Genomic DNA, 286,458 nt, shown 5'->3' on the forward strand with positions numbered 1-286,458 from the left:
TGGAAAGACGTCATTTTTTAAATCTTCTTCTTCTTGTGTTTGAGGCAGCAGAAGTTATGAAGCTGCTTCTGCTTCTGCTGTCTCTGTTTGTTGTCGTTCGCCTGACTGAGGTCAGTTGACCGGGCTCACCACGGGGAGGTCGACAATGTGAGCCCCATTTTTTAAATGATAGGATTTTGAAAAATGTGGATGTTCAGAGGGTGCTGTAAGTTAACATGCAGATGCAGCAAATGGTATGCTGCAAATGGGCTTGATTGTAAGAGGACTTGGCAACCTCTCAAATGGAAGTTATCCAGCTCCAACTGTACAGAAACTTGGCGATATCAAATCTGAAATACTGTTTGTGATTGAAGCAGTGCAACAATGTTTCATCAGATTGATTTGTGGGGCCCCAGGCTTGATGTCTGAGGAGATATTAAACACACCCTGCCTATACGGTTTTGAATTTAAGAGAAAGAGAGGTAGTTTAATTGTAACTTGCAAATTTCATACTGGGCTTGAAGGATAGAATCAGAGATAGTTTCTACTGGTTGGAATGATGACAGCTACTGGGATCAGCCATTCTGGACTGAGATAAGAAGTCCTTCTTGAAGTTTAACTGCTAGGAAATGAGGCAGGAGGTTAGTGAATCTTTGGAATTCTCTACCAAAGATGGTTCTTGAGGCTCAGTCACTCAGTGCATTGAAAACAGTGATATTGAGGGGGTTTTAAACAATAATTAAGGGAATCAAAGGATGTTGGGATAGGAAAGTAGCATTGGGGTGAACGATGAGCCATGAACTTATTGAATATCAGTGTCAGCAACTGGGATTGAATGAACTACTGTCATCAGAGAGTATGTTCTCACATCTCTCCACCATCATCACTGTACACTTTCGCTCTTCCCATCATCCTGCTGATGATCTACCTATCTACCTTACTCCTTCATCACAGTCCACCAGACAGATCGCATCACCCATCATACTTCTTCCTTTAGCAACTTTCCCTCAATATATTGGCATTGGGTATGAGACCCACTATCCCACACTATGTTTCTTACATAACAATCAGCGGGCTTTCTCGTTTATGTGCACTCCTTAAAGATGCAACACTGCCGGAGGCTTTGAAAATTTAGCAGGCAAATGGTAACCCCTCCTCCCCCCTGAAACCAGTAAAGAAGTAAGCATTAGAGCTGTGGTTACGAGGAACTGCAGATGTTGGTTTACAAAAAAAGATGCAAAGTGGAGTAACTCATGGGTCAGGTAGCATGTCTGAAGAACATGGATAGGTAAAGTTTTGGGTTAGGGCCCTTCTTCAGAGGCATTAGAGCTTGTGGGAAGGCTTGGGGGAAGGCGATAATAACCTTGATGCAAATGTAGCAAGTCATTCTTAAAGCTTAACCGTTGGGAAATGAGGCCACAAGTTATAAGGGGAACACAGCATTTAATGTTGAACACAACTCACACTGCAGCCATGGTAGTGTGAAGGAAATGGAACACAAAATGGAGTTTAAAAGTGTCAGTCAGATTGACAAAGGTATGGAAATTCTGCACTTCTGGAGATTACTAATGAAACTACATTTCTCATATTAGAGAACCATGGGTAAAGCAAGAATGAGGAACTGAAGTAAGTAAGTATTGGTCAAAAATAGCACTAGAGAAGTTGGTGAGACTGAAAGATGATACGTTCTCTGATGCACTATCTGAACACAGAATTGAAGAGACGATGGCGACCGAGAAGTGTTCCCTGCATGAGGAAGAGTCTGAAAACCCAGGAGTCACAATTCAGAACAAAGGATAAATATTTAGGATTACATAAGGAGAAATTTCTCCACCCAGAGGAAGGTGATTCTTTAGAATTCTTTACCTCATAGCTATGGAAGGCTCAGTCATGGACCATTCAAAACAGAGAATGAAAAAATTCTGGATATTGAAGGAATCAAGGGATATAGATGAGGGGCAGAAAAATGGCACTGAGCAGGTTCCCATCTTTTCACCGTGGATGACAACCCAGAACGAGAACCAGACACTCTTTTATCACGCCTGGATATTAACCCAGATGTTGTGAGAACCATGCTGGTTCTAGTACCCATCACACACACAGACATTTGTAGGGTTGGTCAACAAGCTCAATAGAGTGCCTCAGCCCAAGCCCCATTGTTCAAGACCATAGCAAACTCAACCAACCAATATGAAGCATAATGGGCAACAGCAGGAATCAGTATCCACACTATCACCACTCCTCCCCCTCCCCCCCCCCTCTCCCCCGTTGAATATGGGTTGAGGGCAATATTGCGTGTGGTTTGTGAATCCTACCTACCCACCCCTCACAGAAGAAACTGAATTTCATGCAGCCATTATATTATTGCCTCAGGAACAGAATAAGCAGTCAAGCAAGCACAGGATACACCACATTAAGTAACAACAGAAGGGTGTGTTCGCAAGCTGAGGCCCGGCTATACGCTCTTGGCAGGAAAGGGAAGAAGTGCCTGAGGGGGCAGAATTATCATTGCGGTGGCAGTGATATCAGGCTGCAGAGTGCAGACTGTTCACCATAAAAGTCTGTCTCTGGGATGACACCAAGCCTTCCATATTGACAGCCTTTGGGACAACCATCATGATCACCTCCAATGACTATTGAGGTGTGGCAGCTTCATTCTGCATATTAAGTAATGCGGATTTCACACCTGTAGCATATATTTTTTACAGTCCCCGGTCCATTATCATAGTCATTTGTCAGTTGTCTCAACTCCATATGCCCACAGCTTTTGCAAACTGCTACACTCTTTTCAGGCTTGGGTACTGGCACTGATTTCTCCAAGGGGATGGGATCCTTGTGGTGAAGCCGGTGCTGTTCCTGAGGGGAGATCATACTGTATTCCAATTATTTTTTTCTCCAGCTGTTTCTGGTCAGGGTTACTAAATATATCTCTACTGCGTCAGCGCATCATTACTTAATAACCCCATTCCCCAAAATCTTCACCCACTCAGGGGGTCTCTAGTACTTTCAAAGTGTGGTTGCTGTTGTAGTTTCAGAATGCACCAGCCAGTTTGCCTTGAGCTGCAACATGAAAGAGAACAGATAATCCGTCTTTAACTACAAGCAATCATATAGGGTAGGGGATATTCTAGGAGGAGAGGAGGAATTCATCTAATTGATGAATTCCAGTTCCAGCCATACCTCTCCAGTGGACCAGGGAGGAAGAGAAGGAGAGTGAGGTTCACTTCGTTCATGCTGCCATACATGCAAGAACTGAATTCTCCAGCAACACTTGACTTTACCCTATGGATAATACTCCAGCCTGAATCATCACCGGTGAAGATCCATTGCACAAAGCAATTATTATAAAAGGGGAAGCAAACTGATCAAATAAGTTACGTAAACATTGCTGCATGTGCAACAGGTTAGAGCTTGAAGTCAAATGGCAGGGTAATTGGGGAGGAAAAGGTGAACTGAAACTGGGTCAAACACATCTATGGTCTTCCTGTCTCCACCTATATCCTTCCTTTGTCCCGCCCCCCTGACATCAGTCTGAAGAAGGGTCTCGATCCGAAACATCACCCATTCCTTCTTTCCTGAGATGCTGCCTGACCTGCTGAGTTACTCCAGCATTTTGTGAAATAAATACCTTCGATTTGTGCCGCATCTGCAGTTATTTTCTTACATCTGTGGCTGAGGTTTCCTTTAGCACTTCAGCTCAACCTTTAATTTCTTGACAGAGTCTCCATCCTAAAACATTAACTTTCTCTTTCTACAATTGCTGCCCGACCTGGTGACTTTTTTTTGCATTTTCTGTTTTTATTTCAGATTTCCAATATCTGTGGAATATTTTGGATTGACTTGTTAGATGACCTTTAGCACTCCATTGCACGAACACAGGAGAAATGCAGAAAATGAGACTTCCCCACCCACGGCCCAGAAAAGGTCAACAGAGGGAAGTGGTGTGCAGAAGGCAGTGCATACCTAGGTTTACGAAATTGATCCCTGGGATGGCGGGACTGTCATATGGGGAACGATTGAAAAGACTAGGCTTGTATTCACTGCAGTTTAGAAGGATGAGAGGGGATCTTATAGAAACATATAAAATTATAAAAGGACTGGACAAGCTAGATGCAGGAAAAATGTTCCCAATGTTGGGCGAGTCCAGAACCAGGGGCCACAGTCTTAGAATAAAGGGGAAGCCATTTAAAACTGAGGTGAGAAGGAACTTTTTCACCCAGAGAGTTGTGAATTTGTGGAATTCTCTGCCACAGAGGGCAGTGGAAGCCAAATCACTGGATGGATTTAAGAGAGAGTTAGATAGCGCTCTAGGGGCTAGTGGAATCAAGGGATATGGGGAGAAGGCAGGCACGGGTTATTGATTGTGGACGATCAACCATGATCACAATGAATGGCCGTGCTGGCTCAAAGGGCCGAATGGCCTCCTCCTGCACCTATTTTCTATGTTTCTATGTTGCGTGTGTTGTCTATATTGAACACATTTTTCAATTGATTCATTTCAAATGCATGGGTATTTCTGGCAAGGTAGCATTTATTTGTCCTTCTCGAACTACCCTCATGGACCATTTCAGGGACACCAGAAATTACTTTGATCCAAAGTCACAAACAGGTCAGATTAAATAAGGATCACAGCATTCCTTTAATTGCCGGAGGGCCTTAGTAAACCAAGTGGGATTTTAAAACAATCCTGACTTTTTGTGGTCCTGATGCAACCAAATGAAATTAATGTTGATGGGTTAAAAGGTTGGCATGGATGTTGTGGGCCAAAGGTTCCATTTCACTGCTGTACATTCAAGGCTCTACATTATTTGCTGATACCAGCTCTTTATTCCATTTTTGATTACATGAAATTTGAATTTCTTACGCTGCCTTGGTAAATTTAAGCCACCTCTCCAGATCACTGGATATTAATCTAGTAACTTAGCAATTAAAAGCAAAAGAGAAAATCCACAGGACTGGAGGTAGACTGAGAACAGATCTGCAAATGGTTGGTTGTGAGGAGAAGCTCAGACGAATGAAGTTCTCACTGACTGGAGAAACATAACAAGTACTATTTGGCAACAGTTTCAGTTGGGTCCTTAGCTCTTCATCGTACCTATTAATAATTTGGATATGGAAGTAGGGAAGTCTTCATACCAGTTAACAGGTAACATTCAGTTACCAGACCTGGTTAGTAGTTTAGATTTGAGACAAATTTACAAAGGACAATAAACTAAGGGACAGGCAGAGAGAGTAAAATATAGATAGAGCAGAGCACAAACCATAGCCCATCTCCAACATTCACTTAGATCCTGTACCCAACTCCACCTTTGCAACATCGCTCTATATCCTTTGCTTCCTGACAGGCTACTCTATTGGATTCATACTGATAGTTCAATTGTCCTGGTATCCAATTGTTTTAGGATGTTGTTGTATTTGATTCTCAACGTTAGAATTTTTTTCCTCGAGATATTGGTGTATTCATACACCATGTTGAACAGGATACTGGGAAGAGTCACAAGCCATGCAGGATAGAAACAGCCCCTTCAGCCCACTGAGTCCATGTTGATTATAACCACCCATTTACACCAATCCTGCATTATTCCCTTTATATTCTCCCCACACTTTCACTCAGGGAGATTCTACCCCTCACCTAAACACCAGAGGCATATTGCATGGCAAATTAACCTACCAGCTTGCATGCTTTTGAGAAGGAAACCAGAGCACCCAGTGGATGATCACACAACACACAAACTCCACACAGACAGCATCAGAGGTTAGGATGGATCAGTGAGACAGCAATTCAAGTAACTGCACAACTGTACCGTCTCCTCAAGAAGCAAACTTCTCCTGAGTAAAGTGTGTTGTTGGTCCCCTCCCTCCATCTGAGGGGGCAGTTGGCACTAGAGTTTTCCACACAGTGGTGATGGTTTCTGATCTTGCCCACGGAATACCCCTCTCAATGCCATCAACTCTAGGCAGGGCCTTGTAAGTGGGCACCAGCAAGTGAGAGCAACTGTTACCAGTGTATCCTGAACAGTTGGGCCACTGGACCGAGGAATGGAGTTAATTCAGATAATTGCGATGAGTTGCATTTTAGAAAAATAAAACCAGGGTAGGGCAGGGTAGGACCCTGGAGAGTGTTGTAAAACAGGGACCTAGGGGTGTAAGTACATTGTTCCACGAATGTGGTGAAGAAGGCATTTGGCATGTCAGTGTATTGAGCACAGGAGTTGGGACATCATGTTAAAGCTGTATGTGGCATTGTTAGACCACATTTTGAATACTGTGTACAGATCTGGTCACCCTGCTGCAGGAATAATGTCTCTAACTGGAAAGAGTGCAAAAAAGTGATCCACAGAGATGTTACTGAATCTGGAGGATTTGTGTTGTATGGACAGGATGGGTCTTCTTTCCCAAGAGCATGGGAGGCTTAAGAGATCTATAATATCATCAGGAACATAGACGAGGTGAACAACCACAGTTGGAGTTGATCATTGCCTGTCGTCATTGTGGCACGTGTTACAAGACATTTATCTTCTTCAGCAGATGGGTTGGAGAATTTTATTTGTGTGGGAATAGTTGCCAAGGAAACAGTGGTTTACAATCTGGAAATGAAATGGGCCACAGATCCTCAGTCTTATAAACATCGTAAGGTTCTTGCCATAAACAATGAATGCCTTCACATTGCTGTAATATCTTTGTTAAAGTCTATCCAGACTTGTTAAAGAACATAATGTAGTTTAAACGTTTAGGTAGCTGCAGAGGGAGGAGGCCTCAGCCTCCTCTGACATTCACAGAAATTGTCTCTGTGGCTCAATTTCACTCTCTTGCCCTCACTACACATTGCGTGATACCCTCACACATTCATCTCGGCCTGAAACTTTCAGTTCATGCCCAGCATTGCAGTTTTTATGGGGGAGAAACTCCCAAATATCTATTATCCTCTGATTGAAGGGGTGCTTCGCAATGTCATTCTGAAATTGTTTAAAAGGAGTACAGGAGTTTAAACAAGCATTCGGTTTAGATGGAGAAATCCAATGTGTTTAATTGTAGGTAGGTAAGTAGGAGGTAATTTAATAAAAAGTGTTTTTTTTTTACAGTTTATACTTTGTTAGTTACATTAATGCAACAAGTGGAAGCAATGTAACGCATCTCAGCCTGTGGAATGTGCATCATGTGCCAAGTTGGGACTCCAATGTCAATCTCATGAACAAACAGAGGAGCAGGAATTGTTGTGAATTGAGGGTGAATACTTTGGACATCTAGGACCCTTTGACTGAGTAAGGCAGCAGAAAGTCCTGGTAAAACTGAACGCACGGGGCAATGAGGGGAAACACTCCAGTGGTTGGAGTCATAGGTCACACAAAGGAAGATGGTGGAAACAAGGAACTGCATTTACAAGTTTACACAAAATAACACAAAGTGCTGGAATAACTCCTGGAGTGCTAGGTTAGGCAGCATCTCTGGAGAGCATGTATAGGTGATGCTTTGGGTCAGGACTGTTCTTCAGACCCCATTAGGAAGATGGTTATGGTTGTTGGAGGACAATCTCGTCAGCCTCAGGATATCAAAGTAGGGGTTCCTCAGGGCATTATCAGGAGTCAAGATAGTTTACCTTGTCACTGGCAATGAAACAATGAAATTCTTATTTGTTTCAGCTTTACAGGCCTCATTAATGCAATATCGCACAAATAAATATATAATAATCAATAATACAATAAATTAATCATTAGGGCCCAACCAGCTTCAGCTGCATCATCAATTAACATTCATTCCACCATAAGGTCAGAAGGAGGATGTTCACTGATGATTGAGCTCCGTGAATAGCTCAATGAATCGAAAACTTTATGAATCTAGGGAGACGGATCACTATGGGAATTTGGGTTTCACTTTATTCGCTGTGGCTGTGAGAGGGCACAGCATGGTGATGTTTATTGCTCATCCCTAACTGCTGTTGGGCAGGTTGAGAAGCCATTTTTCTGACTCATTGCAGGGCTTGTGCTGAAGGAACTTGGACAGTGTTATTATGGGCTCAGCTTCAACAAGTAAGTAAGCTTGCAGGAGATATGTTTCATAATAAGGATGCTGTGTGGTTTGAGTTTAATTTGCATTAGATAAAGTAACTAAGCAACGGCTGGCCTGGTGGTGCATGTCAAAGCTTCTGCTTGTGATGAACAGGAAACATTGGTGAATTATTACGATTCCGATGGTAGTGCATAATGAGGGCATTGTGCCAATGCTCGATTACAGTTGCTGGTCATGGGGTGGCAATGCCAAGGGGCTGCTTTGTGCAGCCAGACCCTAATCTGCTCCCTTCACACTGATGTTGTGATTGAGGAAGCACATCAGCATATTTCATCTTAGTTAATTCAGCAGGTCCTCAAAGATTCTGTTGAACTTCTGCAGATGTGCTTTGGAAAGTATTCTGACAGGGTGCATCTTAGCCTGGTATGGCAACTGCTCTGTTCTTAATCACTTGAAATTGCAGAGTGGTGAACATTGCCCAGAGCCACTGTCCATCTTCACAGTGCATTGCATCAGGAAGGCTGGATGAACTGCCAAGGTTGCCTGCCATCCTGGCTATTCCTTTTTCTCTCTTCAATCATCTGATAGAAAATGCAGGAGCTCGAAAGCCCAGACATCCAGTCTTAAGGACGACTTCCTCCCCATGGCTATCAGACTCCTGAACCAATCACTTCTTTCTTACCCACTTCATGGAAATGCTGTCACACACTCTTACTCTTAACTCGACCTCATTCGGTTATTCTGTTAATGTACCAATATTTTCTTGCACTACAATCTTTGCACAATTCTGCTGTTTTGCACTTGTTATTATATTTATTGTTGTATTTATCATTACTCTAAATTTACTGTTGACTTTAGGATCACCAAGGAATTTCACAGCACTGGTGTATATGACAATAAGGTAATCTGAATCTGAAAAGGTAAAGGTTTCCTGATGTGTGATACTGCAATCAAATGGACACCAAGGGCTACTTTGAGTCACCACCTATTGCAGCTTTCCTGGTCTTCCTTCCCTTCTTCCTGCTGTTGCTGATAGCAGTTACGCAGCCTCCAACAGACTATTCCAGTGCCTGAGGGCCTCTCTGGAATGTGAGCAGTCCAGGCAATAGGATCACAACTTGAGCAGTGCAGAGTCACCACTAAATGCTTAGTGGTCCCGCAGTAGATCTAATCTCCAGCACAACCAAATAGGCTGTGCTGGAATAAGTTACCTCAGAGAGACGAGGTAACGTTCTCTACGATCTGGTAGTGCTGGCTGCAGTTCAACAGGGACATCGGACTTGGGATAAACACATCACGTGAGCTTCCCACCAATGTGGCACTGACAGACCAAATGGATTCTTAATGGCTCCACATTATCTGCAAATTCAAAGTGCACTAGGTTGACATGTGAAACCCTGAGTTCTTTAAAGATGCAGATGATCACTCCCTATGGAAAGCCCACAGCTTGAGCAATCTCTGCAAGTTGCCCTGTTTACGCACTCCTCAAGGCAGAGCTCACAGCAAATTGTGGCACTCGGTGAATTTTATCCACCACTGCCAGGAATGATGTGGAGTCCAAGAGAACCAGGGGAGTAGTGACTTCCACCTTCACAGACAGTTCAGTGCAGATTGGTTGCATAAGAACATATAGACCAGGAACACGAGTAAGCCATTCACCCTTTCTAGCTGCAAATGTTGTTCATTTAGACCACGGCTGATCTAGCTCAGTACACCTTTCCTCTATTATTCCCATATCTCTTGATTTCCTCAATGTCCAGGAATCTAATGATCCCTACAGATAGTTCTGACATAACACAATATTTGTTTTTCTAAAAAACTTTGTGTGATAGAAAATCTAGTTATAAATACAATTGTGTCAACGGGGAAAGGGGGGTTCGGGACTGGAGAGTTTCACACTCCCAATGCCATTTTTTTTCTCTTGCAGGATTTTAAAAAATAAATATATTTTTATTTAGCTCCAAATTATTTTTGTTACTGCAAAAATACTAAAGGCTGTATGTTAGTGTAAGAAAATAACTGCAGATGCTGGTACAAATCAAAGGTATTTATTTCACAAAATGCTGGAGTAACTCAGCAGGTCAGTCTGAAGAAGGGTCTCGACCCGAAACATCACCCATTCCTTCTCTCCTGAGATGCTGCCTGACCTGCTGAGTTACTCCAGCGTTTTGTGAAATAAAGGCTGTATGTTACATTGTTTGACAGAGTATCATTGCGCAAGTGTCAATGGAAGCAATTCTTATCAATTTCAATGACCACCGGCAGTGAATTGTGTTCTTAAAAGACAATAGTGTCTGATAACATTTGGGAGGTTGCATGTAAACAGTTTCCTTTCCTTCGATTTTTTTTTTTCCAAAACTGCTTTTTTTCTGCTTGTCAATTTCCAAAGTTACGTTTAAGTAGTTCTCTAGTTCCTGATAGAGGTTGTGTAATAATTAATTTGGCTTGCGTAATACATATAGTTTTCCTCACTTCATCTATCACATTGTATCCAATTTACATTATGCAAAGGCCCATTATAGCAGATCTACCTGTGTTTTGATTGAGCTTCCCCAGTCACCAAGGTTAGTTTCAAAGATTCATCATCTACTGCAAGAAAAATTCTGCACATCTTGCTCCTAAGTGGCCCAACTGATATTTTGAAGCATTGGCTCTTGGTGCTTGCTTCTTCAGCCTGGAGAAACATTCTCCCCTGCCCAAGTTGCCTCTTGGCCTTCCACTCTTCAACCGTGGGAAACAGCCTTTGAGGGTGAAGCTCTGGCTGCAAAGGGAATAAATCTTGGTCATACTTTGAAAACCTTGACTTCCAGGTGAAAAGCCCTTCAGACAGTTGAGCTAGAAACCTGTTCAAAGTCCATCTTTTTGTCCTTTATCATTGTCTGTAAGGGTGGGCCTGCCCTTGGCTTCTCTCCGGCTGCAAGTACAATGGGATTAGAACTACAACACCCACAATAAAACAAGAAGGAATGGTGCATACGTGGGTCCTGTAGATTCACATGGTCAGCTGCATCTCCAAAGGTCATTGTGCCCGACTCCAACAGACTGCCATTGACTCCCCAACATACCTACTGGCTCAGTGGTGCAGTTGGAAGTATCCCTGCCTCACAGCTCCAGCTGCCAAGGTTCAATACTGACCTCTGGGACTGTCTGTGTGGAGCTTGCATACCTCCATGTGATAGTATGGCACTCCCTTGGGTGCTCCAGCTTCTTGCCACATCACAAAGATATGCAGTTTGGGAAGGTACTGAGCCACTGTGAATTCTATCTTGTGTGGGAGGGGAGTGGTAGAATCTGGGGAGAGTTGATGGGAACATGGGGAGAATAAAATGGGATGATTGTAAATGGATGCTTGATAGTCAGCATGAACTCAATGGGCAGAAAGGCCTGTTTGGCGTTGTAAGACTGTAACTCTAATTGTTGATCCCTTTAAATCATGCAGCGACTGGGCTGACTCTTATTCATAACTTACATAAGCCTCACTATGATAAGCACTTGCACGTGAATCCACTTCACAGGTGAGGAATCATTTGTGCATTGATCAACACCACACTTACTTGAGTGATGAAGCATGAGGCTTGCCAAATGCAACTAAACATGTTTCACAAGCTATTTTCTATTGTGCTTCAACCGTAAAGAACAAAAACATGATTGAACTTGATTGAACAATATTTTCTTTGTGTCAATTTGTTGCTTCCTAAAATATATCACACTCATGGGATCATCAGTGGCTTGGCATATGCCAAATACACTTTCTTTTGCTTTCTATTCATATTACCTCGTTATTTGATATTATACGTGGGACTTTTGAACCTCAGAGCTACATATTAGTCTTTTATTGAACAGTTTTTTAAACACATCTGTGCAGATTTAATTTTTCACAGTTTTACTTTCATATGTTAAGCTTTCTTTTATTCCAAATCGGTCTCACTTGAATTCAAAGCCACTGTTTCAAAGTGAGTTATACTGTTATAGTGTCATACAGCACAGAAACCGGTGTTTGGCCCACCAGGTCTATGTGGACATCTATAGTACAATCCCAACAAGATGATCATCTATTTCTCAGCTCCACCCATATAGCTTTGCTGAACAATCCCTCAGTAATGTCACCTTGGTTATCTGCCAATCTTACCAATTGATCAGTATTATATTGCGATGAAGATTACCTGCCCCACTACCAAGAACACCACCAATCTTCATAACATCAGCAGCATTCCAATCATATGTTACATTCACATCCAGATTGTTAATGAATATCATAAACAGGAACAAGTCCAGCACTGGTCCCTGTGGTACGTCCCACTGTTCACAGGCTTCCAGTCACAAAAACAAACCTTGACCATCACCCTCTGCATTCCGTTACCAAAGCAATTCAGGTGCAGTTTGCCAAAATTCTTAATTCCCATGGGCTCTAACCATGTCAAAGGTCCACATGGATAACATCATCGACTTACATTCAATTAAATTAGTCATACACGATCTCCCATTAACAAAGCCATGCTGATTATTCTTGATTAATCTTTGCCTCTCCAAGCGCAAATTAATCCTATCCTTGAAAATGTTTTACAATAATTTCCATACAACACATGTTAGATTCAAGTCTATAATTACCAGCCTTATCCCTGCTGTTCTTCTTGAATACAGTTGCCACATTTCCTGTCATCCAGTCATCTGGCATTTCATCTGTAGCCAAAGAGGACTTAAATATCCCTTCATGACTTCATTGATCTCCTCCCTCCCCACCACCCCCCCTCTCACACCCACCTCCAGACCAGCTTGGGAGCCATCATATCAAATCCTGGGGATTTATCCACCTTAAGATATCTACTAGAATTCTCCTATTCCCCTCCCAGAATGCTTTAATTAGAAAATACTCCTCCTTGATAAATATGGATGAGAAGTATTCATCCAAGGTCTCATTTATACCCTCAGGTTCCATGAATGGATTGCCCTTTTGGTCCCCAAAGGGCCCTACTCTTTCCCAGGTTACCCTCTTGCTCTTAAATGCTTGATAATTTTCTTTAATCTTGCCCACCATTGCTATTTTATACATCCTCTTTGCCTTCCTAATTATATTTGTGAGAATCCTGTGTACTTTCCATACTCTGTTTTCAGTTCCCCACACCAGCCATAAGCTAGATTTTTCCTTTTAGCCAAGTCTCATTATCTGCAAGGTTCCAGATGTCCAATTTACCTTTTGCTCTCATGGAAACACATTGGCTCGTTTCTCAATCTCACAATTTCATTTTTAAATAAATCCCATTGGTCAGTTGTAGATTTAATTGCAAATACCTGCTGCCAGGCCGGTTTTATATCAGCTTCTCCAATTCAGGACCTTAGTAATCTTTTTCCTTTAGAAAATGTATACGAATCTTGATTATTTTATGCTTATTGCAAGATGTTCCCTTACAGTCAGATTATTAATAAATTCTGGCTCATTACTCATTACTAAATCTAGTATGGTCTGCTCCCTTGACAGTTTCATTTCAGAAAATTGTCCTCGATACACTAGAAATTTATTGTCCTTCTGACTTGAGCCAAGGTACCTCGTCGTTCACTCCTGATTTACTTCATACCCTCTGCAATTCCTTTGCTTTCTTTTCTTTCAGATTTCTCCCCTGTCCTATTGGTGTTGACTGTGAACCAAGATCAAATTCAAACCATCCTGGCCTTTTCCAACCAGGTATTCTTCGCATCTAAGCCTAAACCATGACCATGGTTGACCATGGTGATCAATGAGAGCCTGTAAAATGGCCGGAGACATACCTAACACAAAGTAATATTGTTGAGGTTGCTGGCATCTTATCTTCTCAGCCTTGGGCATCAGTACAGGAATTCCTACGGGCAATCCTCCAGAAACTGATGAAGGATTTTCAACCTGAGACCTTAATTGATTTCTCTTTCCACAGAGCCTACTTGACTGGCTGAGGTCTTCCAGCAACCCCCCAGTTCCTGTGATGCGATTTTGATCCTGACCTCAGGTTGCTGTTGGTGTAGCATTTGCATGTTCTTCTTGTGACCATGTGGGTTTCCCTCAGGTGTGGTTTCCTCCCACATCCCAAAGACATGAGGTTTGGTAGGTTACTTAGTTGCTGTTGGTTGTATGTCGATGAATGGTGGAATCTATGGTGGGGGTGGTGGCAGTAGTTGATGGGAATGTGGGGAAAATTACTGTAAGTGGGTGTTTGATGCTCAGCATGCACTTTGTGCACTCAGCAGGTAATGGGCCTGTTTCCATGCTGTACAACTCCATGTACAGAGAGTTTAACCACCCTCCTTTGACATCCAACAGCATTACTATTGTCGACACTATCAGGATTATTTAGTTTAGTTTAAAGATGCAGTGTGGAAACTGTCCCTTCGGAACAACGATCGCCCATACACTCATTCTATGTTACCCTACAGAAACCCTGGGGGCAATTTACAGAATCCAATTAAGCTACAAAACTGCATGTCTTTAGAATGTGGAAGGAGACCAGAGCACCCAGAGAAAACCCACATGGTCACAGGGAAAATGTACAAACTCCATGCAGACAGCTCCCATAGACAGGTTTGAACTGGGGTCTCTGGTGGACCAGATTGAACCCAGGTTTCAATCAGATCAGACTCAAGGAAATGGAGAAGGAACTCTTTGTGAGTGTACGAAATGTCAGAGGAAGGGTCTCAACATGAAACGGTGAGCATCCATTTCCCTGTACAGGCCTGTTGAGTTCCCCGAGCAGTTTGTTATTTGCTACAAGGTGGCAGGCTGGCAAAGCAAAGGCGGCTGCCTCACTGCTCCAGTGACGCAGGTTCGATCCTGACCTTAGGTGTTTGCACGTTCTCCCTGTGAATGCGTGAGTTTCCAGCAGATGCTCCACTTTCACATCCTAAAGACATGTTTGTTAGCACCAGTTACAGGTGGGTGGAAGAACCTGGAGGAATTTGATGGTGTGTGCGGGAGAATGGGTTGCAGGGAAACAAATGGGTGAATGGGACTAATGGGGTCACTGAGCCTTGGACTCCAGGGCCAAATGGTCACATTCTGTGCCAAGAAAATATAAGGTTACATTTTATCCCGTTGGAGGGTCCCTGGACAATCCTGGAGAAATTGGTAATCCTGGCCCTAATCACCAAGTAAACTCACTTGTAGAAGGGGCCATCAAAGTCAGTGGGGATGAGCAGTGTTTTAAAAAGGTAGGGTACCTCTAAAGGATCACATCCGGAGCCCGAGTCTACGAAAGGGAACTGTATCTTTCTCAGGGGCGATGAAGAGTTGACAGCAGGCAGCGTCTGAAAGGAATTGGATGGTTTGAGCCAATCAACAGCCACATCCTGCTGACAGGCGCTTGTTTGTGCCGGGGGCTGACACACGGGCAAGGCAGAGAAGGGAGGGAGGCTGCAACTCAGCGACTGACCAGGGACTCTGCTACAAGCTCAAGCAACCGGAGGACACACACTCATGGTGAGTGCATGCCCCCAGCCCACAGCCCACAGGAGCGCCCGGTGCAGATGGAGGGAAGAAGGGTCCGGGCACACATTGCATTTGCATTCCCCAAGTGCAATGAATCGGAGCAGGCTGCCGGGGCTGGAGAAGGAGAAGGAGAGAGAGAGGAGAGAGGGGGAGAGAGGAGAGAAGGGGGGTGAGAGGGAGGAGAGGGAGGGAGGAGAGGGAGGGGGAGAGAGGGAATGGGAGAGAGGGAGAGAGGGGGGGAGGGAGAGGGGGGGGGAGGGAGAGGGTGGGGGGAGAGAGTGAGGGGGAGAAGGAGAGGGACGGGGGAGAGAGGAGGGAGAGGGAGGGGGAGAGAGGAGGGAGAGAGGAGGGAGAGGGAGAGAGGAGGGAGAGGGAGAGGAGAGAGAGGAGAGAGAGGGAGGGGGAGAGAGAGGGAGGGGGAGAGAGAGGGAGGGGGAGAGAGAGGGAGGGGGAGAAGGAGAGGGAGGGGGAGAAGGAGAGGGAGAGGGGGAGGGAGGGAGAGAAGGGGAGAGGGGAGGAGAGGGAGGGAGAGAGAGAGGGGGAGGGAGAGAGAGAGGGAGAGGGAGGGAGAGGGGGAGAGAGTAGAGGGAGGGAGAGGAGGGAGGGAGAGGGAGAGGGGCCGCCTGGGTACATGCACACAGCACACAGCACACAATGAGGCTCTGGTCCATTGTTCAGCCTCGGCTCTCCCCTCATTCACACTCCGACATGTCTACGGCGCGCATTGCCCGGCCTGAGCTCTGCCGCCGGCCGGCTGGAGGAGACGGACGGTCCCTCAACTCAGCCTTGCAACTGATGCTGGGAGCCGGCACTGTGCCAGCGGGCAGCTGCACACTCGCTCTCCCTCTCTACCAGCGCAGTGACCGGCTGCACCGCCTCCACCTCCCATCAGCGGCGGCAGCCCACGCTTCCCTCGGGCGGCACCGCTGACCCGGCCGTGGCTGATGTTGCTGGACCCCGGTGTGTGAGTCAGTGACCATCCCGGTAACTGGGTGCCATCGTGGGCAGATGTCCCTCCAGCATCACCCGCACCGAGCCGAGACTGAGAAGGGGCTGGGGGCTGTACTGGTTGGTGTGTGAGTGTGAGTGTGAGTGTGAGTGTGAGTGAGTGAGGATGGCTCTCCCTGGTCACTCAGTGGATCGTGTGAGTGTGTGTGAGTGTGAGTGAGGATGGCTCTCCCTGGTCACTCAGTGGATCTTTGTGTGTGTGTGTGTGTGAGTGTGAGTGAGTGAGGATGGCTCTCCCTGGTCACTCAGTGGATCTTTGTGTGTGTGTGCACAGTATTTACTGCCTGTTCTTCACTGAGACCAGGCGCCCTGAGACCAGGCGCTTCTCCTCTCGGGCTGCTGCGGATGTCAATAGTCAATTTTATTTGTCACATACACACAAATGTGCAGTGAAATGAAAGTCCAACAATAAGAGCGATAAAAACAAGCACTAACACACACACACAATCATAAACCAACACCAAACAAAAAGAAACATCCATCACAGTGAGTCTCCAACAGTCACCTCCTCACTGTGAGCCGGCTATTTGGGGCAGAAGTCAGACGTTAATCTCCTCACATGCTGTGATGTTCTCCACCATCGCTCCATTGCCACTGTGCTGTGTGCTGCCTGGCGGCCCACTGTTGCTCTGTAATGTGACTACTCCCTCATCCATTGCCCCCACAGCTATGCTGTATTAGGGGCACAGATGGCTCCCAACCCTCAACCCCCGCCGCAAAGTTTGAAACATGCAAGTTGTCTGATGTATGGCGTTGTGATGTGATCTCCCTCCACGACGAGCTTGGGCAGGAAGGAATGTGTTTGCATGTGGGTGTATGTCTGTAGCAGGGTGGCGTGCATGTGCATGTATTCATGTGGTTGTGCACCGTGCACAAGTGGGTAGAGTGTACAGGTGGATATGCAAAGTTTGTTGATAACATACGCATGTGCGCGATCACTGTTTAAACATTGTGCTTATACATGCCTGTGCTTGTACTTGGCGCGTATTTGCAATGTATATATAATAATCACAATAATCCCAAAGTGATTTATAGCCAAATTGTTGCATAAATGAGGCGGTTAATTTGCATATCACAAGTCCATACAAAAAGGATGTGAACATGACCAGTCTTTTACTTCATTTGAGGGAAATGGGCATTACTGGCGAGACCAGTATGTATGTATTACCAATTAATGATTACCCTGAGAAGGTGCTGGTGAGCTGCCTTGACCTGAGGTAGTCCTTATGAAATTACATAATAATGTGTTTGAATAGTGAGTCCCAGGAATTAGATGCAATGATGATGAAACACTGATATATTTGCAAGTCAGGATAGTGATTCTGGAGGGGAACTGTGGATGAGGGTTGTCCTTATGACAGCACAGTGTGCAGTTTTAGATGGTGCTGTTAAATAAATTTTGATGAGTAAATGCAGTGCAAGTTGTAGATAGTACACATTGTTCGCTACAGTATACCGGGGCGAAGGGGATGAAAGTGTACAGGAGTGAATAGAATGACAAGCAAGCAGGATGACTTGTCTTTGATGGTCTTAGTTTCTTGAGAGTCATCCAGACATGTAGAAAGTATTCCATCATACTCCTTGTGCTTTATAGATGATGGAATATGTGACTGGAGTGGTTGAGTCTTTGGTCAATGAAGACCTCCAGGATGTTGAGAGTGGGATATTCACAATAATGATAACGGCATTCATTGTTGGGGTGAGATTCACCCTTGCTGGAGATGGTCAATGTCCGGAACTGTGGCACAAAGGTTCCTTGCCACCTATCGGCCCATTCCTGAATATGTCTAAGCCTTGTAACATGCTGGTGTGAACTGCTTCATTTGCTGAGGAGTTGTGAATGAAGCTGACGTTCTTCAAACTTTTTCTGACTTTGTGATGAAATGAACATCAATGATGCTCTTGTTCATGCTCTTGTTCATAAGAGTGCCCGAGATGTTTTATATCTTTTTAGAATAACAGACAAGGCTTTGGGATGCATGTAGATTTTTGTGTTCAATAATCTGAAGTAAGCAACAACTTTTGACTCCAGGCTTAGATGCTATGACTTGCACAGCATCTGAGCTATGAATAGCAGAGCATCTTCTATATACTAAAACTCTCATTTGTTTGTTTGTTTGTTCCTAAACTGCAGCCAAAATGGTACACGGTAGCATGACAATTTTAGGCTCACCTTACTCACTGTCGTCCCTTTGGTGCTAATGGAAGGTTTCATTGAAATCGGTGTTCTATTTTTAAAGTTATTCACATTTTAAAGTTTAAATCTATTTCCTAGGGAGGGAGGGAGCAGTGGGAGGGAGGGAGGATAAGGGAGGTTGAGGGGGATGGAGTGGGGGGGAGGAGGGGGGACGGGGGCAGAGGGGAGGGGGGCAGAGGGGAGGGGGGCAGAGCGGAGGGGGGCAGAGCGGAGGGGGGAGGAGAGGGTGCTGCACCAATGCAGAGGTTTGGGCCTAACGGGTCCACTTGATCTAGTGTATAAATAAACTGGAGACACAAGGGAATGTAGATGCTGGAATCAGGAGCCAAAAACAAATTGCTGGAGGAATTCAAGTGGGTTGAGCAGCATCTGTGGAGGATGGGGGTGGAAGAATTGTCGACTCTGCATCATGACAGAGTGTGTGAAGGTAAAGATGGCCGGTATAAAGAGATGCGTGGAGGCGTAAGACGGGCCTGTCGGCGAGAGATGGACTGAAGGGGGGGAAGTGAGGGATGATGGACAGAAGGAGCTAAATGGTGGAGAGGGAAATACTTGACAGGTCAGGCAGCATCCGTGTAAAGAGAAACTGAATTAATGTTTCAGATTGATGACCTTTCATAAGCACAAGGCCTTTCATTAAAACTGTGTCTCAATACTCAAATTGATCTCTTTCAAAATGGTCTGCCTTTTGAAGTGTGCAGAACTCATCGTAAATGCCACTGCACAATGCAGAAATCATATGAAACATGTACATTTTGAACTTTATGTACATTTTGTCCATTGGTGAGGCAATCTTCCTTAGTATTAATATTAGAGAGTATAAAACAGAAATGAGTTGCAAGTGGTGGATTATACTGCAGAGTTGAGTGTGGTAGTTTGGAGATTCTGTAGCCATGAAGAAGATGATATAATGACTGTACTACAGAGGGGAATGTGGTTTGTATGGTGGGGCGATGTGGCATGGTGTAGAATCACGTAGTAGGGTGAGCAGAATAATTTTAATGTGTCACCATGCTCCATGCCACCAGTCTATGTGCTCTCAATTCACTGATTATATATTAGCAAGGCAGCACTCTGTTACTATTTGCTTTTTTATTAGGTGTTGCTAGTGTAGGTAGGTGGGGGATGAACTAGGGGTTGAGACGTTGATGGATATCTAAGAGAGAATAAGGTGCTTGGGAATATAAATGCAGGAATGTAACGCGTGGTGTGCTCTGAGAACCAGCATAGACTTGATGGGTTGAATGGTCTCCTTCTGTATTGTGTGAAAATGTGAGAATGAGAATTGATACTGTTCTGACTAATCCAGTAACTGAAGGTGATGTAGGAGAGGGATGTTCTCTCTGCCCTGGGTTTCAGTTTGGGGTTTTGAATGTATTGCACATAATACTGTTGAACAACCGTTGAAGTAACCCCCAATCCCATTGCATCTTCTTTATTGTGACCATTTTAGGGCAGTGTAGGTCTAGATCCTTGCACAGCTGCCAGTCATTGGTTGTATGTCCCAGAGCAGACACCCCCCCAGGGGTGCAGGGTTTAAGATCATATGCGGTTCTCTTCTGAGACACTTGTTGTCAAAAAACCTGCTCTCTCATGCTGTCCAACTCACCGTGTATGTGGAAAAAACATGCACCACATACTCAACACTCACGGCAGATGGTGGCTCTTGCTAATATATAATCAGTGAAAGGATGTGTAACCAACCACCTATACGCCTGGATCTCAGAGCAATGCGCCGCCAGCTTGGGATAAAAAAGCAGTGCCTGAAGGAAATGATGCAAGCCGCTAGTGTGCGTTACGATGGCAGTGAAGAATCTTCATGTAGCTCTGTATTTCTGGTATAAGTATCACAAACCCACAGGTGATCCAAACATGTCACTGAGATACCTCAAGTGGTATCGCTGAGTGTGTCCTCGCTGGCAGACACAGACATTTCCTGTGAAAGTCCATTCCCTCTAGTTTTGTACAGCTGGGAACAGAGCCTGGCTCTGCAGCCAAACCCAACTGAACATGACTGTGGCCTGTCTGAGGCCTGTGGTCTTGCCGAGATCCCTCCTAGGCTTAACCCATCGTACCTGGGCTTTAGTGTCCAGAGCCCATGCGCTGCAAAGAATCTTCTCAGCCTCCTTGGAATCATTATGGCTGTCTGCACAGCATTGCTAGAAGTGGTGGTGTGGGGTCTTCTGCTGGGCTGTGGCTGAGTCCGCTCTGGTCGATGGGGATGTATCACCCACTGTCACCCTTCTCCATGCGGCTGAATGTAATTGTGAGCGGGACCTTGCGGAAGAAGGCTCCGTGACTGGGCACACTCCCAGCAAGGATCAGGGATTGAAGTGGAATTTGGTGTCAATGCCTGAGACACAAACTGCTGGTAAAAACAGACCCACAACATTCCTTCAAGCCACCCATCACTGGATTAGGAGATGGATAAACAATAGACAATAGGTGCAGGAGTAGGCCATTCGGCCTTTCGAGCCAGCACCACCATTCAATGTGATCATGGCTGATCATTCTGGATGTGGCATTCGGATGTGACAAGTTAATGGCTGCTAAAGAGGAAAAAGAGAGACGCATTTTTATGGTCACATTGGATCTTTCCAAATCGCATTACAGCAAATAGAGGATTCTTTGTTGTGTGGTCACTGTCTTAAGAGAAGCAAGGATGGTCAGATAATGTGCTTCTCATTGCGGTCACTGCGTGACACCATGCACCTCAGAAGGAACATGAAAAAATCTTTTAGGTTCACCTAAGAGACAGTGAGTCCAACTGTTCAGCAGTCCCTCAATGCTTCATGAAGTATCAACCTGGGTATTAGTGCTCAGGTCTCTGGACTAAGGCATGAACCTTTTGCATAAGAGATAGGAGTGTGTGTAACTATGCCAAGGTTGATTAAAAAAAGACAAAAGTCAGTAGTGCTGACTTGGTAAAATGATCCCTTCTTTGTGTCGTGCGAGTAGGAGCATTTTGTGCTAAATTTGCTTATTTGCTGAACAGCGCGTGCTGCTGCGTGCGGTGTCAGGTTGTGGTCGGCCTTCTATGCGAAGCTTGGAGCGGTCTGACCGACATAGATGCTCCGTCCCCTCACTACCCTATGCTCTCTGTAAACCGAAGTGTTCTGGGAATTACAGCATAAACAGAGGCAATGAGTCAGCTCAATTTAAGCAAAAGCAGAAGGGATTACAGCAGCAGTGTTCCATCTCAATTGTTTTGGTGTTATCCTGGAACTTTTGGGGTTGGGTATAAATTTTAATCTTGTGTTTCCCCCTTATGTGCAGTTGCTACTGCCCTGACACCTGGTAGGATCGGGGTGAGTTTGTTAATCTGTTCCTGTTGGGAAGGTTGTTTTAAAGTCCAAACTTTGGCTTCTGATTCTGACTTAACATTCTGCCTGCAATCAAAACTCCAAACTCCAATCAGGCCACGACATACAAAATTGGTTTGCGGGCTCCCAAAATACAAACGAGAACAAATATTGGTCTAAATAGAACCAAATTTCTTCCAGTGCGGGTTGGATTAAATGCACAAGAGGGTAAAGAGGACAAGGAAGAAGTAGAGCGCAGAGTTCAAGGGGCTCCACGCCCAGGTTGAGTGTGAGCCGCTGTGGATGAAGTGGGATCATTGAGATTTGATGTTTCCAAGATAGAACATCAGGTGGAGCTAGGACTGAAGAGGTGATTGTGTGGATGGAAGTCTAACTCAGAATCCTGGATGAACTGAAGGTTGTAAAGAGTAAAGTCTACTGAGAAGAATACTTGAGAAACAGATCCTCATTTGGACAGATATATGAAAAGGAAGTGTTTAGTGAGCTATGACCCAAATGCAGGCAAATGGGACTAGACAAATATGCCAACTTGGTTGGCGTGGACAAAGTGGGCCGAGGGGCCTGTTTCTCTGCTGTATAACTCTATGACCCAACGGCTTAAGGCAATGAGAGCAGCAGTTCAAGGGATGTGGAGAGGTGGAATGTTGATAATGGGTGTCTGGATTATGGGGAGAAGGCAGGAGAATTGGGTTAGGAGGGAGAGATAGATCAGCCGTGATTGGCTTGATGGGCCAAATTCTGCTCCTATCACATATGAGATTATGGGAATGTGAGATGCTTGTTGGGGAGACCAAATTAAGTTAAATGGAACCCAGGACAAAATCCTTTGCTCAGCAGTACTGAGTAGTACTGCCACATTTAAATATCAGCTGCTCACTGGGTAATGCTCTTATCTCTTCGGCCACATGCTGTGAGTTTAAGTTCCATGAGAGAAAAATTATAGAGAAAGGAATGGAAAGATTTGCAGCAGGGTATCTGAAGATGCGAAGAGGAATCAAGTGTTAACCAGTTGGCACTGTTTGTTGTGAAGCCTATGCAACATTTAAAAATAGGAAGAGGTCCCGCAATGGAATGCAAGGGGTTAATTCTGCAGGAAGCAGCCGTCTTCTGAGTCTCAGCTTGAGAAAGATGTTTTGGCCCATTTCCACAATTTTCACGGACCATGAGTTGACATTCAGATAACACTGACCATTAATGTCAGTGGACTGTGGAAGTCTGTGCACTAAAGATCTGTCATTATGAGTCTGTTTATAGAGGCAGATGTTGCATTTAGACTCTAGTTACTTTAACCCCTTATTGTACTGCAGCTTGGTTTACCCATTGGGGTCTTGCCACCAATTTTAACTCATCTGACCAAACTCAAGAGAGCGAAGTCCAGAGCAGGTGAGTCTTTCGCTTTGGAAGAACAAATGGGGCAAATACTTATGAACATGAAGAGGTTGTTGCAAAGTAGCATTTCATAAAGCAAAGATATACTGTGAGCTCTTTCATCAAATCAATGGAGACAAGTATGAAACATCTTGTGTCATCAAGAATGAGACTCGGGTCATAAACATCAGGCAATACAGCCTCGACATGGCGCCACGCTCTGGAATTCCCACCTGAACCTCTCTTCTCACCAAACCTAATATTGTCTTATGTGGCTTGGTGAGAAATTTGGAACACCAATGATTCTGTGAGGCACTGGGTTCATGTCCTGTGTTAAGCCACTGTTGAATAAACACTGAGAACATACACACGCTTTCTCTCTCTATCCCAAAGGTGCAGAGGGTACTACAGCTGCTATCTGCAGCCAAAATCAGTGAATTGGCACTGACAGGAATGAAAAACAAGTCCTCCACTGTGCAGTCATCCACTAACAGGTTACACCTCCCCCTGTCATGTTCACTGGATTTATGGTATTTCTATCGTAGATTGAAAATAGATAAATGATTAGCAAAACCTCAGGAACTGAGTAGATGCAAGCCTTTGTTCAAAAGCACCAGCATTGCAAAGGAACCTACTGATGTATGTTCAATGTTCCAACTATCTCATTCAAATTTACTTGACAAATGTTTAATGTTGATGAATAACACACATGTATATGCAGACCCACATGCATGTAGACACACACATGCACAGAAAACCCATGTACACATAGACACAAACAAATATACACTCATTTATACACATACACACCCACAACATCACAGTAAACAGCAACAGGGCATTGGAAAATAAATCCACAGCTTTTTGGGACCAGTGACCGCAGATCGATTAGTTTGAATGTAAGTTCTAAAATGGGGCATGGCTAACTTGCATGGGATTCCAAAAGATGATTAGAGTTGGTTGTTAAGGGGGGAAAGGGACTTACAGAAAATGGGATGCCTTTAAATGTAAGATAAAGAGAGTTCAAGGTATGTGTGTACTTGGGAGAATGAAGGGCAAGGCAGGTAGGAATAGGGACCCTGGATGATGAGAGAAATGTGGTCCTGTTCAGGAAATAAAAAGAGAAATGGGTCGGATATAAGCACCTGGGATCAAGTGTTTCTCTGGAGGAGTAAAGGGTTTGAGGAGCATACTTACGAAGAAAATCAGGAGGGCAAATGAGGGGCATGAGATATCTGTAATAGAAATGATTAAAGAGAATCCAAAGGGATTTTATGTATATTAAGGGGAAGTTGCTACCTGTGTATTTTGTGTTATACCGAAGTTGAGTGATAAAGGAGCCGGAATTGCAGGGTGCATTCAATAGAAAGAGATTGGATCGGAAACTGGCTGGACTGGTGCATTGTTGTCTTTTCACAAGCAGCCAATGATGCTGGCTTTGTTACTTGGAATGGGGGAGGCAAGAGTTTGTTATTTTGAGCGGATATGGTTTGTGCTCATGACTTGAAGTGTGTGATCCTTCAATACTCTCTCTGACGTCTCACATGTGTGTTGGCTGCATACCTGGGTGTGCAAATCTTTCTGCTTTCGTTTAGTTTAGAGAAACAGCATGAAAACAGGCCCTTCGGCCCACCAGGTCTGTGCCGACCAGCGATCCCCTCACATTAACACTATCCTACACCCACTAGGGGCAATGTTTACATTTACCAAGTCAATTAACCTACAAACCTGTACGTCTTTGGAGTGTGGGAGGAAACCAAAGATCTCGGAGAAAACCCACGCAGGTCACAGGGAGAACGTACAAACTCTGTACAGACGGCGCCCGTAGTCAGGATCGAACCCTGGTCTCCAGCGCTGCATTCGCTGTAAGGCAGCAACTCTACCGCTGCTCCGCCGTGACCGCCGTGCTGCTGGGTGTTACATCTGTGGGCAGGCACGACTGCCGCTCATGTTCTGACTAGAATGTGTGATGCTGAGGACTTGGTGCTGCTTTGCTCGCATGTTGCCAGCTGACTGTTTTGCAATAATTAGAGTCACACAATCATACAGCATGGAAACATGTCTTTCAGCCCAACTCATTGATTCCAACCAAGATGCCCAACCCTGCAATCCCAGCTTTATCACTCTACTTCAGTAAACACAAAATGCACAAGTAGCAACTTCCCACCACTTTGGCTAAAGTCCAAACCAGTGGGCTCCTCTCCAGCAACTTGTAATACCCTACTCCTGTCCATTGACTGCAAGCAGTTACTCTCCAAGTTCAGTTGACATGATAAGCTGCCCTAGTCCCTTATCTGTTCCATCACTTCACAGGATATCAGTGCTCGAGCATTTCTTTGATTAAAGAACTGTTTGCCAGCTTGAGCAGAAGGCTGAAGTTGTGAAGCAGAAGGCTGTGACACTTGTGACACAGCAGAGTGCAAAGGCCACTGGGTTTGCACAGGGGCATCAAGCTCTTTGCTTACAATCTGTGCAAAGTTCTACTGTCTCCAAAACCCATGAAGATGCTGGAGAGTTGAAGCCTCGAGTAACAAGTAGCGTGCCCCGGGAGCCTCAACCGTTTACAACATGTACAAAGAACTTTGCCCACAAGCCTAACCTATCCACATCCCTTTGTAGTAATGTGACCGGGCAGTCATCTGGAAAATGGAATATAGTGTAGAGAAATGCAAAGTTTTCCTTTTTGGCAGGAGAAATTTAAAAAAAGATGCCTATCATCTCTGAGGTGCATAAAGGTCTGGGTACATGATTCATAAAAAGTAATTTGGGAAGCTAACAGAATGTTACTGTTTGTTGTGATGGGATTGAATATAAATTTAAAGAGATTAGGAGGCTTTAGTTACATGGAGCTGGGGGGTTAATTTGCTCTGGGATGCAGTTGAGGGGTAGAATTTGGAGGCAGGTAATGGGAGAGAACAACTATAGGATTTGTGGATGGCTGATAGTGGGCAGAAGCATTAAGCCCAATGCCATCCCCTAACCACCCATTGATCTTTACTTGTGCAGACGTGTCCCTAACTCTTGCACTGAGATCTGAGGTCTGCCATGGCGAGGTTTTGTAGAAAGGGCCTGCTCAACTGTGCATGAGTTCCTGAGCCTTGTCCATTGTAGAATACCTGAGCTCCCGCTTAAGTGCGCTTCCCCTCAATAAGGTAAGCCGTGAGACAGTGGCACAGTGGCGTAGCTGGTAGAGCTGCTGCTTCACAGTACTAGAGCCCCGGGTTCGATCCTGACCTCGAATGTTGGCTGCGTAGAGTTTGCATGTTCTCCATGTGACTGTGAGGGTTTACTTTGGGTGCTCTGGTTTCCTTCCACATCCCGACAACGTGTGGGTTTGCAGATTAATTGGTCTCTGTAACATGTCCCTCGTGTGTAGGAAGTGGATGAAAAGGTGGGATAACATAGAACTAATATGAATGAGTGATCGATGGTCAATATAGACAGTGGCTAAAGGGCCTGTTTCCATGCTGTATCTCTAAACAAACCTAAAATGAGTTGTTGGCTGAGTGGTCTCGGTGTCCCTGTTGTCAGGCTGATCCGTTGACATTAACTTTGAGCATCGTTTGACAGGTTCTGAGATGCACATGTCTGTGTCATCTCACTCGAGAGGTTGCACAAGTCAAGGCAAAACAGATTACGTTGCAAATACTCCACAGTTCATGCAGCATCAGTGGAGAGAGAAATTGAGTCAAGGTTTCAGGTCAAGGACCCTTCATCAGAACATGGCACAAATCAAATGCTGTCCAGAGCAACGGGAAATTAGATGTTGTCTAATTGGAAAATGTACTTGGTGGAATCGTTTGATTGTTGGAAAACGAAGTCAGAAATCTTTGCGCATATTTTCCATGACTTAATGTAAGTTGAAAGAAGCCAACAAGTTCTTGTTGGAAAGGTTCAATTCCAGCAGTTTGTTAATGAGATTGGGGCCTCCCTCCTTTCCCTCCCAGGCAAAACTGTGCACCTTCAGGACTGGTCGATGATAAAAATGGTTTTCATAAGCACACTGTAAGAACAAGGCAGGGGCTCCTGATAACTGCCTTTAGTATATTGTTGGTAACATGAGCGATTCAGATACCACCACACAACAAGGCACGGTGCTTTGAAAACATGCCACAACGTTGTCTGATGGTAAACAGGAAAATGGTTTGACTTTGATAAATTACAAGATGACACAAACTGAAAAGGGCTGTTGATCAGAAAAGGAAATACGTAAGTGGTTTGATGGAAATGTGTTGCAAGTGTCTTTCATTACCTATTTAGGAAATGTTAGCAGTTCTCAATTGTGCTGCTGCTCTCAATTGATTTAGTATTTAATCTCAATGATATTCTTTTCCTTTAAAAGTACATATTATGACAAACTGACAAGTCAGAAAACTACTTGACTATAAATAAACATGCAGAATTCTGTGGGAGTTTAGACTTCCCAGCAAAATTCCACGTCTCTCAATGTTTCTGTTGGCGCACGCGGATATATTTCACAAATGTCCACTCGCAGCTCGAGGAATATGCATATAGAATTCCAAAGTGGGGGGTCGTTAAATCTTGGAGGACTTTTCCCCCCAATCTTCAGTGTCACCTTGTCCACCAGGGAGAAAAGATAGCCAGGATTCCAGTCTGCCCTTTGGCCCGACACACTGTTGTCAGAGAACCAGTCTGTGACTGTCAGCTAAAGGCAGGATCAGTAATAACTCAATATCTTCCATTCCCCTTCCTCTGCTCCTGGCTCTATAGATTTAACATGGACATGTTCTTACCAAGGAACAGAAGGAAAGAACTTCCACTGATGATACACAGTGTATTTTAATTGCAATTTGCATTCCTGTATACCACGAAGTTCCAGAATGGAGCTATGACCAGTATACTAGTTCAGTGATGCTGGTCATGGGATAAATGTTAGTGCAGTAAACAGGGAGGGAACTCCTCTGCTCTTTGCCAAAACTTCCAAGAGCCTTTAGGTCTATCTTGAAAGGTCAGTTCGGCATTGAATTAGTCTCCTCCAAGTGACACCTCTAAATAGTTTTTAACCATTTTTTTTTCTGCTTCTTCAGGAATAAATGCCAGTATGATTCTCTTAAATATCTTATTCTGTTTGTAACTTTACGCCTGTATTAATTATAGTGAATCTCTCCATGCTGTTATAAATGAGTAATCAGAATGATTGCAAATTTACTAAAGTGTCTCCATATATTATCAATAATCAGTTTAAAGTAATACTTTTTAAAGTTGTTGTAGTTTAGACAGTGATAAAGCATTTCACCTACTAAATTTATTTTGCTTCCATAGGTAGGTTTAATGAGGAATCGTATGCAGTTGTACGCAATTGATTGGAAGAGCAAGTCTGACCTGATCTCTGGAGATACTTAATGTACTTTGGGCTTCACTTATGGCGGCTAACATCAGATTGGTACATTGGTCAACAGCATTGGCCAGCCTTTTAGATTTACCATTTTTTTAGAGGAAGCTGTAGAAGTGGTACAATTGCAATGTTGAAAAGGCATTTAGGCAGGAGGTGGGAAAGGTAGAAAAGAGGGAAGTAGGACAACCTCGGGCAAATGGGTAATCAGGTAGACAACTTGTTCATTGTGGACGAGTTGGGTCAAAGGGCAAAGGGCATTATCCAAGAATTGGTGCACTGTGTTTCATAGGCATCCCAGGGCACATAGAGAATATACACAGTTTGATTATTGCACATGGAAGACCAATGCTGAACATTGAGCAGTTGCCATGGTAATTGGTTAAACGCCTCTGAGATCAGTGTGGCTAATATCGCAGCATTTGTTTTCTTTCTTTCAAGTGCTCGAGGCAGTATTTAATGCTCATGTTTGGTTTGGGTAGCATGTGGCTAATGTCATGGACAAGCCAGCAAGGGAGAATCAAAACAATCTCAGAACGTATTATATTTTTAGAAATTCCCATCTTTTATTTTGATGTCCATCCAAATTTCTTTTTCTATTCCATTTCAGAATCTAAGGTTGTGGATTAAACATGGAAAACTGCTGAAAATACTCAGCATGTTAGACAATACCCAGGATGATAGAAACAGTGTTAAAGTCCCATTGGCACTGCAGACAAATCACATTAGAAATCTTAAAAGGTTGGCAGGCAGATGCAGCAAGTAGTTAAGGAGGTAACTAGTGTGCTGGCGAGAGGGGTTAGATTTAAAAAGTGGTAAGTTTTGTTTCAATTTTACAGGAAACTGGTGAAGCTACACTTGGAAACAGCACACAGGTTTGGTCTCTTCCCAGGAATTACCTGAGAATAGGATTGGAGTCAGTCACTGGGCCAATTCCTTGGGAGAGAGGATTGTCTTAACAAGAGAGAATAAACAAGTTGGGTTTGCCATCTTTAACATTCATGAAAAAGAGGAGTGACCTCACTGAGATATACAAGATCTTCAGGAGTTATGACAGGGTAAATATTGAGATGTTTTTGTTGGTGGGAGAGTCTTGAAGAGCAGATAAATTTGCACGGTAAAGGGCTAGTCATTTAAAATAGAGATACAGTAACCCGTTGCTTGTACAGACCTCTTTTCAAGGGATTTCTGTTTTAGCGGATGGACCTACCAAACCTCACCGCCAGCTGGACTGCCGATGCCACCCCCCCGGCTGCCACCGCCTCCCCAGCCACTTCCTGCTGTCACCACTGCCTGTATTACTGTATTGAGACCTTGGAGCTTTGTAGCTTCGAGCAGGCAAGGCTTTCATCTTGTATTTCAGATGAAAGGAGGCATTTCTGTCAGTGCAGTTCTAGCTCAGTTACTGTTATTGTTGGGTTCCTACACATGAACTGCCTTATGTGACACTCAGTTATAGTCAACAATTGGCAATAACAGACGCCATCTTCCCCTCCTCCCCCCCCCCCCCCCCCCCACTGTGGTTTGTTATAACAAGGGTTTACTGTACATGGACATTTCTTCTCGCAGAGAGTGGTAAATCACATCAACAGGAGTGTTAATGGCTGGAAGGTTGAATGCCATGTGGTTCCACAGAGTTCGGTGATAGGTTCCTGAGGTTTGAGGGCGTTAGCTAATCTGTACATCTTTTTAACCGCATCATCTATGTCCCACTATCTTTAAGAATGTATTGGTAGTCTGCACCTGTTCCTCTGCACCATTTTAATTCAAGTACAAGGAGATGCACTGGGGAGAAGCAACAAAGTAAAGGACTATACAGTGTAAAATCCTGTTGCTACTCTTCTGCCCAGTTGACCGGATCATCGACATCTCCATGCAATCTGAACCAGTCCAACCACATACCCAATTTTTGTGTCATATGCAAACTTTTTTGACCCGACCCCTAAATTTAGGTCTAGATCATTTGCATAGCACAAACAGGGCCGAGTACTCACTCTGTTGAACCCCACTGTATCAGCCTTCTAGCCACAATAACACTTGTTGACCATTCTCCTTTGCCTCCAATCCAGTATTGAATTTAATTTGCCTCTCGATCTTGAATCCCAAAGGCCTTGTGAAAGGCTAAACTCCATGTATACTACTTCAAATGCTCAGCCCTCATCAACCCTCCTCAAAGAATTCAGTCAAGTTAGTTAGTTCTTTGCTGACTATCCCAGATTAATCTGTGCCTCTATCAATGAAGGTTGACTTACTTTACTCCTGGGCTACCCTAGGGTCAAGGATAAGTTTGCTGAGGACACAGGGGAGTCAGACTGCCAGGCGAAGTCTGGAGAGGGGTTGGGGCTGGGCAGAGGAGTCCAAAAGGAGGACTGTAAGGGTGGGAATGAAGGGCCAAATAAACAGTGAATGCAAAGAGCACAATGGAAGGAACGACCACCTTTGCTGCTATGAGATCAGGATAGAGGGTACAAGATAGGAACACCCCCAGGATATCCTTTTGCAATTTAGTTAGGGTCTTGTGACACATTTTCAGCACAGCTGATTGTTATTTTGATGGATGCTCTCCATGATGGAGATTTTCTTGGTGACCAGTTTTATTGCCCAGCAGGGTGGTGAAAATCAATTAGCAAAAATTCACCTCCGTCTCCCAGTACAGATGGAGGTGTTTGGATGAAGCAGCAGATCCTCTCAGGATACTGATCCTCCTGATTGTAACTAAGATTCATCAACAACTACGAGGAACCTGGAATGGTCAGAAGCATAGGGACTCTGGCCCTGAATCAAAAGGTGCCATCGCTGCAGAACATTAAAGTGTATACCTGATTCCAATCTGGTTTAATCGCAAGGAATGTTTTCTGTGAAACCTCTCCCATCTGCTTCCTGACCCAATCATTGAACCTTCCAGTTTATTATGGGGTGCAGCTGTGTTTATTTAAAGATTGGACCCCAGGGCGCTGGCCGCTGGGCTGCATGTTGATTTACTGTATCAGAAGTGGGCTTTAAAGGGTGGTTCGTAGTGGGGAGTGGGAATAGTAATCAGGAGCCCAACACTGTGGGAAAGGGTGCAAAGCTTCCTCTCTGCTTCATGCATCCTGTCAAACGAGCAGCACTTCAGCAACAGGCAGCCTGGCTTCCACTGGAGCTGAACCGCAGAATCAAAGCATCTCCAAATTCACAACAGGCATCAGATATTCATTAAAGAGGAGAGTTTGGATGTTTATAGCCCCAAGCCATTTCTCTCAGGATAGAGAGATATAAACCGGCTGTTTATGAATAGCGACTGTGTCTCTGGGGTTTACTGAGGCCAAGACTGCCTTGTGATTGCATCGTGTGGTTGCATTTTGTTTGTTCAATGTTCAGCTTCTAGGCATCACTGCTTCGGCCAACCCCAACCCTACTGTAGAGCTCTAATTGTATTTGTGAGGTGGTGAGTGGCCTCCATGAACTACTATGGTCCTTATGGTGAAGGTGGTTGCACTGTGCCACAGGGAAGGAGGTCTTTGATGAATAAAGAATGATATATTTCCTAGTCTGAGTGGTATGTGCCTCGGATCAGAACCTGCAGATGGCGGCAATGTCCTATACCTGCTGCCCTTGTTCTTGGGTGGTAGAGGTCAAAGGCTTGGGATATGCTATGGGGATAGCCTGGGTAAGTAACCGTGGTGCTTCTTGTAGATGGCACAGACTGCAGGCACTGTGTGCCAGTCTTAGAGGGGGTGAAAGTTTAGGCAGATTGATATAGGATGTTGTTACGTTTCTTGTGTTGTCAGAGCTGCAGTCATCCAGATGAGTGGAACATACTTAACCATGCTCCTGACTTGTGCCCTATACATGGTGGGAAGGCTTGAGAAATTAGGCGAGATACTTGCCACAAGATACCTGATATCTGACCTGCTCATGTATAGCCACACTATGAATGTGACTGGTCAAATTGAATGTCTGATCAATGGTGACCTCTAGGAAGTCGGAGACGTGGCAGTGGCATTACCGTTCAACATCAAGAACAGAATAATTGAGATTGGCACGTAAACAAATCTATTGGCCCACCGAGTCCAAGCTGACTCTCAAACATGCATTTTTACACTAATCCTACCCTAACCCATTTTTTTCTCTCCACATTCCCATTAATATCTCCCAATTTCCACCACTCATCTACATACTAAGTGCATTTTACAGTGGCCAATTAGCATAGATACCTGCATATCTTTAGGATATGGAAGGAAACAAAAGTACTTTGATGCCATCCAACATCCCATCAATTGCCCAGAGAAAATCTACGCGGTCACAGCAAAAAAAAACCCCGCACAGACGGCATTAGAGATTGGCCCAGGTCGCTGGAGCTGTGAGGCCACTGCAATCTCTTATTGCAGATTGTCATTGTCTATCACTTTTATGGCGTGAATGTTATTCGCCACGGAGAAGCCCGTGTCCAAATACAGGCCAGACCTTGTTGCATGCAAGCATAGGCTACTTCATATGCTGAGGATTGCAAATGGAATTGTCAGCAAACATCTTCTCTTTTGCCGTTATGGCAGAAAGATGATAAATGAAGTAGCTAAAGATGGTTGGGGTGAGGACACTGCCCAGAGAAACTCTTGCAGTGAGGTTGTAGGGTTGGGATCTCCGACAATCATCTTCCTTTGTATGACTCCAGCTATCAATTTTTTTTTCCCCCTGAAAGCCCATGACCTCAGCTTCTGGATGTCATGTCAAATGCGGACTTGATGCCAAGCGCAGTCACTCCCATCTCAGCTTTGAAATTCAACTATTTGGTTCGTGTTTGAACAAGAATATGCCGAGACCTGAAGCCCTTTGGCCCTGGCAAAACCCTGTTGTAACTGCAGTAACCCGAGACAAAATGTGCATCCCTAACTATGTCAATAAAGCAAAAGTATGTTCTTTTATTTAGAACCATTGATAATCCTTGTCTATACCCTCAATGCAAGCCTGCCTTGTGTCTTTTTCCTGTCCGATTGCTTCTGCAACATGGTTGCTAAGCTCTGACCTTCAGTGAACACGACTGCTGTGGTGCTGAAGAATGGCCTTGAATAGTCTGCTCTCAGAAAGCGTGTTTAAGTTTGCACCATCTCATTGTCAGCATCAGGAGTCTGGAATGGTAACAGGATGGTCGCTGACACCACTATGGGAGACCACATCACAACCCCCGAGGAGGATAACAGGTTCATCCTCCAGAGGGCTGCATCTGTAACATTGTGGTTGCACCTCAGCAATCCTAACAACATCTGCTTCATAGCCAGGGAAATCTGCACCATCAGTTGTACACACCCTGCCAGAAAAGTGTGCCAATGAGTAGAAATAAGGAACTGCAGATGCTGGTTCACAAAAAATGGACACAAAGTGCTGCAGTGACTCAGCAGGTGAGGTAGCATCTCCGCAGAATATGGACAGGTGACTTTTCAGGGTTGGGAACTTTCTTTAGAAGAAATATTCTTCAACTGTCCGGAAACGTCGCCTCTCCATGTTTTCCAGAGCTGCAGCCTGATCTGCCAAAGTACTCTATCACTTTGTGTTTTTAATGTGCCAATGAGTGTTGCACAATGACATGGTAGATTAGCCGGCTGATGTGACTTGCAGGAGTGTTTAGCGTGTGAGGTGAGGTATATCTATATATGTTATCCTTGAATTTTGATTAATAAAGAGCTTTCTAGGTAAGGGATTGGTTTGATGCATGGGGCAGTATCTGCTGGTGATGCTAATGGTGAGATATCGCATTCACTGATCTAGAGCACACACAGGTCAAGTTCCTGCAACATTTGCACCTCTGCAGCATTGGTATTGGTCTATTATTGTTACATGCACCAAGATGCAGTGAAAGGTTTGTGTGCTATTCAGTTAAATCACATGACATGAGTACAAACAAGCCATATACAAGTACAACAGCTCATGCAAAGCGAACAATACCAGAATGCACAATATAATGTTACAGCATTATAGTGTTACAGTTCATGGGAGTAATCAGATCATTTTGCCTTTGGAAGGTTTATCAAGTGAGACTCATGGATCCTTGCAGATAGATCACGTTTTTCCTACTCCCTACCTTATTCTGAAAATCCATCAGTGCAATATCCCACAATGTTGGAACCCATTCTCTCCCAGGTTGTATCTTTATAGAACAGGGCAGCACAGGACAAGCCCTTTGGTCCACAATTACTGTGCTGAACATGCCATGTTAAACTAATTCCTTCTGCCTGCATGTAATCCATATCCCTCTGTTCCCTGCATATCCATGCTCCATTTAGAACGGAGATGAGGAAAAACATTTTCAGTCAGAGAGTTGTAAATCTGTGGAATTCCCTGCCTCAGAAGGCAGTGGAGGCCAATTCTCTGAATGCATTCAAGAGAGAGCTAGATAGAGCTCTTAAGGATAGCGGAGTCAGGGGGTATGGGGAGAAGGCAGGAACGGGGTACTGATTGAGAATGATCAGCAATGGTCACATTGAATGGTGATGCTGGCTCGAAGGGCTGAATGGCCTACTCCTGCACCTATTGTCTATCGAAAAGCCATTAAATGTCTTATCGTATCTGCTTTCACTGCCACTTGCTAATTTAAAAAAACTTGCCCTGCACATCTGCTTTAAACTTGCCTCCCTGTACATGAAACCTGTGCCCTCTCATATTTGACATTTCCACCCTGGGAAAAAGATTCTGACTGTCTACCCTTTATTTTCCATTTCAGTATAAATTCAACAACGACTTCCTCTTTAAAGCGTACAAACTGACCTTTATTAGTTTAGGCTAATTGTCGGGCGATTATAACAATTGTCCCCTGCTGAAGAGTGAAAATCATAATGTACACATTACCAGTTAAAGTGCAAATTAACTGGCAACTGGCTCAAAGTTTACAGACTGCATCAATTGCCCAGCTATAACAATATATAAGCATCATAAATAGGAGTAGGAATGGGCCGTGCAAGCCTGCGCCGTCATTCAAATCGTGAAGGTGGAGTCAATGGTGGGACGACTTGTCTGTATGATAGACTGGGCTACATCCACAACTCTCTGTAATTTTTTGCAGATTTGGGCGGAGCTGTTCCCAAACCAAGCTGTGATGCAACCCATCAGTATGTTTTGTAGAATGTATCTGTAAGAGTCATTAGTTTGTAAGAGTCATTGGAACCATGCTGAATTTTATCCGTCACCTCAAGAAGTAGAGACATTGGTTGTTCTTGGCTATTGGTGCCATGTGGTTTGTCCACGACAGATTGTCGGTAATATTCACGCCAAGGAACTTAGCTCTCAACCATTTCCACTTTGGCACCATTCATGCTGATTGACCCATGCTTTCTGAAGTTGATAAATAGCACCATCTTGCCGACATTGAGGGGGAGGTTGTGGAAATGTAGCGCACTCTGAGCCAATTGTTATATCTCTTTAATATTAAATATATAGTTACTATTACACTACTTGCAGCCATTGAGTGCAGTTACAAACATCAGCGGTAGTGAGCTAACTCTTCAACCGGAAGAAAGCTGCCGTGTTACAGTCTGCCACCCTTAACAGGCAAATTGGCTTTGCACCGACAATGCTGCTGTAATTGGACCTTGTTTCCTGTTTGTGTCCCTTGGTTCCTTCTGCTACCCGCACATTGATAACTTAGACAGATAGATATACAGGCTGATAACTTGCCCACAGCTGTTACTGGTACTGTTTTCGAAGTGGGCTGTTGCAAACTGGAGACAAGGAACCCAGGGGAGTTCCAGGCTTTACTCAACCCCTTAACACAACACTATGGCTTGGATGGGGAATGCCACATGTACAATGCAGATCTCATCCTCACTGCACAATGCATTGAAGGTCCTTGTACATGGTGTTGAATGCCAGTTATGAGCTTCTACTTGTGATCACTAGCACAAAGCAGGAGAATGTTCAAAAATAAACAGAATGAATTCAGCAACATTTTGATTTTATGTGCCGAGGATAATTGAGACCATTAAGATGGGTGCCAAGACACCCTGTTAAAATTATTACCAAAAAAAGGGATATTTAAATAAGATATTTAAGTAGGGATGGAGTTCCTGCAGATTTCTCGACCGCAAATGGTTACTGAATCAGAGTGCACATATTCTGTTACGAGAATAGTTACACGACATCGTGGAATTAAGATGTGTGTCATCAAATGAAGTAGTCGTGGAGAAAAATAGCAGCCCCGCGCTGATCTACAAGTTTCTGCGTGACTAAATGTGCGTTCGTCACAGTGTTCTCTTGCTTAGCTGCAGCAATCTTGGTGAAAGATCGGCAGGAACCATGGATAAACTGGCAAAATTCTTATAGCTGAACAGAAAGGTTCCCCTGAAAATCGTAGCAGTAAATTATTCTGTGGTGTCTTTTACACAAGAGGATCGGCATTGATGCAAAGCACTGTCAGTTTTTATTACTAACTCTAATTAAACAAATAACCAGCGGCAAAATCCAAGCTGACTCCAGCAAAGGGTGCTCGGTCTTACTATCTGCACATTTTAATTTTGCATTGGTGTCCTGCAGGTCCTGATTCCACGTTTAGACGACATTGGCAATGAAGTTGGGGAGCATGAAGTTGAACAATTTAAAATCCTAGATTGATACAGCACCGGTGCATTCAGCCCCTCTGGCCTATACCTATTGTTCAGTAGTTAACCACTAAAACACTCTATCCTCTCCCTATAACTGTATATATTTTCTCCTTTAAATATTTAACCAGTTTTGCGTCTGCTTCCAGCAATCTTTTAGTGTGTTCCAGATTATATTCACTGCATTTCTTGTTTTAAAATAAGTTGTCCCTGCTTCTTCTGCCCAATATAAGTTTGTTTTCTCTGGTTAATGAAGCGTCTGACAATCTTATTGTTAAGATTGTTAACACTGTTCTGTTAACACTGTTCATAACTTAGAGCACTTTAATCCAGTCTCCTCGTACCTTCGCTGCCCTTAAACAGAAATTCCTAGCTTTTCCAAGTTGTTCACATCATATCCACTCAGTTAAGTCCTCACACTGACGCTGCAGTGGTACAATTAAATGAAGTGAAGGGTGTGATTGTAGGCAGGAGGAAATGATGGAAGGCTGCCCTCTTCTGGTGGACAAGCTATTTACTGGTTTTACTATCCGAGCAGCTCCGTCACAGAGGACTCTGATCTACGGACTGTTCCCAGGGACGCATTCAGAGACTGGCATCGAGTGCTGCTGGAAGGTCATCAACTCAGTGAAAGACGCTCTTTGGTCTGCCCGAGCTTTGTTGACCTCCCAGCGGAACGAGTTGTCCGTCGGGGAATGTTGCCGACTGGCCCGCTGCAGACTGCAGGAGTACGTGCTGAGGGACGCACTGAAGCTCGGTGCAGCCAACACCAAGGTTCTGTGGGGGAGGACCACAGTCTAGGGTCCTTCCGCTGCTGGACATGGGGGCCAGGGTGTGGTGGAGACGCCCCTCCAAATAAGGGAAGGGATTCTGTGTAAATCTGGCAATGAATATCTGTATTGAGTGTATAACCTCCGGGAATGTCGGATGGAGTTTTTGAAAAGAAAATGTTTTGTAAATATTTATTACTGGAATAAAGTGTTTTTTTATATTAAAAGATATATATTTTTTATTATTTTTGAGTTTATTATTTTTGTTACGTGTACCAAAATACAATGATAAACCTTGTTTTGTGTATAATTCAGGCAGATCATATCATACGTGAATGCTTCAGGGAGTGCAAATGTGAAAGTAAACTGAGCGCAGAATGCAGTCTTATAGCCACAGAGAAAGTGCAGATAAAAAATGTGCTGGGATCACAAGGTGGTAGATTGGATGATCGGCGGAATAACCAAGATGCGAATGGTCCTTGATTTTGTTGTCTGCTTTCCCAAGGCGGTGGAGTAGTTGTAGGGGGAGGGCTTGTGTTATGGACTAGACTACATTCACAACACTGCTATTTATTTGCGGTCTTCGGAAGAGCAGTTGCCAAACCTGTGCTTTAAATTGCTTCTTTCTGAATTTGCTAGAAATGCCTTGATAATTCTGGAAGATCATTGCCTTGAAAGCCTAAGTCTCCAGAGATGCTGTCTGATCTGCTGAACATTTCCAGCATTATTTGTTTTTATATCAGATCTCCATTTTCTCCTGTCTTTTGCTTTGAGATAATTCCTAGGTTCAGTGAGAGTGCGTATGCATGTCACTTCCAGAATCCACGGAGTGGATGTTCCTACTGTCAGGAGCATTCCCACATCCACACCAGTTGGAAGTTGTTCGTTAGAAACTGCATGCCAAGCAATAGAAGTGATGAGTGTAGACTCGTGCTGAGGGTCAGTTAAAGCCTGGTGCCATTCCTACCTGCTATTGATAAGGGTGAACGAAAGAGAATACGAGGTAACATACTACCAGTCAACAACAACTGATTTGTTGAACAGATTCAATTTCCTGCTGTTAGGATGTACATTGAAGAACATCTCACAGAAGGCAATGGAGGCCAATTCACTGAATGTTTTCATATCATATCATATCATATCATATATATACAGCCGGAAACAGGCCTTTTCGGCCCTCCAAGTCCGTGCAGCCCAGTAATCCCCGTACATTAACACTATCCTACACCCACTAGGGACAATTTTTTACATTTACCCAGCCAATTAACCTACATACCTGTACGTCTTTTCAAGAGAGAGTTAGATATAGCTCTTAGGGCTAACGGAATCAAGGGATATGGGGAGAAAGTAGGAACAGGGTACTGATTTTGGATGATCATCCATGATCATATTGATGGTGCATGCTGGCTCGAAGGGCCGAATAGCCTACTCCTGCACCTATTTTTCTGTTTCTAAAACAGGAGAATTCTGTTTAGCTGGACACATGGTGTCAGTGTAATTCTCAGAAAGGTAATGAATGGAGAAGTGATGAGTGCATAACCCTGGTCTTCAATCTGTTTGTACAATTGATGGCCATGGACTGCTGTCTCTTCCAGTCCATATTATCGCTGTGGAAGCAGAGAGGCACCCTTCATTCGAGCACTCTGACCAAGGTCTCAGTTCAGCCAAGAGAACTAGGGATTGTGCAATTGATCACCGCTATTTTTCCACGGGAACCTGTAGCCGTGCAGGTCTCTGCTACTGCCCTTTGTTTTCGCAAGGCTCAGGCTAATGAGATGCATGTATTTTACTTTTCATTCCAGGCATTTATGAGGACCACGCCGCAGGAACTCTGCACTTCCTGCAATAAAACGGTGTATCCCATGGAAAAGCTGGTTGCTGATAAGTTCGTTTTCCACACCACCTGTTTCTGCTGTAAGCATTGCAAAGCTAAACTGAGGTGAGATATGAAAATAAACTCTTGTAATATTCTGCATTCAGCACCACAATCTATGACAACAGCCACCACACCAATAGCTCAGTTTACCAGTAGGTAGAAGTGCAATTCACACCAGAAACCTTTCAGGTTAGCTCCTGGTCTGTGCTGAGATATTAACTTGAACTGGCCTCATGCTCCATGAGGTGCAGAGGTGGGTACAGCCAGCTGTAGGTGGCTATGGGTCAAGGTGCACATGGATTAGCAGTACTGAGGATTTGATGCCCAACGCCAACACCTAGCTCACATATCCGCAATAACTAATTTTGTGCATGGATGTTGGCCGCTGTAGTGCGGAACCTGCATTCACACCACCAAGATGGGACAGGAGCCAAAACAAAAGCAAACAAAATCTGTTGTTGAAATGAATCATAGCCTCCAGGTCTCCAGGCTTTAAATGTTTAACTGCAGCTCTCATCAATGACTTGCACCAACAGGTCACGGGATTCTTGCTGCTTGCATATTGATTTGTGAATTTTCCGCAGCGGGCATAGGTAATGATATGTGAATCACTAGATATTGTTAATAGAGCAGCTCCAGTAGTTTGGCGTTGTTGTTCTTCAGCATCTTTGCTGCTTGAGTAATTTTCTTTAGTTTACTCTTTCACCACCTGCATGTTGCACAATTCCCTCCAGAAAGCATGGTTGCATGGAAACCAAAGATTGTTACCAGACCCAAGGTCAGAGCCGCCCAGTAACTAAACATGGTAGACTGTATTTGTCGCTCATCCAGCAGCTTTCCCTCCACTCATTGTTCATTGTGGAATTATGGTAGCTTCAAACAGCATTCTGCACTTGCCTGTGGCCTCCCAGGCTTCTCCTGGGAAATAATTTCTTCCACCAGAAGCTCTCATTTGGGATTATTATTACGTTAATGCTAATTAATAGTAAAATAACACGAATGGGATAATCTGAGACTCCGTGATAGGTGAACCTTCAGGGTCAGAATGTGCACTCCATTTCATCCAATTAGAAGCCCAGTTGGGTAGATTCTGCATCGGCATGGTTTCAAGATTCTTTAATCATTTCATTGATGTGTCAAACAAGTGTGAAGACAACATTCTCTCCCATCTTTGGAAGGGTGAAGGCCATGGAATGATCCCTATTTACCAACCACAAAAGGATAAAGAGAGCGGTCAAGATAGTGGGAAGAACCTGAAGTTACATTTATGATCGAGACAGATTGAAAACTTATTAAGAATGATCAGACTAGAAGCCACTGCAAGTGATTTATTTAAAGTTCATTTTTTTCACAAACTGGATTTTGTTAGCAAGGCCTACATTTATTTCCTGACGATAAGCCATCTTCTGAAACCGTTGAAGATGGTCTGGGGGTGGCAGTTTTAAGATTTAGACCCTGCAGCGATAATGATAGATTTTGAAATCAGTATGGTGATCTGAAGGTGGTGGTTGCTGCCATTGTCTGTCTTGGTGGTAGAGCAGATTGATTTAGGAGGTGCTGTCAGGATAGTCTGGGCAAATCCCTCCAGTACATTTTAAAAATATTGAACTGTAGCTACTACAGTGGTATTGAAGGGAGTGAATAAGATGGTGAATGAATTGAAGTCATGGGTCTTTGTCTTGGATGGTGTCAAACATTTTGAAAGTTGTTCGAGCCCAATTCAACCAGGGAAGTGAGAAATATTACATAGCAGTTCATCCTATCCATGAACCTGTCCAAATGTATTTTAAACATTGTAATTGCACCTGCCTCGACAGCTTCCTCTGGCAGCTCCTTCATAGACCCACCACTCTCTGTGCGAAAAACCTCCCCCTCGGGTTCCCTTTAAATCTTGCCATTCTTGGCTTAAACCTATGCCCTTTTGTTTTAACTTGTTTACCTTGGGAATAGGATTGTGACCACCCACATTATCTTGAACACTCAACCTTGTTTCATTAGGCACAACTGTATCAAATATCTGCCAAACTTTTTCAAAACGCCTATCTGGATTTTGCTATTTGAAACTGTAATGTTTGATTCAACTGCAATGAATGAAATTCAACTGTTAAATAAATGGTTGTAAACTATTTTATGTAAATATTGTGAATCACTTGACCTGGAAATGTAATGCCACTGAATGTCAAGTGTAAGTGATCAGACTCTCCCTTGTTAAAAATGCTATTGCTTGACACTTTAAGCCACAACTGTAAATTGAGACTGATCAATTCATGTTGTCCAAGTCTTGCCGATATTGACCACTTTGTTTTCAGAAGTTGAGTGAATTGTATAATCATTAGCCCACTTCTGACCCCATAATGGAAGTTAAGCTCATCGAGGAAGCCGTGTGGAAGGTTGAGCCTGTGGCATTGATCTAAGAAACTCCTGAAATTATGTTGTGGGCCTGGATTTATCAGCTTCCAGTAGCGTTCTTTGTGCAAAGTATGACTCCAACCATTGGCGTCCTTACCCCTTGATGCCCACTGACTTGAGATATACAAGGACTCATTGATGCTACACTTGGTAAAATGTTCCCTTGATGTCACTTACGATACGATATGATAAAACTTTATTCATCCCCTCTGCCGACAGTCACAACACATAAGGTACACAAAAACTTGAAACTTGACATCCCAACTTGGCATCAGGTAAACAGGTTATTGGAGAGGAAGTGCTGTGCTTTAATGCAACAACACTTTCCTTCAACTTGCTGGTGGACTGATTGGGCGGTAATTAGTTGCTTCGATTTGTTCAATTTTCCACATCATTAGCTGGCTGCTGGAGAATTCCACGTTACAAATGCTGGATGTGTTAAATCAAAATTTCCTCTGCTTCATGCCCTGCAAAACATCGGGTAGGAAAAAGTAGCCAGTCTTTATAACCCTTTGCTTGTGCTCCTGCAGTGAGATGAGCTCACTGCCACCTGTGCACATGCGCCAGTGCTGACAACTTTCAACGAGACATGAAGGGAGGTAATGATAATGGACATCCCCTTGTTAGCTTGGTTTACCAATTTGATTTTGACTGTAACAATGCCATGGTCGTGAAATGTATGACGTGTTCCCATTTTGTCCCCTCAGTCTGGGAAGCTATGCAGCACTGCAGGGTGAGTTTTACTGCAAGCCTCACTTTCAACAACTGTTCAAAAGCAAGGGGAATTACGACGAGGGCTTTGGCCGGAAACAGCACAAGGAAATGTGGCAGCAGAAGACGGCTGACAGTGGCTCTAAGTAACCGCGGCAGCATTGCTGGGGGAAGGAGCAGGTGGCTAGCAGCTAACCAAGTGTGAAGCACTGGCACCTCACCTCTCTTTAACTAGGGGCACAGCAGCTGCGATTCGTTAATTTGCTTTAAATAGCGTGTAATTTAGGGGCCATTGCTAACAAGAGGGAAGAATTGCTGTTGTTATTGTGTGTAGCGACATCATAAAAAAGGTCATGGGGAGGTAGTTACACAAACAACCAGCGGATGTCTGGGTTTATAGCACCCTTCCAGGAGTATCTAAACCTGTCCATGGACAACGGCAGGCCACAGGCCGAGGCATGCTCTGTTCATTGAAATCCCTGGTATTAACAATTATTCCATCTATTTAATAAAGGAGGAAAATTGAAATGAAAGTAAAACTGGAACAGGGTCGCCAGAATTCCCCGGGCCTGATAACTTGTACTATGGGCTACATGTGGCTTGTACATAACTGCAGTGCTTCCACACTTTAACCAGAGCAATTCTTCCCTCATTACACATTGCTATGTCTTTGGAATGATAGCCCACCCCAGTGGGAACAGTTTGCCACTGCACAGAATACTCTCTACGATATATCTCTTTAAACAGGTTGGCATGATGTAGCAGTCTGGTTATGCCAGAAATAACTGTGCTTTATAGAAAAGACACAGTGCCAGTTACACGTCAGTTGCGACTGAATTATCTGCTAAAGGATTCAACAGTACCTTAAAAATCATTGTGCATCACCTGTACGCCTTGCTATATTGTACACTTCCCTCATTATCCAGAAGGTTACAACCCAACATAACTGTCCAGATCACTTCTTTGGAGCAGTTCCTTCTAGAGATATAGCAGATCTGCAAGTGATTTCAACTTGGTGCCTTGAGCATTTTGTAGTCAGATATTTGAATCAGCAAATTGGACTGTAGTTCCACTGCAGACCCTCGCCTCATGCACCTCTCTCTTCTCACACACGTACCCCCAACCTGTAGCTGTATGAGAGAACATGCACCCCAGCTGTGACGAAAGCCCTGTTACAGTGACCAGTCACCCTCCCCCACGAGTTATTGTCTACCTTGTCTCCCATCCTGGTAGATGTCCATGCTCTGCTAACCACTAGTTGCCATGATGCAGGTCAGTGCTGCCACAAGTAAGAATTTAATTGTTCCGTTACTGTACATATGACAATAAAACACTCTTGACTCTTGCGGCTCCATCTACCCACTGCATACTATGGCTCAGCTCTGGAATAGACAATAGACAATAGGTGCAGGAGGAGGCCATTCGGCCCTTCGAGCCAGCACCGCCATTCAATGTGATCATGGCTGATCATTCTCAATCAGTACCCCGTTCTTGCCTTCTCCCCATACCCCCTGACTCCGCTATCCTTAAGAGCTCTATCCAGCTCTCTCTTGAATGCATTCAGAGAATTGGCCTCCACTGCCTTCTGAGGCAGAGAATTCCACAGATTCACAATGAAACATTTATCTCTATACAGAAAGCAGACTTTCCCCATCACCTCTCTATCTCTACCACCCTTTTCCATTTAATTGCTGGTTGAATAACCAAGGATTTTAATCAGTCTGAAGGGTCTCGACCCAAAATGTCACCCATTCCTTATCTCCAGAGGAGATGCCTGTCCCGCTGAGTTACTCCAGCATTTTGTGTCAACTAAGGATTTTAATTGTCAGTTTTAGTGATGGCTGTGGCATTTTCCCTAGCTTTGACTGTTTTTATAAAGCGAGCATGTGAATGAAGTGCGTGGGATTTCAGTTGTGTTGATTATCACAATGTGATATCACTGAATTTCAGGGGCATCCTGAACCACAGGCTCAGCAGTTGGAATGCATTTTTTTAACTTAAACTGTGCTTCAGTAATGAGTTACATATGAAGAATAATATTTTGGTACTTAAATGTTTATGAACCATTGCATTTGACATTACAGTTAATGAGTCACAGATCATTTCTGGGTTTCATTTTAAAAAAAATCACTGGTCATTTATAAACAGTTGGTATGTGGCCAAGATTAGCAAACCATCTTAAAAATGCTCACGTCACTCTCCCCCATACTAAAGATTGAAATGACTACTACGGAAGCCAAAGGGCAGTGTGCTAGACTGGACCAATGTCACTGTGATTAACAGATGTCCTACGCTTCATGCATTCAGCAAAATGGTGACAGTGTGGCACTCATTAGCACTGCCTCACAGTTCCAAGGACCACAGGTGCTGTCTGCAAAGTTTGCAAGTTTCCTCTAGTTCTTATGCATATCCACAGATGTGATGGTACATTAATTAGTTATGCTATATTCCCACTTTGTGTACGTTTAAGACAAAACAAGAATCAAAGGCAAGAGTATACGTTGCACAGACAAATGAGAGGGGGAAGGGGGCCAATGGGATTGCTTTCCATAGCAGTTGGCTTGGACCAAATGACCTCCTCCTAATCAAATCAAGATCTCAATCATTCTCCAGTTCAGAAGCAGGCAAGACAATCAACTTATGCTCTTCATAGACGTGGCCTTGGAACTGGTCCAGGTGACTTACACACTTCCATTTTCGTGGAAGTCTAGTGGCCCTTGACCTCATCCACCTACCCTCCCCCTTCCAACAACTTCAAATTGCCGTCTATGTTGTGATATGTTGCGATTCGAATGCCTGGGTATGTGAAGTGTAGATGACATTAATGTATTGCTGGAAGCAATAGGGTGGCAGCTGGAATGAGTCAAGGTCCAAAACAATGGCAAGATCACCATGTAGACATTATCATCCACCATTGTCTTCCACTGCTTGCAGATGAAGTCGGCTTTGTATCTGAAACTTCACTTTTTGCCTGTGAACCAAGGACAATGAGAATTTCCACACTGGCCTTGCATTATGCCCATTTCCAAATCTTTAAGTATACTTTAGGATGAAGTGCACTTCATCGACAGCAACAAACAAACTAAGGCTATAGTGAGATTTCAACCACATTTAAAGGGGAGTGCGGGGCATTCCATATTCAAATTTTTCCGCTTCCCTTATTCATGATTTCATGAGGATCGTACCAACGGGAGATACTTGATTTCGGAGCTCAGGTTGCAAAACAATCAAATCCCCACAGTCATCTCATACTTCTACCCATTTTCATCTCAGACAATGGAGTGGATTAATTGCCTCTTGTTGAGGCTGGTGTGTTCTGTATTCCCATCACCAGGCCTAAGTTCTTAAAACTTGCAGTTCTACTTTCATTGGACCAAAGTGCTCCTGTTGCACCTCGCAACGCCATCATTGATGTGCAGCCAGATCTACTATCATCCATAAGGAAGTGACTATATAACCAGAGCCTTAAAAGTTTTTCCATATCACAACTTCTCCATGAAATAAATAGAAAATGCTAGAAACACTCATAATCAGACAGCATCTGTGGAAAGAGAACACAGAATTAATATTTCACATCAAAGACAATTGCTGTGCAGAATGGCAATCGAACACTCAATATCTACGACTCCTCGCCTCCAAGCCATCGTTGATTATGTGTATTCTGTGCATCTGCGAGCTAAACACTCTCAGGTAAAACAATAGGGAGATAACAGGTGGTCATTCAGCCCCAGACCGTTCTGCCATTCAGTAACGTTATGGCTAGTTTGTATAATAACTCAATTTTGCCTGTCTTCTTCATATTCCCTGAATGCTCTGAAAGTAATTGAAATCCTTTGATCTCAGGCTTGAAAATGTCAACGCCCCTTCATTTATGTCCCTTTTGTGGTGCTGAACTCCATCACTCCCTCTGCAAACATTTTTGCCTGATTTTACTCTTAACTGGCCCGTTACTAATTTTAAAGTTTACACGCTTGTTCTAGTTTCCCCACCAGATTTTCTGCCCACCCAATAAAATACTCACCCTAAACACAAACTACTCTCACCAACTTGATGAGAAATGAAGTGTTTTCGCAGATTAAGATCAATGCAACCTGGAAACTGAGGTTTTTTAAAGTGTGATGTTATTTTGAAGAAAATCTATACTGCATGCGTAAATCTGTGATCAGCATTTCGGGACTTGGTGGTATATGATGTTTCCCCAAAGTGAAAAATTTTGAGTGCTGTTTTGTAATGGTTGCATGAATTTATTATATTGGTGGTTCTTGTTGTTTAGACACTTTGTTCTCAACAATGGGATAAGTGGGTCAGGATCCCCCACTAACTACCCAGTTATATTGGATCTAATCAATATTGAAATTGGAAATGATTAAATACAATAACCACAGCTACACAGCTCAGTTACAGATACGCTGGCCTTTGCCTGGTACAAATGAATTGCAAAGATAAACAGAGTAATGATCTCCAACTCCTCATGGATGGGGCCTCAGAGTTGCCAAGATGGTACAGAAAACTTGCACAATGATCAATACTGTATGTTGATGTTGGCTTGATGGCCAAACAACCTGCAAGATGATTCTATTACTTACTTAAGAATAGCTACAATGAACTGAGGCTCTTGATTCCTGTGCAGTTGCAGTTAACCACTTCAGGAGGAGGGAAAAACTGAGAAAATACAATCATTTTCAGGTATTTGCTGATCGCACAACATTCGCTCGTGGTCAGAAAGAAACAGGCAATTTGCTCCGGGGCTTAGGTTTCAGACTGCAGTGATCTGGGATTACTTACCAAACAACTTATGAAACAATCCTACATTATATACTTTGAATGTGAATGGCCTATTGCATTTGGCCTGCACCAAGTATTAATGGGCCACCATACACTGCATTTTGAACTAATTCCACGTGACATACGGGTCTAAGTTTGTTAGTGTACATTGCACACATTACTGTGAATGATCATATATTAGAGATACAAAATGTGATTAGAGACTATGTAGTTTACGATCAGAGAGTCTGAACATATCTTGCTCTGTACATTAGTTAAAAATTGGTTGTCACAATCGCCTCTTCTACTTGCAAATGTTTTGTTCTAACTTAATACATTTGCATGTAAAACAATTCACTACCTTTTTGGTCACTCTGTATTCCACGAACTCTCCTGAAGGAAGCTGTCTCTGGCAGGTTACTGCATTTACTATATTTTTTACACAGTAGATATGCCCCCAATATACATGCCTTATAAATATTGTATGTTTGTATCTTTTTTACTGTTTGTATATCTCTGATCACGACTGTTAAAAGTGCTGCTTTGAATCTGTGAATGCACCTCTGCTTTACAAATGTTAGAGTTTTAACATTAAAATATCCAATTGTGTAACACTGTGTGCAAGATGCTACAAAATAAAGGGGGGGGGGGCAGTGGGGAAAAGGTAAGACTCTCCACACCTTCCTTGATTTCTTATATATCTGACATATCTGCTTAGTAAGCATTGGCTCCGTCAGTAGAGAGACACACAGAGTAGGAACATTTAGAACAGAGTGAGTCCATTCAACCCCTGATCTGCCATTCCTTTGAATTATGAATGATTGGCAACCTCATTTAGCTAAATTAGTCCATAACCATTACCAATAAAAACGCTAAATCTTTGTGAAGAATACCCTCGTAGTCCTCATCACCATAGGAAATAGATTTAATTTACTAACTATATTAGTTTATTATTTTTAACATTTTGTTTATATTCCTCCATTACTTTCTATACTCAAAGCATTTAACACCAAAACCATTTAAGCCTGGTCATAAATATTTATTCTGAATATTTAGTGTGTCTTATACAAAGGGGTGGAGCCAACATAGGTATATCCAACAGCTTGGAAGCTGCTGCAACACTACAATATAATGACCTTTGAAAATCAGTGTAGTAATCAATGGAAAAAGGACACCGTGCTAGAGTGACTCAACAGGTGAGACAGCATCTCTGGAGAACATGGATAGGCGACCCTTCAGGTCAGGACCCTCTGCACACATAGTAATTCTAACTATGAATGGACCTGCTTCATCATCCAAAGACTGCACTCAAAAAAACTATTAATCCTGACATTGCCTGCTTCAGATGAAAGTGGTTGGTTCACACAACGTTCAAAGGAAATAGAGATACAAGAGACTGCAAAAGCTGAAATTGGGTGCAAAAAAAACAAACTGTTGAAGGAACTCAGTGGGTCAAGCAAAAACTGGAGGGAGAGGAACTGTTGACATTTCAGCTTGCGACTCTTCACCTACGGAGAGGGAAGGTGGCTGGCGTAAAGAAGAGAAGAGGTAGGTGAGACAGAGCCCTTGGGTGATATGTGGACCAAGGAGGAATGAGGAATGGAGGCAGGAAGGGTGGAGTTAGGAGACAGAAGCAGCTGGGTGATGGGTGGAACAGATGAGAGCGTCTGAAGAAGGGTCTCGACCCGAATCGTCACCCATTCCTTCTCTCCAGAGATACTGCCTGTCCCGCTGAGTTACTCCAGCATTTTGTGTCTACCTTTGAGAGAAAAAAAAAGTCAGATTGAGCCAGGTGGGAAGAGTGAAGGTGAAATGAGGATGGAGGATGTCAAGTAGGAGCACAATGGCTGCCAGCGCTAGAATCATAAAGAGAAGTGATGTTGGATACAATTTAAGAGAGAGAGAGAGAGATGGACAGGTAAAAGTAGGGGGGGGGGGGGGGGAGGGCAGAGATCCAATTGGTGATTTGAGTGGGTAGGTGGATGGAACCAGGTGTGGAAAGGGTTAAAACTGAATGAAGGGGAGGCTGAATGGGAGGTCAAAGAATTGGGAGGAATCAGGAGAGAAGCGAAAGTAGGGGTTAAGGATTATCTTAAATTTGAAAGTCTAATTACAATATTGAGTCATAAACCTCTCATACATAAAATGAGATGTTGTTCTTTTAGTTCAATTTGGCCTCACCCTGGAATGTAGAAGCCCAAGGACAGACAGGTTGGTGCGTGAATGGGAAGGGGGAGCTTAAATGGTATGCAACCGGGAGCATGGTATGGCCATTGAAGAGCATAGGTGTTCTACAAACAGCCTGGTTTGTGTTTGGTCTCACCCAGCCCAACATCCTCGGCTCTTATTTTCAGCCAACTCTGACAGGTCAAATTGTTCGCAAGTCTGACATCACACTCCTGAACCACTGCTCTGAGTCTCGCAGCTAGGGATTCCAGAAAGAAAAAAAAAACATCAAAATGCTCTCATAGTCGCACAGGGAATCCATCAAAGATAGACACAAAATGCTGGACTAACTCAGCGAGTCAGGCAGCATCTCTGGAGAAAAGGAATAGGTGGCGTTTCGGTGTCGAGACCCTTCTTCAGACTGAAATAATATAGATAAGGTAGGAAAGGATTGTGCATGTATTACACTATGTGAATAGTGAAATTACCTAAACTGATGCAATTCTTTGGATCTGATTAAAGAAGTGGTTAGAAGAATGTTCATGGATTGAAAATCTAAAAACTTAGCTTGCTGGATTTCTAAAATAAAAACAGAAAATGCTGTAAACACTCCACACATCAGGCAGCGTCAGTTGAAAGAGAATTGTGTTATAATTCCCTTAACTATTCTCTTAACACTTCGTGTAACACAGCCTGATTCGGTATCTCCAACATCCTGGATTGAAGGAGGCTGAAGAAAGTGATATATATTGCACTGGCATACAGCACGGAAACAAGCCTTTCGGCCCAACTTGCCCTTGCTGCCCAAGATGCCCCATCTACACGAGTCCCACCTGCCTGCGTTTAGTCCTCTAAACCTTTCCTATCCATGTACATGTCCAAATGTATTTTAAATGTTATAGTACCCGGGTCAACGGCCTCATCTGGCAGCTCGTTCCATATACCCACCACCCTCTGAAAAGGTTGTCCCTTACCTTCCTATTATTTTACCCCTCTCACCTTATCTGTCCCCTCATCATCAAAGGGATCTTCAGGAGCCATTGGATCAAAAAGGTGCCGTTTCTAGTCGGGACCCTTCTTCAGACTGAAACGTCTGACCCGAAACCTCACAATCCATGTTCTCCATAGATGCTGCCCGACAAGCTAAATTACTCCAGCACTTTAACGTTGGTTCTTCATGTTCTCGAAAAACCCCCATCTTATAACAATATAACCATATAACAATTACAGCACGGAAACAGGCCCGTTCGGCCCTACCAGTCCACGCCGACCACTTTCTCTGACCTAGTCTCATCTACCTGCTCTCAGACCATAACCCTCCAATCCCCTCCTATCCATATACCTATCCAATTTACTCTTAAATAATAAAATCGAGCCTGCCTCCACCATTTCCACCGGAAGCTCATTCCACACAGCCACCACCCTCTGAGTAAAGAAGTTACCCCTCATGTTACCCCTAAACTTTTGTCCCTTAATTCTGAAGTTATGTCCCCTTGTTGGAATCTTCCCCACTCTCAAAGGGAAAAGCCTACCCACGTCAACTCTGTCCGTCCGTCTTAAAATTTTAAAAACCTCTATCAAGTCCCCCCTCAACCTTCTACGCTCCAAAGAATAAAGACCCAACCTGTTCAACCTCTCTCTGTAGCTTAAGTGCCAAAACCCAGGCAACATTCTAGTAAATCTCCTCTGTACCCTCTCCATTTTGTCGACATCCTTCCTATAATTTGGCGACCAGAACTGCACACCATACTCCAGATTCGGCCTCACCAATGCCCTGTACAATTTCAACATTACATCCCAACTTCTATATTCGATGCTCTGATTTATAAAGGCAAGCATACCAAACGCCTTCTTCACCACCCTATCCACATGAGATTCCACCTTCAGGGAATAATGCACAGTTATTCCCAGATCCCTCTGTTCCACTGCATTCCTCAATTCCCTACCATTTACTCTGTACGTCCTATTTTGATTTGTCCTACCAAAATGCAGCACCTCACACTTATCAGCATTAAACTCCATCTGCCATCTTTCAGCCCACCCTTCCAAAAGGCCCAAGTCTCTCTGTAGACTTTGAAAATCTACTTCATTATTAACTACACCACCTATCTTAGTATCATCTTGTATACCTTATGAACTCTTGGACGTTCAACAGCGTTGAATTCACTTCTTGTAGAACGAAGGATGTTCTCCAGAGTTGCTGCCTGATCTGCTGAGTTAGTCCAGCTTTTATGAAGGTGAATGGACGCAAAAAGCTGGAGTAACTCAGCGGGACAGGCAAGGTCAGTCTGAAGAAGAGTGTTGACCCGAAACTTCTCTCCAGAGATGGTGCCTGTCCCGCTGAGTTACTCCAGCATTGTGTGTCTATCTTCGGTGCAGATCCTTCCTGCACACTTATGAATTCACTTATTGATTTTCAAAGCAGAAGCCCTCATCGCCCCCAGAAGAGCGACTGGTCCTCCAACAGATTCCACCATGGGCCGTTATGACACCGCTGCGATCTTCTGCACTTCTCCGCTTCCCTCTGCAGATTTGGCTGAGGCAGCATATGGCGTTAAAAGGGGGGAGAAATGAAGCAGTGAGCAAAGTGGGACCGGACACCCGTCGTCACCTGTTTCTTTTCTCCAGAGATGCTGCCTGACCCGCGGAGTTGCTCCAGCATTTCTTGTCCATCTTCGGTTTAAACCAGAGCCTGCAGTTCCTTCGTCAAACCGCCCGCGTCAAGGAGAGAGGGACGTCCGTGCACGTCAGAGTGAATGCCAGAGTCAAGGAGCAGCGGGGCCGCGCACGTCAGAGTGGATGCCAGTCAAGGAGCAGCGGGGCCGCGCACGTCAGAGTGAATGCCAGAGTCAAGGAGCAGCGGGGCCGCGCACGTCAGAGTGGATGCCAGAGTCAAGGAGCAGCGGGGCCGCGCACGTCAGAGTGAATGCCAGAGTCAAGGAGGAGCGGCGGCGCGCACGCAGTGGCTGCTGAGAGCGCACAATTCGACGGTGGGGCGGCGCGCACGTCAGAGTGAATGCCAGAGTCAAGGAGCAGCGGGGCCGCGCACGTCAGAGTGAATGCCAGAGTCAAGGAGCAGCGGGGCCGCGCACGCCAGAGTGAATGCCAGAGTCGAGGAGCAGCGGGGCCGCGCACGCCAGAGTGAATGCCAGAGTCGAGGAGCAGCGGGGCCGCGCACGTCAGAGTGAATGCCAGAGTCAAGAAGCAGCGGGGGCGCGCACGCAGTGGCTACTGAGAGCGCACAATTCGACAGGATGCCGGGCTCCCGACTCGCTCGCTGCGCATGCGCATCGGGAAATGCCGAACAGCCCCGGCCGCACGTTGGGGCGCACGCGCAGAGCGTCGCTGGGCAGGTTGGCGGCGCGGATTGGTGGGGGGGAAGTCTGCTGAGATTCGCCGTTGGACGGATGATTGCTCGCCGTGCGGCCGTCTGCAGTCTGCCCGCACGGTTCTGGGGGCTGGGGCCCCTCTAACTCGAAGCCGCCATGGAGACGGTGGGAGGTGCGAAGCGCCGGGGCTGAATCTGCAGGAAGTGTGGGGCGCGGGGCCCAGTGCCCCGGGATCTACCCGAGTCTGGAGCGAACAGAGCGCGGCCCTCGGCGGGACTCAACCGCAAAGCCGAAGAGGGCCGCGAAGTACCGAAACCTCGAGCATATAGAGCAGCACACACTAATGCAGGTATGTGGAGATCAGACGCCGTGTAGCGGAATGTGCGTGCGTTGGCATGTTGAGCTATTATTCACCAAAGTAAGCTGTCGATTCCACTGTGGGATTGTCAAATGTTCGTCTGCGAGTTTTGGGTGTCACTATGATGCATTGCCCATTCCCAGTTACCTTGAGAAAAGTTGGTGGCGAACATCGTTCTGGCCGCCTGCGGTCAGTGTTGAAGGTTGGGGAGTGAGTTCCGTGATTTTCACTCAGTATGGCCCTTGTATTTTATGGCGTGTGTCTTGGGGAAATGTCCAAGTGGAAGCTAAATCAGCCACCCTTGCCCTTCCGGGTTGTGGATTTGGGAGGGAATGGTACCCAGTGGTTGGAAGTTTATCAACTGTAACTGTTGTTTAAGAAAGGTGAGAAAGGTAAAATGGGGAACTATAACCTCGGTCTGTTGTCAATAACAGGAGAAACTAGAAGTGATTATTAAACAAGTAGTAACAGGACACTTATTAAATAAGAGCAGGATTGAGTAGAATCAACACAGATTTATTACTGAAAAATCACACTTAATTTATTACTTTTTGTGGTTGTTTAAACAATAAACCATTGTAAAGAAGGAACTGGTGTATATGGTGTATTTGGACTTCCCATGTATCTTGAATAAGATGCTGTGTGAGATTATTAAACAACATTGGAATATGTGATTGGAGGTAATAAGGATAAATTAATAGATAGAGAACAGTAGGAAAAAATGGGTCAGTTTTTAGACTGGGAGGCAATGACCTTGTGGGGTGCTGCAAGGATCAGATCTTGTATACCAGTTATTCACAATCAATGTCAATGGTTTGGATGAGGATGTCAAGTGTATTATTTTAAACTATGTTTATGATCCCATGGTCAGTAACATTGTGGTCTGTGAGGAGGATTCATAGAGAAAAAAACAGATTAAAGACACCAATGGATTAAGGAGATCAAGGTCATGGCAAATGGAATATAATGTGGGAAAGTGATATCCACTTTGGTCAAAATTATAGAAAGATGGAGATTTTTAAATGATGGATGTTGATGTTCGGTGGAATCTGTGTGGTTCTTGCACATATAAATCTCTAAAAGTCAAAATGCAGATGCAGTGTATAATGAAGACAGTATATTGACCTTTGTTGCAAGTGTGTTTGAGTACACGGGTAATAACTCTAGTTGGTGTAGGATGTTATGTTGAGACTGTATCTGGAAGATTATGTGTAACATCTAGAATTATATACTTTAGAGTGAGTTTAATAAAGATTCACCAGGTTGATTAATGGGATAGTGGGTTTGTTGTATCAGGATATATTATATAGACTTGGCCAATACTCTTGAGTTAAGAACGTGGTATGGTAATTGAAACATACAAAGGTTCTTGAGGGATTTGATAGGGAAGACATGGTTTTGATGTTTCCCTGGCTAGGAAGAAAATCCCTGTAGTCAATGGGGATGTTGCATTTTTTTCAAGGAGGCTTTGAGAACATTCTTAAATCTTTTCTATAATTCAGCTGTTAATCTTCTCCCATGACAGGGCTTAGGCTCAACTGTTGGTTTTGGGAGTTTGGTGACAGACATGCACATAGCATCATCTGCTGAGTGGAGCCGACTGAGTGTCATTTGGGCCTCAGTGCTTTGGGATAATTTTGGTTAATGTATCTAAAGAGTACTGATTTTGGTTAATTTATTTTTAATCGCACCATTCACTCAGTTGGTAAAAGGCTGTGCTTGCACTAAGATGACAACTTGTATTATCCCGGGTCTTGCTATGAATCATTATTGTCATACAGTGGGGAAATGTTGATATAGTATGCTTCATTTAATGAGTTGACTAATTTAGAATTTGGCATCAATATGCACAAACACAAATGTCATCCGTGCAGCTGTGCGGTTGATGTGACCTTGGTTTTGGAGTATAAGATGAATCGTTTCTCATGATGAGATGCAACAATGCGGTGAGAAAAAAATATAAAGAGAGACACACAAAATGCTGGAGTTACTCAGTGGGACAAGCAACATCCCTGGATAGTAGCAATGGGTAATGTTTTGAGTCTAGAGCATACACAATGTGTTGGGACAATTGCACAACATAGCTTGACAAAGATCTGTTGCAGACCCGATGGTTAAGGCCTCAACATGCATGCTTTGATGAAGTAAACTAATTCATGTGGGCAGCTGAATTTGGGGAGGGTGCTCCACAATTCCACCTAATTGACAGTGAAAAGGCCATTTTTGCTAATCCTGCCATTTTGCTTGGAGTTGCTATGTGATGAGAATCATAACCACTTTGTCTAGATGGATAGAAACCACAATGAAATTCCAGGAGGAGCTCTTTGGCCACTGGGTGAAAGCATCTGCGGAACACCCTGGCAATGACATTGCTGGCAGTTAGCAGAGAGTTTCCTCTCTTATTGCCACATTGCATTTCTTTCCTTTCCTGAAGATGGGCATGATTATGGCATCTGCAGTACATCCTCCTCTTCCTGAGGGGCAGCTGAGATTACAATTACTCTTTGCTGAGCCTTAAAACTTCAGCTGGGATACTGTGTAGTTCAGAAGCCTTGCTTTTTAATTAACTTGTCAGGAATGGAGGCAAGGTTGGTCTGAATACGTTGCTATGGAATGGTATTAAGGGTACTTGCATGAAGGATAGATTAGTTTGCACTTTGGAAGGTCTTCAAAATATTCCTTCCTTTGAACATTGATTGTCTTTCTTTCATGAAAAATTTCACCTCTGCTCTTGATTCTCTGTGGGGAGGTGTCATGGGTGTTTGGGCTGCAGATGACCTTAACAAAACTGAAGAAACTGCACTCTTTTCACTTGCTATCTGGTGGCTTTAGTTCACTGGTTTTCTGCCGGACATCATGTATTTGTTGAGCTGTTACTTTTTCTTTGAGGCATGGTGAAACGTCTAAACAAGAAGTGTCTTGTATTTTGAGTTAATTGGTTGCTGGATCTTGTACCAATTCTTGTCCAACCAGTCTGGATAGTGAACCCAATCACTTCATAGACGTTAATTATTGGGACTTAAATGTGGTCCATGTGCAGTGGGAACTCTGGGTTCTATTGGCTGGGAGTTGATAAGGAGTCTTTGAAACTCTCTCAGAGCTATCTTTGTAGAGCCCAAAAGAGCTAAGAAATTGATTTTCTTTTGCAACTTTTCTGTTGCTGTTTTGGGACCCGGTTGCCGAGGGTAACATAGCAGACTTAGTGGTGATCATTGCAACAATTATTAGCACATGTTGTATGTGGGTGAAACAACAATAGCTGTAGCTGCTAGGATTGCAACATGTGTGCTGATGGTGGTTGGTTCTGATGTTAGAATGAACTGAAGGGTCATGAGCCATTCACAAATTCCACATGTTTTGTAGCTGAGACCTCTGATTAGCTTATTCTTTATGGTGAAGCCCACTCCATGAAAATATCATTTCTTTTTCTTGAAGTTTGCCTTCACAGAAGAAGGTATGTATGCTTGCTCCTTTTTTGGGTTGACCATCTCTTGTTTATCAAAGGTATTTATTCACAAAATGCTGGAGTAACTCAACAGGTCAGGCAGCATCTCCGGAGAGAAGGAATGGGTGACGTTTCGGGTCGAGACCCTTCTTCAGACTTCAGTCTCAGCTACAAAACATGTGGAATTTGTGAATGGCTCATGACCCTTCAGTTCATTCTAACATCAGAACCAACCACCATCAGCACACATGTTGCAATCCTGGCAGCTACAGCTATTGTTCTGTTTCACCCACATACTTCAGTCTGAAGAAGGATCTCGACCCGAAACGTCACCCATTCCTTCTCTCCTGAGATGCTGCCTGACCTGCTGAGTTACTCCAGCATTTTGTGAATAAATACCTTCGATTTGTACCAGCATCTGCAGTTATTTTCTTACATCTCTTGTCTATCATATCGTACTACGGGCAGCGATGTCATTGTCACGAGTTTCTTATCAATGAGTTTAGAGCAACGTTCAGGTTTGTATATTAGGGTTCATAAGGTTTCTGACATTCCAGGTCCAAAACATCATATTGATGTGTGGATGTGGTCTGTGTGTGATTTCTTTTTACCTGGTACAGCCATTACACATACCTACCACATGGATTTGACAGAGGGAGGCCTTGATCTTGAGGAATCTTAGAGGACAGAAAACCAGACACTGATGTTAATGCGCACACATTGGTTGACCTTCTCCTTGAGTATACCGCACTCCAGTCTGCCTTTATTTCAGAAACCGAGAGGCCTAGATTAACCAAATGTTCAAATCTCATCAAAACAGCTGTGACATTTAAATTCTATTAATTAAATAATCTGGATTTTTAAAAAAATCTACTTCGTAGTGACCCTGAAACTACTGGATTGTTCTAAAATACCATCTTGTTCCTTATGCCCTTCAAGAGAAATGACCTGCCAAGTGTGTTGTGTCTGGCCTCCAAGTGATCTGGACTAAGCATTGTGATTGAATTAGATTATCCTGTGAAAATGTCTGGCATCCTGCTGCATCATCAAAAATGCTGGTTTGCCTCTAGTATATACCACTACCTCTTCAAGGGCAGTTTGGGATGACAAGAAAAGGCAGGTTTTATCACTGATGCCCCAAACCTGGGGAAATTAGTAAGATTAATCACTAAGATTATCTCAAACTTGGTAGTTTAAGCACAAACTCATATCGACAACTGGCAGCATCCGAAGCACTGAATTTGGACTTACAAAAATATTGTGCGCTCAGTCAAGTTCACCATGTAAATCACCTCAAGACAAGCTGGAATAGTGGTACTTGACTTGAAAGGCATTTAGACAGGCATGTGAACAGGCAGGGGATGGAGGCAATGTGGACCACTTGCAGGCAGATGGGATTAATTTAATTTGGCATTTTGGTCGGCACCTATTATGGGTTGTTGGGCCTGATGTTGTCCTGTGCAATAATCTATGAATAGTGTACAGTACATTGGAATAAATGCAAGTGAATCATTGCTTCACTTGGAAAGACTGGTTTCCTGGATAGTGGGAAGGAAAAGTATTAAAATACATGTTTTACATCACTTGCTGTTGCAGGAGGAAGTGCCGTAATAAGGTTGGCGGGAAGGGAAGGGTGGACCATAGAGTCGCAAAGCGAATGGTCCCAAAGAAATGTTGAATGGGGTGGAGATGGGGAAGGTGGAATTTCTTTGAAGGTGGCTGAAATTGTTGAATAGAGGATGGCCAGCTAGAATATGATGACTGGGGTACTTGATCCTTGTTCTGTCCTAGTGGGTAAGAACAGAGACATTTGAAAGGACTGGACTAGAGGAGAAAGGATAGTGTCAAGGAAGAAATAAGTGGGGTAAGAGTGGCTGAAATGCTGGGATTGCCAAGGCGATAGAAGCAGGCTGTGTGAGGCTGCAACACTAAGGCAGGAAGCTGTGGCAGGAGGTTTCCTGAAGAAATGAGGTCCATAACTGGGTGACCATACCTGATGATAGCTATTGTCATGATCCAAAGGAGCTATGAAGAGATGTCTGTGAGCTGATATTTGGTCTCTACTAAATATAGGTAATTCACCAGATAATAATAGCACCACCCTAGTTGGCATGTTTGATGACAATATCAGGGTTAGTTTGCGAGTGGAATGTTGCAAGTTCAGAAGGGGGTGGGTTAGAGTGTGACTATCAGTGCGTTTCTGTCATTTCTGTTTGTAGGAGAAGTCCATACTCTCAGCATGATTTTGTTCTCCACTTTTGCTGGGAGCGCAAACATGCCTATCCTAACATGTCGGGCATGTCTTCCTGCTCGGCATTTCTTTTGTCTGTAATCATTCATGAACTCTTCCCAGTCACTCATTGACCAGATAACACCTTGTTTACAATTTATCCCCATGCTTACCCTGGCTTTTCCACATCAAAGACATCCCCCTCCCCCATTTCCCTGCAGATTGGCAAGATTGTCTCCTTCCCAGTTCTGGTGCAGGGTGGCACGGTGGCATAAAGTTGCTGCCTTACAGCGCCAGTGACCCGAGGTTGATCCTGACTACAGGTGCTGTCTGAACGGAGTTTGTACGTTCTCCCCATGACCGTTTGGGTTTTCCTGGGTGCTACGGTTTCCTCCCACACTCCAAAGGTATACAGGTTTGTAGATTAATTGGCCTCGGTAAAAATTGTAAATTGTCCCTAGTGTGTACGATAGTGCTAATGTACAGGGATTGTTATTCAGTGCGGGCTCGGTGGGCCGAAGAGCATGTTTTCATGCTGTATCTCTGGACTAAACTAAACCAGAAAGGTTGACTGTATTTCTCTTCACAAATGCGCCCTGACATGCTGAGTATTTCTGTCACCTTTGTCAAAATAATCTCATCGTTTTGGTCATTGTGACTCGTATTAGTCTGCTTTTATTTCCAATTCATTAAATTAGCAATTTCCCATACTGGTATGGTGGTATTTAAACTTTTATTTTCAGACCGTTATTTAATACCATTACTACCTTTAATACCATTCCTGGAACAATCCTCCTTCTGAACTTTTGACTGGAGAGAATGTCATTAATGGCATGGATTGGGGCTGGTATGCTGTCCTTGAGTAGCTCCAACAAGCATAGTGGATTCCTTTGTGCTAATTGTGGCACTAGCCAGTGAAGAGTCAACACCATTAACTTCAATTTTATCAGGCTCTTTGCCAAAATTAATCAAATGCAGTATTGGCTCACGTCTAATTTCATTCTTTTACCAGCTTCAGCCACTCGTTTGTTACATGGTCTGAATTCATGTGGTGCTGAGCATGATTTCGGTCAGTGCATTCTGCTCAATAGCATTGTGAATCAGCCACCTTTATTTTTGAGTGCCTGTTTATGAGATGCTTTGGCTGCTTTGGATTTTTCCATTTTATGGGCAGAGGATAACTGAGAAATTCTCTGCTTGGGGAAGATGCTAGACTTGTAGCCGTACAGGGACAGCCTAGACGAGATGCAACACATTTTTACCACAGCCTTTATGTTGTCCGAGTCTTTAATCTTTTCTAGAAATCCACTGTACCCCAGTAGGATTTGTGTAATAATTTAATAATAGAATTGTGTAATTAATTTCCAAAACTAGATTTCTGACCACATGTGCATTTAAATATTTAAATGACGAGAAAATGAAATTCCACATTGACAGAGTTAATGACGAAAGTAATGTAATATGCTAATAATGTAGGGTTCAACAAGCGAGTGGCTGTACAAAATCTCAAAAGCTATTCATGTATGCTGACCTGGTGTAGAATATTTTGTTATTCAAATACAAGTAAACTCAACTCTTGTAAAAGCACTGTTGTGTAGGACTGGTTTTAAATCCTCCTAATGATTTGCAGACTAATAATTTGCATGTAATATACCACAATATTAATTAGTGTGTACAGGACCTGCAAAATTACACCACTGCGCAGTATTAATGTGGATATATTAATGGATTTATAAGCAGCTAGAGACTGTACTGATGTTCTGACAAATACAGGTATAGTGCTGGTACTCATTTCACAGAACTAATGCAAGATACATAGGGATATATTAATACAATTATTGAAATGACATGTTAATTAAAGGTATTATTGTAGGCATATTGAGCTACCACAGTTTATACCCTGGAAGATTCATGCAATAATTGCTCAAAGGCTTATGTATGTAATGATACAGTAAAATGAATTGAGCATATTTCAGTTCTTTCTTGACCTGGTGTAGAAATGGCATTGTACATGGATTTTTGCAGAGTCTACTAATATAGATGAGTAAAGCCAGTGTAAACATTGGCAGGAAATACTATATTAGTGTTGATGATGAGATATAATAATGGAGGGAGTGCGTAAAGTAACAAGATAAAACAGCTCTTGTAGATTTCCACAGTGCCCTGGGAACAGTATTGGTTCAGCCTTGTGATATACTGTTGTCTGCATGTACAGCCATTGCAGAATATACGGTAAAATCAGGTGGCAACAGCAAGACTTTCAGAAGCAAAGTCTGAGGAAGGGTCCCAATCCGAAATGTCACTCGCCTTTCTGAATGATGCTGTCTGATCCGCTAAGTTACTCCAGCACTTTGTGTCTATTTTCAGATGGAAAGGTTTGATGGCTTTTTGTGTTAATTAAAGATTGGGGTGTACTCGGGTCAAATGCCCTGTTTTCATCCATTGGTTTTAGCAATAGGTGGGTAAAGTAGTCGGAAAGTAGGGGATTGAGGAAAGGATCTGTGGTATGAAAGTACTGAAGATAAATTGAGAAGGCGTGTGCCCACTGGAGTGGGAATGAGAGATTATGCACCATTGGAGAATGAGGCTTGAATCTGCAGCCTTTGAAGAGGTAAGATTTGATTTGTCTGCCTTTTACAATATTTGAGGAAGAGGAGCATTGCGATTAGGAAGTTGTGCACTGTATTGAGTCTGCAAGATTGGAGGGGAAGAGTAAAAAATAATTGGAGAGGAGTAGATTCTGTTTGAGAGGACGTGTTTGCCCAAAAGCAACATGCAAAGAAAAGAATTCAGCAGATCAGGTAATATTTGTGGAGTGAAATTGACAGCAACATTTTGCATTGGGATCCTTTTTCAGAGAGCATCGTCAGTTATTTCCCCCCACAGGTACTGCCTTGCCTGCTGAGTTCCTCTAGCAAATTTTTTTCACTGAAGTTTCTAGTAACTGCAGTCTCTTGTTTCAGCAAAATACTGTTGATGGTATAAATCTGAAATTAAAATAAAACAGTGCTGGAAATACTGAGCAGGTCAGGTAGCATATGCGGTTTTAAAACAAAAAGCATTTCTAAAAGATCAAGGGATCTTAAAGATCACCTGTTTTTGCCAATTTTAACGTTTGTTGTGATTTGGAGTTATGAATCGTAATTGGAGGACAGATATACTTCTGAAGAGGGAAATCCACTGATAACTGGAAGCTGCCAGCTTTTTAAAATAGTGATGTGCACTTTAGTGACAGACAATGTAGCTTGTCTGAGAGGAGACCCAAAGCTTCCACTGTGCTCAATAAGCTGCTAATTAAAATGACAGAATTAGCAATATTTTAAATGTGATCCAATTATGAGTTAATTATGTATAACTGCGAAACCAGTTTTATTTTGAAGTATTTTTGGTCTCGATGACGAATCATGTTCGTCTTCAATCGCCTTGTGAACCACGATGATTATGTTGTGTCAGCCACTGAATGGAATAATTGACGTAATAATGTTCTTGGGTCTGAAATGGATTAATATCGCTAGCCTGAATACAAACACCCACGGTCAGCTACAGCTATTGGGGAAAGTTTGGCATGAACGCCAGCATCCTCACAAACTTCTACAGATGCACCATCGAGAGCCTGCTGACGGGCTGCATTACAGTCTGGTACGGGAGCTGTTCTGCCCACAGCCACAAATCACTACAGAGAATGGTGAAGACGGCACAGCACATCACTGGCAACTGTCTCCCGGCCATTCAAGACATTTTCTACCGGCGGTGCCTGCGGAAGGCACGCAGCATCATCAAGGACCACAGCCACCCGGCATGCAGGCTGTTCTCCTTGTTACCGTCAGGCAGACGATACAGGAATATGGCTGTGTGTACCACCAGACTTAAGAACAGTTTCTACCATCAGGCCATCAGGCTTCTGAACTCATAAACACATTTCAAATCATATATGTTGATTATTTTTAACATTGTCTTTTTACCTATTTTTAATATTGTCTTTTTACCTTACTGATGTCATTTTTTAAATCTTATTTATCCTTGGAATATTACTGCTGAGGTGACCCGTTGCATTGTCAAATACATTTCATTGTACCGTTGGCCCTGTGCCAACCTACATATGACAAATAAAAATTATTATTATTATAAACCTACCTGATGTCCCGGTTGCTAAACACTTTAACTCCCCCTCCCATTCATACACTGACCTTTCTGTCCTGGGCCTCCTCCATTGTCAGAGTGACCCTGTGCAAATTGGAGGAACAGCACCTCGTATTTCATTTGGGCAGCTTATAGCCCAGCGGTATGAACATTGACTTCACTAACTTCAAGTAGCCTTTGCTTTCCCTCTCTCTTCATCCCCTCCCCCTTCCTAGTTCTCTGACCAGTCTTACTGTCTCCGACGCCATTTTATCTGTTTGCTTTGTTGTTACCTTCTCCCAACCAACAATGATCTATTCTACATTTTCCTTGATCTCCATTCCCTTTGTACTGTTTTCACATCTTACACTTCCTTATCTATGTACCTCCCACTCCCCTGACATCAGTCTGAACAAGGGTCTCGACCCAAAACGTCACCCGTTCCTTCTCCCCAGAAATGCTGCTTGTACCGCTGAGTTACTCCAGCATGTTGTGTCTATGATACAATACGATAAACCTTATTCATCCCCGGAGGGAAATTGGTCTGCCAACAGTCACAACACTCAAGGTGCACAAAAACTTGAAATTAAAAGTGGAAAAAAAAGAAAAAGTCAAGCAACTGTTGGCTGGCTGCACAGTGCCTAAACCGGAACAAACGAATGAACAAACAAACAAACACAGGCTTATCCCCTGGGCAGAGGATTCCGAAACTACAGTGCTCCCCTCCCCCACACCGGGTCCCCCTTTGTTCTCACACCGTCCCCCATGGCGGTCCCCCCACTCCGGGTCCTCCATTGTTCTTCACGGCCGTCCCCCTATGCCAGGTCCTCCATTGTTCTTCACGACAGTCATCAGATCCCCATTGTCTTCCCCCCCTCCATCCCCCTCACGCTCCACCGCCACAGAGGCTCCAGCTGCTGCCGCCTAGCCCGCGAGGCCCCCGCTGCCACTGAGGCCTCTTTGGCTCAGACAGGCCTCACCACCAGTCTTCCCCACAGTTCCCTGGGAGGCCTGTGGGGTGAGTCAGTCCTGCCTGGGCTATCTTGCAGCTATAGGCTGGTAACCAAATAAGAAACTTGGGTTGCTTTGTGACCTAAGCTCAGCCAGGGCCAAGATGCTGATATCTAAATATGTCTGGAATGGTAAAGGGAAGAAACAGATAGGGTCAATTAGGGTTCAGTAAATACTTCCACAAATTGAGTGTCTACATCAGATAAGAACCCACCTAAAAAGACCCCACTGTAAAGTATAGAAATAGTCATTTTGAATTCCTAGGATTATGGGTGAGATCAGAACCATGCAATTACTTTCTGATTGCGCTATGAAAGAAGTAGTGAAGAAAAGGTGAACTGAGTACCCTCTCTTTATGGCAGTGTTGCACTTAACTACTTTGAAGCCTACATTTCTGCTGCCTTTTGAAAGGCAGACTTTTGCACCAAAGCTAGGACTGATGCCACATTTGCCAACCAAAAATAGCTTTTGCTTTGTACTGTTGCTGTGATTTTGGTTCAAGCTACATTGGTCAAAATAAATTTGGAATAACACTGAAAACATGAATTCCTGTAGTATTTCTGGGACAATTTTTTTTAGGCTGGCACGTTGAGGAGTCAACTGGGAATAGGCTATTCTAAATTTGGTAATATGCAATGAAAATGGATTAGTTATTAATCTTGTTGTGCAGTGTCATGTAGGAGAGAGTAACCACTATGGTACAAGACTTAGAGTATGCCCTCTACCATTGGACTAATTGTTGGTAGGGTGGAGAAGAAAGCTGGAAGAGGGGTGGTGAGGGACTTTCTTCAATCCCACACTCAGTCTGAAGAAAAGTCTCGACCCAAAACCATGTTCTCCAGAGATGCTGCCTTACCCAGCACTTTTGTGTATTAACCAGCATCTGCAGTTCCTTATTTCTACTCTCTGCTACTGATGTTAGGCTCGCTTGTCAACAAGGAAAAGGGGAAGCACATTTGCCATCCTCCAGTCATCTGATTCCTCACTTGTGACAAACGGAAAGGTAAAAATCTCAGCAGGAATCCCAACACTCTTCCTGGCCTTCACACAGCAGCCTGGGATAAATTTCATCCAGCCCCGTGGGTTTACCTTTTATGCCCACTAAAGCATTGGGTATCTCCTCTTTATTTTTGGAAATGTGTAATAGAATTTCACCACCTCCTTCACTGAGTTCTCCAACTACAAAGTTTGTTTCCTTTCTAATTTAAAAACATTTATTTAGGATCTTCCTTACACCTTCTGGCTTCATGCCAATTGCTCCTGTTATCACTAATGGGCTCTACTCTTTCCCTGGTATTCTTTTTATCCTTAATATACTTAGTGCTAGCAGTTTTAAAGAATGGTTAAGGTGGATTAATCCCCACAATCTGACCAAGTGTATCCTCGAACATTATGGGAAAGTAGGGATGAAATAGGATCCCCGGCAGAGAGATTTCTATTGTCCATTTTACTCCATAGAAACAAAATTGAGTTTGTGAGTTGTGAGAAGGATGCAAAGAGACAGGTTAAGAGAGTGATCGGATGCATGGTAGATACAATATAATGTGGTGTATATGTGAAGTAATAAAAGCAGAGATTTACTTAAAAGTCAATTGATTGTGAAGTGTTGATGTACAAATGGATCTGGATGACTCTGTACACTTATTCCTGTAAGCAAAAGTGTTGGTGTGGCAATTCAAATGAATTGTTGCCCTTAGTTGCACAAGGTTTTGATTATATAATGGCAAGAATGTTCTATAATAATTTACTGCTCCTGCAGTATTAGTGTGCAATTTTGCCTCATAATGTATACTTGTCCTAGAGAAAGTGCAACAGAGGCTCACTCTGCTGATTCCTGAAATGGCAAGACTGTCTTATGAGAAGTTTCGGGTCAGGCCTAGTCTGAAGAACGGCCTCGACCCGAAATGTCACCCATTCCTTCTCTCCAGAAATGCTGCTTGCCCCGCTGAGTTGCTCCAGCTTTTTGTGTCTATTTACTGTCCAATTGACAGACTTGGAGATGCAAGATCGACTTTTCATCAACATTTGGGATTCAAAAATTGGATTTATTCTTTAAATGCCAGCAGTTGGTTCAACGACACTGGATTTTTAGAATCTAAATTCAGTCGAAAGTTAATAGATGTTGCACCAAATTCATTAAGTGTTACGGTGCAGTTGCTTGACGCGTTTTTATAAATGTGGCATCTTGGGAAAATAAACATTTTGGGTATGAATACTTTTTTTCCAAAATTGGAGGTTGAGGCTAAGGGCACCGAACAAATTTTTAAAAGCGAGTGGAAGAGCATAACAATACCTTGTATTTTTACTGTGCCTTAAACATTGTAAAATATCCCAAATGCCTTGGCAAGAGTTTCATCAAATTAAATTTGACAACCAACCTTAAAAGCAAATCTTAAGACATGTATGACAAAAAGCTCGGAGATCTGATTTTGGAAAGTGTCCTATACAAGGAGAGTGGAGTTTGAACCTCGAGTGCTGTCTGGAGTTTGCACATTCCCCCTGTGACCCAATGTGTTTTCTGGGTGCTCCAGTTTGCTCCCACATCCCAAAGATTTGCAAGTTTGTAGGTTAATTGCCTTCTGTAAGTTGCTCCATAATGTGTAAGAAGTGGGCGAGAAAGTGGGATAACATGGGACTCGTGAAAGGGTGATCAAATGGTCAGCCTGAACTGGATGGGCAGAAGGGCCTGTTTCCATGTTGATTCTTTAAACTTAAACTTTTGTGTGCAAAAGTAATAAGCCAGTGAAAACTGGAGATTGTAACTACAGTAACGTAAACTTGGAGAGGTACCAGAGTAAAATGTTTAGAAAAAGTATGCTCATAGAACAGAAATTTGTTTTATTTAGCTCGGCAAGAGAAGGGTTCTTGCTAGATTGTTCTTCGGGAAATGAATTTTGGCATGTGGAAAAGGTGTCAAGAGGGCTAGCACGTCAGAGACTAATTCAGTTTGATTTAACACAGTTAGATTTAACACATTTATAAATTGGAGCAAGACAAATTTTATTAAGATGAAAAATTATTTAGTAAAACAGTTACATGAAGATAAGTCTCAGAGTAAAGGGAAGAATTCAAGGAGGTGTTAATGAAGATACAAAACAAATATGTATCCAATAAAGAAATGGAGGTGCTTCTAATTCCCTTTGAAATCGCTATAGACTTGTACCTGATCGTTTGGACAATCGACTAACAAATCAATAATTTGACGGTTGGCACTAAATTGTGTGTGCTAAGAAGTGGGGAAATTTGGGGGGATCGCATAAATCAGCATTTAGAAAAATACGAGTTACTTAAGGTTAATCATTATTGATTGAACTTTTGGAGGTGGTAATAAGAAGCATTTATGACAATGTTATCAAGACGTTTAGAAAAAACACCCGTTTGCTATTGGTCAAAAACATTTAAACCACAGAGGGGAAAGTAACAAATTGGATTTTTAAATTAGTTTGGTGACAGAAGGCTAACGATTGCCTAGAATTTTCATGAATGGAGAGCTGTATACCTTAATGTTCTGCAGGGCTCAATGCAAGTTTTTTGTTTTACTTCCGTACAAATAAGGTGGCTGCAATTAAGTTTGTTGCCAATTTGAAAATAGTTGATCGATAGAAAAGGAAGTTCTAGCCTGCTCAGATTGCCACAAAAGTGGCAAATGAAATTTTTAGAGGATAAAAAAGACTAGAGATATTTGAAGATAGACACAAAATGCTGGAGTCACTCAGTGGAACAGACAGCATGTCTGGAGAGAAGGAATGGAGAGAAGGAATCATCATCGCAATTTATTATCCATGTATGTTTTGCAACGTACGAGGAATTTGATTTGCCATACAGTCATACAAAAAAAAGGAACAAGACACACAACTACATAAAAAATTGACATAAACATCCACCACAGCGACTCCTCCACATTCCCCACTGTGTGTGATGGAAGGCAATAAAGTCTTATCTTCTTTCATCCTTTTCTCTCGCGGTCGGGGGAGCCGAACAGGGGCGATCAAAGCTCCCGCGGTCGGGGCGATCAAAGCTCCCGCGGTCGGGGTGGTGAAAGCTCCCGCGGTCGGGGCGGTGGAAGCTCCCGTGGTCGGGGCGGTGGAAGCTCCCGCGGTCGGGGCGATGGAAGCTCCCGCGGTCGGGGCGATCAAAGCTCCCGCGGTCGGGGTGGTGAAAGCTCCCGTGGTCGGGGCGAAGGAAGCTCCCGCAGTTGGGGGCGACGGAAGCTCGGGCAGTCGAAGCTCCCGCAGTCAGGGCGGTGGAAGCTCCTGCGGCTTGAAGCTCCCTAAGCCGGCCCCTAACCAGGGACCGCGAGCTCTACGATGTTAAAGTCCGTAGGCTCCCGCGGTTGGAGCTCCGGAGGTCGATCCCCGACAGGGACTGCCAGATCCACAATGGTAAGTCCACAGGCTCCCGCGGTTGGAACTCCCAAGGTCGATCCACAGCAAGAGGCCGCCAGCGCGGACGGCGATACGACATGGAAAAAGTCGCATCTCTGTTGAGGAAAAAGATTAAAAATGTTTCACCCACCACCCCCCACATAATACAAAACTAAAGATAAACTAAAACATATGTTTTACAACAAACCAAAAACACCAAGAAGGAAAAAGACGAGGCAGACCGTTGGCGAGGCAGCCATCGCTCGGAGAGGGAAACGAGAGAGAGTTAGATAGAGCTCTTAGGGCTAACGCAATCAAGGGGTAAGGGGAGAAGGCAGGAATGGGGTGCTGATTGGGGATGATCACATCTACTCCTACTCCTGTACCTATTGTCTATGTATCAATGTATCTAAAGATATAGAAGGTTAAGGTGTGAAAGCAACAGAACAAAGTAGACAACGAACAAGGAAATGTAGAAGGGTTCATTATTGGTTGAAGGGAAGTTGACAACGAGGCATACAACCAGTAAAATTAATCAGGAGGACAGTGAAAATAGTCAGAGAACTAGGGTGGGGGAGGGACAGAGACAGAGGGAAAGCAAGCGTTGCTTGAAATGAGAGAAATCAATATTCATACTGCTAGGTTGTAAACTGCCCAAGCGTTATATGGTAAGATATTAAGTAATGCAGAGGAACATGGGGATCTTGAAATAATTGCCCAAAAATCTCTGGAGAGAGATGAATAGGTAGATAAGATGCTTAAGAAGACAACCGGGATCTTTGCCTTTTAATGAATGCAAAAGCTTGTGCTAGAATTGTGCAAGACATTAGCCAAGTCACAGCTGAGGTACTATCTTTGATCCAAACTACAGGGAGGATGTAATAACACTGGTGAGAGTGCAGAGGAGATTTGAGGATGTTGCCAGGGATGTATTATAGTTACGGGTTATTCTGGGAGCGAAAATGGAGGGTGTAGATGAGTGGTGATTTAGGATTAGAGGTGTTGAGAAAAGGTAATTTTACTCAATGAGTAGTAGAATGTGGAACTTGCTGCCCGAAAGAATGCAGAGTCAAAAACATCAACACATAAGGAACACTTGGAATAAGCACTTTAAAAGCGTAGAAACATTGAAAATAGGTGCAGGCGTAGGCCAGTCTGCCCGAGCCAGCACTGCCATTCAATATGATCATGGCTGATCAACCAAAATGAGTACCCTGTTCCTGCTTTCTCCCTTTATCCCTTGATTCCGTTAACCCAAAGAGCTATATCTAATTCTCTCTTGAAAACACTTTAAACCTCAATCTGCAAGGGTAATGCTCAATCTTTGGGAGATGAGATTGAATTGGCCCATGGATACAATACATTTCTGTGAGTCTTGTGCATATCCCTGGGTTGCTTTCTATATTATAATTTGGAATTTGTTATTTTGTGCTTTTTGGATGAGAAGCCAGCATCTCCCAGCTTCTACTTAAAACCCCTAACCCACATATTTCAGTGGCACTAAAGACTGACAGTTGTATTTGTTTACTTAAGAGTGACGGTTTGAATATAATGCACAGTGAAATGTAGTTTTGGGCTGTGGCGAAATATTGATTAGCTGAGATGGAATCGAAAGGAAAGTGGGGCTAGCTGAATGTTGAATATGTCATCTTAACTTCAAGTCCAAATTCCTCAATTTAAACTTGAAAGCATTCTATTTTTTATTAAAATAGCAAACCTGACTGCAGGCTTTAGTCGAAAAATGTGCTATTCAGTCTTGGTCTCCGTACATTCCTGGCGCAAAATATATCAGTTTCCTGACCAGCACAAGCTGCCTTTTGTGAAGGGAGAATCTGAAATGGTATATTGCTGCAAAATGTGTCTTTGTAAATCTGCTTGTGCTCCTTTATGGTGGTGAGAAGAGGGAGTGGGGTAGAGTCAGGGAGCCTAAATCCTTCCAATCCTTGGGCTAGGCTTCATTGACGAACATTCTGTGGTAGTAATTAAGGAACAGTTCATAACCTGCCAAAAACTAACAGATACATTCAGTTGATCCGAGAGAAGCTATAGTCCATGATGAGAATATAGCGAATATTTAACATTGTCAGTGCCAACTGCCAGGTGCTTCTAAATATCTGTGAATTATGCTGCTCTAAGAACACCGATAGAAGATTGAAAACATAGGAAATAGGAGCAACAGTAAGCCATTTGGTTCTTTAAGCCTGCTCCAACATTCAAAATAAACATGACTGTCCTTCCACTTCAGTACCCCGTTCCTGCTCTCTGCATATCCATTAATCCCTTTAGCATTAAGTAATATATGCAGTAGTTATCTATCTCAAATATGTTTAATGACCTTTATTGCTTATGTGGTAGAGGATTTTTTATATTCACAATTTTCTGGGTGAATAAGTTGACCCTGAACTTGGTTCTAATCCCTTTTCATTTTTCAAAATGCCGATGGTTATACTTCCAATCAACCCAACATACCTTTTCATGTCAGCCTGTCATTCGGGAAATGGTCAGAACATTCTCCATCAAAAGAAGATAAAAACTGCCGGATTATTGGACTTATGGCCATTAAAGATGAACAATCTGTGTTTAGGACCTAGGTTGAAAACCTTACTATGTTTAATTCATCAATGCATTTGGCCATGGCTCAGCTTGTCAAAGTCATTTTGAAGCCTCTTTTCATCCTGTTCAGAGCTCATATTCCACCACCCATCTTGCCCACCAACCTTCAAGCTTTGTGTCAGCCCAAACTTAGAAATAATACATTTTGGTTCTCTCAATCAGGGATATGTGGAGGCCTTGCACTGATCCCTGTGGGCATCCTGCTTGTTACTGCCACCACTCAGAAAAAGATCCGTTTATTTCCAATCTGTTTCCTGTTTGTCAGCAAATTCTCACTCTATGCCATTGTCACCAATCCCATGTGGTTGAATTCTCCCTCTTACAAGTGATCTTATCAGAACCCTAAAGTCCTTAAAGTGCAAATACACCACATCTAATTCATCTGCTGGTTCTCTCACCTGCTCTATATTTACCACTTCCAAAAAAAGTCCAGTGGATTTGCAGAGTATGATTTCTCTATCATGTTCCCATGGTGTCGTTGTAGAATCCCACTAATGCTTTCCAAATATGTTTTTTCATTTTCTTTCTACTTGAATTTACCATTTTACTCATTGCTGGTGTTTGGCTTACTGAACTGTACTTCCTTCTCTCTTTTTTAACAAGTGGATTACAGTCCCCCTCCAATGTGCAAGACTGCTCTGGAATCCAAAGGATTTTGGCAAATGACTCAATGTATTCACTAATTCCAGGTGCACTTCCCTTAGAGATCTGGGATGCAGATTATTAGGCTATGGGGATATATCAGTCTTCAACCCCATTAACTTCCCTCACACCATTTCTTTAACACTGATTTCCTTTAGATTCTCCTTCTGAATAGACCCTTGTTCCTTAATGTATCTGGGGAAATGTCTGTCTTTGATGAAGACAGAGCCAAAGTAGGCGTTTAATTGTTCTGAAATTTCTTTGTTCTTAATTGTGATTTCCCCCTTTCTTCTGTAGGAGGCCTACATTTGTCATCCGCAACCTTTTTTTCATCACATAAGCTTTTATGGCCATTTTTTAATGTTGTCAGAAGGTTAAATCGTATAGTGCATCTTCCCTTTGTTGACATTTTTGCCCATGCCAAATTTCCTTTAGCTTCTGTGGAAATAGAGGCATTGAAGTGCTTTCTTGGCTGTACTATTTTCCCTTTAGAGATTTGATGCATGTAAGTTTTTGTTTGGGCGGTTGATGGATTCCCAATTCAAATCATGTCCCTTCCTCTGTTATAAGGCATTGATTCATCTTAAGATTGCAAGCTACTTTCTAATCTTCACCTCAATTATTTTTTTTTGCATGTGAGCACAGTTAGTAAATGTGAAATATATCTGGGATAATGCAAAATATATTGCCACTTAGGGCTCTAAGTTTATATGGGAATCCTAGAGCGTGGTAGATATAATTTATCATATTGGGAACTGGGACAGTAACTTCAGAAAAGCAAAGGGATTCAAAAGAATAGTAGGTTTTGCTAACACTCCTAGCTAACAGTGATAGAGCCCATCTACCCAATCTAAGTGCAAACGGACCAAATTGGTGTATGGGAAGGAACTGCAGATGCTGGTTTAAACTGAAGATAGACTCAAAAAGCTGGAGTAACTCAGCAGGACAGGCAGCATCTCTGGAGAGAATGAATGGGTGTCATCAGTCTGAAGAAGGGTCTCAACCCTAAATGTCGGCCATTCTTTCTCCAGAGATGCTGCCTGTCCCGCTGAGTTATTTTAGCTTTTTGTGTCTACATTGAGATTAATTGGATGTACAGACTGGCACATTCAAGCTTGGTTTATTCACAAAATGCTGGAGTAACTCAGCAGGTCAGGCAGCATCTCGGGAGAGAAGAAATGGGTGACGTTTCGGGTCGAGGGGATAGACTTTTTGGGAGTAGGGGATAGACTTTTTGCAGGGGACCGGGTGGGAAGAAGTGTAGTCCAGAAACCAATCGGCGAAACCAAGCGCAGGCTCTGCGATCGCTTCGCTGAACACCTGCGCTCGGTCCGCATTAACCAAACTGATCTCCCGGTGGCCGAGCACTTCAACACCCCTCCCATTCCCAGTCTGACCTTTCTGTCATGGGCCTCCTCCAGTGCCATAGTGAGGCCCACCGGAAATTGGAGGAACAGCACCTCATATTTCGCTTGGGCAGTTTGCAGCCCAGTGGTATGAACATCGACTTCTCCGACTTTAGATAGTTCCTCTGTCCCTCCCTTCCCCTCCTCCTTCCCAGATCTCCCTCTATCTTCCTGTCTCCACCTATATCCTTCCTTTGTCTCGCCCCCCTGACATCAGTCTGAAGAAGGATCTCGACCCGAAACGTCACCCATTCCTTCTCTCCCGAGATGCTGCCTGACCTGCTGAGTTACTCCAGCATTTTGTGAATAAATCGATTTGTACCAGCATCTGCAGTTATTTTCTTATACATTCACTCTTGGTCTGGGCTGTCCTCTGCGCAGGTCCGTACTTTTATCAGATGAGGTTGATTTGCATCGTCCTACCATTCCTGATCCGTGCAGTAAAGCAAGTCTTTTCTGAAAATGCCTCTGGGTCAGGTCAAATGTAGAAAATATTATGAGTACAAGGGACTCGAGAGATTGCCAATGCTGGAATTTAGAGCAAAAAACAAAATGCTGGAGGAACTCTATAGGTTAGGCAGCATCTGTGGAGGCAGATGGATAGTGGATGTTTTGCATCAACGCTCTGCATCAGAACTTGGGAAAAGTTGATGTTTCAGGTCCAGACCCTGTATTAGGGGTTGAATTAGGTTTGGATTAGCAGGGCTTGGGTTTGTTTTACTTGTGGTTAGATTGGGAGTGCTTTTAATTCTATTCCTCGGTAGCCCCCTAATCAGTGAATCAAAAATGATTAAATTTGGCTTACCATTTTGGCAGTCTCTGTTTTACTAGGCTAGAAATAGACCTCTCTATATTTTAAACGTTAAGAAAATGCTCATTAATGGGCTCTTTTATAATTTTCTCTCACCACTAATCCAGAAATACTTAAATTTAACAATCTGAAAAAATGTTTTGAGGGATTAATTTGAAGTAAATTGATTGAACTGCTTCATTCCCCCATTAGTCAAGTGAAACATGTTGCATTCCTAGTTTAATGAATACCTTGTCTGCTCTTATAGTTGCCGTATTTGCCTGTTGAACAGCAGAAGTTCTACACCGACGTGAACTGAATTCTGGGCATTGCCTGCTTCAAACATGGGTAAGTGTTTGAGGTCCTTTCTTTGTAACTAACCTCTTTTCCTCGAACAATATTAACTCCTTGAGGTGTATTTGATTGGAAGCCATCTAGTGTTTGAGCATAACTGCATGGCTTTATTAAAGAGGGCAGAATCTATGGTGCTTTTTGTAGTGTTAATTATCTGCTGTCACTTTGAACTTTTCAGATGAGCAGGAAGCTTTAAAGTCCATCATGAAGGACCTTGTGGCCCTGCAAATGGGCCGAAGGAGCAGAATGAGCGGCTATGACAGTGTGAAGAGCAAAGGCAGCATCCATGCCAATAAGCAGGTGAGAAAATCACTGGAATGGATTGATGTTAATTTTGAAATGAAGTAATATGTTTGCATGACTGCAGGAAACCATGTTCTCATCAAAGTGCATTTCCTTTTCTTGCAGAATGATGTTCGAATAAAGTTTGAACATAATGGCGAAAGAAGGTATGTAATTTTGCAATATCAATAAATTAGGACACAGTGCAAAATATTTTTGTGTAATCGTACATGTCTGTCAAACACAGTTGATTCTGACTCCAAGATTAACTTCTATTTTGGAGTTTGGCACATCTCAAAGGTAGGCACAAAATGCTGGAGTAACTCAGCGGGACAGGCAGCATCTCTGGAGAGAAGGAATGGGTGACGTTTTGGGTCAAGACCATTCTTCAGACTGATGTCAGGGGAGTGGGTGGGACAGAGATAGAATGTAGTCGGAGACAGTAAGACTGGTGGGGGAACTGAGGGGGAGGGGATGGAGAGAGAGGGAAAGCAAGGGCTATTTGAAGTTAGAGAAGTCAATGTTTATACTGCTAGGGTGTAAGCTACCCAAGCGAAATATGAGGTGCTGTTCCTCCAATTTGTGCTGGGCCTCACTCTGACAATGGAAGACGTCCAGGACAGAAAGGTCAGATTGGGAATGGGAGGGGGAATTAAAGTGTTGAGCAACCGGGAGATCACGTAGGTTAAGGCGGACTGAGCGGAGGTGTTCAGCGAAACGATCGCCGAGCCTAAGCTTGTTCATCGATGTACAGGAGTTGACACCGGGAACAGTGGATACAGTAGATGAGGTTGGAGCTGCCTTACCTGGAAACATTGTCAGGGTCCTTGGATGGAGTCGAGGGGGGAGGTAAAGGTACAGGTGTTGTATCTACTGCAATTGCAGGGGAAAGTACCTGGGGAGAGGGTGGTTTGGGTGGGAAGGGACGAGTTGACATGGGTGTTGCGGATGGAATGGTGTCTACGGAAAGCAGAAAGGGGTGGAGATGGGAAGATGTGGCCAGTAGTGGGATCGCGTTGGAGGTGGCGAAAATATTGGAGGATTATATACTGTATGAGACGGCTGATGGAGTTGAACGTGAGGATAAGGGGGCTCTGTCCTTGTTACAAATGGGGGGAGGGGAAGCAAGAGCGAAGCTGCAGGATATTCTGGAGATCTTAATGAGAGCCTCATCTATAATAGAAGAGGAGAATCCCAATTTCCTAAAGAATGAGGACATCTCCAATGACCTGGTATGGAAAACCTTATACTGGACGCATATACGGCGTAGACGGAGGAATTGGGAGTAGAGGATGGAGTCTTTACGGGAAGCAGGGTGGGAAGAAGTGTAGTCTAGATAACTATAGGAGTCAGTGGGTTTGTAATAGATGAAGTTAGAGAAGTCGATGTTCATACCGCTAAAGTTAGAGAAGTCAGTTTTTTCTTACACATTTTGGCACATCTCAAGATGTGTTAATGGTTGCATGAGTTCTGAAATTAGAATATTCAACCAAATAGATATTGTTTGCCGCCTTCCGCAAATTTGCACCGTTGATTTCAACCTTCAGACCTTTATTGGGGCTCTATCCTTTTGCTGAGATGACAATGTCTTTTATGTTTTCTGTTTTTCTATTAATTCCGGTTAACTTTTTACTCAATTTTTCTGGAGTATTCGAGTTACAAATATCTAAAATCTAATGTGGCTGAATGTATTCAGTAACGGATGTTACACTATTCTTTTGTGTTGCGAACGCCAAAGGCTCGCCCCATTCTGAATGAAGAAATTTCTCTTCCATCCTGAATGGTCAATCCTTTAATTTTAGACTGTGATCACTGTCTAGACACCCCAGCTGGAGGAAGCATCATTCCTGCCTCCACTCTCTAGCAATTTGAGATCATCTTTCATTCTTCTGGACTCAAATGAGTGTAGACCCAGTCTGTTTAATCACTCTTAAGACGTACTCAACATACCAAGAATCAGTCTGGTAAACCTGTGATGAACTCCCTTAATTGCAAGACTATCCTTCCTTAAGTTGAGAGACCAGTCCTGTAGACACAAGAAACTGCAGATGCTGGAATTGTGAGCAAAACACCGTGTACTGGAAGAACTCAACAGGTCAGGGTGCATCTATTGAGGGAATTGACAGACAATATTTAGGTTCTGGACCCTTCAGGTTGACCTGTACCCAATATTCCAGATATATTTTCACTGAGGATCTATAGCAAAATATCTCTATTCTTGTGTTCTTTTAAAATGAAGACCGTCCGCATTGCAGAGAGCATACAGAGTTAAAACCTGGGTTGATGAATCTCTACCATGAGCGATCAGTGTCCCAAGGCATGAACCTGCCCCTTCTCATTCATGCCATGAAACTCATTCAGATTAAAAAGCCTTCAGTTTGCCTTTGCACCATTTTCCCTCCTCTGATTCTAATAAGAGTTTAATGTCTGACAGACTCTTGTTGTCAATACTCATTTTGCAACCCTTACTCCTGATTCATTTAGACATTAATCACAATCTGATTCAAATTAAGGTAGTCCCAATATTGGTGGCAGTGTCTTGTGAAACAAAACTTGAGCACCAGTCTATGAGCCTTGTGTTCACTTTTCTAATTGTTTGCCCCAGGCCAGGTAATAACCTAGAAGTTTTGAAACTTCGCAGTTCTGGTTTATAATTTGGACCTCATCAACTTTAAGCCATGGCTATCAGCCCCCACATACCACAGCTGAAAAACATGCACTGCCCTGCCCTGCTTTATTTAAATTAGTCATTTTTATTTTCCCAGTTTTACCCTTATCTCAACAAAATTCCTACGCAGTATTCCTAAGCTACACTCAGAGGGTAGTGCTTTTTAAAATAACTTTTCACTGGATTGGATGTGTCCTTAAATTACATTCCAGTATATCATTATTTCCATGACATGAATTCAATTAACCATGTTTAGCTGGTTGCCAAATTACCTGGGAGTCCAAGTTTACTTGTTTACCACTTCAATCAAAAGCATAAGGTTAAGACAAATTGAATGCAATCCCACACTAAAGTCAATAGACAATAGGTGCAGGAGTAGGCCATTCGGCCCTTCGAGCCAGCACTGCCATTCAATGTGATCATGGCTGATCATTCTCAATCAGTACCCCGTTCCTGCCTTCTCCCCATACCCCCTGACTCCGCTATCCTTAAGAGCTCTATCTAGCTCTCTCTTGAATGCATTCAGAGAATTGGCCTCCACTGCCTTCTGAGGCAGAGAATTCCACAGCTTCACAACTCTTTGACTGAAAAAGTTTTTCCTCATCTCCGTTCTAAATGGCCTAACCCTTATTCTTAAACTGTGGCCCCTGGTTCTGGACTCCCCCAACATTGGGAACATGTTTCCTGCCTCTAACGTGTCCAACCCCTTAATAATCTTATACGTTTCGATAAGATCCCCTCTCATCCTTCTAAATTCCAGTGTATACAAGCCTAGTCGCTCCAGTCTTTCAACATATGACAGTCCCACCATTCCGGGAATTAACCTAGTAAACCTATGCTGCACGCCCTCAATAGCAAGAATATTCTTCTTCAAATTTGGAGACCAAAACTGCACACAGTACTCCAGGTGCGGTCTCACTAGGGCCCTGTGCAACTGCAGAAGGACCTCTTTGTTCCTATACTCAACTCCTCTTGTTATGAAGGCCAACATTCCATTGGCTTTCTTCACTGTCTGCTGTACCTGCATGCTTCCAGTCAAAGACTTTATGAAAATAAACTTTTCAAAATCTACACTATGTCTGCTGCACTTCGAAAGACCATGCTAAAAAATACACTATTCTTTTAATGGTGCATTTCCAAATGCACCCATGTTCATTAATGAGGCCTCTCATCCCTGGAATATCCTGGTAACTCATTTCAGTAACTGTAACTGCTGATGCTTTACAGCTAAAATAAAACAAAATGCTGGAAATATTCATAAAATAAGTTCTGATATGTTATCAACCCGAAGCATTAATACTTTCTCAGTGACATCTGCATGATCATCCCGAGCGTTTACTGTTTTAAATCATCTCACCATCCTTTTTAAGGCATTTACTGTTGTGATGCTCTGAACTGTCCACAATATAACAAATGAAATAGAAACCGTGAGAGCAAAGTTCTAATGTGATCTTTGTTGCTTTTATATTCTCTTTTAATTATGAATAGCAGTAAACTGGTGGTTTATTTATCATTTTATGAATGCCATCTTTTTAAATATTTTTTATCCGAGTTATCAGTTCATTCTGCCTGAACTAACTGTTGAGCCTTCCTGAGGTGTCGTGGGCCTAACTCAACCAAACGCCAGTGAAGGGAGGTGCCCATTTGATAACCCCAATTATATACTTGCATCTACATGATCATTTTTTTAAACATGCTTGTTAACATGTAGGTAACTGATTATTGCATATGTCCGTAGCATAGGTTTGTATAATCAGTTTAGGTAGTGCTTTGGGCTTGGTTGTTCACTTATGCTGGTGTTATAGCACAAGTACTTTGTGTTTTAATTGTAATTTGAAGGGGAGGAGATATGCAAGCCACTTATTTTTTTATTTTAATAGTGTAAATACATATTTTGCTTGTTCAAGGATTTTTGAGAGCACAACACATCTTCATGACAGGATTAGAGTTATAGAACTCCGCAACATGGAAACAGCCTCTTTGGACAAACCTGTCCATGCTGACCAAGTTGGCATTTTGAGCTAATCCCATTTGCCTGCATTTTGCCCATATCCCTTTAAACCCTTCTTTATTATGAGTGATATTATTTACACAAAATACTATAATCAAAATCCATTATAAAACGGTCCATTAAAACGAGGGTTTGCTAATGTAAATGGCATTATTACCCTGCTAATTGCAGACTTTTAGTATTGCTGCATGCTGTAATTTCAACCATTGTGAAATATTGGTCTCCTTTATATTTTACTGAGCGCTTTGCTTTATGTTTCACTGAGTTGCACAGATCTTGAGTTTGTTAATCACTCTAAGTGGATAGACCTCAGAAATGTATTAGCCTGCCTTGGGCTAGGACTAGAGGATAAATCTTAGTGTAAAACATTTCAGCATTGAATGGGATTAGGTGAATCCTGTGATTCTTTCCCATGGCTGAAGAGAGCGCTGACAATGGAAATAAAACGACCAGTGTGAAGTTCTGGTCATGACTTCATTACAAAGCTGAAGGCTCTGAACTGAGGTGCAGAGCGTACTAAACAATAAGGTAGACACAAAATGCTGGACTAACTCGGCGGGACAGGCAGCATCTCTGGAGAGAAGGAATGGGTGATGTTTCGGGTCGAGACCCTTCTTCAGACTTAACAATAATGGTGCTATTCTGTTTGCAACAAATAAACATATAAACTCACTAATCTTCAAATGCATTTAGTAAACATGTTCTGTTTTGCATTAAATTTTGCATAGTTGTGTATTAAGACGGCAAATATTTGTCTCAGAAAGAGTGCATTTCACAAGGGGTGAGGTTCTAGTCTTGATTCAGTCAGATTCCCTGCCAAGTGAAATACCTTGGTTGGAAAAATAGTCAAGTATTTTTGTTCAATTGCTTTGTTATAATTTTGATACTCATAAGATTGTTTAGGGAGAAAAATATATAATGTTGGTTTAGACTTTATACTGGGGCTGGTGACATTCAAGTGTGAGGTTGGTGGCTGAGTCAGATTGTCACAGTCATTGTGTTAAATTTGGAACAGGCAATGTGGTTTGAGGAAGGATGCCATTATCCAACCACAGAAATGCAAGGTAGATGGAAGGAATTGGGGCTCAATCACATCATTTAAAAAACCATGAACTTAAAAACAAAGTTTGTCATTGAATTGTGCACTAGAGTTGTGAAACATGTATTCATTTCCGAACATTTACAACTTGTGTTCTGAAAACAATTACATCAGTAATTGCATCATTATGCAAAACATGGGGAAATGTGAAAAACAAATTTGACCGACAAGAAGTAGAAGGCACTGGAATGCTTCTACTTCGAATATTTGCTTGGTAGCAGTCTTTATGATTTGACGGTAAAAGTGGAAGGATAGCCTGGTTTTAAAATTAATGAACTGTATGTTGATATTGAACCATATGTCAGAAGATCTGAATTATTGCAATTTATTGCAATTGTTATGTAATATAAATACTTCTTTGTATTACCATATATGGGGAAAGGTCTATTTAAACATGATTCTGGGATCTTTTGGATTGAAATGTACCATGACAAATATTGATCCTTTAAGGGACAGGTTGAAAAATTGGTATGCATTGAAATTTTAGAGGCGGAGTTTCTCCATATTTATATATTTAAAATGAAACCTGCTGCTGACAGAACTCCCTTATAAATGTTGAACACCATCAACCTACTGACTTGCAGATTATGGCTTTCCATATATATCCCTCCATCCAAAATGTCTTCAGGCAGTCTTTAGACATTGCTGGTCCTCCTTCACAAGTGGGGATACCCTTGATAGTTAGGTCATGGTAGATCAAACTACTCCTTTTGCTTTTGTTACACAAGGGATGAGATGCCCACATTGACACTTCAGATATATATAGGGTGTCAAGAAAAGAGTTGGACTGAAATGGGTATTATAGAAACCAGAAATCTCACAGAATGAGATCACCACAGAACATTATGTCTCCATTTGCTTTATCAAATCTGTCATGATTTTGAACACCTTCATTGATTCGTCCCTAAAACCTGTCTAAAGAGAATAAACACAATCTCTCCACGTTATGGTACAATTCTGGTGCAATAAAAACTGAGAAATACTCAGCAGGTCAGACCATGTCTGTAGACGAGGTATGGTCAAATTTTCAGGTCAATTACCACATATTCTGATGAAAATTCTCCAACCTGAAAGAAACTGCATTTCTCAAATGCTGTCTGTATTTTCAGCAATTTTGTATTGGTTTTAGTTTTCACATATTAGCAAAATTCTGCTGCTTCTAAAATTCTAAACAAAATCTCTACTGCGCCTACATAAAAAAAATTGGCACCCTTCCTAAACCATGTTCAGTTTTTCACCAGAGCCATGTTTCATAAAATATACTGTCTTACTTTTTTAAGTTGCTAACTTAGTTTATAACATTTTAAAAGAGTGTATGTGCACCCAGGTCTCCTTGTACCTGTATCCATTTAAAAACTACCATTTAATTTACAGTAACTAGAATTCTTTGAATTTTGTTTTACATTTTGAAATGTTTTTAAAGAAATAAAATGTTATGAAGTGTGGAACTGGAGAATGAACTACGTATAATAGTTTGTACCTATCATGTCCTGTGTATTTAATTGTCATTGAGCTATTAAAACTGTTTAGCTACCTATTATTGTTGAAAGCGAAGCAGTCAAAGTTTCAACTGTCTTGAATTGTGTTTTAATCTTTTTTTTTCGTCCCCTTATCAGAATCATACAATTCAGCCGTCCAGTCAAATGTGAGGAACTGCACCAAAAAGTCAAAACAGTATTTGGGCAACTAATGGACTTAAACTACACGAACAATGAGGTAATTCCCAGCTCAAACTACTTTAACGCTTTTTAATTTCCTCAATTGATCCTAATGTTCTGTTTGTTCCTCCCCATTGTACTCCCCTTTCTGGAAATTTCCCACTTCCCCAAGTTTCTATAAAATAATTTCATTTGTGAGTGGCCCGTATACTCTCTTTGAATCTTTTCCTCTCTGGCCAGCATCTTGTCATCAGTTTCCCCTCATCACTCTCTTCTTTTTCTTTTCTCACCCATTTTTCACTTTTTCAAAAATATGACATTTTAATAATCTCAAGCCACAATGCATATGCAATCATTTTTTTTCTTTCTCAACATTCTTGAATGAGTTATTACATTCTGGCCATATGATCACTTCACCACACTTGCTGCATTTCCATCCATATTCTGTCATTGGAATCTAGTAGCAGAGTAAAAGATGGCTGAGATTTTTCAGCATTTAAACCAGGGAATCTGATCTCATCTCTGATTCTGTGAGAAAGAAGGATGAGAATAAGGCAAGCTACTATTTTTTTGATGTTTTTGATTTTTTTTTGTAAATGTGTTTTAATTGGGTGGGGTTTGAATGGCCACCCAATATCTCCTTCAGGTGGATCACTTTTGAATAAAAACTTTCTAATATCCAGTATCTTTTAAGAGCCAAATACATATCAGAATTGTGGTAGTTGAGCTGATAGTGACAATGAGAATGCAATACGCTAATTCCATAACAAGGAGTTATACTCCTTGCCAAAGAGGCTACAACAACAGGTTATCTCGTTGTGTTCAATAGAAGGCAAGTTTGAAAGAATAGGGATTGTGGGTAACGAATGTGGACAGCAGGTGCTACAGGGGAAATTCTGGCTAATTAGGATTTTGTTTAGTTGGTAAACATTTAAAAGAATTGAAAAATATTAAAAGTACTTTCCGCTATATAAAAAATGCTCAGTAAATTAGTATATATGTACACTTGTCTATGTTGCTGTGTAATTTTGGCTTTTTTATATGTGGGTGGAGGGCTTGCAACGAGGGCTTTGCAGTGAAATCTTGATTCACTAGCTAGTGAATAGAAATTGGATCTTGAAATGTTTCTTTGCCCTCCCCCCCCCCCCCCCCCCACTAAAACACCATCTCATACCCAATTTAATTCATGAGGTTTTAACGTTTTTAGATTAATTTTTCACGTATTTGCAGATAAAACCTACATTTTTTCATTTTAAAATTGAGATGATACCCTTGGGGGATAAGAAAGGCTGACAACCCTAAGTGCGGCTCAGCCTTCCAAGCCAGATACACTCATTGCCTGCGCCACAGCTAAACTCTGGGCTATGCTGTAATTAGCACAGGTTATTGCATTCAAAGATAACTTGTTTCTGAATAAGAAACACTTTTATGGTTGGTGAAAAACATGTTTCAAGTCCACAACTGTCCCTGATTGTTTTATGTAATCCAGGTTTCCATTGACACTTTAACGCACACATGAGTGTAAGAGTAATGTGATTGTAGACCGATAAGATTCTAGAGTACATTAATTTGGAATTTACTGCATATTTGTATCCTTTTCACAGAATCTCAGAATACTTGTAGCACAGGGGACTGTCATTCCATGGATTCCATTCCACTTCTGTGTCAGGATTCCAACTATTCCCAGTTTCTCACTGTCTTTCCCCATAGCTCTGCAAATTCTTTCCTTTCACATCCTTATCTTGCATCCTTTAGAATGCCTTAATTTAACCTGGCTCCACTGCAAAGTGGGGGGCTTTGGGAATGAGAAGGACTAATTTCTCATTTCACCTTTTGTGGTATTTTTGCAGTTGCCTTTGTTCCCTCTGCCTTGGCTCTCTTTCATGATTTTATGTACCGTTGTCAGATCTCCACAACATCCTCATGTCTAGCCTTAGCTTCCCTAGTATTTTGAGATAAATTAAGTCCCTAACCCCCAGAATTATTTTAGTAAATTTCTTCTGCACATGATCCAAGCTGCCTTATCTTTTCCAGTGTCCAGAATATTCTTGTTGTGGTCGATCAAGTCATGGAGTAATACAGCACAGAAACAGCCACTTGTTCCCAACTCATCCATGCAGGCTAAAATGCTCCACCTAAGCACGTCCCATTTGCCAGTGGTTGGCTTGTTACTCTCATAACCTTTCCTATCCATGTACCTGTCCAAACGTATTGTGATGTTATTATTCTATCTGCCTCAACTACGTCATAGGGCAGCTTATTCCATATACCTACCTCCTCCTCGTCTTAAACCTCTAGTTCTTGATTCCCAACTGTGGGAAAAAGACTGAGCATTCACCCGATCATAGCAGATCATGATTTTATATACCTCCATGAGAACACCCTCGGTCTCCTGCTTTCCAAGGAATTTAAGTTCTAGTCTACCCAACCTCTCTCTATACCTCAGGCCCTCGAGTCTTGGCAACATACTCTAAAATCGTCTCTGCACTTTCCAATTTAATCGAGAACTTTTCTGTAGCAAAATGACCAAAATTGAACACAATACTCCAAATACGACCTACCAATGTCTTGCACAACTGTAACATAACGTCCCAATTTCTGAACTCAATTCCCTGACTGATGAAAGCCAGCATGCTGAAAGTCTTTATCACTATATCTACTTGCAACACCAAGATCCCTCTGCATTACAATGCTTGCCAGGGCCTCGCCACTCACTCTAATGATCCTACCCCGATTTTGACTTCATAAACATTCAACACTTTGCCTTCGTCTAAATTGAACTCCTTTTGCTATTCTCCAGCTCTCTTGCTCAGCTGTTGAAGATCCTGTTGTAATTCTTAACAACAGTCTGAAGAAGGGTCTTGACCCGAAATCCATTCCTTCTCCAGAGATGCTGCCTGTCCCGCTGAGTTACTCCAGCTTTTTGTGTCTATCTTTTGTTGTAATTCTTAATAGTTTGATCATTTGATACCACCAATTTTTGGGTGTATGTTATGTAAAGTTTCTTCATGGCTCACGTTTGTGCGATTGCATATATCTATTCTGATTGGGTTTGGTTCTCTACCCTCTTCCAGTTATTAATTCCTTTACGAAACCAGGATGATCTTGACAAAGCCATTGATCTGCTTGATCGAAGCTTCAGTATGAAGAGCCTGAAAATCTTGCTTGTAGCTCAGGAGAAAAACCATGTAAGTGATCTTATTTTCCTTTTCAAGATCCTGATTCTGAAATTGATTTTTTAAAAATGGGAAATCATTTGTGGAAATGTTGGGTAGTAATTTGAGTTTTGTTTTCAAAAAAAATACGTATCATTTATAATTTTTGAGAAAGGTCTATATTATAAAAAGTCCATTGGACAATCTCTCAGACCATATCTCAGCTTATATGAGATTGGCACAGGCCAAGAAATCACAGTTGCTGGCTGAGAGTGTGACATGATAGAAACATTGCAGTCGAGCTACCTGGGTTCCTTCAGAATGCTTCAGTTCAGTTTATTCAATAATTTGTTGTTATTGTACATGCGTCAACCACTTTCTATGATGGCGCATTCCATATTGGCAAAATCCTTCTGTACGGAGAAGTTACTTCAAATGTCTCTTTCAAACATTTCCCCACTCACTTTAAACCTATGCCCTCGAGTTCGTGGTTCCCCTTTCCTGGGGAAGAGATTATGTGAATTCACCCTATCTATGCCTCTCGTGCTTTTATGCACCTGTATGAGGTCACCCCTCCAAGTAAAGCCCTGGCCTGCTGACCTAACCCTATGACTCAGGCCTTCGAGCCCTGGCAACATTCTTGTAAATAATTTTTGCACTCTTTCTAGCTTAATGACTTTCTTATCGCAGGGTAACCAAAACTGTACACAATACTCCAAGTGCGGCTCAATTTCCTGACTGATGAAGGCGATTATGCTGAATGCCACCTTCACCACCTGATCTTCCTGTAACTTTCAGGGAACTATTTATCATATCATATATATATACAGCCGGAAACAGGCCTTTTCGGCCCTCCAAGTCCGTGCCGCCCAGTGATCCCCGTACATTAACACTATCCTACACCCACTAGGGACAATTTTTTTACATTTTACCCAGCCAATTAACCTACATACCTGTACGTCTTTGGAGTGTGGGAGGAAACCGAAGATCTCGGAGTAAACCCACGCAGGTCACGGGGAGAACGTACAAACTCCTTACAGTGCAGCACCCGTAGTCAGGATCGAACCTGAGTCTCCGGCGCTGCATTCGCTGTAAAGCAGCAACTCTACCGCTGCGCTACCGTGCCGTTACTTGTGGTCGCAGGTCCCTCTGTTCCATGACACGCCACAGGACCCGGCGTGTCTTTTTGATTTGGTGCTGGCTGGATGAAAGAATGATACATTCTTGGAATGCAGCATGGCTTTCTATTAAACCTATGTGAAATAGAGGCTGTGACATTTACAAAATGTAGTTGATGAGGGATGACAAATCTAATTCCTGCTTTTATTTTAAAATGATCCTCGTTAATTCAGAGCATTTTAACCACATTTAGAAATATTTAAATTTTTCATTCAACCTGTTGTTATTGTGGACTAATGCTAGAACTGAACATAGTTCACGAGAGGTCCCCCATACTGATGATAATCTTTTTGGGTGTTTGCTGTACCACCAGTGGTTCCTGAATGGCAGATTGCTTTCACTGGTTTATCCATAGTCTCAATGGCTGCCATCAACATTTCGCTCAATGAGATTATTCCCTAAATGCAAGATGCATTTAGAAATGAAATGAGGTATAGTGAATGTTTGTGCTCACCTTTTGAATTGATGTAAATGAGTAATTCAGCAACCTTTGGGGTGAATAACATGTTGACTAATAATTGCCCTAATAGTTTATCAGAACTAGTGCTGACTTAATGCTGATCTGGTATTTTGTGTCTTTAAAGGGGCTGTACAATTACCCTCAATGGTGGAGCATTTTCTATAGCATAACATCATTGTGTTAATAGAAATTCTCCTTATTTCCACTCTTTAGGCAATTAATGTAAGCTTTTCCATCAAAACCTTCTCTACCCTGAGAAAACTCGCTTCTAACTTAGAGCCTCGGCCTAACCAATGTCCCCCATCAAAATTCATTTAAATTAAGACGGTTTCCTTTGGCCTAATGATTTGTCATATAGTGGCTGCCTGTCACTGAGAAAATATAAATATAATGTCACAAAAATCCACCAAGGATATCCAGGAATAATACACAGAAAAATATGGCTCATCGCACAAGATGTAAGAGAGATATTGAAAGGAGAATGGTTATGTTGATATGATTAAATAAAGGAGTCTTGTCATAGGGTTGTGCATAGTGTAAACATCTCATAGAACAGTTGGGATGAGTGCCCTGTGTAAAATGGGGTTTGTGTGAAAGAAATAATGCATTGTGTGCATTATTTTTCCCACTACTTGTCCCATACCTCCCTGCTATGGATTAGTTCTAATTTCCACTGAGGGTCCTAGTAGTAAATGGACAAATTCCATGCCAAGTGTTCCAAGTAAAGAAGCTCAAGAATGAAATCCCTCCTTACTATAAATGTTACACATGGTAACATCACAGACAGCTTATTTTTACAACAGACGTTTGCATTTCCCATCAGAACTCAGTTAATGTTTATCTTTCCAACAAAATGAGATTCGTTGTGAGCCATGGTCCAGGATTTATTGCTTGATCCTGTTCTCCTTCAGAATTCTCAGGTTGGTCAGTGCCAGAAGTGAGAAGGTTTTTGTTTCAGATTGCTGGCTGTTTTTTCCTTGTGCTGTGAGTAATGTAGAAACACATGGCATGTTTTCACAGAAATCACTGTTCTTCTGTGAGCTGCTATTTCCTGTTCAGCACAGAAATTTATTGGGACACTGATGTGCTTTTTATTTTAAGCTTCTCTGCGTAAATTCTGTTGGCAGTCTATGTAAGTCACTGCATAACGTCACCTACATTTGCTGACTAAACATTTTTTCAATAATATACAAAGTTCGTTTTAAACAAGTTAAGGGAATATTATATAGTGGGATTGGATACACAGTAGTATTTTCCTACTATTCTAATTTTCTCATTTTTGGAGGTTTAATTTTAGATTTGTGTGTGCCAGTAAAACACCACATTTGTGTTGTGCAAATAACTAAATCAGGTGTAGAGTGAATTTTGAGCAGAAATACATTTAACTCGTCAAAGAAATGTCAAAACCCATCATAGCCATAATATTTCAGAGGGAACTGGAGCACCTGGAGAAAACCCACGCGTTTGCATGGAGAACGGACGAAATCCGTACAAACAGCACCTGTGGTCAGGATCAAAGCCGGGTCTCTGGCGCTGTAAGGCAGCAGCTGTGCCCTTGTGCCGTCCCCAATGTGTCAGCCACAGTTTTGTGAGTTCAGAGGTTCCACCTGGTCTGACCAGGCAAGATAATATATATTTACCTCTGATGGCTAATAGCAAACCATTGCCATCATCTTTTCAGTTCCAATTATCAATTAACATTGTAGAATAACTGAATTAAAATCCACAGCCTCATTGTGGGGCTTTAAGTCTGGTTTCTAACTTGTTAGCCCATGCCTTTGGTGAAGTTACCAACAAGCTCATATACCAATGTGCTATCACCATATTACAGTGAAATGTGAGGCAGCTATGCCTTGTGGTCAAGCATTATCCACTTGCTACGCTCGCCTGCAGCCGTCGGTCTGGAATATACAGAGAGTCTAGGACTGTAACAGATGAAGTTATTAGAAGGAACTGATAAATCTTTGGTTGTGCTTATCTAATTTCTTTTTTCAAAATTTTAGACAACACATGCGCCTTCTGCTGTTTCGAAACAGGTCCGCATTAAGGCCTCTCAATCTGTCGGGGACATTCTCAACACAATCTACCAGCCGCCAGAGTCACGAGGCAGACATCTCTCTGTCGGTGAGTATTTAGGTGTAGAGTCATAGAGCTATTGTACAGCATAGAAACAGACCCTTCAATCTAACTCGTCCATGCAGATCAAGTTGCCTAACTGAGCTGGTCCCACTTGCCTGTGTCAATCCCATATCCCTTTATGCATGTACCTATCAAAGTACCTTTTAGATGTCATAATTTGTATCAATCTGTGCCACTTGCCCTTACAGCCCATATTTATACCATTCTCTGTATGATAAAGTTGCCATTTTAAATCTTTCCCCATGAATCTTAAACCAATGCCCTCTAATTTTAGATTCCCTGACCCAGCAGAAATGACGGTGGCGTTATCTTTGCCCCTCCTGATTTTATACACCTCTTTAAGGTCGCCCAGGCGCTTCAGGGGAAAAAAGTACGAGCCTATCTAACCTCTCCTTATAATGCAACATTCGAACACTGACATCCTCATAAATATTTTATGTGCCCTTTCCAGTTCAATCATATCTTACCTACAGGAGGGAGACCAGAAGTGTGCACAATGCAGGTTGAATACCAATTTTTTTTCTGCCACCCTCTGTTCCAGAGTCTTTCTGGATTATCTGTTTTTCCGAGCCAACAGAGGTGACATGATAATGAAACGACAAACACCCTAGGCTCGCTAATGACCTCCAATGTCTCTAGAGCACCATGGAGTGCCAGGAACTTACAAAATAAAACCAAATGTAAAATGTAAACCGAACGTAAATGGGAATGACCTGCCAATCCCTGGCTCGTACCGACTCCATGGCCGTTTAAAGTCCCAACTTTCGACCCACTTCCAACTGCTACACACCACTCTTGCAAATGACCTCTTGCATTTTTTATCTCTCCTAAATTTTCCAATTTTTTTTAAAATTGAAAGAGAAACAACATTTGTTTTCTCAATGCCTCAAATTCAAGAATGCAAGATCCTCGCTTATTGGCTTGTTGCTTTCTATCACCAGCCAGTGTCCGGTAACTCCCCAGCTGCTCTGCAGTGATCCCACTGGCAAACCAGGAGTTCTTTCCTTTTTGCAAAATGGATCCCCACTTGCATTTCAATTCCGGGCTGGAATCAGTCAATCAAGCTAGTATAAGGTTTTTTTTCTGTCATTATGTCAGATGGTATGGCTGTTCTTGGCACAGTGATAGACGATGTGATAGACAATGGGCAGTGTGGTGTATGAGGCATGCACATGCTCACCTTGAGGGATCTTGCAATGCACCTTGCCAGATTTAAAAGAGGAATGTGCAAAGTATATTAAACCAGGAAATACTACAGCATCACCTTTTTTTGATGCAGTTTTGTTATCTCTAGACTTCAGTAGCTGAATATTTAAGCATCTTCCTAGTAGTGTCTGTGGTGCTTTTGCTAGATTAATCCTTGCTGCTGAATTTTTTAATTCCCACTAAGTGTCAGGTTATGGATGTTATGCTTGTTTTACAGTGAGGGTGGAAGAGATCTCTGAAGGCCTGTGATGCAGCAGTATCATATTACTCAGCTGTGTGTTTATCTGTGAACATGGTATGAGTTTAGCTGCATTTGTATTTGTGGGAGAGATAACGATCGGGCAGGATGAAAATGGTCCAGAGCTCAATGCTCTTGTTTTTCCACCACTTCCTTTGATATACATGGCTTTGCGAGACTTCCCCTTCCTGTTAGCGAGATGTTGTTTCCACAATAATATTTGGAGGCTGGCCAATCAGATAAGGACTGCTTTTAGTATTGTGTGAAGGAGTGTTTGAGATGTGTTGGAAAAAGTGAAAGTTGTGGGGGACCTAGTAATGCATTTGAACCAAATGTTAAATTATCTTGTTGGTTTGTTTCATTTGGAAGAGAATGAGAACGTTGAAATAAATATTTTCTATTCCTGTGCTGCCAGCAATTTCATGGAGTGCTGTTTCATTAGTCTCAATCTCCAGCTCGGAGATGAAATTGTGAAACTTTTTAATTGCCTCTTTTCCAAATCACAGAAGAGAAAACTTTGATTTCAAAGTTCACACCAAGCATTTGGTGCATGAAGACTGCAGTGAGGAAAAAGACACCTCTATAAATCTCATTTGTCACATATCCCAGGCTACTCATTCCGGCCCTTGTGATTCCACGGTAAATGGTGTGGTTAATTCTTAACTGTCTTCACAGTTAACAAATGCCAGCAAAGTCCTCGGCCTCCAACCAAATTAATTTTTAAAAGGGCTTGCATATTGGACCCCTCCAGCTATTCTTCCCCCCTTCTTGTGCCACTACCCCTTGTTACTGCATTTACCCCTTCACCTCTTCCCTTCCTATGATTCAGGGATCCAAACAGAATTACCTGTGAGGCAGTGATTTACTTGTACTTCCAATCCCGTTTACTGCATTCTGAGTTCACATTGTAGTCTCCTTGATATTGGGGGAAACCAAGTCCCGATTGAGTGATCACTTTGTGGGACACCTGCATTCAGTCCACAGTGGGACCTTGACCTTCCCATTCCCTGCCACTTTGGTCTCGCAGTGACACCCAACACAAGCTCATAGCACCTCATCTGTCTGGGCACATTTCAGCCTTCTGGACTCGATAATAAATTCTACAACTTTCAGATAACTTCATTTCTCAGTCAGTATAAGTCATCCATCTGTACTATTGACTTTTTTTTTCTTGCAGTCGAGGCAATGAGAAAATTGGAAAGCAAAATCATACAAGAAGCAGTTTAAAAATTGCTTATAGCTTCCACTGTGAAATCACACAATAGGCACATTTAGATGCTAATTTGCATTATTCATTATGAGGTTACCAAAACACCAGCCCAGAAAAAGGATCTTGCAATATTTTGTCTTTTCTCAAGTGAACATTATAAACAAATCTGCATTTCCATCCAGATTGATGAACGCGAGAGTACAATAATATTTTGAGGTAAGGGGAATCAGGTATAAAATGTTGAAATTCCTCTGATAACTTCCTGGAGACATTGACGAACCAGAGAGATGCATCAAACTTGAGCCTTTATTGCACCATTCCTGCACAGTTACTTAAACAGATGCATGTTCATATGCAAACTGAGCCTATTTTATTAGCCTTGGCACAAACCTGGGGGGGACAGATACAAAAACACATTTGCACAACAACAAAATTATACAAGACGATGGACATAAAGTGCTGGAGTAACTCAGGGGGTCAAGCAGCATATTTGGAGAACAAGAATAGGTGATGTTTGGGGTTGGAACCCGATTATACAAGATCTCTTGTGATCATTTTTGATTGTATGCCACCTTGCTGTATTGGATGTCTAGTTATTAGATAGAGAAATCAATAGCACTCGCTCAACTATTTGACTGCATTAAACCCTTTCTTTATTCCCATCATAATTCTGGACTCCGGTGTGAGGGGCAATGGTATGCCTTCATATTCCAAGTCCAGCCCCTTGGTGAATTTTGATTACACTCCCTCTATTATTCTTTGAATACACTTCCGCCAATGTACATCTGTTGTACCTGCGCATTAGCACCCAAGTCCTTCTGAACAACAATGCTGCAATCTGGCCAATTAATAAATACACTGCATCCTAACTTATTTTACTCAGTTAGGTGTTTCTCTATGTGTAGGAAAGAACTGCAGATGCTGGTTTAAATCGAAGGTCGACACTAAATGCTGGACTAACTCAGCTGGACAGGCAGCATCTCTGGAGAGAAGGAATGGGTGACTTTTCGGGTCGAGACCCTTCTTCAGACTGATCATGTGTTTCTCTATTGCAGGTTCTCAAAACACTGGTCGAAGCTCTCCGCCCCCAGGGTATGTTCCAGAGCGGCAACAGCGGATAGCTCGCCAAGGGTCCTACACCAGCATTCACAGTGAGGGGGAGTTCATCCCTGAGAACATGGAACAGTGTGTGAGTAAAGATTTTGGCCAATAATGTGCACTGAAATACAAGAAACAAAAGTCAGGATTTCTTGCAAATATTTTACCCCTTTGAGGATATTCATGAGTACATCAATGATTCCCAATCATTTAAATATAAGGCCAACTTGTTCACGCATTGTAAAATATAAATACCTTTTTGTTTACCCCGAAACATTTAAAAAAATTCTTCTTGTCAATTCCAAAGTAGCTTTTAAGTTCTGATTTCCTGATGGAAATAATAATTTCATAACGAATTTAACCCTGTATCAGTCATGTTAGAGCCAATTTGCATTATGGAAATATACATTACGGCAGAACTGCCTCTACCTCTTATATTCATATCCACACCATCAATGTATATGGCAGTCATTAATGTATATTCAGTGTATTTATAGCAGAGTCTCTTCAGCTCCTTGTATTCTGACTTGAGCTCCCGTGTTAAGGTCACAAAATTGAAGTGTGTCTGCATTTGGAATTGCATGAGAATTTCATGCATCAAAACCTGCTTGTGCAGATCAACCTCACTCTACAGAAGGTCTGACCGGATACATCCTCTCAGCTCAGCACTTGACCAGCCACGCTTTGGGCTTGCATTCGTCAAAGGAAAATGTTATTAAAAATTATAACTTGTATTGATACTTAATTTCTCTTCCAGTGCTGTTCCCAAAAGGGTAGACAGGCAAGAAATTCATAGCACGAATCAACCAGATAGCTAAAAGCATCATGCAGGGAAGGAGTTGCCAATTTTAAGAAAACCTAAACAATAGCTGGAACATTGGAAATCTGACTCCCATGTGCCACGTCAAAAGCAGCTGAGCAATGTTGATGGTTCTTTTTTGACAAGGTCTGACATCTTCTCAAAGAGTTTTGTCAGAAATATTGCAAAAGAGCCCCTTCCTAATGATTTTTCCATGTGTTGTGGATCGCTCAGCTAGCCTCATCAACCTTGTAAAGGCCTTAACTCAATCCTTTGATACACTTTATGATTCTGTCACTTAAAAAAAACACACTGCCAAAAGAAAACTTAATTCATCAACATGCTTGCAGAAATGAAGTCCTGATGTGCCAGTCTCATGCAACTGAAATTTAACTAATTTTCTAAAAGACAATAATAGGTAACCATTTTCTAGATTTTTTTTTTTTTTGTTGCAGTTATTGTCATCCGGACAGTCCCAGTAATTGCTTTGTGTTTACTTTTGTGGTGCAAATTAATGTCAGCATTTACATGTACAGTAAGCAGACACCATGATGTTAGTACTTCATGCATTTTCATTGGCCAGTTACTGACAGTTTTACAGTATCCTGGTTGCAGCTGCTTTATCCAGTAATTGTTTAATTTACAAATGTTCTATTTACTCTTTTGCAACAACAGTATTTTTGCTATTAAAATAGTGTGACATTTTGACACGCACAATCTATTAGAATGCACCGTATTGAAATACCCAATCTTTTCAATTTTTAAAATAATTCTGCAAGGTTTTCCAGGAACCCCTCTCTTTTGTAAATTGAGGAATGACTTTACGGAGATTAGCAGCACTATCTGTCCTTTAAAAGGCAGGAAGGAAGTGTCCTCCAAGACCCGTGAGGTTAAAGTGCAGCTTCTGCTGCTTCCCAAATAGGAGCTGGGAGTGTGACTAACTTGTTTTCATTGTAAGTGAATTATCCCAGGTAGGCCTCCGATTTCTGGCTCAATCTGCAAAACCTCTCGAAATCATATTAATATCAGTTACAGTCTTAAAAGTCTTTAAATGGTACAGTTGGGAAGGGGAGAAAACACAAAAAAGTGTCGCTGAATGTGAACAATTTGAGAATTCCACATGTAGCTGAGTAATCTCTGAATGGATGCGTGTTTTATGTAGACTGTGGAAGTCGGAGCCATACAGTTGGAAACAGGCCCTTCGGCCCAATTTGTACATACCAGCCTAAATGTCCCATCCAAGCTTGTACAGTTGGGCAAATATGTCTCTAAAACTTTCTTATCCAAAATGTTTTTAAAATGTTGTAATTGTAGCTGCCTCAATAACTTTCTCTGGCAGCTTGTTCCATATACCCACTGCCCTCTGTGTTGGAAAACGATGCCCCTTGAGTTCCTATTACCTACCCTCTCACCTCTTAAATCTATGCCTTCTAATCCTTGATGTCCCCTGCTCCGGGAACAAGATTCTGATTATTCACCCTGGAAAAATGGCACTGCGCATTCACCCTATCTATTCCCCATATAATTTAATACACCTGTCTAAGTCACCTCTCAAAGTGTGCGACACAGCAGACATTTATAAATGTCTTCATAATTATTGAACCAATGATAACTGCAAGCCACTTATTCTACCACATTCAGCTCTTCCTGTTTATCCTTGTGCAGTGCCAGCTTGTGCAATTGCTGTGAATCGTATTGCAGCTCACATTGGCTCTGAACATGTAGACTTGTTCCCACTCATGACTCTATCGTTTGTCTCCTTGCCACCGTAAACTGGCTGCCTGTTACGTAAATACCCGTCTGTGCCCACGGGTTTACTGGAAAGGCTGCAGTTTATCTCTCTGATGTGAAAGCACCTACAGTTCCACAGTTATGATGTTTTGCTGCTGTACTTTCTTATCCAAGTTGCCCTCCACAGCTTGCACTTCCTAGAACTTTCTTCTACACAGAACGCAGACAGACAAGCCATCTGCTCGCGGGCCTCTGCTTGTGCTGTAGATGGTGGGACTCTTCCAGAGCCGACCTCACTGACTCACCATCTGCTCTTTACCTCACTGAGACTGTATATATTTCATTCTTTCTGGAGAATTTATTTACTCAGTCTGTGCCTGAAGGAAAAACTCGTGTCGATTGCCATTTTAAAAGAAATCTGAACTTGCATTAGCATAGGACTTCTCATGACTTTGGGATGCCCCTAACCACATCAGAATCATTTTAGCTATCTTTGAAGTCCAGTCTCTTTTACCACATGGGAAATTCAGCAAATAATTTAAGCACAGTAAAGATCCACCAACAGCAGTGACATTGAGACTAGATGATAGTTTTCAGTGATGTTGGTTAAGCAATAAATGTAGGCCAAAGAAGCCTGAACCATGGGTTAACATTTAATATGCAACACAGCTTGTTGGGCAGTGCCTTGACTGGGGTGGGCCCAGGAGATTAGTCATGAAGGTGGTAAGGGTATAGGTGGGAGCCCTCCTGCTTTGTGATATTGATTCTAACCAGCATTGTGATGTTATCTTGTGTCTTCATGGACGACACTTCATAGAAAGCAAAAGACTGAGGTTATCTTTGGAATATGTGAAAGTGCTTGGCACAAAAAATATATTAAAGTCATTCTTCTCTTTTACTTAGCCAATCTGTGCACAGCAAAATCCCAGAAATAGCCCGTGCGTTTTTTTGTTGTTGCCATTGATAATGGGGAGGTTACTGAGCACCACACTAGGAACAGACTCTGTCCTTGCAGCCATCACTGGATAACTTGCAGGACACATACAGTTATGCACATTATTAATGGTGCATCAGCAAACCTGGAGCTATTAATGAAACCTTCGCCATTGTCTTCCCTCTTGCAACTCAAACAGTTCACTCTCTTGAGCACCACTTTAACCTTATAACCACAGTTGCTATAACACCAAAAGAGCTTTTTGTAAAGGATAGTAGTTTAATGATTTGTGTAAAATAAAAATGTGAGGTGCAGTTGGAGTTATTAAGAGTGCAAGAAAAGGTGGTGCTGCAAATTATTTTTTGGGTGAACTTAAATTATAATGGTGCTCAATCCAGACGATGGAAATGCTTCTAAATTTTGTACGAATATAGCCAGCTATGTTCCACAGGTGCAATTCTCAGTATGTGCAAGAATTTGATTATAATGAAGAGAAATATTCATTATTCTCATTCTGTAAAATGGGTTAAATAATACATTTCAGGAGTTAGGATTCCATTCAAAACTGTTAAATCCAACGGTTGCCTGTAAACTGGAGGCCTTCAAAGAGCAGATGTTTTGAATGCACATTAATTGTATTCCCAAAGGAGGGGAAAGGAAGAGCATTCAAAACTAGAGCTTCCTGGTTAAGTTGATTGAAATTAAAATTAATCAGTGAAAGTAGAACCAAAATGAATAGAAAGTGCAGTGAACTGTAAAAGGAAATCAAAGGGTCAGTGAGGTTGTGTGAGCCTAGATTTATTGGTGACGTAGATGGGAATCCAAGGTATTTTATGAACATATAAGTAATATAAAAGTAATGAAAGAGTTGGGTTGAGCTAAAGTCAAAAAGTGATTCTTGTTATCGAAGCAGCGATAAGCCTGCGGCAGTAGGTGGGTACTGTGCATCAGTCTTCCATTTAAAATGGGAGAAGGAAACATTCTCACAATATTGGAGAAGGTTTAAAAAGTTATCAACACTAAAAGTCGAGGAAGAACGTGGATTTTTTGGAATGTATCCTAGATTCCACAAGTGGTAAAAGTGGAGACGGGAAAAGCTTTGGTTAAAATCTTTAAAACCTTCTTGAATAAGGCAATGCCACCAGATGTCTGGAGGCTTGAAATTGTCATTCATGTGCTGGAAAACAGGAGAGCGATTAGCCTGCAAACTCTCCTTTTAACAGATTTTAATTCATAATATGGATTACGTTTTTTTTGTTGTAGCTTTGATATTGTGGTTGCCTGTTGTTACATTTCAACATTTTTTGAGCCACAACCAAATATCCAAAGGATTAGAAGCATAGCTTAATGATTTAACAGCTCTCAAATACATAGAAACATAGAAACATAGAAAAATAAGCGCAGAAGTAAGCCATTCGGCCCTTCGAGCCAGCACCGCCATTCAATATGATCATGGCTGATCATCTAAAATCAGAACCCCATTCTTGCTTTTTCACCGTCCCTTGATTCCTTTAGCCCGAAGAGCTAAATCTAACTCTCTCTCTTAAACATCCAGTGAATTGGCCTCCACTGCCTTCTGTGGCAGAGAATTCCACAGATTCACAACTCTCTGAGTGAAGAAGTTTTTCCTCATCTCAGTCCTAAATGGCCTACACCTTATTATTAAACTGTGACTCCTGGTTCTGGACTCCCTCAACATCGGGAATTTTTTTCCTGCATCTAGCCTGTCCAATCCTTTAAGAATTGTATATGTTCCAATAAGATCCCCTTTCATCCTATTAAATTCCAGTGAATACAAGCCCAGTTGGCCCATTCTTTCATTGTATGTCAGTCCCGCCATCCCGGGAATTAACCTGGTGAACCTACGCTGCACTCCCTCAATAGCAATAATGTCCTCAAATTGGGAGACCAAATTTGCACACAATATTCCAGGTACGATCTCACCAGGGCCCTGTACAACTGCAGTAGGACCTCCTTGCTCCTAAACTCAAATCTTCTCGCAATGAAGGCCAACATGCCATTAGCTTTCTTCTACCTGCATGGTCATATTTCAATGACTGATGTCTAAGCACACCCAGGTCTCGTTGCACCTCCCTTTTCCTAATCTGCCACCATTCAGATAATAATCTGCCTTCGCTTTCTTGCCAACAAAGTGGATAACCTTTTATAGTAAATAACATTTATCCACATTATACTGCATCTGCCCACTCACCCAACCTATCCAAGTCACCCTGCAGCCTCATAGCATCTTCCTCGCAGCTCACACTGTCACCCAGCATTGTGTCATCTGCAAACTTGGAGATGTCACATTTAATTCCCTCATCTAAATCGTTAATATATATTGTAAATAACTGGGGTCCCAGCACCGAGCCTTGCGGCACCCCAGTCGTCACTGAAAAACATATTGAGATTGGAAAAGCTTGACAATCATAACAGCATTGTTGCTAAACAGGTCACTGTGCGAAAACTCAAATTTAATTATGAACGACTTAATTTTTGAACCTCCGATCTGCTTCTTAGTTTTACCCTCTCCTCTTCCCTCGCTTCCAAACACCGTCCCCTGGTACAGGTTCCCAAATTTTGGTTGCAGGAGAGGAAGGTGATAACTGTCTCTGGCATATATTCCCAAAGTCCTTCATGCATCTGTTTTCCCCTACCTCAAATCCACTCCCATATCATCCAGTGTCCTCTCTCCCTGCTCGCCAGCTTTTTGCATATCCCTCAGGCGTATTAGTGCCTACCCCGTTACCACAGGCTATCACGTCTTTCAGAAACAAATTATTAAAATTATTACTTTTACCATGGGCCATTGTAGTCTGAAGTTCATCGTGTTCTTTCTTCCAGCTATACGAGCCACAGAGCAGTGCTGAAAACTCCATATCGAGCAGCTGCCAGTCTCTGGACAGGCGAGCAGATAGGTAAGCTATCCTTCTCAGTTGTTCTGTTGGCCTCTTGAATTATTTTTTTTTGCAGTCATGGTGGCAGTAACTACATAGATTCTTTACTACCAAAGCCAGCGTTGGCGAAGGCGTGATTAGTAATGTGAAACTATAATCCAGCCAGATTTGCTAAAGGAATTCACCAAAGGAATTAAAACCAACAAAATTAAGAAGATCCCTTTCTACAAGAATGATCCCAGGAATGAGTAGGTTAACATATGATGAGCGTTTGATGGCACTGGGCCTATATTCACTGGAGTTTAGAAGAATGAGGGGAATCTTATTGAAACATATAAAATAGTGGAAGGCTTGGATGGACTGGATGTGGAGTGGATGATTCCACCAGTTGGAAAGTCTATGACTAGAAGTCATGGCCTCAGAATTAAAGGACGTTCTTTTAGGAAGGAGGAGGAATTTCTTTAGTCAAGGGGTGGTGAACCTGTGGAATTAGTTAAGGCAGAGATGGATAGATTCTTGATTAGTGTGGGTGTCAGAGGTTGTGGAGAGGGCAAGAGAATGGGGTTCGGAGGGAGAGGTAGATCAGCCATGATTGAATGGCATAGACGCGATGGGCCGAATGGCCTAATTCTACTCCTAATGATCTTATGAAGAAAATGCATGTTCCAGGGATCTTTTCTATGAGCAGTTCAAAGGTGATCATGCATCTAAATGTTGTCAAATGCAAAATATTTTATTTTGTTGTCAAATGCAAAACGCTTCACCTTATAAAAGTTGAAACTGCTTCTTCTAATTATTGCATCTATCAGACAGGTGAATCCCAATTATGAGAGTTTGGCTACAACTGTTGCCCATTGTCCAAACTAGTGGCTCACATTGTTCAACAACACCATAATAAAGATGGTGTTTATCTTTAAAGATCAGCAATCTGTATTGCTCAAAACTTTTGGTCATTGCTAGAAAGACTGCAATTGTAAGTACTGTTTAAGAAATAACTTATTCCAGCTTGAATTGTCAGTGACAAAAGCAAATTGGTGGGACATGGTTTAGAACCTGCCAAATCCCTTCCAAGGAGTGTTACTATTTCTGAGCCAATGTTTTGCACATAAATAGCCTTCAGAGGAGCACGAGGGGTTGCAAACAATTTTTTTAAAAAAACTTTTTAGTCTTGTGTCCATATCTTGCCTTCAGATATTTCTTGGTTTAACAGAAATAATAAACATTTCACGAGTGGTATTTGCTAAATCGCATCAGTTGTGAGGAAGTTATAGTCTTCTATCTTGGAGATAAGGTGGAAGCTATGGTGTAGTTGCACTGTGGAAACTACAGAGGGGTCACCCTGCTCTCTGCCTCAGGGAAAGTCATTGCCAAGGACCTCCTCAATACCAAAGTGTGAATTGGAGTATGAATTCTATCCATCCAGAGCCATCCAATCCATACTTGCATTTGTGCTCACTCAAAGGCTGAGCTCCGAGCATCTGCGATTCATTCACTGAGTGCATATTGACCTTCCAAACAATGCTTGGAAGATAAAAGGCTCTCCGTCCCCTTTTCTACACAATGCAACCTTCTGATTATGGCGAGTTCCTTGAAAACATGTACCAATTCTCTTGATATGGCAGTGACCTCTCAGCTAAGGCAGACATTGATGATGAAATTCACCATTGCCTTCCAATGCACCAGCTTTGTCAACTGCGGAAAAAAAGGTGCCCATAGTTCAAGACTTTAAACCCAGATAAAGCACATGGTCCAACAGTAATTCCTGCCCTCCTTTATGCTTTGGAGATCTGGACTGCAGCTACTTTAAGACTTTAGAAAAATGCCACCAATGCTGTTGCTGCAACTTTTCCAAATTCATTGGAAGGTTAAGGGAACCAATTCCGAGGCCAAAAACCCCAGCAAAGACACTCTTATTACACTTGTGAGACAGAACGTTTCATTGGTATTCCCGGCACCAGACTTTCAATGTAGTGTTACTGAAGTTATTATTTTCTTTTTAATTTACAGTCCATCATATCGGAAGTCTCGTATGTCCAGAGCGCAGAGCTACCCTGACAACAGACAGCTGTACTTGGGTACGTTTGCCAGTTATATCCTGAGCTTGCAGCTTTCTGCACTTCTTACCAGGAATGGGGAACACCTCTCATTGTCACTTTAAAATGTTGCAGCTGTGGATTGAGTAGAACCGGCTGAAGGGTTAACTGAAGATCAGCGTGAGAGTCTATTGCAATATCTATTTCATTTTTGAGAACTTGGCTTGCGTTCATTCTAATAAAGTCACAATGGTGAATACAATGAGAATTAGATGTCACAATGATGTGGGAGGGTAAGGGGTGTACTATTTTATTTCTAAAAGAGCAGTTGTGGCTTTGTGAAAGTACTTTCATGAAAAGTTTAAAAGGAGATTTCTTGATTTCTACTGCATCTGACGAGTGCTTTCTATCTTGTGATTACTCGATCCTGGCACTATCATGTGATTTGTTCTTTCCCAGCAGGACATGCTCGGGGCATAATTATTGGCAGTGGAAATAAGCATTGAGTTTTCTAGAAGAGTACAGATTTATTGGTAGAATGTTTTAAAAATCATAACTTAATCCTTTCTCCATATTCTTTCCTTTTGAATCAGACCGTGAAAATCATGTCCCTGATAAGGCAGGAAAAGGAGGGACCTATCCCCGAAATTTCCACATACCTCTTCACCAGAAGGATTATGGTGACGGTGAGTACCAAGTCGTGGACTTATAGTATTTGTAAAACCATGTGTGTGGAATAATTTTACAAAAGACGCATGCATATATGTGTATGGATTGAATAACGAGCTTCAGGAATACAAAATAACTAAATGAGTTTAACTGCACTGGTCCCTGTTTCAAACTTAATCGACAATACTGATAAACATTCTTTCCACCCTCTAAATCCTTTTTTCCATCTATCCTGTACTTCATTATGGTGTAAGTTGTAGGATATGTAATCAAGCTGCCCAGCTGCAGATAGCGCAGCTCTCCAACCTGAGCTGTTTCAACTGGTTCAGGAAAGCACCAGCCAATCTCATTCCAGAAGACAGCTGGCTTACTATCATGCTCCAGTGCCCACAGTTATAATTCTGCTGATTCTAGAAATCTACAATAAATAACCAACGCTATAGATTAAGCATTATCCATGGACTGCAAAGCACTTACAGTTTCATACCTTCTGACCTGTTCATTGTTGACGTAAATGTATAAACCAGACTGAACATTTGCCTTAAATGTTGAATTAAATTTATAGATGCCAACGCCTGGAACGTTTTAATTGTGCTTTGTTTTACTGCTACAACAACTGAGCTTTAACACCGCCAGAGCTCAGGATCAGAATCTGAATAGATGATTAATTTGAAATAGCAGATGCAGCTATCCCTATAAACCTTCCCTTCCTGTGTGTGTTTTGCTGGCTCATTTATGACGTTTAACTCCTCAGAAAGAGCTGAAGATTTTCTGAATGTTGACTAAATGAAATGAGGCAGGGAGTGACAGGTGTCACTGGATGCACCTGATATATAGTGCGTCCATTTGCTGGGATCACGTGAAATTAAGCTTACAGTCGGTGCGTTTCCATTTGTGTTTCCCCATTTGTAGTATTGGTGATGGTTCCAGCTTCGGACCATGTCTCCATTTGTTGGAAGAGAATGTATCTCAGAACTGTTTTCATGTTTCTCTGAATGGCTGGTCTCAGCCTCTTTCCTATTTTGGGATGGTTCAAGTGGAGGACATGATGGGATAGTGGAGAATGCAAAAAAGGTCATGGACTTGAAACCTTAATGTTATTTTTCTTTCAACAACTGCCTGACCTACTGTGTATTTCCACAATTTTTTTGTTTTTGTGAATGGATGCAGTAATTAACTTCTTTTCACTGCTGCTTTACACTAGGGTTTTTTCATATGGGCATTCAGTCCTTCCCTTAACCATTTCTGCACAGCTTGAATAAACTCCTTCAGAACTTCATGAACCATTTCTGCACAGCTTGAACAGGTTAAGGAGTTCCCACCCATGCATCTGGTTATCAGGTAATGTTATCAGGAAACAGAAACAATGGTGGATGCTGATGTGCTTCAGCACTACTTTTCACAGCCCTGCTGCCCCTCCCCAAGATCGGCCAGCATACGACTCACCAGACGCTTGAACCTGGGCTACTTCTGTCCTTTCCGTCTTTTGACCATTATAATGTTAACGTTTATTTAATGACTTTCTATTTAAAATGACAAATTTTCATTTCCTATTTCCTATAAATCACTTTCCAGCAAAGAGTTGGTGGATAGTGATCATAAATAAACTCCTTCAGAACTTCATTTAAGAGCAATGAAGCTATTGTAATGCAGTAAAGAAAGATGAGTCATCAATTCTGAGTCATAAATTCTGAGTAATAATCCTGGCCTTGATAATGGGCTTCTACTAAGTTAGTGGATTTTAGCTGAGGCTGAAGTTGGCCTCACAATTACTGCTAGTGACTTAGTGAAAAATCAGCATATGAGAAAATTTGTGAGAGATTAGGATCACGTTCAACTGTCACTGAGGTGAATAATCCAGACCTCCCGACCCTTCCGAATTTGGCGGGAAGTTTCCACTTTCTTATTTCATTTCCGCCATTCCGATTTCACCTCACATTTTTCCACAAAACACATGCCTCTTCGCTCTCCCCGCCTCACGCCGCTGACCTCGCCTAGCCTCGTCGCTGGGCTCGCCTCGTCGCTGGGCTCGCCGCGTAGCGCGAGGCCTGTTGATGTTGAGAGGGGATGGGGAGGGGGGCAGGGAAGGGGGGGGTGGGCGTGGAGGTGGGGGGAAAAGGTGGGGAGGGGAGGGTAGGAGTGGGGTGGAAGGGGGGAGGTGGGGGGAAAAGGTGGGGAGGGTGGGAGTGGGGGGAAAGGGGGAGGGGTGTAGGGTAGGGCGGGAGTCGTGGGGAAAGGGGGAGTTGGAGTGGGGGTGGAGTGGGAGTGGAGGGTGGGGGGTTGGAGTGGGGAGAGGGTAGTGGGGATGGTGGGGGGGACATGGACTGTTGTGATTTGCTGTTGAAGACCACTGGAGCAAGTATGTCTTCAATGAATTTAGATATGTGCAGTTTTAAATGAAACTTTCTTCATAACTTAGTCATACATATTGTGTAAGGAAAAAGCAAAATAGAGAAAACAAAACGTATCTCTGTTCAATAACCTTTAATAGCAGAATATACTCATGACAGGCCTGACATTGTACACGTAGTCCAAGAACTACAGACTGTTGGAAATAATAGTCGTTTTTCACATGGGGATTCACGTATGCGCATTTGGCATGCATACCTTTTTTTTGCTGAAAAGTTGCATTACGTGCCATATTATAATAATAATAATAATAAGCATTTATTTTATATAGCGCCTTATCAGGTGCTCAAAGCGCTTTACAAAAACAATCAACATAAAAACAAACAGACAAACTATCCTAACGGAAAAGCGGCGAATAAATAACGCCAGCGTCCTCTCACGTCAGGGTCCGGCAGTAGACAACAAAAAGCACAGGACACACAGATACAATTTTTACACAAACAGCCATCACAGTGATTGCTCTAGGCACACCCTCACTGTGATGGAAGGCAAAGTCTTATCTCCTCCTCATTCTTCTCCCGTGGTGCCACGAGGTGATCGAGGCTCCCAACTTTTTGAAGCCCCCACCGGGCGATGGAAAGTCCCAGGGCCGAGCCGAGCAGGCCGATGAAAGTCCTGAGCCCCCACTGGGCGATGGAAAGTCCCAGGGCCGAGCCGAGCAGGCCGATGAAAGTCCTGAGCCCCCACCGGGCGATGGAAAGTGCTGCGGCCGAGCCACGCAGGGCGATGAGGGGCCTGCGAGCGGGTCGATCGTACCTCGCGCTTCGGGGCGGTCGAAGCTGCTACGGCTGGAGCTCCCAAAAACCGGTCGCCAGCCAGGGACCTGCGAACTCCCGATGTTGCGGTCTGCAGGGCCCACGGCCGAAGCCTCCGAGATGGTAAGTCCAGGCCCTGCGACCGGAGTCTTCAAGGTCGATCCCAGCTGGAGGCCGCCGACTCCACGATGTTAGGCCGTAGCGCGAACGGAGATACGACACGGTAAAGGTCGCATCTCCGTTGAGGAAGAGATTAGAAAAAAGGTTTCCCCCAACCCCCCCACCACCCCCCCACATACACAGAGTTAAAAATAGAACAAAACGTACATTAAACGATGACAATAGACAAAAAACAAAAAAAAGACAGAGAGACTGCCGGTGAGCCGCAGCTGCAGAACACAGCCACGCCCCTTAAAATTCTTATGAATTTTGATGTAAAATTCTGAATTTTGGACATGCATCTCGCCATCGTTATACTGCACAGAAACAAGTCTTTCTGTGCAACTTGTGTATGCTAACCAAGGTACCTTGCTGAGCTAGTTCCATTTACCTGCATTTGGCCCATTTTGCTGTAAACTTTCCCTACCCATGAACCTATCCAAATGTCTTCTAAAAGTTGCAATTGTATCTGTCTCAACCACTTCCTCTGGCTGCTTGTTCCATATACGTATCGCTCTCTGTGTGGAAAAACCTGGAAAAACAAGGACCACGCTGATAAGTATTCTTTTTACTCTTCAGGTCGGAGAACCTTCCCAAGAATTCGCCGACAGCAAGGGAACCTGTTCACTCTCATCCCATCCAGTCGGTCGCTCAGTACAAACGGAGAGAACATGGGTTTAGCAGCTCAGTACTTGGACAGCCGGGGGAGAATCCGCAGCGGGGACAGCGAAAACACGCTCTCGGTGCAAGAGAGGAATGTTTCCACCAAATGTAGGCTACTCCTTATTTCTGTTTTATATGCTTTGTACACATGTTGCCAGCACAGACTGAGTTCAAGTCTGTTTTACTTTATATAGGCATGTTTTTTGGTCTTTGAGCCCCCTAACATGGACTGGGCATATCTCTGGGGGTATCGAGAGTAGGTTTGGGTTATGTGAGCACTCCTTTCCATTAAGGGTGATCTAAAGCAGGAATGGATTTACGGTTGGAAGAGACCTTTCACAGAATTCTGACAATGCCGTAAAGTCAGTATTTATTGACCTCTGTGTTTGTGCAGCGATGAAAGATCCGTGCACTTCATCCTATTTTCCTGCCTGTTTCCCCATACCTTTACAAATTTCTCCTGTTTTTAACATTTTTCCGATGTTGATTCAAAAGTTATTGCGCATGTAATTCCACCACAGTTTCTGGTACGGTAGACTCTGCCCCTGTAACTCCTGATGTAAAATTCTTTAAATATTTTTATTCACAATCCAACAGCTACTATTAGCAGGAAGTGTGAATTTTCCTATATTTTTTACAAACCTTCATAATTTTGTTATTTGGGCTCCTCTTAATTTTCCTTTTTCAAATTGAGTGACACTGAGTTTCAGTAAACCCTACACATGACTGAACCTGCTTATTTATCTTTGTGATCATAGTGTCTCTCTTCTGTGTCATTCTGAAGGCTCAGCATCTTTCCTAAAGTAGGACATCCAAAATGTGCAGTGTCCCAAATGCAGTCTCATCAATTAATTAAGATAGGTTACAGAGTGCAAAAGTAAAAAATACTAACACAATCCTTTTGCACTCTGTAACTCTGCTTAATAAATTAGCTTGCAATTGCTTTATTGATGTCTGAATTTGTGAACCTGTGTCCTTTGCAGTTTTACCATTCAGTGCATATTTTCTCCTTGTTTGTCTGTCCAAAGTAATTGTGTTCCCTGTTAAATTTAATTTGGTGTCTATCTGTTTGATCTGTCAATCAGCTTTTTCCCGAAAGAAAGACACAAAGTGCTGGAGTAACTCAGCAGGTCAAGCAGCAGCTCTTGAGAACATGGATTGGTGACTTTTCTGGTCGGGACCCCCCTTCACTCTGAAGAAGGGTCCCAACCCGAAAAGTCATCTATTCATGTTCTCCAGAGAAAACAATCTGAAGAAGGTTCCTGACCTGAAATGTCAACTGTCCATGTTCTCCAGAGATGCTGATCCACTGAGTTACTCCAGCATTTTGTGTCTTTATTTGGTCAACCAGCATCTGCAGTTCCTACTTATTACGTACAGCCTTTTCTCCAAGTCGTTTACAATCATTTACACATTTGGTCCAACTATCTAGCCCAAGACAGCCAAATTTTAGAGCATGAAGAGCAATAATATGAACATTATTCCCAAGGAAGAGTAGTCTGAAAAATGTAGGCATATGTAACCAGAACGATAAAGAGGACTTTGGAATAATACATCTGGATTTTCAAAAGACTTTTGTTAAGGTATCGTGCATTAGATAAACTGGGATTTGAAATAAATACACAGAACTGTTCTAACATTTGAGTTTGGGGATGTTTTAAAGTTGGGAAGCAGTTCCCAATTTGCACCAATAACTCGGATGAAATTCAACCAAGATTGCTAATGATATATAAAAACTAAACAATTAGAAGCATAGATAATTCCTTTGTTGTCCAAAACTTAAATATTTTTAGTGAGCCTGATCCACTGCCCTGCCACTTTTTTTTCCTTGAAATTATGTCATGCATCCATTCTTTAATATATCCTTGCTAAGATCTAAATGGAGTTGTATGCTTCATCGTATTGGCAAAACCCATGTCACATTAGTGATGCACTTTTCATTACAATGCTTTTTCACCCCATTCTGCATTGAGATTAGCATTGATTATGCTCCCTATATATAATGTTCTATATACTGGAGCCAAGTGAAATGATCTGCAACATTAGTGAATTTCTGCCATGCTTCAATTCGTTAAAATTGCAACTTGACTCACTTCTCAAACCTGATTTAATTGTTAGCATTTACTCCAGGGAAAAACTGGTCCAAACAGGATAGGGCTTGCGCGCCCATATGTTCTTCGGAATAGTGTAAATGCAATACATTTATTTCTGATGCACTTCACATACATCACAGAAGGTAACTTTGACGGAATAAAAGGTCTTGGAATCAGAAACAGCACGGAAACAGGCCCCTCGAGGGCGGCACGGTAGCGCAGCGGTAGAGTTGCTGCCTTACAGGGAATGCAGCGCTGGAGACTCAGGTTCGATACTGACTACTAGGGCGCCTTCTGTACGGAGTTTGTACGTTTTCCCCGTGACCTGCGTGGGTTTTCTCCGAGATCTTCGGTTTCCTCCCACACTCCAAAGACGTACAGGTATGTAGGTTAATTGGCTGGGCAAATGTAAAAATTGTCCCTAGTGGGTGTAGGATAGTGTTAGTGTGCGGGGATCGCTGGGCGACGTGGACCCGGTGGGCCGAAGGGCCTGTTTCTGCGCTGTATCTCTAAATCTAAATCTAAAAAAAAATCTAAAAATCGACCAGACCCGTCCATGCTCACCAAATTGCCTAACTGAGGCAGCCTCACTCGCCTGTGCCTGGCCCATAGCCCTCCAAACATTTCCTATTCATGTACCTGTCTTAAGTGCCTTTTAAATGTCATAATTATACCCGCCTCAATCACTTCCTTTGGCAGCTCATTCCATATGTGCGCCACCCTATGTGGAAAAACCTGCCCCTCAGAGCCCTTTTAAAATTCCCCCCTCGTATCTTAAATCTATGCTCTCTAGTTTTAGATTCCCCAATTCTGTGTAAAATCTGCCCTTGTATATCTTGCCAAAATGCATTATTTCTAATTTTCTGAATTAAACTTCACTGTCTGTCTCCTACCGTCAAGCCAATTTTGTATCCCATTGGCTAGCTCACCCTGGATCCTTTATGGCATAGTTTTTACATGCATCTTTCAACTCAACTTATTACTCCCCAAATTATAGTGGTGTATGTCCAACAGAACTTCTGTTGAATAACGATGAGCATTCATATAACACAGATACAGTGATGTTTTAACAGGTCCACATCCATCTAAAGTTAAGTTAATTATTAATACACAATGGATATATACTGAACAATCATGTCTAAAGCCATCAAACAATAAATGGGTCACAAGCTACTAAATATGCGGATAATCTTGGGCGTGACTTTGTCAGATTGTAATGCATCTTTCCGTGAATTACATTTATTTTGCAACGTGCTTTTAGAACTGTCCAGCCTGTGTTAAGATGACTGATCTTTAGTTGCCCTTTCTCCCTGTTTAAGCGGCGGTGTACATTGGCAAGTTTCGAGTCCTCTGGCATAGCAATTGTATCAATTCATGTCTGAGTCTTCTGGTCAGAGCTTCTGCTATTTCCTCAGCATTCTAGGATGCAGGTTACACCCATTTAGGGAAGGAAGGGTGATTCAAGTCAGGATGTGTCTAACAAATAGCTAGATGCTATAATGATAGACACTAGATTTGGTATTCAGGAAAGGATGAGATCAGGTAAGTTGGGCGGTGTTCTTCAGTTTCACATAGTTTGAGGTTTGACCTGGGGTGCTGTTTGGAATTGGATTTAAAGTGGGCCTCTTGGATAGTTCCCTCAGAATAGTGGGACAGATTCAAGGCCATGTTATATCTGGCAACAAAACGTTTGCCTTAATCTTGTATTCATAATCTGCCAGGTTTTGAAAAGCTTCTGAAAATTGATACATGAATTTCTCAAATTAGTGCCACCTACAGACTAGCTGAAGACGAGTGAAAAGTCCCGAGGCAACACTCATTTGTCTGGCAATGCAATCGGGAAAGAGGAACGTATGCTTCCCGGGATAATGTAACAGGATGAGTGCAGATTGTGATGAGGATATTTCGACTCGGCATAAGGATTCTCAGTTGTAGGTTGAGCGAGTGAGCCAAATCTTAGCAAATCTAGTTTAATGTGCAAAAGTGTGAGGAATGATTGCTCATTGGTAGGAGGAATGTAAAAGCAGACTATGATCTAAATGGGGAAAGATTTCAGACAAGTAGAGACGAACAGAAGTGTTCTTATGCATGAATCACAAAAGGTTAGCAGCCAGGTGTTGCAAGTGGTTAGGAGCAAATGTCATATTCACCTCAATTGCAAGGGGAATGAGGAAGTATTATTACAGTTGTACAGGGTGTTGGTGAGGCCAGACCTAGACTGCAATGGACAATCTTGGTCCCCTTGTTTAAGAAAAGATATATTGGCATTGAAGTAGAGTCTCCCTGGGCTAATTTTACTGGGATGAGAGGATTGTCCTTTCACGAGCAGCTAAAGAAATTAAAACTATATTTTTCAGAGGTTAGAGAATGAAGGGGAAAATACTATTGAAACACAGTTCCTGTGGAGGGATGTCAAGATGTTACGCTTAGTGAGAGTATCTTAAAGAGGACATGTTAAAAGATTTTAAACTTGGGTGCCGAGAAGGGGAAAGGAGCAGGGTGAGTGGGATGGTGGGGGAAATGGTTGAGCATCTAGGTGGGGGGGGGGGGGGGGGGTGAGGGGCAGGAGAAATAAGGGAGTATGTGGGGTATTACTTGAAATTGGAGAATTCATTACCATTGGGTTGTATGCTTTCCAAGCAGAATATGCTGTGCTGTTCTTCTAGTTAGCATGGCCTCACTTTGGCAATGGAGGAGACCAAGGGCAGAAAATTGCCCTTCTATACATATCCCTCTCTCTGGCTTTGCATTTCACTTGTCTTCTTTCCTTACCTCGCATCCTTTGGCTCCTTTTCACTCCACCTATCTGCCAATCAGCTGTCTAGGCGGACTGTTCTCGGGGGGGCCATGGCCTCGGGTGGTCTGGCAAAATGGATAATGCTGAAAGGCACTGGAACCAAGGATGCCAGAAAATCGGTGGTGGGCCTGTATAGTCAAATTTAACACCAGTCTCTGGCTGTTATTCCAGTTTGATTTATATGCATCATGTTACATGTAGTGCCTTTGACCTTGAAATAAATCACATAATTAACATCTGGCAAATGCACTGAACATAGAACAATTTATAACTAGAACTCAGTAAAGTTTTAAAATCAATTATACATTTTTTTGCTCTCAAACTGTTAAATGTGTTTCTCTTCAAGAAACTTGCAAGATCTTTGAAATAATTTGAAAATCTCCAGGAAACTCTTTTCAAGGCTTTGCAGAAAGTTAAGGTGCATGGTACTGAATGGATTCCTCTACTTAGAACCAGCATAGATTGGATTGGTCAAGTGGCCACTGCCTAAACAGCATCAATCTTAGCAAAATGACAAGTTTCTAAGAATGCTCTCAGAATTAGTTTTGACTCAAACTGGGTTAATTATTCAAGTTTGAATTTATCAGTGTACGGAACTGAAATAAGTGTCTGTTCATCAATTTACACTAACAGGGCTCTAGCCTTTGATAAACATGTGAACTAGACATTTCAAGAATGAAACTGAAATTTGGAACTTCGCCAAATCAATTTATGCTAATTTAAAATCTGCGATGAATATGTTTTTGTTAGCCAAAGGAGACGTGGCCAATATATTGGGTCGGGTAACAAAATAGCCACGATTTCTCTGAATGGTGGAATGTGCCTGAGGGATTAAATGACCTACCTACACATTTTCCCTTTTTCTGACCCCATTGCCAACACCACATTCTGCACACCCAGTACTTAGCTGTATCATAACAATGTCACGTTCAGGGCTGACATAATACCTTGAGTGTGAGAGCTACGTGTTTAGAACCTCACTTCATGTTCAGGAGTACACACTACACTATAATTGACATCATTTTTCAAGGGAATGTATAATTGTTTTACTTGCTTCTTTAAATTTAAAGCCCCAAGTGCACCTACCAACTGGAGGAGGGGAAAGCTGCTTGGACAAGGGGCATTTGGACGCGTCTACCTCTGTTACGACGTGGACACAGGAAGGGAACTTGCTGCAAAACAAGTTCAGTTTGACCCTGACAGCCTTGAGACCAGCAAGGTAAGTACTGTGATCTGCAATCCTAGTTAATCAATAGAGTATGGTGCAGTTTAAGACACAGATTAATTGTTCAGCCAAAGATTGAAGATTTAATTTTAATCTTTAGCACATTAATAATCTCAAACCTGGAATCCTTGCGAGTAGTACAGCTGGGATTTATTTTCTCTCATTTCTTTCCTTTTTTTGAATTACTGTTGAAATAATCATTAATATTGTGTTTTCTGTCTCCTATGTTCCTCTTAGACCTCAGTCTGAATGCTCCGACTAGCTATAATCTCACCATGTTAAATGAAGGCTCAACACAATCGTCTAATTCCTTCCTCCCCAAGGCCCTTCAATCTCTCTGCAGACATTCAGAAACCCATCCATGTTCTCTGCCTCAATCATCACCTCAACAACTCTGCCATGTTGTTGGCCTTGATACCTCCCCGTAATTGAGCATATATTTCATACATTCTAAAGGGGGAAAGTTTATTAAAATAGCAAGTACCAATCAGCTATTATTCTGTGAATATGATGAACAGCATCATCAAATTACCTGTGTCTTAGTACTTGGAAATATGCTGACCATTTTCATATCAATTCTGCCTACAAGGGACTTGCTTCCTGTGTAGCAGACAGCATAAAGGTGATGAAGCAATTAATTCATGGGTTTATTTCCCAACAAAAGATAACAAAATTAAGTTATATATCATATCCAGCTCCTCATCTCCACCAAGTCAATCTCCCCCGCCACACACTCTACACTGACAAACTGCATCACTGAAATAAAATCTTGGCTTCAATCAAATTTCCTCAAACTCAATTGCAACAAATCTGGAATCATCATCATTGGTCCAAAAACGCTCACCAAATCCACCGAAAACTTCATCCTCAACATTGATGGTCTCCCAGTATCCACCTCCCCTCACATCCGGAATCTTGGAATCATCTTTGATCAAACCCTCTCCTTCGACAAACACATCAAACACATCACAAAGACAGCCTTCTTCCACCTCAAAAACATTGCCCGTCTCCGTCCATCCCTCTCCTCCACAGCTGCAGAAACCCTCATCCACGCCTTCATCACCTCCCGTCTGGACTACTGCAACAGCCTCCTCTATGGCGCACCCTCAAAAATCATCAGTAAACTTCAATACATTCAAAACTCCGCTGCCCGTCTACTCACCCACACCCCGATCCGTGACCATATCACCCCCGTCCTTTACAAACTCCACTGGCTCCCCATCCCCCAGAGAATCCAGTACAAAATCCTCCTCATAACCTACAAAGCCCTCCATAACCTGGCCCCATCCTACCTGACCGACCTCCTCCACAGGCACACTCCCACCTGCACCCTCCGCTCTGCTGCTGCCAATCTCCTATCCCCCCACATCCGGACCAAACTCAGATCCTGGGGGGACAGGGCTTTCTCCATCGCTGCTCCCACCTTATGGAACTCACTACCCCAAACCGTTAGAGACTCCTCCTCACTCACCACATTCAAAACATCGCTGAAGTCTCACCTGTTCAGTACTGCCTTCAACCCACTGAAGGTCACCTCACCTTCTGTCTCCTTTCTCTGTTCGTTTACTTATTTACTTATTTATCTATTTATTCATTTCCCTATGTTCTCTAAATCTCTGTAAAGCGTCTTTGAGTATATGAAAAGCGCTATATAAATATAATGCATTATTATTATTATTATTATTATTATTATAAAGGATTATCCCTAAAGGATTTGTGGTTTATGTGTGCAGTCAGAAGACATTAAAGTTTCCATTTTAATTCGATTGCTATTTAATTTCTCCAGAATTAGATGAATATGATTTATCAGCCCCCTTGTTGTGTCGTGGGATAACTAATTAATCCTTGTGAAGGCTGTTTCCTTTTAAAACTGAGACAATATTTGGCACTTCCTGTGTGAGGGGAAAATCCACTGAGCGTTACAGGCAGAATGTTGGTGAATATAATGAGCTGCTAAGTCAAATGACTGGATTTATACTTTGAGCCGAGGTGGCTTTATCTTCTCTGCAAAATCTCCTGACTCTTCTTGGAGCCTGGTTCAATATTTGATAGCCTCACCTAAGCTCCAAAATGCTCATTTACCAGTTTGTAATTTCTCTCTATCCACCTTATCTCTCTCTACCCTAACTGCAACGGTTTGATAAATGTGCACTCCATTCCATTCTCAGATCTTTAGGGAGGAATGACCATCATGTCGACTTTTGCGTAGGAAAGAACTGCAAATGATGGTTTAAATCGAAGGTAGACATAAAATGCTGGAGTAACTCAGAAGGACAGGCAGCATTTGTAGGAAAGAAATGCAGATGCTGGTTTAAATCGAAGGCAAACACAAAATGCTGGAGTAACTGGGACAGGCAGCATTTCTGGAGAGAAGGAATGGGTGAGGTTTTGGGTTGAGATCCTTCTTCTGAAGAAGGGTCTCAACCCAACTCCTCACCCATTCCATGTAGACTTTTGCACTGAGTTTGAAAATAGTAGGTAATCTAAAACCAAGGTCTTAAATCAAAACAGAAAATTCCGAAGGTAAAGGGTGAGTTGTTTGTGGTAGATTGGGAAATGTCTTAAAAGGTTTAAGGGTGAACAGGGAATGGTAAACATTTGAAGAAATAATGCATAATTAAAAAGTAGTCCATCCAAGGCTAATAAGAGAAATTAAACCCCTCTAATTCCTTTAAACCCTGGCGAACACAGGTCTAGTCTGCGCAAGATAGACACAAAAAGCTGAAGTAACTCAGCGGGTCAGACAGCACCTCTGGAGAAAAGGAATAGGTGAAGTTTTGGGTCGAGGCTCTTCTTCAGACAGACACAAGTGTACGCAAAAATTAAAAGGATTTTTTACCTAAGCTTGCACAAACCGTTACAGGCCTTGGAGGTGCACAATAATGCCTCAAATTTCTACCATCATCTGCTGTTTCAACTTTGTATGGCACTTGAAGCACTCTTTTTAAAACCACTCTCTGTAACCACACTAGATTTGAGATCCCGGGCTATATTTTTCTTCACCACGTCACTGGTGCATTTGTGGCACTGCACCTGAAAGTATTTTTGGAAATTCGAGTGAAATTGCAACTTCAGTTACTTTGTGCTGGTAGTCTCTCTAGGTTAACAACTGCCAACGGGATAGTTATTTTTGTATTGAATTCTGTCATTGTTGCTTTGCCAATATCCAAATGTATGTTGGATTTTTTTAAAACCTCAATATTAAAGCTGTGTTGTGATCTACTTTGTCTCTACTTTGGCATTGCTCCAAAGTCTAATGCTGAAATAATATACGAGTGTATGAAGGATGAAGCAATCTGTTGGACTTCCCTCAAAATTATATTTGTGCCAAAACATCTACATTTACCATACCCATTCCATATGTTACTCATAATTTGATCCTCTCAAAATTGCTTCAGCACCAGTGGTAGAATAATGACCACATACTGCAGTTAGTGAGATGTTCATCATGGGGATACACAGCTGGGAATATTTTTAGGCATATCAGCAAATATCACATCTCACCACTCTTGGAAGTTTTTCTCTAGTTCATGTGGCTATTGTAGCGCAGCGGTAGAGTTGCTGCTTTACAGCGAATGCAGCGCTGGAGACTCAGGTTCGATCCTGACTACGGGTGCTGCACTGTAAGGAGTTTGTACGTTCTCCCCGTGACCTGCGTGGGTTTTCTCCGAGATCTTCGGTTTCCTCCCACACTCCAAAGACGTACAGGTATGTAGGTTAATTGGCTGGGTAAATGTAAAAATTGTCCCTAGTGGGTGTAGGATAGTGTTTATGTACGGGGATCACTGGGCGGCACGGACTTGGTGGGCCGAAAAGGCCTGTTTCCGGCTGTATATATATGATGATATGATATTCCAAAGAAGTGAAGTTCTGTTGATTGCATCATGAACACAACTGGTATAAGGAAGCGTACAAAGCCTTGACATGATTTCTGCTTGGAATCCCTTACTAGGAAGTAAGTGCTTTGGAGTGTGAGATACAGTTACTGAAGAACCTGCAGCATGAGCGGATAGTGCAATACTATGGCTGTCTACGGGAAAAAGCAGAGAGGACCCTTTCGATTTTCATGGAGTATATGCCTGGGGTGAGTAAAAAAAATAAAGAGCTTCTCTTACAATTTCAAATCCATGGCATGTAACATTTGTGAATTGTGTTCATCAGGCAAAGAAATGTAAAGAATGATTGTGTTTTTTTTTAAAAAGCACAAAGCATAAAGAAAATGGAAAAACTGCATGTACAAATAGCTATTTGGGATTGCTCTAACAAAGATATTAAAACTTAGTTATAAAGAAAAGTATTGGGCTTATAATATTCCTGTAAAGAAATTCTGGAAAGATGAGGAAAGAAAGAATGAACACCCTATCCAGATTCAGATTAGTGAAGTGTCGTATACACCAGGGTGCAATGAATGTCCTTGAAGCTCTTAGAGTAAATAATATACATTAATGATAAATACTGTATTTATCATTAATGTATATTAATGATAATTAACAATGAAGAGTGCAAACCAGCATAATGGTGCAAGGTTGTAGTGCAATCTGAAGTAGTGCAAAAGAATATTAAACTACAATAACAGCATAACTGAAAGAGGTAAAGTTAAGATATGTGGCAGCACCCCCAGGAAACGGTATAAAAGAGATGATTTGTTCAGGAGTTTGATAGCTGTGGGGAAGAAGCTGTTCTTAAATCTGGCCGACCAGCTTTCTGAATTCCCGTTAATTCCTACTCTTTGCTTCCTGTCTGCCAACCAGTTCTCTATCCATGTCAATACCCTACCCCCAATACCATGTGCTCTAATTTTGCACACTAATCTCTTGTGTTTTCCTCAAGATTCACTTAGTGAAAAAAACACGTAGTGTTTTCCTCCAGCATCTGCAGTTCCTCATCTCCACTGTTCTCATCAACTCCACCTTAAAAGCATTATTTTGTTTTGCAGTCTTCTACAATTCACTGCAAGGCATTAATCACATAGAAGTAAAATAAAGCTGTAAAACCTAGACTGAATCCATAAATTATTTTTGAAACACAAAATTATTTTAATCTTTCAAGAGATTTCCAAATGAAACCTGTAAAAGTTGGCACTTCACCATTACAATGTGATGCGGGTTTCTTAAACTGAAGAATTGGGAAAGATGGTGGCCAAATCATTTAGAGTTAATAGAATCACTGCCAATTAATTGGTGGCAGGATTTGTGGTTTTAATTTACTGAGGCGACAGAAAACAGTCTATTTGCTCAACAGTTTCCAAATTCTTGACTAAACTTGCAGTCGAGTCTCTGCCCATGACCAAGAACGGCAGCAACGAGAACCTCTAGAGACATGAACATTGCTGCAAAATAATTCTGTGGAAAATAGTTACATAATACAAACTAAATTAGTTACATAATACAGTTATCTACAAGAGGGTTGAAACAAAAAGTGGTTCACAGAGGAAATAATCCTGTCATCTCCAAGTTCAGCTGAGACATTTGGTGACTTGCAGCATTTGTTTTAAGGCAGTTTGTCAAAGAGCCCATCAAGAAAGATGTTTTGCCAGTGTTTTTGAAAAAAATAAGTATTTTCGCAGCTCAGCTGCTAATGCGAATTTACTTTTATCATCAAGCTGAAAATAGAAAAACATTTAGCTGTTGGTTCAGACATGAAATCAAAAAATGTTTTCTTAAAATCTGGATCTACATCTAAATTCAGTTCTTCAATCTCAAAAAACAAAATTCTACGGCACTTCACAAGAGGATTACAAAATTTGATACTGAATGACATACAGGAGTATTGTGAAAGAAAACCTAACGTTTCAGCTAGGTGGTAGATTTTATGAATCGTATTAACTAATAGTGAAGTGTTTAATTGGCATAATCATCAGGAACAGAACAATTAAATTCTTGCATGTTGCAGATTTACAAGCATATTAACACCATATCACAACAGATAATAATACAATTAAATTATCAATTATACTAACAGACCATAATAGTGTAAACCATAGTACGCAGTGTAACCTACATAAAGTCTATAGTAGTTTGTTGCTGAGGTGGGGTATATTGGGGACAACGGAAGCAAGATTTAGGAAGGGTTGATTTAAGGAGCTGAAACATGTGTAGCTGAAGCCTTGTGCACGAGATGAGGTTAAAATCAGGGATCTACGGAGGACCAGAGAGTCCAGACAGACTGAGGAGAAATGGGAGAACCAAAGCCATGGAGTGATTTGAAAATGATAATGAGAATGTTACAATCAATATATTGTTTCAATGGGCAGCACCATGGCGCAGCTAGTTGAGATGCTGCCTCATTGTTCCAGCAACTGGATACGATCCTGAATTTTGTTGCTGTCTACATGGACATTCTCCTTATGACCACATGGGTTTCCCTTGTGTGCTGTGGTTTCTCTCCCACATTGCAAAGCTGTGCGGGTTGCTAAGATAATTGGCCGGATGTGAATTGCCTCTGGTGTGTAGGTGAGTGGTGGAATCTCGGGTGTTGATGGGAATGTAATTGGTGCATGGTTGCTGTAAATGAGTGACTGATGGTCAGCACAGACATGATGGGCTGAAAGGTCTTTTGCATGGTGTATAGGAATTGGTATGTATTGAGATAAGGACAGCCGAGTAGTAAATTATTTCCAGCTTATTTATGGGGAATGCTTTCTATGAGGTCAGCAGAGAAGCCTCGGATTGACAAAGGCGTTGTAATGCAATGGAGCTGCAGATCAGCTGAGGGAAAAAGTGAATCAGACCGTGTCACAGATATACGAGGAAAATGCTTGGTAACGCTACAGGAATGTTTGTGGAGCAAATGGTATCATTTGGTGCCCCTAACCACAGTTTATGTTATAAAATATTTATAGCACAGAAATAAACCTTTTGGCCCTTCAGATATCTACAGAAGCTTTTCCTGTTATCTCATTGCATCTTAACAATATATCTTTCTCCCATGTATATTAATTAGTTTCCTTTTAAATACATTTATACTGTTAATTTGGTACACTTTCTAAATGGATATCCGACTAGACTATGCAGTGGGATGCTAAACTGGACTTTGTTCATCTGAATGTGTTCTAATCATGTGCAGCATTTTTAACAGCGTCATTGTGCATTTTTTTTTTAATACAAATTTCAGTTTAGTTGTGTGGTTAGCACTGCAACTTCTGCAATTCAACCCCCAGTACAAATTTCAGCACAGAAATCTGCAGTACAGTACTGAAGCACTGCTGTTCATGAGATCTCAAAGCAGGATGTGTCTTTCTGCTGTGAATGTAGGATTGCACGCTTTAAAGTGGAATAGGACTTTCTCTTGAACTCCTCACAATTGCTTAAAAAATAAATTATGCTGTTTTTAATTTATTTAATATTTGTGGGATTATTTTATCCACAAATTGGTTGCCACGTTTGTTCATATGACAGAGACTTAAAATGAATCTGCTTGTTATGAGGAAGGGTGTGATGGTGACACAGAAGTTAAGTTACTGGACTATTAGTTCAAGAGGCCTGAGTTCAAATCCTACTGGAGGGAGTGTAGCAAAGATCCACCAGACTTGTTCCAGGAATAGCAGTTTTGCAGTACGAGGAGAGATTTAGTAGACTGGGACTATATTCCCCAGAATCGCAAGAATGAGAAGGGATCACATTGAAACATAGCGTTCTTTTAAGGGGCTTTCCAGACTGTATGTGGGGAAGACATTTCTCCTAGCTGAGGAATCTAGGATCAGGTAGCACAGTTCCAAAACGAGGAATTGAGATGACAATAATTTTCTTTGGGACAGAGTTGACAAGAAATGGCTTCATACAGTAGATGGTTAACCTTTGGAATTTGCTACCCTGGAGTCCTGTGAGGCACAGTTTTGTTCATTGACCGAACTGACCAATGTGTGGACATCAGGGAAATGGAGCGATATGGGGTTACGGCAGGAAAATGGCACTGAGGTCGAAGATTAACCATGATAATTAGTGGCTGAACATGCTCGGGTGACCAGGTTGCCTACCCCTACTATTTTATAATTGACATAGTCAGCGCTGGAGACTCAGGTTCGATCCTGACTACGGGTGCTGCACTGTAAGGAGTTTGTACGTTCTCCCCGTGACCTGCGTGGGTTTTCTCCGAGATCTTCGGTTTCCTCCCACACTCCAAAGACGTACAGGTATGTAGGTTAATTGGCTGGGTAAATGTAAAAATTGTCCCTAGTGGGTGTAGGATAGTGTTAATGTACGGGGATCGCTGGGCGGCACGGACTTGGAGGGCCGAAAAGGCCTGTTTCCGGCTGTATATATATGATATGATATGATATGTGTTGGAGCCGAGCATGATTCCTTGCACAATAAATGGCAGATTAACTGCAGGGACATAAATTATGTGCACAATATTAAAGGGGAAGTGAAACACAGATTTGAATAAATGAATCATTTTGTATGATATTGGGTCTGCCTGTTCTCCATTGCATAATTCTGTAGTGCTGATTTCTTTCTAAACTTAATTTGGTAGCCTAACCGCTCCAAGTCCTTGTGAAATTAAGTGGCTTAACCCCAGATTTTGAAACCTTTCAATTGTGCTCCATTAAATGAATGTAAAATCTTTATCATTGAAGCATTTTCAAGTCTTGGCTCAGATCTGCTCTTTTCTGGCCTTTAGTAAATTTTTGAAATTGGCACTTAATGTTGTTCTTACAGCTACATGTCCATGAATGGCTCTTTCTATCTCGCCAACCAAACAGCTAAACAGAATATCATTGTGGAACCTTCTTGACAGAAGTTCAGATTAAACTGGAATATACCAAATATTCTCAATATTTTTCCCTTCACAATAATTGCAGTGATGATAAATAAAGACAGAGGTTGCACATTGCTATGTCTGATTATGAGCTCCTAATCACACAGGTCTAAAGGCAACAAGTGGGCATGTGTTTGTTTTCATGGGGCAAAAATAATTTTGGGAAATGAGTAAAGCTAAATTGCTGCTTTGCAAAATAAGACTGTAGATATTCATGAAAAGGGGGAAATGAGGATTTAAGTGGAGAAATCGTCTCAATCTCTTGTTCTGTTGCGGTTGGACATTATGTCTCCTATGACAGAATTTGTCCCAGGACTCGAGCAGCTGTGCCAAATGGCCAACCCAGTCATCTTTCCAACTTTTTCCCAAATCAATTTTAAGATAATGAATAGGTTAAAGGGAAAATTCTGGTCTCATTTCTGATGATTGGTTCAGTTAGGTTAGGTTTATTATTGTCATGTGTACAGTGAAAAGCTTTATTTTTTATGCTCTCCAATCAAATCAGATAATACTATACATAAATATATTCAAGTCTAACTCAAGTACAATAGGCAGAGCGAACGGAAGGATACAGAGTGCAGAATATATTTCTCAGCATTATAGTACAACAGTTCCTGACACAAAATCCACAATTGGGTAGCGGAGAATGAAACTACTTCCTCGCCTATGGAAGAACCACTCAAAACCCTGATAACAGAAGGGAAGAAGCTGTTTGAGTCTGGTGAATCATGCTTTCAAGCTTCTGCCCGCCGGGAGCAGGGAGAAAGAGGAATGACTAGGGTGGGAAAGGTGTTTGATTGTGTCAGCTACTTTCCAGAGGCAGCATGAAGTATTGATGGAGTCAATGGTGGAGAGTCTGGTCTGGTTCATGAACGGGACTACATCCGCTGCTCTCTGCAATCTCTTGCGGTCTTGTGATGAGCTGCGATGCAACCTGACAGTATGCTTTCAATGTTGCCTCTGTAAAAGTTTGTAAGTCTTTGGAGACATGCAGAATTTCCTCGGTCTCCTGAGGAAGTATAGGCGTTAGAGCCGTCTTGGCTGTTGTTTCATTGTGATTGATCCACAGCAGATAGTTAGTCAGATTTATACTAAGCAACTTCAACTGATTGCTGAAATAACTATTCTATTTTTTTTAAGCACGAGGAGGTAAAAACCTCGATTCATTGCAATATCTGGACTCTTAGCTTCTGGTTTATATCTTGAAAATGTCACAGCATTTCAATCAAAACCAGTCTGTTCGACAAACTGGGGATAAAATTGACAGCTCTGTCATGTTTGACCATTCTAAAATGTTGGAGCTGGAATACACGATCAAAATGGTTGCCACTTTAAGTCACTTTCAATACCTCAGTCTTTCAGAGAAATTACTTTTGTAGTGCATTGGTTAAGTAGAAGGTCCTTTAAGGTATTAACTGGAGAAGTGGCTTCTGGATTAGCTTTGATGTTTATTTGCTGTCTGGTAGTAGAGTCAAATGCTGATAACATCGCAGTTTTTTAAAAATCTACTGCAAACTTTTAAATAGGCTGGTAATTTATTTTTTGATCTTGTAAGAAAGTGTACACAAGTTACCCCAAAGAGTTAATTATCCTTAGACACAAAAAGCTGGACTAACTCAGCGGAACAGGCAGCATCTCTGAAGAAAAGTAATGGGTGACGTTTTGGGTCGGAGACCCTTCCTTATTTCACTGTGAAGAAAACTTTTACAATCTCTCAGCATGTGAAATGAAGGGGGGAGGAGATAGCTACTGAGTGGTCTGCATTAAATACCTTTTGCAATTTGGAAGTTTTTAAAGTGTGTCACCACCTCATAATAACCCAATTTTAACATTGCCAAAGAGGGGCATATACAGATAGCAAGGAATAATTTGGAAGGTTTGGCGATTTAAACTTCTGTAGAATGGACAGCATTAGTTTACATGTGTAGGAAGGAACTGCAGATGCTGGTTTAAACCGAAGATAGAGACAAAATGCTGGAGTAACTCATCGGGAAAGGCAGCATATCTGGAGAGCAGGAATGGGTAACGTTTTGGGTCGAGACTCTTCTTCAGTCTAGAAACATCACCCATTCCTTCTCCAGATATGCTGCCTGTCCCACTGAGATACTCCAGCACTTTGTCTCTATCATTAGTTTACCGTATAAATCTTGAAGGTAAAATGCTGCTTTAAGTTCTGTGGTTTATTATCTGCTTGTTGGAAGGATAGTGATTTCCAACACTAATTGCAGCTTTGGCTTTATACCACAGCGCTTTGTAAGTCCCAGTGCTGGTGCCACTATGCCTGCCAACTTCTCCCATGTAATTGCATGTCACGTGACAGGATACTGTGTACAAACTTGTTGTAGATTCAGCAGACAGGAAGAGTGTTTTACTGAGATATTACACAGGTTACATCTCCTAGTATATAGTGCACACATAATTCCATAATGGCTTTAGTAATCCTATACTTGACACCTTGCTACTCCACATTGGTTTCTAGCCTGATCCTGCTTAAACTGTTAAAGTTTTATTATATCCTTGTCTTTTATTTGTAGTGTGTTGCATATTTATGACTTCAGTAATTGTACTTGTTTAATTGAACAATGTCTATTATCTCTGTGTCTTTGCACAGATGCATTCATTGTTAAGGAATGGCTGGTGCAGAATGTTAATGTGCAGTAATTTACCTTTGGGATTTGGGTTTGAATCCAGTCAAAAGTGACACTGTGAAAACTTTGAATTTCAGTGGCTTTCTGTTGACATTAACTGAATTTGGGCATGTTTTAATTCAGTTTTTCAACAAAGCTGCTGGTTATCCTGCAAGATTTAACCCTAAGCTGGAAATGTCAGTGAGAGTCTATTGCGATGTGTGGAATAAATAAAGTGAGAGTTATTGGTGGTATTAGAGGTTTTACTTTACAGAGCAAGTGCTCATCTAAAGCTAAGATTGGAACCATTCTGGGGACTGAATTAAGTCTTCAACTTGTTTAATTGGGATAACAAACTCTCTGCTACATTCAGTGAGTTATCCTAATATTACAGGCAATCGCTAAGAGCATTATTGCCAAGATGGACTATTGTGGCAATTTTTCTACCATAAATTCTGTCATCATACCATCAATTACTTCACACTTGTGCTTCCTGTTTTTGACCCCCTTTGAGAAATTGTTCCATCCTATTTAGTTTATCTAGCCCCTCATAATTTTGCATCAGCAAATATATATGAACCAAAATGACTGGAAATCTGGGAAGAAAAATGAAATAGTTAGAAATGTATAGTGCTAAATATTAACCTTTTTTTTTTTGACCGATCATAAGTGATAGGAATAGAATTAGGCCATTAGGCACATCACGTCCACTCTGCCATTGAATCATGGCTGATCTATCTATCCCTCCTAACCCCCCCCATGCCACTGCCTTCTCCCCATAACCTCTGGCACCCATACTAATTAAGAATCTATCTATCTCTGCCTTAAATATATCCACTGACTGCCTCCACAGTCTTCTGTGGCAAAGAATTCCACAGATTCACCACCCTCTGACTAAAAAAAAATTCCTCATCTCCTTCCTAAAAGAACGTCCTTTAATTCAGACGCTATGAGCTCTAGACCTCGACTCTCCCACTAGTGGAAACATCCTCTCCACGATTTTTGCATACAACTGTTGTTCCTACATTCCATAATAGGTTTGAAACGATCTTTGCTGAATCTAAAAAAAAATGTGATTACTGTTTTCTCTAGGGTTCAGTGAAGGACCAATTGAAAGCGTATGGAGCACTAACTGAGAATGTGACCCGGAAATACACCAGGCAGATTCTGGAGGGAGTGTCCTACCTTCACAGCAACATGATTGTACATCGGGATATAAAAGGTGAGTGTGGCACCCAGAGGTTTTTGTCATCCTGATGAAGCAGGAATTTATTGCTATACCTCATTATCCTGAGCAAGTGATGTTGGATTAATTCATTTAACTATTAGAACATCGATGAAGCAAAGAAGTGGCCTAGTAGCCCCTGGAGGTTGCTAGGTGATCCAGTAATCATCTCATGTCCTGTATCTCATCCACTTTCACACCCCATGGTTCTCTTAGTGTCTAGAAATATATCATTGTCAGTATTTAATGAACATAATGACAAAACATTCACCTTGCTCTGAGCTGGAAAATGTTTTCATTTCATAAGATCATAAGTAGAATTAGGCCATTCAGCCCATCAAGTCTACTCCGCCATTCAATCATGGCTGATTTATCTATCCCTCCTAACCTCATTCTCCTGCTTGCTCCCCATAATCTCTGACACCCTTACTAATCAAGAATCTTTATATATTTCTGAATGACCAGCCCTTTATCATGAGCCTGATTCTATTATAGATTCTCCGGGTAAGATCAGGGAACCCCTGATGAGAAGGGTTTTTGGGAGTTTGAATAAGGGAAAAAAAGAAAGCTATGACAGGTGCAGACAATTGAAAACAGGAAAGTTCCTTGAGAATGTACTGAAAACAAAATTAGGGGGACAAAGAGGAGACATAAAATATCACGAGCAGACACGATTACGAAGAACCCCAAGTATTTTGTTGGTATGTCAGGACCAAATGTTGAGAGTAGGTCCCCTGAGGAACCAGAGGATTTCTCTCTCTAACTGCTCCAATTTATCTTTTAACCAGATATTTTCATCAGCATTTTATCACCATTATCCACTTGGCCTCAATATTTCAGAAATACTCCCTTCATACTAAACAAACTTGTTTTCTTTCCTTCACAGTTGTCGCAATGTGCCGTTAACCTGAAATATTAACTCTGTTTCCTTTTTGACATTTACTGCCTAACCTGGCCAGTTTTTCCAAAAAATTGATTTTGTTTTGGATTTCCAGCATTATACGTTCACTCATAATGTTGATCATTGCCCTTAATTTCATGCAAACATTTTAAATTTGCCTTTTTTCCCCTGTGCTACACAAACCCATTCTATAACCCATTATTAGTTTACTATTCTATAATGTTGTGACCACATTTCCTAATTAACCCTGTACCATTGCAGAGATGAGGTCAGTAATAAACTGTTCCCTTGTGGGTTCATGACGCATTTTCCCAGAAAAATATCCCGAAGGCATCTTATAAAATCAAACTGACATATTAAAAGCATATTAAAAGCATAACCAAGGAGGAGGGGTGGGAAACGAGAAAATTTGGGGGGAAGATCAGAAGTTGGGTCAGATACTCCTCTTCAAATGCCAGAAACCATTCCATACTTCACCCTGCTGTGTCTGTCACTGTTTGATGGATCTGAATGGCATAACCAGTTATTGGGGTGTTTAAAAATTTACCGTGTTTAAATGGGACTGGAGTCACTAACGGCTTCAACTGGATGCAGGAAACCACCTTATTTCTTCCAAATATTTGAACTGGATCTGTTTTATGGCAGGGGTGATGGCACGTTGGAAAGTACAGTGTTATGGGTGGAGCAGAAGTAGATAAGTGCTGGAGAGGAATGACATCAACCCCTGTGCCCCGTTGCATTTGGAAGAGTGGCTGAAAGCAGCAGGATTTGCTGAGTGACGTGTCCGGGTAGCTCGCTCACATCAGTAGAATGTTTGTTCAAAATATCAGCACCTTCAGAAGAAAAACAATTTGATTAAAGATCAGAAATGCAGTCAAAAGGACTTGCTAAGATAATATGTCTTAAAAAGAGATTGTTGGTAATATATTAATATAACACATCCCCTTTAGTTGTATTTAATAGGATTTATTGTGTAGATTGCTAAATTATTTAATTTTGTGAGCTACGAGCAAATCAGCTGGACCTTTGAAACCCACTGATCAACTGCACTCTAGATATCCACTTATTTGGAGACATGTCAGAGAGGAAAGCATGTGCAGGACGTGTCAGTTGGTGAAGAATGTGCAATAAGATGGGGAAATGGAGATAGTGTAAGGGCTGGGTAATGTGGCTGCGTAGCCAAAGATGCAGGAAACTGAAGCAGGAAAATCGTGGCAATGGCAGAGGTCGTGATTGACATCTGAGCCCTTTGTTGGCTTCAATGTCTGGAAGGGGGAAGAGAAGTGTGCCCTACTCGCCCTGCCTTTCTGATAATCAGCTGAGAAGTCTGGAGCAGGAAGCCAATCTTAAACTCTACTTAAGCAAAAAAAAATGTTTCATGTGTTTAAGCTTTTGCGGGGCTGACTGAAAACATTGTGTCCATTTGGTGTTCAGAAAGAAGATCTTGAGAAGGGGTAGAGAGTAAGAGGGAGGCTTTATTTTAAGATAAAACAACAAAGTAAGGATCCAGGTTCAAACTGAATTGAATGGAGGGATAAATGTTTTCAATTTGGCAACATACTTGGCTGGAGAAAAGCAGGTATATTCAAAATTATTTGTGTAGATCATGGTTAATTGGCATTCAGAGTCCAGTGGTGCCGCATTGCTGTGCAGAATGGCTTTGGGAAGCAGGCTAAACTCCAAGATATTGTGCATTTCCTGCCATGGAAGCCTTGACTAATGCATCAACCGTCAACAATGAGAGATTGAAAGATACGTATACAGAGAACATTTGACCTGTTAAGTACAGAGGAAGAAGGGGTCGTGTAACAGTATTGCTGACAGAAGAATACAAGGCCATGCATCACACAGAGTTACTGCGAATACCCAGCCATACTGCAGTTGTTCATCTTAACCAACATAACAAGCCCACTGCTTTTTTAAAGCTCCTGTAAAGAACATGCATGAGGGCAAAACATAACTGGCATCCATGGATCCTACATAAACTGTAAAGGAGTGGACTCACATTTAAATAGTGCTTTTCACATCCTCAATGTTTCCAGTTAATTTTGAAGTGTAATCTCAGATATTTGAGTAAACATTAAACCAAGTTGAACAGAATATGCCGTCCTTAATGGCCTCTGATTTTACTAGAAAGTATCAACCAGGGCTTTACCTAACACCCACAAACTTTTCTCAAGACCATCTTCTATTTGCAACGAACTGGGCATAGACTTATACTTGCACTTTCTACAATTCAAATTCACATGAGCAAAGAAAAGTGAACTGCATCGTTGAATGTCTTTGTATTCTGCCAGGTCTTTGGTAACAGTTTCAGACCCCAGCCCATTAATTCTGTACCTGTTTTCATCTCTATATCGTTAGTTCTCCCATCATCCTGTCCTCTGCCATGACACATTTAGTTCTTTTCCCTCCTGAATTTTTTTAGAATTCTGAGCTACAAGAATACCTATGAAGTATTGGGCAAGATGAGGAATTAGTAAGAAAAGTATGAAGAGGTTGGTGTCTTTCAGAGTGGATTAATAACCAGACCCATTTGAAATCTATCCCAGGTTATTTAAAAACAGCAAATGAAGAAATTGCAGGGATCAGCCCCATCTCTTTTCACTCTGGTTTGGCTGCAAGGCTGGTGCAAGAGAATTATCTAATGGCAGGTCACAGTCTGAAACATGGCATCCTGCCACATGACCTGAGCATGTTCATCTTTTGTTTTTATTTCCAATTCCCTCTGTTTTAAAAGGTGTGTAAAAGTGAGGAAGTATAAGCTGGTTAATTACAGATCAGTTAGGTTTGACTTAATTGATGGAGTTGATGTGGAGAAGCAAGAGGTAATGCATTTGGACAGGTGCATCAAGACTGAGAGGAACGCAGGCAGGTCATGCTAGAACTGTGCACAATACCAGTTCTTGCAGGAAAGATATGATCGCGGAGTGAACGTGCAGATATTGCCAGCTCTGGAAGACTATAGTAATGAGAAAAGTTTTGCGTTTTTGTTGGGTTTGGGTTTTGAAAAAATTGGGATTTTCTTTGGATTAGAGGGAAGAATTAATTGATGGGCTGAGGGAGAGTAAAACGGAAGGACTTCTTCACCTTGGCAGAGGAGGCTAAAGTCCAGAACATAGATTTAAAGTAGTATAAGAAAATAACTACAGATGCTGGTACAAATCGATTTATTCACAAAATGCTGGAGTAACTCAGCAGGTCAGGCAGCATCTCGGGAGAGAAGGAATAGATTTAAAGTAATCGGTGGAGGGTTAAAAGAGCATTGAGGAAATAGCTTTTCAGCTAGAGGATGGTGGGGATCTGGAGCCTGAAAAAGTGACTGAGGCGAATGTCTTCATCACATTTGAAGAGTGCTTGGATACATGTTTGAAGGACCATGACCGACAGAGCTGGGATTCTGTGTAGTTCCTTTCGCTTTCCCTCTTGCTGTGAAAAGGAGAGACAGGTAATTGATACCACAGCACGGCTACGTCGGTGTATTGTGTCTTTCTATTGAAGTCATATCTCTATCTCTTGAGTTTTTTCTCCATTTGTGACATTTTTAATGTTGATAAATCTTTCCAATATGCTTCCAGGAGCCAACATTCTGCGGGACTCTGCAGGGAATGTAAAGCTGGGTGACTTTGGAGCAAGCAAACGACTCCAGACAATATGCATGTCGGGGACAGGGATTCGCTCAGTCACTGGGACGCCGTACTGGATGAGCCCAGAAGTTATCAGTGGCGAAGGCTATGGAAGGAAAGCAGATGTTTGGTGAGTAGATGTGGATTTGACACTTTCCAGTTTTACAGAGCAGGAACATTTAATCCAACACCACTCTTTCCAAGCCACACTCTGAACAGCTTTCAGGCCGTGAATTCATGTAATTCTGTCTTCTCTGTATCATCTAACAATCATCTAAAATCTTTAAAGACAAAGGTGTCTTTATTGCCTATGATGAAAAATTGTGGCTAAACTGGGGACATGAGCGCGCCTTGTTTTGTTTCATTAATGGCTTGCAAGCTTCACACTATTCATGCCCAGCCTAGTGAATGTGAAAGAAACAATTGCAACATTCACGATTCTTTAGTTATTTTTTGGTTGACAATATTCAGATCAGTTGCTTTTAGACTGAGATATGGAATGCAGTTTAGTTTAGTGTAGAGGTACAGCGTGGAAACAGACCCTTCGGCCCACCGAGGAATTGGTCCTCATAACTAACCCCCGGCTCCAAGATGAACATAGCTGAGAAATATCATTGTTGTCACTCACACTTTAAAAAAATTAACATTGCACCTGTGTTATTCTCAAAACACATCCCCTTCCCCTCCCCACCATGAGCTCAAGCATTCCTTCCCCTCCTCCAGATTTAAATTACCCCTCATGCTTCCTTTCCGTTATCCTGGTGTAGAGGATGCTCTTCACCACGCCCTCTGTTGTCTCTTGTCACACACTGATCCAAGTGCGCTAAAATCTTAATGGGGTCTAGGTCACTGATAGCCATCTGCCCATTACAGTCCATGCGATAAACCCTTTGTAGTATATTGAGGGGCACTGTTTGCTGGTGAGCAGCTTATTGGAACTTATTCACAAAATGCTGGAGTAACTCAGCAGGTCAGGCAGCATCTCGGGAGAGAAGGAATGGGTGACGTTTCGGGTCGAGACCCTTCTTCAGAAACGTCACCCATTCCTTCTCTCCCGAGATGCTGCCTGACCTGCTGAGTTACTCCAGCATTTTGTGAATAAATACCTTCGATTTGTACCAGCATCTGCAGTTATTTTCTTATACAGCTTATTGGAACTAGACTTCTGGCTGACAGGTTTTGGCGAGCTGACTTTTCCATGTGTGGGTCCCTTGAAGACAAAAACCGGTGAATTTATGCTGAGGAACAAGGAAATGGCAGATGAGTTGAACGGGTACTTTGTTTGTGTCTTCCTTAGTGAAGACAGAACCAATCTCCCAGATATACTAGGGGACAGAGGACCTAGGGTGACAGAGGCACTGAAGGAAATTCACATTAGTCAAGAAATGTTGTTGGGTAGACTGATGGGACTGAAGGCTAATAAATCCCCAGGGCCTGATGGTCTGCATCCCAGGGTACTTGAGGAGGTGGCTCTAGAAATCATGGACACATTTGTGATCATTTTCCAATGTTCTTAGATTATGGATCAGTTCCTGTAGATTGGGTAGCTAATGTTATTCCATGTTTTAAGAAAGGAGCGAGAGAGAGAAAGCAGGGAATTATAGGCCAGCTGGCCTGACATCGGTGGTGGGGAAGATGCTGGAGTCGATTATTAAAGATGTAATAGTGACGCATTTAGATAGCAGAAACATGATTGGTCCAAGTCAGCTTGGATTTACGAAGGGGGAATCATGCTTGACTAATCTGGAATTTTTTTGAGGATGTAACGAGTAAAATGGACAAGGAGAGCCAGTGGATGTGGTGTATCTGGACTTTCAGAAAGCCTTTAATAAGGTCGTACACAGGAGATTAGTGGGCAAAATTAGAGCACATGGTATTGGGGGTAGGGTATTGACATGGATAGAAAATTGGGCGGCAGACAGGAAACAAAGAGTAGGGATTAACGGGTCCCTTTCAGAATGGCAGGCAGTGACTAGTGGGGTGCCGCAAGGCTCGGTGCTGGGACCGCAGCTATTTACAATAAGTAATGATTTAGATGAAGGAATTAAAAGTAACATTAGCAAATTTGCAGATGATACAAAGCTGGGTGGCAGTGTGAACTGTGAAGAGGATGTGACTTGGACAGGTTGGGTGAGTGGGCGGATGCATGGCAGATGCAGTATAATGTGAATAAATGTGAGGTAATCCACTTTGGTGGCAAGACCAGGAAGGCAGATTATTATCTGAATGGTATCAGGTTAGAAAGGGGGAAGTACAACGAGACCTGGCAGTACATCAGTCACTGAAAGTAAGCATGCAGGTACAGCAGGCAGTGAAGAAAGCTAATGGCATGTTGGCCTTCATAAAGAGAGAAGTTGAGTATAGGAGCAAAGAGGACCTTCTGCAGTTGTACAGGACCCTGGTGAGACCACACCGGGAGTATTGTGTGCAGTTTTGGTCACCTAATTTGAGGAAGGACATTCTTGCTATTGAGGGAGTGCAGCGTAGGTTCACAAGGTTAATTCCCCTGATGGCGGGACTGTCATATGATGAAAGATTGGAGCGACTGGGCTTGTATTCACTGGAATTGAGAAGGATGAGAGGGATCTTAAAGAAACCTATAAACTTTTTAAGGGACTGGAAACGCTAGATGCAGGAAACATGTTCCTGATGTTGGGGTCCAAAACTAGCTGCCACAGTTTAAGAATAAGGGGTAGGCCATTTAGAACTGAGATGAGGAAAAGGAAAAACTTTTTCACCCAGAGAGTTGTGAATTTGTGGAATTCTATGCCTCAGAAGGCTGTGAAGGCAAATTCACTGGATGCATTCAAAAGAGAGTTAGATAGAGCTCTTGGGGCTAGCGGAATCAAGGGATATGGGGAGAAGGCAGGAACGGGGTACTGATTGTGGATGATCAGCCATGATCACATTGAATGGTGGTGCTGGCTCGAAGGGCTGAATGGCCTACTCCTGCACCTATTGTCTATGTATCTATGTAAAATGGTAAATACCAACAATTAAACATCTGCTGGTTGGGTAATCAGAAGATTCAGGCACAAGAGACTGCAGTTTTCCCCCACGGATGCTGTCTGACCTGCTGAGTTTCTCCAGCAGCTCTCCTTATTGCAAGCAGGAGATTCAGCCCATTTGGCGCCAGTGCATGGCAACTCTGCATGCTGGTCCTAGAGGAGGATCTACTATCATCCAATACAACTGCTCTACTCTTTTAAATTTCTTTTTTTACCTGTAAATCTAGCACCGTTTCTAGTTTTTGCTACAATGCAGAGAACTATAATCTGCACTCTATATCTTTTCCTTTGAGTTGAGCTTTTGTATAGTATCATCTGATTTGATTGGATCGCATGCAATACTAAGTTTTTCACTCTACTTCGGTACATATGACAATTATAAACCCGAACTAATCCCATGTTCTGGAGTAGATCTTGCTTGATTCAAGCCAGACCTCCGATGGCCTAGAGAACGAGACAAAATAGGGTCAACTATTAACAGCCATCAATAAACAGACCCTAGTTGGGAAGACGTCTAAGTTAGACCAGATTTCAAAGAGGATGCTTTCCTGATTATGATTGGGCGAAGCAATGATATTCAATCCTTGAATGTTCAATCGCTGCACGTTTTTTTGGTTCACATGAATTACCATTTTGGTGACCAACTGAGAGATCCAGGGGCTTATGGAAGAAGATTGGATATTTAGCTCCTCAGCTGTCCTGATCAACATGTCCTTGTACTTCCCAGTGTTAGAGCAGCACCCTGAGGAACCTCGTGTAACTGCAATCAAATAACGGCATCGTTGTTTGGAGTTGTAATGTAAAACTCCTATCTAGCGTGCAAGGGTTGCCAACTGTCCCGTATTAGCCGTGACATCCCGTATTTGGGCTAAATTTGTTTGTCCTGTACGGGACCGCCCTTGTCCCGTATTAGGCCCGGGGGCCGCTGTAGCCCCGGACAGTGTAAACGGAGTGTGTACGGGGAGCGGGGCCAAATGTGTTCGCTTAATGGAGGTTGCGTAGCAACCCGCCTCCCGGCCCGGGCGGCCATCAATAGACAATAGGTGCAGGAGGAGGCCATTCGGCCCTTCGAGCCAGCACCGCCATTCAATGTGATCATGGCTGATCATTCTCAATCAGTACCCCGTTCCTGCCTTCTCCCCATTCTCCGCTATCCTTCAACAGTTCAACAGTTCAACAGAGCTTTATTTGTCATTCGGTACCACGGTACCGAACGAAACTACATAGCAGTCACACACAAAAAAGAACACAAGACACATGACCCCAACACAAACGTCCATCACAGTGACTCCAAACACCCCCTCACTGTGATGGAGGCAACAAAACTTCCACTCTCTTCCCCACGCCCACGGACAGACAGCTCGTCCCCGACCGACCCGCACAGTCCCCGCAAGGGGATGGAAGTCCCCACGGCCGAGTCGCACCGGGCGCTGAGACGTCTCGCGGCCGAACCGGGCGATGGAAGGCCCCGCGACCGAGCCGTGCGCAGCTAAGTCCCGCGGCCGAGCCGCGCCGGACGATGTTAGGCCCCGCGGCCCGGGCACTGTTAAGTCCAGCGGCCGAGCCGCACCAGCGATGTTAGGCCCCGTGGCCGAGCCGCACCGGGCACTGTTAAGTCCAGCGGCCGAGCCGCACCAGCGATGTTAGGCCCCGCGGCCGAGCCGCACCGGGCGATGGAAGGCTCCGCGGACAAGCCGCATCGGGCACTGTTAAGTCCAGCGGCCGCGCCGGACGATGTTAAGTCCAGCGGCCGAGCCGCACCGGGCGATGGAAGGCCCCGTGGCCGAGCCGCACCCCGCGCCGTGAGGAAGAGACCTAAAAGAGAAAGGTTTCCCCCACCCACACCACCACCCTCCCACCCACACCACCACCCCCCCCCCCCTCACACACATACACAACCAAAAAAACAAAAACCAAACCCATCCCAACACCGACACACAACAACAAAAAAAGGAAAAAATACGAACAGACTGCTAGCGAGCCGCAGCCGTTAGGCGCCGCCACTTCCGCTAGAGCTCTATCTAGCTCTCTTGAATGCATTCAGTGAATTGGCCTCCACTGCCTTCTGAGGCAGAGAATTCCACAGATTCACAACTCTCTGACCGTCGTTGGTGGAGCAGGAGCACATGGCCGCTGGCTGGGTGAGGTCACGTGAGGCGCGGGCGTTGACGTCACCTTTTGTCCCTTATTTGGGAGTTAGATAGTTGGCACCCCTACGTGCAAGCAATGAGTGTGGTACATTGGATCATTGTAAATATTATGCAGAAAAGCATTTGCTTTAGTTAACAGGATATCGATTTTAACTTCAGTAAAACTTGCAGGCCTGAAGCACTTCCCCCACCTTCTCCACTCTCTAAGCTTACTTGTTTTTCTCTTTCTCAGTCCTGATGAAGGGTCCCAGACCTGAAACATTATTTCTCTTCACCTAATCTGCAGCTATTTCTGTTTAATTTCATGACTTGAAGCATTTCGCAGCCAATGGGAAATATTTTTAGAATGCAGTTACTTCTGTATTGCAGTTACTTCTGTAATGTAGGAAACACAGCAGCCAATGTACAGTAATGCCCCATACACTATGATGTTAACCAGGTAATCTGTTTTAATGATGTTGATTAGCTAAGAGATAAATATTGAACAGGTTGACCCCGGCTGCTTGTCATGCTAGTGGGATAGAATCTTTTACCTATTCCTGAGAAACCAGGCAGAGCTGAAGGAAAGCATACACTCCCTCGTTCTCCTCAGTAAAATTCCAGCTTCAAGTTTCTGGGGCGACTTGAATCCTTAATGTTCTTGAGCTGAACTATCACTATCATCTATAAACTTAGCAACAAGATCAAAAGTATACACAATCACGAGGGGCACGGATAAAGTGAATATTCAGTCTTTTTTCTCCCCCAGTGGATTCTAAAACTGGAGGGCACAGGCTTAATGGGAGAGGTTTGAAAGGGAAATCGGGCAACTTTCTCACTCAGAGGGTATTCTGTATCTGGAACAAGCTGCCAGAGGAAGCCAAAGAAGCGGATACTATTACGACTTTCAAATGATATTTGGACATGTATGTGGATAGGAAGGGTTTACAGGGATATGGACCAAATGTGGGCAAATGACACTAGCCCAGAATAACGACTTGGTCGACATAGATAAATTGGGCCGATGGCCCAGTTTCCATGTCGTATAGCTGTATGACAATCTGACTCTAATTCACTAAATGAGGAAGAGGCAGGAGTAGACTTGAGCACGATGGATGTGGGAGACTGAGTGGTCTGTTTTTACATTTATGTTCTATGTAATTCTTTAATTGGGATTTTAAAAAACACACCTGAATCAATAATGTATTGACTTTAAATCAGAATATGTATTGAACATTATTTGAAACTACTGTGATATTGCTTCAGGATATTTGAACAAATTGAATAAAATGTTCCACTATAGTTATGATTTGGTGATTGGAATTTTGCCTGGAATCATAGAATCAAATTGCATGATTAGTCCCACTTCACTGCATTTTCTCCATGGTCATGTTAATGTTTTGGTACACATCCATACCTTGTTGTAGCTTCAGGCTCCACCCTGGGGAAATGACCAGCTGAGCAAACCTGATGTTCCAGCGCTATTTTAAAGATGTACTGCAGTACTGCTGAGATGTTAAACCATGCCCTCCTATGCCTGTCGACTATGGTTGTAAAGGATTTCATGTCACCTTTCCCGAGCTTTACTAGTCTTCTGGCTGACATATTTCCCACAGTCAAACAAATTGTCTTTTTAATGAAATTTCCTTTTAAGCAGCCTTATTAGTTCAGTTGTGCCCAAATCAGCCACTTTCTTTTACTTGTTTTACAACTGTTACTACAATTCCAATAATGGCACATTGCACTAAATCTCTTTAGAGCACCCTGAGAATGTAAATAGCATGAAACAAGTACACAAGCAAAATATTCCCTCTCTCTGAATTATTTTGATGCAAAGTCAGATATACTGAGCTCAGTTTTGATGGCTTTTATTAAAGTGATTCAATAGTATAGTGAATAATGGGGAGTTATGTTACATTCCACTTAAGTCATTGCAATCTTGTGTTACAGGTTATTTAATTGCTGTGAAGGTCCTGCTTAGTGATTAGTGATTGAAGGTAGCTTTATATACATATATTCAGTGCGATTGCTGTCAGGAGGCTTTTAATGTACCTTGATAGCCAGAGTATCTATTGGGCAAATGATGCTATTTCATAACACACCTTTTGTAAATTTGTTGCAAATGACCATGTGATGCTGGACACAGTAATCCACCCCATTCTAACTTCAACACAGCAGATGTTTGCTGAATATTATAGCATGAATTCTGTATAGGTCCATTCTTTCACATGGACTTTTGAACTTTTCATGGCTTCTTTGAGCAAGAGAATGTCGTGAACACGACTTGATCTCAGTGAAGGAGGGAGACTGGTGTCTACAAAATCCTTTAGCCTGCCTGGTGTGGCCCTTCATTACGCCACACTTACAGAATGTAGAAAGGCAGCAGAAAAGACCCGTGTCCCCAAAATCCGATATAGTCTGAGATTTCACAAAGTGAATGGTCTCCACATTAGGTTAGCTTGTTTTGATCTTATTCCTTGTGTAATGCCTTGGTGGATTGGTAGATTTTCATCAGGAGATTTGGATCTGGCAACGAGTCAGGACTAAATGGTGTGCTGGCTATTTATAGGGTGGAATTTTCCTATTTCACAGGCTACAGTCTGGGAGCACAGTAAAGAAAATAAGGAAATGTGGCAATGAAGGGAATGCAGTGCCAAGTGAGTTTGTTATTCCAAATGACATTTGACATGGTGTTTTTGCTGCATTATTGGGAGGAATTTTCCATGATAGAGAACAGCAGCTCAATGTTCCAGTATACCAGATCAGCCCTGCACATTCAATTAGATGCAGGCTAACATGCCTAGTTAAAAACATAGTTAAAAGAAGAGAATTTTCTGAAGCTGCAAGGCTTTTAACTGGGTATAATAACAAGGAACTGCAGATGCTGGTTTATCAAAGAAAGACACAAAATGCTGGAGTAACTCACCGGGTCAGACAGCATCTGGGGATCATGGATATATAACATTTCAAGTCGGAGCCCTTCTTCAGACTTGCGGGGTAGGGGAAGTAAGCTGCAAGAGTAGAGGGGCAGAAAAAACGCATGGCTGTTCTTAGGTGAACACAGATGAAGGAGATTTTTAATAGACAGATTGTTAGGGAAAGGCCAGAGACAAAAGATGTGAGCCAAAAGGATCAAGTTATGAATTGTGAAGCTTGAGGATTAAATAGTTGTGAATTGTGAAGCTGGATTAAGGAATGTAGGCAGAGGGGGAATGGACAAATCAGTGCAAGGTCAGCCAGGGTTCGGGGGAGGGGACTGAGAGGGGGCAAGGGGAAAGAAGGTTCAATGTTGAGTTGTAAGCTATCCAAGTAGAATATGAGGTGCTGTTCTTCCAGTATGCATGTGGCCACACTCTGGCAATGGAGGAGGCCCAGGACCAAAAGGTCAATATGGAAAGTGTAGTTAAAATACTAAAATTTTAACTAGGTGTGTTCACTTGCATCTAAATAGATGTACAGGACTGGACTGTTTATTTATTTATTTTCCTTTAAGTTAATACTGGCTCCATTGTGAAGTCTGGGGTTCTAACATTGTGTTTCTCTCTTCAGGAGCCTGGGGTGTACAGTGGTGGAGATGCTTACGGAGAAACCTCCATGGGCAGAATATGAAGCAATGGCTGCCATTTTCAAAATTGCAACCCAGCCGACAAATCCTCAGCTGCCTCCTCACATTTCAGATCACTGCAAGGACTTCCTGAAGAAAATATTTGTGGATGCCAAGCAAAGACCATCAGCAGAGGAGCTGTTCAGAAACCCATTTGTGCAGATCATTCACTAATGGAGGTCGTTGATGTGGAGCTGGGATTTATTTTTGAAAAACTATCTTTTGGTTATTATGCCTCATGCTCTATTCAGTCACTATACTCAGTAACACCAATCATAATGACAGTGCCTATACCCAGGATAGCAGTTTAGTCCAGGGGTATAGTGCGAATGTGAAGGGTAACTGCACGTCTGTGGGGTTCTTGATGCATCCGTGGACACCACTGATGGGCTGTTCAGCAGAGAATCACATCTCGGCACTACGTTCCAGCGGAGAAGGGCTGGCCGGATGGGGTGTGGCATTTGGAAGGAGCGTTGAAGCAGCTCAATTAAAATTTGTGGTATAACACGGAGCTAGAGATTATGACTGTGGTGCAAAGTATGCTGGATCTTGGTGCATAATGGAAGTTTCGCAACTTCTCCGCGGAATATATTGAACTCTAAAGTATCTTACAAAACTGCCTTTTTAACTCTCCGTCCTCCTACCTTCATCTAGAATTATTCCATGTAGACAAAGCCTTCTACCAGGTGGTGTACTTTAGGTTTTCTAATGGGACTTTGGCCTACAGAATTCCACTTAGCTATATTTGTCTAATTCATGCTTCTAGCGGAGGTGATATATTCTGTGTGTTTGTGTATGTGTGAGGCATCACGCACATACACACACACACCCCACATACGTTCACATGCATGTACATACATAATATGTATACCAAAGTCTGATTATTTTTATTCCATTTTGTCCAACCTTGAATGTCCTCCTTTATCTGGTGAGATTTAGATCAAGTTAAACCATATTGTGGTTACCAAGTGTCTAAAAACCAGTTGGAGCCTGTAGAATTCAACAATTGATGAACCCATTGTGCTTTTAACAATGTTGTGGGTCTCCATGTTGTGGGTGGGAGGAGCAGTTCATTTTTTGCACATGTTAAAGGTGCCAATCTTCCACAATGGAAAGAAATGGATTAATTCACCCATTTTAACCCTGTGCCTTCAGGTTACTCTGTAAAAAGAAATAATTTATTGCAATTCTTACTTTTTTGATCTGCCAGTGAATCCTTCAGTTCAACAAAGTATTGACACTGAAATTAATTTTAGAACTTGAGATTGTTGAATGACTCCATGCAGCAGCAGAGCAGTAACCTCACTGAGTATTGCCTCTATGGAATTCAGTTACAATATTGCTGTGTGGCTGACACGGTTTTGGTGATTCTTTGGTATCTGTAGTGATGGGTAATTTAACTTGGTGCAATCAGTGTTTCAGTTTTATTTTGAGGATTCCCACCCTATCTCTTGACACATAAGCAACCGTCTGCAACAGTTTTCTCCTCCCAGATGTGCTTGTGGTCTTCTCTGGTGTTATGACCCCATCAATACTTTTAGCCAAGACTGTTATAATCCTGCAGGTATGCTGGAAAAAGACCATACTTGCAGCACGTGTACAACGGTGTTGAATAATGGCAAGCAACATTCTCCACAAAGCTATTGTGGTTTAAATGAGTGTCTGCCCTGTATTCCTGGCATGCCCAACTGGGGCTGACTTTATGCCATTGACAACCTCATCACAAATGCTATTCTTTATCCAGTTGATTTTAGAAAAATGTCATAATGGATGGAAGTGGAAGCCATGAGTTTTAAGCTTTCTCTCTTTAGTGTGGCAACTATGTCATGAAACAGACCTTGTTCCACCCGAGTCTGGCAGCCTCTCCTCAGTGTTTTTTTAATGGGAATCTATCTGCACATTGCAGTTTTATTTTCATTAAAGGAATGTTCGTCAGGACTTTACCACTGATATGAACACTATGTACACTATGATCAAATAGCAGTCATATTATTGAAATGAAGACCCCTATTGTCACCAGACTTTCTTGTGTCAACTGAGCATCCGAACTTCAGGAAAATTCTTGCATACAGTGTTGATATCTTTAGAGTCCCAGACATAAGAATAGCCAGTCCATTATTTGTGGCCTTTCAGTCTCGTATATTCCCAGAATGATTGTACCAGAGATATTGCCCATCACTGGAACCATGAGTTGTAAAACAAATGGACAGAGATCTCTCTCCCATTTTCTGAACAAGACGGCTATCAACTGCTATCAGCTCTGTGAAGATGCACTTTCTTGAATGTATTTTGTACTGAACTTATTTTTTAACTTTCTCTTTGCTGATGTAATTTATGCCTCTTTATACTTTTATTTTTTTATTTATGAGATGCTATTTGGTTTAATATATGTATGTGTATATATAATCTATATATACATATATATAAGACGCAAGACTGTTGCATAAATCTAATGCAATTACGGTGCCTTTAAGAAAACGCAGCTGGTTTTGCAGATATTGGCAGGAGACTTTAAATACGTTCTGTGCTGCCCAGCATGTTGGGAAATAATTTTCACCAAATTGGGAGCAAAGTGGAGAAATGTGATAGAGGTGCAGTTTTCTGAGTCTTGTACAGACAGGGAGTGTGTTAATTTTGTGTTAAGTACTTGTCATGAAAATTAGAAATTATTGTGCCAGAGGAATGCAAGAGTAGAAATTTTGAAACGGATAACAGTTCTCAATTGAGAGCTGTTGAAAGTATATTGTTTCACTGTTTGTCTTCAGAAGGCTGTTAAATGGTTTTTCACATGATAGCGGATGACAGCTTGAGCAGCTTTCCTTGTCACTGTGAACCTATGTCCCTAGCTTGGTCCAATGCTTTGATTCCAGTCATTCTTGATATGACTGCACTCTCCTTGGCCCAATTCCTTCAGTAATTGTTCTACTTTCCCCCACCCATACTACCTCTCTCCTATAAGACATATCTCCCCAACTTCCAAAACCCTCTCAGGACTTGTGCAAAGGCATCTTTGATTATTTGAGGCTTAATAATCTATCTATAGTAAAAACAGAAAATGCCTGAAGCACTCAGCAGGTTGAGCTGAAACATAAAATGTATTTCTCTTTCCACAGATGCTGTCTGACATGCTGAGAGTTTCCAGTATGTTCTGCTTTTGTATCTGATTTGCAACACCTGATTTTTTTTTTAAACGTTCATTTAATTTTCTACCTCCACATTCTCTGTTATACCTCTGCATTCTCACATACTACTTATTTGCTTAATCAGTAGTATCTTGCATTTTTGGATTTGTCCAACTCCAGAGAATTGAGCAAAAATCGGGTGATTCAACAAGGGGCACTGCACTTATCATGGTAGTATCTTTTGGATGAGATATTAAAAATGCTTTCTCAAATGGATGTAAAAAAATTTGAGCACTGTTTCAGAGAAGCGCAAGGAAGTACCCACAATACCTGGCCAATATTTTCCAACAATCTACATTATCTGGCCACTAATACATTGTTATTTGCGTGACATTACTGCGCACAAATTGACCACCACTTTCTCCAATGTTAAAACAGTGTCTGCCCATCAGCAGCTGGGATAGAGCATTGAGCTGGACAATGAAAGATGTCCATGTTTTACTACCTTTAAGCTCGAGTCATTTTGCTTATCTTGCCGTTCATTCCACCTCTAAACCCTCTGATATTTACCAGAATGTTCTTTACGCTATTTTAGACATTCAGGAGATGCACAATTTGAACAAGTAACAATGAAGTACTTAAGAAGTAGGAAAATAATGGTCCCGACTTTCATAAAGAGTTCCTTTCTGTTCTTTCCTGCAGAACATGAAAAGCCACCAATTCCCAGCTCTTTCGTTTATTTTTCAGAGTTCAGAGAACTAGAAATTCTTTTGCAGGGTTTTGAAAGGTTGAGTATTATTTTTTTTTCTCTGTAATGTTCAACAGCTGTAGGCGGGAAAGGGGAGTGATTTATTCCTGGCACTTGGCAGCACACAACCTGGTCTGCACAGAACATCTGCGTAAAGTCTTCAATCACATGGGCATGGCAGGCTCAAAGAAGCACGAAAGGCTTGCGGTGCAAATATTGTTTATAAATAATGCCACATCACTTTTCATATTTTTGATAAGTAGAAATGCATTTATACCATTTTTTTTTTCTTCCAGATTACTATTTTTCATGATACCTGAATGTTTTAATTGAAAATAGAGACAGCCAAGTCTACTTTCCTTTAATCCTTTGGCACCAATTTCTCTCTGTCCTAACTGTTCCAAAGCAAGTGTCCAAATTCAGTGAGACATTTTATAGGTTATCTCGGCTGTTTCTTCAGATGGTTTGTCACAGCTACCTTTGATGGGATTTGTACTTTGATGCACTCAAACTGTGACCTGTTACCTTTGAATCTTTGCAACACTTTAGGTCCAGAAACTACTTAAACATTTGGAGTCACCATCAGACAACCTCTCTGCATGTCAGAGGCATCAGAAATTGAAAGTCAGCTTTGAGACCAATAGTGGGAGAGGAATTTTTGTAAATATATTGGCCTGCAGCCCAGCACAGGTATATTTTGTTGTCAGAGTATCTAGAGATTTGTGTGATCAGAGTTTCCTTCCACAGCTCCAAATCCATGACAACCAGAGACCGAAACACCAGGCTTGCAGAAGCAGATGTCAGGTGATTTTGAGCATCTGGATCGCAATTTGCCATCTCCATTTAACTCTGTTTTTCACGGTGTTTTTTAGTTTGACCCTGCATGACCAGAGTCTGAGAAGGGAATCTGTTGAGCAATTTTACTGACGCATCTTCTCTGGATGGTGTGGTGCAGTGCAACCTGTGCTCTTGAGCTTTGGATACAAACCAATGTCCACAAATCCCCTGAGTTTATGCCAGTGGGAAGACATTTCCGTGTGAATTTTGGGGTGGCAGGTTGGGCAGTCACCACATTAATCTCTTGCATTCCTGGCTGGGCAAAGAGCTGCGGAATCCTGGATGATTAAAATGCCCTCCCCCGCTGTTACAGTGAGTTACATGTGAAGGATCAAATCAAATCTGCCATCCTCCAGAAAAGTTGAAATATTCACTCCGCGAAGTTAAATAATCATAGTACGTATTGCCAATGTAAGAAGAAATCATGTGCTTTCAGAGGCCCACTTCTGACTAAATGTTGTGTGAATTACTCAGTGAATATTTTAATACCAAAAGTGCCCAGTCTTCACATAGAAGAACCAACAGCAGAGGGTACTGCTGTTGGTGTCCAAATATATAACATAACCACAAAGCCAAAGACATTATTGCATAGATGAGCCTGAACTGTACAGAATCATGTGACCCAAGCCTCTCCTGACTTCATCCTCGTCCTGAGCACTGCACGTGGAGTGGGCTGGGCATTTTGCATGTCCACATGCTTGCTAAAGAATCATCTCCCCATTCCCCCCATCCACCATTTTCTCCTTTATATCCCATGGGTGGAGGGGAGGGGGGGGAGGTCTGCCATTTGAAATATGACTGCACAAATCTTTTACCCATGTGTGAATCACCACCTGGAACTGAAACATGTAAATTTTGAACAGAACCCCCAGATGTAGTTGCTATTTCATACTTATTTGTAACAGGTAGTTTGGAAAGAGAAACCGATACACCCCTCTGAAAATCTGCCATGGTTTTGGTAAGTGAGCCTGGTATATACGACTTCTGTATAGTGTTAGAGGTATAGAGATATGTTTCAGCAAACTTGTATGTGCTTTTTACTGCGTTCCAGAATGGAAACTTAAGTCATGTATCATGCGTACATACCCCTCTTGGGGAAGATTTGCTCCATGATGCACTCATTTCAAACCGCTTGCACTCTTGGTTACAGAAATGAACACTGATAAATATCTATTTAATACTATTCACAAAAGTTTTTTTTACATGAGTATTGTTTGTCAGAAAGAGAACCTTCGCATATTGCCAACTCCCAGGCTGGAGAAAGATTGCCATAGTTTGATACTTTGGTGTATATAATTATAAATGTTGTTTTGCAGAATATATGCTTGTACAGTTCTATATATTTGTACAATGAAGTGCCACAATGCAGTTTTTCACTGCGGCTTTTACAGATTAGACTCTCAGTCTTCTAACGGCTGATGGATTCATTATGGTCATTCGGACATTAGTTCAGATTTTGGTTTGTTTGGCAAGTGTCCAATTTAATTGAGCTGGATGGATCATTTTCCCATTTCCTATCCATCACAATGGCTTGTGTGTTTGTTTTTCACTGATTGGCAAGCACAACTAAAAATTTGGAAATAAAATTGTAATTGTCTGCATTTTTCTTCCACCGGGGTTAATACTGAGGCTTCCAAGAAGACTGAACAATGCTAGCAGTAATGCTTAACAGTTGTCAGCCTGCTACATTATATCTTTGTACCAATATACGTTATACCCTGACTTTCACGCACCCACCCTGACTGCCATAACCTTGTAATTCACTGTGGGGTGAGTTGGAAGGGCCAGGGTTGTCTGCTGGCCAAATCGTGCAGCCGATATAGTGACGTCTGTGAAACGATGAAGTTTTAATCTGTTTCCATCTACACAACAGCCATCACGGTAGGTGATGACTTTCTGGATTACTTGCAGAAACATTTCCCATTCCATTTTTAATCAGAATTTGGCCATCCATCAAACAGCATGTAAATGCTTGTCAGTGATATCTGCAGCCCAATGAAGAAAAGTACACTCAGCAAGTTTGAGACAAACTCATCCAGAATTTCAATACTGGAAGAAATGTATCCCCTAATTGGGATTTGGATTACTAGTTAAATGGGTTCATGGTCACAATGGAAGCAGGTATGGGTGGCACAGGACCAGTTTGTGATTGAAATTGACTTTTGCAAAACACACTTGTATTTCAGTGACTTTTTGAACTAATCTCTGCCCATTTGAAGGTTGTGAGAATTGGGTGTGGGGTTTGCAGCAAACTTGCCAAGAGGCCTCAGTATCACCCTGTGGAATACGATGCCCTAGGTGCATCAGTGGAAGTCTTAATCTGTAGGTATGCACTTTGTCAAAGGGAGCTTGGCCTCGTGCTGGTCTCATTGAGTGTGCATCTCCCCTTTTGTACTATTCCTACAGTGTCGACTGCAAACCAAGAAATTTCAAATTCTGTCCGGCCATTCCATTTCCAAAAGGAATTGTTACTGCAAGCAATTATACTGCAGCCAGCCAAAAGGGAGAACAATTTCACGGACTCGTCAGTATTTTAAACCAAATACAGAATTGTTAAGGATTAAAATGAAAAAAATGCTGGAAATGTAAAGTTTTAAAAAAAATGCAAATTGCCAGACTTGTGCAAAAGCTTATCAGAATCTGAAGGGGCTCTGTTGAAATGAGGGTCCCCATGATATTAACAACTTGCAAGGTTTATTTAATGCCAAAAACCACAGACCACTAACACTTAAAATATGATTGCTGATCAGCGAGTTACCATTCAAAGAATGAGGAGATGAGAAGGGACCGTGATAGAATCTACTTGGCGAATGCCTTGTTTTGAAGTACAGTATTTTATGTATTTTGTAAGTGTGACCCACATTGCAGCAAATGTATGTTTGATACATTTTCTTTAAAAAATGCTTTCTGCATACTAATATATGCACTACATACACTAATGCAATTTATTTTGATAAGCTCTTACATTCAGCATTTAAAATGACTGTATAAATTGAACAGTATCCTGTATTGATGTAATATAGTTTTTAATCTTTTATTCCCCGATTGCAGTATTTTATACATTTGTTTATTGATGCTTGTACGTAGCATTATATGTTTTTAAAAGTTTTACAAATATAGACAAAAATGATATCTTGATACTGTTATTTGGCTTTTTATTTGCAGCTTGGGTTTCTGTATGTTTTATTGGATTTTGTGGTCTACTTTGGATCAATCAATTGTTTCCACCATCCTTCCCTTTCATTTGACCCTCGGCTACCTCTGATCTGATCCTGACCCACTGCACAGTACATAACACACGTAGGATTCAATAATCCATTCTCTGCAGCAAGAGAAGATGATGAAATTATACAAGGAGTACAAGAAAATAACTGCAGATGCTGGTACAAATCGAAGGTATTTATTCACAAAATGCTGGAGTAACTCAGCAGGTCAGGCAGCATCTCAGGAGAGAAGGAATGGGTGACGTTTCGGGTCGAGACCCTTCAGACTGATTATTCAAGGAAGTTGGTTAAAGTGCCTTTTAATACAATTCAATTATAAATACCATCTATGAATGTTGAGTTCAGACTGGTCGCAATTGAAACTGTTGAGGCTTCTTGGTGCCATCTGTTTGGCCGATTGACTGGTCAAAGCTCTTCTGAACCGCCACATCACCCGATCAAAATTGCCTGGGGTTTGGATGCAACTGATATTTTCATTGGACATCCAACCCCAACAGTGGTTGGCATCCTGCTGCTGTGCCCATCTTCAGAATTTCTAAACAAATCTTTTTCACTTGAAACAATTAAGATATTAAACAATTTATTTTCTTCGATATTCACCGAGGAGAAGGATATTGAATTATGTGAGGTAAGCGAAACAAGTAGAGTAGTGATGGAAATTATGAGGATTAAAGAAGAGGAGGTACGGACACTTTTGAAAAATATAAAAGTGGATAAGTCTCCAGGTCCTGATAGGATATTCCCCAGGACATTGAGGGAAGTTAGTGCAGAAATAGCAGGGGCTATGATGGAAATATTTCAAACGTCATTAGAAACGGGGATGGTGCCGGAAGATTGGCGCATTGCGCATGTTGCGCCTTTGTTTAAAAAAGGTTCTAAAAGTAAACCTAGCAATTATAGACCTGTTAGTTTGACGTCTGTGGTGGGAAAATTAATGGAAAAGATACTTAGGGACAATATATATAATTATTTGGATAAACAAGGCCTGAATAGAAACAGTCAACATGGATTTGTGCCTGGAAGGTCATGTTTGACTAATCTTCTTGAATTTTTTGAAGAGGTTACCAGGGAAATTGATACGGGCAAGGCTGTGGATGTTGTCTATATGGACTTCAGTAAGGCATTTGACAAGGTTCCACATGGAAGGTTAATTAAGAAGGTTAAATCGTTGGGTATTAATAGTGAGGTTGCAAGATGGATTCAACAATGGCTGAATGGGAGATACCAGAGGGTAAGGGTTGACAATTGTATGTCAGGTTGGAGGCCAGTGTCTAGTGGAGTACCCCAAAAATCTGTGTTGGGTCCACTGTTGTTTGTCATTTACATAAATGATCTGGATGATGGTGTGGCAAATTGGATTAGTAAATATGCAGATGATACTAAGATAGGTGGTGTAGTTAATAATGAAGTAGAGTTTCAAAGTCTACAGAGAGACTTGGGCCTTTTGGAAGGGTGGGCTGAAAGATGGCAGATGGAGTTTAATGCTGATAAGTGTGAGGTGCTGCATTTTGGTAGGACAAATCAAAATAGGACATACAGGGTAAATGGTAGGGAATTGAGGAATGCAGTGGAACAGAGGGATCTGGGAATAACTGCATTGTTCCCTGAAGGTGGAATTTCATGTGGATAGGGTGGTGAAGAAGGCGTTTGGTATGCTTGCCTTTATAAATCAGAGCATCGAGTATAGAAGTTGGGATGTAATGTTAAAATTATACAGGGCATTGGTGAGGCCAAATCTGGAGTATGGTGTGCAGTTCTGGTCGCCAAATTATAGGAAGGATGTCGACAAAATGGAGAGGGTTCAGAGGAGATTTACTAGAATGTTGCCTGGGTTTCAGCACTTAAGCTACAGAGAAAGGTTGAACAGGTTGGGTCTTTATTCTTTGGAGCGTAGAAGGTTGAGGGGGGACTTGATAGAGGTTTTTAAAATTTTGAGAGGGACGGACAGAGTTGACGTGGGTAGGCTTTTCCCTTTGAGAGTGGGGAAGATTCCAACAAGGGGACATAGCTTCAGAATTGAGGGACAAAAGTTTAGGGGTAACATGAGGGGTAACTTCTTTACTCAGAGGGTGGTGGCTGTATGGAATGGGCTTCCGGTGGAAGTGGTGGAGGCTGGCTCGATTTTATTATTTAAGAGTAAATTGGATAGGTATATGGATAAGAGGGGATTAGAGGGTTATGGTCTGAGTGCAGGTAGATGAGACTAGGTCAGGGAGAGTGGTCGGCGTGGACTGGTAGGGCCGAACGGGCCTGTTTCCGTGCTGTAGTTGTTATATGGTTATATGAATGCTGACTTTGAATATGCTTTCTTTCCCTTCTGCACCCGTTTAAACTCATTGGCAGACTTTTAATCTAATCTTCAATGCCATTTTTGAAAATCTGATTTGCTTTTATAACAATTGCTGTAATTCTCACATTGTAATCTTCATTTCCAAAAGAGAGGATGAATTGTGGGTAAGACAGTGATGAGAATAGAATTTATGTAATTCTCTGGTTGGTAATCTGAGGATTTGGACTGTTAGCATTACTTGAGTTGCAATAACTTCAGATTATTCTCATCTCGAACCCACAACGTCCTTCAATTTACTAATTCTATCACTTGTATATTAATGATTTGGATGAGGGGATTGACGGCTTTGTGGCCAAGTTTGCAGATGATACGAAAATAGGTGGAAGGGCAGGTAATGTAGAGAAAACAGGGACTCTGCAGAAGGACTTGTATAGGTTGGGAGTGGGCAGAGAAGTGGCAGGTGGAATATAGTGCAGCAAAGGGTGGAGTCATGCACTTTGGTAGTAGGAATAAAGGTGTAGGTTATTTTCTCAATGGGGAGAGAATCCAGAAAGCAGAGGTGCAAGGGACTTGGGAGTGCTGGTGCAGGATTCCCAAAAAATGAATCCACAAGTTGAACCAGTAAAGAAAACAAACACAATGCTAGCATTTATTTCGAGAGTGCTTGTATACAATAACGGGTGTAATGCTGAGGCTCTATAAGGCGTTGGTTAGGTTGCTGACCTCAACCATTGCCTGTCCATTCCTTCCAGACGCCGCCGTGCAGTCCCCGCGTCTCGGTGAGTGGGTCAGGAGAGTTTTATTTACGGAACACTGTTCGTGACATAGTACCGTAATACAAAGTACGTATCAGTACAGTATTACGAACATTGCTTGTGGAACATATAACACGTTTACTTACAGCAGCACAACAGGTATGTTCAATGGTGTGTGTACTGTCACATGTATGTAAACATAATCTCTGCGAAGCTGGGCCGAGTGGCCTGCACTCCACGGGGGAGGATGGGCGGGGTTACATCGGGACGGCGCCGCTAGTTGCTGAGGCGCTACCGGGGAGTAACTAGCGCCGCTAGTTACTGGAGTAAGCGTTAGTTATGAGCTGGTTACTGAGGCATTGCCGGGATGTAACCAGCGCCACTAGTTACTGGAGTAAGTGCTAGTTATGAGCTGGTTACTGAGGGGCTACCGGGAAGTAACCGGCGCCGCTAGTTACCGGAGTAAGTGCTAGTTATGAGCTGGTTACTGAGGCGCTGCCGGGAAGTAACCAACGCCGCTAGTTACCGGAGTAAGCGCTAGTTATGAGCTGGTTACTGAGGTGCTGTCGGGAAGTAACCAATGCCGCTAGTTACCGGAGTAAGTGCTAGTTATGAGCTGGTTACTGAGGTGCTGTCGGGAAGTAACCAATGCCGTTAGTTACCGGAGTAAGTGCTAGTTATGAGCTGGTTACTGAGGTGCTGTCGGGAAGTAACCAATGCCGTTAGTTACCGGGGTAAGCGCTAGTTATGAGCTGGTTACTGAGGTGCTACCGGGAAGTAACCAGCGCCGCTAGTTACCGGAGTAAGCGCTAGTTACCGCTGGTTACCGAGGTGCTGCCGGGAAGTAACCAACGCTGCTAGTTACTGGGGTAAGCGCTAGTTATGAGCTGATTACTGAGGCGCTGCCGGGAAGTAACCACCATCGCTAGTTACTGGAGTAAGCGCTAGTTATGTGCCGGTTACTGAGGTGCTGCCGGGATGTAACTGGCGCAGACCGGGCGTGGGTGACGTTGGCAATGACGCCCGTCGGATGTGACGTTTCCCACGCGTTAGGGTGGGCGGGGCCTGAAGCCAGAGCTTCGCGGATTGCGCGTCAGGTAAGCGGCCGCCTCGGCGCCCGGAGCGGCCCAGAGCAGACCCCAACCTCCCTACCGGTCACACAGCCCCCGCCAGCCCGCCCGCCCGCCCGCTCACTCACACCCTCCCTCCCTCACTCACTCACTCACTCACTCACCCTCCCGCCTGCCTGCCCCAGAGCAGGCCCCGCTCACCCTGCCTCCCTACCGGCCACACTGCCCCAGCCAGGGCAGGCCTCCCTCCCGTCCGCCCGCTCACAGCCGTAGCTCACGCTCCAGAACAGGCCCCGCTCACCCTCCTGTCCGCCCGGTCACACAACCCCACAACTCCTGTACTCACTCCCGCCCGCCCTGTCATAGTCAGAGCCCTGCAGGTCTCACTCCCGCCCGTCACCACCACCACCCCCCTCTCCCTTCTCCCCCCTCTCCCTTCTCCCCCCTCTCCCTTCTCCCCCCTCTCCCTTCTCCCCCCTCTCCCTTCTCCCCCCTCTCCCTTCTCCCCCCTCTCCCTTCTCCCCCCTCTCCCTTCTCCCCCCTCTCCCTTCTCCCCCCTCTCCCTTCTCCCCCCTCTTGTGGAGTGATCCCTCCCATGAGGGGAGCTCCCTCCTTCTCCCCGCGGTCCAACAGTGCCCCACTCCACTCACTCTCTGCCCCCCCCCCCCCCCCCAGTTGAGGCAGCGGGTTCCATATTTTTAAATAGTAACCACCAATTCTAGATTATCCCAATGTCCTCTCTACATCAATCCTATCACAATCCCGCAGGAGCCTGTTGCATCTTGCTCTTTTAAAATCTAGGGTCTACCAGGCTTGTCTGTCTTGGCTTTCTGGTACCATTACAGCTTGCTCTATTTTCTCTGAACTGTTTCCAATACATTTATATCCTTACATAATTGGGGGCACGCCGTCCAAGTACTCCAGAAGTGGTCTCACCACAGCTATATGTAATTGAAGCAGAACATCCTTACTTTGTATTTTATTAATAATAATAATAAGTGATAACATTATTAACTTTCTTAATTACCCACTGTACCTGCAATACATACCTTTAACAGATCAAAAACTAGGGCCAAACTGATCTCTCTGGCCAACTAGAAAAAGACTGTCTACTCTTTCCTGTTAGCTATCCACGTCCACCTGCCACTGCATGTTTTATTTTTTCAAAAGATGATTTTGATGTAACACCTTATCCAATGTCTTTGTAAACCAAGGTTTAGGGCTTGTCCCTCTTCGTTCACAGTGCATATTATTTCTTCAAAGAACTCCAATAGGTTAATCAAATGTGATTTCCCTTTCAAAAAAACACATTGGCTTGGATTACCTTGAATTTTTATAACATTTCCCCAGTGATTTATGTTTAGCTATCTGATCTGTAATTTCCTGCTTTCTATCTGCATTTAAATGCAACGGAACCGTTCCAGAATCTGATAAATTTTGGAAGATTAAAGGCAAGGTCAGGTACCACATTGCCTGGTGTCCTCAAATAATTGATGGATCTAGTATTTTGGGAAGAGGTGCTGTTTGTCAATTTTATCCACTAATATAAGTATGATTCATAAACCTTACTGTGTGGTACTAATTTATAAATAATGGTGAATAAAAGATTTAGCAGTGCAGAATCATGTGTGTCATGTTTTCTCAGCATGAGAAACCATGTCCAATCCAGTTTCCCATCCCTTTTAATAACCACATGTCTTTTCCTACTCCCTATATCTTTTATCAGCCCTGCAAATCCACTTGCCTCTCCTCCCTCTCCGTTTCCCTTAATACTCGTCTTATCTTGAAATCTCATAATCCTGATGAGAAAATTTGAAGTGTTGGCATTCTTTGGACTAATCTATTCAGGCTGACTACGGATACTCAGTCTTGGAGCATTTTCAAGACTGGTCAAAAGGTTTTGGGGTCGATATCAAAGGATTTGGACCTGCGGGCGGGCGGGCGGGTGGGTGGGTGGGTGGGGGTGGGGGGGGGGGGGGGAGGAGAGACAGAGAGAGAAAATAAATGAGACCAGCTGTGATTTAAAGAAATTATTTGCAAATATGGTGTTTGTTTCCACATTCAGGCCAGCTGATTTGTCATTCAGCATGTAGCGAAGTTTATTTTAGTGTCGTGTTGAATGCTGTGAGGAGAATCCAAATTAAGTCTGTGACTTTAAAGTGCATGGATGGCACTCTTATGGAACCCAAATTTATCCAAACAGAATCAGCTGCATCACCTAACAGTAACTTGTCTATTCTACTGGTTTCAGTCATGTGTTAAGTTTGATACCTGTGACATCTAAATTTTGTGTTATGTATTTAAGTGCTGTACTTTTATATTGAAGTTATGAAAACTTTAGCTGATTTTATTGTGAAAGAAAATGAGATGTGCTAGTATTGGAGCTGAGTCAAGAGCTTTTGTTTTCCCGTGTTCTGTTGCGTAGGAAGAAAGAGATGCTGAGGACCCTGATCTAAGGGAACAAGTAGTTTGGTCGATTTTTCACAGCAAAACATGAGGTCTTGTACACTAATCTGTCTTCCAATTGTAGACTGGTGTGAACTGAGAAGGCAAGATAAAGCTGAACTTGCACAGGAAGTGCGGATGTTCTCATTGACCCATATTCATTTCTTATCAAACTATTTGTATCGCTCATCCTTGTTACCGAATCATTGCTTGTAGCATTTTGCACATTCAAAATGGGATGCTGGTTATATAGTAAATTTTGCTCCTTGTATATTTTGCTCCTAGTTACTCTTGCTCCTTGTAATGTTCCATGGATATTGAAGATGATGAGGCCATTGTGGAATCCAGAAAGGGCCACAGTGTGTCCTCTGCCATTTATGTTGCGCTTCTGTGTACCACTGATGTGTGGACGTAAGGTTCTCGATGCCAATCAGATACTACTTCAATTTAAGCAGTCATAGTCCAGGGCTTCCCGAAGTCAGTACGACATTGCACTTGTTTAAGGAGGTGCTGATTTTGATGGCTTGATTATCAAATAAACTACTGACTTACTGAAGGTGATGGTGAATTTCATCATCAGTGTCCGCCTTCGCCAAGAAGCAAGATATGCGGGGCAGTCCTGCTTTACAGGGTCTTGCCATGGGCCGTTAGGTTGGAAGGCAGTGGAGGCAGAGTCTTTGAATGTTTTAAAGGCAAATGTGGGTCCCTTGAAGACAGAAGCAGGGGAATTTATTATGGGGAACAAAGAAATGGCAGACGAGTTAAACCGTTACTTTGGATCTGTCTTCACTGAGGAAGATACACACAATCTCCCAAATGTTCTAGGGGCCGGAGAACCTAGGGTGATGGAGGAACTGAAGGAAATCCACATTAGGCAGGAAATGGTTTTGGGTAGACTGATGGAACTGAAGGCTGATAAATCCCCAGGGCCTGATGGTCTGCATCCCAGAGTACTTAAGGACAGAAAGCAAAGAGTGGGGATAAATGGGTCCCTTTCGGAATGGCAGGCAGTGACCAGTGGGGTACCGCAAGGTTCGGTGCTGGGACCCCAGCTATTTACGATATACATTAATGACTTAGACAAAGGGATTAAAAGTACCATTAGCAAATTTGCAGATAATACTAAGCTGGGGGGTAGTGTGAATTGTGAGGAAGATGCAATAAGGCTGCAGGGTGACTTGGACAGGTTGTGTGAGTGGGCGGATACATGGCAGATGCAGTTTAATGTAGATAAGTGTGAGGTTATTCACTTTGGAAGTAAGAATAGAAAGGCAGATTATTATCTGAATGGTGTCAAGTTAGGAGGAGGGGGAGTTCAACGAGATCTGGGTGTCCTAGTGCATCAGTCAATGAAAGGAAGCATGCAGGTACAGCAGGCAGTGAAGAAAGCCAATGGAATGTTGGCCTTCGTAACAAGAGGAGTTGAGTATAGGAGCAAAGAGGTCCTTCTACAGTTGTACCGGGCCCTGATGAGACCGCACCTGGAGTACTGTGTGCAGTTTTGGTCTCCAAATTTGAGGAAGGATATTCTTGCTATGGAGGGCGTGCAGCGTAGGTTCACTAGGTTAATTCCCGGAATGGCGGGACTGTCGTATGTTGAAAGACTGGAGCGATTGGGCTTGTATACACTGGAATTTAGAAGGATGAGGGGGATCTTATTGAAACATAAGATAATTAGGGGATTGGACACATTAGAGGCAGATAACATGTTCCCAATGTTGGGGGAGTCCAGAACAAGGGGCCACAGTTTAAGAATAAGGGGTAGGCCATTTAGAACGGAGATGAGGAAGAACTTTTTCAGTCAGAGGGTGGTGAAGGTGTGGAATTCTCTGCCTCAGAAGGCAGTGGAGGCCAGTTCGTTGGATGCTTTCAAGAGAGAGCTGGATAGAGCTCTTAAGGATAGCGGAGTGAAAGGGTATGGGGAGAAGGCAGGAACGGGGTACTGATTGAGAGTGATCAGCCATGATCGCATTGAATGGCGGTGCTGGCTCGAAGGGCTGAATGGCCTACTCCTGCACCTATTGTCTATTGTCTAAAGCAGAGGTAAAAATATATTTGTTGATCAAAGAGGTTTATTGAAGTAACCAGGAATATGGAGTTGTGGTTGGATCCTATCATCCATGATCTAATTAAGTAAAGGAACAGGTTTGAGGGGTTCAAATGGCTTGCTCCTACTCATAATTCTATGCTTGTAAGTTAACCAGCAAGAAATAAAAAAACAAACATTCAGTAAAGACATCTACAGGAATATAAGATGTGTAGGAAAAAAACTGTAGATGCTGGTTTAAATTGAAGGTAGACACAAAATGCTGGAGTAACTCAGCGGGTCAGGCAGCATCTCTGGAGAGAAGGAATGGGTGACGTTTCGCGTCGAGACCCTTCAGACTGTTGTCAGGGGAGGGGGCGGGACAAAGAATGTAGTCGGACACAGTACGACTCGTGGGAGAACTGGGAAGGGCAAGGGGATAGAGAGGGAAGGCAAGGCCTATCTGAAGTTAGAGAAGTCAATGTTCACACCGCTCATATTTTGCTTGGGTAATATACACCCCAGCGGTATGAACATTCACTTCTCTAACTTCAGATAGCCCTTGCCTTCCCTCTCTATCCCCTTCCCAGTTCTCCCACTTGTCTTACTGTTTCCGACTACATTCTATCTTTGTCCCGCCCCTCCCCTGACATCAGTCTGAAGAAGGGTCTCGACCCAAAACATCACCCATTCCTTCTCTCCCGAGTTGCTGCCTGACCCGCTGAGTCACTCCAGCATTTTGTGTCTACCTTCGATTTAAACCAGCATCTGCAGTTTCTTTTCCTAAACATACTGTTGAATCTCTCTGCACTTTCTCCAGTGCATCTATAGAATGTAGAAAGGAAGTGAGTTGGCACCATTAATATAAGAAAATAACTGCAGATGCTGGTACAAATCGATTTATTCACAAAATGCTGGAGTAACTCAGCAGGTCAGGCAGCATCTCGGGAGAGAAGGAATGGGTGACGTTTCGGGTCGAGACCCTTCTTCAGACACCATTAATTGTTGGTAATGTAAGTAATAGGTAATAAGGAAATGACAGAGATATTAAGGGATAGAACCTGAACATTAGAGACAGTCTGTTAATGGGGGATGTCACAATGTCTTTGAAACAGAATTTGCTTTCCTAAAGTGATGTTTGGATGAGGAATTTTTGAAAATTTCAAAAATGTGATTGGTGTGATTTTGTTAAGCAGGGGTGTTAAGGGTTACTGAACTAAGGCCTGTAGATTGATTTACATTATAGATCTGTCAAAGTCGAATTGAATGATAGAATAGATTTAAGGGTCTGAGTAACTTCCTTTTCCCGACAAAGATGAAGCGGATCAGAAGAGTCAGTGCTTTTATACACATTCTGTCTGTTCTAACCATCTATTTCAGGCTGAAGCACCATGCGGCTCTACCTTCTGTTTCTCCTCCTCGTGCAGGGCTGTGGCCTTGTTGTTGGCAAGTTCGATGACTTTGATGACACGGATGACATTGTGGAGTACGACGACAATGACTTTGCAGAGTTTGAAGACGCAAACGAAGATGCCGCCGAGGAGGTCCTGCAGAAAGTCACTACTGTACAAGATGACGAGGAAGAGGCAACTGTGGAGCTTGAGGATCAGGAGGATTTTGAGGACCCAGACATAGTAGGAGTGAGTGTGCTACCACACAGCAACCAATTAATAACTATATGTCCAGCAGTGGAGACTTCTGTTTCCCCACAAACTTCTGGTGTGCTAAGATGGGGGGGGGGATATTGGAGGAGGTTTGTGAGCGGTACTGTAGAATGCAGCTCAGCATCTGGGCTGTCTGCCTATAAAGACACCCACTTTATTTTGATCCACATAACAAGCTCCTTCATCTCATCACAACTGTCCCTATATCCTTAATGTTCTAGCAGTTATTTGTTTCCTTTTTGTGAACGCTTTCAACAATGGCTTGTGACAGAGAATTATACATGCTCACTAAAATTCTAGCGAACCTTATTTTTGATTATTTTAAACAAATATCCCATTGCAGCAACTAAAAAGGATCTGTCACTTTCACTTTATAATTGTGAACCCCTTCAGCATCCAAACGCTCTATTTTAAATAAATCCATCCTCCGCCTAAAATAGTCCAAGTAACATGACCATTTATTTCCTTGCTGCTGCTCAGCTCAATACAAAAGAAGGTCTGAGTTGCCTTTCTATTTTAGGTTCCAATGCTAGGGTGTTACTTCACTATCGCACCAATTCCATTCCTTCCAGTCTCTCTGGGATATTTAATTGCCTGGCCAGGCTGCAGTCTTTTTTGTTAATTGCCTGATCTCTATTTTAATATTTAAACTCCGATTGTCTTTTGTTAATGTTATTCTGTGCATTTTCATATTGAGTTTTCACGTGGGCAATTTTCCCACCGATTGCTGATGCGTATCATTTTAATACAATGTTGTCCTGTTTGAACTCTTGACCTTTCTACCTCATTATTGCACGATTCCATATACCTGTGTGTGTTTTCATATTCAAGCTAATCATAAATTATTCATTCATTACAATAGTTTAGTTTAGAGATACTGCTCGGAAACAGGCCCTTCGGCCCACCGAGTCCACATCGACCAACGATCTCCACGCTACCCTACACGCTAGGGACCATTTTACATTAACACCAAGCCATTAAACTACAAACCTGTACGTCATTGGAGTATGGGAGGAAACCGAAGATCTTGGCGAAAACCCGCAGGTCACGGGGATCAGGATCGAACCCGGGTCACTGGCGCTGTAAGGCAGCAGATGTACCGCTACGCCACCATGCTGCCCCAACACCCCAGCCCCAGCATTAACACTTTCATGCAGGAATCTTTGATCAAATCTGAGGAAAGGAATTGGAGTCCCCTCAACATGTTCCTTCATTCAGTTGGATCATTACGATCTGAACATTATTTTTTTTATTCCACCTTTGCTTCAACGGGGGGAAAAAACAGCGTATTTCAGTTGTTAAATTATCAGGAGCGACTCAGCCCTTTGATGATGAAATCTCGAAAGATGCTGCATGTGTCTGCGGCACCTCTGATTGGTAGTGTAACTTTGGTCAGTATTGTGTTCAGAAAGCTGTGCTTAGTATCTACCCTGTCAGATGACTGAAATGAGGGTAATAGATGAGGCAGTGTAGAGGAAACCTTGACTTGCTAACTTTGCATCTGAAGCTGGAACAGTGCAAAGGCAGCCTTATTTTGTCCATCTTGTGAATAGCACCCAACTGTTGGGGGGGGGGGGAGGAATAAATAATTTGCTAACAGCACATGCAATCAGCTTGTGACCTAACTTCACCGCAACTTCGGGAACTGGCCTGCAGTGGCTTTCGATTGTTTGATGCAGAACTCGATCAAGAAAAATGCCAAGTTTAATTTCTGATCTTGTCAGAAGCAGTGATAGAAATAGTTGTCCTATTCGTACCTACATTTTGAAGTAGGGAAAATAATAATTCCCATTACACCACTATCCCCTGAATATAATGCATGTCTAATCTCTAAAAGTTGAAGTCTGGGAGGTGGTCTGCCTGAGATGTTTAAAACACTGGAAGGGTTTATTAATAGGATGGATTGCAGAGATGTTTGCCCCAGAGAATGATGAGAATATAAATTCAGTGTCACTCAAGTGGTTGAACAAATGGCACAGATGCATTTAAGAATGAGCTAGATTGCTATGATGGAAAGAGTTCGGAGAATATATTGATAGAATTACATGTAGTCAGTTTGAATGTGCCTTCGTGGCGGATGAACTTTGCAGATACCAATTAAACCAATGGTCATTTTCATTGTACCATCTTTGCAAGCTTGCAGGCTTTTATTAAATAGCATGTGCAAGCTTTATGTAGTGTTCAAAACAGTTGCGATTAAACAGCCTCTGTTTCACATGAGGTATTAGATCTATGAGGAGACATTGTACTATGCCAAATGTTGAATCACAGTCTAAGAAGTTCTTGCTTTTACATAGCATCTTTCACGACAGACATCCAGAAGTGTTACAGTCTTTTTGATGGCGGAAATTGCGATATCCAATTTGTGTGAAACAAGTTGCTTGCTGAGGGATAAATATTGACTCTAGATCACCTGCATGTGTGCTTTGAATTTGTGCCATCCAGTCTTTTGCATCTTGAGAGGACAGGAGGGGTCTTGATGCTCCAAAGGTCAGTGTCCCTCAGTACTGTACTGACTGTCAGTTTGGATTGTGTGTTGAATTCTCTCTATGGGACTTTAACTCACTGCCTACCTCTGGAGAGAACTGCCAATAAAATATGGTGCAGCTAGATCGCTCATGATCTGTCATTAAAATTGAGGCTAATAAAATGTCACCTTAAATCGTTTCCGCTATTTGTTAGGTTTGATTTGTTGTGATTCGTGTGGTACATATTTTGCTCTTGTGTTTACGTGACAGGAAGGAGATGCAGAAGGAGAGCCGTTCGATGATGAGGAATTTGAAGGTTATGAGGAAGCAGACAGACCTTCCAGCAGAAGTAAAGATCCAATTAAAATCGTTAATGTAAGCACCCTGTATTATTTACACTACATTTTATCATCTACTGCTTACAATATTTGGGCATGGCTCCAGGGGAGCTCAAGAGACAAAACTGCAATTCAGTCCGGAATCGAATTTCAGGAGCTGAGGTGCTCAAGCTGGATTCCCAAGATGTCAGCATGTGTACTAGGACAACATTCATGATGGTAGAGTTGGGTTGGAGGGAGAATAGCCAGGAATTCTCCTCCTGTCCCCACCATGCACCTTTCCCTTTTTCTTCACTGAGCGGAGTATAAGGTGCTGAGAGCCTGTGGCAGGAAATGTAGTCCAGTGCTGGTGGTAGCAGCAGGATATATGCAGCTAGGCTTTAGACTAGAGATACCGCATGAAGAAAGGCCCTTCGGCCCACCATGTCTGTGCCAACCAGCGATCACCTTGTACACTAGCACTATCCTGCACACTAGGGACAATTTACAGAAGCCAAATAACCAACAAATCTGTACGTCTTTGGCGTGTGGGAGAAAACAGGAGCACCCAGAGAATATCTACGCGTTCACAGAGAACATATAAATCACGTACAGACAGTACCCATAGTCAGGATTGAAGCCGGGTCTCTACGGCTGTGCCAATGTGCTGTCCACACCGGGCTCACAGAGGAATTTAGTGCTCTGGACCACACTGATTTATGGAGCATCTTGGTCTGCACGGATCAGTTGGGCTGAAGGGCCTTTTTCCATGCTGCATGATTCTAAACAGCATTGTCCAAGGACATCAGGCCAAGACCCACACTTCTCATGTGCAAACTGCAGAAATGACAATACTGAGCCCGAGGGCCAGGCTTCCATGGGAGATTGGGTGAGGGGAGATGTGGGGACAGTGTCACTTGGAATATGGTATTGGGGAAGGCTGTCTTTAAAAATTAAATGTTAGGTTGTTCAGAAAATAGCAATCTGTTCATGCAACCTTAGTTTAGAATAAACCTAAAGACTGGAGAAGGAATCCTGTCTCTTAGTTCTTGAGACCCAAGGAAAGTTTGGAATTTCGTGAATTCTTTCAATGCATGCTTGTGTAGTGTACAGAGAATGCAGTTAATTGAAGTGATGATGCAAATCCATTTAGGATCGTGCTGCCGTAAGGATACTGTAATTACAATGCTGGATTCATTTAATTTTGTTGAATTAAATCATGTTTATAACTGCTGGATTTCCAGGTTCCTCATCATCTACAGAACAGCTGGGAGAGCTACTACATGGAGATTCTGATGGTGACAGGCCTTTTGGCTTACATCATGAACTACATCATAGGCAAAAACAAAAACAATAGACTGGCTGCTGCTTGGTTCAACTCTCACAAGGAACTGCTGGAGGGTAACTTTTCCCTAGTCGGTGAGTCCCCGATTCATTAATTATTTTGGGATGTGGTTTATTCCAAAGATAGGGTCTGTAACAGAGAGATTTTATTGGTTGTGCTCTCTACCTGCATCTATGGTGGTTACAGAGGTGTTCTTTTTGGTCTATTACCGCAATTGAAACTGGAAGCCATATTGACACTCTGAAGAAAGGTTTCGGCCCAAAACGTCACCTATCCGTGTTCTCCAGAGATGCTGCCTGACCTGCTGAGTTACTCCAGCACTTTGTGTCCCTTTGACTACTAAACTATCTTTACTTTTCAAAGTTAGGAATTAGACAATAGGTGCAGGAGGAGGCCATTCGGCCCTTCGAGCCAGCACCGCCATTCAATGTGATCATGGTTGATCATTCTCAATCAGTACCCCGTTCCTGCCTTCTCCCCATACCCCCTGACTCCGCTATCCTTAAGAGCTCTATCCAGCTCTCTTGAATGCATTCAGAGAATTGGCCTCCACTGCCTTCTGAGGCAGAGAATTCCACAGATTCACAACTCTCTGACTGAAAAGGTTTTTCCTCATCTCACTTCTAAATGGCCTACCCCTTATTCTTAAACTGTGGCCCCTTGTTCTGGACTCCCCCAACATTGCGCTGGAATTTATTTCTAGTTGCAGTGCATAATAGTTTATTTTCAGTTTTGCACTGTAAGATGCAGCAGCTGATGTAAGTTCTTTATTTGCAGGGGATGATGGGGTTAATAAGGAACCCACCAGCACAGGGAAGCTGAACCAGGAAAATGAGCATATCTACAATCTGTGGTGCTCGGGGAGAGTATGTTGTGAAGGAATGCTAATTCAGCTGAAGGTGAGGACACTACTTAAATTTAGCCTCAATCGGGGAGAGTTAGACAATCTGTGAATAAACCATTGCATATTTTGGACGTTTTAAATGTATATTCTTTCATAATTTTCAAATTAAGGGATATTTGTTAACTGTTCTGCCCAGCCTTAAATTTGTGTTAAATATTGAACTTACAAATCGAGCATGGTCATGTACAAACGGGTAAGTGGTGAAAGAAGCTGGCGGAGAGTTGTGCCCTGTACAAAGTGTTACCAAATACCCCCTGGCATACTTGGCAAAGGTTAAATGGAGTAATCTCCTTGTATTCTTCCATTAAAATTCGTAAGACAAGTACAGCATGAGATAAATTCATTATGCACTCCATTAACACACTCCTCTGACACCATACTCCTTTTATTTCAAATAAATCATGGTTGTGACTTTCTGGTAGTTGGATTAGATATTCATGCATTGGAGTTCAAGAAGAAGTTGGAGTCTGGTGGCAGTAATGCCTACACTGTCCTGTTGAGTTGGGACAACCAAAAAAATGTAGTTGTGATTGCCTACTTTTAATTTACTGGGCTTCTTGGGTAAATTTCAAGTAGCTGCTAACCAGTATATGGCCTTAAAGTGCAGGAAATCATGTGGGAAGCATGTAAAAAAAGTAATGGGAAGAATGTTATTTCAGTGCAAGTGTTTGAAAAAGACACGAGGCCAGTTCCTTGGTATTCTGTTAAACCTGTGGCATGTTTTGAAGTTGCTAGAACAGAACTGAGCCAGTTTAATATCTCATTCCTAAGAATGCTGCCACTATCAAGGCAGTAATTTCTCACTGCTGACCTAAGATGATTTCCCTGACATGGGCGGAGGGTTTCCATTTTATCCCTTGGGGCTGAATTCAGACAGCTGTTAAAAGAAGTCAGCTTTAGTGAAAGGATGGAATGCTAATCAGTCCACTGCTCAGCAGCATGTCCCCCTGCCCGACTACAATCAGAGTAGGATTGAGAGATTGTGAACTGCCAATTCTGTATGAAATATCAGTTTGTAATGGAACAAAGAACTGCAAATGCTGCAGTCTGTAATAAAAAACAGGGTACATTGGAGCCAGTATTTTGTCAGCAGTTGAAAAATTAAATCCATAGGTTTCAGGTAAAATCATGAGTGTTCCATTTCAACCAACTAATGTCTGAAGCCAGTGGTGCCTAAATTGATAAAGTGAAAATGTGTACTGCAAAAAGTTGAATAAATTGGGAAGCAGATTACACAGGCCACTACCTTAGGATTCCAGTTGTAAGGATATTTGTGATGTTTGCCTTGAAGGCAATTCCATCTCATTGTTAAAGTATTAATCCCCATTTTCTAACTGTGCAAGGAACCTTGAATGTGGGGAAGATGCTTTTTTTTCCCCAAATGAAAATACCTTTATGTAATCTTCTGCCGTTTTTTTGTTTTTTTTTAGTTTTTGAAACGGCAGGATCTTCTGAATGTACTTGCAAGAATGATGAGACCTGCCAGTGACCAAGTGGTAAGTATAATATTAATATATTACAGTAGCTATTGAATCAATGCCAACTCTCCATTCACAAAATCTTTCTCCAGGTCTCCCAGAGAACAATGATTTCCAAGGCCCATTAGGCTGCCTATTTCAACCTATTCCCCAACCGTTCCAAAATCAAAATCTTGAGGGTACTTAAGTTTCACACTGATCTTTAAAGGTAACAGGATACATTGAAAAGCCTTTAGGGGGGTGGGGGATGTGCTTAGGATCCTTATTTTTATTAAGAGGCACGCAGTACCATAGTAGGACAGTTATGTTAAATTATAAATCAATAGCTGAACAATACAGCATTATGTTCAATTCTGGGCAAGGTAACATTCATTAGAAAATATGCCAAGCAAAAGAGACAAGAGTGATACCGAGGAGAAAGGAGCAGATAATTAGTCAGTCTGGAGTTATTTTCATTAGAGTAAGTAAAACTGGACATCTGAAGAATTCAAAATCTTCAATAGTTTCAATACTGTAAATATGGAAAGTTTTACCGAAAGGTTGGTTGCTTAAACTGTTTGGTGAAAGCACCAGTAGTGGTGTGGAATATTTTTTTCCATGGAGCTACACGGGCCTCAAATACCTCGATTCTATCATTCCTCCTCCTTTCCTTAACTGACACCCTTCTGTCTCCATTTCTTCTCTGCCTTATTCTGCCCATCTGCCAATCAAATCCCCTTTTCCTGTGACTGCTTATCACTTGCAAAGCTTTGCCCCATGCCCACCTCTTCCATCTTTCTCTCGTTTACTGTTGGAAAGAGGGTCCCAATTAAAATGTAATCTGTCCATTCCCTCCACAGATGCTCCCCAACTAACAGGATTTCTCCAACACTTTGCATTTACTCCCGATTCCTGCATCTGCAGTCTCTTGTGTCTACATAGACACAATCCCTTTGGCCCACAACATCTATGCCAACCATCACGCCTGTCTATATTAATCCCACTTTCCTGCATTAATTCCATTTCACTCTATGCCCTGCTCATTCAAGTATCTATCAAGATACCTCTTAAAAGGTGTTACAGTTTTTATTTCCACTGGTTCATTCCAGAGTTGTTGTGATCTGCAAGATACTACAGTATCTGAAAACATTCGATGATAACCGTAAAACAAATCAGATAAATATGACCCATATCAGCATTGAATTATTTGTTTGGTTACATGGTTTCATTATTTTCCACCACTGTAATGTTGCTTTCTATCCCTATCATAATCACAAAAGATTATCTGTATGACACAGTATGGTGATAAAGAAGAGATTAAATTACCTGACCAGTAAATCAGAGGGTTAAACTAACAATCTAGGGGCCCAAGTTCAAATCTAACCACTGCAGCTATGAAATTTAAATTCAATAAATAACCTGGAATTTGGAAAAACAATAACTCGTCTTAACAATGGCAAACATAATATCTACTAGATTCTTTTAAAACCCCATCTGGTTCACCAATATTACTCAGAGGAGGAAACCTACTGCCTTTATTCACAAAATGCTGGAGTAACTCAGCAGGTCAGGCAGCATCTCGGGAGAGAAGGAATGGGTGACGTTTCGGGTCGAGACCCTTCTTCAGACTGCCTTTACCTGGTCTGGCATAATTATGACTGTACTTATTTTGACTCTTCAGTGGCTGCCACTTAAATACCATTCATTTATTTTCATCATAATTACTGCAGATGTTCAAAATGACAGCTCACTACCTCCTCAAAAGCAGTTAGAATGAGCAGTATATTACTCATCATTCACAATGTAATAATTGGACCTGTCGCTTCCATTTGTTCCATCATATAATTTCCAGATCTATCTCAGGCCTTGTGCAAATGCACACAGTTATGTAAGTTAGATACCATTTTTGGAGGAACAGATATCCATTAGTTGACTTTCCACATATAAAGATTCTTTTTGGAATGTCTATGCAGATTACTTTAGATTTCTGTCGAACAGATTCTGCAGTATTTTGCGTTTTGTTAATCTCATTATATTATCTATTTTTGTCTTTGTCCAAGTGTCCGCCTTTTAAAATCTCGAGCAAATACTCCATCCCCAATTATTATTCAGCATTAAAGAAATATCTTCCATTACTAACAGGCAGTAATTTGTGAAAAGTGTTTCTTTCTGAACAAAGTCTGATGTGATATATTAATTTTCCAATCCCACATTCTGAATTTCTCCCATCTATTTTTCCTCAGTTTATTGCGCTAATTTTTGTCTTTCAAAAGTAGAAATCAGATTTTGTTGTGATTCCTTCTGTAGCAAATCAAAATAACCATGAATGAAGAAGATATGGACACCTATGTATTTGCCATTGGGTCACGGAAAGCCATGGTCCGAATGCAGAAGGAAATGCAGGATTTGGTATGTATTTGTACAAGGAATAATACCACCAATGAGCACCTTGTTTACTATGGTCCATTCCCAGGCGATCAGATTCTCACTATTGCAACAAATATTCTGCTTGCTGTTCTATGCACAACGTAGTACACTATTACTGACATTCGATTGACAGCTTTTAAGCTTCTGATAGATTTATTATCTGTACAATCAGTTCTGCAGATGTGGCTCAAAGACTGATAAATTGTGTTTAAAAAGTGAGTCAATTATGGTCTGAATTTGACCAATGAATCCGATCCAGTCACCAAAGGGAAACATACGGAGGCAAATTAATTGTTGGCTTTAATTGCAGGAGGTTTTTAATACAGGCGCTAACATACCTTAAAACAATTATGCTGGGCCTTTGTGGCACAAACCTGGAATATTGGGTACATCAAAAAATTGTAGATGCTGGAAATCTGAAATAAAAACGGAAAACGATGGAAATACTCAGCAGGTCAGGCTACATCTGTGAGAAGAGAAACGGTTAACTTTTCAGGTTGAAGTCCCTTGGTTGGAATATTGTGCGCTGTTTTGGTCTTCATATCTCAGATGACATACTTAGCATAGGGAACCAAACTGTTTCCTGCATGAGGAGAGATTGGATCGATCAGACCTGTATTCACTGCAGTTTAGACGAATGAGAGAAGATCTAATTGAAATGTACAAAATTCTTATGAGCTCAACTGGCTCGATCCTTGGAGGATGTTTCACCTTGCTACGATATCCAGAACCAGCTTCAGAAAGCGGGATAAGATATTGAAGACTGAGGAGAAATTACAGCACTCACGAAGTGGTGAATCTATCTAATTTTCCACAGAGATTAGAGTAATTGAATATGTTTAAGAAAGGGTAGATGCATTTCTATGTACAAAATATATCAAGGGAAATAGGGAGAGTGCAAGCATGATATTGAACTATTTTTCTTTTTCTTTTCTGACATTTTATAAATGCTATAAAATCTATATTATTGAATGGCAAAGCAGATGTGGGAGACTTGATCAGCACTTCTTAACATTGTAGCATAACAGGAATTAAGTAGATTCCTGAATACCTAAATGTTTTCCATTGAATTAGAGAATGGAAATCATTGAGCTGGCTGCTCTTCAATACCCTCTGTCACTAAATACAGATCTTAAGCAGGTTAATACTTGCAAAGATGCATGTTTAACAGGTGGAACTAATTGCAGAGCTTTCTGTCATACTATAACCATTGCTGGAAATAAAAATATGGACTGTCTGGCCTTTGATACTAATACTTAAATAAGGGCAGGTGGTGTGAGCACATTCCTGATTAAGTGCAATCTCCAGTGTTTTTAGTGGATCGAAAGACATTTGGACAGATGTATAGATAGGACATGTTTACAGAGCTGTGGGCCAAAAGCAGGCAAATGGGACAAGACCGTGCTTGGTTAGCACAGACAAGGTGGAAAGAAGGGTCTGTTCCCATGCTGGATACCTCAGTAACTCTGATAACTTACTGCTGACCTTCCAATCTTTTAACTGGAGCACTATTTCCTGACATATGGTCACAGTTACATATACCATCTGCTTTGTTTTCAGAGCGAGTTCTGCAGTGATAAGCCCAAGTCAGGGATTAAGTTTGGGCTTCCTGATTCGCTCTCTATCCTGTCTGAAATGGGTGAGCTCACAGAAGGTATTTTGGACAATAGGGTGAGTATGTTGAAATGGGTAGTGAGTTGAGTTGTATAAAAGCTCTCAACATTTCTCAACAAACTCAGTCTTAGTTTGAGATTTGCTCCCAGAGCCCAGTTATGCATGTTCTATGTCTATGTTCAAGTGTGTGTGGAATCATTGAATTTTCCATTGATGCTCTGCACAATGACCTGAGATAAGGACGAAGCCTTTGTGACAACCTTTAGCCAGAAATGCCAATTAGATATTCCATCTCTCCTTTCTCCTGGGATCCCTACCGTCAGTGAAGCTAATCTTTAAATATTGAAAAAGTTTTGCAAAGTGAGATAGGGAGAGTTCAGAGCCGGCATCCTCTGTTAGAGTGAAAGTCAAGGCTGGCAAGATTGGGATCTTGGCTGATGAAGGATATTGAGGGCCTGGTCAAAAAAAGGTGGTAAATGTTAATTATAGGCAGTTGAGATCCATCAAGTGCCTTGAGGGAAAATAGATGATGTAGGAGTACATTTAAGATGGAAACTAGGGCAAAAAGGAGCAATGGTACATAACTTACTAAGACTCAAAACATTCTTTAAGTATGTTAAAAGCAAAAATGTAACTAGGGAGGTATTAGTTCCCTTAAAGAATCGATGTAGTAACCTTTTTTTATACCCCATGCTGTGTAGCTCTTTGACATGCCTTTTCTTTCTGAGCCTAGATGGTGCACTTCCTTTCAAATCACGCTGATAAGATAGAGTCTGTTCATTTCTCGGACCAGTTTTCTGGGGTGAAAATTATGCAAGAGTAAGTGTCAATAAGATTTGCATAACAAATTGTGCTTAACTGTAACGTTTTGTAATAGTCAAATATTGCTATTGGGAATCCTGCTTCAGTAAAGATTGTTTTTTTAAGAATTTTCATTAAGAAACACTTTTCTGGGTTTGAATTTGTCGTTTATTATGCACTGGAGTGCAACAAGATTGTGTCTATTATAGCAAAGAGTAAACTGATGGAACCCAGTGGGTCAGGCAGCATCTGCAGAGAGGAATGGATGGTTGACATTTTGGGTTGGCACCCTTCATTTGGACTAAAGGAGTCTAAACTTTAGAGGAGCTTAAAGAGACACTATAAAGAGGCGAGGGGAGTGGGTGAGAACTGGCAAGCGATAGCTCGATCCAGGTGCAAAGGGAATGAATGACAACTGGTTTCAGATGGGGAGGGAAGGGCGAAGATAGTGACAGAGGCTGGGAGGTGATAAGTAGAGACAACTGGCTTCATGTGGTGGAATCTGATAAAGGACAAGTAGAACCAAATAAGAGAGGGATGATAGGCTGATAGGAGCAGTGGGGTGAGAGTATAGGGTGCCCAATGAGAGGATCTGCCCATCAATCTCTCCTCACTTGATCTGTCTGTCATGTGCCACCACTTGCCCCACTCCTCTCTTCTTTATATTAGCTATCTTGCCTGTCTCCCCTCTTTCAGTCCCGATGAAGACTTCCAACCAGAAGTGTCATCTGTCCATTTTCCTGCACTCGTGCACACTTAAGTTCCTCCACCAATGTATTTTTCGCTCCAGATTCCAGCATCTGCAGTTTCTTGTGTCCATATTATTTCTATTGGTGCCATGGAAGTGAATTCCTTTTTGAGCCCAGGATTAATTGTTTTCCTGCCTGTGGGTCTAGAAATATCTGGCAAACTGTCGGAACACACATTTGTAACACTGCCTTCCATGATCTCTGCCTCTCTTTATGAACATTTCTGGCCTATAAATATTGTCTCTTCCCCGTAGAATTATTGGTGTCAGTAACTTCTTGGTTTAATAATGTATCGGTCTCTACATGATGTAGGTGATGGCATCCCAGCATGATTTGTTGCTGAGGCCACGGTGCACCATTCATGCTAATCCATAGATGGAGAGGTTCTGATACACCCTCTAGGTCTGAAATAGACTGATTAGTGGTACAAACATGGTACCATCCCCTAACATGGTGGAAAAATTACATGTTCCAAATTACTCTAGGTGAGTGCGTGTGTCAGATAAGTCCAGCATTGGGCTTGGTTGTAATCCAACCCATATTTGGAGATATGAAGTGCAGCAGTATGCTGTTTGTCTGAAATCTGCAAGGAAACATACACCGATCAGCCAAAACATTATGACCTGATGAGCCTAAACATTATGACCATCTGCCTAATATGCTGTTGGTCCTCCGTGTGCAGCCCCATATGCAGCAGGGTGCGGTGCACTGTGTATTGTGACACATTCCCCCCGTGACGACCATTAAAATTTTCTGTGACTTGTGCCACAGTAGACCTTCTGTCAGTTCGGACCAGGCGGGATAGCCTTTGTTGCCCTCGTGCATCGATGAGCCTTGGGGCCCAACACCCTGTCGCCGGTTTGTGGTTTGTCCTTCCTCGGATCACAGTTGGTAGGTACTCACCACTGCTGTCCGGGGGCACCCCACAAGCCTTGCGTTTCAGAGATGCTCTGACCCAGTCGTCTGGCCATAACAATTTGGACCTTGAGAAAGTTGCTCAGGTCTTTACTCCTGCCCATTTCTCCTGCATCCAACACATCAACTTCAAGAACTGACTGTTCACTTGCTGCCTAATGTATCCCACCCCTTGATAGGTGCCATTGTAACAAGATAATCAATGTTATTCACGTCGCCTGTCAGTGGTCATAATGTTTTGGTTGATCGGTGTACATTCCTTTGCAAACAATAACATTGACTAAACTTCCTCTGACTAATCTCTAACAAAAGTGGAATATTAAACCCATGCTGGAGCACTTCCAGTGGTGGCCTCTGAAAATGTTCCTTGAACCAGTTTGTTTCTTCCAGGTTTTGAGATGGAGGGCGTAGTGGATTTCATATCATATCATATCATATATATATACAGCCGGAAACAGGCCTTTTCGGCCCTCCAAGTCCGTGCCGCCCAGTGATCCCCGTACATTAACACTATCCTACACCCACTAGGGACAATTTTTACATTTACCCAGCCAATTAACCTACATACCTGTACGTCTTTGGAGTGTGGGAGGAAACCGAAGATCTCGGAGAAAACCCACGCAGGTCACGGGGAGAACGTACAAACTCCTTACAGTGCAGCACCCGTAGTCAGGATCGAACCTGAGTCTCCAGCGCTGCATTCGCTGTAAAGCAGCAACTCTACCGCTGCGCTACCGTGCCGCCCTATTCAAGTGGAACAAGTTAAAATGAATGGTTTAATAGTCATTTTTCAATTCTTTGTCAGTGCAGAATAATTGCAATGCCCGAATAGTCAAAATTGGTGTGTCTTAAATTGGCTGAATTTCTCTTCTTTTTTATTCAGAGAGGGTCAACCCCTCAAGCTGCCCGACACTAAAAAGACACTACTGTTTACATTTAATGGTAAGTCTCTAAGGGGTAATTTTTATTGCCATTGATTCACGTAGCTGGGAGTGGGCCTCCATGCTCCCCTGGACCCGGAGATATGCATGCTCGGTGAGTGGTGTGCTTCCATGCCACTGTCAACACAGCTGTTGCCTGTGACTGACTGGGATCAGCTGGATTTTAGGGTGTTACAGACTCTGAAGATGGCCATCCTGTAAATACAGTAGTATAAAGAACTGAGATGTCAGGCCCATGAGAAGCAGCCAGTGTCATCTCATTGAGAGCAGGTACAGAGGCGGCACAGGAGCTGGCCCAAGATTTGCATGTAAAACCCTCAAACAGTGCAGATGTGATCCCCACAGTTGCTACAGCCTTTAACTGACCAAATGTCTCATCAACCTCTGGGCCTCTCTGCGCAGCCTTCCTGTGAAACAGAGTTGACCATGAGGGATTGGCCTTTGGGTAGTTGACTCAGCAGTCCTGTTGCTGCACTCCCTTGATGGGTTCTGACAGTTCACACAAAGGCCGTTTCTCGATTTAAAATAACATTTTAAAATGGGCTAAATGGATTTTAAAATACTACTTTTAGTTTAAATGGTGATTTAACAAAAGCTTTAATATTCAGAAATTTAAAGAAAGCACCTTCACTTTATGAACTGCTGGCAAAAATTACACTTCAGCCAGGCAGTGATTTAGAAGAATGTGGAAATGTCCCCTTGGACCTGTCCAGAGATTTAATTTGATCAATTTCCTCGACTTATTTTTGTATATGTAACATGATTTATCGTGATTGAGCTTTGGTCATATATCTGTTTCTCCGCAGTGCCTGGAATCGGCAACACTTATCCAAAGGACATGGAGTCCTTGCTACCATTAATGAATATGGTTATTTACAGCATTGACAAGGCAAAGAAGTATCGTCTCAACAGAGAGGTAAGGGTACAGTGCATCATCTTTGCTTATGTCTGATTTATCTGCAGATTAAAATCGGTCAATGGCCATCTGTTGTACCTATTTTAATGCAATGAGACCAACTAGTAAGATAAATAAACTCAAAACCTTAATTAACACTTAAGACATTTGGACAGGTGCATGGATAGGAAAATTTTAAAGGGATATGGGCAAAACATAGGCAAGTGGGACTACTGTAAGTGGGGCATCTTGGTCAGCACAGGCAAGTTGAGGCCGAAGGCAAAGAGTGGTCATGCTATATCACTGGCCGACTGGATTAAGATAAATCCAAATGTGTTTTATAAGTATATTAAGGACAAAAAAAAGGAACCAGGAAAAGAGTGGGGACCTTTAGTGATAATGGCCAATGTGTGTGCAGCTGGAAAGTGTAGTTGAGATTCAAAATGAATACTTTTCATTGGTTTTCACAAAAGAAACAGTTGGCGGTCACAGTGAAAAGGAAAGTGAAATGCAAATGTATAAATATAGAAGAGGTATTTGATGTCTTGGTGGACTTAAAGGTAGATAAACCCACAGGACCAGGTGAGAATTATCCCAGGCTCCCATCAGTGTAATATATGTGGCGAAGAAGGTGGCAGTGTGTGAATCATGTATTCTTCGCCACTACTCCCAAAACAGGGTAAGCTGAAAGCTGATAAAAATCGTGCTCGTGTGGAGGAGAACTTTCTAAAGATGACGCATGCACAGCGTCAGGAAGCTGCTCAGATTCGCAGGGAGGAGAAAAAACGAGCAGAAAAAGAAAGAATTATGAATGAGGAGGACCCAGAAAAACAACGCAGGCTTGAGGTACGGAATAATCCTGAGTTGACAATTATGTGGTCAGGAACTAATCTGTGGTACCACTTAATCCAACCAAGGAATGTCAGGAGCTAGGAGAGTTATGTCCTACCTTTCATGGTAGGACGTAAAGGACATCTTATGTTGACATTGCCCATCGATTCTGTGGAGGCTGCATTACACAGTTCCTCGTGTCAATGCTTACAAAGTAGGAGCAGGAGCAGAACATTCAGAATGCTAGGCCATTCAATAGGATAATGTCTGATTCATTGCAAACCTTATTCTGCAATTCCGCCAATTCCCTGTGAGAATCTTATCTCCTTCTGCCTTAATAAAAACATTCAAAGAAACTGCTACCCCTGCTGTTTGAGGAAGAGAGCTGTAAAGATGCAACCTTTGATAGAATACAGCTTAACTCTGCATTAAACGGACAACTATTTTTGAACATTAAAAGCAAGTTCCAAAATCTCCCCTGAGAGGATTTCCCCCACGTTCATTGTATTGAAATCCTTCAACAGAGTCCTCTCTATATCCCCTAACTTTCCTCCTTCCCTGCTACCACTACATTCTTGTTTGGTTCCCCACTTCAATGGTTTCTTATATCATGGTGTTGTGGTCGATTAGTTTACCCACCCTGCAGCCTCAGTTAATCGCTATTGTCATTTCAGAACTGTTTGCACATATTGTCATCCCACAAATATTAATGTGGTGATGCTCATATAAAGTTAAGGTTGAGAGATTAACTTTGGTGAGATGTGGAAGAGGAACTGAGGGAATTCTCACCAAATTGTCACAAGAGATTGAGGAGAAACAGGATTTTATTTCATCTGAAAGACTACTTCAGTGGTGTACTACTCCCCCAGTATGTGTTCATCTAGGTATTGAGCTGAAATCTCCATTGTAGAAGGAAACCCCAACTCTCCGTGACATATGCCCAATTTGTTGCAGGGTTTCATTTCTCCCTTGTGCCCTTTGCATGGTTTAAAATTTTAATGGTTTAATCCTATTCCTCACAGGAGGCTGCTCTCCGTCGTGATCAGAAGAAACAAGAGAAGCGGCAGATGAAGATGAAACAGATCAAAGTCAAAGCAATGTAGAACCACCAAATAACCAGGGGCTGGGAAAGGTGGGCTGCTGTCTGGAGACAGCAGACCACATCAAATTGAAATGTTTGATTTTATTGAAAAAAAACTCAGGGCACTCAAAAAATTGATCTGCAGTTTTTACAACCTGTTCCGTATGCTGTTCTTGGACAATCTTGAGTAGTTTACTTTTCTTTCCTCTTCCTCTACTCTTGTCCTCAATTCTGCATGAAAGTCTTTATATGTTCTATATGGTGCTGAGGTCAGGCATGGAGTTTAAGCTGATGGTTTGGGCATTTGTGCCACATAGCAAACAATGGGATTCATTGCTTTTGTGGATCCCAGTTTAACCCTCTAGTTTTCAGCAGACCAAAATTGCAGATGATAGATTTATCACACTGGTACATCCTGCATGTTCAGAGTTTTTATTTAATGAAGAGCCTCAAACAAGTTTCATTGAATTTGAATGGTCATTAAAGACTCTTGGCAACGCTGAACTGCACGGATTAGTGTGGAAGCTATGTGGTGGCTGTGATCTGTCCCATGCAATATGATTGAGCAATATGAATCCTGTGCAGAAGGCGGCCCCAAGCCAGTGACCGAAGGCAATTCTCCGTTGCTGGACTGGTTACTGGGCAGGGCTCAGTGGTTTGGGCTGTAGTTCTAAATCTCCTATGTTGCTGCACTAGAGTGGCAATGTTTGCTGGGTTTCTGCACCTGAACATTTTCATTGTTCTTTGCCCTCATTATTACTTTGTGGCTTCTTCTTCTCACAAATTGCACTCTAGGACATCAGGCGAAGACAAGATTATTGTACCTTTGCATTAGTTTAACACATTAAACACGTGATCAAAACTCCACATAGTGAGTGGCCAATTTAATTATGAAGAGTAGACATTGTTCCAGAACAAAACCATGCATAATCTGTTTCAAAGAGGGACTTGATGTTGGGTAGGGATGAGAATGAAAGAAGTATGGAAAAATGTCATTCTGGCCAGTTGCTGCAATTTGGACCATGCCTGGCTCCACATATCTGAATCTTTGGTCAGTGAGAAACATCCTCCTTTGTTCATTCAGATGTCTGGACATCTCCAGGCCCAAAGCAAGTGGTTTTTACAGTGTCCTGGTGGAATGAACAGGCCACACACTATCCAAACCAACAATGGTACATGTTCCTCTTGTCAAAGGCCACTTCTTAGCAGGAGTCATGTGATGGGAACTGCAAAATGTACATGAGGCTGCAGATCTTCAGCTTAAGGCCTTGGAACCTGTTATTTTATTCATCCATTAAGTCAAGTTGTTGGGACTGCCCTGTGCATGTGGCCAACAAAGGTTAACAATAAAGATATGTATCTCTGGGTGATGGAAAGCATTTGGTTCATGTATTGGCTACAAATTTCATGGCACCATCTAACAAAGATAGCATAGATTTTCAAGTCCTACAAGTGCTTAATATGTGCCCTCTGAATCTAGTCAGTCCCTGGCAGGCTTTCATATGGATTTATCTGGCATGGGGAAAGAAGCAAGAGGTGAAGTTGGGTCAACAATGCAATCACTCTTTCCAACAGTCAGTTTGCTGCCTTGTAACACCTACCAGGAATCCCAAAATACACAAAATGCTGGAGTAATTCTGCGGGACAGGCAGCATCTCTGTAGAGAAGGAATGGGTGACCCCACCACCCCCCCGCCACCAGACCTCACTGGGTGAGGTCTGGTGGGGGTTACCCATTGCTTCTCTCCAGAGATGCTGCCTGTCCCACTGAGTTACTCCAGCATTTTGTGTCCATCCCAAAATACACGTTAACATTTCCAATTGGCCTACCATCTTTCCAATTGGCTATGTACTGTGTTAGTGCTAGAAGTGTTAGTAAGCTCTTTGGAGAATTATCTGTTAGTACAAGAAGAGACTTACTGAGACGTGTCACCTAACTGAAGCATTGATTTGTCAACCTGCTCCTCGCCTTCAGCCATTAACTCAGTAGCTGACACAACCCTGCATCTCATTGGCTTGGCATTATTCTTTGCAAACACCACACGGAGGCCAGAGCTTTAACTGCAATATCAGATATTTGCCCCTCGACTGATGAGAATGTGGTGAATAAGTGTTTAGGAATCCATCCTATGGTACTGCATTCTAGGACAAGCCTCCACAATTGGTTTAAAATGTGGTTTTAAAAGGAGCTTCGACAGTCAGGAGTATTTAGTATGCAAAGAATAATGCCAAGCCAATGAGTTTAATACATAATTCCTGTAAAGTGGCTAAACAATACATTTTAGTCGAACATTTTAAAATTGCTTTTTGACATGTTAAAATGTTGAACTTTCAATAATGTAAGTCTTCTGACTCTCCTTTCATCCGAGTAATTCTCTCCTAAACTATATTGCCTTGACATTTTGTTTCTCACACCACACACTCCCACCTATGCCATGTCAAAGTTCCAGATTTCTATTATTTATATTAATAGGTGCTTCCTGATATCACTTCAAAATGGCCCAATACTCACTGGAGCCCGAATTTTGCACATGTTGCTCATGCAATGGTCCTGGATTTTTATAAAATCAGCAAGAAACTGTTTTAACCAAACGCTTAAATATATATTAACCCTGTCTTCCAGACCAGCCATAATATGGGATTCAGGTGGTATGATGCCAAGCATCAGCCTCTACATTAGAGCAATGAACCAGTTTAATCTTAAGCACCATTGATAGGTTATGCAATTTAAACTACAGGGGCAGGGTATTGTGGTTTTAAAAGGAGCTTAGGCAGTCACTCAGGGGTATTAGTATGCAAAAGATAGTACCATATCATTGAGTTTGATATAGTTTCTGTAAAGTGGCTAAATTTGGCCAACAACAGTAAGACTCAAAAGATAGTCATGAGCCAGACACTACTGGCTGGCCTTGTGTGCTGGTACCCACTCTTGAATACCCCAAGAGGGTTTGGTGGGGCCGTCAGTGGGTCAGTTCATCTCAAACCCTCAATCTTAGGTTTGTGTGTGCAAAGATCCTGGGAAGGGGGTCAAAAGAGTTGCATCCCTGCAGTGTTAACATGCCCAGGATAGAAGAGGGGGAAATAGGTAGAAAAAGAGTTACATATTCAGTTGTATATTGGACTAGAGCCTGTAAAATTGAATATGATGTTAATGTTACAAAGTAAATTTCCACTTGTGCATTTGTAGTGAAAGGAACTTTCCTAAGGATATGAATCCAGTCCTTGGAATTTACAGCCGCAGGGTACAGTCGTGCCTAATCTGTTCTGGGTGTAAAGCCTAAGCCCTTTGCCACTTTACACTCAAATTGCTTCTCCTGGTATTTCATGCATTGTATCTGCCATTTTAAATCAATACTGCAGAGTCACACAAGTTTGAAAGGGGGAGGGTGCAAGCAGAATCTTTATGTTCTTGAGTTTATTTAAGTAAACGGATAATTAATGAATCTATCATGGTATGTGTGTGGTAAGCATGGACTTAATAAAAAAAACTTTTATATTAGAATAAAAGCCTTGCGTTATGCAGTTCTGTTTTTCTTTGGGCTTGAACAAAATGGGTTTCCATCACACTCAAAATGCAGCAGAAACTAGAAATAAAAGCAAGAAGCCATAGTATCTCGGGCAATAGTAAAGTGAAATGTATTACATTGCAAGTCAAAAATCTTCCAACACAACATGTCGCCATTGCTTTCTTGCAAAAAAATTGTTCTCTGCACTTTTTTTTAAGGAATCCCAAGGCACATTGGGAACATAGCTGATCAGAATAAGGGTTTTTAGTAATGACAGATCAAACACGCCCAATAAAAGCATTCATTTTCTTCTTTCCTCGTGGCATTTCCAACATTTTCTGATTCGACGTCATTATTCCAAAACCTGTAGCGTTGGTTGCAAATAATTAAGGACAGGTACACCAAAGATTAGATATGTGGTGCTTCAACAATATACAAAGGGTAGTAACTATAAGAAGAGGTTGCACAAACTTGGGAGTGTTTTATTTCTCCTGAAGCCTTCCTTCAGTGGCTGAGTGGAGAATTGATAAAAGTGCATAGATTATGAGAGGTAGACACAAAATGCTGGAGTAACTCAGCGGGACAGGCAGCATCTCTGGAGACCGGAAACGTCACCCATTCCTCTCCAGAGATGCTGCCTGGCCCGCTGAGTTACTCCAGCATTTTGTGTCTACCTTTGATTTAAATCAGCATCTGCAGTTCTTTCCTACACATAGGTTATGAGATGCATGGAGAGAGGGTAGACCGTCATGACCTTTTTCCCCGGGTGGAAATGGCAAATACTAGAGCGCACAGCTATACGGCCAGTGAGAGAAAGTTACCAAAGACGTACAGGTATGTAGGTTAATTGGCTGGGTAAATGTAAAAATTGTCCCTAGTAGGTGTAGGATAGTGTTAATGTACGGGGATCGCTGGGCGGCACGGACTTGGAGGGCCGAAAAGGCCTGTTTCCGGCTGTATATATATGATATGATATGATATGATAAATGAGATATGTGGGGTAAGGATTTTTTAAACCAAGAGTGGCAAGTGGAAGCAGATATGGCCGTTTTAAAAAGGTTTTTACATACAGATGAACAGGTAGGGAATGGAGGGATATTTAAATTGGTATATTGTGCAGCACAGCAGACATGGTGGGCTGAGGGGCCTGTTCCTGTGCTGTACTGCTCTATGTTCTAACTATTGCCTGTTCTCCATAAGTGACAAGATCACATTTTCAGCACCAGTTGTTCTGGGTGAATTATTATTGGAGTAAAAAGAGTTCAAAGGTTCTCCAAAAGACAATTTGTGCTGATTGCTTATTTGGAACTAGATTGGATTTGAGAAAATGTATCCTGTGGCCAAACGCTTGTTTAGGAAGATTCATTTTGGGATGCCTGCCAAGGAGTTATATAATGTGTAATTATGTACATTTGAGTTTTGCTCGTCTGGTAAATGAATTAGATTAATTGAAATGTATCCAATCTCCATATAATTTCCATTAGTGCACTTAATTTAGCTCTGATAGATTAGTTATTTCAGAAATTATGTAATTGGGCAACAGTAGCAGGAATTAATGTACTGAACTTGCAAATTGAAACCTTGGACTGATTTCAGAAAAGGAAATCCAAATCACCATGGCAGCTGGGCCACTTAAATAGTTACATTATGGAATGAAAAGTTAGTATCAGTCACTGTGACTCAGTCTGAAGAAGGGTCTCGACCCGAAACGTCACCCATTCCTTCTCTCCTGAGATGCTGCCTGACCTGCTGAGTTACTCCAACATTTAGTGAAATAAGTGACTCACTATTCAGATCTACCAGAGTATATTACTAATCTTCCAATTGTCCACAGATGTACGGATGGTGCCTGACTACTGGAAAATTGGAAATGTTGCACCCATTTGCTTAAAAAAATGTAAACAAAAAAAGCGGAACTCCAGATCACTCACTTTGTCTGGTAGTAATAATCAGATAGTAATACCAGTAATAATCAGAGGCAGAATTAGCTGTCAAATTAATGTGTGGATTGATTAGAAAACCAACAATGGATTTTTTTAAAGGCAGACAGACATTTGCCTAACTTGATAGTTTTCTTTTGATCAAGTCACAGAGCCCATGATGAAAATATTTTAAGGTATAGAAAAATGGCTTAAGAAATGGGAAACAATAATAGGAGTGAAGTGTACACTTGAGTTCCCCAGGGATTGGTAGTTGTCTATTGTCTCTTCTAGTCTATTCAAATTATATTATTCACAAAATGCTGGAGTAACTCAGCAGGTCAGGCAGCATCTCGGGAGAGAAGGAATGGGTGACGTTTCGGGTCGAGACCCTTCATATACCGTGATGAATTGTGGAGGAAGTGAATGTTTAGGGTGATAGATGGGGTACTGATCAGTGGGGCTGTTTTATCCTGGTTGGTGAGGTGTTTTATGAGAGTCGTTTGCACTGCACTCATTCAGGGAAGTGGAGAGCATCCCACCATGTCACTTTTATCTGCGTTTATGAAAGGCTTTGACGACCTAAGAAAAGAGTAATCTGCCACAGAATGCCCAACCACTAATCTGATTTTATGCCCACGGTATTTATGTGGCTATCCAGTTGAGTTTCTGGTCAATGATGACCCCAGGATATTGATGGTGGGAAACTTGTTGATAATAATGCCAATGGTTGTTAAAGGTTAAATTCTTGTTCGGATGGTCATTGCCTGTCATTTTTGTCAGTGTGACTTGCCACTGATCACCACATGCCTGAATGATATTGAGGTCTTGCAACATGCAGTCTTGGACTGCTTCATTTGCTAAGGAAATGTAAGTGGAACTGAAAACATATGCAATCATTGACAAACATATCCATTTCTGACTCTATGCTGGTCATTGAAGTAGCTGAAGATGCATGAGAACACAACCCTGCCCTGAAGAACTTCTGCATTGATGTCCGAGTCTTGGTCCCACCATCTCCCTTAGTACGAGGTATGTCCCCAGTGGAGTATGTTCCTTGTGATTATTATTTGTCATAACAAGATCCCTTGCTACCAAGAACAGTCACTCAACCTTGGAATTCAGGCTTTTGGTCCACATTTGGATTAAACCTGTGAGGAGGGCTGGATCATTGTTGCTGGCACGGGCTCGTTGGGCCGAATGGTCAAATTCGGTTTGCACTCTGGTTTAAACCTCCCTCTGCCCGTCTCCCTCACAGCTCCCAGTCCTCTGTCCCACAGTGTAGGAAGGGACTTCAGATGCTGGTTTAAAACGAAAATAGACACAATGCTGGAGTAACTCAGCGGGTCAGGCAGCATCTCTGGGGAGAAGGTATGGGTGACGTTTCAGGTCGGGACCCTTCTTCAGACTGAGTTACTCCAGCACTCTTTTTATGCATTTCCTTGTTTCTACAAGAGTCAATGAGCCCCCATCATAAACATAATTCAAGAGATGCTGGAGAGCAGAGGTCGTTGGAAACAGCAGATAGGTATGATCTGTGGAGAAACATTCAAGTTGAATGACATTTCCACTGAAAGGTTTTGTGTGGAGAACAGAAACGTCACCCTTTGCTTCTCCAAAGATACTGCCTGTAGGAGCCATTTTGCGTTTAATCGTTATTTTTGCTTATTATTATCATTAACTTGTATCCTGTAGTTTGGACACTATAGAGTTAATGCGATGCTTACGTTGGGGAGGGGCATAGCTAGAGTGCGGGCAGTTGGGTACGTGCGGGAGTGTGTGTGAGCCGGGAAGTTCAGCCAAAGGCTCCGCCAAAAGATTCATTAGCCAAGATGTAATCGGCTGTAAATCTTATTGACAAGAAGATTAATACAGATTCCGCCAAAGTTATATCTGGCAATTCGTATCGATCGCATAGACTGTGGTAAGATATGGAATTTTACCTAGCAAATCAATAACCAGTCGATGACAAGAGATATGCCAATATGTTTATTGCACCTTCAAATAAATAGGACTAACTATTCAAACGTCAAGAAGGGTCTCTTATTTATATTTGCTCAAGTCATTAAGCTTATCATTTCACCCGGTCTATGCAAGTGGCAGCTTGGGAGCTAATTGATAGACGAGAGGCTGGCTGCTACACTGCCTGTCCCGCTGAGTTACTCCAGCATTTTGTATATTAAACCAGCACTGCAGTTCCTTCCTACACATCCCAAGATGTTTCACAGGACTGACAGTAGACACACTTTGATAGAGAATCACTCAGGGCTATGTAAGTGCACATGGCCAAAAAGATAACCCAAAGATGTTTTAAGGTTGTCTTAAGAGACGAGAGAGGGAGGTGAGTTTAGGAAGGAAACTCCGCTACTTAGGGCCTTGCAGTTGGCAGTCCCACTGTGTCAGGTTCAAAGATATCATTGAACTTGCTCCTCTAGTACCTTTGGTCAGGCTAGGCGACTACCGCGCATGCGTGCTTGCTCCCTTGCCGGTACCGCTCCAGTGCGCATGCACGGACTACGGCCGGCGCCGCTCCAGTGCGCAAGCACGGACCACGGCCGGCGCCATAACCAGTGCGCATGCACGGACCACGGCCGGCGCCGCTCCAGTGCGCATGCACAAGCCAGGCCGGCGCCGCTCCAGTGCGCATGCACAAGCAAGGCCGGCACCCGACGGGGATCGCTCGTCCACCGGAAGGTGAGTGAGTGAGGGGAGGGGAGAGGAGCAGCCGAGGCCCGCGGCCCGGCCTGGTCATGGCGGGAGCGTAACGCAGCGCGTTACCTGGGGATGCTGGGCGACACCCGGACCTCTGGGTCTTACCCCTCTTCGTTGCGACGGGCAAGATTAGAGCTGAAGTGGAACTCTAGGCTCTGGGGATCTTAGAAATGATGTCGTTTGTGCAATATAGAACATGATTTGGACGGGACTGAAATGTTGGTACGCTGATCATTAGGATTTTGCAGCCAATACATAAATTGTCGGAGTTGTGAATAGAGTGAGGTCGTCAAATGATTCAATAAGTAAGGTCATAGAGTTATATAGCACTGAAACAGGCCCTTCAGCCCAACTTATCTATGCTGACCATTATGTCTACCTGGGCTAGTCACATTTGCCTTCATTTAGCTCATATCCCCTAAACCGTTATACAAATGTCCTTCAAACATTGTAATTTGTACCTGCCTCTACAGCTTTCTCTGGCAGCTCCTCTACCCGGAGAAAAAGACTGACTTTTCATATTGTCTCTGCCCCTATGATTGTATAAACTGCCATAAAATCACATCCTCAACCTCCAACATACCAGGAAAATAAGTCCCAGCCTATCCATTCTCTCTATAATTCAAGCCCCCCGGTCCTAGTAACATCCTTATGAACGGGCCCAGATAGATAAAAGTCCCAAGACAAATAATGGAAAAAATACACTGAAAACTTCCTTTCTAGAACAATTATAATCAGCCTTGCTATACATTTATTCAGATTACTGTGCATTTTAAACTTGGAGCCCACAGATGGGAGATGGTTACAAGCCCTCCGGTCCTAATAACATCCTTATGAACGTTTTCTGTGCCCTTACCATTTCAATTATATCATTCCTATTGCTGAGCAGCCAGAACTGCATGCAAAACGCCCAAGAACAGCCTCATGCTTTAAACACAGTACTCAATAGATAATATAAACAAACATAACATTTCAATATACATCACTATTTCATGTGAATGACAAAAAGGCAAGGCATGTTAAACTTGGATTAGACCATATGGACTACAATGGACAAATAAATTGGTAGGGTCAATCATGCAGGTTGATCATGCAGATGGCAATCAGTACTCAAATGTGTTAGTCAATTTTATTCAATGATGTGTACAAGGGGCATAACATTAATGTTACAAGCAGGCACAGAGAGATTGGTTCAATAAAAATTTATAAGATACAAATTGAGAGGTTATACCTACCTGAAAAGAATGAGGAGATTTTGCCCCCTTTATGTAAAAAGTGATAGAAAAGCATAAGACGTGTTCTAATACAAGTAGTTATGAAATAAATTAATAGACTGGATAAACTTCCACTTCTGGGGATACCAAAGTGTATGAGTGGTACATAAAATAGTTAGCAATAAATCCAATAATGAATTTGGGATAATTAACTGGTGTGCTGAGAATATGCAACTTCCTGAAGGGTGATTAGCACTGATGTATTTTAGGGGAAATATGTGAAGGATTGAGCAAGGAGCAGAAGGCCATGGTGATGGGGTTGAAAGAAGAGTGGCAAGTTTTGTGGAGCATAAACATTGGGATAAACCAGCTGTGCCAAATAGTTATTTGTTCGTTATTCTAGTTTGTGCAGAATAGTAAACCTACTAGAACTAGGCCAGGAAGCGAGCGGGCAAGATCATCTCTGGCCCCTCTCACCCTGGCCACAAACTCTTCGAAGCACTTCCCTCTGGAAGGCGACTCCGGACTGTCAAAGCAGCCACAGCCAGACATAAAAACTGCTTTTTTTCCACGAGTGATAGTTCTACTCAATAACCAAAGTCTGTAGTCTCTTTTTTGCTCTGGTTTATTTTCACCCACATGTTTAGACCGTAATGGTGTATCCTTATTGTTTTGATGTGTTTATGCTTTATTCTTAATTGTTAACTGTATGTTTGTGTTGTCATTTGTGAGCAGAGCACCAAGGCACATTCCTTGTATATGCATAGTTGGCCAATAAACTTATTCATTCATTCAAAAAAAACAAATAATTGGAGAGATTCAGCAGATCAGGCATGATTTGTGGCTGCTATTTGCTCCTTCAGTCCCTTGTGTTCATGTTGTTCATCCTTTTTTGCAGCTGGTCAATCGGATTTGCCACCATGGCTAGAGTTGCCACATTTCGAAGTGTTTGCTTGCGGAATAGAAACTATCTCCTGTCGTCACTGTGGAATTCAGCAGAGTTGGTGGCAAAGCGCAGAGCTCTCTCACCAGCCTCCATCCCCCTCTGCGCCCAGGCAAGCTGCCAGTACAGTCTCCTAGTGCCATGTGCTGAGATCCACATGTCTGCAGCTAATCATGCAGGACATAACAAGTGGTCAAAGGTGAAACATATCAAAGGGCCAAAAGATACTGCCAAGAGTCAGGTGTTTGCCAAGCTTTCAATCATGATTCGCATTGCAGTGAAAGGTAAGTAGAAACAACTCGTGAATTTTCATTTTAACTGAATATGTGTTTACTTAATTTGCTATAATACATTTTATCCACTAGATTTATCTGGTGTTCATCCACCATATAACACTAACATATAATATATAAGAATAACACTAGCAAAACATTGCTGAATTTCTTATGAATATTTGGTAACATCTGTGCCTTGTATGCTATTAACAGCCTATGTCTTTACTATTTTAAATTGTATTTTTGTTTAGTCATGTTTGTTTTTGTGGAAAGCACTTTGGGCAGCATTCAATTGCATGAAAAGTGCTATATAAATAAAGTTGTTATTATTATTTGCTCTGAATAAAAATTATGGAAATATTTGATTCTAAGATTTTGTACTTTAAATTTCCATTGCACAGTTTTAACTACTGCAATAGGTTGAGGAGAGCTACCAACCTACTGGAGACCCAGATATGGATAGATTTTATTCTAATTCTTTTTGCAGAAGGTGGTTCAAATCCTGAGTTTAACTCTCAGCTGGCAAACCTCATTGAGCAGTGCCGAACCAAGAACATGCCTAAAGCATCTATTGAAGCTGCAATTAAAGGTGCAGTAAGTATTGCATTGCCATCTTGTAACTAATTCAACTCCTGTTGTATAGAATCTTTACTAAAAAGATTTCCTCGTTTCTCCTCTAATTCGTCTATCATTTATTTTAAATATAAGCCCCTCTGCTTTTTGACTCTTCTGCTCATGGGAGATTGGTCTCACCTATTTTCTCAAATTGCACCCTTATTATTCCCTACATTTCAATCCCCTCTATCGCAAAAAAAACAACAATTTCCAACTCAATGAAGTCCTTTCTATAGCAGGGCATGATCTGTACTCCAAATATGGCCTTACCAACATCTTATACAGCTATAACATCTTGTACAGCTATGTCCCAAGTCGGTAAAATGTATCCACTTCTTCCTTGCAGTGTGGTAACCAGAACTAAGTGCACAACCCTTGCAGTATTAAGAAGAGGGACGCAGTGCAGTGACATCCTAAGTCATTGCTGTGCGACGCACAACATTGTTAATGGTGCCTCTGATAGTATTTCAGCTTTAGCTGTTTATAATATTGCAGGTTTCTTATTTGCCAGAAATCCAAGGTTTCGAGCTACTCAATGTATGAAGCAAGAGGTCCAGGAGGGTCGTCCATGCTCATTGAAGTCTTCACGGACAACAACAACCGAACACTACAACAGCTAAAGAGCATTCTGAACAAAAATGGGTAAGAGCAAATTGAGGAACAGCTTTTCAGGGTTTGCCTGACGAGGCCCAATTGATGCTTGTTGCCAAAGCTGTACACAAATAACAGGTGTTGAGGGTTAGTGCAATGCATTGCCATGTGGGATAGATTTTGTTTGTAACCATCTCCCATCTGTGGGCTCCAAGTTTAAAATGCACAGTAATCTGAATAAATGTATAGCAAGGCTGATTATAATTGTTCTAGAAAGGAAGTTTTCAGTGTATTTTTTCCATTATTTGTCTTGGGACTTTTATCTATCTGGGGAAATGACATGGCTGCTTGCTTTGGTACGGGTGAGTCGTCAGGTTGTAATGCTACAATCATTGTGAGTGTGGGACAGCCCTTTATTTAAAAATGAACAGCCCCTTCTGATGAATGTCTAGTTGTTGCTTTATGAAGCGGCTTAGATGAGAAGGCGGGACAGAAGGCACGCATTTGTGTATTTGATAATTGTGTGTACTTTGCATTTCAAAAATAATTTGTTGGTAATGATCATTGTCAAATGGTAAACATCCCTCAGGTGGGATTACAGTGTTTTGAAGTGGGGATTAGGTGCTCATTTAGATTAGGTGTGGGTATCATTACTGACATCTGACCATATTATTTCACGTAGGAGAAAAGGTCTTGCATTTCATTTGATATTCATGTTGGGCTCAGAGTGACCATGTACTTGAGCTCACAATATCCTGTTGAAATCTTTGTTATATCTCAGATATGTAACGTTCTTTTTCTGCCAGGGCCTGACTGCACTCTATCAATAAGGATTTGAGCTCAGTTATGTTTTCTGCCCCTTTCCCTGGGATTTGTTAAGAATAAGTATAGCCTGTTAGCTTGGTCCACATCCAGCACTTGAAGCTGCTACTGATAACACCAAAACTCTATGCGTCACAAACCAGATCACATTGTTATCTGTTCCCATCCTCATGCCAGTCATACTTGACCTCGTATTCTTGTCTCAATTACTCACCAATCACATCCGATACTGAACAAAATTGCCAATATGCCTGTAACTGGTTATAATCCTGAGCCCATCAAACTGGATACTCTATCCATAGTCTGATCACACCAAATATAGTTACTACCTGCTGTGCACTCCGAACACTGCATTGCAGACCTCACCTCACGTCTTTCGTATCTTTGCACTTCCATGCCGAATACACTCAAACTCAACTTTTGAGCAGTTAGCTTCTCTTCTTCTCCAAGGCTTAAGATTGGAAAGTGATTTAGAGTCCTGTACGTGAAAGATTGACCAGATTATTTAGGGGCTGGTATTTTCAGATGACATTGTTTTAAATGATGTAAATGTATTGGTTTATGGAAACACTATTGTTTCAAATGCCTCTTTGGTTGAGTGAAATTTCATCAGTTTTGTTAAAACACCATTATGATGTGTTGTTAATGCCAGGGGAATGATGAGTGATGGAGCGCGCCACTCTTTCCAGAAGAAAGGGGTGGTGATGGTGAATGGCCTGGATAAGGACAGTAAGGATGTTCTGTTGGAACGTGCCCTGGAGCTGGCAATTGACTCTGGAGCAGAAGATGTTAAGCAGATTGAAGATGAAAAAGATCAAGTCATGCTGAAGGTGAGAACACATTGGTACTCCTCACAAAAAGACTTCAAGGTCTAACGTGGGCACAGTATGTCTCGTCACCACCAGCAGCACTGTAGGAAGGAAATGACGTGCCATCCTTGATGTGTTTAATCAGAACAAAGTTACATTAAGAGTAAAGCAAAGGGGATTACAGAGGCATGAGGCAGGAGCTGGCCAAAATTGACTGGAAGGAGGCCCTAGCAGGGAAGACGGAAGAACAGCAATGGCAGGTATTCCTGGGAATAATGCAGAGGTTGCAGGATCAATTTATTCCAAAGAGGTGGAAAGACTCTAAGGGGAGTAAGAGACACCTGTGGCTGACAAGGGAAGTCAGGGACAGCATAAAAATTAAGGAGAGGAAGTATAACATAGCAAAGAAGAGTGGGAAGACAGAGGATTGGGACTCTTTTAAAGAGCAACAAAAGTTAACTAAAAAGGCAATACGGGGAGAAAAGATGAGGTACGAGGGTAAACTAGCCAATAATATAAAGGAGGATAGCAAAAGTTTTTTAGGTATGTGAAGAGGAAAAAAATAGTCAAGGCAAATGTGGGTCCCTTGAAGACAGAAGCAGGGAATTTATTATGGGGAACAAAGAAATGGCAGACGAGTTAAACTGTTACTTTGGATCTGTCTTCACTGAGGAAGATACACACAATCTCCCAAATGTTCTAGGGGCCGGAGAACCTAGGGTGATGGAGGAACTGAAGGAAATCCACATTAGGCAGGAAATGGTTTTGGGTAGACTGATGGGACTGAAGGCTGATAAATCCCCAGGGCCTGATGGTCTGCATCCCAGAGTACTTAAGGAGGTGGCTCTAGAAATAGTGGAAGCATTGGAGATCATTTTTCAATGTTCTATAGATTCAGGATCAGTTCCTGTGGATTGGAGGATAGCAAATGTTATCCCACTTTTTAAGAAAGGAGGGAGAGAGAAAATGGGTAATTATAGACCAGTTAGTCTGACATCAGTGGTGGGGAAGATGCTGGAGTCAATTATAAAAGACGAAATTGCTGAGCATTTGGATAGCAGTAACAGGATCATTCCGAGTCAGCATGGATTTACGAAGGGGAAATCATGCTTGACAAATCTACTGGAATTTTTTGAGGATGTAACTAGGAAAATTGACAGGGGAGAGTCGGTGGATGTGGTGTACCTCGACTTTCAGAAAGCCTTCGACAAGGTCCCACATAGGAGATTAGTGGGCAAAATTAGGGCACATGGTATTGGGGGTAGGGTACTGACATGGATAGAAAATTGGTTGACAGACAGAAAGCAAAGAGTGGGGATAAATGGGTCCCTTTCGGAATGGCAGGCAGTGACCAGTGGGGTACCGCAAGGTTCGGTGCTGGGACCCCAGCTATTTACGATATACATTAATGACTTAGACGAAGGGATTAAAAGTACCATTAGCAAATTTGCAGATAATACTAAGCTGGGGGTTAGTGTGAATTGTGAGGAAGATGCAATAAGGCTGCAGGGTGACTTGGACAGGTTGTGTGAGTGGGCGGATACATGGCAGATGCAGTTTAATGTAGATAAGTGTGAGGTTATTCACTTTGGAAGTAAGAATAGAAAGGCAGATTAATATCTGAATGGTGTCAAGTTAGGAGGAGGGGGAGTTCAACGAGATCTGGGTGTCCTAGTGCATCAGTGAATGAAAGGAAGCATGCAGGTACAGCAGGCAGTGAAGAAAGCCAATGGAATGTTGGCCTTCGTAACAAGAGGAGTTGAGTATAGGAGCAAAGAGGTCCTTCTACAGTTGTACCGGGCCCTGGTGAGACCGCACCTGGAGTACTGTGTGCAGTTTTGGTCTCCAAATTTGAGGAAGGATATTCTTGCTATGGAGGGCGTGCAGCGTAGGTTCACTAGGTTAATTCCCGGAATGGCGGGACTGTCGTATGTTGAAAGGCTGGAGCGATTGGGCTTGTATACACTGGAATTTAGAAGGATGAGGGGGGATCTTATTGAAACGTATAAGATAATTAGGGGATTGGAAACATTAGAGGCAGGAAACATGTTCCCAATGTTGGGGGAGTCCAGAACAAGGGGCCACAGTTTAAGAATAAGGGGTAGGCCATTTAGAACGGAGATGAGGAAGAACTTTTTCAGTCAGAGAGTGGTGAAGGTGTGGAATTCTCTGCCTCAGAAGGCAGTGGAGGCCAGTTCGTTGGATGCTTTCAAGAGAGAGCTGGATAGAGCTCTTAAGGATAGCGGAGTGAGGGGGTATGGGGAGAAGGCAGGAACGGGGTACTGATTGAGAGTGATCAGCCATGATCGCATTGAATGGCGGTGCTGGCTCGAAGGGCTGAATGGCCTACTCCTGCACCTATTGTCTATTGTCTATTGTCTATAAAGCTTCCCATCAAATACTTGCTAGGTGCAGCATGGGTTAATGTTCCTTCCACACTGTTACATCAATATTCCCAGGGCCGGACCAGCTCAGTTTGGATAGACTGTAATATTTTCTGCACAGTATGTCATTTTATGCCCAGTGCAGATACAGCACAGGTTAAATGAAATATCATGAATGCAGTGTCTTGACCAGAAATGTTGACCATCCCTATGTCGTGACAAATGCTTCTTGACTTGCTGAGTTCCTCCTGCAGTTTGATTTTTTGCTCCAGATGAAAAATGAAACTTCCTCTGCACTAACCTGATGCTTGTTCTCACCTGCATCCAGTGAAGAGCAAAAATAAATCTATACAAGTCATCTTGTTGCATTTGTACCATCGTGATTCTTTGTTTTCCTTATGAAATTAAGAGTTTAATGCCACCTGAGCCAGAATTGGCGACAATTTTGTGATTCCAATTCCTGGAACTAAATGGTATCAGCATTAATTTTATGAAAAACAAAAGTCAGGTTTATCATCATCAGAGTGTGTCAAACTGCTGCGCAATCAACCAATTATTTCAGTACTGTGACTTTTTGAAGCAGAAAATAGCAGCCAATTTATACATTCTGATCTAGCGAGTCAAGGCTGTCTTCGCTGCAAGGGCAGTGTTCACTGCTCATCGCTGGCTGCCTGTGAGAAGATGGTACTGAACCATCTTTGGAGCTATGGTGACTTGCCCTGGGATGCTGATGGTGGCCAATGCTTTTTTAATAAACTGGAGTTAAATTCCCCAGAACCTCTAGTGGGATTTGAATATATCTCTGGATTAGTGGTCTTGACATTTTCAAGAACAATCAAAGTTTCAAAAATTCCATGATTATCTGGATTGATAGATATATGTTGGCCTAGACACTGAAAGCTGCCCTCTTAGATACCGCTGTGTGTCTACGATATTGACATCAACAAGGACAGGGTCACAGACCTTTAAGTAGTGTTTAATAATTCTCTGAAAATCAGTCGTGGCTCAGAAGAGTTTTTCATCTATTTTTGAAAGCAATCGCAGGGACCCAAGTTCAATGTGAACTGCCTTTGAGCACTACATTTGCCACTGCAGCTGTCAGATAAACCCTTCAGCACCAAGTGAAAATACGACAATGTGAGAAATATGGTCGTGCGGAATAGTTAATTTACCGATACCTCCACATTTTATAAGGTGCAGAGTTGCACTCGCACGGGACAAAACTAGGGAATACGGGGAAGATTTTTAAAAAAAAATTGTGTTAAATAAAACCTGTAAAGCACTCATGCCAATCATAATGTTTTCTAAATTATTTTTCAGTTTGTTTGTGACTTGTCCTCATTGCGGGAGGTACGAGAGAGGTTGGATTCATTGGGACTGCTGATCATTAATTCTGGACCTGAATTTATCGCCACCACAACGGTTCCACTAACGGAGAGAGATTTGGAAACAGCATTTTGCCTAATTGAACAAATCGATGAGAATCAGGACGTTATTAAAGTCTATGATAATATAGACTTGCAAAGTTAACTGCAAGAAGGAGAGGGCTTTTTGTGCATCATGAACAATTACCATGAATATCAAACACAGCTGAATACTGAGTTTGATTGCAGTGCACTGTATGTGGATCATTTCAAGTTTTTTTAAGTACTGCCAACAAACCTTTGCCTCAAAACATAAATATGCTGCGCAGTAAACTTACAGTTATGACTAATTGTAGGTACTAAACATGCATTTTTATCCATTGGTTTTCATCCTCTGCTGAAGGCTGCTGGGGTACAGTTCCACCAGCACCATGTGCTCTGCAGCCCCTCATTCAATTCACTAGTACATTGAATGAAGGGCCGTGCATGGCCCAGTCTATACAGTACTCATAATTAGGCATAGTTTCTTGTATGTTCATCAGCTAAACATAGGATATGGCCCGATGATCCCTGAGTTGGATTGGTCATCTACAGTCCTTGTCTGGCTTGAGAAGGTGCCATGCCCAAATTGCTGAGTCTTCAGAAGAAGGAGAAAATATGCCATTATTTTAACAATCTGAAATATTTAATTGAATTTCAATAGCTTTTGTGGGATTTTTTGTGAAAGATAAACATTTTGCTCAATGTAATGCATAAGTCAATCCTAAGATTACACCAGGCATCAAACCCTGGTGAATGTGGTGCAAATCGTTCTGAAATTCTCTGAATAAATAGGACATAACAGTAGCAAAATACTGCCAGTGTTTGTTTTTATTGACAAGATATTACTTAGTAGGGAGCACTCTATTCCTGCCTTGCAATCCCCAGTGTCACCTCTCTTTCCTACACCATCTCACCTTCCTGCCAAAATAAGGCATTATTGCCTGCTAACTCTCCAGTTGATAAATGATGTACTGCTCCTGCCAGCAGTTCTGCCAATGAAAGAGTTCCCAGAGATTTCTGCAGGTTAGTAAGAGGAGAAAAATGGAGTTGGGACAATTCCTCCTGATTCTTGCCTTCTGAACAAACCATTTGAGGGTGATACCTCTTGATATTCCCCTTGGGGCTTCCTGCCAATGCATCCATGAGTCAAAGTGGCTTCAGAGTTCTGTAAACTGCATAGTCGCTCTTTGGTTCCTCAGTGTTCTCTGAGAGTTAGCAGCTTGGTGTTCAACTTCCATATCCCGCTGTCTGCCTTCTGGTCCTTCTGCAGGGGGCAGGAAACACAAAACCTTCGTTGCAGGAGACAGATAATCATGGATCTGGAAAAAGCTGGAACTTCCATCCTACTCTTAATATATATAACGAGGGCCAAACAGGGGGCAGGTAGTTGAGATGTGAAGTTGATTGGTTCTGATTCTTGTCAATGAATGTGATCCTGCCAATAGAGTGTCCATCTATCAACTTGATAAGAATGTAGGTAGGATGTGTAGGAAAGAACTGCAGATGCTGGTTTAAATCGTAACTCACCGGGACAGGCAGCATCTCTGGAGAGAAGGAAAGGGTAAGAATGATAAGAATCATCCTCTTGATAAGAATGACTGGCAATCTCTGGCCCTTTAATCAGATATTTGCCACCAACTACCTGACTGGACGACCACAATATGTCAGGCTACAGAACTGTGTCTCGGACATGGTAGTGAGCAACACAGGGGCCCCACAAAGGACGGTCCTCTCTCCCTGTTCATCATCTACACCTCGGACCTCACATATAATTCGGATTCCTGCCACCACCAGAAGTTTTCATCTGACTCTGCCATTGTGAGCTGCATCAGTGAGGGGAGGGAAGTTGAAAGTAGAGGTGTAGTCAACGACTTTGTTGAGTGGTGTGGGCTGAATCACCTGCAGCCAACAAGACTAAGGAGTTAAAAGGTGGAGTTTCGGAGGAGAGCAACACCCCTGTCCCCTGTCTCTATCAATGGTGTGAATGTGCAGTTTACCAGGGAATACAAATACCTTGGAGTGTACCTGGACAGTAAAATGGACTGGTCTAGGAACGCTGAAGCCCTGTACAAGAAGGAACAGAGCCGTCTGTACTTTTTGAGAAGGTTCCACTCCTTCAACATGTGCAGTGAGATGCTGCAGATGTTCCACCAATCATTGGTAGCCAGTGCCATCTGCTTCTCTGCCATGTGCTGGGGCAGTAGGACGAAGGCTGCGGATGCCAATAGATTTAACAAACTCATCAGGAAGGCTGGCTCTGTCCTGGGGGCGGAGTTGGATTCATGGGAGGTGGTCTTGGAGGGGGGGATGCTCGTCAAACTGCGGAGCATCCTGGACAATAGAGCTCACCCCCTCCATGACACATTGGTCAACCTGAAGTGTACCTTCAGCAACAGACTAGTTGCACCAAGATGCAGGACAGAACGCCACAGGAGATCCTTCTTCCCTGTGGCTATCAAACTACAACTTCTCCCCCTAATGTCTTGGGGGAAACTGAGACTGACTGTGCCCACCCAATCTTTGCAGATCCCCAATCCTTTCCACTCGTCACTTTAATTTAAATTTAATAATTCATGTATTTTGTGTTTTTCTTATTTGATCCTCAAATCAGATTGTAAGCACCCCACAAGGTGCCCACCGAATGACAATATTCTATTGGCTTGCCCTGCCGTCCATCACTGGAATTATTTGCCGCCCACCGAATTCCTGTATCTGATTGGTCTGATCCTTCGTCCATCTTGCGTATCAATGGCCCGCCCATCCGATGCCTCTATCTGATTGGCCCGCTTCGTCGCCCATCATGGCAATTATAAACACGCCCACTGGATGCTTGTATCTGATTGGTCCATGCCGCCGTCCATCATATGATCTATTGGCCCGCCCACCTGTGTCCGGCTGCGGCCACTCAGTCAGCGACGGGCTTCCGTTGTGAGTGAGCGGTTTATTGTTGTGAGGGGCGGCGGCGACAGGCCGGGCCGGGCAGGGCAGGTGGGCCGGAGCCGAGGCGGACAGCGGGACTCCCCATCCCAAGATGAGCATGCACGGCAAGAGGAAGGAGATCTACAAGTACGAGGCGCCATGGACGGTGTACGCCATGAACTGGAGCGTGCGGCCCGACAAGCGCTTCCGCCTGGCGCTCGGCTCCTTCGTGGAGGAGTACAACAACAAGGTGCAGATCGTGGGGCTGGACGAGGAGAGCTCCGAGTTCATGTCCCGCAACACCTTCGACCACCCTTACCCCACCACCAAGATCATGTGGATCCCCGACACCAAGGGCGTCTACCCCGACCTGCTCGCCACCTCCGGCGACTACCTGCGCATCTGGAGGGTGAGGACAGGCCGAGGCCTGCGGCCTAGCGGAGAGGGAGGTGGGGGCGAGACAGAGTTGGGGTGGGAAAGGAAAGGGGGGAGGGTCCTGGGGTGTGGGAAGGAAAGGAGGTCGAGGAGGGGGAGGGTGGGGGAAGGAAAGGGGCAGGGGACCGTGGGGGAGGAAGGGGGCGAGGGCCTCGGGGAAGAGGGGGGAGGAAAGGGGTGGGTGAATAGGAACGGGGGCGAATGGCCCTGGGAAGGAGGGAGGGGATGAGGGCCCTTGGGGAGGAGGAAAGAGGACGAGGGCCTGTGGGAGGGGAGAAAGAAAGGGGACGAGGGCCTGCGGAAAATGGGAGAGAAGGAGCCAGGTGAAAAATATTGTAAATAGGCAGCGTCAAAGTATGGATCTTTGCAACAACCCCCTACTCCCCTTGATAATGCACCTTTATTCGTACTCTGTTTTCCCTTTGTCAATCATTCCATGCCAGTACATTATCCCCAGTATTAAAACTAACCTCTTTCATGTGGTCTTTCAAAAGCTGACTGAAAATACAAATTCATTACACTCTATGCATCTCCCTTATTCTGCTATTTGCATCAATAGATCTCTTGAGCATGATTTTCTTTTCATAAACCCACAGTAACATTGTCCAATTTCAATATTCCAAATGCCCCGCTTTCACTTTTTTTGAACTGGAGATTCTGGCACTTGCTCCCATTACTGGCATTTTGCTTATATGTCTGTAATTTCCCATTTGATTTACATTTGTAATTTCCAATTGACATTTGCCCCCTTAGAGGATTTTGAATGATAGCAGGGGAGCAGTGTTGTGATTAAACAAAAACATGGGTATATGACATTGTCAGGTGAATAATTCAAATGTGAACCAGGCTGAGTGCGATAGATTAGATGGGTGAAGAGAATGTGAGACAGGAATGACCATTCATCCAAAAGCCTCATTGGCATTTAAGGAGAACTTGGGTAGTGAGAATTAAGGCTGGGCCCAATAAGATGAAACATAGAACATAGAAAAATAGGTGCAGGAGTAGGCCATTCTGCCCTTCGAGCCAGCACCGCCATTCAATATGATCATGGCTGATCATCTAAAATCAGTACCCCGTTCCTGCTTTTTCCCCCGTATCCCTTGATTCCTTTAGCCCTAAGAGCTAAATCTATGGAATCCTTCCTTAGAAACGGATGATAATACTGGAATATGCATTACATATTTTGTATCAATCTTTACCAAGGGAAAATAATATTACTAATATCTCATTTTGACCAAAGTTACATGTGTTAATTGTTGTGCTGCTAAATGATGGGTCGAATGCTGGCTGTGCTTAAATAAATTAGTCACTTGATCCAAAAGGCATGCATCTAGATTGCAGAAGGTAGAAGGCTGGAGGTCTCAGAATGGCAAGTGCGAAGTCTGGGTTTGAAGAGTGTCTGAGGACATGCCAGGCAACTTCAAACTGTTCAATTTAACATTGATGTTGAGGGAGATTTTGTGAACATAGTGAAAAAAAATTAATAGGTACTTGGAGAAGCTCGAATTAGAGACCCACCAGGGATTTATTAAAGGCCAATAAAATTGGACTAACCTGACCTAAAAATTATTTTACAAGTGACCCCAGAGGAACTTGTATGTAGAGTTTCAGAAGGCATCTCATGCGGTGCCACTCAAAATGCTGATCAATAAAATTGAGGTCTTTGGCATAAGACAACATGGAAAATTAATGACTGGGTTATGTGGGTTATGTTTCCGAGTGGAGAGTTTTATACAGTTTAGTTGGATACAATTTCTGAATTTGCAGACAATAAACAAGCATTGAGGACGTCTGTGGAAAACTAAAAAAGTCATGCTCGCAGATCGGTGGGGGGGGGGGAAGAGATGAAAATGTTTCCCCCACCTCGCACGCACAATCAGTCTGAACAAGGGTCCTGAACAGAAACTTCACCGATCCATGTTCTCCAGAGATTCTGCATGTCCCGCTGAGTTATTCATGCATTTTCTGTAAACCAGTACGCTTCTGTAATCCAGCATCTGCAGTTTCTTGTTACTACAAATGGCAGGTAAAGTTTGTTAGAGAAGTGTGAAGTGGTACATTCGGCATGAAAGAACGGGATCTTATAAGCTGAATGATACAGCCTACTCGGGAATTTACAATTAGATGGGCATTAACATTTGACTGTGGCTAGTTGAGACAGAAATTATTAAAGCCTATGGGACCAGGGCTTTTCAAATAGGGATATAGTGCAGTAGTGGGGAGGTTTAGTTGAAATAGATGGCCAACTCTGGAGGACAGTGTTCAATTCTGGTAACTACATCACGTCTTGGAGACCTAAAGTCTTGTGTACCTTGATCATTAATGTTAAATTCTTGGAGAGGGAATAGAAAAGAGTTACAAAAAATGGCTTTGGCAATAACTGATTTCACCTACAAGGTTAGACTAAAGAAGCCAAAACAAAGAAGGTTCACGGAGACTTGATTGCACGACGATCTGTTGCCTCTCTGGCGCCGGGTGAAGGATAATGTGGGGGGAAGAGTGGCCAGAGGCTGTAGTCCAAAGCAACACCACCATCAGAGATTATATCCTGCATGCAGAGTTTAGGAATTAAGAAGATTAAGCGGCAGCACCTGGAAGGTGGTAATCTCTGGATTACCCCTAGTGCCCTGTGTCAGTGAGTACAGAAATAGGACACTGCATGTGGTTGCGTAGCAGGAGATGATGCTGGAGATGCGCAGGGAGCGGAAGCTTTGCACTCCTGGGTCATTACGACTGGTTCTGGGGAAAATGTTAACACTTCCACAAACTTTAATTTTAAACCTAAATAGGGTGCAGGAGTCAAGTTGAGTTGATCAGGTAAGATGCAAGGGTTTTATGAAGATAACCAGGATTGAGGTGAACTTGTGAAAGATAATCTAGGACTTTCTTTTGTGTAGAGAAGGCTGGGTATAAAATTGAATAGCCTCAATAACATACAGGGGATCTGATTCCCAAAGGGAACCAAAAGCAGGCATCACAGATTTTAAATTAGCAGAAAGATTAGATTGAAAATGAGAGCAGGTTCTTGACATGAATCAAAATTAGATCAGAAGTAAGGAATTTTCTTCCACCCAGAGATGGTGGTGTCTGGAGCTCACTACCTGAAAAGATGGTGGGAGGCATAAATCATCGACACATTTAAAGAAAACTTGGATGTGCATTACAGGATCCATGACCTGCAGGGTCAGGAGCCTACTGGAGAAAAAAAAGGAAACCAAATGTTGGTGTAATTCAGCAGGTCAAGCAGCATCCCTGGAGAACATGGATAGGTGATGTTTCAAAATGTCACATATTCATGTTCTCCAGAGATGCTGCCTGACCCATTGACTCCCCCCTCAACTCCATCAAAGGACCCAAACATTCTTTCCAGGTGAGACAAAGGTTCACCTGCACCTCCTCCAACCTCATCTATTGCATCCGCTGCTCTAGATGTCAACTCATCTATATCGGCGAAACCAAGCGCAGGCTCGGCGATCGCTTCGCTGAACACCTGCGCTCGGTCCGCATTAACGCCACTGATCTCCCGGTGGCCCAGCACTTCAACTCCCCCTCCCATTCCCAGTCTGACCTCTCTGTCATGGGCCTCCTCCAGTGCCATAGTGAGGCCCGCCGGAAATTGGAGGAGCAGCACCTCATATTTCGCCTGGGCAGTTTGCGGCCCGGTGGTATGAACGTCGACTTCTCCAACTTCAGATAGCTCCTCTGTCCCTCCCTTCCCCTCCTCCTTCCCAGATCTCCCTCTATCTTCCTGTCTCCACCTATATCCTTCCTTTGTCCCACCCCCGACATCAGTCTGAAGAAGGGTCTCGACCCGAAACGTCACCCATTCCTTCTCTCCCGAGATGCTGCCTGACCTGCTGAGTTACTCCAGCATTTTGTGAATAAATCGATTTGTACCAGCATCTGCAGTTATTTTCTTATACTATGAGTAACTCCAGCACTTTGTGTCCTTTTTGTAAACCAGCATCTGCAGTTCCTTGTACTGAAGAAAGTGGGGTTAGGCTGGGTAGCTTTTTCTTTAATCAACACAAATATAATGGGTCAACTGGCTTCCAATGTTGTAAAGTTTCTATGCTTTAACAGAGGTGTGTAAATAGCCTTTGTTGCTGTTGCTGTTTTTTTATTGTATCAATATTTACTCGTACCCAAATGTATGGATTCTCGGTGTCATTGTTTGGTATGGTTATTTCCCCAATTAGCGAATTGCCAGCCAATGTTCAAAGTTCGCTTGAAGCATGGTAATTGTGTCACAGATTCAAAAAGAGCCATGGGAACATGACGCATTTGGAGCTAGACTCGGGGGGGGGGGGGGGGGGGGGGATAGTAGAAACTTGTCAAGTCTGGGAAGAATTATACAAGTAATGATATCTGCAAATATTTTCTTAACATTCTAGGTGAGCGATACTGAAACCCGCCTGGAATGCTTACTAAACAATAACAAGAACTCTGACTTCTGTGCTCCTCTGACTTCTTTTGACTGGAATGAAGTGGATCCAAATCTCTTGGGTAAGGAAGAGCTTCAGGCTATGCATTGTCTCTCAGCTAATTAGACACCGTCTGGGAACTCTACTGATGGGTGCCTCATAATTTTGCACAATTAGATCCAAAAACCTTCCATGGATTTTGGATAAAACCTTTATAATGATGCCAGGCTACTTAGAACAGATGGATTGATTGCCCAGGGGAGGTCTGTGGCTGTAATTGAGTAGTCCTTCCTTGATGTGTTTGCTGGTTTATTGTACAGCTCTTTTTGCAATGTTAAACAGATGCTTCATGCAACTGAAAAAGATAAACCATTTACTTAATGGTGAACTTTATGATCAGCATTATGTGAGGAGCGTAACTCTGACCAGGTTTGAAAAATGAATATCTGAAATAGTTAAGGGAAGAGCAGGTGAAAAAAAAACACAGTTGGGACCAGTTTATTTCTTACATTATCCAATCAGTGATTTTGTCTGAGATTGAACTGCTGAAAGCTACTTTTCCTTTTCAATTAAATCCTTATGTAAATATTACTTTTCCTTTTCAATAAAATCCTTATGTAAATATAAACCCAAAGGGCAATGAGCCGATAGTAAAAACAAAATAATTAATTAAAAAAGTTGTATTTAAACCAGTTGAAAATGTCAAAAAATCGCATATTAGACATTATTTGGGACTGCATTTGGAAATTACAATAGTACAAAATCATATGTGGGTGTTTCCGTAAATAAGGGTACCAACCTGTGACTGGGTGGCCAAATTTGAAAGTTATTAAATCATAATGAAATACCACAGCATTAAAAAATGGGCCTACCGAGGATCCTTTTGAGCTAATTTGTGATCAAAATTGATCAAAATTTCATACTTTCAAAATTTGAAGGGAAAAAAACGAGAAAAAAATATTTATAAGACATATGGGACACTTATTGATTTCTACGCTTCCAAAATGTTGGCACCTAACCCACCACGAGGCCCATAGTTCACGCCAAGGTCATTATAATCGCGTTATTTTTTTAATGTTTATTTCTTTTTTAATTTAATTAATTACAGTGCATATAACAACAACAGTAAACCCCATCCCTCCCCTTCCCTACATAATAATGAAGACAAACAAACAAACAAATAAATAAATAAAAATAATTTTTTTTAAAACATAACTACAATGTGACAAAAAAGACAAAAGCACAAAAACATGAGTCAAGGTAATTTTCACAGGTCAAATATTTCAGTATTTTCACTGCTGGATTCAAAGAAGGTACAAAAGCGTGTGGCATTGAGGGGATAGTTTTACTTGTCCTTAATATGCTGCAGCACTGGGTTCCATATGTTGAAGAACATTTGAGGGTTGCCAGACAATTCATATCTCAGCCCCTCTACGTGTAAGATGCCCATTAATTCTCTTAACTAAGTCTCAAACTGAGGAGCAGAGGCTGATTTCCATAGTTTCAAAATACATCTATTGGCAATTACCATACCATAAACCAAGATTGTGCGAGCATTATGGTCTAGCTTCTCAAGGGTTGTGGAATACCCGAATACAGCAGTTTCAGGGTCCGGAGTTAAAGTGACGTTTAAAACAGTAGAGTACCATTGAAATAAAAGACACCATAATCGCGTTTTAATTTTTTTTGAATCGCGATGTGCAACGATGTGCACGATTTGAACCGTGATAGCGCTATAAATAGCGTTGATAACCTTAGATGTTGGGAGAGACTACTGAATGAGACATCGCTAAAATAGGTGATGCAAACTACATTTTTATTTCATGATTTTAAGTTCTATTCATTATTAAGTATTTCAATGGAAAGCTTAAACACAAAATATAAACAATAAAAAAAGAAATAATAAATATAAAACGGTTACTCTGCTTTTAAATCATACATTTCACAACGTGACCAAAGGGGCACTGCTACTCACGTTCTGCTGCAAAAACTTGTGGCATCAGAAAACCATCTTATCGGATGATAAATGATAAAAATCATAAGCATAATCAAAATTTGGCTTATATAGTTATTTAATTGCAAAATTAATGTAATCGTTCTGGTATAAATTAGCCTATGGGTTCGATGAAATCCTGCTTGGAAAATGTCACAAAAAAAGACAAGAAAACACAGGGACATATCTGATATTTCTCTTTGTAAAAACAGATTTATTTATCTCATCTCATTATTTTGCCTATACACCATGATCTAAACTACTTAAAATACAGGATATGAAACAATGGGAATATTACATTAAAAGCAGGAAAATAACCTGGAAGTTTGGAGACCAGTTTCACCACTGAGTGCTGTATTTATGGAAAAACCCATGTGCAGGGTGGTACATTACCTTTTTCCATTTGTAAATTGCTACCTGTCCTGTTACCACCTGCTGAATGGTAAAGAGCTTTTCAGAATAATTTCTCTACTTCCTTGCTGCCATGGACGTAAGCTCTAGTGAGAGCGGTCCTGCAATGTGTAGACAGGGGGTTTCAAAATCAACTAAGTACTGAGTCGAATTTTCCAAGCTGCAATAATTGTTGTTTTTTTTTATAGCTGTGTGTGAAGCTGATTTACCGCATATCAATAATCATGCATTCGTCGGGCATCTGCCTTAATGTCTTGTCCAAGCTTCAGATTGTCTTTTGAAGCCTTTTATTGACTATTAACACAGTTGCTGGCATTTAACATTTGAATTGTAGCATGATACAGCTGTTATTCACATTGGGCCTATTTCCCTTCTGCTTTGAGGTTCTTTATCCATCAACCAGCCTCCCCACCATCGACTCCATCTATACTTTGTGGTATCTTTTGAAAGCAGCTAACATAGTCAAGGATCTTTCTCACCCCAGACATTTCCTCTTCTCTCCTCTTTCATTGGGCAAAAGCATGAAAGCACGTTCCAGCAGATTTAGATACAGCTTCTCCAAGCTGTTACCACACTACTGAATGGTCCTCCCATATGCTGGGATTTAGTCCTGATCTTCTAACCTACCTCATTGCAGACCTTGGACTTCCTCTTTAATTCTAACATTATAATGCAAACATTATTCTGCACTCTGGTATTTTTCTCTTTCAGTACCTTTTGTGCATTTGTATGACTTGGTTATACTCGCATATAATATGATTTGACTAGATAGCGCACAAACAAGAACTTCTCTCGGTATCTCGGTGTACCTGGCAATAATCAATATCAATGCTCTAGGTGGTAAGTGTTTTCAAAGTGCAGAGGAGACCAGGATCATTGGAGTAGATCATGAATGTCTGTTTGGGGTTTGGTCGTTGAATGCTGTTTTCCTTACTTGGTCAAAGTTTGAGCTGGTGTTCCAGAGGTATGGTGAAATACCTTATCAAAATCACCAAACAGTTTGGCAATGGCTTAGACCTCTGCCTCTGAACATGAGTGTCTGGAAGCATTGTTTGTCTTCTGTAGCCCAGTAACTGAGTTGAAGTGACCTTGGATGTAGAGTGGTGAAAGAGATGTTGATTAGTTCATTCCTGTGGGAGTTTGGCTGTGAGGAACAATATTGCATAAAGAACGATTATAAAAATTGGTTGGAGTAATTGGGAGTTGCTTGATTAGACTGCACTGAGCTTGTGTCTGTGGTGGATCTGTTGGTTAGAATCATACCCTACATGTCATTGAGTGGCAGACATGGAATTGAGATGAATTTCTGCAGGCAATTTGAGAAGAATGGTCTCCCGTCATCCTCAATTGATAGTCAAAAGGCTTTTGTAAAGTTGAAAAAGACCACGTGTAGTGCCCTGCATATTTTTCTTGGAAATGTTGCGTTGCGATGATCACATTTGCTGCACCATGTCCACGAAGGATGATACCCACTGTGATTCAGGGAGCAGCTATTTGGCCACTGATACAAGGAGCTTAGTGCCTTGGAATTATTTTTGGGAGTTTGGGAACAAATGACCATTTAGTTCCGATCACCATCCAAACATAATTGATGCCCAGTGAAAAAGCACATTCATTCAGACAGGTTCATATGATGAGGAATCCAGGCGATTAAATGAATGGTAGACACCTCAGGATATGTCTGGCTGCATGTGCTTGTGTTGAAAGCTGGCGGTATTGCAGACGGTCATGTGTACTTGTTTTTCCATAAGTTTTCACAACACACAGGGACTTTTTCAAAGATGTGAGCTCTCTAGCTGGCTCCTCTGCATGGCAGATATTTAGAATTGTATCAGACTGCGGGTAAAAGATACTTTTCCAATGCAATCAAATCTTCAATTTTGTCTGATGTTTGGCACTCCTGATGTTTGGATCGCCTTAATCTACTTTCCAATTTTCCAGTCCTACTTTAATTGCAGCTGTTTTTTGTAAAGTGTTGCTTTTGCTGCCACATTTAAAGTATTATTTTTGTTTCTGCTTCTACAATTGGTGTCTGTAGAGGTTCCAGTAGTCACTGCAGAACCCATATTCTCTTGTCTAGACTGTCGTAACTGCACTGTTATACAAATAGGGTCAGCATTCCACCTGGCAACCTGTGTCAGTCAACTATCATTCTGTTCATGTGCCTTTAAAAGTCCAGATTGTCCCTAGCTTTCTGATCGGTTCCTCACTTTCCCCACCTCACTCATAAAACATGTGGATTATGGAGTGCAGGGTGAGCTTGGGGTAGTAGACCACCATACTGACCGTATAAATTAACTCTGCATTTACCTGTTGATTATGAATGATGTAAGAATGGAGGCGTTGATTAATTTTTGTTAACTTTTGGTTGCGTTGGCGATTTGATCTGGTGATGCAGCAGTAAATTCTTTTGAAGGAGGGCCTTTCAATTTTTTTGCTGCAATTCTGTATACTATGTTCTGTAGTTTGCTTCATTCACCAATAGATTAATTACCACTTTTCATGCACTGAAACACTAAGGAATGAAGCAATAAAGCAAATCACATTCTAGCAAAGACATGAAAATAGAAAGGGCTCTATGGAATCTTGTTTGGTCTGTACTTAACCCTGAAGTTTCTGGTTTGCATAGTAGCCTCCATTGAAGGAAGCTGGCACTAAATGCGGCTCCAATTTTCAATGCTTCAATGGGAGATTCTTCCAAGCGAATGATTAGTGCGTGTTGTTCAACCCTAGTTCTCTCAAAGCCACATGTAACACTGGCTTGGGAGCAAAATTCCAATTCCAGAGACGTGGGGGGGAAAATCCAAACTAACAATTCAATGCTGATAGTGGTGTGGTGACTTTGTGGTTAACTTACTGCTCTAGAAATGTGGTGGTCAGAATTAAAAATTGAGAAACAAGTTCAAATAGAATTGTAACAGCTGGGAAATTTAAGTTTGGTTAATAATTTGGAATAAAAATACTACCATCAAAAATGAAGACAATGAAAGCGTTACCAATTTCACTATTATTCTAAAGGGAAAACTCTGTCAAATCAATTCCGTCAGGCCTACATTCGAGTACAAAACCAAGGAATATAGTTTATTCTTTTCTGACCACCTGAAGTGGCCGGGGAAAGCCATACAGTTCAGTAGCAATTAAGGATGGACAATAAATAACGGCTTTGTCCGAATATCCTATTTTCTGTGATTGTATTAAATACTGAGGAAATAATGCATTGTTGCAGATGCTGCTCTTTAGAGAGACTGGGATGGGAATAATATTGTGACTTTCATTGTACAAGATATGGAGGAAAGAGTGTTACTATCAATTTATAGGGTTTGCGTGAGACCACAACCAGAATGCCTAAAGTAGTTAACGTCTGCAGCTCCGATTCACTGGATTGAGTCTAGGGGTGGGTGTTTATCTCTGAGCAGCGATGTTTATAGAAATTCTGAAGAATGAGACGTATTTCCAATGAAACATAAAATTGTTGAGAGAAATTAGAGTGCTGACTGGGTGCACGTTCTCCAGATAAGGAGTCAATGCGTGAAATTCTTTATTCTAGAAGACATTGGGTACATATTTGTTGAATACATTCAAGACTAAGATTGATACATGTTCGCCTACTAAGGGAATTGAGAGTTATGGAAATCAGAAGGAAAATGTAAAAATTGATTGTAGTGAAGAGGAAAATAACCACTTAAATTATTTCATCAGAATTGAGCTTTGGCATGACCATGAGATTAAAAATGAAAGCTATATATTAGAAATAATTTTTCTCAATTTTCATAAGGATTTTATAGCAAACTAATTAATGTTTCTAAGATTGTAAAGATAATTGACAAAAAAAAAATGCCCAAGAATTCATTAACAAATTCTCAGGGGTTTAAATACAAAGACTGCTCCAAGTGTGATATTCTTTGGTGTGAAAAGTTATTGATTTTTTTTTTTTTACATAACCGATAAGTGTTACTTATAACAGTAAAAGGATTGAGCAGTTTTCAAACATTGTGTGCATCTTGCAATAAAGTAGAGTTCTGTTCTAAGTTTGAGTACCAACTATATCCTGTTCTTCAGGTTACTAACTGCTTATTTTCTCCACAGGTACTTCCAGCATTGACACCACTTGTACAATCTGGGGTCTGGAGACTGGTCAGGTGCTTGGCCGAGTTAATCTAGTCTCTGGTCATGTGAAAACACAGCTCATTGCTCATGATAAGGAGGTAACGAGGTTTCAATGTTTTTCCAATGCTCAATTCATTGCAGACACAAGAGTGTTCAGTCAGTCACTCACTCAGTGAAGGCAGCATATAAAGAGCCCAGGGCCTGATTTGATTCAATTTTCTTGCTAAATTTTCTGACTGTGTTAAGTATGTTTCAATTTTCATGGATTTTTACCCTGTGTGAGAGTAAAGAGGCTGCATGTTCTTAAAACAAATGGGTGCCATGAGTAGGCTGCAACAGTCAGTAAATATTGCCAGTGGTGTTGCTTTGCGTCTGAGTGCTGCAATATTGGCACTAAGTTGCTCATAACAATTGCTGTCCTATCAATGAATACAATTATTACAGTGGTAGTTGCAGTTCAGTTGTAGTAACGAATGATAGTTTGCTATTCTACAATTAAAGTTCTCTACAAAATTTTATCTTCGTGGTACAGCAAGTTGGTAGTAATATTATGAATGTGCACTATAAAACTGTACAGTTTTTAACTGGTGTATTGTGAAAATGTAGAGGATTTAAACAATCAAATGTTGCTCCATTCCAACATTGAACATAAACCAATAGATGTTTGGTATATTGCTGTATGCCCATGCGGCTGTTTCCCAGTATATAGGCTCCGAACCCTAAAGCAGGTCATGTAACCCATCAGACCTGTTCCACCGTTCAATGTATTGCAGTTGATCTGAACTTTGGTCTCTGTCATTTTCATAATTGAGTTTCTCCACAACCTAGTGGTCTTGCAAGCCTCTTTTGAAAATAACTGGTTATGATTGAGTAATCAGATGTTTTGTGATCATTTTGGAATGGCTTAATTGATCATGAAATCACATTATTTGTGAACGTGGGGAAAAGTTAATGAGGAATAACAGAGAACTCTGCAGTACAGGGGAGGAGGAGGCGTTTCTATTCCTTGAATGTGAGCCATCTTAATGTAGTTGTTTTTGAACTTGCATTTTAAATGCTTCTGATAGCTTAAGGAGCTGACATGCATAAAGGAAGATTTGAAATAAGTACAGGAGAGATGGAAAGTAAAGTGAGTGTTGATTGTCAAACACGTGAGCTAACTTTTGTCCCCACTTGCGGGTTTGTGAAGATTGTACCTGTATAGTCTATTGGTGCTGGATATTTTCCTTTTGTGCACTCTATAGCTATATCTAGCATTTCTAGCTGGAAAGTAAAGGTCCCTTTGCTCTGCCTAAAACAATGTCTGTCATGAATGTGAATTATTATGATTGAATCACTATTTACAGCTGCTTTTACACACCAGACACTTTTTTCTCCTGGGAAGGATTGCAGATTAACCCTTAATTCAAGACTATTTTGATGGAACCTGTTTCAAACTTGCTGACATCAGATATTTCTGGTTGACAGGCATTTAGATCCAATTTCAAGATGGGAATAAGCAAGACCTTATATGCATTGCAGAGAGATCACTTTTCATTCTCATGGGAGGGAGGTGCATTCCATATGGAAGACTCCTTTACACGTGTAAAATGTGAATGGAGATTAATTGCGTGACCTGGCCAGCATGTTAAAAACATTGATTCAGAAATGTCCTATATTGGTTTTAGTGCAAAGGGACTTTTGAAATGCAAGATAAAAGCTTTATTGAAAAAAAACATGAATCGGAGCTGTCAAATAAGGAAGCTGGAATTTTGTATTCCCAGCCAGAACCTTGACTTGTACTACAATCACACCGTCTAAATTTCCAGATGCTTTTTATGTAACCAAGTTTAATTTCTTACTACAAGTGTGGTCAGTCATTTGTTTAGGTTAAATGGTCATTATTTAATCATGTTTATGTGATCAGGCTGGTCCATCAGGTCAAGTGTTGCCCTGTGTATACCCATTGGTTTCACACAATTATTTCCATTTGGATTTGCTTGATAACAATTATAAGCACATCCTCTTCCTTTCCCACCCTTAATAAATACTTTGAAGGCTAATTAGCAGCTTGATGCGTTGAACATAGTGCTGGAGTAACTCAGCAGGTCAGGCAGCATGCCACTTCCTGACCTGTTGAGTTACAGCAGCACTTTGTGCCCTACGCAAGATTCCAACACCTTAATGCAGTTCAGAAAGATCGCTGGACTTGGAAATTGAAGTACGGCTTTTCTTGATTTAAAAAAAAATCATCTGTTTTTCTTAATCTGCAAAGATTCATTGCCTCTTCCACTTTGGAAACTACTAATGGTTAGGCTAATAACTTGCATCTTATTTTCTGCCACTCGCAGGTGTACGATATTGCATTCAGCAGAGCAGGAGGTGGCAGGGACATGTTTGCCTCTGTGGGTGCAGATGGTTCAGTGCGTATGTTTGACCTTAGACACCTGGAACACAGCACCATCATCTATGAAGATCCACAGCACCATCCATTGCTTCGACTGTGCTGGAACAAGCAAGATCCCAATTATTTGGCCACAATGGCAATGGATGGCATGGAGGTGAGCATAGAAGATCAACGGTCCAGTAATATGGGGAGTAATATGTATAATATGCCTTGATGGGTAAGAAAACAATTGCAAGACTGAATTCTACAGAATTGGGCAGTCTCTAAGTCCAAATGTCAGTGTGTCAACAAGTGATGGGCGAGGAGTGAATGTGGAAGCTGCTGGGATGGAATGTGATTACTAGGGAATTCTATCCTTGGTCTGTCCTGGGGAGAGGAGTTGACTGCAAAGGCATGAGAAATAGATGAGATAGTCAAGGAATTTACTAACAATGGCAGAGAGGAAGCCACAATTCAGAAAGAATGACAACATAACTTAGTTATCCAGGTATGGCAGTAATTCATTTGCAGTTCCATTCTGGTATACTGCATTCAATGTTCACAATGTAGCTTCCTCTATGTTGCAGAAACCAAAGGCAGATTGGGTGATCACTTTGTGGAACATCTTTGTTCATTCTGCTTCCTGTCGTCTGTCATTTTAATTCCCAGCCCCACTCCCACTCAAACCTATCGTCTCTAACCTGCATTGTCACAGTGAAGCCCAGCACAACCTTGAAGAACCCTGGCTCATTTCGGCCCATAACCTTCTGGAATCGATATTGAATTTTTCAGTAACTTGGTAACTTGCCAATCACAGATAACTTGTTTTTTTCCAATCTGTATCAGTCATCCATCTGTAATATTAGCTCAGCCTATTCTTTCCTTTTCTACCTGGGATGAAAGACATTCCCAGCCGGGGGATCTGCCGGGGTGATTGTCCTGTGCTGTACTTTGTACCTCTCGTATTCTTGTGTCTATTTTCTCAGTCTCTAATTGCACCCATTCACTCATCGACCCGATAACCTTGTTTAAGGTGGTCACCTTATTTTATGCTATCAGAGACATCCCCCACCCTCCCTGCAGATTGATTAGCTTTTCTCTTCTTTAAGTTCTGATGAAGGGTTTCTGACATGCAGCAGTGACACTCCTTATCTTCTCACAGATGCAGCCTGACTGGCTGAGTTTTTCAGGTTTAGTGACTGGTTGAATGGCTGCAGTAACCACTTGCACCTGATGGCTTGGCATGTGAGTGATCTAAGAGGAGATAGCCTGCAGTCGTTGAATCATGCCCCATCATGACTTATGGTGCACAGTAACACATTAACATGTCACAATATTGGAGTTGCAGATTGTATGCCGGGTAAGATTGTTTCATGTGGAAGTTGGCAACTTGGAAGAGTAGAAGGTCAAGCTGGTAAACTGTGATAAAGTTTATTTTACTGTATTTACATAAACTTATTCCATTCTATTTCTGAAGTTTATAATCAATCTTGCTTTTAATGGTTCCATCAATATCAGGGTAACTGGTTGCTTTACAGAAATGCTTTTGGTTATTGAGTATTTTTCTGTCTTTGAGTGGGAGGGTGTGGTCATTGCCGATTCTGTCAAACCTATTCCATTAAATCTATTTCCTAATTTAGATCCTACTCACTTTGCACTTAAATTGCTTTGGAGGCATTAATTGTCAGGTAAAATGCTACATCACTGTTGCAAAATTTTCTTTTGAGTCTGTTGAACCAAAAGCATTTACCTGTCGGTTGCAGGTGGTGATTCTTGATGTCCGTGTGCCCTGCACTCCTGTGGCCCGGCTAAACAATCACCGAGCATGTGTGAATGGCATTGCCTGGGCTCCACATTCATCCTGTCACATCTGCACTGCAGGTAAGAACATACTTTGTTCGTTTACGACTGAACATCCTCTAAAGGACAGGACAAATCTTTTGTTTGTTTGTTTGTTTTTATGTCTTGTTTGCTCTGTAAAGCGTCTGAGTACCCTGAAAAGCGCTATATAAAATAAATATTATTATTATTATTATTATTAAAGATTTACCTTAAACGTGAAAATAAGTAATTCTTATCTTAGTTATTAAAATCCTTTTCTTTCACACTATCCTTTTAAATTTAAAGTCAATTTCAATCTAACACATTTCATTGTGGAAATTTGTAACTTAAAACCAACATTTATTATCCCTGGAAACATCCTAATTTACCCTGAGACCTGACCAATGATCTGCACGCTTTTCAATAACTTGTCAGTTTTGCAACTTCTCCACAAAAATTTGATTCAATTTCCTCTTGTTTTCTCAACGTATACAAGTTTCTCTGGCTATCGCTTTATAAAATTTTATAATTTCCTGTATTTCCACCTCTTTTTCCTAACATTTTATATTGGGCAAATATATTATCCTGATGCAGGGTCTCGCCTAAAACACATGCTGCCTCCACAGCTGCTGCCCAACCTGCTTGAGTTCCTTCAGCAGTTTGTGTTTTGCTCCAGATCCCAGCATCTACAGTCTATTGTGTCCTTACTAATCTGTCTGACTTTAGTTAATTGATCTATTATTCCTGTACCATCTACACTGGTTGGTGTTGCACTCTGCACCTGCCCAAGAATATCTATTGAGGATCAGTGTTCTCTGGGGGATCTCATAGCTCACATCTGTGAACTGTCTGCTGGCCTGTAGTTTTGTTTTTTCAACTGACTTTCTATATATTATGCCCAACTTGCTTTGTTTTAATTTTATTAATTACCCTTGTCCCTAAATTTATCATAACCCATTTCTAAATTTTTAATTTAAAATTCTGTACTCATCTGAGGAACTTTTTCTCCCTGTTGAGAAAAGGTGTCTAGTCATAGTTCTGAATTATCTATGGTTTGAAGTCTTCCTTTCAAGTCTTATAAAATTTGACATGGCAACATCTTTGGATTAGTTCCATATATAACTTGGTGGAATTGGCTACTGAACCTAAATACTGTGTTTCCGTGTAAATGTGTAGCTTTCCATATTCAACAGGTGTGATTATTTCCAGCCCATCATTCGGGGCAGAATTTGAACCTGTGGAATTTGTAGAATGAAGTAGGATGGCCATGAACCCTTGCCACTGGCAGGAGGATTTCCATTTTGCCACCTCTAAGCTGCAACTCACTGCCTGGCCTTCAACACAGGATCCCTATGCAGGGTTTTACACAGTGCCTGCCTGGCTCCTGTTTGTTCCTGTGTCATTTTAAATAGAGGTTCCTGTCATTATAAAACGTTAGACTATCATAGGATTTGAACTCATTCCACATTGTTTATTTTAGGTACATTATTCCCTTTGAATTCTTATGTTAAACACTGAAGGTTCTGCACCAGAAACTGGTACTGAGCCAGGGAGAGTGGGAGGACTGCATAGTCCTGAAAGGTATTTGTGAGCAATGTCAGCATTGTTAACTTTAAAGATGAATGCAACTATTTTGACTAAATCCACAATTGTGTTTCAAGCTGATGACCACCAGGCACTTATTTGGGACATCCAGCAGATGCCACGTGCCATTGAAGATCCCATCCTGGCATACACAGCGGAAGGAGAAATCAACAATGTTCAGTGGGCATCCACCCAGCCTGACTGGATAGCCATTTGCTACAATAACTGTCTTGAGATCTTGCGGGTTTAGTTCTGATGACTGACACAAGCCGGGAGAGGGGGGGCTGTTGGTGTGTGAATGGTATGAATGAGTTAAAGTTGAGAATGATTGTGCAGATTCTCAGTGTTGTTATTATTATATTCTGAGTGCAATTTGTCCTTTCTAGGTCAAAATTAGCCATTTGGATCCCTGATCTATCCCCACCTTTAAAGCAAACACCTAAACCTGTTAGGAAAGGGACACTTTTGTTTAAGCGGCTAACCTGGTAATGTACATGTACCGCATTAAAAAAACTTTTTTAAAATGTCACTGTAAATAACACCATATTTTTATGATTGGAATCGCTCAATCTGGGACAACGAATTTCAGAATAAATCCTGTTCCCTAATCCACTACACCAGGCTGTGTGCCGGCAGGGGATTGCATTCCTATATTCCATGCCTGATTTGTGACAATGGTTCTATTTTGATAAGAAAGATCAGGATCTATCTTTTCAGAAATGATTACATTTGCTTATAACTATAATATTGGGCCATGGTGAAGTTTACAGATTGGAGTGAACTAACTCTGGTTAATCTGGATGAAGATTTTGCTGAATGAGGCAGTAAACAATCATCTGGTTTTGAGAACATGCTTTGTTTGGTCCTGTCTTGTAACCCTTATTTGTAGAAATTAAACAACAGCCTGCAGGACACCATTCTTCTTTCAGTAGGTCTGTCTTTCTCCAAGTTGGGGCCCCAATGACAGCATTGGCTTTTGCAATGCAAACTGCCCTGTCCTTTGAAGTGGGCGACACTACATTTTGAAAGTATGGTGCAGCAAAGTTGCCACATTGCAGTGACTGACACTCGCACCACTTGTCATTGGGATTATCATTTTAACTCGGTTGCAGACAAGCAAATGTTTTCAACCCATTTAATCAAATATGGAATTAGTTTTCCAATTCAGTGGCCCATTCAGCAAGCTCCCCACCAATTCTCCAGCAACGAATATTAAACCATGAATGGACTTTGAGAGACATCTTGTGTTTGCATTTTTGGAATCTGTTATGAATGGTGACTTTGCCTTCTAATCTAAACTGGCTGAGTTTGGAGAAGGTGATTTCAGTCTAGGTATAACTGATAAGTGAAATTTAATACAGTTAGTGCTGTGCAATTGAGCCTTGCTGAAATTGGGTCTTTGAATGCAAGGACTTTGCAATGCCCTTCCCTTCTGCTTGTTCACCTTCAAGACGGCAGTGATTTTACTCATCCGGCTGTGTATTTTGAGGGTGGGAGGGATCTGTTTGTTTTGAAACAAACAAGGGTATTTTGAAAATCCCTGTTCCTCGTGATGGTGTGCCTTCAATGGGAGGTGATTAATTTAACATAAATAGATGCCGGAACCTGAACAACTACCCCCTGAGCTTGCACTACTGCTCAGTAAGTCCATGCAAACTGTCACCACTTCTGGAAGTGGTTTATCATGAGGCAGATGGACTCCCTGTGCAACCCTTTCATGCTCTGTTTTCCCCCTCACCCTGTGAAGCAATGTTTGAAAGACAGAATAATATTGTTAAAAAAGATGCACTGTGATAAAGTACAATTGAACAGCAATAAAAGGTCTTTATGGCTACAAGACGTGGCTGTGTTGGGGCTATGATTGTACATTTTAGTTCCTGTTTCTGCAATCCAGGCAAGGCATTTTCCTTTGTCGAAGCTGGTACATTTAGGCCTGATATAGTCATTTAGAATGTGACTTGTATTTGTGAGTTTGATGGGTCTTTCACCAGTAGTGAATTGTGGGTTTTTGTTATATATAGTTTACTTTATACAGTGTCCTGGCCTGTTCTGGGGATGGAACTGCACAAGTGAGAAGGCGTAGAAAGGTGTATGTGGATTGGTTTTTACTCAAGTGCCAGAGTTAACCAGCTTTAGTTGTTAACTAAGTTGAGACTGAAAGGTACCCTACATTCCCAGACTTGCAAGCAGTGAGGCGTAGCAAGAAATAGATCAATCTTGGGCATTCTTTATTTGGTGGATACCTAAGACCAGTTCATTTTCTGCTAGTGTATTAGGTTAAATAAAGAATTGGTAAATGTAATGTTTTCTAAGCAGGATAAGGTATGGTGTGTTCTGTTTGTATTGTAATAGAACTGGGTGCAATGCACTGTGCACGGCATAGTTTGGAAATGAAGTTACTTGTTACTGATTTGGGGCATTCTCTATCTAGACCCGATGCTGGATGTGTTCAATTGGTGCTTTTTGGTCTTGGTCCAGGAAGTAGTGGAACAGATTTATTTTACCAGAACAGGAGATGGAGCAACGGAGTTCATTACAGTCAGAGCATTAGTACACTACCTTGCTTAGCGTTAGAGTTGTGTTCCCAGGTACAAGACTGCTAACAGAAACAGCACTAACAGGGGTCAATATAGCATTGTATTTAGAAATGCTTTACTGACACCAATGCAGTGCTGAGAGCCTAGTGTTCTTCCTGTGACATTGGGGATATAGTAAATGTTGAAGGTCTGACACTCAAGTTTAGCGGCTATAGATAAGTTACTTTTTCACTAGGGGAGTAAATTAAATTGAAAGGCTCCAAGGTATTTTGCTGTTTACTGATGTTTGTTTAATATTTTTCTGTTATGGATTCCTGTGACCGATTATTTTTCAAGTTCTTCTATCATCTGGTTGTTTTCTCAATGCTATTGGGGTTCTTTTCCAGAGCCTCGATATTAATTACAGATATTAGTATATTGTTGGCATGAGTATTGAAAAATTAAACTCAGGGAAGGGTTAGGTGCTAGTTTAACAGCTAATATTTTCTAGTTTGTATGTTTAGATGTGGGGCTGTAAAATTGAAGCTAATCTTCAGACACTTAACCTTCCCTGGATTCTGCTGTATTTTATTAACAACCTGTGCACTGCACCTTGCATGAGCTGAGTAAAGCCAATGATTTGTGCTCTTGTCAATCCAGGCCTTGTTCAATTTTCAGTTTTTATACTCTTGACCACAGAAAAGTTGTGCCCGCCCACATACTGTGGCAGATTTTTCTTAAAGTCTGCAGGAAGCCAGCTGGATCCTGCTTGGACACAGTCAGGCTTCCAGTTCCGTAGGTGGGATGGATTTGTTGCCATCTAGCGGTGAAAGTGCTAAAGTGCAAATTCGCTTCCGTCAATAGTACTTGAAACTGTACCGCCACAAAATCTGAAATAAAAGCAGCAAATACTGGAAGCACTCGGTATACCCAAGTGGACCTGAAACATTAACTCTGTTCCCGTTCCACAGATACTGCTTGACCTACTGAATGTTTCCAGCATTTTTTTGTATCTATTTGTGTCAATAATATACCAGTTAAAGTATATAAACACTAGCATGCTTTGGTAGTGAAATATCCAGCTCCAATGGTGAAGTTGGACTAACCAAAGCCTTGAAACTTCTAAATCTTCAGCAATCACCCTTCAAACCTTGGTTAACTATTTATTGAAAATGTTGCTCCCATTTCTTTGACTTGTAGCAGGTCCTTCACTCTCATCTCTGTCTTGAGCAAGGCATATTTTGTAACTCCGAGTCTGCCAAAAGTGAGAAGTGAATATCTAAGGGAAATAATAAAGGTTGTCTTTTCTCTGCCTTTTACTTGACCTTTAATTTCCCATTATTGGCAAAAGATGACCTTCCAGCCAGGTGCCTCCTTGAATTTAACATTTTTGTTAAGGCACAGGAGGCTACTTCAGTCAATTAAGACTGTGTCGGTTCATAAGCAATCTCCTTTCTCTGCTGATTTTTCTCTAACCTATTCTTCTCACTCCCCTTCAAGTCTTCTGCCCACTCCATCCCTGCGTTACATTCTACCACTCGCCTACACACCAGAGGCCATTTATAGTCACCGGTTAGCCAACCAACCTACATGTCTGAGATATGGGAGGAAACCAGAGCATTTATGGGGAAAGATGCAATCTCCACTTAGCACTAGAGGGTAGGATTTAACTCGAGTCTCTAGTGTTATGAGGCAGAATTCTACTAACTGCCATCCCTTTGCATGCTCTTTTACTTTAAGCTCATTTTCCCCTCATTCATCTTGCGCTATCTCATTTGGATACACAGCAATTGAAGAGAGTATCACTGAACGGAATAAGGAGGGAATCGGTCAGGAAGAAATACTGATTTTCATTGAATAAAAATTTGTCTGGGAAGTGGGAATGAATGGAAACGTCAACAGTTGTAGTTACTAGCTTTCACCTTCCAGTTGGGTTCACAGGGACACGGACGGGTGAGATATCAAGTGGCAGAGGGACTTTGTAACAACGAGGATGCATGTATTTTGAGATTGTATTGTATATTTACACACTTATTGAACACAGCTGTGCAGATTCCACGTAGTTCATCTCCCGCATGTGTGATAATTCAATTTTACAACTGACTGACTTGGGTGGTAATGAAGGGATTTAGACCTGTTGGCTTTAATTCAGGAAAGGCTCAGCTACATCACTGCAGTTATCAACACTGGTGTATCAACATAGCCAAGTGGTGTGGTGGCAGTTTTAAATTTTACAGGCCTGACTGGACTAATAAACCATTTAAATTAGGTTAGTCATTTTGCATACATTTCTGGAGAGATGTACTGCAAGGAATGAAGCATTAATTGCTGTCCTAGGTGAGGAATCATGGATGGTTTGAATTTTTTTGATAGTATTGGTTTTAATATTTGAGTTTAGTGTCATAGAGATACAGCATGGAAACAGTCCCACTGAGTGTTTGCCAACCATTCCCTCTGGATTCCAGCCCTCCCCCATTCTACCTTTCATTTCCATACCAGGGTCAATATTCAATGGGCAAATGACCCGTCAACCTGCAGGTTTTTGGGATGTGGGGACAAACGAAGTCATTAGAAGGAAACTGGTTGTCGCCAACAAGACATGCAAACTCCACACGGACAGTACCAGAGGTTAGGATCAAATCCAGGTCACAATCCCAGGGGCAGCAATTCTACCAACTGTGCTGCTGAGATGCTGACAGCATTGATCGGGACTCTGGCACTTTTGATATTGTCAAGAATTTCTGGTCCGTGATATGTTGATCTGCGAGCATGGTCTGTACATCGTTGCAGCCTTTCCCCTCCACCACTGCCGCACATCAAACCTCTGCATTGTTCCCTTTTTCAAAAGCTGGTGGTTCTCTCCCTTGCTGGCTAATAAGGCACTGCGATGTATAAACAGGAAAAACCTGGGTTAGTTACACGGACCTGTGCCGGTACGTGTTAACATGGCATATGGTTATCTTGCTTCTGTGTTTGTACTTGTAAAGAAATCTAATCCTGAAAACCTAAGAAATTAGCTTGATCCGATTGGATTATAGTATTTGTAATACTGAGTTTCCTACCAGCATGGGTAAACACATTTTAAATCTTCACTGACTTTCAAAGCAGCATTACACAAGAATGTTTCAGCATCCTTAATGATTTAGTTAATGAAAGCTGTTCCCTACAATGTCAGGAGATTTTTCTTTCTCTGCTTTGGCACATGTGCTGCTTGTGTGTGTAGCAAGACAAATCTTATCCTTGCAGGTAGAAAGTCTTGTTGATCTCCTTGGGTTTTATGTTCCTGTCGTGTATGTGTAGCAGGAGCAACAAAAATGTCATCTATTTTTACTTGGTTTGTATCCATTTTTACTTGGTTTGTCAGTTTGAAACATGTCTGTACAACATTGCAGAGCAATCACAAATATTTTAATCAGGTTAGTGATATTTGCAAGCAGTAATGCCATAAGCAGAGCTTACTCATTGTTTTACCAGTAGGTTGATGCTTTTCTAAGGTCTGCCAGACCTGGGCTGTGTCTGTCAAAGGTGAGTGCTTGTTTTGCCTCAAGCTGCTGCTGCTGTTGTGGTGAGTCAGGCTTGATGAGCAGTAATTGTTAACCTTATGATATCTCCTACGCTATTCATTTTAGTGTAGCAAGGGTGCTGCTTTGGACAAGTTTCTTTACATGCAGGGATGTTGTGTAATATTGATGGACAGGAAATATACATTTTAGTTTCTGATATGGAAGATTTGTTTCTGTTGGGCTTGGACAAGGAATTCCCCTGCTATCTGGTTCTTCATCTGAGAGCAGATAAAGAAGTAACAGAGGCTCATTTTGTGCGAGTGGTTTTCGAGGGCTGAGGCTGGTCAACTAAGCAATAAACCGTAAAGTCAATAATCTAAGAAAGTTTTCTGCTATTATCACCTGGGGCACAATGCAATTGAAACACTTTCACTGTATTGGGATCAAACAATGGTTAAACTCGGGCATTTAGTTTTGGTTACTCTGCTATTCGTACTGGGGGAAATCGTTTATTATTTTGAATGCTCTATTCTTTAATTCAACAAATTTCCTTTTATAAATAAATCCAGAGCTCCAGTGGTACCTGGTGTGGGTATCCAGTATCCAGCAAGACCGATTTAGGTTTGGCTCCCTCCTCAGGTGCTCCATCTAGGCTTGTGTGTAGAGAATGCACATGCGCCAACTAGAATTGCAGCATTTGTCCTGGTGTAGGCCTTATTGTCAAGCAAATGTTTTTGGATCCCAATTGTTGCTCTGAGTAAAATATGCCCAGACCTAACACTCACTGAAAAGTCCAGTTATTAAAGACTTTCCACTGGCAGTACCCACCTTTGTCTGTGCAAATAGTTTGTATTGTCGACAGACAGCTCATAGTAAATTTAACAGTGACTGGCCTTATCCTCTGATTTTTAACCTGATTGATTTCTCCATTTGATGCTTTTATTTTTAGTTATCAATTATCTTTTGTTCTGTGCCATTTAGATTTCAGATTTGTATAGCACAGCCTAAGTTTTTGTATTGACAGTATTTGTAGTGTGTATTGAGATATTTAAAGTATTAATGCATGCAGTGTGAGGGGTAGAGCTGTTAGTGAATGCTACCACCATTTGCTCACCTATCTGGATCTCTGTGTCCAGTGGTTGGTGAGGGCTTTTTTAAGGAGGGTGCACACATGCTTGGCTTCAAACTTGTGTACTGCTTATGCTGTCCCGGTGCTTTTAGGAAGCATTCAGAGTTGGGCTTCCATAGTCTCATCAGCATTTAAACAGGCAGCCAACTGCAAGCCTAGGCTCTCCCACTCCACAGTGTGCCGTATCTGAAAACTGAAGCTTTTTGTTGTAATGTTACAATCTGTATGTGATCTCTAGTCCATACCTTTCTTCCTGTGTTTTTTTTCTAAATGTTAGGTATAATGTAACTCTAAAGGCCTCTCTGTTTTACGGTGTTGCAGCTGGTTGAGCCTGTGTTCATCAGACGGAGGCAGGGATCTTTGTTTTTTTTTTTAATTCCTGGTGTTTTGATCTCATTAACCAATATGCCCATGACATGGTGTGAGCTGGACATGTTTGTACTGAATTCCTTCCCTGCTATTTATGAGGATTTTAATTTTGATCCAACACTTGCAGCTGATTCCCCAAGGTCTACTTTTAAGACAAGTGTGTTTATGGTTTGAAATAGAATCCATCTTGCAATGAAGAAATAATTCATCTTTAATTTAAAATGCCCTCAAATTTGTGTTTGTCCACTTCTGTATGCTGTAAATGGCACTTTTAGTATTTATATACTGTGTGATTTCTTTTTGTTCAATTTCCGTTAATTATTGAATGCATAGCTGATTGCTTTCTTAGAACTGTAGGATGTTTGTTTACAATGGAATATATATAAGATGTTAACTTTTTCTTAATAAAATTATTGAAGCGTGTCAGTATTTTGTTTTTCTACTTTTATGCCATACTTGCATTTTTCCATTTTTTACTTTTACAACGAGACCTAGTATTGCAGAGATCACGAGGTAAGATCAACTGGATAATGTTGATGTATAACTGGACTTGATGGCAGCCATCATTTAACTGAAGTCTCATACCAGTCATTTATCTTGCCTTCGTGTTTGCCAAAGACTGATGGGCTCTGCTGTGGATTCCTTCTGTTGGATGTCTCCATTTGAGTTGTGCACTAAACCCAGGCAGACAGCTGGGTAAGGCTTTCTTTAATGCATCAGTGTGAGTTTCTCCGGTCTGGCATTGATAAGAGATATTTGGTTATGCTTGCAATAGTAGGTCTTCCTTTGTAGGAGCCAGACATGCAGTACATTAAGGAAGTTTTGCAGTCTGCATCTTTGGTTCTCGTTGAGGAGGTCTCTTACGAATGGTATGCTTAAAGCATGGATTCGTTGGGGGTAGCCAGCTTGACTTTGTGTGGGGAGTTCAAGCTTCATCAACTTGATTTTTTGAGACGGTAACAAAGATGATTTCAATCAGTAATTGTGTATTTGGAATTTTAGTAAAGCATTTAACCACGTCCCTTGTGGTAAGCTCATGAAGATCAAGACACAGTAGGATCCATGGAGACTTAGTAGATGGGATTCAAAATTAGTTTGGCCAAAGAAGACAAAAGATAGTGGTGAGAGGATGTTATTCTGTCTGGAGGTCTGTGACCAGTGGTGGTCTGTAGGTTCAGTGTTGTAACCTCGTGTTTGATATGTGATTTGGACAAAAATGATGGCTGATTAGTAAGCAGGCGACATAAAATTTGACAGAGTTGTAGATAGTGAGAAGATTGACAAAAGATACAGCAAGATATAGATCAGATGAAAGTACTGACAGGCAAATGGCAGATGAGGTTTAATCAGAACAGGTGCAAGATGGTGCATTTTGCAAGGTCAAATGTAAGGGAAAAGTATACAGTAAATGGCAGGAGCATTTATGTACAGAGAGATCTTAGGCTGCAAGTCCATAGCTCTCTGAAAGTGTCAGCACAAGCAGATAGTCATTTAAAAGGTGCACCACAGACTTGCCTTCATTGGTTGGGGCATTGAGGGTAAAGGTTGGTAAATTTTGCTGCAGCTGTATAAAACTTTGGTTAAGCCGTATTTGGAGTATTATCTGCACCAAAGTAAAGATGTGGAGGCTTTGGAGAGTGCAGAAGAGGTTCACCAGGATGTTGCCTCTATTAGAGAGCATTAGCAATTTGGAGTCCTTGGAGAAACTTGCGTTTTGAGTTGTTTTCTCTGATGCATCAGAGGCTGAGAGATGACCAGCTGAAGTTTATATAATTGAGGCATAGATTGTGTTTATTATTCCCAGGCGGAAGTGTCCAATACTGGGTGGCATAGCTTTAAAATGAACGGGCAATGGGTAAAAAAAAAATAATACAAGGCACATTTTGGCTACGTGGTGAGTGCCTGGAACGTGATGTCAGGGGAGGTGATAGAAGCAGATAGGATACCAATATTTAAGGCATTTAGACAGGCACATGGACACTCGGGCTTGACACCTGAAACAAGCAGAATCGATTAGTTTAAATTGGCATCAAGTCAGCTTGACTTAATGGGACAAAGCATTGCTATGCTGTGCCGTTATGCTGATGAGATCCCTTTGGTGCCAGATGCTTGATCTGGGAGATCATTGTGATGCCTTGAGTTTGAGCCAGGCCTGGAAGAATGTTTTGTTAATGCAAAGATTATGGTAGGAGCAAAATTCACTGTATCTCCATCTGTTTTTGTTTATTTCTAATGACTTGGCCCCCAGAGCAAATTATTCTAGCAGTGATGAGCCCCATTTACCAGAAGTTCCTGCTATATGTGCCAAGACCACCAAAATTGAATGCCAATTATGAGATTAAGAAAAATATGGCAACGTTGAGGAGTTCCAGACTTTGGAAATGCTGGAAACGACAAGCTCAAGGTGGAAGAGTGCACTGTCGTGATTTCAGGGGACCCTTGGAGAAATGTCTGGAAATGGTTTAATCTCCTGATCTTTCCTCACTGCCCTCCAGCACTTCGACATTTGTGAAGAGCTTTTAAAACAAAAAGGAAGATTATCTCTCCAATTGTCATAGTGGTTGCTGGCAGTTCTGCATTGAACTTTGTTGGATGGCTCTTTATTGTCACGTATGCACTGCACACTGAAATCATTACACCTATTGGCGAATGAAGAATCAAGAGTCAGTTGAAAGGTAAGATCACAGCACTGAAAAGCGAGGGGTTTCAGTGGAGTTCGGAAAGAGCAAGGGACAGTAAACATTTGTGGAATGTGTAAGAATGAACTAGATGCTGGTTTAAACCGAAGATAGACACAAAAAGCTGGAGTAACTCAGTCGGACAGGCAGCATCTCTGGAGAGAAGGAATGGGTTACGTTTGTGGATGTTGTCTTTACATCCCCAACCCACATTGGTAATGCAAGCATAGTATAAATCGGGACGTTTAGAAGTGCATGTCTAAGAATTATACAATAACTAATCTCCATAGAGACTGGGCAAACGTCATTAGCTGTGATTAGGAGGAAAATTTCAGAATGTAAAGAGGTGGCTTTCTAAATCAGTCTGATAAGGAATCAATGGAAGGACAAGTTACATTAGATCTAGTTTGCAATGGGCATGGCTTAATTATTAAACTTTAGTTATTTGTGGAATAATGATTATAATATGGTTGAATTTTATAAAAAGATTGAAAGTCCAATCTGAAACCACAGTCTTAAACCTGAATCAAGCAAATTGCAAAAGTATAAGGCATGAATTGGTCGCGATAGACTCTGTCAACGAAGACTTATGGTAAACAACAAAAATTACTAACTTTTAAAGAATTAGTACACAGGCCTGTAACAAAAATGTATCGCTTTAAAAGGGAAAAAAAACAACTGGCAAAGTGGTTCAGCTGTGGCAAATGAGAGAGGGCATCAGTTCAAAAGGAAATGCTTGTAATGTTGCCAAGGTGAGCTGCAGGACTGGTTAAACCTCAGCAGAGGACAGAAGTTGAGGTGAAATAGAAAATGACAGTAGGCTGGTGAGAAACAAAATCACACTAAGTTTTGACGGAGATGTCACAAGGGAGAAAATAAACCAAAATTTAAAGGTTACTTAGGAGATGGGAAAAACTGCAGGTCAAGTTGAGTTTATTGTCATGTGTACAAGTACTGTGAAGTACAGGTCAAAGAAAAACTTGCTTGCAGCATCACAGGCACATGACCAGACCACACCAACCATAAATTATACCTACATTATATTATGGAATAAGAAAGTGGTGGAGAATTTAAACGCATATTGTGGCTGCCTTCATGGAAAAAGACATGGGGGGGGGGGGGGGGGGGACGACTCCAAATGATGTGGAAGGGGGTGGGAGTGAATGTCGAGCTGAAGAATGATGCCCGAGAAACTGATGAGATTGTGTACCAATAAATCCCCAGGACCTGATGACAAGGGTTTGACAGATGTAGGGATGGAGATGGTGGGTACATTGGTTGCCATCTTCAAAAGGACCATGGTTCCCACAGATTGGAAAGTTACAAAAATAAGTTTAAGAAAGGAAGGAGTACAAAAAATGGGAACTTACAGAGCAATTAGCTGATATCAAGAATAGGGAAATGTTGGAATCTGTTATTTAAGGAAATGGTAATATGGGAAATATTAATATGATGCAACAGGGTCATCATGAATAACAAGTTAGTTGGGGTTTTATGAGGCTGTAACAAGCAGAATGCGTAAGGCAATGAATGGATGTAAAAACAAAATGTTGGAGAAACACAGGCAGCATCTCTGGACAGAAGGAATTCTTTCTATTCTATCCAGAGATGTTGCCTGACCCGCTGAGTTACTCTAACATTTTGTGTATATCTTTGGTGTAAACCAGTATCTGCAGTTCCTTCCTTCACAATGAATGGGTGTAGTTTAGTTGTACTTTTAGAAAGATAAAATGGCACACAGGGGTAATAAACAAAATTAAAGTGCCCCTTATAATGCACACAAGAAATATATCTAACATAAATAAGTCAGAAAGTCAGCTTTTGTGTTGACAAACACGCCAATCTTTCCAGTGACAGTCCGGACAAGACACAGCAGGGGAAACCTTGAGGACATTCAAGTGCTAGTGTGGTTATGAGTCATGCACGAGGTGGGTCCTGGCAAGGAATGCTTGGCTACCTTTCTGAAAGGGCAGTAATGGCCCTTTAGTCTTGTACTTCATTAATATGTATATCTAGGTTGGGAAAGAGCTGATTTCAATCTCAAACTGCTAGTATTTGAACCACACACTTGTTGTTAGCTGTGCAGTGCACAGGCATCATAACAATTACAACCTCACAACGAACTCAACACCAGCTCAAGGGTAGAGCACATGAACAAAATGAACTGTACACTGTCCATAAAAAGGTATTTGTCACTGGAGAGTTTTTCACTGCTTGCATCCCTTGCGATGAATCATTTTCAATGTGGGGGCAGTAATGCAAGTCATTCCTTTTATGAACACATCTGAAGTACCAGCCTGTGACAGAATGTAAAACAAAACAAATCTGTTCCCATGCAAGAGGAAATTAATGATGCAGAATAATGACATGTGAGAGGAAGAGGCACAGCCCATTCATTAACAGCCCATTCCTAGCAGAGCCAGGAAGTTGAGATCCAACAGTTTTTGAAGTAAGTGGCCAAAGAAACAGACAGGAGATAGACAGATAAGGAGGATCATTTTAGTCTGTGAATTGTTATCATCTGGAAGGCTCACCGTCCAACAACAAAAAATTAGAGGAAATAAATATTTTTGAATCACAGGTGCCTTGTGAAGAAAGTGCTAAAAGTTCAAAGATCCAGTGCTGTTTATACATGAGTAGGGTTTGTTCCTTTAAAGTTGATGGGATTTCTGTTACTCTATTGAACAATGTCAAGTGGTTAACAATAGACAATAGACAATAGGTGCAGGAGTAGGCCATTCAGCCCTTCGAGCCAGCACCGCCATTCAATGCGATCATGGCTGATCACTCTCAATCAGTACCCCGTTCCTGCCTTCTCCCCATACCCCCTCACTCCGCTATCCTTAAGAGCTCTATCCAGCTCTCTCTTGAAAGCATCCAACGAACTGGCCTCCACTGCCTTCATGAGGCAGAGAATTCCACACCTTCACCACTCTCTGACTGAAAAAGTTCTTCCTCATCTCCGTTCCAACTGAGCGTAAAAAAAATAAGGTCAGAAAATACCAGAAACACTCAGCAGGTCAGGCAGCATCTGTAGGAGAGATCTGGGTCCCTTTGTCAGAATACCAGTTGTGTTCACTTGATTCTCTGTATTTGAGTCAGACAGCGGGCGACAGTGAAACACACTGCACTAGCCAACGTGACAAGATGTGTGGAAATCACAGGCAGCCTTAACGTAAGACTGGGTGAGTTTATTAAGTTGTAAAAGTGTGGGGAAAACAGAATGCTTTTGACAAACCTAAAACAAAATAATCACACGCAGAAAGAGGGCTGAAGATGAGATGCCAGGAAGGCCACAAGTGAGATATATTGGAGACCTCTGGAAACACGATGAAGCACAGGAAACCTTGGGCATTTACTGGAAGTGTTTGGACATGATGTTTGAGTCTCTGGACATCGCAGACGCCAGGAGCAATAATGGCTCGATTGTAAATCATGTATTGTCTTTCAGCTGACTGGTTAGCATGCAACACCAGCTTTTCACTGTACCTTGGTACACGTGACAATAAACAAAACTGAAGTTAAAGGAGAAAATGCAATAATTGTTGAGCGGAGTGGCCTCCAACTCTCACTCAACAGGACAAAACTGCTGGAACCCTGGAGTGAGGTTGTTGAGTAAAGACACATTTAACCAGCACCAGCCATGGCATCACTGAGTTACAGGGTCAGTCCCACTGACCGGATGCCAGGGGGGTAGTTGGGATACACTTTGACAGTCTGAGGCTGCCATCAGGGCAGGGAATCTCAGCACATTCTTGGTCAGAGAGCTGAGGATCAGGTTAGTGTGGTTGACTGATGAGAGAACACAAAGGCCAAACTGTGACACACAAGACCCTTTGAGGAGGACAAGGACCAAGGATGGAGTACTGTGTGCAGTTCTGGTCACCATGCCCTGTGACTGCATGGCTCTTTGTCAGTGGAGAAGGAGTGTGGAGTCGTGTGTGTGTGTGCAGAACTGGCAGCACAGTGGTTCCACAAGAGAACAAAGCCTGACTATGGTGATTAGAGGAATTTAGAGGGATTATAGAAACTTTGCCTGCTAAGCAATCTGACGTCTGTCCATCGACTGAGCTCAGAATGGCTGTGAATGCATCGAGCACCAGACTTGACACAAGAACTTTCCCAGTGGAATGAGGGGTGGTGTTTGAAGCAGGAGTTGAAGGAAGTGTGCAGGTTGAGAAATCTGGAGAAAGTATGGAGAGAAATTATATATCAGTTTAGGTTATTGTCACGTGCACTGAGGTATAGTGAAAAGCTTTTTGTTGTGTGCCAACCAGTCAGCAGAAAGACATGTGAGCCATTTATAGTGTATAGATACATGATAGGGGAATAACGTTTGGTGCAAGGTAAAGACAGCAAAGTCCGATCAAGAATAGTCTGAGGGTCACCATTGATGAATTTGAGACTGAGGGTGACAAATGCTATGCCTATGGTTAATTGGGAACAGCAACACACAGTGCGTGCCAGGACTGCATGCATACCCCTCCTTACACCCATGACTGCGTGACTGACCACAGCTCCAATGCCATCTAGAAATTCCCCAATGGCACCACAGCGTGCAGGAGGGAGATAAAACACCAGGTTGAGAGGTCCCGGAACCACAACTGAAAAGTCCCAAAAGCTGTTGGATGCAGGATACTCTGTCACATATTTAAATCACTTCATCGGTGACCTTTTATAGCTTGTAAAACATTTTTCTTTTTCAAAACAGAGTTTCTTGTTTAAATATACTTTATTCATAACACTAGCAATATAGGTGACTCCTGCATTAGGGTAGAGGGGTGGGGGATATAGAGTTCATGAACATAATGATTGTCCTTACCTTCGTACTCTGTTGCCTGCTAAACCAAGAGGTCCCTAGCCAGTATCTGTTCACTAACAGAAGATAGACACATTGAGATTTTTTTTTTAGTTTAGTTTAGAGATACAGTGCAGAAACAGGCCCTTCGGCCCACCGGGTCTGCGCCGACCAGCGATCCCCGCACATTAACACCATCCTCCACCCACTAGGGACATTTTTTTTGTTACATGGTAAATGTAAAAAATTACAGATTAACCTACAAACCTGTACGTCTTTGGAGTGTGGGAGGAAACCGAAGATCTCGGAGAAAACCCACGCAGATCACGGGTAGAACACACAAACTCCGTACAGATCGAACCCGGGTCTCCGGCGCTGCATTCACTGTAAGGCAGCTACACTACCACTAGGCCACCATGACCAGGATGGAGTAACCCAGCAGTTCAGACAGCATCTTTGGTCTTCACTCTCAACAACTTCTCCTTCGACTCCTCCCAGTTCCTCCAAATCAAAGGCATAGCTATGGGCACTCGCATGGATCCCAGCCTTCCTCTTTGGAGGGTATGTTGAACAATCCCTGTTCCAGGCGTACACTGGCCTTATCCTGGAACTCTATCTCCACTACATTGATGACTGCATTGGTGCAACCCCCTGCACCCATGCAGAACTCATGGACTTCATTAACTTCATTACCAATTTCCATCCTGCACTCAAATTCACTTGGACCATCTCTGACACCTCTCTCCCCTTTCATAGAAACATAGCAACATTGAAAAATAGGTGCAGGAGTAGGCCATTCAGCCCTTCGAGCCAGCACCGCCATTCAATATGGTCATGGCTGATCATCTAAAATCAGTATCCCGTTCCTGCTTTTTCCCCATATCCCTTGATCTCATCGCCTCCACCACAGGAGATAGATGATCGACTGATGTCTACCATAAACTGACTGACTCCCACAACTCTCTAGACTACATTTCTTCCCACCCTGCCTCCTGTGAAGACTCTGTCCCCTACTCCCAATTCCTCAAAGAGGCCGTTTTAATTAGTGTGTGTTTTCTGGCTGGCTCTAATCCTTCAGCTAAATCCAGCAGTGCGGCAGGGATAATTAATAGCATGCCTCTTTGCAGCAGATGCCATTCCATTTAATCACACCGTCTCATCTGTGCAGTAATTCAGCACAGAGCGGAACAGGTAAACGCTGGGAGCCAGGCTACACACGGAATCAGTCAGTGACATACTGCAAACACTACACTGTCCGTGACACTATGTGAGACACCGTGGGGGACACACCGTGAGAAACACTATGAGAGACACCTGGTGTGAGACATTGTGATAGATATGAGCGAGACGTTAAGATTGTGAGAGATGCCGTGACACACACACTGACAGACACTGTGATACTCTCTGTGACACTCACTGTGATAGATGCACTCTGACACCATGACATGCATTGTGAGACAAACACTGTGATAATAGACAATAGAAAATAGGTGCAGGAGGAGGCCATTCAATGTGATCATGGCTGATCATTCTCAATCAGTACCCCGTTCCTGCCTTCTCCCCATACCCCTGACTCCGCTATCCTTAAGAGCTCTATCCAGCTCTCTCTTGAATGCATTCAGCGAATTGGCCTCCGCTGCCTTCTGAGGCAGAGAATTCCACAGATTCACAACTCTCTGACTGAAAAAGTTTTTCCTCATCTCAGTTCTAAATGGCCTACCCCTTATTCTTAAACTGTGGCCCCTTGTTCTGGACTCCCCCAACATTGGGAACATGTTTCCTGCCTCTAACGTGTCCAACCCCTTAATAATCTTATACGTTTCGATAAGATCTCCTCTCATCCTTCTAAATTCCAGTGTATACAAGCCTAGTCGCTCCATACACATTGGGAGTTACACTGTGCGGTGACACAAACTGTAACGAGACAACGAATACTCCGACAGACATCCACAGGTGCACGGTAGAAAGTGTCTGACTGGTTGGATCATGACTTGGTTCAGCAATTCCAATGCACAGGCACGCTAGAGCAGCAGAGGGCGGTGGACTGAGCCTGGGCCATCACGGGCACAGCCGCTCCCCACTAGGGAAAGCATGCACTTGATGAGCTGCCTCAAGAAGGTGGCTTCTATCATCAAGATATCATCATATCATCTATCACCACCATCTGGGCCATGTCCTCTTCCCACTGCTACCATCAGCAGGAGGTACAGAAGCCTGAAGTCCCACACCACCAGGTTCAGGAACAGCTACTTTCCTACAACCATCAGGTTCTTGGACCGACCTACGCAACCCTAATCCTATCTCAGCAGTGGGACACTAAGGACTGCCTTTTGCACTTCCACGGACTTGTTTTCTAATTGTGTATTTTTCCACTGATGCCTTTTTTGCACTCTTTTCCTTTACTCTGTCCTGTAGAATTTACGTGTAACTTAAGTATAGTTTGTTTTTTATGTGTTGTCTGAGTCTGCCATGATGTAATGCTGCTGTTGGCAAGATTTTCACAGTACCTGTATCTCACTGTACTTGTGCCTATGATAATAAAATTGAATTAACTTCACTGAGACACACTGCCAAGGAGACTCAATACACTGACCTCAGTAGGTCTGTGTTCTGATCAGAATCAACCAGAAAGGATTCATGCCGATCAGTTCATCCAGTGTTCAAATTTCAAACAGCTGATATTTCACTTCCCACGTTCAGATACGCTGGCTCTAACAGCAAGTCGTGTTTGTACAGCCTCCTGATATATCACCATAAACCAAGGCACTTTCAGTGTGTAGCAAAGGAAAGCACAGTTTGGAGATGTTAGGAACTGTGATTATGAATCCTCAGGCAGAGGGTTCATACAGACCACTTTGAAGCAACAAAGTGAATTGGAGACAGAAAGGTTTAGGATCCAATGCCCAAGTTTAGGGCCTTGGTTGGAGCATGCAGTAAGCAGGGGCTGCCCGAGATGGTAGCATTGGATGATCGCAGGGTCCCTGGGGGTGTAGGGCTGCAAGAGGCTGTGGAGACAGAGGGTGGGAAAGCCAGGGTGGAATTGGACTTTGACTATGGGAATTTAAAAACCGGTGCCAAACAGGGAAATAAATGTGTTAACTGGGACTAGAAGCAAAGAACTGCAAATGCTGGTTTATACCAAAGATAGACACAAAGTGCTGGAATAACTCAACGGGTCAGGCAGCATCTCTGGAGAAAAAGGATAAGTGACCCGACCCGAAACGGGTCCATTTCCTCCAGAGATGCTGCCTGACCCACTGAGTTACTCCAGAACTTTGTGTCCATCTTTGTCAACAGGCGAGAATGTGAAGTAGGTGAATGGGACTTAGTGGGCAATGAAAAGATGAGCTTATATGGAAAATGGAATGTGGTCAGATGGCCACAGAAGAACTGGAATAGTCATTTTTCAATGTAGCATTTAACAATTGTATTGTTACCATTCCTCTTGTTTTAACCTTGATGTTGTCCTTTACTTTCTGATCTGACTCTGCAGTTTAGTTTAGTTTAGTTTAGTTTAGAGATACAGCACGGAAACAGGCCCTTCGGCCCACTGGGTCCGTGCCGACCAGCAATCACCCTGTATATTAACACTATCCTATACACTAGGGACGATTTACAATTTTACCAAAGCCAATTAACAAACAATTAACTACAAACCTGTATGTCAGGATCGAAACTAGGTCTCCGGCGCTGCAAGGGCTGTAAGGCAGCAACTCTACCGCTGCGCCACCGTGCTGCCCCTGTTTTTCCATGAAAAACATATGTTTTTACATTTTAATAAAGATACATATTATTTACACATGACAATGATTTTGAGTATAGCCCACCATTTAATGTCTGCTCTGCCGATTAACTTCAGACTAATTTGACCAATCCTCAAATGCGTTAAAATTAAAAAGGAGGTTGCTGGAGACAGTCGACAGGTCTGGCAGTATCTGCAGAAACAGAAGAAACCTTTCAGTAGATAAGCTTTTCAAATCGTTAGACTTTAGAGATACAGCACGGAAACTGGCCCTTCGGCCCACCATGTCTGCTCTGACCAGCGATCAATCTGTATACTAACACTATCCTATACACTAGGTATAAGAAAATAACTGCAGATGCTGGTACAAATCGAAGGTATTTATTCACAAAATGCTGGAGTAACTCAGCAAGTCAGGCAGCATCTCGGGAGAGAAGGAATGGGTGACGTTTTGGGTCGAGACCCTTCTTCAGACTGATGTCAGGGGGGGCGGGACAAAGGAAGGATATAGGTGGAGACAGGAAGATAGAAGGAGATCAGTGAAGGAGGAGGGGAAGAGAGGGACAGAGGAACTATCTAAAGTTGGAGAAGTCGATGTTCATACCACTAGGCTGCAAGCTGCCCAAGCGAAATATGAGGTGCTGTTCCTCCAATTTCCGGTGGGCCTCACTATGGCACTGGAGGAGTCCCATGACAGAAAGGTCAGACTGGGAATGGGAGGGGGAGTTGAAGTGCTCGGCCACCGGGAGATCAGTTTGGCCAATGCGGACTGAGCGCAGGTGTTGAGAGAAGCGATCGCCGAGCCTGCGTTTGTTTTCGCCAATGTCAATAAGTTGACATCTAGAGCAGCGGATGCAATAGATGAGGTTGGAGGAGGTGCGGGTGAACCTTTGTCTTACCTGGAAAGACTGTTTGGGTCCTTGGATGGGACCATTTATAATTTTACCAAAGCCAATTAACAAACAATTAACTACAAACCTGTATGTCTTTGGAATGTTGGAGGAAACCGGAGCACCCGGAGAAAACCCGTGCTGTCACAGGGAGAATGTACAGCCAGCACATGGCTGTAGTCAGGATTGAACGCGGGTCTCTGGCGCTATAAGGCAGCAGCTCTACCACTCATACAGTCATCCAAAGTCTCTGTGCCACTCACAGTCACCCAAAGTCTCATCATACATTAACTCTGTTTCACTCTCTGAAATACTGCCTGACCTGCTAAGTTCTGTTTAATAACACAATGGCTGCCCCAGGTCCTGGAACAGATGCTTCTGGAGTCATTCATGACCCAGAGAAGGAAGCTTAACATTTCTGGAATGAGAGGAAGACCTGAGTCACGGCTGTGGTGTGATAAAAGTGTAACAAACTACAAGCATTTAGACTCCATCCTCTTTATTAGTCCATTTGTAACAGTGTGAGCTCACCACATAGAAACCCAACAAAAGGAATATCAATATCAAAACTCTAACGAGCTGCTGCTTAACTAGAGACCCAGAGAGAGGGCTGAGAGCTGACCACACCAGTCCCGACCCTTGAATCATGAATTGGTTGGGATCTTGCACCCACAGACCAACTCTTCAAATACATAGTCTTGAGAACAATTTTATTAGTATCACTCTGTCCCAACTTCTCAAAGGTAATATTTTTGTTATCCATGAAGCCCTGCCAGAATGAATTCATTTTTGGGCTTTGGGTATTGCTGATGTGGTGAGGCTTTATTGCTGTTCCCTTCTTGCCCCTAAGTCGGTGTTGATGAGTTATAGAGTTATATGGAACAAAACCAAGCCTTTTGGCCCACCCAGCCCGTGCTGACCCATCTCCACTATTCACGAGCACTTGGTCTGTAGCCTTCTCTCCCTTGGTGATCTAATTGTTTGTGTAGAAACTTAAATGTTGTGAGACTCTCTGCCTCCATCACTCCTCCGTCTGCGTGTTCCAGATCCGATCCACCTTCAGGGAATTAAAGTTTTTTCTCAGATCCCCTTTATATTTCGTCCCTCTTACCCCAAACCTCTGCCCTCTATTTTTAAATGCCTCTAGAATTAGGTGAACAAATTCTCCTACTATTTACCCTACCTACTCCCCGAATGTATTAATGTCTCCATCAGGTGCTTCTCAACCTAAAAGGCCATGTGTGATTTTCAATCCAATGTGCCACTGTCCCTTGGATCCTCTGGGCTTTTAGTTTTGTGCAAACTTTCAGCTCGCCACATGGAATCTTGTTGAATGCCTTCTTAAAATCCCTCTAGAATACCTCAGCCTTGCTGTCCTCATCGACCTTCATTGATACCTCCTCCAAATGTTGCATTAATTTCACAGATACAACCTTGAGAGTTATATCGAACATTACAGTCCCTCGATTCTACTGTGTCCATCCTAACCATGAACCATCCACCCATACTGATACCATTTCTCTCTCTCTGTCCTCATCAATTTCCCACCCCCATCACCACCTTGTCAACTGATTCTCTTGCCACCCACATAAACGAGGGCCAATTTACACCAGTCAGCTTTCCTTTAGCATATGGGTGAAAACCAGAGCACCCAGGAGAGACCCATTCACAGGGAGAACGTGCAAACTCCATGTACACAGGACCACTGGGCTGAACCTGACCTGTGAGGCAGCAGCACTAACTGCTGCGTAGTTCAGCTCTGCCTCCCTTAACAAATCCATATTCCCTGACTAATGGGTGCCTTTCTAAATGAAGGTTTAATCTGTCCGTCAGAATTTATATTGATAATGTTCCACCACTGAAACCAATTAGCCTGTAATTGCATTGTTTATCCCTTTCACCCTTTTAAAGCAATAATCCTCCCATTCTCTGGAAACTCTTTGGTCGACAGGTAGGAATGAAAGATTTTAGTCAGAGTCTCTGGCACCTCATAGAGTCATGGAGTTCTCGAATCATACAAGATGGAAACAGGCCCTTTGGCCCAACTTGCCCATGCTGACCAACATAGTCCATCTTCTCTAGTCCCACCTGCCTGTGTTTGGCCCATATCCCTCTAAAACCTATCCTATCCATGTACCCATCTACATCTGGGGTATTTCACCTGGGCCAGGGGATTTAGCTGGTTTGAAATATGCTGAATACTTAACATGTCCTCTCTTACCCCATTCATCTCCTCATAATAATAATAATATTCATTTATTGTCATTGCAACGAGTACAACGAAATTAAAAAATAGCCAATCCTGACAGTGCGTAAAAACATATATGCAATAAATGCAAAAACAAATAAATACAATTATATTAAGTACAAAAGTTTTAACAGTGTTGCCTAGTGCAGAAGGTAGTGTTCAGTTCTCGTATGGCCCTGGGGTAAAAACTGTTCTTAAGTCTGTTTGTTCGGGATTTGATCGACCCGAAACGTCGACCAGAGGGCAGATGAACAAACAGATGGTGGCCGGGGTGGGATGGATCTTTTATTATTTTGCCTGCTCTACTGAGGCAGCGTAGGCTGAACAGGTGCTCCAGGGAGGGTAGTGAGCAGCCGATGATCTTCTGGACCGTCGTGATGACCCTCTGAAGGGCCTTCCTGTCCTTTTCTGAGCAGCTGGCATACCATGTGGTTATACAGTATGCCAGCACACTCTCGATGGAGCAGCGATAGAAGGACATCATGAGCTTCTCCTGCAGGTTGGTCTTCCTGAGGATCCTCAGGAAGTGGAGTCTCTGCTGTGCCTTCTTCACTGTGGTGATGGTGTTGGTAGACCAGGTAAGATCCTCTGCGATGTGCACAGTGTTAACATTAGCACCTTATTTTGTGAAGACTGTGTGAGATATTCTACTCACACCTTCTGCATTACACACTTCGAAAATAATCTTACTATACCTACTTCCCTACACAGCAGCGCAATGGTAGAGTTGCTGTCTTACAGCGCCAGAGACCTGGGTTCGATCTTGACTACCAGTGCTGTCTGTACGGAGTGTGTACGTTCTCCTTATGACTGTGTGGGGTTTCTCTGGGTGCTCTTGTTTCCTCCCACACCCCAGGTTTGATGGTTAATTGGCTTTGGTTAAAAAAAATGTACATTGTCCTTAGTGTTTAGGATAGTGCTAGTGTACGGTGATCGCTGGTCGGCGAGGACTTGTTGGGCCGAAGAGCCTGGTTCCGTGCTAAACTGTAAACCTAGAAGATTTCTTGCCAATTTATTCTGAGATGCTGTTCCTCGCTCTTTGCCAGTCCCATAACTCTGACAACCCTCAGTAATTTTACAGCAATGCTATATTTAATGTTTGGCACTAATTGCACTGTACAAACCTATCCTTTCCTAAAAAGAAACAAGCATTAAAGATTCCTGTTATTTTGTAACCAAGAAGAAAAATTACAGAGTTGTTCTGTACAAATATACTCAACTCCATGTGGAAAGTTATTATTGAATCTGTCTCCACCAACTTCTGAGGCAATTTATTCCAGATTAAAGCAACCTGTTATTAGACAAAAAGTTGCATTTATCTTTGGCATTTTTGGGCTGATTATCTTCAATCTTTTCCTCCTGCTGCCACTGGAAACCGCTTCTGACTCAAAACCTTGGTGCCCCCCCAAGTCAAATCTTCAGTTAGCCTGCTTTGTTTTGTGCAGCATACCTTGGGAAAGAAACATTTTAAAAGCCTTCATGTGGCAACGTGAGATCATGGGGAAGGAGCCAGCACTGAGAAGGTGCTTGGCATGACGCAAGGTTTCAGGAATTTTGAACACACCAAGAATATAAACAAGGGATCAGGCCAAAGGCCCACTCCTTAATTTAGAACAGAAGAAATAGAAGCAGGAGTAGGCCATTCAGGCCATCCTTTCCGTTCCATCATTTACCATTCCATTAAACCATGACTGATCTTCTAACTTAGCACTGATTTCCTGTACTAACCACATGAGCCAAAACATAAGAAATAGCAGGAGCAGGCCATTCAGCCCATTATTTCTATTCCATTGTTTATCATTAACGTGCGTACTTGTGAGTGTGCATGTATATCCACACTGAACTTTTTTCTCTCGTTTATTATATTATTTACAGTGTAGTATGTTTACATATTCTGTTGTGCTGCAGCAAGTAAGAATTTCATTGTTCTCTCTGGGACATCTGACAATAATACACTCTTGACTCTTGAATCATAAAAAGGTACAGCGTAGAAATGGGCCCTTTCTGCTTAACTCGTCTCTGCCGACCGAGTTGCCGAGACTGTGTAAGAAAATAACTGCAGATGCTGGTACAAATCGAAGGAATTTATTCACAAAATGCTGGAATAACTCAGCAGGTCAGGCAGCATCTCAGGAGAGAAGGAATGGGTGATGTTTCGGGTCGAGACCCTCCAGAAGTCTAGAATACCCAATACCCAGTCTAGAATGGCCTGCTCTCTCGTTGGTTCCTCGACATGTTGGTTTAGAAAACCATCGCGCAAACATTCCAAGAAATCCTCTTCCTCAGCACCCCTGCCAATTTGGTGCACCCAATCTATATGTAGATTGAAGTCACCCATTATAACTGCTGCACCTTTAGTGCACGCATTTCTAATTTCCTGTTTGATGCCATCCCCAACCTCACTACTGCTGTTCGGTGGCCTGTACACAACTCCCACTAGAGTTTTCTGCCCCTTAGTGTTTCGCAGCTCTACCCATATCGATTCCACATCCTCCGAGCTAATGTCCTTCCTTTCCACTGCGTTAATCTCCTCTCTAACCAACAACGCTACCCCACCTCCTTTTCCTTTCTGTCTGAATATAGAATATCCCTGGATGTTGAGCTCCCAGCCTTGGTCACCCTGGAGCCATGTCTCCGTAATCCCAACTACATCATAATCATTAACAACTATCTTCACATTTAATTAATCCACCTTATTAAGTATACTCCTTGCATTGAGACACAAAGCCTTCAGGCTTGTTTTTATAACACTCTTGCCCCTTATATAATTATGTTGCAAAGTGGTCCTTTTTGATTTTTGCCCTGGATTTGTCTGCCTGCCACTTTTACTTTTCACCTTGTTACCTATTGTTTCTATCCTCATTTTACACTCCTCTGTCTCTCTGCTCATGCTCCCATCCCCCTGCCACATTAGTTTAAATCCTCCCCGACAGCGCTAGCAAACACTTCCCCAAGGACATTGGTTCCATTCCAGCTCAGGTGTAGACCGTCCTGTTTGTAACGGTCCCACCTCCCCCAGAACTGGTTCTAATGTCCCAGAAATTCGAATCCCTCCACCTTGCACCATTTTTCAAGCCACGTATTCATCTGAAATATCCTCCTATTTCTACTCTGACTAGCATGTGGCACTGGTAGTAATCCAGAGATTATTACCTTTGAGGTCCTACTTTTTAGTTTATCTCCTAGCTCCCTAAATTCACCTTGTAGGACCTCATCCCTGACCCTTGCACCAGGGAGGCAACATACCATCCTGGAGTCTCGTTTGCGACCGCAGAAACGCCTATCTGGAGAGGACAGGTTTGGAGGGATATGGACCACAGGCGGGCAGGTGGGAGTAGTGTAGCTGGGACATTGTTGGCCGGTGTGGGCAAGTTGGGCTGAAGGGCCAGTTTCCACTCTATGAATAGTCCCTCCCAGCCACAGCGCGGTATGAATGGGAGCTTGAGGCGTGGTCTGGGAACTGTGCCAGAACGAGAAAGCCATTGCATTTTTTAATGAGACCATTTTCTTCTCAATCAATCTCTCCTCATTTGAGTGCAGCCCTCTCTCTCTCCTTGTACAGAGGCTGCGCGCTGTGTGAGCAGAGGCTGCGGCTTTATAAGTAGAGGGTGTGGGGGGAGTGAGCGACTCAATCGGCGCCGCTCCGGGCAGAGACTGGGTGCGGGAGCGGAGAGTGCAGGGACGGGCACTGGGACAGGGACAGGGACAGGGGCTGGGACTGGGACTGGGACTGGGGCTGGGGCTGGGGCAGGGGCAGGGGCTGGGACTGGGACAGGGACAGGGACAGGGGCTGGGACAGGGGCTGGGACAGGGGCTGGGACAGGGACTGGGACTGGGACAGGGGCTGGGGCTGGGACAGGGACTGGGACAGGGGCTGGGGCTGGGACAGGGACTAGGGACTAGGGACTGGGACAGGGGCTGGGACAGGGGCTGGGACTGGGACAGGGGCTGGGGCAGGGACTAGGGACTGGGACAGGGGCAGGGACACGGGGCAGAGCCCGGGCCCGGGGAAGGAGCACCATGATCGGCAGCAGGTCCGGAGGCTTGGACGGAGACGGCAAGAAACTCGCTCTGAAAGCTTTCCAGAAAGTTGGTGAGGATTGTAGACATCACTGAGCGTCCGCGGGGTGGGCGCGATGAGATCCCTCGTCGTCCCCTCACCCTCACCCCCCACCCTCACGCCCCCACCCTCTACCCCCCACCCTCTCCCCTCCACCCTCTCCCCTCCACCCTCTACCCCCAACCTCTGCCCGCTTCACCCACATTCGAGGAGCGGCCCATTGTGCATGGATGTGGATGCAAGGAACTGCAGATGTTGGTTTGCAACAAAAAAAAGACACAGAGTGCTGGAGTAACTCAGCAGGTCGGGCAGCGTCTCTGGAGAACATGGATGGGTAACGTCCGGGTCGGGACCCTTGTTCAGAGTCTGAACCTCTCCACAGATGCTGCCTGACCCGCTGAGTTACTCCAGCACTCTGTGTCTTCCAATGTATTTGAGTTTAGTCTGATTGTATTTGGAGTATCGTCTGATTTGATCGGAACGCGTGCTGATCCTCGCTTATCCCCGGTACAGGGGACAACAGTGAACCTCAGTAACAACAAGGGTGTGAGTTCACACAGGGGTTTGTCTCCACTCGGCTTCGTGTTCAGCATTTACACAGTGTCCCGTCTTCAGAACCCGCTCCCGTCTGGAGGGCGAGGGATGTGGAGAGAAGTGAGAGAGGAAAAAACAATCTTTATAACGTGGAGAGGACCATCAGCGACATTAGAAGTTTGAGACGGGCCTGAGGTTGGGGGGGCAACTGATTAACGTCCCAGCAGGTATCACAAAAAGCTGGAGTAACTCAGCGGGTCAGACAGCATCTCAGGGGGGAAGGAATGGGTGCAGAAGACGAAGGGTCTCGACACGAAACGTCACCCATCCCTTCTCTCCTGAGATGCTGCCTGACCTGCTGAGTTACTCCAGCTTTTGTGAACAAATACCTTCGATTTGTACCAGCATCTGCAGTTAATTTCCTACACAACGTGCCAGCGGGGGGGGGGGGGGGGGGGGGGAGGAGGAGGAGAGGGAAGAGGAGAGGGAAGAGGAGAGGGAAGAGGAGAGGGAAGAGGAGAGGGAAGAGGAGAGGGAAGAGGAGAGGGAAGAGGAGAGGGAAGAGGAGAGGGAAGAGGAGAGGGAAGAGGAGAGGGAAGAGGAGAGGGGAGAGAAGAGAGAGAAGAGAGAGAGAAGAGAGAGAGGAGGGAGAGAGGAGAGGGAGAGAGAGAGAGAGAGAGAGAGAGGGAGAGAGAGAGAGAGAGAGAGAGAGAGAGAGAGAGAGAGAGAGAGAGAGAGAGAGAGAGAGAGAGAGAGAGAGAGAGAGAGAGAGAGAGAGAGAGAGAGAGAGAGAGAGAGAGAGAGAGAGAGGCAGAGAGAGAGAGGCAGAGAGAGAGAGGCAGAGAGAGAGAGAGCGCAGGGAGAGACATCAAGCGTTGCAGATGCTGGAGGCTGTAGCTGTCCGGGGGAGGGTCAGGGCTGGATGAGTTTTTCGTGAACAACGGGAAGCGACTCATGCGATTTGTAGAAAAAAAGAGACTCATAGAGAGATACAACATGGAAAGCTGGCATTATCTCACTGTGTAACGCCCGGCCCTCCACTAATCCCCCCCTCAACCCATTTCATTCTCGAGCCACAAAACAAAACACAGGGGTCAGGCAGCATCTGTGGAAGAAATGGACAGATCGGGATCCTTTAGACTGATCCGAAGAAGGGTTCGGATCCCAAAACGTCGTCCGTCCACTCCCTCCACAGCTGCTGCCCGACCTGTGAGTTCTTCCAGCCTTCTTGCTCAATATCCCAGTGTCTTGTGGGATCTTGTGTCTTGTATTCTTCCCACATTCCTCTCAACTCCCCCTATAGATTCTAGCAATCACACACACACACCAGGGGCAATTTACAGCAGTCTGATACCTCCCGACCCGCCCATCGTTGGAAGCGGCGAGCAAAGAGAAGCACTCCGAGGAATCTCAGACAGAGAACGTGCAAACTCCACATAGATAACAGTGAGGTTGTGGCACTACCTGCTGCGCCACTGCGCTGCCCCCGAACCGTCCAGATGGAGAGATTAATATTTCAGATTAGACGGACAAAGGAGTTGAAAAGAAGGATTAGCAGCATTGCAGAGAGTCCAGCGAGGGCGAGGACACTGTGGAATGATGGTATGGAGATGGAATCAGTGAATGCTGATGACAGGGAGATAAAGTGGGCAGAGAAAGTAACAAGGAGCATGGAAGAGAAATAAGCTTACAGCCCACGACACACGAGGTCCAACATAAAGCAGGGAAGATTGTTGACGTACACGTTGATTGTAATGGCAGTAAATGGCAGATGGAGTTTAATCTGTGAGCAACTGTGAGGTGTTTCACTTTGGGAGGTTGAATAGAGCCATACAGTGTGGAATAGAGTCATACAGCCCCTCTGCCCAACTTGCCCACGCCGACCAACATGCACCATCTACACACGTCCCACCTGCCCGCGTTTGGTCAAAATCCCTCCAAATCTATCCTATCCATTATATGCGGAAAGCATACAGTTAATGGCAAGAGATTTCATAGCAGCACAGTGGGGTCTTGGGATCTAAATCCTATAACTCAGTGATAGTGGCAACGTAAGTAAATAGAATGGTAAAGAGGATGCATGGTACGCTTCCCTTCATTGGTCAGGGCACTGAGTATAAAAATCAGGAAGTGCTGTTGCAGCTTTAAGGGACTTTGCTTTGGCCACATTCAGGAGCATTGTGTGCAGTTCTGGTCTCCCCATCACAGCAGAGATGTGGAGGTTGCAGTAGAGGTTTACCAGAATGATGCCTGGGTTAGAGGATGTTACCTGTACGGAGAGGTGCATTAGCAGTGGTTTACAGAGGAGCGTATACAACAAAGAGTGTATGAAGGAACTGCAGATGCTGGTTTATACCGAAGATAGACACAAAGTGCTGGAATAATTCAACGGGTCAGGCAGCATCGCTGGAGAATAAGGATGGGTGACGTTTCAGGTCGGGACCCTTCCTCAGCCTTGTCCGGACCCTGCCTGACCCGTTGAATTACTCCAGCATTTTGTGTCTATCTTCTAACTGCAAAAAGGACTTTGGTTGCTGAACCTGTTCAATCACAGCGTGGTCTCTGATGCAATCAACACTGCGTTTAAACCGTTTTTAGGCTGGAGGTTTAGCTTGGGTGTTGGATGGTTGTACAGCAGATATTGAAGCAGGCTTCCCTGCCTGATTTGCCTCTCAGGCGAATGTGATGAATGCCCTCTGGTAGTTATAACAGTACCTGTAGCAGGGCCCATCTGATGCTTTAAGGAGATGAGTGCCAATGGAGCCTGTGGGCAGTAGAAGTACGGTGGGGGGAAAGGGCCGCAGGTCTGAGGCTGATTGTGTGCATCTTGGTTAGAGTGCTGCAAAGTGAAGTGTCATGGCTTGCCTCTCATCCTTCAGTGATTCTGCCGTCAATGGGAGTTGTGTGTGGCAGTGAGTCTGATCACGGACATGGTCATAAGTGTTTACACAGCACATTGTGAAATTAGAATTGTGTTTCTCGTGCTCTCTGGATCACTGCCCCACGTTGGATAAGGGGCAGTCACAGATAGAAGTGCAGTGACTAGCATTCTAAATAACTGCATTGTAAATTTGCAAGTAGTTGCTAAATGCCATTGTGGGACGAGTCAAGACTGTTCCCAGGCCTACCAGTCGCACAGTTTCCAGGGCTATGCTTCTGTGGGTTTCAACTCCTGGAGATAGTCCTATTCAATTCTGCAGTGTGTGAGGCTGTGAATTGGGTTTGACTGTGAAACCCTCACAACCAATGAAACTCACAAGTATGTGGGGACCATCAGTCTGCAGGTCAGTTATAACCTGGTGTTACTGCTTGCTGAGAGGAGCCTTGAAAACATCTTTGTTTTATAGGTTTCTTTTTGGTTGAGGGGAGGTGGAGGGAAGAGAGAGCTGGACCTGTGACACTCTCAACGAGAGGTAGCATTAGTTGGAGAGACTGGCTTCCTCCTGTTCTTAGACGAGTGTGTTTAGAAAAGGCTGAAAATAAAGTGAGAATAGCGAATAGATTTAGGAGTATTTAGCTACAGGATTGAGCCAATATCATTATGTGTGGTGGTAGCAACAGTAGATACTGGTTTACACCAAAGATAGACACAAAGTGCAGGCGTGACTCAGTGGGCCAGGCAGCATCTGTGGAGAGAAAGAATGGGTGACGTTTCAGGTCGAGACCCTTCTTCATACTGAGAGTAAGGGGAGAGGGAGACTAGAGATATGGAAGGGTAAGGTGTGAAAATGAGAGATCAAAGGGGACGAGACTAATGGAAAATGTAGAATGGATTATGCGTGGGTGAGGCCTTTGTCTCATTCCTGCAGTTTGAAACCTTCACGCTAATTGCGTCATTGCAGCAAAGCAATTGTCCAGAAAGCATGGAGCCTGGATAAATCATTGCCACCAAGTTACATCTGGCCAGAAGATGGAATCAGAGCAAGTTAAGGTTCAAAGGAATATTGGACAAGAAATGTTGCCATCAATATCTCCAGCGGTTACACTGTGTAGCATTAAAGAGAAACGTTGGTGACACATCACGTGTGTCACCAGGAGGGACAGAACTTTGGACCACTGCTACAGGCCGTTCAGGAAAGGCTATAAGGCTGTTTCTCTCCCTCCTTTTGGAAAATCTGACCACGCTGCCATTTTCCTGCTGCCGGAGAATAAACAACGGATAGTACGGGAAACGGCAGTGACGAGGGACGTAAAGCGGTGGTCTGACCATTCAGAGGCCATGCTGCAAGATGCACTGAGCGAAGTCGACTGGAACATGTTCCAAGCAAGTTCCAGAGACGTCAGTGAGTTCGCGGAAGCGGTTACGGACTTCATTGCAACAATAGCCGATAACATCGTCCCCACGGTAAGGGTCAGTATCTTTCCTAATCAAAAACCCTGGGTGGACAGGTCTATTCACATTGCCTTGAATGCTCGCACCGCTGCTTACAACTCCGGCCTGGCATCCGGCAATATGGACGACTACAAGGTAGAGTCCTACCGACTGCGAAGGGTGGTGAAGGACGCAAGAAGGAGGTACAGGGACAGGATAGAGTCACAGATGGAGCAGCAGGACACCAGATGCCTTTGGCAGGGGCTACGGACTATAACTAACTACCGGTGCAGCCCCCCCTCAACCGGAAGTGCCGGCATCTCCCGAGCTGATGACTTGAACTCCTTCTACGCACGATTCGAGACGGGCAACATTACCCCTAGCTCGCCGTCTATAAACAACACCACCAGCGTGCTGGCTAGCGAGGCTGGAGGGGGATCCACCGCTGGGGATGTGCACACATTCTCGGTGTCCGAGCACGACGTTAGGAGGACTCTGACGCGGGTGAACACGAGGAAAACTGGAGGCACAGATGGTATATCTGGGCGAGTACTAAAGTCTTGTGCTACTCAGCTTGCTCCAGTGCTCACCAGAATATTCAACCTCTCCTTGGCCAAGTCCGTGGTCCCTGCATGCTTCAAAAGATCCATCATCGTACCAGTGCCAAAGAATGCCTCTTCAGCTTGTTTGAATGACTACCGACCGGTGGCCCTCACCTCGGTGGTCATGAAATGCTTCGAGAGGCTGATCAAGAACCACATCTGTGCCCTCCTCCCTCGCAATATGGACCCGCTGCAGTTCGCATACCGTCCGAACAGATCCACGGATGATGCGGTCTCCCAGGTTCTACACACCGCTCTCTCACATCTGGACAGCCAGGGGGGCTATGTGAGGATGCTGTTCATTGATTTTAATTCAGCTTTCAATACAATAGTCCCCACCAGACTTGCTGAGAAGCTGCTGAAACTGGGGCTTAACACTCCCCTGTGTGCCTGGGTCCTGGACTTTCTCACCGCCAGGCCCCAAGTGGTCAAGATGGGGAGACATACATTTAACCCCATCACCCTGAACACAGGATCCCCCCAGGGTTGCGTCCTTAGCCCCCTACTGTACTCCCTGTACACACATGACTGTGTGGCCAGGTTCAGCTCAAACTCCATCATCAAGTTTGCTGATGACACTGTGGTGGTGGGCCTGATCTCCGATAACGATGAGAAGGCCTACCGGGAGGAGGTGGCTGATCTGGCACTCTGGTGTCAGGACAGCAGCCTCCTCTTGAATGTCACAAAAACTAAGGAGCTGATTGTGGACTTTAGAAGGGCTCAACATCGGAGGACGTACATGCCACTGGGGATTACTGTGGATAGGGTGAGCAGTTTTAAATACTTGGGAGTCCACATCACAGAGGATCTGACATGGACAACACACATTGCCGCACTGGTGAGTAAGGCAAGGCAGCGCCTTTACCACCTCAGACAGCTGAGGAAATTCAGAGTCTCTCTGAGGATCCTTCAGTGCTTCTACTCTGGGGCTGTAGAAAGCATTTTGTCCGGCAACATCTCAATCTGCTTTGGGAACAGCTCTGCCCAGGACAGGAAGGCCCTGCGGAGAGTAGTGCGTTTGGCTAAACGCACTATGGGAACTACACTCGCCCCCCTGCAGGACCTATACATCAGGAGGTGCAGATCCAGAGCCAGCAACATTATGGGGGACCCCTACCACCCCAGCAACAGACTGTTCCAGCTGCTACGGTCAGGCAAACGCCTCCGCTGTCATGCTGTGAAAACAGAGAGGATGAGACGGAGTTTCTTCCCACAGGCCATCAGGACTGTTAACTTGTATCACCTGGGACTAATTTACTGTATTCATTTATTTTTTGTGTTGTGTCTTTTTTTTAAATATTTCTATTCTGTTTTGTGGTTTTAGCACAGTCCGCAGGCATTGCCACTTTCATTTCACTGCACATCTTGTATGTGTATGTGATAAATAAAGTAGGCTTGACTTGAGACTTGACTTGACATTGGGATATGATTCAGATATAAATCTTTCAGTTTGAAAGAGGGTTCCGTTCTGAAACGTCACATATTCTTTTTCTCCAGAGATGCTGCCTGACCCGATGAATTACTCCAGCATTTTGTGTCTATCTTCGGTATAAACCAGTATCTAAAGTTTCTACCTTTGCAGAAGGTTCTCTTTGTGTAGTTTCCTCTACATTGAAGTAACCAAATGCAATTATCACTTTGCAGAACGCCTCTCTTCAGTCTGCACTGATTCCCCACAGTTCCCAGTAGCCTTGCCAGTTTAATTCTCCATCCCAATCCCTCTCACTGCCTTTTGTTTTTACCCTCCTCCAGCAAGATGTAAAGTAAGGTTGAGAACTGCAATAGATACGGTACAGTCCAGGGGACTCAATGGTGCATTGAACAATATCATGGATCATTCTTTCCTGTTGGAGTCTCGAGCAGCCAGCTTCCACAGTTCCAGTACCTTGGTTTGTCACTCTCCTTTTGTGCCCTTCTCCTTGTATTTACACTTTCCCCAGAGAGATCATCTGTGAGTAACAAGCCTCTCTCAGCCAGCACCACCACGACCTGTTCATCCAGTTGCTCTTGAACTCCACCCTTTGAGCGCTTTTGTCCTCGATCCTTCCCTTTTTTCTGTAACTGAATACTTTTGAGAAAAATGCATTAATGTGAAATGTTTCCTCTGTTTCACTTTCTACATTTGTTGTCCAATCTGCTAAATACTTAGCATTTTCTATTCTTATCTTTAGCTCTTTGATTTTATTTGCTGATATATTGTTCATTCCCTCCCTTGTTTGACAATTACACTTTTGACACTTTGGGCAGGCTTTATGCTGCAGTAAGTCCCAGTGTCTCACATAAGCTTCCCCAGTTGGCTGCATCCCACCCCCCTGTCATCATTTACGCCCCTTTCCTTTGTGTAGTCATATTTACCCTGAACTTCTTGATTTCACTTCTTAAAATAGTTTCAAGACCATTTTACTGGTCTTCTAGATCACTCCCCAGTTGAGTACAATTAGTTGGTTCCAGTTCAGATCCTGCACTCGATCCTTTTCTAAAAGAAGCCAATTTATGATCAGGCCACAAACCTACACTCCCCTGGTCTGCTGACCATCTGCCCAGCTTCATTCCTTAAAATTACATTCAGGATTGCACATCCTCTAGAGCAAAAAGCAAACCGCTGAAGAGGGTCAAGCAGCATCTGTGGAGGCAAAGGGGATGGTAAGATATTGGATCAACACCCTGCTTCAGGATTTTTTGCTCCAGATTCCAGTGTCTGCAGTCTCCTACGTCTCTATTGCTTGCTTTCTTGTTGAGTAAACTTCAAACGAATTAATTATATTCACCTGAGTGTGTAGCCATAGAGTTAGACAGCATGGAAACAGGTCCTTCAGTCCACCTCGACCCCACGCTGACCAAGGTACCCACCTGTTCTTGCCCAATTTGCCTGTGTTTGTCCCATATTTCCATGTATCCATCCAAGTGTCTTTTAATCATTGTGATTTGTACCCACCTCTACTAATTCCACTGGTAGCCTGTTCCATGTATACACCATCATTTGTGTAAAAATATTGCCCCTCAGGTTCCCATGAAATCGTTCCCCTTTCATCTTAAACCAGCGCCCCTTCGTTTATGGTTCCTATACCCTGAGAAAAAGACTATGACCATTCACACAACCTGTATCCCTCATGATTTTATATAAGGTCACCCCATAGACGCAAACATTCCATGGGAAATAAACCATCCTATCCAGTTTCTCCTCATAACTCAAGCCCTCCACTCCTGGCAACATCCTTGTAAATCTTTTCTGCACCTTTTCCAGTTTACTGACATCTTTCCTACAACTGCGTGACCAGATCTGCACACAATACTCCAAGTGTGATCTCACCAACATTTCTCAACAACCAATAGGACTTGCAACATGATGTCCTAACTCATGCACTCAATGCCTTGACTGATGATGGCGAGCATGCCAAACACACATTCTTCACCACCCTGTCAGCCTGCATCACCACTTCCATGGGACTATGTACTTGCACCCCTAGGAACCTCCAATCTGATCACTTCCCAGGACCCTGTCATCTTACTGTGTAAGTCCAACTCTGGTTTAACTTACCAAAATGCAACTTTTCATACTTATCAGAGAATGCGGTTTGGGAGTCCTGTGTCCATTTGGTCCTTTAAACCGATCATTTAATGCTTGTCATAGAGGCATTGATACAGTGATACAGTGAGGAAACAGGCCCTTCATCCCAACTTGCCCACACCGGCCAATAATGTCCCAGCTACATTAGTCCCACCTGCCAGCATTTGGTCCATATCCCTCCAAACCTGTACTGTCCATGTACCTGTCTAACTGTTTGGGTACTTAAAAACATACACCATTACTGTCTTAGTGTTTGCACTGATCAGAGATTTGCCAACACGTTTGTTCTATCTCCCTGAGAATGTGAGGCTACAGGGTCCACCAGAAATGTCATTGCTGTTTTAAGGGCCAGAAGGATACAAGTTCTAACATGGGCAAATAGGATTAGTGTAGATAGGCAAAAACCTTGGCATGGACATGGTGGGATGAAGGGCCCATTCTGTGCTGTACAGCTCTATGATCTATGATGCAGCCTCATTTGAAGAACTTGCTGAGGTATCATCCTCTCTCATGGGTGTGTAAGTTTCTTTAATTAGCACTGCCCTGCCCTGTAATCAGGAATGTTCAGCTGCCAACCTACCTCCCTTTAAACCTTGTGCCAGTAATAATTATCTCTGCATGAGCTCATCTGCCATGTTTAGTGTGCCCCATACACTTAGATAATGAAAAGAGTTGATGGGAGGAATGCAGTTGTCTTCAGAAGGCTTTTCATAAGATGCAGCATAGAGTCACGCAGAGCTATACAGCAAAGGAACAGGCCCTTCTGTCCAACTCATCCATGCTGACCAAATTGCTTAAGATAATCCCATTTGCCTATGCCTGGCCCATATGCCACCAAACCTTTCCTATCCTTCTAAATGTTGTAATTGTACTTGCCTCTACCACTTCCCCAGGCAGCTTGTTCCATATAACAGCCTCAGTGTGAAGAAGGTGCCATTTGGATTCCTTTTAAAACTTTCTCCTTTCACCTTAAGCCTATGCCCTCTAGTTTTTCTGACATCCTTACCCGAGAAAAGATTGCATATCTCTATTATGTCTTTCCTCGACCTCCTATGTTCCAGGGAAAAAAAGACCCGGCCAATCCAACCTTCCATTATATCTCAAAGCTCCAGAAAGGTGACATGCTTGTAAATCTTAAGCGTACCCTTTCCAGTTTAAAGACATCCTTCCTGCAGCAGATAACCAACGCTGTACACAATACTCCAAATGTGGCCTTACCAACGTCTTGATCTTTCAACTCCTGCACTCATTGCCCTGACTGAGTTTGAGTTTAGTTTTGAGTTTGAGTTTTGTTTATTGTCACGTGTCCCGAGGTACAGTGAAAAACCTTTTGTTGTGTGCTACCCAGTCAGCTGAATGATTACAATCGAGCAACCCACAGTGTACAAATATATGATGAAGGGAATATTGTGAATAAGGTTTAGTGCAAGACAAAGCCAGTAAAGTCCGATCAAAGATAGTTCGAGGGTCTTTAAAGAGGTAGATAGTAGTTCAGGACTGCTCTCTAGTTGTTGGTAAGATGGTTCAGTTGCCTGATAACAGCTGGGAAGAAACTGTCCCTGAATCTGGGGGTGTGCGTTTTCACACCTATACCTTTTGCCTGATGGGAGAAGGCAGAGGAGGGAGTGGCCGGGGTGATGAAGGTGAGCCAAATGCCTTCTGCACCATTCTTTTCACCTGTGTTGCCACCTTCATGGAATTATGTCCCTAGATCTTTCTGTTCTACTACATTCCCAGGGCCCGACCATTTACTGTGTTAATCCTTCTCTGGTTTGTCCTACTAACATGCATTACCTCACATTTGTCTGAGTCCCTAGGGATTGGTGTTAGGGCCATTGCTTTTATTGACCTGTATTAACAACCTAGACTAGGCAATGCCACTAAAGGTGGGCTGCAACTAAAGAGTTCCTCTGGGAGAGAGCCAGCAAGCACACAGTGGGCTGAATGGTCTCCTTTAGCTCTGAACTCACTGACATACGGAGCTTGGGGTAGACTTCTACCTTCCATCTTATTTTGTTTGTATTGATGGAACTATGTCCGATTGCCTTTCCCAGGGTTACATGAAGATGATGATGTAAAGTACATGCTGAGAGGCAGCAAATTGCGAAAAGTAAAGTCCAGTAAGTGGAAGAAGGATCGGCAGATGAAGCTGCAGGAGGACGGGCTCTCAATCTGGTACGAGTCCAGGAATAAGCCACCTATGTGTGAGTATCGGATTCAAGCACAGTAGCATTGGCACTGTGAAGACATTGGGAGAACTGCACCATTCACATTGTGGGAGCACTGTTGTTAGAGCAGTGGGAACACAGTGGTGTCCGTGCAGTGGGAACACTGTTAATCCAGTGGGACCACTGTTAAACCAGTGTCAGTACCATATAACCATATAACCATATAACCATATAACAACTACAGCACGGAATCAGGCCCGTTCGGCCCTACCAGTCCACGCCGACCACTCTCTCTGACCTAGTCTCATCTACCTGCTCTCAAACCATAACCCTCCAATCCCCTCTCATCCATATACCTATCCAATTTACTCTTAAATAATAAAAGCGAGACTGCCTCCACCACTTCCACCGGAAGCCCATTCCACACAGCCACCACCCTCTGAGTAAAGAAATTACCCCTCATGTTACCCCTAAACTTTTGTCCCTCAATTCTAAAGTTATGTCCCCTTGTTGGAATCTTCCCCACTCTCAAGGGGAAAAGCCTACCCACGTCAACTCTGTCCGTCCCTCTTAAAATTTTAAAAACCTCTATCAAGTCCCCCCTCAACCTTCTACGCTCCAAAGAATAAAGACCCAACCTGTTCAACCTCTCTCTGTAGCTTAAGTGCTGAAACCCAGGCAACATTCTTGTAAATCTCCTCTGTACCCTCTCCATTTTGTCGACATCCTTCCTATAATTTGGCGACCAGAACTGCACACCATACTCCAGATTCGGCCTCACCAATGCCCTGTACAATTTTAACATTACATCCCAACTTCTATACTCGATGCTCTGATTTATAAATGCAAGCATACCAAACGCCTTCTTCACCACCCTATCCACATGAGATTCCACCTTCAGGGAACAATGCACAGTTATTCCCAGATCCCTCTGTTCCACTGCATTCCTCAATTCCCTACCATTTACCCTGTACCGTAGAAACAGTTAAACCAGTGGGAACACAGTGGTGTTCGTGCAGTGGGACCACTGTTAAACCAGTGGGAACAGTGGTGTTAGTGCAGTGAAAACACTGTTAAACCAGTGGGAACACAATCCAGTGGAAACACAGTGATTCTGCAGTGGGAACACAGTGGTATTAATCCAGTGGGAACACGGTGGTGTTAGTGCAGTGGGAACACTGTATTAATGCAGAGAGCAGTGGGAACACTGTATTAGTGCAGTGGGAACACTGTATTAGTGCAGTGGGGACACTGTATTAGTGCAGTGGGGACACTGTATTAATGCAGTGGGGACACTATTAGTGCAGTGGGAACACTGTATTAGTGCAGTGGGGACACTGTATTAATGCAGTGGGGACACTATTAGTGCAGTGGGAACACTGTATTAGTGCAGTGGGAACACTGTATTAGTGCAGTGGGAACACTGTATTAGTGCAGTGGGAACACTGTATTAGTGCAGTGGGAACATTGTGGTGTCAGTGCAGTGGGGTGTTCGTGCCGTGAGAACACTAAGTGCAGTGGGAACTGGTGTTAATGCAGTGGGAGACTGCAATGACACCGTGTAGGCTTTGCTAGGGAATTGAAGACTGATAAATGAAGGCAATAGGAGGAACCTCAGTCTCACCTCAATTCCTGACATTTCATGGGCCATCAAACTATGTCACGATACATTGTTCTACATTACTCTCATTGCCCTTGATCCGGTGAAGTCCTCTGGTGAAGGTGTTGTCACAGTGTCGCTGGGCAAGAAGTTCCCCGGTTTAGACCCACTGAAGGATGAGTCTTGCATTTCCAAGTCTGGTATGTAATGAGGAGGTTCTCAGGAGGAGGTCCCCACTTCCAGTAACTATTTAATATTTTTAATTCTATGGTAACTGGCTAGGAATTTATGTTATGGGATTATTTTTGACACAATATACTAAATTTATCATAAAAAAATTTACAAACTCAAAAAACCTCTGAGGCACCACAATGCTTTTAAACTGTTGACTAATACCCTGTCCCAAGCCAGATGAGCAGGTGCTCTTGTAAGAGAGATCACTGAATGCTTTGGTCAAAGATATAGGTTTGAAAGGATGTGGAAAATGAGAGAGGTGGAGAGAGTGAGGCAGGGAATTTCTGCTGCCCATTGCAACACTGACGTACACCATTCAACACAATTTGCTCAGAAGACAGTCTGTGAAACACAGCCTGAGGTCGCTGCATTTTCCAAAGTCCAGTCCATTATTTTTCATTTGGGTCCTTGCTGCATCCTAAGCACGTGCCCGTAGGTGTCCAAATGTCCATGCGTTGGTATTGTTCATGCCATGGTACAAATGTGGCGTAGGCAACAAGGGTTCGTCGGCTTCAGTGTAATTTGCCTGACCCATGTTAATCACAGCCGCTGCTTAACTCAACGCTGGCTCACCCTCACACACCTACTCTCCACCTTCAAACCCGCCCTCAGCTCCCACCCGGAGCCTCCCTGGTTTTCACAGCAGACCTCCCCCCCCCCAGCCCACAGAGTTGTCCCATGACCCGGAATGGCGGGACTATCATATGTTGAAAGACTGGAGCGACTAGGCTTGTATACACTGGAATTTAGAAGGATGAGAGGAGATCTTATCGAAACGTATAAGATTATTAAGGGGTTGGACACGTTAGAGGCAGGAAACATGTTCCCAATGTTGGGGGAGTCCAGAACTAGGGGCCACAGTTTAAGAATAAGGGGTAGGCCATTTAGAACTGAGATGAGGAAAAACTTTTTCAGTCAGAGAGTTGTGAATCTGTGGAATTCTCTGCCTCAGAAGGCAGTGGAGGCCAATTCTCTGAATGCATTCAAGAGAGAGCTGGATAGAGCTCTTAAGGATAGCGGAGTCAGGGGGTATGGGGAGAAGGCAGGAACGAGGTACTGATTGAGAATGATCAGCCATGATCACATTGAATGGCGGTGCTGAATCGAAGGGCCGAATAGCCTCCTCCTACACCTATTGTCTATTGTTTATTGACCCAGCTGGTTGGCATACGATGGCCGGTTGCTAATTCTCCGCCCGGTGTTTCAGTCTCGGTGATGGATATCCAGGACATCCAGGAGGGTCACCAGTCGGAGGTGATGACCAAACACGGCGGCTGCTTCCTGCAGAAACGTTGCTTCACCATCGTGTTCGCGGGCAGCCGGAGCAGCCTGGACCTGGTGGCGGCCTCGGAGGAGGAAGGGAGGTGCTGGGTGCGGGGCCTCAAGAAGCTCACCGGAAGAGTAGCAACCATGAGCCAGCAGGACAAAATCGAACAATATCCTTTGACCACAAGGGGAAACACCTGGCTGGGCAGTAAGACTGTGTACCAGCAATGTAAATATACACCGGGGACTGGTGACACTAATCTCCCTGTTACTAACTCTGAGAGTCAAGCTAAAGACAGGTGTGGTAGCCTTAATAGCCAAATACAACAACCCAGTTGGTATCAAGTGTAGTTTAGCTTAGTTTAATTTATTGTCACGTGTACCGAGGTAAAGTGAAAAACCTCTGTTGTGTACTAACCAGTTAGCGGAAAGTCTATACATAATTCCATTCAAAACGTCAAATGTGTACGGGTACAGGATAAAGGGAATAACGTTTAGTGTAAGATAAAGTCTAGTCAAGCTTGATTAAAGATAGTCCAAGGGTTTCCAATAAGGTAGAAGCTGCCATAAAAAATAAAAATAACTAGGAGCACTTGAGAGCTGTATTCCATCCCTAAAGGTCAGGCCCATTGAAGCCTGTAAACCCAGAGCCCGCGAGCAGAATACAAGATGCTGCTACTTTATGCCACTCAATCAGGGTTAGTGAACATTGACCATTGGCCAGATCGGCCTTGAGAACCTGCGTCTGTTGATCTCAGCACCAGGAGAGTAAAGAGAATGGACGCACGATGTGAGAAACACCAGACTGGACCAGCACAGCAAGCCTGACACTTCCAACACAAGTGGAAAGAAAGGTTGCAGAGTGCGTGAATCTTGGATCAGGCTCACCTTCGTAAGACAGAGGAGCAGGTTTAGGCCATCGGGTCCACTCCCGCCATTCGATCATGGCTGATCTATTTTCCCCTCAACCCCATTCTACTGCCTTTCACCCACAAGGTGTATATTGGAGGACAATCATAACTGTCTTTGGGAGGCATTTAACTGAGTTAATGGTTCTACATTTCAATGAGATCCATGCAGTAGCCCCCTCCAGCCCACTTGGACGAGTATCCGGGCAGCCGCTAACAGATTCCATCTCAGTGCAGGCCACTCACGAATATATTTTAGCCCTTGAGGTCTCCCAGAAGCTGCAGAGAGTAGCTTCAGGAGGAAAATAACTGCTGTGCAGGAGAAGCTGGGTAATAATACCAGCCACACTTTACGTATTACATCCCTGAACGCGACAGAAGCAGGTATTGGAGAGCACACGGCACTGGCAGCAGATGTGACACTGCCTGCTCTCCACCCCCTCCTCCACTGAATATCCGCTCAATGCAGGGTGATTAACATGGGATAATTATTCTGGGTTGATGCCGGCAGAACGACTTACTGACGCATTGAATTTATCCCCCAGTAATGTTCCTGGCTCTGTTTCCTCCCTCCACAAACACACCTGCAGACTATTCTGTATTTGTAATTTTATTTGTAAAAATACAGTGAACAAGGAGAACATGCAGACTCCATCCAAGGCTAGGGATGAACTACCATGTGGCAGTGGTGGTAATTGTGCTGCCCATCTAGTTCTGGATATTGTGCGAATGCACGAACAGTTCAGACCTTAGGCCAGCTGCTACTAGTTAGCACCAGTTATCATTCTGAGGTACGTTATGGAGGTCCTGGCTAAAGAAGGCACCATTAATAGACTGTTGCAATCTGCTATTCATCCATAGAGACCGTAATGTAAAATTATAGAGTCATAGAGTGATACAGCTTGGAAACAGGCCCTTCGGCCCAACTTGCCCACACCGGCCAACAATGTCCCAGCTATACTAATCCCACCTGCCTGCGCTTGGTCCAACTCCCTCCAAACCTGTCCTACCCTTGTACCTGTCTAACTGTTTCTTAAACGATGGGATAGTCCCCGCCTCAACTACCTCCTCTGGCAGCTTATTCCATACACTCACCACCATTTGTGTGTAACAGTTACCCCTCAGATTCCTATTAAATCTTTTCCCCTTCACCTTGAACCTATTTCCTCTGGTCCTCGATTCCCCTACTCTGGGCAAGAGACTCTGTGCATCTACTTGATCTATTCCATTATGTGGAGTCAAAGACATGGAAGTGTCTTTTGAAATTGTGCAAAAATGATATCTGGGTCAGTTAAAATTTTGGAAGCTGTCTTGGGAGCAATGATAGTGAGACATCAGAGACTAATTCCAATAGAACCAGGCCATTAGAAGGGCATCAAAAGAGAACAGGGGCATCTGAGTGTCATTCTCAGGGAACTGAGAAATGACATAAGAAGTTAAACAACAAAGATGGTTTAAAAATTGTTGATTTTTCACTGGATTTTAGATCCTGATTAGGTTATTGCCATATTCAAAAGGTGCAGTGCAATTCCTTATTCACATGAATTCACATAATGTAAAATAGATTTTCCTATCTCTGAACATTTGGAAAATATTTAATAATAAAACATTACTTTGGTAAGTCAACATATCAGGATTTTAATGGAACATGATATATTTCACCAGCAATGTCTACAAAGGCAAAGACTAAAATATTTATCAAAAAGGAATGGTATTCATATCAGTAAAGGAATCCTCTACTCGTGAATGCAGAAACCTGGGATGGGAGGAGAGAACTGAAGCAGGGGCTTGGGCCAACATGAATATCAAGGGGTTTCTGTGCAATGATTATCTTTAACCCCAAGCTGTTTCATTATGCCAACAGATGTACACAGATCATTCCAATTGCAATGATTTTGCATCTGTGACCATGTTGCGTGTGATATTTCTAAATAGTTTGATGTACAAGCACTAAACACTGCCTGTTTAGTTATTGCCTTAACTGCTGTTACCTTGATTCATCAACACCTGCAGAAGGCTGACAAAAACAACGACAACAAGATCAGCTTTAAGGAAATGAAAAATATGCTTAAAATGATCAATCTGAAAGTAAATGATGATTATGTCAACTCCCTCTTTCAGGTAAGGCTTTTGAATGTGAAAGTGTGCCATTGCTAATGTTACTGGGGACATTGGGGCCCATGATGGGGACGGGGAACCTAGCTGTGAGTTTGGTTACATATTGGACCATTGGGTGACCAATGGTGATGAGATGGAATGGGGATTTGAATAATAAGCTTGGATCTCAATGGGTCTACCTGATACGTTTAGTTAGAATGGAAGAACGACTTGACCACCTACAATGCTTTTGCTATGTCAGGACCACTCACAACCTTGGAAATAGTAATGTATGTATGGAGTCCTCACTCCTCCTACATAGTAAGCAAGGCAGTCAATATGTGCACAGCAAACATCCACAAGAACATCAAGAAGATGAAGCCCAGGTATTTGCATGGAAGCAAAATTCATTAAAATCTGGGCTTGTACATGCTAGAGTTTGGAAGGGTCTAGAGTTTCAATCTCATTGAAACCCATTGGGCAATGAAAGGCCTAGATAGAGTGGATGTGGAAAGGATGATTCCAGTAATGAGAGGGTCTAGGACCAGAGGGCACAGGCTCAGAATGAAAGGACGAACCTTTAGATTGGAGATGAGGAGGAATTTCTTAAGCCAGAGGGTAGTGAATCTGTGGAATTCATTGCCACAGACGACCATGGAGGCCATTGGGTATTTTTAAAGCGTTCTTGATTAGGTTCTTGATTTGTAAGGGTGTCACATGTTACTGTGAGAAGGCAACAGAATTTGGTTGAGATGAAAAATAGATCAGCCATGACTGAACAGTGGAACAGACTCAATGGGCCGAATGGTGTAATTCTGCTCCTATGTCACATGATAAATATTGGTCAGCATGGAACAGGTTACATTTACCTAAGAGAGCAGGCATATCTTAGTTTAAGCTTTTGACTAAGAGATGGCACCGCACTACACTGTAGTGGGCATAGGCATAAAGGTGTGACTTGGACAGTCTTTGGACTCAGCACTTGAAGATTTCACAGAGCCCAGGCTGACCCCTTTACCATTGCTTTGCACTGATACTAATTTAGTTACTGACTGCTTTAGCTTTGGCCCGTCTGGCTCTGGCCTTGTGGAGCCTCACCCTACAATCAAACCCTCCTTCACCAATTTGGTAAAGTTTATCTTCAGAACTATAGGTGCTGTTCGGCTAATGCTCCAGAAATAGGTAAACCCCAGTGTCTAGGCATCTCTTTCAAAAGTGGAAGGGGTGGGAGACTGTTTGCAAAGAAGGAGTGATGGATGAGAGGATAGACCCTGCTCCATCCAAGTTAGACCTGGTGCCTACCACCTTAAACCAGGCACCTGCCCCACAGTGCACCCAGCGCAGGTATAGCAGGTATATTTTCTGACCTTGGAGCTTGGACCCTGCAGTACTGGTAGAGTATCCATGGGTGCGTCACAAGGGCAGGGAGGAAGATGTCACTGCTGGCACAGGACCATCCACAGCGGGAAATTCCAGGAGACTTATCCCGGGATGCTGGTAGATTTGGATGCAACACCTTGATGTTTCAAGGGAATAGTGATTACAAAATAAATAACGAACTTTGCTTGCAAGCTGCCAAGAAATCACCAACTGCATCATAGGGCTAGAAGCTCAGTGAAGTTTGCACTTTGATGGAATAGGTGAATTCTTCTCCCACTTGGGTATTATTCCACAGACACATGGCTGAAGTTATCTTGAGGGTAGACACAAAATGCTGGAGTAACTCAGCGGGACAGGCAGCATCTCTGGAGAGAAGGAATGGATGACGTTTCGGGTCGAGACCCTTCTTCGGAAGTTACCTTGCTCCATTAGTTCCAGGCTAAGTCTCCAAATTACTCTCCTGTCACCCATTTTTAAGGAAATGAAAATTTTAGGCGGAAATCCTCAAACAGAATACTCAATAAAAGAACTGACACTTCTTTGTTAAATTACCAGTGTGAACATCTTTTGGTTTCACTTTACTTCTTGAGTCCACGTACAATTGATTGTCTTTATGTGATTACAGAGAAATGTTCTCAGTGACACTCACAGCATGGAAAAAGGCCTTTCGGCCCACCATGTCCGTGCCGACCATCAACATAACATTTGTAATAATCTAACACTAATCCCATTTTATTCTCCCCAGATTCTGCCCCTCACCCACACCCTGGGGGCAATTTAGCAACTAATTAACCTCTCAACCTCTACATGGCACTTGGAATGAGCTAGAAAACCAGGCATTAGTGATATTCTGTTTAATGCTTTTTTAATACTTTGCACTGCACATAAAATGACACTGAGATTACTGGGACTGACAGATCCCCATGCGATGGATTTATGTGCAAATGTTATGTGTTTAACTCTAATCTGCTTGTGCTGACTAAAGCAAGTTCATGTCCCTTTGACCGCTGTCCGGGAAAGGAAGATGGTCACACGAGGCTTATGTTGCTGGTTTTCTGGTCTAATCTGAGCGACTGCCGAGAGACACCAATACAGGAGCTGGATTCAATTCATTTTTGGTTGTTCACTGGGTGTAGTGTTTCATTGGGAAGTGGGGGTGGGGATTAGTAAAGTAATTGTGAGACTTGGCCTTCCTTGTAGTAACTGGTCACAGGCTCCCGTTCTCCCGTTCACAAGTACTGAGACATGGGCTGCGCATTTACTGCTCACGCTGGTCACTTGGGCACAGGTAAGCTCGATTAAAGTGCATGAAAAGCAAAAAACTGCGGATGCGGCAAACTAAATTAAAAACAGAGGAATGGTCTCGACCTGAAAAGACACCTTCTCCTTTTCTCCAGAGATGTTGCCTGACCCGCTGAGTTACTGCAGCATTTTGTGTCTATCTTAGGTGTAAACCAGCATCTGCAGTTCCTTCCTACACATAAAAACAGAAGAAGTTGGCTGGTCAGAGAGCATGGAAATGGGCCCTTCAGCCCATCGAGTCTATGCCGAACCATTCACATTGAGCCCTTTTTTTAATCCCTCCTACATTCCCGTCAACTCCCCCTAGGCTCTACGACCCATCTACACGCTGGAGGCTACTTACTGCTGCCAATGAACCCACCAAGGCGCTGATCTTCGGGGGCATGAGTGGAAATGGGGGGGCACCCAAAGGAGACCATTGTGCTCACGGGGAGAATGTACAAAGTCCTCGCAAACTGCACCGGAGGTTAGGATCAAGGAGAGCGGAGAAGATCAAGGAGTGCAGAGAAGATTTACAAGGATGTTGCCAGGACTTGAGGGCCGTGGAGTGCAGGAGGATGAGGGGTGATCTCATGGAGGTGCAAACGTTCATGAGGGGAATAGATAGGGTCGGTTTGCTCCTGGTCTAGGCTGAGATGGTTATTCTCAGATCCAGGGTTCTGCCCTGGAGAGGGAACTTGGTGTCCACGGTGACTGTGGAGACTGTGCACGCTGGTCACCGCGGGGGCTGGAGTGCGTTGTGGATAAGAATGGCGCTCAACACCTTCGCTCGGTCCGCGTTAACCAATCTGATCTCCCAGTGGCTGAGCACTTCAACTCCCCCTCCCATTCCCAGTCTGACCTTTCTGTCATGGGCCTCCTCCAGTGCCATAGTGAGTCCCACCGGAAATTGGAGGAACAGGACCTCATATTTCGCCTGGGCAGCTTGCAGCCCAGCGGTATGAACATTGACTTCTCCAACTTTAGATAGTTCTTCTGTCCATCTCCTCCCCTCCCTCTTCCCAGTTCTCCCTCTATCTTCCTGTCTCCACCTATATCCTTCCTTTGTCCCCCCCCCCCCTGACATCAGTCTGAAGAAGGGTCTCGACCTGAAACGTCACCCATTCCTTCTCTCCTGAGATGCTGCCTGACCTGCTGAGTTACTCCAGCATTTTGTGAATAAAATTCTCGGTGCAGGTTGGTCCAGTTTCTAGGCTATAAATTCAATTCCCATTAGAGCAGGAAAAAAAAATTAAATAACAAATGTTGAAACTACAGGAATGCGTTTTGATCACCAAGGTCCTTAAACGAAGATCTCCCAAACCTGAGGCGGCCTGGTCTAAATGTGGCAGCAATGTAGCTGATTTATATCCCATGAAAGCATTTGAATCGAGAGCAACAGTGGGCGGGCAGCAAGCGTCGGCTAAGCCCGGGAAAGAATAGATAAAAGCTTTAAATAACAGCTTATAATAACATCTTGCTAACGCGGTGACAGCGTGTCATTGCTTTCTGATGACTTTGGATGTTGCTGCTTGTTCACTCGCCTACGTGCACCTGCACGCTACTGTCTCTGCTTTTCTTGTGCTGTTTGTTACATCGCCATCTCAACAAACACGGCAGTAGCAGATGTGGTAGGTGGTAGTAGCCCACTCGTTTGTCAAGCCCTGGCTGATTTCTGTCTTATATAATTCACGGAATATCATGGATCACCCAGTCTCCTTCTTTGTACACAATGAAACAATCACAATATATGTGTAGGAAGGAACTGCAGATGCTGGTTTAAACCAGCGATTGACATGAAAATGTTGGAGTAACTCAGTGGGCCAGGCAGCATCTCTGGGGAAAGGCAATAGGTGATGTTTCGGGTCGAGACCGTTCTCCAGACTGAGTGAGAGTCAGGGGAAAGGGAAACGAGAGATCTAGACGGTGATATAGAGAGATGTGGATGAAAGACATGCGAAAAAGTAACGATGGCGAAGGAAATGTCTCTCTCTAAACCTGGGCGAACCCTTCTTTCAGCAATGTGACAAGTCGAAAACAAATAAACTGGAAGAGCGTGAGATTGAGGAGTTCTGCAGGTTACTGATGCAGAGGCCGGAGCTGGAGCAAATCTTCCAGCAGTTCTCGGGCAAGGAGCAAACGCTGTCCACCGATGGGCTGCAACGTTTCCTGAAAGAACAGAAGGAGATGGTTACGAAGGAAAATTGTTTGAGCATCATGCAGAAGTACGGACTTTATGATAACGGTATGGCAAATGTCGAAGGCCGCTGCTCGACTTGTTTTGCACGTTCGCTCATCTTTTTCTGTGGGGCTGAGATGTTGAGTACAGATGGGGGGTTAAACTGCTCTTTGACCCTGTCCCTTTAAGTCTTAGGGCTAAAGGAATCAAGGGATATGGGGAAAAAAGCAGGAACGGGGTACTGATTTTAGATGACCAGCCATGATCACATTGAAGGCTCGAAGGGCCGAATGGCCTACTCCTGCACCTATTTTTCTATGTTTCTAAGTCCATTTCTTTTAATTCCATAACAATTTCCTGTTGATTATGAGCAAGAACTGGAAAAGGTGTTTTTGATAATGGGAGGATAGAGTCAGAGAGTTGGCCCTAGGTATGTCTTTTATTCTTGGTTTGGAATGGAAGGGGTGGAGGTTAGAGTGTTTGCTCTAGGTTGTCTTCCATTAGACTTGAGTCAGAGGGTAAGGAGTGTCAACAGATGGAAAATTGGCCAGAGAGACAAATTGTTACCATGCACAGTTACAACAATCACTGCACAGTTGTGATATGGGCACAGCATGCAAAACTGGGTGAGGTCCTAGAGTATGGATTCCCCATACTTCTAAATCTCAAGCCTACCAGTCTCATCATTGCTGATCCTTGCAGATTTGAGCCTCCACACCAGGGACTGGTAGGAATGGAACAGGTTACTGCAATGTGTGGGGACACTTGCTTTACATGCTGACAATTCTGGGATCTTCCAGTTCTGGCAGAGTGCCCTTGAAAAGTTGGATTTGGATTCCTAACACACCCAGCAGCAGCTGTACTGGGACATGATCCTCAGTTATGGTAACCTGGAAATTGTTTCCCATCTGCAGGCAAACTGAACCAGGACTTGACCTTCGACGGCTTCATGATGTACATACTGTCTTCTGAAGGGAACATTTTTAACCCTGGTCATGAGAAGGTCTACCAGGACATGAGCCAGCCACTCAGTCACTACTTCATTTCAACTTCCCATAACACCTACCTGATGGAGGACCAGTTGGGAGGACCAAGCAGTACCGAGGCATACATCAGGTAACCACAGTGTACATGTGAAACAGGCCATTTGTCACAACTGGTCCATGCCAGTGTTCATGTTCTGTGAGAGCCCCTAGCACTATCCTTTGTTGAATGCTTTCAATATGTCCTTCTATTCTTTCCTCCTTCATATATTTATCCAGGCTCCCCTTAAATACATCTTTACAATTCATCTCGATTGCTCTTTGCTCTTGCGAGTTCCACAATCTCTCCATTCTCTGCGAAAGACGTGTTCTCTGGGTTTTCCATTCTCTCTCTCTTGAAGCAAACTCTGGTGCCTTAGTTGCTTAACCTGCATAACTGTTTTCAGTGATTCCTCCAGGTGTACATCTCACCCTCTCCCCAAATGATCGCTGCTTTACCTAGGCACAAGCTTCAGATTTGAATCTCACCCATAGTTGGCGCGCTGCCTACACACTATGGAGATGCAAAGAAATTGGGAAATTGGAACATCTTTGCTTTAAGGAGTTGCAATTCTGATGTAATCCCAACAAGAAGCATTGACACCCAACCTGCAGAATGAAGCCGTTGCTGCATCTGTCACACGCTGACACTTGGAAAGCAAGTCAGTGATATGGAGATAAGGAGAAACAGAAGGTGGGAAGGAAGGTAATGGTGAACGGGTCCCCTAGTGGGGAGCCCCTGAAGAGAAGGTGAACTGATTGTACCTTCTGCTGAGGGTGGCATTTGTTGAGGTGAATGAGACCTGAGGACATACAATATGTGATGGATGTTCCCATTTGTGCTCTGTGTGGCTGGCAAACAGATTTCCAATGCAGTAAAATGACAGGGGGTTTTCTATACAATATTACATCAATATTCTGTGGGGACAAAAAACCTCTCAGGGTTCACTACCTTCAGCACAAAGAATTTCTTGTTTAATGAACATTAAGAGTGAAGATCGCCGGTCTGGCTTTCGATGCAATTACTGGCCGTAAGTGATCAATGGACATGGATGACACATTCATACATGTGGAATACAATGGGGGGCCTCAGGTTGTGACCCTGATGGCCACAGAGACGGAGGAAGAATAGCAGTGTGTGTTGACAAGATGGAGTGGGTGGCGGGTGGACGTGTAGTGGTGGAGTGTATTCAGGATAGTTCGGGGAGGTGAAATAATGCCGGGCAGAGATGGGGAGAATGACAAGATGATATGGTTGTAACTTGTTGAGGTTTAGGTTTACTATTATTGTCACGTGTACTGAGGTACGGTGAAAAGCTTTGTTCCGCATGTGATTCGAACAGATCAGATATGCCATACAATCAATTACGTGGAAAGCCTGCTTTGCAGAAAAAGGTGGTTCTGTGAATTCAGTGCATGTTTTCCAGAGCTCTCCTGAGAGGCTGCCGCTGTGTGGAGTTGGACTGCTGGGAGGGGCCGAATGGGGAGCCGATCATCTACCATGGATACACCCTCACCTCAAAAATCCTCTTCAAAGACGTCATTACAACCATCAGGGATTACGCCTTCACGGTAAGACGACACTGAATGTCCCCAGTAACTGACCGTCAGACGCCAGATAGCAGTCTGAGGGTCCAACTGTTCTAACATGGGGCCATCCTTGGACAGCCCTGTAGCTGAGGTCAATCAATGGAGACCATGTCCAGTGTTAGAGCAGAGTGCACTTTCCCTGAGCAAATGAGTCCTTGCCACGCTCGACCCCGTTTCTAATCCTGTCTGTAGTTCTGCTACAATGTGTGTCCCCATAATTCTGAAGAAGGGTCCCAGCCCAAAATGTCATCTGTTCATTCCCTCCACTGATGCTGCCTGACCTGCTGAATTGCACCAGCACTTTGTATTCCGCTCAAACATTCCAGCATCTGCAGTTCATTGTGTTTCCATAATATGAACTGGATATACTGGGATTAATGAATTAGGAACACTGTTTGTATTATGTGGGCCTGAATGGTTACAACGTGATTTCGATCGGGAACCAGAGAACCACTGATAAAGATACTTTGGAAATCGACATGGAAAAAATGCTGCTTTTTTAAAACAAAAAGTCGAGTGAAAAATAGTTTCCCAGTATTCTCCCCACGGTAATCAAAGACTCCATGGTCTCGTAAGAACACAGCTGCTACTTTAAGGATCACAAAATGCTGGAGTAACTCAGCAGGTCAGGCAGCATCTGGGAGACAAGGAATGGGTGATGTTTCAGGTCGAGACCCTTCTTCAGTCTGAAGAAGGGTCTCGACCCGAAACGTCACCCATTCCTTCTCTTCTAGGTGCAGCCTGACCTGCTGAGTTACTCCAGCATTTTGTGATACCGTCGATTTGTACCAGCATTTGCAGTTATTTTCCTACACAGCTGCTAATTTAACCTAATTTAAGTCAATAAAATTGACAAGTCTTCATTTCTATTGACATTTGAGCAATGATACTCTATTAAACAACGTGACATACAGCCTTTGGTATTTTAGCCTGCAGCCACAAAAATAAATTTAAAGGTATAAAAAAGAGCTTCATTTTTGAAAATCCTTCAGGAAAAATAACGTTGTTATTGCGAGTCTGTATCTCTCTAGCCCATAAGCCCCTGTCCCCATTGACACAGTTGTTTTTAGAAAGCAATCGTATAACTCAAAGTTTCTTAGAAATGCAAATATCGGGTTATAGCAGAAATACCTGGATGTACAGACGCATTCCATGCCCTTGCTCTGTATCATGCATGGATCTAGTACAATAATTCCAGTCTAGTGGAGGTATCAAAATATTGCAACTTTAGGTTGCACTGCATGGCTGTGCCTACTGAAGGAGTGATTTGCACTGGGGAGAATCCCCTTCCTGAGGTCTGAAGAAGGGTCTCGACCCGAAACGTCACCATTCCTTCTCTCCCGAGATGCTGCCTGACCTGCTGAGTTACTCCAGCATTTTGTGAATAAATACCCTTCCTGAGGAACTGTAGGTCACTGCTGCATGGTAAATTGTTGCGTATGATCACCTGCTGAAGGTTAACAGAGTTATTGTACATTAAGATTAGTTTCGAAACACAGGCCCTACGGCCAATTGAGTACGTGCCGACCAACGATCTCTAGTTCTAAACTACACACTGGGGACAATTTACAGAAGCCAATTAACCTACAAACCTGCACGTCTTTGGGATGTGGAAGGAAACCGGAGCACCTGGAGAAAACCCACGCTGTCACAGGAAGAATGTGCAAACCCCATACAGACAGCACCCATAGTCAGAATCAAACCCGGGTTTCTGGCGCTTAAGCCCCCGGTAGCAACTCTACCGCTGCGCCACCGTGCCTCCCGTTACGAGCATTAGTTAAATGGTAGCCTGTTGACCAGGACGCTGCTGCAGCTGAGTAAAGCCTGTCCTCTTAACCTCTCTGCAGGTCTCTCCGTATCCCGTCATCCTGTCCCTGGAGAATCACTGTGGCAAGGAGCAGCAGGCGGTCATGGCCCGGCATTTGAAGGGAATCCTCGGCGACATGCTGGTCACCGCTCCGGTAGATGATAAAGCCCTGAAGAAGCTTCCCTCCCCCGAGGTAAGCACACGGCCTGGAATTGTTGTGTCTCCCCGGTGTGGTTTGCCTCAGACAGCGAGTGGCTATTGCAGAAAGATTTGCTGTTCTTGGTAAAGCAACCTCTCCCCTACCCCACCACCTCCCCCTGTAAACCCGCAACAAAAGCAGGAGCTATTCAGTGGAGGGAGATACACAGTGAATGCAGACAATAGACGATAGGTGCAGGAGGAGGCCATTCGGCCCTTCGAGCCAGCACCGCCATTCAATGTGATCATGGCTGATCATTCTCAATCAGTACCCCGTTCCTGCCTTCTCCCCATACCCCCTGACTCCGCTATCCTTAAGAGCTCTATCTAGCTCTCTCTTGAATGCATTCAGAGAATTGGCCTCCACTGCCTTCTGAGGCAGGGAATTCCACAGATTCACAACTCTCTGACTGAAAAAGTTTTTCCTCATCTCAGTTCTAAATGGCCTACCCCTTATTCTTAAACTGTGGCCCCTTGTTCTGGACTCCCCCAACATTGGGAACATGTTTCCTGCCTCTAACGTGTCCAACCCCTAAAAAATCTTATACGTTTCCATAAGATCTCCTCTCATCCTTCTCAAGGATGAGAGGACTGCCAGAAAGATCACCAAAGCAGGCCACTCAGCCCATAGGGTATGTGCAAAGATCCAGTTGCCCACAACTCTGCCACTTCCTGCCCTTCAAATGCTTATCCAGCTCCCTCTTAAATTCTGCGATGGAATCTTTAGTTTAGTTTAGTGTAGAGATACAGCACGGAAACAGGCCCTTTGGCCCACCAAATCCCCACCGACCTGTGATCCCCGTACACTAGCGCTATCCTACATACAAGGGACAATTTACAAATGTTACCGAAGCCAATTAACCTACATACCTGTACGTCTTTGGAATGTGGGAGGAAACTGGAGCTTCCGGGGAAAACCCACACGGTCATGGGGAAAACGTACAAACTCTGTACAGACAGCACCCGTAGTCAGGATCGAACCGGGGTCTCTGGCGCTGTAAGGCAGCAACTACTGCTACGCCACCGTGCCACCCCTCTACCTCAACTGCTCCCTCTGGAGGTGGACTGCAGGCCTGCAGGCTCGAACCTCAACGTGTGCAGAGGTTATTTATTCCCTAGGTCACTTCTGGTTCCTTCCTCACTCATCTTTTGCCTGTGTCTCACAGTCCACGGCCCCTTCGCCAATAGGCACAGTTCCCCTCTCTCTGCTCTGTCCACATTCTTCATGATATCAAGAACTACTATCAGATCTCCTCTCAATCTCTTCGGTTCCAAGGAGAACAAGCCCAGCTCCTCCAGTCCGTCCACAGAACCAGAATCCCTCAAACCCGCAATCGTTTCCGTAAATCACCTCTGCACCCTCTCCAATATCTTCCCTAATGTACGGTGCCCAGAATTTTATAAAGATTCATCATGACTTCCTTGCCTAGGATCCCTTTTGCTTTTTAACCACTTTCTCCAGTTTCAACAAACCTCGCACATATATCTGCCATGCTCCGACTGTACAAACCCCCAGATCTCTGATCTTGTACACCCTGTGCAACTGTGCCCTCCAATTTACATTACCTACTTTCTTTCACCCTAGCCTTTATATTTCTCAGCATTAAGTGTCATCTGCCACACATCCGCCCATTCCATCAGTATGTCTAAATCTCCTTGGTCTATTTCTATCTTCACAGTTTACTACGCCTCCAGGATTTGTGCCATCTGCAAATTCAGAAATTATGTGCAGACCTAATCATTAACATGTAATTAAAAAGTGCAGTGATTCCAGTACCACCCTGCCACCTGTGAGGACGCCATCTCTGCCTTTCAGTATCTTCATCACCTTTACATCTGTTCTCACAATGAAGCTTTCCATTCTAGGACCTCTGCAATCTTCTCTCCTTCTTTAGGAACTGTGGCTTCCCCTCTGGTGCAGTTGATGGAGCCCTCACAACCATTTCCTGCATGCATTTGCTCAGATGGTCCGCTCCCTCCCCCCTCCCCCTAAGGCTATCTCAGTCTATATTTGAACGTCAAAGTCTCCACTATCACAACTCTGTAGTTTTTGTACATCTCTGCAATTTTCCCTGTATATTTATCCAAAAATGTCCTTCCCACTGGAATAGTCTCTCTTGTATTTTTAGATCTATTATTTCTTAATTGCAGAGAGATTCTGTCCATAATTAACTGAGTGCATCCTCTCTCCCACTCCATTTTCCCCACCCCTCTCTTTTCCAAACACTTGGTATTCAGGAAGATTCAGAATGCATTTGCCACTTAGCAGCTCTGTAATTTCCATCTAATGGCCATCTCCTTTGATTTTATCCACAGCTAAACAACCTTGCTGAAATAGCCTCTCAGCTTAACATACATGCATTATAATCCTGCCTTAGACAGTCTTGTACTCTCTCAGTCTGGTCTCGACCTGAAACGTCACCCATTCCTTCTCTCCTGAGATGCTGCCTGACCTGCTGAGTTACTCCAGCATTTTGTGAAATAAATACCTTCTGTTGTGGAAGGCACTCATTCTGAAGGTTCTTGACCCAAAATGTCACCTATTCCTTTTCTCCAGAGATGCTATCTGACCTGCTGAGTTACTCCAGCATTTTGTGCCTATCTTTGGTGTAAACCAGCATCTGCAGTTCCTTCCTACTAATTATTATTTAGTTGCTGTTTATCTCTTTCAATCCTTTCAGTGCCTTTCTTCAACTCTTCAGAGCTACCTTTTAATGCCCAAACAGTGCGGCACGAATGAACCTTCCCATGAGATCATTGGTCTGCTATCACAGAAACCCCAGTCTGCCCCCATGTCCAGAATTGCCTCTTGACCTTCTTCCTCGCTGTCGAGCTGAGCCACCCCTGGAGCTAGGATCTGGGTCATGGTTCTGGCTGAGCCCTGGCAGGATTTGGAACAGAACTGGTCAGACAACCATTGGGGATCTAAGCAGACGACCAGCCCCACTGCGCCTGCACTCTCCTGAAGGGCAGTGTTTGAGTTTAGTTTATTGTCACGTGTACCGAGGTACAGTGAAAAGCTATTGTTGCGTGTTAACCAGTCAGCAGAAAGACAATACATGATTACAATGGAGCCGTCCCCAGTGTACATCTGTGGAATCTGTGGAATTCTTTGCCACAGAAGGCTGGAGGCCAAGTGGGTGGATTTATTTAAGGCAGAGATAGATTAATTCTTGATTAGTACAGGTGTCAGACATTATGGGGACGTTAAGGCAGGAGAATGGGGTTAGGAGGGAGAGATAGATCAGCCATGATTGAATGGCGGAGCAGATTTGATGGGCCGAATGGCCCAATACTGCTCCTTTCACTTATGATCTTATGAACGTATGTACAGATACATGATAAAGGAAATAACGTGAATAACGTTTAGATGAAGATAGTCCAGTAAAGTCTGATCAAAGATAGTCCCAGGGTCTCCAATGAGGTAAATAGTAGCTCAGGGCTGCTCACTAGTAGTTTACAAGAGTATAGTTTATCGATGAGGCTGAGTGTTTGGATAGGACTTTTCAGGAGGTGGTCACCCTCCGGTCTCCCTTCACACTGGAGACTGGAGACCACAGACTGGAGGGTGATCACCTCCTGAAACGTCCTATCCAAACACTCAGCCTCATCGATAAAGTACACTGACGTCAACTGTTGCACGAGCTTCCCCAGCCGTGGACACTCCCTGCAGTTGTGGCTGTGCAGGACACGGGCGCAGTCCTGGAGGTCTTTCATGTCACCTGATGCCTTGCCTCTAAATGTTGGTGTAAATTAATTAACAGAAAGAATATTGTCAAAACACTCTTTCCTTTCGGTTTAGTTTAGTTTGGAGATATAGTGCGGAAACAGTCCCTTCGGCCCACCAAGTCCGCACTGACCAGCACATGGACACCATCCTACACACACACTCGGGACAATTTACAATGATATCAAGCCAATTAACCTACAAACCTGTACGTTTTTAGAGTGTGGGAGAAAACCCCATGCAGGTCACGGGGAGAACGTACAAACTCCGTACTGACCAGCACCAAAAGTCACGATCAAACCTGGGTCTCTGGCGCTTTAAGGCAGCAACTCTACTACTGCACTAATGTGCCAGTTATGCAGTGTTTTACTATCCCAAAGGAACATATTTAATATTTTGGCTTTTTGTTGAACCCAAAGCATCGCTAAACACGCCACGATTCTACTTCTGATATTACTGCAATATATTCCCACTACACGTCCTCTTGTTGTATTGAAGGAGCACTGTGTGGGCACAGGTCAAGGGTTCTACTCTTAAATATTTATTGTATTTAAATGTACATTTAGCTCTAGGAAATGAGTGTGATTGTTGCAATATTGTTTTGCCAGACACTGCTGTTAGCTGAGAGTTATTGACTGCAATGAGATACATTTTAAAATGAAGTCTCTGTTGTAAAATAGGAAAGTGAGCATTAATGATTTCAAGGCAATTTTCAAAGAAATCCAGGGTGTTTGTTATATGTATGTTGTATTGAGTAAGGGATATGATGAGAAAGCAGGAACAGGGTACTGATTTTGGATGATCAGCCATGATCATATTGAATGGTGGTGCTGGCTCGAAGGGCTGAATGGCCTACCCCTGCATCTATTTTCTATGTTTCTATGTTTCTATATTAAGAAAAGAGTAACCTGATTAGTACAGGTGTCAGGGGTTATGGGGAGAAGGCAGGAGAATGGTGTTAAGAGATTAAGAGATTAAGAGAGATCAGCCATGATAGAACGGCAGATTAGACTTGATGGGCCGAATGGCCTAATTCTTCTCCTATCACTTATGAACTTATGAAATGAGCTCTGGCCTGGTTTCTAGTGATGACTCTCCTGCTTTCCATTGTCAAGGATTTTTTTCACTTTTACTCAAGAGCTGCCGTTGCCTCCGTTTAATGTTTCACCTGAAAGGCAGCATTTTCACCAAGACATGGCTGCCTCAAACATGCCCTGAGTTTCTGTCCAGACCATGGACCTGCATCTCTGGAGTGAGATGAGATTTTTTTTTTCTCACAGGTCACAAGTCTTTGGAACGTTCTTCTCAAAGGGCAGTGCGAAAAAAGTCTTGAAACATTTTTAAAGCGGAGGTAGATAGATAAGGAGCTAAAAGGTGACCGGGGATAGACAGGTAGTGGAGTTGTGGTTCTGATCAGATCAACCCTAATCTTATTGAATGGGTGAGCAGGTTGGAGGGACTGAGTGGCCTGTTCTTGGGGCTGAACCAGATGTATCAATCACACTCCCTGTAATTTTAGCTCTCTCAATCCCATAGCGACGGTCATGCTGAGAACTGAGATGATTTGATGTTGTTTGCTTGCAAGGAACTCAAGGGGAAGATTCTAATAAAGGGGAAGAAGCTGAAGAGCTCTGGGTCCACAGCAGTGCAACAGGAGGAAGCAGCAGACGAGTGTGAAGAAGAGAATGTGAAAAATGAAAAGAAAAACAAGAAGGTAAAGTGAAATACTTTGGGGAAGAGGTTGGGGAGAATGTGGAGGGATTGCATTGGCAAAAACAAAGTCCTGCTTTTTAGAATCCCCATTGCATAGGCTACGGACCAAGTGCTGGTAAATGAGATTAGAGTAGATAGGAGCTCGGTGTTCAACATGGATGTGGTGGGCGAAAGGGTCTGTTTCTGTGTGAGAATATGTGAGGTGCCAGAGGAAGTATGGAGGCAAGTACAATTATGACATTAAAAAACTTGGGCAGGTACGAGGATAGGAAAGGTTTGCAGGGATATGAACAAATGCAGCCAAGTGGGATGAGATCAGTTAGGTAACTTGGTCAGCATGAATGAGTTGAGCTGGGGGCCTGTTTCCATGCTGTGTACCTCTATGACTATTTCTTGCCAATGCATTCCACAGTCGCACCGGTCTGTTTCTCCTAAATTCTTTATTGGGTGGGGGAGGCACCGTCTTACAGATGATCCACCTTTGGTGGGCTCCTGGCTGGGTTCAAATGAAATTTTGTTACTTTGACAGAAACTCACGAGGGAGCTGTCGGATCTGGTGATTTATTGTCAGAGTACCCATTTCCAGAGCTTTGACCAGACCTGGAGTAGACAAGTTTCCCACGAGACATCCTCCTTCTCTGAAACCAAGGCCAAGAGGCTGATTGCTGAAAATGGTAAGCCTTGCTCCTTATTCTCTCCCAGGACATGACAGTCACCATTTATTGCCCCCACCCCACACTCTCTAATTCTCTTAGAAAGAGGGTACTGATTTACCTTCCACTGTGCTGCTCATTCCTCTCAGAGAAGTTAACTGTATTGTTGTGGGTCTGGAGCCTATAACTGCAACCAGTCAGCCAGGACATCCAAGAGTCCAGATCTGCCCCACAACATTGCATTTTGAGCCCATGATTTGTTGCTCAATGATACAAGTGTTTATCATATTTGAAATGCACTTAGTATTTCTGAGGGATGCGCTGTTGAAGGAATTAATGGGTAGAAGTTTGTGCAAAGGTATGAATGGGATGTGTTAACCATTGCATCCAAGTCCAAGGGTGGGGCCTTGTTCATGCAAATATCCATGCTGGTATTGTGCAGGCAATTCCCTCTTGTAAATGTAGCCAGGCTTGGCCACACAGCCCAGACATTGACATCTGATGAAGTCTCAGCAGTGTCGAGTGATATTACCTTCATCATTCCCGTGCCAATAGACAATAGACAATAGGTGCAGGAGTAGGCCATTCAGCCCTTTGAGCCAGCACCGCCATTCAATGCGATCAAGGCTGATCACTCTCAATCAGTACCCCGTTCCTGCCTTCTCCCCATACCCCCTCACTCCGCTATCCTTAAGAGCTCTATCCAGCTCTCTCTTGAAAGCATCCAACGAACTGGCCTCCACTGCCTTCTGAGGCAGAGAATTCCACACCTTCACCACTCTCTGACTGAAAAAGTTCTTCCTCATCTCCGTTCTAAATGGCCTACCCCTTATTCTTAAACTGTGGTCCCTTGTTCTGGACTCCCCCAACATTGGGAACATGTTTCCTGCCTCTAATGTGTCCAATCCCCTAATTATCTTATATGTTTCAATAAGATCCCCCCTCATCCTTCTAAATTCCAGTGTATACAAGCCCAATCGCTCCAGCCTTTCAACATACGACAGTCCCGCCATTCCGGGAATTAACCTAGTGAACCTACGCTGCACGCCCTCCATAGCAAGAATATCCTTCCTCAAATTTGGAGACCAAAACTGCACACAGTACTCCAGGTGCGGTCTCACCAGGGCCCGGTACAACTGTAGAAGGACCTCTTTGCTCCTATACTCAACTCCTCTTGTTATGAAGGCCAACATTCCATTGGCTTTCTTCACTGCCTGCTGTACCTGCATGCTTCCTTTCATTGACTGATGCACTAGGACACCCAGATCTCGTTGAACTCCCCCTCCTCCTAACTTGACACCATTCAGATAATAATCTGCCTTTCTATTCTTACTTCCAAAGTGAATAACCTCACACTTATCTACATTAAACTGCATCTGCCATGTATCCGCCCACTCACACAACCTGTCCAAGTCACCCTGCAGCCTTATTGCATCTTCCTCACAATTCACACTACCCCCCAGCTTAGTATCATCTGCAAATTTGCTAATGGTACTTTTAATCCCTTCGTCTAAGTCATTAATGTATATCGTAAATAGCTGGGGTCCCAGCACCGAACCTTGCGGTACCCCACTGGTCACTGCCTGCCATTCCGAAAGGGACCCATTTATCCCCACTCTTTGCTTTCTGTCTGTCAACCAATTTTCTATCCATGTCAGTACCCTACCCCCAATACCCCCAATACCCCTCTAAAGACTGTTTTCCTCTTGTTTCTAGGGTTCAGTTTTGTCGTCCACAACACCTTGCAGCTCTCCAAGGTCTACCCGCTGGGTTCCCGAGTCGGATCCTCCAACTTTAACCCTCAGGAGATGTGGAACGGCGGCTGTCAACTGGGTCAGTCTCTCTGGGTTGCACACCTTATTCCTGAGTGCAACTGGACATTGCCGGTGGTCTCACTCAAAACAAAAGACTTGAGGTCTCAAGATGATCAGTGCTGCACGAGGAAATACTAGTTCCGCAAATTCTAAACCAGTGTGAAGCATTCTGACTGAGTACCCCAAAATATATCTTCTCTCGGTGTTTCCATCACTTCCCATGCAGCCCTGTTGCAATTAAGTCGGCAGAACTTTAATATTAATATGGCCACCTGCCCATAAAGCATCATTTTCCAAAATAAGGCAGTAGTCAGATTTTTTCCCCTGTGATTTCAGGACACAGAACTTTGAAACTGAAAGAGAAATGTGGAAAAAAACAGATTTTTTTTTCTTCCAAGGTTGTATGTGGTCTCACTCTGGAGATGGCTGAGGACAGAAGGGTCAGTGTGGGAATGGGAAGAAGAGTTAAAATGGTTAGCAACTAGGAGATCCAGCAGACCTTGGCGCACCGGGTGTGACTGTTTGGCAAAATGCTTGCACAGTCTACGCTTGGTTTTGCCGCTGTGAAGGGGGCGAAATACAGGTTAGAGGAGATGGTTCACATGCACCTCCTCTAACCTCATCTACTGCATTCAGTGGTGGACAGAGGTTCACATGCACCTCTCTAACCTCATCTCCTGCATTCAGTGGTGGACAGAGGTTCACATGTACCTCCTCTAAAGAATAAGACCATCTGAGCCAAATTGACATCTGTGAGGCTCCAGATCTGTATGGGTCCAGGTACTGCTATGACGTGACTGTTACATTCCTAAGGAACCTTGTGTTATAGCAAATAATGTTAGGGAAATAAATATGTCCATGGGTAAAATGAGGTGAATGGCGAGAGAGATGCAATTTGATAAGTTATGTTTTCCACAGGATATTCAAAAATATATATTTTGAATGTACCTCAGTTTTCTAATGACAGTGCATTTATCTTCTGCAGTGGCCCTGAACTTCCAGAAGCCTGGAATGGAGATGGATTTGAACAAAGGGAAGTTTCGCCAGAATGGTCGATCCGGCTACATCCTGAAGCCCAGCTTCATGAGGGACAGGAGCGTTCCGTTTGACCCCGCGCGGCCCATCGAAGGTTCAGGCCTCGACAGGAAGCAGCTGATCATCGATGTAAGCTTCACTCACTTGGTCTCCTTGTCCCAAAACTGTGAACATTCCGTAGGATTTATAATCCCAGATGAAAACCAAGTGGACCAGTTCAGATTCAAACTTTAAAATTCAGGAATGGATAGTCTTTGCACAGTTAACTGGAGAAGGTTGAACATTGATTTGTGTTGATTTCTGTCCCAAGGTCAGATATCATGCTCACATTGAAAACAAATTTCTGATTTTTTAAAACATTTTCAATGGGTCAAACCGTCCTGACAGCACTAGTAATCCTGTGATCCAGGCTGCAACAGATTGAGACTGACTCAGTTACAGGGCAGTCAGTACCGGCATCCCCAGCAACGACTATATAGACAATAGACAATTGACAATAGGTGCAGGAGTAGGCCATTCAGCCCTTCGAGCCAGCACCGCCATTCAATGCGATCATGGCTGATCACTCTCAATCAGTATACCCAGTGAGTTAATTAAAAGGGACATTTTTGATGGTCTGTGATTACAGGCAGAATACTAGCAAGGGGCTGTGAGATTATTTGGAATAGAAGAAGGGTCCTGACCCAAAATGTCACCTATCCATTTTCTCCAGAGATGCTGCCCGACTGGCTGAGTTACTCCAGCATTTTGTGTCCATCTCTGGGAGAGAATTGAATGGGTACCTTGACAAGGGTGACAAGGTGGGTAGCCAGTGCAAGATGGGCAGCCAGGAGGGCACCCAGTGAGGACAGCTTGTGGTTTCTACTGTAGTTTGCTGCAGTGGTTTCTGTGCTGGTGCACAGCACTAGATATTCTGCTGTTTGAGAGACTGCAACTCTCTGTACTAGAGACTCTTACACAGCAGCAAAGATCTATTGCCCCGGAACTCTAGAACAAGCAACAGGGTCGTTCACTGCAATCAGTGCCTTCACTCCACTACAACAAGTGGGATCATTCATCCAAAGGGAAAGTACAGTAAAAATCGTTTTTCTTTACTCGTTTTTTTCTTTCTTACTCCATCTCTCTCTCTCTCTCTCCCCCACATCACAGACCCTCAAGTACTCAAACTGATGACCCTCTTGTATTCAGGTTATTACAGCGCAGCAGTTGCCCAAGGTGAATAAGGACAAAAAGAACTCCATAGTGGATCCTCTGGTGCGTGTGGAAGTCCATGGAGTCCCTGAAGATAACGCCACAAAAAAGACGAAACACATTGAAAATAATGGTAGGGTGATAATGTGGGTTCACTGTGGGGTTTGTACTGATGGTTGGTTGATACTTGGTAAGGACGGTGGTCTGAAGGGCCTGTTTCCATGCTGTATATCTCTATATTGTGACTCTATGATCTTTCTGGTGAGTGTTAGTGGGGAGAGTCTGAGGATCACAACATGTTGGGGCTATTGGCCTGTTCTCTACTAACTTGTTAGAGCAACTGATGAATCACAGTTGAAAATTTGGGCAAGAATTTAGTGGGTCACTTCCATAAGCTCATTGGGATCCTGTGGGATGTTTGTCATCACCTAATGGGAGAGAAGGGCGTGGCTCATCTGTAGTCTTTCATTGCCGTTTATGACCAGCAGGGGTGCAATTGCCAAACCTATGGCCTCCGCCCTTCAGTGCACAATGACCCCGTGCATCTTAGTATGGTGTCTTTCAGTAAACAAACTCTTCCAGTTTGCCCATCACATCTGCTGGATTTTCCAGCCTACATGTATTGTAGGCTTGTATACACTGGAATTTAGAAGGATGAGAGGCGATCGTATCGAAACGTATAAGATTATTAAGGGGTTGGACACGTTAGAGGCAGGAAACATGTTCCCAATGTTGGGGGAGTCCAGAACAAGGGGCCACAGTTTAAGAATAAGGGGTAGGCCATTTAGAACTGAGATGAGGAAAAACTTTTTCAGTCAGAGAGTTGTGAATCTGTGGAATTCTCTGCCTCAGAAGGCAGTGGAGGCTAATTCTCTGAATGCATTCAAGAGAGAGCTAGATAGAGCTCCTAAGGATAGCGGAGTCAGGGGGTATGGGGAGAAGACAGGAACGGGGTACTGATTGAGAATGATCAGCCATGATCACATTGAATGGTGGTGCTGGCTCGAAGGGCCGAATGGCCTCCTCCTGCACCTATTGTCTATTGTCTACAGTGTGAGGGTCATATTTAGTCTTGGTCTAAGAATGGTGACAGAGTTCAGCATTGAACAAAGCAGAAGGTCCAGAAGATCCTAACTCCTTGAGGGCTGGCTGGAATAGCAGATACTATCTGGTGTCCCCAAGCTTTGGAACCAGCTGTGGTTAGAAGCCCTTACTTTATGGGGAAGGTGAAATGTGCTGAGGGTCCTGGTTTTGTCTCACATGTAAAGGCATAAGAAAATAGGAAAAGTAATAGACCTTTCCTGTTGCCCCTCCATTCAACAAGAACAACTTCTACCTCCACACCACCAACCTCAGATCCCAGCTTCTCTTGATAACTAAAAATCCATTGATCTCCGTCTTGAATATTCTCAGCCACTGAGCCTCCAGCCCCCTCGGGTATTAAGATAGCAGAGTCCTGTCCTGATTGACTGATCCCTTAATTTGGGTATCAGACCCCTGGTTTTGAACACCTCAGCAAGGGAAGCAACATCCTTGCACTGTGGCAATGTGAGAACTGTGTTGTGCTTCTGTGAGATCATCTCTCCAGACTCAACAGGCTCAGCCTAAACCTCTCCCCACATGACAATGGAACGGAGGTTGAAAACCAGCCAGGATCAGGTCAGATTTGGGATTCCTATTGCTATTCGCTTACCTGAGACTGGAGCTGTTACTGATTGCCTTGTCCTTTGCGGAGTTACAGGTTTTAACCCAGTGTGGAATGAGTCGCTCCGGTTTATCATCAGCGTTCCCCAGTTGGCGCTGATCCGATTCCTGGTCGAAGATTACGACTCGTCTTCCAGCAACGACTTCATCGGGCAGTTCACACTCCCCTTCACCAGCGTGAAAGAAGGTGAGCAACGTTCTAGAGACCCTGCGGACACATTCAAACATAGAAACATAGAAAATAGGTGCAGGATTAGGCCATTCGGCCCTTCGAGCCTGTACGCACCGCCATTCAATATGATCATGGCTGATCATCCAACTCAATATCCTGTACCTGCCTTCTCTCCATACCCCCTGATCCCTTTAGCCACAAGGGCCACATCTAACACACTCTTAAATATAGCCAATGAACTGGCCTCAACTACCTTCTGTGGCAGAGAATTCCACAGATTCACCACTCTCTGTGTGAAAAAAAACGTTCTCATCTCGGTCCTAACAGACTTCCCCCTTATCCTTAAACTGTGACCCCTGGTTCTGGACTTCCCCAACATTGGGAACAACCTTCCTGCATCTAGCCTGTCCAACCCCTTAAGAATTTTGTAAGTTTCTATAAGATCCCCCCTCAATCTTCTAAATTTCAGCGAGTACAAGCCGACTAAATTCCAGCGAGTAGAAGCCGAATTTGACCCACCCTCCCCTTGCAGAATGAACTCGAGTCCACCCATTCCCCACCCTGACCCTGCCGACATCGTCCCTCGACCACCCATTCCCCACCCTGAACCTCACCCTACACCAACCCTACACCAGACTGCACCGCTCCAACCCGCCTCACCCTGGCCCTGACTGCCCCCTTCTACAGGTGGCACCACCCACCTTCACACTGCCCCAACCCCTTACTGCCAGCTAGGACCATCGCCAGGACCCAGGTCTCTGCCCCCGGCACCCCATCATTAGCAGGACTGGAGACAGACACAAAAAGCTGGAGTAACGCCACGGGACAGGCAGCATCACTGGAGAGAATAAATGGGTGACGTTTCGGGTCGAGACCCTTCTTCAGACTCGTCTGCCCCCCTCTGCCGGCGGCTCTTGAATGCAAGTTTTGTCTGTCTCGTCTGAAGAAGGGTCTCGACCCGAAGCATCGCCCATTCCTTCTCTCCAGAGATGCTGCCTGTCCCGCTGAGTTACTCCAGCACTTTGTGTCTATCTTTGGTTTAAACCAGTATCTGCAGTTTGCTCCTTCTTACACATTAGCGGGACTGTGTTTCCCTGCCCACCCCCATGGTGTCATGTTCAACCCCCCAGCTCCACATCATCCATTTGATTTTTGTCGGCTGAAGGGGGGGGGGGGGGGGGGAGGGGTGGGGGGGGATGGGCGGGGGTGGGGGGGGCTGGAGTGGGGGGGGCTGGATGGGCGGGGGTGCGGGGGTGGATGGGCGGGGGTGGATGGGCGGGGGTGGATGGGCGGGGGTGGATGGGCGGGGGTGGATGGGCGGGGGTGGATGGGCGGGGGGTGGATGGGCGGGGGGTGGATGGGCGGGGGGGGGATGGGCGGGGGTGGATGGGCGGGGGGGGGATGGGCGGGGGGGGGATGGGCGGGGGGGGGATGGGCAGGGGGGGGATGGGCAGGCGGGGGGTGGGGGAACGGGTGAAGTGTTGACTCGCTGTTTGGGCACCGCGGACACTTGTCCCCCACTCTAGCTGCCCCCCCCCCCCCCCCCCCCCCCCTGCCGGGCGGTGGCTCTTTAATGCAAGATCTGTCTGTCTGTCTCTGCAGGCTTCCGCCACATCCACCTGCTGGCCAGGGACTCCGCGTCCCTTTCGCCCGCCACTATCTTCGTTCGGGTCAGGATTAAGAGTGTGTAGTGTGGGGCGAGCTGACAGCTGGAATGAGCGCAGCAGCCCAGGGCTGTCAATGGGGACTGGAATCGAGTTGATGGTACCTCCGAACGTATATAGTGATAAGAGTCGTTATTGTAACATGGCAACGTGGGGAGAAGCTTTAAAGCAGAGATATGCTGTGGACAGGGCAGTGAGTGGACCTTGTTCAGTCTGCATGGGTGATGTACACCTTGAAAACTCTCCCTATTTTCAAAATGCAGTGCTTGGAAGTTGGACCAGCAGTGCCGGCCATTTCACCGTCTATCCCGAAGATACAACCATGCTCCCATATTTCAGGGAGCTCCACGTGTCCTCAGACGTCTAATCAGAACTTCTGCTGCATTGTTGCTCTTGTAGGTTGGATCCCAGGTCAGATCCCAGCTGTGACCACTGGCTCCCCGCAGTCCCACTGAACACTGGTCCCATGAACCTCCCAGTCACTGTTCCACACCCCCATGTGAATGCATCGGGGGCCAACTCACAAACTCCCCATCGGAGACCTGATCCTCAACTCCAGTCAGCTGTCACCCCTGCCCCCCCCCCCCCCCCATATCGCTGGATGGGAATAAGCAGGGATGTACAGGGTGCAATGTGGGCAGGGAGGTTCCGATGTGTTTGACCACTAGGGCCGGCAGTGAGTTGGGGGACATTTGCCAAGGCAGGGACGAGCAGCCAAGCCATTACCTGGATAGATGTGGGACTGAAAGGTCTGCACAGAGCAGGGATTTTCAGTGAGGACTACTTCTGATCTGAATGGTTCGTGGGAAGGTTTCAAGGAATCCACTATTACATTGGGGCCAGCACTGGTGGCTCTGCCCTCACTGCATCCCCACTCTTCCAGCATGTGTAGGCCTCCAGCCTCACCCCTACCCTTTCGGTCCAACTGTTCCATCTCCGGAAAAGCCTGACACAGCTTTGCTCATTTCACCTGGTCACTCACTCAATGGCGTCACTAAAGTGCTCCTGGGAGATCGCCCTCGCGCCTTTCCTGTCCAAAAGTCTCAGGTTGTCTATTGGCTGGAACTGCTCTTCGTGTCATCTCGGATCTCGTAGCCATTACTTTCCAGCACTGATTGGGATTCAACAAGCAACCACACCCAGGAACCTCTCAATTCTCTCTTCCCCTGTAATTCATCATACCGTCTCTATGTTTAAAAAATGTGCTGAACTAAACTGGAATATGGGCCAACTCTGGTAGACATCTTGGTCAGTATGGATTAATTGGGTTATGGGGCCTGTTTCCATGCAAGTCCATAACCTGCCTTGTTCCTCTAAAATTTCTAATTTTATTCAAAGTCTCCGGAGATGTGAATCTTATTCAGTTTTTATAGAGTCAGAGTAATACAGCATGGAAACGGACCATTCGGCTCATCTCTTACATGCCAACCAAGATACCCCATCTAAATTAGGCTCATTTATCTGCATTTGTCCCATATCCCTCGAAATCTTTCCTACTGATGCACCTGTCAAAATGTATTTTAAGTGTTGTTATTGTACCTGGCTCAACTACATCCCTGGCAGCGTGCTCCATATACCCACTGCTCTCTGTGCGAAAACGTTTCTCCTCAGACTCCTATTACGTTTGTCCACCCTCACCGTAAACCTACACTCTAATTCTTGATTTCGCTGTCCTTGTAAAAGATTGTGCATTCACCTTATTTATTGCCTCATGATTTTATACACCTCTGTAAGATCACCAACTCGTTTCAGTTCACTGCTTAATGTAAGAAAACTAGACCTAGATCTCTTTGGCATTTCCTCAAAGGACCATGGTTATTTTCCTGAAGCTTTTGTCAGAACACAAGCACCAGACACTACATCCACCTTTGTGGACTGCGACATGCAACTGTGACCATCCTCTCGTGATTAGGACTCAACCTTGGAAATCCCTCTGTTCAAGGAGTCCACCATCTCATTGGCCTCAAGGACACCTGTTCCTCCACTCTCAGCCAAATCTCCACCTGGGCCAGTCATTGGAAAGCGTAACCATAGTGATACCTGGCAGAACAAATGAAGGCCCAGTGGCACAAACTACGCTTTTAGTTGCTAATAAATTCACGGCTGATTTAATGGTTGTGTTTAATATGCTTAAGTGATTTACTGCATTAAATAGAATTAGACCTTAAGCATAACTCAAATGGAGGCCCAGTTTAAGCTTTAAGCACAATCTAGTCCGTCCCTTTCTCCAGCTCATTCTCCAGAGGCCTACAAATCCTTTCCTTTCGAGTACATCTCCCATTCATTTTTGATAGCCACGATTGAATCTACTTCAGCTGCCCTAGGCATTCCTTCTCTCATGAGATGCTGCCTGACCTGCTGAGTTACTCCAGCATTTTGTGAAATAAATACTTGCATCTGCAGTTATTTTCTTACACTCAGCTGCCCTAGGCAGTACATTCCAGACCACAGCCACTCGTTGAAATGTTTTCCTCATCCTACCTTTGGTCCTTTTGCCAGTCGCACAGAGAATTTATTTCCTATGGAATCTGGAGCGTTCTGAGGTAGGATATGTGGCTGAGGTAGCGAGTCTTGATAGGAATGTGGCCAAAGTGGACTGGATGGACCCAAGGCATTCTGAGTGGTAATGGGAAACTCCTCTTTGTCCGAAGGGTGTAGAAATGTGGAACTCCCTCTCCCCAAAGCTTTGAGGCTGGAGGCCAATTGGAAAAGAAAATCTATAATTGGTGGGCATTGTTGGGTAAAGGTTATTTAGGAATGTGGAGGAGGCATGGTGGGTCGGGGCGGGGGATGCTCTCCATTTGTTTCCTGGTGCTTAGGCTTAGAATGGTCTAGACAGGATCAGATGCAGACGACTGACCCTGTCCAGGCACGCTGAGCAGATACACCAGGGAACAACATGGGGCCTTCAGTTGGAGGGGGAGCTGTCCCGTGGCTTAAGTGGGTCATATCATATCATATATATACAGCCGGAAACAGGCCTTTTCGGCCCTCCAAGTCCGTGCCGCCCAGCGATCCCCGTACATTAACACTATCCTACACCCACTAGGGACAATTTTTATATTTACCCAGCCAATTAACCTACATACCTGTACGTCTTTGGAGTGTGGGAGGAAACCGAAGATCTCGGAGAAAACCCACGCAGGTCACGGGGAGAACGTACAAACTCCTTACAGTGCAGCACCCGTAGTCAGGATCGAACCTGAGTCTCCGGCGCTGCATTCGCTGTAAAGCAGCAACTCTACCGCTGCGCTACCGTGCCGCCCTGTGCCGGTCAGTGGGCCTTCTGAGACCAATTGGGCTGAGCTGTTGGTTGGACCACAAAGGAGCAGGAGTTGGGGGTGCCTGTCCCACTGACGCTTTTGCGTCTATCTTAGGAGTTGGGGGTCTCAATGGGACTTGATGGAGCTGGGGATGCAGGTAAAGTGGCTCTGGGCCAGCAAATCTTATGGAAACTCTACTAAAGAGAGGACTGGACAAACTGTGTGCAAAGGTCACGTATTCAATGTCACTTGAGAGGATGGTTACTATGGCTTGGTACATAACAGAGAGACACAAAGAAGCGTGTTAGGAACAGGTGACGATCAAAGGGCAGAACTGAAGAAATTATGTAAAATGTTGACTGATTAAAATAAGGCAATATTAATGTAAATAATGCAAGTAGTGTTAGACTGTGTGACAGTCTTGAATGCAGTATTGGTCTTTGTAAAATAAATTATCATTAAGAAGACTTCTGGCTTGTTTGTAATTGATGTCTGTCAATGATGTATAGTTGTATAGTGCTTTTATCATATCAATTTATCACAGCAAGTATTGCAGGTTGGGGTTTATGTGCAACAGGTGTGAGGTTGGGGTGAGGGGATCAATAGACAATAGGTGCAGGAGGAGGCCATTCGGTCCTTCGAGCCAGCACCGCCATTCAATGTGATCATGGCTGATCATTCTCAATCAGTACCCCGTTCCTGCCTTCTCCCCATACCCCCTGACTCCGCTATCCTTAAGAGCTCTATCTAGCTCTCTCTTGAATGCATTCAGAGAATTGGCCTCCACTGCCTTCTGAGGCAGAGAATTCCACAGATTCACAACTCTCTGACTGAAAATGTTTTTCCTCATCTCAGTTCTAAATGGCCTACCCCTTATTCGTAAACTGTGGTCCCTGGTTCTGGACTCCCTCAACATTGGGAACATGTTTCCTGCCACTAACGTGTCCAACCCCTTAATAATCTTATACGTTTCGATACGATCTCCTCTCATCCTTCTAAATTCCTGATTGCAGATGTGCAGTTTAAAGAGTTTCTGACCCCTCACCTCTGGTATGGAAGAGTTTCATCTTAACCCAGGAACAAGCAGACTGATGGATTGCTGTCCTACGTTACACCAATTCCGTCGTTAATATGCTATGCGGATGATTATTTTATTTTACTGCACTAGTCTGCTTTAAAAACACACAATGGCTGAAAGACATCAGTGCCGAATACAGGGGCAGCTCTATACTTCGTCAATTCTGTGTGTCCAGCTTTCTGTCAGTAGTTTCTGTGGGTTTGCTTCCAGATGTCCTGAATCTGTGATATTTAGTTTCACTGCTTTTTCTCCTGCCCTCTGCTGGTGCCAAGAGCTCACTTACATTTCTTAGAAACGATGATTTAAACTTGAAATCTTGCCTCAGGAACCTGGTCTCACTACATCTATTCATTAGGCAATGAACGGGCATCAGGCAAATTACAAAACTAGGTCAATCGAACTCCACCCTATTGATCTGCAGTGCACAGATGATGCCCTTGTACATGTTCAGACACCCAGCTTCAAGTTATCGATTCATTCACTGAAGCATACGAAGGAATGTACATTGCATTCAACATTTATAAATGAATGATTCTCTGTCAATCTGCTTTCTCTCTAAAACATTCCCTCCAACAACAAACCCTGAATAATGAGGGCTGCTATCCATATAAATTATTTGAAGCTGCCTTCCAGCAAAGGCAGACATCATGGGTGAAATTCGTTATCACCTTCAAGCTGCCTTGGATATCTGAGGAAAAGAGTGTTTGAAGATCAAGACCCCAAAACTTGGCACAATAATCATGGTCCACGAGGTAGCAGTGATCCCCTATTCTCTTGAACATTTCTGAGACCAGGACTGCCTACAGCAGTCATTTCAAGGCCCTGGAAAGATATGGCCTATGCTGTCAATGCAAATCCTTCAAATTCAGTGGAGGGTAAATAAACAAATGTGTGTTCCCTTCCAGACCTACAACCCCCAGCATTGAGGCCATAATTACACATAGAGTTGGTTCCATTACTCAGACCACATCTGATACCAAACAGGCAATCTGGAGGTCCGAGTTCCATTATAGTAAGAAATTGGTCTGAGGACATGATTGAAGAATGTGTTCAAAGCCTCTATGGAGAAATGCAACCTCCCCACATTGACTGGTGGGCATCCCTGGCCCATAACACTAAAACTGGAGGAGGAGTATCCAGTACATCAGTGAGAAGCCCAGGCATCGAAAGTTGACAGAAACCAAGAGTGAACAGTGGGAGGAGTGCATCTGCACCCAAGTTACTCACCTCAATGTCAGGGACCTCCTTCCCCACCTTTGGCAGAGTCTGTGAATCCCACTTTGGCCTTGTCATCAATTTCAGGGGGCATGGTGCTACAGCAGAAACAATTGATCTTTAACACCGAGGGACTATCTGAGAAGAAGATGCATGGTGAGCAGAAGCACCAAATGTGTATCGCCTACCATTATAATAAATGCTCTTCCTCAGATGCCCAATGGCACTCCAATAATATAATAATATAAATTAAATAATTAATAAATTAAACCTTTGTGTGCACAAGGCTCTCGAGAATTTTTTAGGAGTTAAAGCAAAAAGTTTGGTCTAGTTTAGTTAAAACAGGCCCTTCAGCCCACTGAGTCCATGCTGACCATCGATCACACTTCACACTAGTTCTATATTCTACTTTTGCATCCACTCGCTACATACGAGGGCCATTTTTATAAAGACCAATTGTTTCGTTTAGTTTGTTATTGTCACGTGTACCAAAGTACAGTGAAAAGCTTTCGTTTGTATGCTATCCGGTCAAAGACTATACATGAATACAATCAAGCTGTACATGAATACAATAAAGCTGTCCACAGTGCACAGATAAAGGGTACACCATTTAGTGCAAAGATACCTACAAATCTGCATGGCTTTGGGATTCGGGAGGATATTATGTTTATGTGAGAAGAAAAACTGGGAGGAATTATGAGGGGTGATCTTATTGAAACAATGGGTTTGTGAGGGTACATTCCGGGATGAAATTTCTCTAGGTCATCTGAAACTAGGGTCAGTCTCAAAATAAGAAGAGAAATCAGAAGACCTCTCATCACCCTGGAGGTGGTGAATCTGGGGAATTCCCTACACAAGAATGCTATGCAGACTCGGTCACTGAGAATATTCAAGGCAGAGGTACAGTAGAGAGGCTTGGATATTAAGGGAACTAGGAATATGTTATTAGTGCAGAGAAGCGGTGTTAAGGTAAAATATCAGGGGTAACCTCACTGAAAACTGGAGCAGGCAAGAGGGATTCAGTGGCTTACTTATAGTTCTATCTCAGACTGACTTTTGGATACTGAATTTTGTTCTGAAGCACAGAAACATGTTGTGAATTAATCTTAATTGTTCAATTGTGAAGTCGATGGACTACTTGGTGGTCAACCTTTAGAGATTGATTGAACAGTCAGTGGAAGAGACTGTTTTCGCCACATGAATGGACCAGCACAGTGACACTTGTGTTGGTCTGTCTCGCAGAAGCAATCATAAGTTTAGCCTTTAGATTTGTTACAGTGCCAGGAAATATTTTGTCAGATTTACCAGCATAATACCCAGACAACAAGGTAGATACAAGATGATAAACCCTTCACTCTGGAGACAGAGGAGAATCTGATGGGTTGGGGGCTAAGGAGAAAGAGTGAAAGTGAGTTATTAGTTCAATGAGGAGAAACTCTTCCCTGGTGGGGAATCAAGCATGCATCCAAAGCTGTTCAAAAGGACAAAATAATGCAATTTTTCAGCACAAATACAGCAGACCACAAAATCTAGAAATCACTCCTGCAAAAAGCTGCCCGTGCCCGGTTTGAACTGGAGATTGATTTGTATACCTGGGGAGCTTCCTCTAACCTCTCTCTTCCAACCATGGAGAGATCCCCATTACCCTTCACTCCTGTATCTGTGGAATCCTTCTAACCTCTCTCTCCTCTGTCCGGGGAGCTCCCTCTAATCCTTTCTCCTGCTTCTGGGAATTCATTCTAATCCCTCTCTGCAGAGCTTCCTCCAACTCTCTCTCTCTCTCCAGCAGAGACGGTGCTCCTTATGATCCCTCTCTTTATGATCTGGAACATTGACTCTCTCCTGTATCGGGAGAACTCTGTCTAACCCCTCCCTACCTGTGTTTGGAGAGATCCCCCATGTCACTCACTCCTTTACTTGGTGAGCAACACCTAACCCCTCTCTCCTGTGTCTGGGGAAATCCCTCTCACTTCTCTCTCCTATATCTGGGGGGCTCCCCCTAACCTCTCAGGAAATGGAGCTAAAGTCAACTAAGCTATGATTAAACTGGATGACTCACTGGCACTGCCTGACTTGCAAGATAATGTGTTAGTTAAATACAAATGTATTTAAGTACAATTATATTAATTGTACTTAAATGATAGAATAGAGCGATTATTATTAAGGTTCAAACTAAGATTTAATTGGAAGATGCAGTGGCCTTGTTCCCTTCAACAGAAAATCTGGCAGATAATGATCAAATAATTTAGCCCACCTGTCCAGAGTTTGTACCATTGTAATAATAACCTCCTGAAGGTATCATTCACCTTATCCTGGATTCTGTCTTCATTATGGTTACAGTTTAGGTTTCCAAAAGGCATTTGATTCGGTGCTGCGCCATAGGTTATTGTGGAAAATAAAAGCCCCTGGTGAACGTGGGAACATATTGGCATGGACAGAAGATTGGCATGCTACACAAAACAGAGGATAAGCAAAATGGGTCATATTTTCGTTGGCAATGTGTTTACTGGTGAGTCATTCCGATTGAGAAAAATAATTGTAATTTAATTAGGGCTCTAATAGACCTTCATATCTGTGGGGCAGATCTCTGTCTGGGGGGGGGGGGGGGGGAGGGGGGATCAGGTGTGTGTGTGTTCGGAATTGCTAGGCATGGGCATCTTTCATGGGATAGCAGTAGCCCCCAATTAATATAAACACGACCCAGTCTGCAGTCTGAGATGTGGATAAAAGAGTCAATACATAGCTTTGTCTGCAGAGCCATCTCTCAATATAGTTGTGAAAGGCGGCTGTTTTGGGTGTAGGATTTCTAACAAAAATGTTTGATATGCAGATGTTCATGCCAGTTGAGATTGTGTTCCATTGCAAACATGTCATTTGACAGAGTCTTGTCTACACCCACAATGTTGAAGTAAACTACAATTGTGATGACTGAAACTAATTACTCATTTGCTGTTGTCCTTGTGCTTAAAGGTACTCAATGTACTTTGGAGCTGAGGGTTTCTCCAGAGTGTCTCGAAGAGAGCATCTCCAAGAGAATGTGTAGGAACAGCAGATGCAGGTTTAAACCGTAGACACAAAATGCTGGAGCAATTCAGCGAGACAGGCAGCATCTCTGTAGAGGTGAAATGGGTGACGTTTCGGGTCGAGACCCTTCTTCAGACAGTCAGAAGGGGCAAGAGGAGGGTGAAAGGTTCTAACAGAATGTTGCTGACTTTCCTGAGGAACAAATGACTACCGGCAGTGCATTTCTCCAAGGAGGTGGTCACATATCTGCCATTAGCAGAACTGAAGCCAAAGTGCTGTGCTCTCTGTCTGTGGCATTGAAGGCCATGATGACTCTTAACATTTTTAATAGAGGAGTTGCAAGCATTAGTAATGTCTGTCACTCACCAGTATACCGTTGTTTGAGAAAGGCGACAGAAGCTCTCCATTTGACGCTGGGGAATGTATCCCTCTGTGTTCAGATGGAGAACAGTTGGCAGTGTGGAGATATGGTTGTATGTTATATAAGAAAATAACTGCAGATGCTGGTACAAATCGAAGGTATTTATTCACAAAATGCTGGAGTAACTCAGCAGGTCAGGCAGCATCTCAGGAGAGAAGGAATGAGCGACGTTTCGGGTCGAGACCCTTGTTCAGACTGATGTCAGGGGTGTGGGACAAAGGAAGGATATAGGTGGAGACAGGAAGATAGAGGGAGATCTGGGAAGGGGGAGGGGAAGAGAGGGACAGAGGAACTATCTAAAGTTGGAGAAGTCAATGTTCATACCACTGGGCTGCAAGCTGCCTGGTTGTATGTTATGCTGGTTTCCCCTTCACACCGGTGGTAATTGATTGCACACAAAACATTATGGACTCTACTTAATGGCCAGATCGTCTGAGAAATTAATATATTTTGTGGCTCTAATAATGTACACTTTGGTCATGGGTACGCAAACTTGCAAGACACATATGCTGGCCGTTAACTGCACTTTCCATGTTCCTGCTCGGATATTGGATCAGGTAGCTATTGTGGAGCAAAGATTATCCTCTGAACAACAGTCTCCTGATTCCACCATGGTTCGAACAAGGGTGTTCTAGTAGGAGACCCATGCAGCTCCTGTTGAGACCATCAATGGAATGGAAATGCAGAAATTTAGAATTAGTCTGAAGGGTCTCGACCCGAAACGTCACCCATGTTGCTGGGCGGTGGAGCGGTGCGGGTCGACACAGTCGCTAGTGGAGGCCCCCGGGGAGTAGGAAACACGTTAATTTAATCAAATATCCCCCACAGTCAGCTTCCAAAAAACAATGAAAGATTAACACTAGCCACATCAC

The 286,458-nt window shown here is 43.1% G+C and overlaps 6 protein-coding genes across 8 annotated transcripts; all 6 read left to right on the plus strand.

Moving 5' to 3' along the window:
* Window positions 1–15,321: 15,321 nt before the first annotated feature.
* On the plus strand, window positions 15,322–48,394 carry limd2 (LIM domain containing 2). Its single transcript, XM_078424340.1, has 3 exons — window positions 15,322–15,427; window positions 39,825–39,961; window positions 43,015–48,394. Exons 1-3 carry the CDS (start codon window positions 15,425–15,427, stop codon window positions 43,166–43,168), a joined length of 294 nt encoding a protein of 97 aa, XP_078280466.1. The 5' UTR covers window positions 15,322–15,424; the 3' UTR covers window positions 43,169–48,394.
* A 4,921-nt stretch (window positions 48,395–53,315) lies between these two features.
* Window positions 53,316–145,843, plus strand: map3k3 (mitogen-activated protein kinase kinase kinase 3). Of its 2 annotated transcripts, none has more exons than XM_078424948.1 (17): window positions 53,316–53,626; window positions 74,524–74,603; window positions 74,788–74,909; window positions 75,018–75,058; window positions 82,286–82,385; window positions 85,402–85,515; window positions 89,125–89,245; window positions 92,970–93,103; window positions 99,321–99,394; window positions 101,381–101,448; window positions 102,000–102,092; window positions 105,978–106,169; window positions 112,022–112,170; window positions 116,129–116,260; window positions 124,653–124,782; window positions 129,265–129,442; window positions 137,999–145,843. In XM_078424948.1, the coding sequence occupies exons 2-17, from the start codon at window positions 74,600–74,602 to the stop codon at window positions 138,225–138,227; spliced, it is 1,881 nt and encodes a 626-aa protein (XP_078281074.1). In that variant the 5' UTR covers window positions 53,316–53,626; window positions 74,524–74,599; the 3' UTR covers window positions 138,228–145,843. The 2 variants fall into 2 exon arrangements, with proteins under 2 accessions (XP_078281074.1, XP_078281075.1); XM_078424949.1 differs by having other exon boundaries at window positions 74,796–74,909.
* A 4,245-nt stretch (window positions 145,844–150,088) lies between these two features.
* ccdc47 (coiled-coil domain containing 47) lies at window positions 150,089–176,447 on the plus strand. The gene is made up of 13 exons (XM_078424571.1): window positions 150,089–150,126; window positions 155,951–156,210; window positions 158,973–159,077; window positions 160,264–160,438; window positions 161,142–161,263; window positions 162,699–162,764; window positions 165,033–165,134; window positions 166,713–166,823; window positions 167,500–167,585; window positions 170,115–170,173; window positions 170,979–171,088; window positions 171,746–171,913; window positions 172,921–176,447. The coding sequence occupies exons 2-13, from the start codon at window positions 155,962–155,964 to the stop codon at window positions 172,999–173,001; spliced, it is 1,434 nt and encodes a 477-aa protein (XP_078280697.1). The 5' UTR covers window positions 150,089–150,126; window positions 155,951–155,961; the 3' UTR covers window positions 173,002–176,447.
* A 4,554-nt stretch (window positions 176,448–181,001) lies between these two features.
* Window positions 181,002–190,959, plus strand: taco1 (translational activator of mitochondrially encoded cytochrome c oxidase I). 2 transcript variants are annotated; one of them, XM_078424543.1, is made up of 6 exons: window positions 181,002–181,097; window positions 183,228–183,556; window positions 184,035–184,141; window positions 184,674–184,804; window positions 186,228–186,405; window positions 190,089–190,959. In XM_078424543.1, the coding sequence occupies exons 1-6, from the start codon at window positions 181,015–181,017 to the stop codon at window positions 190,296–190,298; spliced, it is 1,038 nt and encodes a 345-aa protein (XP_078280669.1). In that variant the 5' UTR covers window positions 181,002–181,014; the 3' UTR covers window positions 190,299–190,959. The 2 variants fall into 2 exon arrangements, with proteins under 2 accessions (XP_078280669.1, XP_078280670.1); XM_078424544.1 differs by lacking the exon at window positions 181,002–181,097 and adding an exon at window positions 181,138–181,337.
* Window positions 190,960–193,068: 2,109 nt separating this feature from the next.
* dcaf7 (ddb1 and cul4 associated factor 7) lies at window positions 193,069–218,167 on the plus strand. The gene is made up of 6 exons (XM_078424788.1): window positions 193,069–193,502; window positions 197,923–198,034; window positions 204,443–204,561; window positions 206,794–207,003; window positions 208,592–208,709; window positions 210,311–218,167. The coding sequence occupies exons 1-6, from the start codon at window positions 193,206–193,208 to the stop codon at window positions 210,481–210,483; spliced, it is 1,029 nt and encodes a 342-aa protein (XP_078280914.1). The 5' UTR covers window positions 193,069–193,205; the 3' UTR covers window positions 210,484–218,167.
* A 17,923-nt stretch (window positions 218,168–236,090) lies between these two features.
* LOC144607842 (1-phosphatidylinositol 4,5-bisphosphate phosphodiesterase delta-3-like) lies at window positions 236,091–280,307 on the plus strand. The gene is made up of 15 exons (XM_078424970.1): window positions 236,091–236,199; window positions 247,237–247,386; window positions 250,392–250,620; window positions 253,350–253,479; window positions 258,136–258,361; window positions 259,210–259,411; window positions 260,745–260,889; window positions 262,755–262,907; window positions 268,225–268,353; window positions 268,882–269,026; window positions 270,722–270,838; window positions 271,805–271,983; window positions 273,043–273,178; window positions 274,787–274,936; window positions 276,524–280,307. The coding sequence occupies exons 1-15, from the start codon at window positions 236,127–236,129 to the stop codon at window positions 276,610–276,612; spliced, it is 2,253 nt and encodes a 750-aa protein (XP_078281096.1). The 5' UTR covers window positions 236,091–236,126; the 3' UTR covers window positions 276,613–280,307.
* Window positions 280,308–286,458: the final 6,151 nt, after the last annotated feature.

The sequence above is a fragment of the Rhinoraja longicauda genome, chromosome 29 (assembly GCF_053455715.1).
Source record: "Rhinoraja longicauda isolate Sanriku21f chromosome 29, sRhiLon1.1, whole genome shotgun sequence".
NCBI classification, from domain to species: domain Eukaryota; kingdom Metazoa; phylum Chordata; class Chondrichthyes; order Rajiformes; family Arhynchobatidae; genus Rhinoraja; species Rhinoraja longicauda.

Coding starts and splice junctions, on each gene's coding strand:
- limd2 (XM_078424340.1), top strand. Junction 39,962..43,014: donor CATTGCAAAGCTAAACTGAG/GTGAGATATGAA, acceptor TTGTCCCCTCAG/TCTGGGAAGCTATGCAGCAC.
- map3k3 (XM_078424948.1), top strand. Junction 93,104..99,320: donor CTGAGAACATGGAACAGTGT/GTGAGTAAAGAT, acceptor TCTTTCTTCCAG/CTATACGAGCCACAGAGCAG. Junction 124,783..129,264: donor TGTACATCGGGATATAAAAG/GTGAGTGTGGCA, acceptor ATATGCTTCCAG/GAGCCAACATTCTGCGGGAC.
- ccdc47 (XM_078424571.1), top strand. CDS start 155,962: ATGCGGCTCTACCTTCTGTTTCTCCTCCTCGTGCAGGGCTGTGGCCTT. Junction 159,078..160,263: donor ATCCAATTAAAATCGTTAAT/GTAAGCACCCTG, acceptor CTGGATTTCCAG/GTTCCTCATCATCTACAGAA. Junction 171,914..172,920: donor AAAAACAACGCAGGCTTGAG/GTACGGAATAAT, acceptor TATTCCTCACAG/GAGGCTGCTCTCCGTCGTGA.
- taco1 (XM_078424543.1), top strand. CDS start 181,015: ATGCACAAGCCAGGCCGGCGCCGCTCCAGTGCGCATGCACAAGCAAGG. Junction 181,098..183,227: donor GATCGCTCGTCCACCGGAAG/GTGAGTGAGTGA, acceptor CCTTTTTTGCAG/CTGGTCAATCGGATTTGCCA. Junction 184,142..184,673: donor AAGCTGCAATTAAAGGTGCA/GTAAGTATTGCA, acceptor CTTATTTGCCAG/AAATCCAAGGTTTCGAGCTA.
- dcaf7 (XM_078424788.1), top strand. CDS start 193,206: ATGAGCATGCACGGCAAGAGGAAGGAGATCTACAAGTACGAGGCGCCA. Junction 198,035..204,442: donor AGTGGATCCAAATCTCTTGG/GTAAGGAAGAGC, acceptor TTTTCTCCACAG/GTACTTCCAGCATTGACACC. Junction 208,710..210,310: donor CTGTCACATCTGCACTGCAG/GTAAGAACATAC, acceptor TTGTGTTTCAAG/CTGATGACCACCAGGCACTT.
- LOC144607842 (XM_078424970.1), top strand. CDS start 236,127: ATGATCGGCAGCAGGTCCGGAGGCTTGGACGGAGACGGCAAGAAACTC. Junction 250,621..253,349: donor CAGCAGGACAAAATCGAACA/ATATCCTTTGAC, acceptor AACTGCTGTTAC/CTTGATTCATCAACACCTGC. Junction 253,480..258,135: donor ATGTCAACTCCCTCTTTCAG/GTAAGGCTTTTG, acceptor CCCTTCTTTCAG/CAATGTGACAAGTCGAAAAC.